The following is a 288,358-nucleotide window of genomic DNA, read 5'->3' as shown; positions in this document are numbered from 1 at the left end:
AAAATCCATTATGCAGCACACTCTGCTCCCAGGTTAATCCAGGGAAAAGAACGACATTCATTAAGGAAATGGAGCCTGCACCTTCTCCCATTATTACTTTTTACCGAGTACTCAAGAACACACCAAGTGCCTCACAAAAAAACTAGTTAAAACACGTTCACTGCTCTTAAATAACACACTACGGGCCTCCACAGACCAAGCTGTGGCAAACAAAATGGGAAAGGAATTCCTTGGTAGGGCCTGCAAAGACAGCACGCCGGGCTGCTGCCATTGCAGCCAGTCCCCCACCCGCCCTGCTGCGTGCTCAGGGTACAAATATAACACAGATTAAGCAAAAGTTATTTTGGTGCCACAGGATTTCTGAGATTTCAGTCTCCAAGACCCACACCCTCTGTAAATGTAGGTAGTAAATACACTGAAAATCTTTCTTTTTTTGCTCGGTTGGGTTTTTTTTAGTATTTCTTAATAACAACTGCACTTGGGGGCAAAAAAACCCAAACTTCTCTTTTCTTGTGACACTACACAAAAGTACTGTTCAGCTATTCCTGCAGACCCTAAGTGACTGCTCTGGAGCATAATCACCATTAGATGCAATATAAAAATTGTTAGAAAGGCCAATCATTTGGTGGTAAATCATGTGGCACACTAGAACAAACAGGACAACTCGTTATTGCCCTGAACTGCAAAACAGGCGTGAGGACCAAAATCCAGCTGCTGAGGGCAACTAACACATTTTGTAATTGCTTATAGCCAGGCAGCTTACCCCAGCATCACCATCCCTTGAACCTCTCCAATGCTGCACCAATTCCCAGGTGGCAACAGCAGTGGAAGAAAGGGGTGGTGAGAGCCTCAACCCTGCACAACCCCCCCATCCCTCTGCCCTTGCAAGCATCCCAGCAGCCACACTCACATCAGGGGGAGATACAGCTGGGACAAATCATGAGCCACTGAGCCAAGCTGGGACAGCATTTCTCATCTTATGCACAATGTAAAGGATGCAGGCAATGGGCCAGCTCAACGAAGACTACAGCAGATTGACCATCTCCTGGCTCAGCAGCTCATCTCCCCTAAATACAGATATAGAAATGGGAGCCTGGAAATGGTTCGGACTGAAGCCCCAGCCCCTGGCAAACAACAACAACAACAAAAAAACCTGCTCCAGCAATTGTTCAACCCCAACTCAGGAGTGCCCTACACGCCCAAAGTTTCCATCCTCAGCTGGGTGTTTTCCAAAGAGGCTGTTGTGAAAATCCTGCAAATCTGCCCATACCCTGGTGTGTCCAAGAGCAGACACAGCTAACCCAGAGGGATGCACCCAGGCACATCTGGTTTGCAGAACAGCTGCAGCCAGCACACCACCTCCTGCCACTTGGGTCTTTGCAAAATAATCACTCTCCTCAGCCACTGTGGCTCAGAGATGGACTCAGGTGGGAAACAATCCAGAAACTTCCAGCAAGAAAAAACAGTTTCTGCTTAGTGATTCACAAGTAAAAATCCTGCTTAATTCTACTCAAACTCAAAAATCTGTAATCCTATGAACACAGACATACATAATTCTAAATCTGTAGCCAAATCTAATCTCTTAATTCCTTTTCATAACTTCTAGCCTTTCTAAGAGTAGAAAGGGGGATAATAAACACATAAACAATTTTTTTAAACAAGCAGAAGCCTTTCACTTGTTTTAAGGTACTTGCTCAGTCACACTTTCCTAGGCTGTATTCAAACCTTACCTGTAGAGAAAAGTTTGAGCAATGCTGCCTCAAAAGCTACCTACCATTTATACAAATCACCACCTGAATCTGGAAAACAGTCCTGCTAAACACAATCAGGTACTGTGACCAAATGCTACAGCCATGACCTAAATAAATTATGTGGTACTGTGGTGCAGAACAGCAGTTCCTAGAATTAAGCAATCTTCCAATTAAGCATCATGCACTGAAAACAAAATTAAATCAGCTGTGCTGTTGTCCTACTACTTCTTCTCCTCCCTTCTCCCCACATCAGGGAAAGAAAACAAAATCCTTTTCACCACTCTGAATGCTGTATCACCAGCAGGACTGGATTTCCAAGATGCTGGGGAGGGGTCTACATACACCAGCTGTGCCTGTCCCAAATTACAGCACTCTAAGGAGAGCTAAAACAAAGTAATTATTTTTTTAAATTGTAATAAAACTGCGTTTCTGAAAGTTCCAATGCTTTTAAAGTTTGCCTTTTAAATTTACAGCCACTTGTCTAATTACTGAAAGAGCATTACAGTTTATTATAATCATGTGTCTGCACTGAAAACATCAATATAGTGTGCTGGGATTGATTGCACAATTACACAATGCACAGCTATTGCAAGTGCTGTCAAAGTAGAATTCATAACAAGTCCAAGGGCTTGTCTTTCGTAACAGAAGCAAGAGTAACATTTAACACTTATAGCAATTTCACTGAACCAATGAATCAGCGAGAGAAGCACATACAAGAGATGTAAATTATGGGCTGTGTGTGCAGACACACACATGCACAGATGGGTATTCATGCTGAGTGTGGGGCAGCCCCAACAAACACAGCTGAATTAAGGGCTCACTATGGCACAATGCTCTAAACCTGAGCAGCAAACACCACTTCACCACTCATAACTCCTGCCCTAGGTGACAAAACCCTGATGGAAGTCAGAAGTCCATCTCACCCACCAGTCCACTAGGCAAGGATGCTTCACCACCCAGGGCTAGGACCCAAATCCAGAAACTCCACAGCACCAAGGGAAGGAGGGTCAGGGGCTGCCACCAAGGCAGTCTTGTGTGACCCTGGCAGCTCCAGCTCTGGCAAAGTTGTGCCAAGATGTTGTTCCACTATCACTGAAGGCAAAAAAACATTCACACACACCCCAAAACATGTTTTCCATCAGCACTCACCTCTGCCTGACTCAGTTTATGGCAGGAAAGCAGGCTTCTACAACAGGCTATTTCCAAGGGAAAGCTGGTGGCTTTATGATCCTCCTAAAGGCACCACAGGGGTACCACCTGCACCTACACACAGCCTGACAGAGAGCAATTGGGTATCAACAGACACACAGGTCTGTCCCAAAGGTTTTTACCTAGATCAGGGTCTGGAAAGATGTTTTAGTAAAAAAAAGAAAAAACAAACTAAAAAGAACAGGGTTCTTGTGCTACTTGCTGTTTCTACTCTTCCAGCTACAGCACATCTCAAACAGAGATGACTGGAAAGAAAATAAACAAACCCAGGCATAAAGCCTCCAATGAATTTCCATCTGAAACATCGAGAAACCCCCAAAACCTTAATTTGATATTATACTGGGCTTGAGTTCAAGTAAACACAAAAATTCAAAGCTGAAAGCATGAAAGATACCCAGTACTGAAGAACAGAGCTCATGCATTCCACTGGTGGAAAGCTACAGGGGCTTCCTTTTCTGATATTTGCCACAAACCAGTAAGTGTAACCAAGAAAGAAGCAAAAATAACAGGATCAGAGGTAAAATCATCCATGACCCAAAAAATTAAAATTGAGAAGTTGTGACACCCAAGTTTCTGCACAGAGCACAGAACAAGGGCTCCTCACTACATAACCAAATGGTTGGGACAGAGAAAATTGATGACTCTGCTTTTTATTTCATTTCTTACTAATGCTTCAGTTGCTTACAAACCATCTTTTGTACACATTTAAAAATGGATAATGCAGTTTCCATTTAGTCTGCTCATTAGTTTAATAATTTTAAGAGACTTGTTCCAAAGCATAAGGAAAAAAAAAAAAAAAAAAAAAGAAAACCAACATTGATCCATTATGTGAATAGGCCTGTAGCTAAGAGAGTTTTAATCTACTTAATTATACTGTTTGGCACTTGCATTTATAGTTAGTATTGAAATCAGTGAGCGAAAAAGCAAACAGTCTAGTTGACTGCTACATGAAGACCTTCAAGATCCATCCTTAGCTTCAGTAAAAACAATGTAAAATTATCAGGAAAACCTGCTGGTGCGAATCCAAATTAAATCGCTTCAGCTTCCCTGTCTTCACTTTTCATTGCAGACAGAAGTTTGTTTTACTTTTATGATTCCCATTAATCTGTCACACACTCAGTGATAACTGCACACTTAAAAATGACAAGATTTAGCTCTGCCTCAAGACAGAAGTAATTCAAAGCATAGGCGAGCCTGTGCCAGTAAGTTCCAAGCAAACAAACTTGAAGATGCACGATATGCTTAAATAAAGTCTGATTTCTTCAAGGAAATTAACTTAAAAAGGAGGCCTTCCAGCTGTGTTTCTCCAGGCTGCCCTGTGGAAAAGGCCTAAGAGAAAGAGGGTTAGGAATATGGCAGAGAGGACAGATGAGCCCCAGCAAGGAACCAACACCCCCAGAAAGGAACTGAGATGGAGGTCTGCATGTCTGGCTTGATGCAGCCACCCTGGGGAATCACACTGTGTTACAGCTTTGGCGGAGCCCTGGGAGATAGGAGATAATGACTGCAAACAGACAAGAGAGAGTATTTTTACTGGTGGATGGGTCAGTGGCAAGGAGCTGAAAGATATGACATGTAGGTACAAGTAGAGTCTTATCTTTCATCTTTTCCTCCACACCAGATCTCCAGCACTCCCAGCAATGACGACTCCATTCATCTCAGAAAACAGGATCTCAAGTGAGAACAACTAATAAATTCAAGTATTGTTTGGATTCAATTTCCTCCAGCAAGAACCACCTCATGAATGACGAGCAAAGCCTTTCTTTCTTCAATCAAGATTACCTGATACTGGATTGCATGTGCAACTCACACGGCTGCTGCCCAGGCAGGAGGGACAGCAACCAAAAATCAGTCGGGAGGGGAAAAAACAACAACAGAGCTTTCTTCTTAACAACTCTGTTCACTTCAAACTCCCAAATTCAAAGAAATCTCTCATGGATAAACCACAACATAAACAGCAGCACCCATTCCAGAAAGCTGGAAGGAACTGCCATAGAAAAAGCAAGGGGGAGGAAGAAAAAGAGAAAGGGACTGCTTCCAGCCCCATTAGCCTGCACAAAGGATGCACGTGACAGCAGGCCAAACAAGCCCAGGAAAAAAGTGTGCATGGAGAGATTATAAGGATGAGGGAATTCCAGCAGCTACTAAAACATCCTGCCTGTGTGCTCTTTACACAGGACAGTCTTCCTTTAGAGACCTAAATTTCATTGCTAGTAGGGAAAAAAATATTGCCTTAACCATGTCAGTGATTTATTGCCAATACAAGATTAAGAGAATTTGGTTCCTCAAAGCTAGACTTAAAGAAGTCTTATCCATTTAACGATGCTGTTAATGAGAGTTAATGAGGCTTCTTTCCACCACAGCTAGGCACAGGCACTTCTAGGACTGGATTCTACTTGTCCTTCCCACCACTTCAGCCGTGACTAAAAAGTTCAACATTCAAATACAAGTACCTCAAATTCTATGTGGTAAAGAAAATAGTTTGATTTTCAAAGACTGTGAAGAAAAGAATTTCTATATGGTTTATCAGCTGCAATACCTGAAACGTGCAAAGTGGTTTCCAAATCTACAAAATCAAGATAGTTGAAAAAGGTAGAAAAACAAAAATTTTGAACATTAAGAAACAAATAGAGTGTCTATTACATATTGTGGCCAAACTCTTTAGCAGACCAAACTGCTTCTGAAACTAGCAGCTGTGCTACTGTGCTAGAGGACACCCGCACAGAAAAATTATTTGGGGAGAAAAACTCCTGTATGCATTCAGATGTTAGCATTGCTACTATTTTCCTTCAGTTCACACGTTTAGTGACACTCTGACCCAACAGCATTTGTATTTCTACCTTTATAACCACTTCCCTAAATCTTTTCAGTTTGCAAATGTTTCTTTCTACCCTTTTCAAGCCACATCCTGCAAAGTCTGCAGCTACAGGAAGTATGTGATGTCTTCCTTGTACCATTTCCCACTTCCTCAGAGGAAGTAGTCTTAGCATCCCATAGATAAAAGCACTTGCATTTTGCCTTTGGTCTAAAAGATAAAACATGTCAATGGTACCTTTTTCCTGTTAAACCTAGCAGGTAGCTCTAAGCCTCTGCTTACAAGAAAGCACAGGGCATCAGAAATGTCCTCCCATGGTCTGGGGTTGGAATGCAATGTGAAGATGGGAACATTGCCAGGATCCATGAAAGACCCAATTCCCAGGGTAAACTCCAGCTGATCTCCCACCCCCAGCTCTAGTTTTCCAGCTCCACAATTGAAATTACCAGAAGCTTCAAAACAGAAGAAAAGTTCACAAGGAGATTACTATCTTGAGCAACACTGAAGGGAGATGCATAAATAAAAATCTGGGGTGTTTGTCACCACAAGATAGTGTGAGATGGGAGAACACGTGTCAAGAAGAGAGGTCTGGAAGGAGACAAGGACACAACACATATTCAATCCAGCAACAGACTCGCTATACAATTTTGAATATATAACTCAATTTCCCTTTTTTTTTTTTTTCACCTATAAAAACACTAACTAACTTTATACTTGTGTTGTGAAGGGGTTATTAATTAATGTTTATTTTAAAAATTGCTTTGATGTTCCTGGGTAAAAGTTGCTACAGATAGATCATGTGTTAAACAATAGCTAAATATTACCAAGACTGATGCAACTGCAGTTCCTCTGTGCTTTGTGGCCATTTGAGGCCAGGAAACAGCAGCCAACACTTCCAACAGGAGCACCAGACACATTCGGTGCCTCGCCAGATCCAGAGGAGAGTGACTGACACCACAGAAGCAAAGCAACAAGATCATGGGTGCTGAGGGAAAACTGAGGAAATGGAGTCAGACTTCCCCTTCCTCCAGCAAGCAGCCGAGCCCGGACTGTCAGCATCCTGCAGTTCTGTTTGTGCGGCCTAAATATGGGTGATGGATGCCTTGTGGGACATCTCATGGCCAGCAAAAATACAGCACAAAATCTATTACAGATCTATGTACTTTAAAAGCAGAAGCAGGGGGTTATACAGGATGCTCCAGTGTACCTCTCTGTGATAGAGAGAAGAGGAGGGAACCAGGGGGAGAAGACTACAGGTCCCATCCCACCGCCCACAAGGTGCAGTGCCACCAACTACCCCTCCTCTGGGCCAGCAGCTCCAAGGTTGTCTCCCAGCTCAGTGCACCCAGGTGCTGATGGCAGCCAAGGCAGAAGGAGAACACTGCAATTTGTAAGGCAGTTGTTGTTTTTTTTTTTTAATAAGGAACTAAAAAAAAAAGAGGAATGCCTATACAAAAAGGCATTTTTGTTTTGTTTACTTATTCTTCATACCAGATCCCTCCATCTTTTTTAATTTATCAGTTTTACCCCATTTAAAAAAAAAAACCAAAAAACAAACAAACAGAAAAAAAAACCCCAACCTCCTACTCCCAAAGAGGTGATATAGTTTGTTCAAGGAACACAAATGCATTATAATGCGGCTTCCAAATATTAATCACTTTCCACGTAAAATCTGGAAAGGCAGGAAAGAGCTATGGGAAGGATTAATGTTAATTTTTTCACTGCTTTTCAGTATAGCAAAAGCAAATGAACAGGTTCAGACAGCCTTTAGGAATAGTAGCTATTTTATTAAAGAAAGATCTGTTGAATAAACACTAACAGCATCATTTGGAAGCCTTCAAGAGACTGTAAATCCAAGGAAACGCAGATCTTTATCTATAAGCCTGAAAGCAAAGAAAAGCAAAATGAAACAAATTTCTGAATTCCCTCTCTGTAGAGACATTCTGTCCTTCAGGACAAAACTTGATTGCTTCAGCACTGTCACTTCTGCACCTTGCCTGGCTCAGAGCTAGAGCTGCTGGTGTACTTTCAAACCTATAAGGTGCTCTTGTTTCCAGATTTAAAAGTCACTAGATCCTCCGAAAACTCTATGCTTCAGAGGTGGTGAGAAAAGTCTGCCTTTAATGCAGGCCAACTCTTCCCACACTTCTCAACTGATGGTTCACTCTATGCCAAAATATTTTTAAAATCGTGCAAACCCCAAGAAGAAGGTTCCAGAAATGAGGAGGAGCCCAGGGGCAGGGCCATGCAGCAAGCACCCTCCACCTGCATGGACCCTCTCCTGCACCCTGCAACCCACCCAACGTTTGCCATAGGTTTAAACCCTCCTCTTAAATTACAGTTTTTGCAGGGCAAGGTAGGACCCCTGGGGAACTCCTCCAAAGTAAAAAATCCTCAAATCCCTGGGTCAAGATTGACTTGAACTTACAATAAAGGACAACCAAGCACTTTGGTGTAGCCAACCACTCCTGTGACCCTTCAGCAGGCAAACATACTCATCATCCTCCTTCCTCCCCCAGCTGCAAGAGTTACAGCTATTTAAAGGAACTGTCCCACATATCCAACAAGGAGAATTTCTCACTCCTCCCCCCACTACTCCATGAGCAGCATTCAGAACACTATTAATTAGGTCCTAAACTCACCCTCTGCCTGGTGCTTTGTACACCTCTGGTTCATTAGAATATTACTAAGGTACAATTGGAGATAATCATGCTGCTAGCAAGGCAGCTTAGAAGATTACATATAATGAGCATCAGTTAGGGGGAACTGCATGACTGCATCATGAATTTAACATAACAATTAAAAAAAAAAAGAAATATAAAAAAAGAGCAATGGTCCAATTATCTTCTCCCTACATCAAGTTTCAAATAAAGCCCTCTAGGAGGCCAACACTATAGCACAGTAGGGAGCAGCCCAGTGGGCTAAAATTGTGTTATTCTTCTCTTTGTTGGGAAAGGAGGACTAATAACTTAGACTGGAAGGCATTTAGCTATCTATTTGATTAGTCATTCAACAAAATGACGAAGGTCACCAAAACACCATCCAGTGCAAATGCATACCAGAGCTCACGTCACACACAAATGTACAGTTTAAAGGTAATTTCTCCCTGAGCTTCCCCTCTTGTCTCTTTTCAAAGCTGTATTAGATACCAACAACCTGCTGTATCCTAAATTCTCTTACACTATTAGGTTTCCTGCATTTTAAATGACTGAGCTTACAGCAAAACATTGCAGAGTGCAGAAATTACATGTAGAGTAATTATAAATAACTATTTTATACAATCCCCAGGTTATCCATTTGATATTAGTATGTCCATATACCAACAGAAGCATAGCAAAGAGGAAACCCATGGCAAAAATAGTTATTTAAAAAAAAAAAAAAAAAAAGGCAGAAAAAGGCAGAGATATTCACAGTTCACTCTTTCCAAGGCAAGCCGAGGATCAAAGAGGATCCTAAAAGAATTGTTAGGAAAAGGAGAAGAGGTAGAGCAAGAGCCTCCCACATCCACAAGGTCTGGCTGGGCTGCAGCAAGCCAGAAATTACATTAAGTCATCCAGGGACAGCACAGATGGGAGAAACTTCATAGCTGGTGTCTATAGCATAAGTAAAATACATCCCCTGCATGCAGATGTTATTTTCAAGGTATAAGCTGTCTAGGGGAATAAATGAACCAGTTTGTGTTTGCCAGACAAGCCATTCTGCATCACCCAAAAAACACATGATGTCACCAGTTCCTAAGGGGAAACAGCCAAAACTGGACAGTGAGGATGAAGGAAGCCTGCAGCCCACACAACTTCCCTAGCAGCCACGTCCTGAAGACCCAACTCAGTGTGAAACACAGGAAGCCAAATCCCTTCCCTAAGGAGCTGAGCTCCAGGCAGATGAGAGGAGCTCCTGGGTCCCCAGAGATAGGGCAGACATAGACTGATGGGGATGTGGAGGGGGGAAGCACACAGGGACCAAACTCAATGGGACTTGAAGAAGAACTCTTCACCTACGAACAGAAGGAAACCAGAGAGATTTTTCTGCAAAGAAAATTCTGCAAAGAAAGTGGAAAGAGATAAGGCTGCAGCCTCTCCCCCAGCTATCGATGTGGTCTGGCTACAGGGGGAAGCTCACATCAAACACTAATTAAAATTGGAACAACAGCCTGTTGGGACTGAATGGATTTACAGGCTCAGCGTGGGAGTGCAGCTCAGCCACAATTTATTTCTTATTTATACTGCAGCACCACTCAGTAGCCTCAAATCATGACCAAAGCAGCATTGTGCTAGGTACTGTTCAACCACCCACATAGGCAACCAGCTTAACCCAAACAGCTTATGAGCTGATACCCTCAATCAGGAAAGCATGTGCACCCAAGCTATCCCAGACAACAAGCAATCCAAGAGTTTAATTCTGTCCTACTTATGGCAGAAATGCCTGTCTGGAAAAGGCCTAACCTTGAGCAACTGTTGCAGCAAATTCAGCTCCTACACCTAGCTGCATCATGTCCAACACTAAGGCCCTGCAAGTTTCCAAGCACTCAGTAAACTGGAAAGGAAAACCCTAGGATGCTGCTTAACATTACTAAAAATGTCTCTAAAGTGGTCAAAATGTAGCTGTGGTATTCAAAAAGTAGTCATGCAATTAAAAAACATAACAGGAAAAAAATTAAAAATCCCACTTCTTAGACAGACTTTCACTGAAAAAATTCAACTTGTATTTAGCTCTCAGATTGCTCCTCCTGCTTCAGGACTCCAAGGAGGTTTTCCATTTTTGACCACCCGTACCAACTATGTCACCCTATGAATGTAATTTTGTCAGACTGCCACAGTTTAACCCACAGGGTCTGTGATACTATTTATGCCCCTGGTTTTACAAAATTCTGCAAGGTTCTGTTGAAGGCAGTTTCACAGGGTAATCCTCCATTGAAGGACTGTTCTGAATACAGGAATATTTTCACATCACAACAGCAGTTAAAATCTCCCTAATGCCAGTTTCTCCTCTAGTTTAAAATGTTTACTATAGTTCACAGTAAAAGAAAGGACAGAACTTAATCAGATGAGGGGAGATAATTCCTCCCATCACACTCCTGATCTCCATGGCCCCCCCCAAAAAAACTAAAACCAAAACAAAACAACAAAACAACAACAACAACAAAAAAAAACCAACAACAACAAAAAAAATGCAGAGCACAAACATTCAAAGTAATCTCTAAGGAGGAGTCAGATGCAAACTTTTAGCCAAAACAGGAAAAAAGAAGCCCCTTAGGTTTGAGGGTCTCCAATCTGAGTCTCATAATGGAAACTGTTTTACAACTGAATTTGAATTTGAATTACAGCTCACACTAGAACCCAAATTTATAGTATCTTCTTAGCATTTGCATCTGTATACGCCTAAATCAAATCGATAATTAAGCTTTGGTCTTATAAGATTTACTTTGTTATAGCATCCTACTTGGCAGGGCATTTTACAGCAGCAAGTTTACATAGCAGTTCATCCATAGCCATGATTTACTTCACTTTCATTAGCTTAAAGACTAAAATCAGAAGACATTTAATTCTTCTAATTTAATATTTATAAATTAAGGAAGTAGGATCATGAGTACTGGGTTGCTAAAAGCCACTTCCATGCCAAGGAGTTCAACAAGCAAGACCTACTGCTGCCAAGGACATCACATCCCTTTTTAGCACTGCTTCACAATTAACTACCACTGTGCTGGGTGACTGGAGCTGTGATGAGCCCTGTCAGGAGGAGAAAAATGTGTACCTCTCACCAGGAACTTCTCAAGGAGTGTTCAGCAAAGTGCCAAGGAACTGAGAAGTAATTTGGAAAAGCTGAGGCAGAGTCCTAGTCCTGCAACTTTTGCTTCTGTTACCACATCTATGGTCTTCAAAAACCAACAGACAGATGGACGAATGACCAATCTTGTAACATGGTAAGGAGGAACAAGTCCACATCACCCAGGAGAGTGAGCAGATGAAGTTACAGGCTGCTAATAAAGACCAGGAGCTCACAAGCTACAAAGAGCTTCCCTTTCTTGGACAACAGCAAGTAGCACCTCACCTCTTTGCTGTGCTTATGCAATGGCAATGCCTTATGCCAGTTCTTGACCAGTTTAAAAAAAAAAAAAAAAAAAAAAGCAACCCTACAAGTAAATTTTAAAACCCTGTTATCTCAGCTGCAGACAATTTTATTAGCACTCAGCTCCCCACCTTTTAACTAAAAATACAGTCACTTAACGAAATCCATTTATTCTGTCCTCAGCTATGAAAACAAATTCTGTTTTTGAGGACAACATAAGAGTAACTTAAGTACTTTCAAAACACACCCCTGTGAAAGCAAGCTCTCTCACATTAGCCAGATGAACACAGGACTATTTTTCCTAGCTTGACTTCATCCTTTCAGCTAAAGCTGGGGAAATAAAAAGGTCGGTGCTGTTTATGGGAAGAGCAAGTCACCTTTTTTTTAATGCATAAGGAAACAAAAAGGGCTATTTTGCTAGGAGTTACTTCTCTAAACCTACAAGATCACTTGCAAAAATTCATGGGTAATTTGATCACTTTCAGTAATTATCAAAAGTAGACTAGGGAGGGGGGAAGAAGTTCTGATCTCCAGAAAAGAAAGCAAGAGGGGTGAAAATGTTCTTTCAAAGAGGTTTACTGCCTCACCCAAGGAAAAAAAAATAAAAAAAATAAAAAAAGCATGGATGTTTAGAGGTGGATGTTTAGGAGGAAGCTGGAGCTGCAAACAGAACAGCTAAGCTGCATGAAGTTAGCTCCTGTCCTTGTTTGGAGACAAAGCAGGCAAAGCAGGGAAGTAGCTACATGAGCAAGAGGGAACAGGCAAAAAATGGGCAAAAGCCAGGTATAAGGAAGCATCTTAAACTGTAAGGAGAAAGCAGAGTGTGGAAGCAGTGGAAACTGGAAAACCATGTATGTGCACCAACACCTCACAACTGAACCCCTTACTCTCAAAGCAAGCCCATCGACCCTGGGCAGACGGTACTGCTGCAAGTCACAGTTTATTTCTGCAATCTGTCCCAGTGCCAGTGCACCAGAGATGAACACCTCACTCATAGGATATCTGAGCAGATGTCTGCAGGTGTGACTTCAGGGATACAGCCAAAAACTGATCAGCCAAAAACTGATCTGAGAATAATCTGCTGCCACCGGAAGCGGGCGCCTGACAGCTCCCCTCCTGGCACCTCCAGCTCTCAGGCTCAGGCACAGCAGCAGCCACAGGCTGGCAGAGATAAACCAGCAAAAAACTGACTGCTGCTTTGTAGCATCAAAAAACAGGTGAAGAAAAAGACAAGGAACACCCATTGCTTGGAGGCAAATTTGGTGTGGCTTTGCTGGGAGGCTGAGTGCCCGCTGTCAGCAAGGAAGCAGACGGGGTCAGGGATTTCTGTAAAGAGAGTGTTTGTTGATAAAAACTGGACATGAGCTGGCAACACATACTTGCAGCCCAGAAATCCAGCCATATACAGGGCTGCACCAAAAGAAGCAGGGCCAGTAGGTCAAGGGACATCATCCCCCCTGGCTATTCTGCTCTCCTGAGACCCCACCCAGGGTACTGTGTACAGTTCTGTAGCCTCCACCACAAGAAGGACAAGGAGCTGTTGGAGTGACTCCAGAGGAGGGCCATGAGGATTATCAGAGGGCTGGGTCATTTCTCCTACCAAGGCAGGCTGAGAAGACTTTGGGGACCTCTTATAGCAGTCTTCCAGTACCTGAAGAGGGCCTACAGGAAAGTTCGTGAGGACTTTTTACAAGGCATGTAGTGAGAGGACAACAGGGAACAGTTTCAAACTGAAAGAGGATAGATTTAGGTTAGATATTAGGAGGAAATTCTTTCCTGGTACAGGCTGTCCACAGAAGACGTGGCTGCCTCCTCCCTGGAAGTGTTCAGAGCCAAGTTGGATGGAGATTGGAGCAACTTGGTCTAGAGGTGTCCCATACAGTGGCAGGGGGGTTGGAACTAAATGATCTTTAAGGTGCCTTCCAACCCAAACCGCTCTGTGATTCTACGATTCTGAGATTACTTCTAACTCTACTTTTCTATGAATGGATTGACTGTGTAGCTGTACATGCATATATATGTGTGTGTGTATATATAAATATACACACACATATATATACATTGACGAACACACATAAACTATTGATTTGGAGGCAAGGGAAGATGTCATGCTTAATTTCCTTAATACAGTTTGCAGCTGACCAATCTTGCCCATGTAGAAAAATAAAGATGATAATAATAATAAAGTTAAAACCCCTTCCAATTTACTTCCACTTAAAAGCCCAGCAACACAAGACAGTGCCATGCGCCCCATACCCAAGGACTGTGGTCACAATCTTTGGTCTCTTACATAAGGCTGTTCAGGGAGAAAAGAAGAGGCTTCCCCCCCCAAGCTAAAGGAAATCTTCCTAAAGTTAATCTGCTGGTTGTTAAGTAACTTAGGGCAGACACGGAAAGGAGACTCGATCACATGCATGGGATTAGCACACTGCATACGCATGACCACGGCCCGTGCTGCCCGGGCAAAGGCGCCGAGGGGACGCGTGTGCAACCTCCACTTAATACCCTTAAATCACCCCAGGGGCTATGTGGGGCAATTCCCAGCAAGGTAAGAGGCCAAGGGGGGCAGTGAATCTTGCTTTGTCTCTTGTCCACGTCCATTTCATGCTCCCCTTCCCAGCAGCTTGGGGCTTACATTACCAGCAGGGCCAGGGTGGTGTTGGGATCTGAGCTAGGAACTTTCCTGAGGAAATGCCACTGAGATGGTACCATCAGATCCTTTGAGAACAGAGAATAGACAAGACCACACTCTGGGAGATAATTATCCATTTGCGATATAAAAATGTTTTCTTTTACAGTAGTCAGACCTTTAAACCACTAAGCAATTTTTTCCCCCCCCTCAGGAAGGTTAACCTGCTATTATAAAAAAAAACTGCTTATGAAAAGTGCCTACTGAAGTGTAGGATGACACAGATGAATACAGATGCCTTCTGCCAGCCAGCTAAAGCATGCCAGCCTGTGCCCAGAGCTGTGAATCACGATGCTGAAGTCCCACTGCTCCATCCTCTGCGTCCCCTCTGTCAACCTCCATCAACTCAGGTCTCCAAAGCCCCTAAAGGGAGGCAGGGCAGCTCCCAGTGCCTATCAAAGGCTGGAGCTGGGCATGGACATGGCTGTGGCCAGCTCAGATTGTAACACAGCTCAGCCTTGCTGAGTGTCCCCAACTCTGTCACAGCTCTTGTCATCCTGAGCTATGTTTTTAAGACAGCCCCAACACCAGTTGGCTCCCACCACAAAGCTGGCAGCAGCGTGCTGTAATTTTGCTCAGCCATAAGAATTTTAAGCTGTGCTTAAGCACTCTTGCTAACCACACAAGACCTACCAAAGTGGAGTCAAAAATGGCTGAAGCCCTTCAGCCGGCCAAAGGGCACTCCAGATAAGTAAGTAAATAAATAAGCATGCTGCTGCAGACAATGAAAGCCTATCTGAAATATTTCGAAACCAAAGAGCAGCATAAGGAGCTTCAATGGGATTTGTAAGGCAGTGCATGGGAGTACCATGTTTACAGGAATGAAATTTCAAGCGTTGCTCCACTTTTCAAGCCTAGCACGGGGACTTCTCATAGGAAGAGCAGTGGGGGGAAAAGAAGAAAAACAACCTGATTAGTAACAAAGGCTGACATTTGCTTAAGTCAGGAGAAGAAGTCTGGTATTTTCAAGACAGCATGACTCTAAGTGCATTGGGAGATGTGTCAATACCATAGCACCATCAGCAACCTTGCTGAAGGTGATACCAGAGCACTGCAGGACAGAGGCACCTTGGGACAATGGGGCACGTGGGGGTGAACCGTGTGTGCCAGCTCCATGCTATCTACCCCTCCAGGCTTTCACTGCCATTCAATGACATCCCAAAACTTCCACCAGCCTTCACAGGGCCTGGACCACAGGGGCCTCTCTATGGCAGAAGGGTTAGAGCTAAGGACAAACCATGTCCCCCAGAAAAAGAGCAAAACAGGAAGGGTGCAAAACAGAATAAGCTGCTGCTTGCTCTCACCTCGAGCACCCTCTTAAATCTCACAGCTCCTCTGTGGAGCAGTGGGAATGGTTTCATACTGACAGCAGCATTTTGTCAGCATCAGCAATGTAGAAGACAAATGATAAAACTCAATGTTACTTCAGAGGAGAGAAAAAAAAAAGTGGTCAGTGATTTTTCGGAAGATGGAACTGTACACACTCCAGAAACACAAGTTTCTTTCTTTTAAGACCTCCCAAAAAAATGAGGGCACATGGAAACTCACACTTGTCACATTTGAAAGTCTTGCCTGCAGGCCTTACACCCCCTGGGAATGAACTTAGAAACCTGCATGAGAGACTTTGAAAATTTATTGTCCAAGCCAAGCATACACAGAAGAAAACCCTTCCTTCAGTCTGCCTCCTCAATGACCCTCTAAAACCAGATATTTTATCCAACACAAATGTGTTCTTCTAACAACAGGAAGACAGGATTGAAAAGAGCACATTTAATGAAATTTACCCAGAATGAAAGCCAAGGTCTCCCAAACACCAGCTTGGGGCAGCTGGAAGAAGAGAAAACATAGCTTGCTCCTACCCCTTGGGTCTCAGCCCAGAACACAGCCGCTTCTCCAAGCCTGCTCCAGACACTGGCCACCACAAAAGGTGACAGCTGCCAAACTGGGCAGTGCTGTGTGATGGGGGCAATAGGTAGGGGAGGAGGAGAGAAGGAAAGGACCACTGGGACCTATTGCAAGGGCCCCCCTCTAGCATCTGAGACCAAACAGTGGCACTTTCTGTAACAACTACAGGGCACCAAGGGTTAATAACATGTAACACTAACATTTGTAACAACTGGCAATACCAGACGCTAATGAGTTTCTCTTCTGATGGAGTTCTTACAAAATATCCAGAGTTGGTAGCCTGCTTTCTTCCCCAAAACATAAACTTCCCCATAAGAACTGAAAGCTTTGAAAGCATAAGTCGCAAGAGGTTCTGGCTAAACTTTAGGACCAACATCTGTGAGAAGCAGGCCTGTTCCTTCAAAACCTGTGGCAGGCATACCCCGTTGTGAGGCTACACAGAGCTGTGTGAGCTCAGGACCTCCCTGAAGTCCACTGACCCGGAGGAGAAGATGGATGGGCTGAGCAAAATAACCACAATACTGCAGAAGGGAGCACAGCAGTCAGCCCAACCTATACGTGGAACAGCACTACCTTTCAAACACCTGGAAAACACCTGGAGGTCAGGGTGGGAGGGGAGGTGGGGCAGACTCGTGTTCAAATAAAAAGGGTAAATGGGGCCTTTACATAATAACTAGTTAAGCATGCAACGCAGGAACAACTAATCACTGATGCCTAGTTATTTTTTTCTTAAAACAAAGCAAAGACATGTCCTGAACTCCTAGGAAAAGGATTAAAGAGCCCTGAAGTACGCATTTTTGCAGCTTTCTGAACCTGCCCATCACCACCCCGAGAGCAGTGATGCAAAGAAGTGACACTCCTTTCACGTAAGTATTGCTCCTGGACTCCATGAGAGTGCAAACGCTTCAGGTACCCCTGTGCCACATCCTCCCACCTTCTTTCCCAATTCTCTCACAAAACAAATCAAAATAGGATCTGTGCCAAACAACCGTGAAATTGCATTTTACCTTCTCTACTTTCCATAAGATATAGGGGTGGTGGGTCAAAGAAGTGGAGTGGTCCAACTCCCTCCCCATAAAGATTAATGACAGACCAGAATACCTGCTGCACTTCTAAATTGGCCATGCGGCTTTAAATACTTTAATGAAGTTCTGATAAGTGTAAAAAAATGTTAGAGTAAATTCAGCTTTGAATAGGTGTGGGCATCGTTTCATGCATTCGCCAACCAAGAGTTAAAAGTGTAAGTGAAAAGCATGATCAGGAGTAGGAAAGGCTTAAAACCCAAGGGCATCAGTAAGCCCTGGCCCCCCAAGAGTGACTTCTCCCCCCCCCTCCTCCCTAAAGCCAGAAAAATGGCCAAAAGAGAAGCCAGCTGAGAGGATTTGCAACATGAAACTGTCAGGCACAATACTGAAATTTTTCCTGTCTGCTAAAAAGGGGGTGGGGGGAACAGCCCTGCTGGAGAGGTCATTAAAGACAGATGGCTCACATACAGCAGGCTCCTCTGAAACCCAGGCACCACCATCAATCAACCCAGGTACCTGCTGGTTCAGGTAGATCCCCATGGTCAGAAAGCAAGGCTGTGGCCAGGAGGGGTGTGCAGCACCTCCCCAGGACACAAAACCCATCTCCCACTCATCTCTGCCAAGAGCCCATCCGTGGCTGCTACCACACCGAGCATGTCTGGGCCTGGGGAGACAGAGGAGGAGGAGGACAATGGTGCAACCACAAATGATTTTTGCATTTAGGTTTCCTGGACAAGTATCAGCAATCTGTCAAAAAAGGAAAGAAAAGCCCTAACTGAACCATCAGCTACGCTCATTAAAAATCCTAAAGACGTCTGGAGAACTGCCCTTTCTCCAGCATTAAGTCATTGGCAACTTCATCTTAACTCGGACAGAGATTTCCCCATCCTCCTTCCCTCCCCCTCCCTACCCTACGCCAAATTTAACCGCAGAAAAGAGGACTGGATTGTGCTTAATAAAAAAAAAATTAACCAAGGGCTCACAAGAGGGGTGAGGGAGATGGGAGGGAGCGAAGGAGGGGGCTGCAAAGATAAGTAAATCCTTTGCTTTGCACATGTCTTGTCGTTATTTATCCCCTCCCTGCCATCACGTGAGCCAAGCCAGAGTCTGCATAGCGAACAAAGGGCCTTTGCCGGGCCCTCCACAAGGAGCCCTTTAAGCATTTCTGCACAGCAGACAAGTATTCTTCTAATTAGCCTCCAAAGTGGGACAACAAAATAAAAATAAAAAACCTTTTATGCAACGTTACCTCTTTACTCTGGTGCAAAAAGTGATCTGGCCAGGGCACATAAACCCCCTACTCACTGGGTGAGAAAATTCCTAAATTTCACCATGTTGTCAACCCCCCTCTATCAACCAACAAACCAAGAACTTTCATTAATGGTGGCTCAGCTAACTTGCTAGTTGCTTTGCTCTTGCAAGACCCCACTTTATCCAGTTCTGGGGCACCTAGCACAAGAAGGACATGGAAGCGCTGAACTGAGTCTAGAGGAGGGCGACAAAGATGATCAGAGGGCTGGAGCACCTCTCCTATGAAGATAGGATGAGGGAGCTGGTGGAAGACCTTATAGCAGCCTTCCAGTACCTGAAGGGGAAGACAGAAAGGCTGGAGAGGGACTTTTTACAAGGGCATGTAGCAAGGGGATGAGGGGTAATGCTTAAAACTGGAGGAGGGTAGATTTAAATTAGACATTAGGAAGAAATTCACCCACTGTGAGAGTGGTGAGACACTGACACTGGTTGCCCAGGGAAGTTGTGGCTCCCCCCTTCCTGGAAGTACTCAAGGTGAGTTGGATGTGGCTTGAAGCAACTTGGTCAAGTGTGAGGTGTCCCTGCCCATGGCAGGGGGGTTGGAGCTAGATGGTCTTTAAGGTCCCTCGCAACCCAAATTATTTTATGATATCCCTGGTACCTTGAGGAGGACAGTCAGTTATTTTAGGTCCCTATTTGTACAGAGAAAGCAGTAAAACCAACTCATCTTTCTTAATACAATGCTAACTAGAAGCACTGCCTTCAAAAGCTAACCTAGAGTTCAGAGCTGAAAGGCGCAGAGATGATTTTTGCACAGAGAAATACAAGGCCTGAACTGGCTCAATGCTGGCTCAAAATGCAACCCCCTGACACTGAGTGTGTGCATGTGACAGTCCATGTGTCCCTGTGTCTGTGCATTCCTGCACACTAGCAAGCCCTGCAGCACAACAGGAGGGTCTGCAGAGCAGCAGACCTGGTCCTGAGGAGCTCAATCCTGCAAGATGCTCAAAGCAACCCCTGCCCCACTTAAACCAAGTCACCTGGTTTCAGAACTGTAAAATGAGTCGAAATGTGCAGAATCAGGCTCTAAAGTAGAAAATAATCTCCTCTGCCTAAAACCACAGCAATCCTCGCCTGCCAGTTCTTTTTAATCGCTAGACTGACAGCCATGTGGTGAAGTCGACATCGCCAAGTACTTGTCATTTCATCAGTGCTGCCAATTCCCATCTTCCTGAGACAATGACACATCAAAAATAGCTTTCATCTGTTTATATACTGCATGCTCGGCAAACTATGTCACCAACTGCTGGTGTGGAAAAAAAGCCCTTTTTTAATAATCTCCATCCTAGAAAAATAAGCAGGATTACGTACTCTCTGAAAAATAAGAAATATGCATTCCGTATTTTGGGAAAACTTCAATGCGCCCCATATTTCATGTCAGATTATTATATTCTGAAAATATTTATTACAGTAAATCATAATAATATTCCATCTTTACTAACAAAGGGCAAAGGAATCATAACCCCAATGGGTTTTTTTCAGCAAAATGTTGTTTCTGAAGCTGCTGAAAATATTTAGAAGACAGAAGCAGATCTCCAAAAGCATTTTTCCTTATAAAAGTGGGAGTTTTTAGCAGGTCCAAACAGATGCCAAAAACAACATACACAACATTTCACAGTCTTTCTTCACATTTTCATTGGTCTCATACAGACATACACTGCATGAGTCACATCCCTTTGTTCTGTCTTCCTGGGCTATTCAAATTTGCTGAGCTATTTCTCAGTGGACGCCATAATTAGAAAAAGTCCTGCTCCCTACTGAGCTGATGAACATCTGAGTTTGCGTACATAAGAACATACCATGAAATGTTTACTTGCTCAATGCCTGCTTTGTTCTCCCCTCCTTCAATAAAGAATAGAAAGGGTACAAATGTTTTAAAGCACTGAGCTACCTACATGAAAATTCTGAAGTAGATCTTTCTAGAAATCCAGAATTCTGCATAAAGGCTGGAGAGCCAAATTACAAAATTACAGCAGATGACCCTACAGCTGAGAAACTATATCCACGAGACACTATGAGGCAAGCAATGCCTAAAATGTGCTTTGATTCTTCATCAAATTCATCCTGTACTTTCCTGAGAACTGCGAAAGCAACTGCAGAAATTCAGGAACAAGATGTTTTTCACAGATAAAAAGAACATTTTTAAAGCTGAAATAACTTATTTACTTAAGCCCTGAATTTGCTGTTCAGAGGCAAATTTTCATCTGAAATACTTGCAGAATATGTGTAAATGTTTCAGAAAAAAAGGGATACGTAGCAGTTTTGGAAGGGAGTCCCAGCTGAGACTGCAGGAGATAGCAAGCAAGCCTCAGGCCTGACTTACAGAACTCTCATGACAGCTTAATAAATCAGAAAAACGTATTTTTCCAACTTGTAGATTAAAACAAATACCAATTTGGTGATAGCATGCTTTTGAACAGCCATGTTTCCAAAGGAAAAAGGACTGTTTACACTAGCCTGATACTCTAATAGACGGACACGCATGCATCATTAATTATGCCTGGCAGATGGAAGCAAGCTGTGAGTGCCCACAACACAACCCACGGGTCATCAGGCTGCTGAGGTGTAGGTGTAATTTTGTTATCTTGAAATGAAGGGAGATGAACAGCAGGGAAGATGATGCTGTGCCTGCTGCAGACAGCTCCTGGGTGCTCCTCCCCAGACCAAGACATCCCTCCAGTGTTTCTAAGACTGTTTACTGGACAGCAATTTCAACCAGTATGTTTTCGCACAGCCAGACTGATTGCTGCAGGATGACAGCAAAACCAAAGGTAGAAACATGGTTTGTACCGTAAGGGTTATTAAGCATGGATGAACTGGGTGCAATCTTGATCACAGAAAAAAAAAAAAAAATCACTCACTCCATATCGCCACCCATCAGCTGCCAAAGATGTGTATATCCTGTGGAAGGGCTCTGTCTTTCTCTGTATATATATGTATATAATCCTTTTCTCCATCACTGCCAAGTACTACAGACATCAGCCTAGGCATTACAGAACTGGAGTCTGATCCCACATGGAAGCTCTTAGGCTAGTCCAAATATACTTAGATTTTTGTGTAGAAAAAGCTTAAGTTCTTGGAAACAGGCTTTTAACATCAGAAGTGGCAGCTCAATGGCATCTTAAAAAGTAGTACCCAGCACTGAGTGCAGCTGAGGGGATGTAATGCTGACATAAAGCAACTAAGCGAAGGAGAGAGTTCCCCTATTTTCTCTCTATCAGGATTTAATATCAAGTTGGCTAAGTGGAATTGTACAGCTCAATGGAAAAAGCAGATTTATTTTTTCCCTCTACTCCTTTCTCCTTTTCAGCTGTCTTTTTCCTTATAGAAGCAGTATTAGGTAAATTAAAACAGTCCTTCACACCCCTCAGGACCTGCCAGCCCGAAAGCAGAGCTCAGAAAAGTTCTTTTGAAACATAGCTCTGAAAGGGAAAGCTCTCCCTTGAGGAGGTGGCAATGCAGAGGCAGGGATTGATAAACCAAGATATTAGCTGTTGGTCTGTTCTCACAGTCCAAACCAAACAAGTGAAAATAGGACAGAATAACATATGCATTAAGATTAAATCCATATTTTAAAACAATACTGGGGAAAGACTGGTAAGAGATCCATTGCAATGCACTCCATGCAACCATGCAACTGCTGGATTCTTCTGGGTTTTGTTTTCTTTTTTTTTTTTTTTTTTCCCAAGTCAACGTATTCCATAAGAGGAAAGATATTCACATATGGTAAAATTTTAATTCGGTTAGTTATATAAACTACATGCCACTATATAAATTCTCACCAGTAGTTTCAATTCCATAATCACAAGCTGTTATTCGCTTTCCATGATTACACGTTCTGCCCCACTGAGAAGTTCCTTCTTCCACTTCAAACATGGGTTAAGCAACTCACAGATGCATTTAAATCAGATTGTAAAAGAACTCTGTGAGCATTCTGAGTATAAAATATACTAAAATTAAGTCTGACTTTGTCATCATACTTCATCAGCCTGTCATTGACTTCACCAGGTACCCAAAGGTAACATTGTTCAAAACTGAGATAGAGCATAAGCACACCACATAAAAAAGGACAAGGTGAATTATCTCTCAGTTTAGTATTTCTTAGGTTAGCCTGCAAGCAAAATACTTTCAAAAAATTTCACAAAATTGTAAAGCAAAGCTTCTATAGAAAAAAATCCTCATTAAGAACTTTCTTAAAATGCCACGCAGTGATCACCCAAAATGCAATCTTAGCTCTTCATGAGATGGCCTTTTATTCCAAATTTTAAAATAATTAATATGTATTATATGCAAGTGTTGGATGGGGCTGAGTCCATGACTCAGTTCCCATGTCACCTCCAATCACAATGACAAATCAGCTCCTCAAGATGAAGTCTGAGAGCTATGGGTAAAACGATTTATTATTGGTAGCTCTAATCAATCCAAACCCAACCATTTCTAGCTCTTTGATAAGTAAAATAAACTAAATGCAGGCTTCTTCCATTTGTGATACACCTAATTCAGGCAGGAAACTCTTCAAATCTAGGATTACAAAAATGTAACTAAGATATTGGAATAATCTGTTCCTCCAGGCCCCCAGTCAATGGAATGATTTGCTAACATAAACTTGAGAACACGCCTGTATTTTTCCTCAGTATCAATGCCTTAGCATATACATCCAAAATTAAACATAACACTTCTTACAGCAGCCTACAGGCATGCTCCAGGAGCAATCAAGCTGAACAAACACTGGGTGGAGAAATGTTAGGGAGAAGGAATAACACTCAAATTGCCACTTTTTAACAGAGATTATAGTATTTACTCCATAGTGCCTGCCACAAGATGTTTCCAAGGTCTGGTTAACGTCTGTGTACAGTTCCCAAGAATACAGGGTAGAATAAAAAAAATTAATTTTTATTATTAAGTTTCAAAGGCACCCCAAATAACACACTTCACTGACAGCCTTAATGTGTGGCCATCAGCATAGCTTAAATCACTGTAAGTAATCTCCAAGGAGAGCAGTGATGTAGTTATCCCAGAAACAGGGAACAAGGGTCAGGGGTCAAAGAGCTTACCAACGTAAGAGCTTGCCACAGACATCTCAAAACCAACAGCTTCCAGCTCCATCCAATATATGGCACATTCACACATGACCTGTAACCCACTGCTAAATCCCAGGGCTGGGATTCTGATCTCACTAAATCTGGGAATTATTTGGGATTTGGCCAGGACAGTCCAGAGCAGAGTTGGCCGGTAAACGCATACCTATGCTTCAGAGCAAGATTAGCCTGAAGAATTATTATCTCTAAAAGACCAGAAGAAAACAGAAGTGTATGACAGCTACACTGTGAAAGAACAGTACTTCACAATGAATGCCAAAGCCAGGCAGATTTACAGTCACTGAAAAGCAAGCAAACCAAAGAAACCATGAAAATTAATTTTAATTTTTTTTTAAATTTTGTGTGTGTGTGTGCTGGAGCTATCCAATATGGAGACGCAAATTTTGGGCCACTGACATTATTCTTCTATCCACATAACCTTTTATTCAGCCTCCCTGCAAACTGGTGATCAAGTCCTGGCACACTCCACTTTCCCATGTTTAGGCAACGCAAAGGGAAGATGCAAAAAAAGGAGCTACTGCAAGACTAGCTGTGCATCTCCCATTTCATAACTTCTGAGCAGATAAACCCTAGGCTAACCTGAGGTTTATGTATTTTTGTGGGGTTGGAGAATATTTTCTCGTTTCTGTCAACGTTACCCAAACACAAAGACCCTAGACAGATAAGCTAGTTGTCCTGTGGTAGCTGAAGGTCTTTCTGAAGCCAGCTGTCCACCATCCATCCCTGCCTCAGCAGCAAAATTCACCCACTGCAACCCACCTACATGCATGCTTTGCCTTCCCCACATTCAAAGAGCATCTGAGCTCCAGCTGCCTCTACCCACAGCTGTATGATAATAATACTCAAGCACTGTAGGGCAGGCACCCCACCCTCTTCACCACTGCCACCAAGACAGCACTCCATCAGCACACCATCATCCTTCATGGCTTATCCGCAAGCACTCAAGGAGGTGCCAGGCTGTACTCTCCTATTTGGGCTTGTTTGTTCATGGTAGGTGAATTAAAAGGGCAAACACAAATGCTAGCTCAGTTAGTTGCTTTGCCAACGAGCTGGGAGCAGGAATTTAGTCAGGATTCCAACAGGCTTTATCCTGCAAACCTGAGCTATCCATCACATGTGAGTACCAGCAGCTCAGCTCACCAGCAACTCCTCCTTGCAAGTTGCATATGGGAAGCACATTAAATTTCCCTACCAAAACAGAGGATACTGATCACATGATCCCTCTCTTCACATGCTTAATCAGAAGGTGTTTTGAATTTGAATGGAACTATGGCAGAAACTCCCTTGTGTCATTCAAAGCTCACCAGAAAAGCAAATTCTACTTTGCTGCAGGCAAAGGATTGCAAATAACCCTGAAGAGCTATAGCCAAGTAAGCAAAGGAAAGGTTGGTCAAAAAGGCCAGTGCCACCTGCACTTATTTACACACTTGAGCAAGACTGAAGGAACCAGAGGGCTGCAGTTACACCAGACTTGCTTTTCTATTGTCTCTTCAATCACCTTTCCTCACAGAAAAACAACCTCATAATAGCAGGTTTGGTGGGCTTTTTTTGTTGTTTTGAACTTGTAATATACAGCTATGGCAGTTCTTCATCTATGAGACATTTTAATCATTTGTTCCCCTTCCAAATTCTGTGAACAAGTACATCTTCACAGAGATCTGTTAACACCCACATGACCCATGACACCACTTTTAATGATGAAGCCATCATTAAAAAGATGAAGGACAGAAGCAAAGGAGACAGTTCCTCTAAGTAAGGAGTTTTATTTAGGAGGTTCTTTATTAAGAGTTCTATTAAGGTTCTATGGTATACAATATATACAATATATATACATTGTATATATATATACAATATATACTGACAAAACACTTGCACAAAAAAGTAAAAAAGAACAGTAAACTCTAACTTGGGGGAAAACAGATTTCCAAGACTCGCTGCTGGCCAATTTAAATTACGCTGCTCCACAGCTGTTGTGTTTTGTTTTGGATTTTGCTTGTAACTGGACTTGCATTAGTACTTTTTTGCAGATAAACCCATGAAGCATCCAGTCAAACACAGAGAGATGAAGTTCTTCTATGCACAGGATGCCTGGTGCTTTGAAGCATCCTAGAGCCAGGCTCTGAGAGAGGCAACAGCCTGCTGCCCTCCTCAGCTCTGCTTCTAACTGCAAACCCAAACAGCACTGACAGCAGCAGGCCACTATTTTTAATTGCACAGCTGGGATCATCTGTTCCCTGAAGAACTCTCTAATTGCTCTCTGCTTGACAGCCCCATCCCCCCTTTCACAGCAACCAGGTCTTGAGCATCTCATAACAACAGCCCTGAGGTCCCTGAAACACAAGCACATCATTTCTGGAATATTTTATTCTGTTGAGTTGTTTTTTTTTTTCTATCATCAAGAAAGTCTAGACATGGAAGTGTGGAAAAAATCATCAGAGACAAAAAAAAAAAAAAAAAAAAAAAAAATCCAAGCATTAAATATGCACACCTTCCACCCCAAAATCTATGTTATTTTAATACTAATTCATATCAGTATGGCAAGGAGGGGCAGGGAAGCCACTCCAGCACCAGAACAACCTGCACCCTTCTGCTTCAGCCACAGAGCACTCGGTGCTGCCAGGCCCCCAACTGTGCTTAGCATGTCCCATCCCACAGCTCACAGGGAGCACAAGGAAAAGGCTGAATAAGGGACCTCCAACACCCCAACCCAGGGTTTCCAGGCATTCACAGAAACAGAATCACAGAGTCACAGAATGGTTTGGGTTGGAAGGGACCTTAAAGATAACCCAGTTCCAACTCCCTTGCCATGGGCAGGGACACTCCCACTAGACCAGGTTGCTCAAAGCACCTTCCAACCTGGTCTTGAACACTTCCAGGGAGGGAGCAACCACAACTTCCCTGGGCAACCTGTGCCAGTGCTTCACCACCCTCACACTTAAGAAGCCAGCTCACCTATTCCTGTCTACTCAAAGGAGAAGATAAGGGACACACTATAGCTGACAAAGCACAGAAACATTTTTAACACTAGCACTTTAGTCCTACCTTCCTCCCTGTGAAAACCAGAAGTGACCTCCACAGGTAAAGGTATTCCAAAGGGGATCCCTCTGGGCAGTGCCAGAAGTGGGAGGTTGCCCATTTCACAGGGTAACCCTGCATCAGGGAGGCCACAGGGTGGGCATCAGTCCACCCCCATCTCCAAGCTGCCAGCCGCTTAGCCAGGACCTCCACAGCAGGTCACAAAACTTGTGGCCTCCCCAGCATGGCTGGGGCCAATGGCCATCCCTCCAAAGCCCACAAAAGAGGCCAAGCTCACCCTCTGTGAGGGGTAGGTTTTGGAAAGCACTTAGACAAAAAATAAGTGCTGAGGAGGAAGAAAATAAGTACTTGGCACACACAGCTTCAGTTTATAGCACAGTAGGTTTATAAACAACTCTGTGAAATTGAACTTTTTCGGTTTGTTGCAATTTTTTTTCCACTAAAACACCCACTCACACACTCGTGGTACAATTCATTAATACCATTCTCCCCTTTTACCTTTGCCCCCAGCCACTAGCTCTGGAGGCAGTAAATTAAATGTATGAAGAAAGTTTCCACTGTAAGTTTTTGGTTTCTGACTTCATTTAAAAATTTCATCATGCTTCAGCTATTTCAAACATCCCCAGCCAGCCCAAAACTGCATATGACACCCATCCATAACAAGAAAATTAAATGCTTACAATAAAATACTTCTCACTTGGGTCAATGGAAAGTATTAAGTCTCAACACAAAATGTTTGGCATGTTCAACCTCACTTTGTGCTTCTATAGCCCCTTGCTTTCAAACAACTGTAGGGAGAGATGATGCTTTTTTTAGGGTCCTCTGTCCTAATATTATTCTTATCTCCCATTATGCTACCAAGCCCATTCAAGTGCTTTCCTCTGTTACATGAAGACTGTAAAGCTGTTTAGCTACTCCTTGGTCCACCCTGCTGTCTGTTAGGTCCTAATGGACATGAGGACATCTTGATAGTCCCAACATTGATCTGCCTCACTGTCTAGAAGAGCTGCCAAGTCTCCTTGAAAAAGGTGTCTGCACAAGAGCTGCACGCAGAACATTCCTGCTTGGAAAATCGCTTTCAGTCTCAGCTTCAGGGGACACAGGGTTTCACAGCCGTATCAAAATAAAAGTTTGCACCTCAATCATGTAAGAATCACAGGAATATCTTGAGTCTATATAGACAACAATACGTGTCCACCACGTATTTGTGGGAAAGAAAATATAAAGACAACTTGCCCAATGCATCATACTGATAGAATACCAGGTTGGAAGGAGTCACAGAATAGTTTGGGTTGGAAGGAACCTTAAAGATAACCTAGTTCCAATCCTCCTGCCATGGATAGGGACACCTTCCACTAGATCAAGTTGCTCCAAGCTTCATCCAACCTAGCCTTGAAAACTTCCAGGGAGGGGGAAGCCACAACTTCCCTGGGCAACGTGTGTCAGTTTCTCACCACCCTCACAGGAAAGAATTTCTTCCTAATGTCTATCCTAAACCTATCCTCTTCCAGTTTAAAGCCATTAGCCCTTGCTCTATCCTACATGTCCTTACAAAAAAGAAACTTCAGGGATGATCTGGTCCAACCTTTCTTGGCAAAAGCACAATCTCAACAGGATGCCTCAGCACCCTGTCCAGCTGAATCTTTGAAGTGTCCAGTCCTGGGGAATGCAAATCAGAAAGCAATGCAGGTTTACACAACCCTGTTTTCACCAACCTACTGCAAGAATATTAATGCAGAAACACCGAGACCAAAAATACTAATGAGTACAAAAGCCATGTAATCATTTTCCCAGATTAAATCCATCTGTCCAACAGAATCCATCTGTCCAAGGAGCTTATTAAGGCTGGAATAAGTCTTTTATTAGTCGGGTTACTAGGATCCAAGCCTTATCTCTGTAACCTTTGAGTACTCCCAGGCGGGCCAGCCAGCCGGCATGAAGAGCCAGCTGCCCCTGACACCACCAGGCTTTGCCATAGCTCTGACCCCTAAGTGTCCCAGCTCCACAACTTTCTCAGTGGGAAAACCATGGAGCCGGAGGGTCATTTTTCCTTTTTTTTTTTTTTTTTTTTTTTCCTTTTTTTTTTTTTCTCCCCCCGCTTAATTGTGTTCGTGCGTTTGACGCTCAAAGGGAAAAAAGCGGTGCTCTGAACGACTCTTCTCACCCATAAAAAGACAGGAAGGGCCCGGCTGCAAGCACCCCAACCTCAGCAGAGCCCGAGCTTTCAGCCACAGCACAATCCCACCTCTGTGCCCCGGATAGCTATGAAGGGAATCACTCAAAACCCAAACCCAGGCGAAAAGAAGGCGAGCAATGTCTTCATAAGCTCGTGAGGGCACGGTCCCTGTGTCTGGGGCTTTGGCTTGCCAAAAAGCAGCAGAGCGGGAGGCGAACAGAGCCTCATCAGTCTCCCTGGCCTCTATTCAGAAGCTGGCAGGAGGCTGGAGAGCCAAGAGACTGCTGCTGAAGTTCAGCTTTGTTCACTGCTTGGCACGGCTGGGAGCGGCTGACGGCCCAGAGAGGCCGGCACCAGGAATGTTTAGAAGAGAAAGGTCTCCCAAAAATGGAAAGGATGGGGAAGGAGTGGCTAAACAGAGACATATTCCCACCAGGGATGCCGGAAAAAAAAAAAAAAAAAAAAAAAAAAGGAAATGACAAGAAAAATGAAGGGGGGGGAAAAAGAAAAATCCTGCTCAAAGCAATTTAAGCAAAGGTTACGACCAGGCAAGGAAAAAAGGGCAAATATCAGTTTAGTTTGGAAGGGAAATTGCAGCAAGATCACCTACCAGGTCGCAAATGTTTTTATTTTAGCTTGTTTAAATAACAGACATCTATCAACAATACATTACAATTATAAGGTATGACTCCTTTGCCCAGATAAGTTGGAGATTTGTTTATTCTCCCCAAAGCCTACAGGAATTTTTCCCTGTGTTTTATAAACTCTGTTTATAAGATAAAAATATATATATTTGCAGGCTGACGAACTACAGGCAGACACACTACAGCAGACAAAGAAGAGCGATGGGAAGAATCAAGTCAAAACCCCCCAGAGTGGTGGTGTATCCACATCTACTGCTCATAATCTCTGCTATGGGAGACCAAAGCATGCTTCAGAAATTCACCAACACATTGGCCAGGACACCGAGCAGAGGCCACCACTGTAATTTCTGTGCTTTAAAGACAAATTACACCAACGGCAACACAAGCTCTGTTGAAAAGAGGATAATTGCTTTAATTTTTAAGGACTGCAGAAACAGGAATGGGGACGATGAGCAGCCCAAATCTAGCATCTCCTGTGGCAGTGCCTCTGAGCCATTACAATAGTGGACTATTAAGGCAGCACAGATGGGGCCTGTGGGGAGGGTCCATCATGCACAACGAAGCCCAGAAGCCACCTTATGTTTCCTATAGCTCAGCAAGCGCTAGTGCGCATGCTTAAAACTAGATCTCTTTATCAAGACAGCCCTGAAGTTAACTCATTTAGCCCCCAACCTCCTCACCCTCCTTCACATTTGGAAACACTGGATGAAGTGGACTGCAGCCAGCATAACCCCATGCACGTGATTTGTATGTGAGTGCACACATCCTGCACAAAGAAAAGAGGCAAGGGCCTTCTCACCAGGGCTGGGGCAGGAAAGTTGGAAAAGTTTTCTGACAAGCTCCACTGTGAACCAGGATGCACGTCCAAAGAGCCTACTGGTGTAATGCTGTACCTGACCCATTTCACTGGGCTTATTTTAGCACCGTGAGATGAGCTGAGAAAGAGTTGCTCATTTTCAGACATGCACACAGTTGTGCCTTCTCCCTTCCCAATTAAGACGAAGGAATACAAATTTACATTTCATCACTTAAGTCATCAAAACCACTGATTTCTCAAAAATCTAGACTGAAAAATCTGTAAGACACTGCCAAAATTGCACACACTATACCATACATAAACCCAAAATGACTGCAGGCTCAACATTTTGTACCAGATCATACAATTTTCCTTCTCACATTTCCTACCTCCCAAGAGGAAATAAACTGAGATAATAGGCAGTGAGATGTGATGAGGGAAATAACCATCAGTGAGTACAACCTATTAAAAAAAATTAATTTGTTTCCATAATTTCCACAACACTAATCTACCCTGATACCTCAGGAATCAGGAAGAGAATTACTGGCTCTATTTGTTCTAGATTTTTTTATAGGGTCCCTAACTGTTGAAAATTAAGCATATTTAATAATACATATACAAAACCTCCAGTTTAATGCATAGATATTCCTCAACTTTTAAGTAACGGAAAGTACATTGCTCCTAAATCACAATTCTCTTCTGGCTTTCAGTTACACTCAAGGCTGAGTCCAACCCACCTTATGTTTTGCAGGACATGTCCCTTTCTGCACCTGCTCCAGAAGCAACATTGTACCTGCACATGATACACCTTCAAGCTTCCCTCTGAAGTCATCCCACCCTTCCCCTTGAATTTACATGTACAGAGAGCCTTCACCTGGAAGAGACAGCCCCAGTAACTGCACTAAAGGGAGAAAAAGGAGGGGAGACAAAGAATTCAAGCTATACCTCTGAATAAGGACTTTTTATACCCTAGACTTCCTGAGGGCTTGTCTACATGGGAAAGTCAGGGTGAAGGAAGCGACAGTGTGAATTTTCAGCCCCCTTTTTTTTGGTGGGCTAAGGAAACCTGCGCGCTTAGTGCACACTCAGCATCCACAGGGGGAGTTAGTGCAGAGCAGCTAGCGTGCTGTAAACTCACACCCTAGCTTACTGCGCACTAACTTCCCCATGTAGACAAGCACTAAGCTGCGGGAGACTTCGTTTGCCTCAATGCATCCATTTCGTTGGGGTTTGGTTTGGTTTGGTTTTTCCTTGCAGCGGACTAGTTCTGGAAAACTCGGGCCATTACTATACTAAAGGAAAAAAAATTAGCAAGCTAAAAACGCCAAGCTTCTGGTAAGGCAAATCACAACCGTGTACAAAAGCACTTGAAGCAGCACATGGGCAGATACAGTTTGTCTGCTCCATGTCTAAGCAGCATCCCAAGAGCCATGCAGCTGAAAGCCACTGGCACAAACAGCACCAGGAAGACCTCACAGGCCAACAACTGTTTTTCAACTTCTCCCAGGTTCCACCTGCCACATCAATACAGAAAAACAAAAAAACAAAAATATAACAACAACAAAAAAATTGTTGAATTGTGTTGAAGTGAGAGGCAACCTTCCAGTGCCAGCAGGCTGAGCTGCTGGTGCCATGGGTCTATGCCACACTGTTCAAAACTGGTTGTTTCTCCCTCTGTGAACTAAGAAGGGCTCCCCACACACCCCACTGTCTGACTGATTTGTCAGTCTTTTCTTCTTAACAGCTACCTCTAGCACTCTGTCCTCCCCTCCCCTCACACCTTCTCAAAGACAGCATGTTCCTTATCAGTATGATATGGATGCAGCTCCGCCCAAGCACTGATACCCTGGGTGTCAGTGTTGCAGAAGCTGTGACTTTCCTGCCTCAGAGCCTCCCAGTTTTAACCCTGCTGCCTGGTGATTCACGCAAACTCCCTGTATCTCATCTGCAGCCCTACCCAGGCACCCTTCAGCAGTGACAGATTATCCCAGCATCGTTCTCCAGGAAAACAAAGCAGTTTAGCAAGCCTCAGTTCCATCCTCTTGTCTGTCGCTGTTTCGAGCCACAGATTTGGCTAAAGCAATCAGACTTCAGGCTCCTAAACCATTCCCAACACTTGATAACCTGAAAGACCATTACAAAGTTAATATTACACTTCAAGGAACAGAGAATCTCTTCTGAATTGTAACTCTAACTTTATTTGATGGTTACTTTTTGTGACTTACTTCTAGCTTGATAATGACAACAGGTAAAAAGCAAGGTGTGAGTTTAAGGAGCTACCATTTGTATGTGTGTGTATGCCTCAGGAGTTATGTGAGCTGTACCTCAAACAAGAAGTACCTGGTGCCCTCTTTGATCCTCTACACCATCAAGAATCACATTTGTCATTTACTATTGCCAGAGCAGAGCTACAGCAGAGACCATAAAAGCTACAGGACAGACATAGCTCTCAACAGAATTTCCTTCATCTTAAGGACACATGCCAAGGGCTCAATCCCATCAGGGCATCATTTACAGGTATGACAACAACAGGCAACGAGTACCAGCAAGGAGCTGGAAGTAGTCTCAGTGAGGGTTGGTTACAATTTGTCCTCTTTAACTTTAAACTTGAAAAAAATTCTTTTAAACATAGAAACACAACTTATTACACTGATCTGCTAACTTCAAGTTTCTCTCTTCATTTAAAGTTCAGTAATTTTTAGGCCATGAATCGTAAAGTCAGGAAAACTGACTCCTCCAGAAAAGCTTAAAAAAATTCAGAGGAAAGTGTTAAACCCCATCTTTTTCACACAGCTCTGCCATCTTCTCTCTGCAATACCCTTAGCTCTAAATGGCTTGCAAATTAAACAAAATACGGAATGTGACTCCACAACTCTGCTCTGCAGAATACAGTCAGCCTGCAAGGAAGTCCATAGATGACAAAGAGGTTTCAAGGAAGGTTTCAATATCGCACCAACCACTGCAGTCCCCTTTAAATGAGGCAGGAAAGGGTATTCAATAAGGAGAAAAACTCCAAGAAAAAGCAACAGTATTTTCAAGCAGCCAGGGAAAACAAGGATGATAAAGTGGTTTCCAGGCAGTTTTCAGTTCTTTTACCTCAAGTTATAACCAAGCTAATCAGATCAAAACCAGATCTGGTCTTTGAATGCATCACACGATGTCAAAGAACTCAGTGCAAAAATTGATACCAACAACTCTTCTTCCACTGTCTTATCTGGAGCTAACAAAATCCCGATAGTCTGCAACAGTGCTGCAGGCCACATTAGTGCTGGAACTACCTCAAAAACAAATGGAAACACATTACACTGCTACCAATCTCACCTTGGATTTAAAAATAAAAAAGCAAAGCAAGTAGGAGAACAATAATCTTGGCATTTTGACTCAATACCAAATGTTTCTGATCCCCTTTGTTATTTAAAGCAAAATTCCAGAAGATACATTGCAGTATTATTTGGGAGTGTTTTGGAAGGCACTATCACATCTCTATCAGGAGAAGCCAATTCCCATCAGCACACCTCCCCCAGGACACCTAGGAGATGCTGACCCTCAGTGGTATGGACATCCTTGCCTCCTGTAAGATGCGTTGTGAGAAATTATCATCAGCCTTTGAGGAACCACATCCTTGCAAGAGGTTTCTCCTCTAGAGCCCACTACACAATTCCATTTGGCCACAGGCAAATACACCTGGCCCAGTCCAAACTCAACATTCTAGTCTTTACTTTCTTAGGTGGCCCTAGTGGATAGGAGATGGTCTAAGACAAGACCCTACACTTTTTCCACAAAGTGGAAACAAAGGAGAAAGCTGAACTGTATGTGGGATCGCGCAAGAACAAAACTATCAAACAGATTTCCTTGAATTTCAGATTTTCACCAACTTGAAATTTCCAGAACGAGATGCACACACACAAAGTAAAAAGTAGGAATTTTGGGGGGTTTATTCCTTTCCCTTTCCTTATTTCCTTTTATTCCTTTTACATGCTATGCTCTGGATAGTAGGGTTCTCACAGCTCACCATTAGGCAGAGCTACAAGCCAGTCTCTCCATCCAACAGTGTAAAAGAAAGTGTGGAGGCAAATATGCCAGGTCACCAAAACAAGTCTTCTCCTAATTTCCATGGTTAAGAAAGAAGGTGGAAGTTTTAAGGCAAAGCAAGCCTTCCAACTTTTCTTTAGGAGCCTATAGCACGGCTGAAATTCCACTTCAAGTTACGGCCTCTGAAGAAAGACAGGGCTGGGGACTGGGTTTGAGCTACTGAATGGGGCAGCAAACATCCCATTCATTGTGGGGATATGCAAAACCATAAAAGTGAAAAAAATACATATGGAATTTGGGAGCAAGAAAGGAATATAAGCAATAATAGGAATGCAGTAGTTTCACTTCTGGTTTTTTTTCTGTTTTCAACTTTCAATTTTAAAAGCCTCCTATGAAAGGCTTTCAGATTATACAGGCTGGTATTGTGAGGGCTACAGTATGGACCCTTAAAATGCAAACAAGGATTTTGTTTATGCTGACAGAGCAAATTGAGCAATTCAAAACCTATCTTCAAATATTTATTTTCATATTGCGAATGTCAACATTCTTTTCTGTCTACACCACAAGTGGGTAAGGTACAGTCACTGCACAAACCAAGGTCAAGCACATCCCTCCAAGGTTTCATTTGGCTAGATACCACTGGAGGACTTATTTCTGCAAGCTCAGAGATATGTAACCAAGCAAGAGACTAGAGAGATTCCTGAGAATTTGGAGGGAGAGCAGGGTGCATTTATTAGTGTTTTAAATTATAAGCGGGTGAAAGATTAATTGTTAAAACAACAAGGGGGCCAGAGCCCAGAGGAGGCCCACAAGTGCTGGTGCAGCAGGGTTCCCCCCTAAAGCACAGCCACACACACACACACACGCCCTGACCTCCCAGCATAAGGAGGGAGGGGAGGCTTCTGTAATGAGAGGGTAAAATAAATATCTGAGGCATTTAAGCTGGTTTTTTTTTCCCTACACTTAGATTTCTTTCACGGCAGCGGGGCTGTAAAACAAGAGCTTTCTGGCTGGAGCCCACCATTCTTCAGGAGGCTTTTAAAGAGCATAATTTCAGAGAGGGTTTTTGCAGTCGACCCTCTGCCAGGCAAATAAACAGCCATCGAAAGTACACGACTGTGCTTGTACTTTTCCACTGGGTGGGGTGGGGGATGTCAACTGAATGACTTTTTCAGCAGAGAACCCGCATGTGTGCCTTCCTGCCACCAGGATTTCTGCACACAGAAGGATCCCAACCAATAAATTGCAAGAGCTGCCAGAATGCAAAGAATTCAAGTGTGACGGCTTGACCGTGGCTACGCTGTCTGAAAGCATGGGAGCGACCTACAGCATCCTAATGGCTGAAATTACCATACACCAGCACTGATTTTTTTTTTTTTAATGGCCCCTAAATAAAAAAAGACAGGTACCTAGCACTTGCCTTTGTGAAAAATCTTTCCATCATAAAATGAAAGAATCTGGTTCCTGGAGACATTCAACATTAAAAACAACATTCAGTACCATAGCCTTTTGGCAGTGTCTGCAATTAGACACTTTCATCAACAACTTAGGCTCAAGCAGAAGTATAAACAGGCAGAAGTGTAAAACACAAAGACCTAAGATTGCCCACAGTGGATTTTTTGTAGTTGCAAAGCACAGAAGTCCCAGAAGTGCCAACTGCCCACACACACACTGATCACACACTTTGAGGTGTATCATTCTGACATACCTCAACTACAGATTAGCCCAGGATTTAGCAACCCAAATCATTTCTTTAAAATATCTTTTCTAATGTTGTACTGGGAAGAGTTATCAACAAACACAGAAAAGCAAACCTCCAGCCATTCATTTCAGTCAGTGCTTGTTTCAACCAACTATGGGTCCAACCTTCCCATCTTCAGGGGATGCTACAGCAAAACCTCCCCTGTATTGCCTCTATGAGAGCCTCAAGTCACTTTTCCTCTACTCTTTCTTCTTCACCCAAGTTCAAAGAGGCCTACTCCAGAAAACAAAAACTATGTTTACACTTCCACTGCTTGTCCAGCATATAATTCATTTCTGAGGTAACATGAGGGCATTTATTAGCTCAGACACACACACACACGTCACAGCTACCATCTCCAGCTGCAGAATGGGTAAGGAGAGAAGGAGCAGGCGGTGAGATGCAGCTGGGATGCTTGTCTGGTAACTAGAAACTCCACACAGGTGTTTTGTCTTCATCTCTCCTTCTGAGTCACCAGTCTGAGACTCACAGTGCAGGGTCATTGCCCCAAGGAAGCCAAGAGTGATGTGTAAAAAAAAGGAACATTTTGAGACTTTTTTTTTTGTTGTTGGGTTTTTTTTCTGGTGTGTGTGTTAATCATCATATTCACAAGGGATAGTCAGTCCAGCCACAGATAAGTTTGGCACTGTCTTTTCTCCTCTTATTTCTATCAAGCACATCTTTCAACAGTATTCACTGATCCACCATATGAAACAGCAATTAGTAAGTCAGACAGGGGAGTGTAGCGCTACCCAAATCCCCATCTGCCCAACTGGGAGCAGCAACTGCACAATTACCTCCACAAAAGGTTGGCTGCACGAGAAGCATGCTACAACACACGGGCACAAATCGAGGCACGCTGTGACAGAAACCAGCATACAAGAAAATACACTGATGGATGACACAGCCCAGGAGAAACCCAGCTCACACAGTGACGCTCCTGGTGATTTTTCTTTTGCTTGTATTGCTGCGACGTCACCACCTGCAGTTACTGTGTTGTGAAACAATCCCCCCCCTCCAAGGTGTTTCTGAACGATGCCAAGGATGCCTTGAGCTAACTAAGTACAACAGATCAGAAGCCCTGACTTTAAAGAAAACACATAGGCTGTGTTTCTAGGAATGTAAATGAGACACCTGCACATCCAGAAAAATGGGAACACTACAAAAATATTTTAAAAGTATGAAGATCCCCCCCATATATTTTTTTAATGAATATGCAATTCATTATGCAGTGAAACAGTAACCATTTGGTGAAAAACAAGCTGCAGGTAGGTATAACATTTCTATTCTGAGCACCCCATGGCTACCTTTACAAGGCCAGTGCTGAGTACCACACACAGACTAAAACTTGAGAAGCAGAGTCAGGCTGTACTACAAAACCTTTTTAGGTCCAAACAGATGCTCTACTGATCCAGGCAAGAATTGAAGGTACCTAAGATCACAGCCTGAGGCTCCAGGGAGTGCTAAGCCTGCCATGCTTGTGCTCCTCTTGATGAGCTGTGCAAGACTTCCCAGGGACCACCCTGGAGGGCTGCCACTGCTCAGCCTCTTTTCACTGGGAATCAGTGAAAAAAATCATGTTGGGTTTTTTTATACCCTTATACCCAGATGATACACCAGTACCCTCACCTCCTGTTTAACAATAATACAGTCCTTTTCAAAGACAGTCCAGTATTTGGCATGTGGCTATACATCCTCTTTCAAAGTTCACAGTACAAAGAGGAAAACAGCAAGCTAATTTGCAAGGTTCTTCCAGTATCAGCAAAAAACACAGCCAACATCTTTTTCTACAGCCCTGGGGCTCAGATGCTTAGACCCTAATCACAAAAAGGTAGGTAGCTCTCAGATGGGGAAAAGACAAAACTGTATCAGTAACTCTCTCTTTTGCTTCAACCTCCAGTGATTACTCATCTCCACAGCAGGAATCCAGAATGTGTCTTTTCCTGCATATGCTTGTCCTCCTCTTGCCTTCACTCCCACTCACCTGAGGCTGGCTCAGCTGCACACCTGAGAGATGTTTTGCTTGCAAAAGGAAAAAACAGTAAACATAAGGAAGGATCATTCCCGGTTCAAATAAATAAAAGGGCAGCACAGCCACAATGCAATCTGGGGGAAAAACCTATCAAGAAGGTTGCACACCCTTACTACAGCCTCCGGATAAAATTAAATTATTTATCTGTCTTCTGATGTGGGGTTTGCATCTTGATTTAATATCCCATCAAGAAACAACAACAATAACTTTAAAATAAATAAATAAATTCTAAAAATTGAATTGGGTATTGCACTGGCCAGTGCATCAGCTGTTCCAAAAATACAGGGCCCAGGAGGAGGAGAGCAGATGATGAGAAAGGGTGCAGGTTTTCCTGTCACTCTCTGGGACAGAACATTAAATAGGATTTTGGTTTTACCTCACTCTGACAGGACCCATGTGACATTTCTTCAGGAACTTTTCAGAACAAATCTGGAAGCATCTGTGCATGCAGGCCCGTGGACCCATCCAAGGGAGATGAAATAGCTACAGGGTGTTTCTGATCAATATAAGAACCATTTATTCAAGCTGAGCCATACTCCAGGAAAAGAAGTCTAGATGTTTGTCTTCACAGTGCAGGTGAGACTTGGGGTCCCTCCCTTCAGCTCTCCAGCCTGACATTTTTAATCCAGGGCTCTGACTCCAAAACTAACAGCTTCCAGCCGACCTGGAATCCAGCCCAGGGTGATGGGGGCCTCCTCACCCACATGAGCCCCCAGCCTGACACACTGCATCCCAACATGCTCTCAGAGGCAGTCAGAACCCTGTTTCAGGTAGGTACATATCATCATGGCTGTGCCCAGGCATGGGGCGAGCCTTGCAAGCAGCACTGCCCCATGCCAACTGGGGACCCTGCCTTTCCCTGTACATGAAATAAGCTCACCAGCTCCCCACCGCAAAATGCTGGCAAGAAGCTGGTGGCCATTCTGTCATGTTTCTCTTTCATCAGCCAGAACTCAAGACTCCCTGACAGCTTTCCACTGGCTGCAGGAGGAAAGGGATACCCGTGCTGGCGCAAAGCTCCGTCAGCAGGAAAATAACCTGTTTAATAATAATAATAAAAAAATAAATAAATATATAAATGTGAACAGATTTGAACCAGCAGGGTGAGTTTGCATTGTGAGGACTCAGCATTTCTGATCTGGCATTAAAAGGCCCTAAAACCAGCTTTCACAAACTGCCAATCTCCAGCCACAGTTTCCCAAGCACTCCTTTCAACAGCAGGGCCAAGCCCAGCATCCCTCCTCCCTCCCACTGCTCCGGCTGCTGCTGCTTTGCACAGCTGCCCGGGGAATGCAACTCAGTTTGCTGCCAGGACTGTACCAGCCTGGCAGAAGGGACAACAGCAAGGAAGGGCCAAGTGCTCCCAGCCAACACTTCTGCTGAAAAAAATGCCTGAGAAACAGTCACATTTAAATTCTAGGGTTTAAATTGTGAGACTTCTCTCCAGAGAAGAGCGTGAGAGTGGCAGAGTCCCCTTACTTGTGAACTTGAAGACTGTAGAAGAAAAGCTAAATGTGAGCTCAAGTGAAGCTGACCTCATTGTACAATCAAACCCTCACAGACTGAATTGTTCCCCACACTCCACCCCTTTTCTGAGCTTGCTTAGACTGTAATTATTAACAAGGTAAGTGCCAGCTCTCCTCCACAGATGCACCTAAGCACGTCACAGGGGCCTGTCACTTGCTACTCCCAGCTTGCACAAAAATGAAGTAACAGAGTCTTGCTTCTTGAAGATGAATTAATAATTTCCTTTCAACCACCTCCTTTTTTTTTCAATTTTTTTTTTATGTTGAAAACTGCTGCTGTATTCAAGGAGGGGATAGCTGGAGCAACTGGAATACAAAGAAGGCAAGAGGGCAGGAAGCTGTGGACGGGCACGTAGGCTCTTGAATGCAGTAGCTGATCACAGCAGAGGGCATACTGTTGGTGAAATAACCATGCCATCTATTATTATAATTATACTCAGAATTTATAATGCTGAAAACCCCATGCAGATAAACAAACAAATAATCTCATCATGAGGAGACAGCAGACACCCAGCTCTCCCAGCCAAATCAGCAGGAGTGGATTTGCATATCTAAGAAACAGCTGAGTACTCCAGAGACAGTATTGTACCCTCTTTCTGAACCACTACCTCCCAAGCACAGTGTCCCTCTGAACTCACCAGACAACTCTGGACTTGGCTGGGGAATTACTGGGGTAGGTGGAAGCCCCCCTTCCACATCCTCTTCACCCAGCAATCTGAGCTGGGGAAGTTATGGGAGCAGAGTGAGGGAACATCTGCCTTAAATTCAGGCCATCTAACTGCTAGTTTCAGTCACCTTTTGATCAGGGTCTAAGACAGGTCAGGTGAATCACCACCTGGAAGCACCTAGTCCTCTCTCAACCATGGATGCAATGAAGTCTGAGTAAATAGGTGAGCCTTGGACATTAATTGCAGGTGTCTGAAATTCAAAAGCGAGGAGGCTCTGCCCACAAGGTGCCAAAATTACACCACCACACTTGGTGAAATAATAATGGAAAGCAGTGAAAAAACAGAACGGGAGGGGGAAATAACTCATTGGCTCATCATGAGATGAAAAGGCATACAAACACATCAGACAGATGTGCTTGTTGGTTTTTTTTCCCCCCAGCATTCATTATTTTTCCACCTTTCTGCCCTACATGGAAACACACTGGAAAACTGCCATTTTCACTGTAGCTTCCATAAACGTTGTACCTCTATATTCAGCTACGTTTCAGTGGGTCAGCACCCTTTTCCCATTACCCCCATTAAGGCAACAACATGTATTACATAAATAGCCACATTTAAATAAGCACAGTTGTGTAACATTATGCTGTGAAGTTCGAATATAACCTGGTTTAGTCCTGCCAGCCTGGATAGAAGAGACAGGCTATAATTACATTAAGAAACCTCTTCTTTAACCCTGATAGAGACCTAAAGAAGATAAGCCTTGTCGACATTTAGACTTTCTGTTCTGGTTTTCTGTTTTGCTTCTACTGTCAATTTAAGGCAGAAATGTGTATTGCAGCACTTAAGCCAACCCATAATTCATGGCAGCATCCAGAGCTGATTAGTCCTGTTGTATAATCAGGTCTCCTTGATACATCAGGGGACTGCTGTTCATGCAGGAGGAACTTACTGTGCCATTTTCACTACTGTAAGCTCGATTAGACAGGATCCTTTTTTGCCTTTTATCAACCTGATCAAGCCTTGTACAAAGGTACTGATAGACATCGGAAATAAAAATTAATACATCTACACATATGTCCAAGCACAACTCCACATATTGAAGCGAGAGCATTGATTCAGGAGTCCTAATTTTAAAGAAGCTATTAGCCTGCCAGAGCAGTTAGCATTAGCTCTTTCATATGTTAACATGCATGATTTATACTATTCCAATGTTCAGTACACACACAGTTCTCTCATACACTAAAAAATTAATGGCATGGACACAGAGGAGGCCCAGCAACAACATGGCAGTGAGAACCCTGTAGTCAGAAGCTGCATGAAATGCTTGAATAGCAATCTTTCACACATGGTTTTAATTCAGCACAGTAATTCAATCTCTTTGCATTACATCCACCTTCCTATTCTTTTCTACTTCCTTTTGTTGCCTTATCTTTTGTGGAGAGACAATTTGAAGTCAGAATTAGCACTTTGTGTGGTTTCACCATTTAAACTCTGGTGAAGATTTTGCTCAGCATTTCCAGCAAAGAATAGCTAAAAGCACAAGCAGGACTGTTCTAGCAAACTTTTTGCTACTTCCTGGAACATGTGAGTATTTCAGTCCCAGATTGAGAAAGAAACATTTTCCAGCCCAACTGACTGCAATTTTGTAAAAAGAATGCTGAACAGATATAACTGTTCTCTAAAGATATAGCAAGCAACAGAAGCATACAGCAACCAAGCATCACCCCAAGGAAAAACCCCACTCTGTGCATTGCAATACTGTGGTACTGTCTCATGAATGACTTGGGGTCTCATAAGTACACCAATATGTCAGCAAACCTCTCTGTCTTTGGCCTTTCTGAACCAAATATTCAAGCAGAAAGTCAAGGTTCAGCAGCAGCTGAAGCTGACATTAAAATTGCAACAGTAACTTGAAACAATTTTTGGCGCTCATTCAGACCATCTTCCTGACTTAATCATTTGAGGCAAATGACAACCAACAGAATTTTCTGCTCCCAATACATCACTGGCAAAGGCTCAGCCAGGGAAAGCACCAGCCTCCTTAGTAAATCAGTTATAAAGCCTTCTCACAGTTTAGCATCTTTAATTTCTGTTTAAGTTGATTAGATTTACGATTTGGGAGTGGGAAGAATCCAAGATAAAAGGCAAACATTAGGCTCCAGGTCAGGATTAACCCTGAATTTCCAAAGACATACAAGCAGTTTAAAGTCAGTGGCCCAACACCTCTGTTTTCTCTTCATCAAGGACAAAAGCCAGAAACAAAGCAAGACTTCATCACGGGAAACTACAGAAATGTTAGTAATAGTTACCACAATGTTCCTTGATTTTTTGTCTGGTCTGTGAAAGGAAATGGTTTGTTCTTAGCTGATATGCAAAAGATGGTTTGGATTTAAAACCCACTGGGGACATAAGGGCCTGATAAAGTCAGGAGCTTTCTGTTCCCATGAAGCAAAGAATTTGACTCCCTCTGTTCCTCAGTCCCTCACTGGGGGTAAAACTGGTACCTCCCTCCCTACAGCAACTCATCTGTTCAGCCTCCTTCGTATCCCTTGGCAGTGTTGATGCACTCTTTTTTCTTGAGCATCAGGATAGGGATGAAGTAGATACTAGCATTCCCGTATCCCCTCTCTTCCAGGTGGAAGAACTGCCACGAACAGCCAATCTTTCATCTTCTCTTTCGTCCAAACAGTGTTTCATTATTATTATTAGGTACACAGATTTGGGACATCTGAGACAACACTGTATGCGATGACATATCACACAAAGCTCTATGCATCATACTATCTCCTTCCCAAAGCAGTCAAACACTTACTCATGCAAAGTATTAAAATTGCAGTAAGAGAGTGGGATCGATTCTACCAAGACTCTGTTACAGCCCAGCAGTTGGAGCATCCTTCAGAGGGGCAGGAGATAAGGGATCACATGCCAGAGTAAGAGCCTGCATCCCAGTTTCCTGCTAGCCAAGTAATCTTGCTAAAGCACTACAGAAGCACCACCAGTGTTTCCTCTGTTCTGTGAGTGCCCATGTAGCTGCATTCAGGGCTGCAGAGTGATTTTCTGCAGCCCAAAAGTACATCTTAAATTCCAGTTACAACCCTGGTGCACACAATTCTCACCACCATGTTACTTGTTTGCATATAACCCTCTCCAGTCAGCAAGCTGGTTTTGTGAGCATCTGCTCACAGGGCATCTGCTTCCTCAGATCCTTGAGGTGGGTGAAAAAATCCTGCACAATTTATGCTGATGGCTTCACACAATTGCAAGGCACTGCCCAGAGCATCATCTGAACTCTACATTGGGTGTAACTCAAAACCAGAGCAGATATGAACATAATGTTAAGGGTAAGGTTGGGGAAAAAACTGAGGGTTTATATTGCCCAGCCACCCCTCCCTCAAAAACTTACCACGTTCTCTACAGCCCAGTTAAAAGAAATCTGGCACCTCCCCTATCATTTCAGGGACTTTCCTGCTACTGCCAACCCAGGTTGGCATGGGGTGAAGTTAGAAACCCATTCATGAGACACCAAACCATATTTCACTCAACTTGTCTCACACTTGGAAATTGCACACAGGCTTCCCAATTTATCAAACCACTGCCTTTCCATTCCCTCCCCCTGCCCCATCAGTACACATCGAGGTGGATTTGGATGAGTAAGAATAAGCATCCTACTTTCCAGTTCTCCTTTTTCAATTGGTATATTTTCCAGCCCCATTCCTAGTGAACGTACTTCAGAGCAGAAGAAATCCCTTGGACAAGGAGAAGAAACCACCAGGCAGCACATTTGCAGCCCAAGCCCAGGAAGTCCACAGAGCATTGACAGAAGGGCACGTGGTTCTTCAAGTCCTACAAATTCAAGATCAATCTGCAGAGGCCCAGCTCTGACCTTAAAAATGGATTTCATCAGTATTTCAACCCTGACCAGTTGCACACTCATGCATGGGCTTGGCACAATGTGTTCAAAGCAGCTACCAGATGGCTGTTACCAAGATGATACTGGCACCACTAAACTCTGCCTATAAGCAAGGGGAACAATCAGCTTTTGCAGATATAATTTGTCATAGCTCTTAAGGATGAAAGTTAAGTACACCAATCACACTACCAGGCACCGAAGCACAGAGTATCACCAAAGACCACCAAAAACCCCACAAAAAACAGTTCATATTGATGCATGTATCTGTGTTAATAAAAGAAAAATACTTACCTTATTCCCTCATTCACAAGTCAACATTGCACGACCAGCTGGCCATTACGTTTTAAAGTGTATCAGGCAAGCATCACTAAATTGACAGGGCTTCTGCAGAAGGATGTTGTGTTTATCCAGGGTATCCCTAAGAGGTTGGGTTGACATTGCCTTCTCATAAAAGGAGAGCTTGCCTGAGCAATTTGCTTAACGTTGAATCTATTTTAAGAGCAGTGACCCAGATCTTTGTTTTGTCAGCAGATGACTTGTATAACAGAGATGAATTGACAAGGAGTTAAACCAGCATTGGGCTATGCCAAGGTGCTGCTGATAAACATCTGCAGAGGCAGGTGATGGAGGAAGCTGGCACCACCAGGCTTTCCCACCTGAGATTAAGCTTTCAAACAAGCAGCCAGCCAGAGGGTCACCTCTGGTTAACAGAAGCCCTGATAAAGATATAGCCTAACCAAATGTGTGACTGTGCACCTACATCCCATACCCACACTGGGAGCATCTTTACTGTGGTTATTCAGTGGCAGAGCCCTCTTAAAACAACCAGAGCCCTTCAGTAGGAGTTTCAGCAGAGTATTGCACACAGCAAACACATCCTTTACCCAATCATACATAAGCTCTCTGATGTTCCTTGAGAAATTAGCATCTCATAGAGCCACAGAATGGTTTGGGTTGGAAGGGACCTTAAAGACCACCTAGCTCCAACCCCCTGCCATGGGTAGAGACACCTCCCACCAGACCAGGTTGCTCAAGGCTCCATCCAGCCTGGCCTTGAACACTTCCAGGGAGGGGGCAGCCAAAACTTCCCTGGGCAGCCTGTGCCAGTATCTTACACCCTCACAGGAAATATTTTTTTTCCTAATGTCTAGCCTACCTGCACCATACCTGTCCCTGACTGAGACAGGTGGTAAGAAAACAGGAAATGACCAAGCTGGTGCCCACAGGTGAGCTGATAGCTCTGCTGGAGCTGAGGGGTACAAATCACTCCATCCACACTCCCAGTTGGAAAGAGCTGCAGAGACTGAGGAGACATTTACCCATGACAAGTGTCTTTAGACAGTCCTCTGATCTGAAGCATGCTTTTTACAAGTGGTGATTAAGACGAAACTGAGCACTTAGCAAATCTGGAGGGGAAGGGCTTCTCAGAAGCCCTGAGGCTGAGGGAAAAAGAAGGGCTAGGAGCAGGCAGCTGAAGAAGGCCAAGCTACTCAGGTAGCTTCTGTTACATTTTTTTGTCTGGGAAGCTCTTTTGTTTTCAGTTTCCAGCATTTCTTAAATATCTACAACCTTATGGAAAACAGGCTGACCAAAAATTAATTTCCCAAGTATTGGATATTCTGAAGGATGAGAACATGCAAAACTCAGAGACCAAGCAGATACCATATAAGGGAGGGGGAAAAAAACTAAAATCACAGAAAACATCTCTAGGGAAGGTCTCCCCAAAACTGTAAATTTGGTCAAAAGGATGAAGACTGTTAGTATAACCACCAGCCTGCACCCTTAGCTGGGTTAAAGTATTTTTAGCAGGCCTGCTTTCCACAAGAACGTGTTGATTCCTCACAACAAAACATCACAATTACTCACATGGGATCAGTGTTTTTCCCTTTAAAAATTCACGTTCTTGCTAGGAAAGATACCTGCAATGTGAATAAGCAACTAAGCTCTCTCTAGGGTGGGTTTATTTTTATTTTATTTTTTCTCCTCTGCAGCCCAGAGCCTGCCAGCCCAGAGCACGTGAGTGATAAAGCAGCAGCAAGAATAGATTGACTGAAACAGCTACAAGCAACTGCTTATGGCTGGGTTTTTTCCCCTTGACCTCACTCTCTATTCGGTGTTTTGAGAACAGCACTACACTGCCTGACATAAATCACACAGGGAGAAAACACAGGTGCATCTGCTCAACAGAAATTGCATGTGTCCCAGCCTCCCTGGAAAGAAAAGTTTACCCCAACACTGGAAATGCAAAGCAGGGAGCAGGTGAAAGGTCCAACTTTGCTCAGGCAGGAGCTGAGGGGAAGGTAGCAAACAGGCACAGCAGTTGGTGGCACCCACATGCTCACGGCCCACAGGCAAATATCCTCCTAATTTAACTTGATGAGAAATATAGATCTGTAGCTCTGCATTAAAATGCACAGGGAGAATCAGCTTCTCTCCAACAACCCCCTCCCAAAAAAAAAAAAAAAAAAAGCAAAACCAAATAAAACCTGAATATTTTCCGATACTCTGAACTGAATATATTTCTGATATTCCTAGTAAAGTAAGGTAAAGTACAGTAAAGTAAATCAGAAGGGGCAAATACCCTCCTACCACACCTTCCTTCTGGCCTTACCGGCTACTATCATCACTCCAGTAAATTGCTGCCAATACCAGGAAAAAGGAAGGAGTCATTCAAAGCAACTATGCATGTTTCCACTCTTAATAATGGATTTTAATGAAGTATAGGAAGTAGCAATCAAAGCAACCTCATGCTAATACTATTAAATTAATCAAATATTTCTGAAGCAACAATTTTCAGGTCCAGAGCTTCCTGGACCACCCCTAACTGGAAACACAGCTTTACAGCCAGCTCCACTGGCATCACCTTGCCCACCATCAAGGGGTAACTTTGGCTAACCATGCCCAAGTGCTCACTCCATGCTGAAGCAGGATCATCATGGGGGTGTGGGGAGGCAGAAAAATAGATGACAAAAAAAAAAGTCATAAGCCTGCAGGCTTAAAATACCATGCAGTAAAACCACACAGAATTCAAGTCTACTACAGATATACCAAATATTTAATACAGAAGATTCTTAAGCATGCTGCTGTCAACTGAGCTTGAGAGAAACACTGAGCTCCTTCACTAGCATGGAGGTTAATCTGTTCCCAGTGTGCCTTTCTTTACTCAGTAATTTCAGTTTAAACAAAGATGAACTGTGGATGTATATTTTAGCTAAACCACTGCCTTTCTTTAAACAGACCCCGGGTAAAAGGGGCATTAACCTTCTCTCCCTCTGCCTGTTCAGTGCCGCTTATCAGTGAGATGAAGGGGTATCTTTCCCAAGTGTGCCCTTTAATCCTTCTGGTGCCTCACCGTGAAGCCCCAGCAGTGCAATGCCCCCCAGAGCAGGATGTGTGTGTGTGTGTGTGTGTGTGTGTGTGTGTGTGTGTCCCACCCTGGCTCTAATCTTCAATCAATCCCAGCACAGAAAGCATGAAACACAGCAGGTTAAATTCAGCAGAGCAGGACAAACAGGATCTGTGTCCGAGGGCAAGAGTGTCTCTCTCCCGAGTTTGTTCCAGCAATCCAAATGTTTCACAGGGTCAAAGCAGGGAATCTGCTGTGATCTAAACTCTTCCCAAGAACATAACACACTTTCAGCAATTCCTGCATGGGGCAAGTCCAGATCAATGGAGGGAAGCGAGCAATTCCCAAGTACACCTATATTTTTACTGAATTTGCTATATAGGAGCAATTAACCATAACAATCAGAACCTACTGCCTACCCAGTGGATTACAGAGATCAGCAACAATCCATCAAGGAAATAGATCTGCCCATTTTCCTAAATTTTGTACATTTTTTCATCCTGTTAAAATCTTCAAGAAGCACACAGTCCCAAAAGTACAAAACACATTAGCCTATACCTCCCCTTAGTGCCTTTTCAGCCTGCTAATACCATCCACACCACATACTAACAGTTTGCCCCTGGAACTGGAGCTGCTCCTCAGCAAATGCATCTCTGTCCAGATGGTGGTCTCAACAGAAACTCTTCTAAGTACCTCCTAATACCTAAAAACCAGACTTGGCTCAATCCTCCCACAACTGTCCCCTCCTTGCAGATCAAGAACAGGGGGAAATGGGGGAGGGAGGAATCTTAAAAAACAACTTGCACATTGTGCAATTGTGGTTTTCCTGGGAAAGAAGGGCTATGTTATGTTAGCACATTTAAAATCACAGATATTCAGGGGAAAGGGCTTTGATCTTTATAATTTTTTGCCTGCCACTACCAGAGAAATCACTGCATTATTATCCAGCACCTGAAAGACTGATTAAGAATACTGCAGCTATCAGCATGCACAATGCTGGAAGAGATGAACATCAGCTTTTTCTTCATCCCCTGCTGCTCACAATATGGCACAAGGCCACAGACACCCTTACACACTCCCCAATTCATCCACGAGGTGAGAAAAATATGAATAGATAATTAGTTTTACTTCACCTGCTAAGCCTGGCAGGCTGGGAAAGTGCCAGTATAATAAGCCTGGCATGAACCGCAGCTCTCCCACCAGCCCGGCTCCTGGGGAGGGCAGAAAAAGCAGTTCCTGGATGGTACAGTCCAAAACATAGCAGAAGGACAAGCAGCATCAAAGGGGAGAGCATCCCTCCTGCCCAGAGTGGATGGCCCTGGAGGGAATGAGAAGCCCCTACTCCAGAAGCAGAACCGCAAGAAAAACAGTGACTGACATATAAAGCTTCCCCCACTAAATCTTATTATCATCCTGATGAATTAAATGAACCATTTCTTAAGGCCATGATGCCCACAGTGTCTCAGAGGGACGATCATACAGGCTAGCCCACAGAACCAGAGACGGGATGTGGTGATGGTCCACGTGGAAGCTGCAAGCCAAGGGACGAACCGCTCTCCTCTCCTTTGGTTTTCCCCCTCTCTCTCTGCTTGCTGATTAACACTTAAAATCTTACACACTGGCATTCAGCATTCAGAAACACCTAAAGGACTGGGAAACAAAATTCACATATGCTAAATGCCCTACAGTGAATTGTGCTGAGCATCTAGAAGTCATATCAAATTTTGAAAAGCCAGCATCATTGCAGCAAAGAAGTCAAAGCAGGGTGGTGGGGAGTAATGGTGCTCTCCTGGACAGCAATACTGGCAAAACATGTTCCAGAAGAAGAAAATTTTAGAAAAGGTTGTTTAAAATATATTGTATTGACATTTAAACCAGTCATTCTCCTTTTACCTTTCTGACAGAATGTCTTTTCTACCTGCCACACCCAACCTCTAAAGAAGTATCAGTTGAACTACAGTTTTTTCAGCTCGATACTCTATTTCCCTCTCCTGAATATGATTAACAACCACCTCCAGTTTAAAAAGAGATCCCTTACACTTGCACCTGCATCAGAATCAGCACTGAAATGCATTGAGAGCTTTTGCTTTAAACCCACGCTTTGAAAAGTCATGACAGAGTTCGTTTTCATAAGTCTGAAGAAAGTGAAATGTTTTGCTACAATTTGTTCTGCATGCGTGTAAGACATCTCCCCTCTGGAAATGCATTTTGCAAAATCACACAGAGAAATAGCATGAAGTCATTCTCTTTGTAAAAGAGCAAACTGATTTGCAGAGGCTGGGTTTCAGGTTAAAAGAGGCAATTCAGTGATAAGACAGCACTTTAATTTTGTTTGTATGCTGAGAGTTTCCCAGAACTCTTAAGATACCTGCCCCATTTATACACAGGTTGGTTAAAGCCCTTGCTTTGCTTCCACTCTGCAGCACTTGCATCAAGTAACTGTGCAAAAAAAATAAATCTGAAACAAAACCAAAACAAACCCAACAAAGCCCACGTGGTAGCTCAGTAGAAGGCTGCATTTTGGCAATAGATGCAAACACATGCAGAACTGAATGAGCTAGTGCCTATCTCACAGCAGGGATGCACCTGGATTAAACAAAAGTCAGAAAACCATAGCAAATCAACTCGAGGTAGCTGCTTTTGCTCAGCAGGGTGAGCTGAGACACACCACCAACCACGAGGAGCTGAAATCTCTTTTTTTAAGCAGTTTTTAAACAGACCCCACAATGGTTTGCCATCACAAGCCCAGAGCAGGAGCTGGGTTTTGATCCTGCATTTCTTGGGAAGGATGGCGGTGGCTGCACTGGGAGCCACACTGTGGGACCTCTCTCCTTCCTGGCCACCCTTTTGTGTTTCCCACACCAAACAAGTCGGTTTTGCCCCATTTCTTCCCTTCTCCCCTCAAAGAGAGAAACAAAAGGCAGCAGTCTCTAAAAGCTCAAGACTGAGGTATCTGGGGCTTGGTTTATTACACGCTTAACAGAGCACTGAATTACTGGTGGTTCCTGCCTAGTTTAACTGCTTTCCTTAGATGAGAAACATGAGCAAACAAGTGTGTGTCATGAAAAAGCCCCTATTCAGGCAGAAGCCAAGGAGGGGAAAAGCATCCAGGGTTTACTACTGTTGATTAGCAGTTTTGCATTCAGGCACCAGCTGAGGCTTCAGCAAAGACTAATGCAAAGAAATCCCAATCTTCTCCACCACCTCCTCAGGGGGCTTGTCTAGCCCTGGATTTACCACCCGAGGTTAGCACAAACTAAGTCCCTGAAGCTTTAACTACAGGGACTTAGCACGTGTCAAGGACAGTGTGCCTCCTCTAGACAAAGGCTCCCAAGTCGTTTCAGTTAATATACACAAACCTTAACACCTACAATCCCAGCAGAGAGAGGAGCCCTGGCAGAGAGCATACCCCACAGAGCTCCTTCACCAGCAGGGAAACCCCTAACTTCAAGAGATGACACCACAGTTTTGTCCAAAAGACATGCGGAGACAAAATAATGAATTACCTCAGTGGAGAAAAGAGAAACCTGAGACCATTTTCCTTCTACTTTGCTCCGCTTATGGGTAATAACTGTGATACCTCTGCCTCCAAATTGAAGGTGCAAGCAGAGGTAAGCCTGAAGCCTTCATCTTGGGCATGGATCTTACCAATGCCCAATAAAGAGGGACTTAAAAAGACTTTCTTCACATGGAAGTAGGGGGTGGAAAAGACAAAATAGGCAGTCTTGCTCCCATCTACCTAGTCACCTATTTTTCACGTATCCTGTAAGGATTTTAGACCAGTACCCCAACACAAAACACAGCTGAAGTCAGCTCTGAGGGGGGAAAGTGTTGAGAACAGGGTAAAACAGATGGAATTTAATTTCTTAGGAAAGCAGTAAAGAGACCACTAAAAAAAAAAATCTAAAGAAAGTACAGAATGCAAGTGGAGAAACACATTAATGAAAAAGCAAACCTCATTCATCTTGGCAGAATTAGAGCTAGTAACAGAGGTCACACAGATTTAACCATCTCCCTGTTATTTGTTAGTTACTTTTTTTACTAAAAAGAAAAAAACAAAAAAAATGCCACAAACATGCCTAGAGGAAGAAATGCAAAGGATGATGAGTGTAGAATTTAGAGGAAGGGAAAGCAGCAACAGGAATTCACCCACATCAGATGAGTATGAGGGAAAAGAGCAAGAAGGACAAAACAAACCACAGAAAGGAAGAAAAACCTGCCATTGCTTAGAAGGAGCAAAAATATAAAATTCCTTTCATGACAAAAGATTAAGGCACATGTCAAAGATGATTAAGACATGAGGAACTTCCAAAAAGTGGAATTTATAGAAAGAATACATTTTCCTACACATCTGAACCTACAATGTGCAAGCTTTTACCCACACATCTCTAACCCCAAAATGCAGAGCCAGAACGCTATTATCAAGCTTAGTTCCACTGAGTTCAGCAAACAAGGCCTAAGCATTTCCAGCTTTAGAAAAATACTCAAACTATACAGAAGGGTTACTTATACCATGCCCTCATTCTACCACCCTTTTTTTTTCCCCTCAAATGACATTTACCCCTCTTAAATCATAAATACACAGGTGGTCTGCATAATCTGTTAGGGACATTCCTGCTGCTCTAAGACAGTAAAAAACATTCAAAACATTTTGCTCAAAACCTTTAAATCATGACATCATGTATTTTTTGAAGACAAGTGTGGCTCAGACGGTCACAAGACTTTTTCTGCTGTCACACAGAAGGGTTCCCAAAACCAGGAGGTTTTGCTGACAGGTGTGATTCAGACACAAGGCTCTAGTCATTTCAGCTTGTTGGTTTTATCATCTTTCAAACTGACTGTCCATTAGTCACTATTAAAAGAAACCCACAGAATTCAGTGCAGCAGAGGCGAACCCAATCTGCTCCTTGCAAAGAAACTCAAGACTAAGCATCCTTTAAACAGCTCCATCCATCTCTGGAGAAGAACAGCACCTTAAGGTCAGGTAAAGCATGTTTCATGGCTCTCTGGGAAACACATTCTGTACTGCTGCTGGGTGCACAGTCTGCACAAGAGAAAAAGGAATGTCCTTTGAAGGCAGACAAGCTATTAAATTTTTACTAGGTGAAATGTTTACGGAAATAAATCTTGTCCTTTCCACTCTTGGTTATTATTGTAAAATATATGGTAACTGACATATAAGTAATGGAGCTTTAAACCAAGAGTTCTTGGAAGGAAAACACACTCCCAACTTTTCAACTAACCTTGACAAAAAGCCAGGTTTTGGTAAAGCTTAGCAACACAAGTGGCTTTATGAGATTCTTCATTTATTGGGCACCTCTCACCCACACAATAAACACTGGCTGGGAGCAGGGAAGGCAAGAAGAGGGTCTGCTGAGTCAGCATCATCCACCACAACTGACTAACACAGACCCACCAGCAGTCAAAGCTCAGCAGACCAAACCATCACCTCAGAGGTGTTGCCCCACCTCAACCCTCTTCAGTGGGTTTTCATGTACATGTCAATGATTAAGATGATGGCACCTGCAAAAAGGATTTGACCTGCTCTTGTCCTGAATGTATTGATTCTGCAGGGTATTGATTCTGAAAGGATATTAACAGTGATGCAAAGGCTACTGGCTTTGTTCCCAAACTGCCAAGGACCTACAAACTAAGTTGATGCCGTCTTTTCAGATTTGAAATGCTGCCCACATTGTTTTTTTCCATCTTGCCCTGCCTGAATTACAGAGGAAGATTAAGACCCATGTTATGGTGCTACTGGGTCAGTAGATGCTCCAGCAAGCTGAAGTATCTCCAGGCTTTCAGCACAACTCAGTACCACGTAAGCAAGCAAGATCCCTCTGCCTGCTGGTATAAAGTAACTGGATACCACCCAGGGTGTTTCAGTGTCTGTTTAACCTTCCCTTCTCCTTTCTGTGATAGGAAATCCTACCAGTGAGGAGTGAAAAATAGAACTCTCCCCTTTCTTATACTGCCCAGTGCACCCACACCGTACCCATACAAAAGGTATTTCCTTACAACAGCACACGCTGACTGTGCGCTCCATTATCAAAAAGCTAAGAGGTGCAGAGCTGCAGCAGAAGAGGATGCTCCAAAGTCAAACCCCAGGCACAGTAAGGACTTGTCCTGTGACCGAAGTGGTGGCATCAATGACAGCAGTTGCACTGCCTGCTTCTCTCTTCCTTTTCCCAAAGCACTGCCACAGCACTTGGTCCATGAGGAAGCACCTCTAACCTCAGTAACTTAGCCAGAAAGAAGTCTGCTCAATAGCTAATATATTTTTATTCCTGAGGAGTAAATCAGAGCCCTCTTCCATTACCTCAGAGGAAACCGAAGGAAAGTCAGCATTACTCAGGACTGATTTACTGCCTCAAGCCATTCAGAAAACCATAAAGCTAGTGACATATAAGACAAGCAACTCATTCACAAGAGCTCTTTGATCTTAAATACAAATAAAATTAGGTCAATAGTAAAGATTTTCATTCTTTGCCATATAAGACTTCCACAAAAGCTAAAGAAAATCTTTTGCCATCTCTTCTTTTAACACTCAAGTTATTTTGCAAGAAACACTTCTTTCACATGACTTGAAACATTTTCTCCATATTCACTTGTCATCGCTCCAGAATTTAACTCTTGGCGAGCACTTAAAGCATAGAGGGGGAGCTGCATAAAGCATTCTCCACAGCCCCCAAGGACAAGTCAGATCAAAGGCTTTCACCGACTTCACATGGGGGAACGGAAGGAGCAAAGCACACCCTTCCCAACACCCAGATTAAACAAAACAAAACAAAACACACTTAAAAAAAAAAATTTAAAAAAAAAAAGAGACCTGTGTCAGTGATTTGTTATTCAAAGCAATTCCAGCTATTTTTTTAACAGATGAAGAACAGAAAGCCTGCACTGTCACTATTAATAAGCTGACATTCTTCCTTCCCCCACAAGACCACACCAGCAAAACGGGCGAAGGCGATGATTTCAGGAGAGAGGCCGGGGGCACAGAAACTCTGCCAAAGCCCCAGCAGCACAGGGACTCCTCTGTGCACGCCCCTGGATGAGCACATCAGGTGTGAGGTACCGAGCTGCTGTACAGAACACCTGCCATGAAATCAGGGAGGTCTTTTACCTCCAAGGCTTCCCTGCAGTTCTCAGAATCTTTTGTTCCCTGTCCTGTGACAGTACATCATTAAATTAATCTGCCAAAATAACAGCAGATTGCAGGATAAACTAAGGATATAGCATCACCTTGTATTTTTGGTTTAACATGCTTGATTGTGTTAATGTGGCTTTAGAATTTTATTTATTTGCTTTCTAAATCAACCAAGAACTCTCATATGCAGAAGGCCCCTGAAGCTATCACTGTAATGTGCTACATGCTCATAAACATCAAATATACCAATTTTAAAGGTATTAACATTGCTGTTTAGTCATGGTAAAATATCCTAATACCTTCCCCACTTCCATCACAGAGAGCAATGCAGTTGAACGTGAGCGGTTCGGTATGAGGCTTTTTGCAAAATTCATTTAAACAAAGGAACCTCACAGACTGCAAGACAGCACACAACAATCCCAGTGCAAACACATGTCAAACAAGCAGGGCTTCCACAAGGCTCATCCTACAAGATCCTCCTGACCAGTCACCCAAGAACATTTTGCCCCTTCCTCTGGGTGGCTCTTAAAGAGACCTGAAGGACATCATGCAAATTCTTCCTTCTCTTTGGCCTGGGTAAGTGTGCAAGCTGAGGCAAAGGAAGGTTCTCTTTTGACTAAAGCAAAAAAGTTTGTATCTGGAGATCTGGACTGTAACTCTGTCACATATTTCCTGGGTGGCTGGGAATAATTATAACCCACTCCCCACTGTACTTGCCTCCCACAGCCTCACTCCAAAGTGAAGCACAGGGGATAATTGAGTATCAGAGGAGAAGAACACAAGAGCTCTGCTTCCTTCTGTGTTTATAGAGAAGATAACTATGCAACTGATAGTTTGGTTCAACAAATGGTGCAGAATATGAAACTTCAAGTACAACATGAATGTCTGCTGAAGCTGACAAAGGAACACGCAGTATAGGGACTCAAAAACCCCCACCTGCTAACTAGAAAAAAGATACTCTGATATGCAACAGAGTGAGGTTTTAAAGTCAAAACCAAACTCAATTCCACTAGCTGATCTTTCACTTACAAGAGAAGAAATACTGTGACATGGCTGGGGGAGAGTAAGGGGAGGGAAGAGAAAGAAAAAACAAAACACAAAAACCCAAAAAGGTTTGATGGAAAAGAACACCTTGCAGAGAAGCATACCTTTGAAAAAACACTCTGTGTATCAAGCACTTCTTTACAACCCTTATCAATGTCATCAAAATAGTTAAAACTATTTCTATGATGCTCTCCTAAAAAGCAGTAACCTGGGATAAATGCTTTCTGTGGAGAATATAGTTTATCTGACCAGGAAATACTCTAGCACTTACTGCCCAGGGAACAAAAAGGAAAGATGAGGAATTGACTGCTTTTCACACTGACGGTTCTTCTCAACCAGACCACCCAGAAGTTCTGCAGAAATAAACGTGGCTATATTTAAGTTCTTTTACATAAGAGTGCAGAGATACTAACTGAGGGCAAGCACATTCACCACTTGATAAAGGCATGCAAAAACAGGTCACTTATTTATGAGTCCTTTGGGAAAAGGAATGCTTTCCTTCCAGTGTTAGGTAAGAGGGATTTTACATGTCATTCAATTTCACACATTCATTTAAAAAGGCATCTTCATGTATGCTGTATATCCCAGAAAAGGGACTGTAGGAGCTACCACATCCATGGTACAGAGTGGGTACATCTAGAATATACACAATTGAAATATTCATCCTATGTTCCCATTATAATTAACAGACAAAGACTCAGGTACAGAGGAATTTATCCCATCCCAGGGTAGTTATCTCCAGAGGCCATTCCCCTGTCCTATTTCTCTCCACTGTGAACACTGTGAGTCCTAGAGCACACAGCTCCAATTTAAACAGCAAAAGGACAATAGGCAGCCCACCTACTTAAGCACCTTACAATAAAGTACCATCCAAGCCCACTGCACAGAAACAAGCTGCAAATTACTGATCAGCCATGCATATCTACACCTCTCACTACAAAACTAAATTTTCACCTATCAGGCCACCATAAAATTAATGGAGATACCCAGAACTGTCATTTTTTAGGAGAAGCACAAAAGAAAGTCAGGACTTCTAGTCAGCAAACATCTCACCAGAATATGCAAGTTCTCCCAAGAATTATTTTAATTATTGCAGTAGCACATGCTAGGGCACTACAGCTGAGGGCCCATCAGTATTTCCATTTCCCTCATTTACCCCTCCCTGCAAGGTTATAACTCAGAAACAAAAATTCCCTTTTGCCTCGTAAGATGTGTACGGCTGTGCTTCCTTTTAGATATTCCATTGAGTTTTCCTTTTGAAACGCAAAAATTAAGAAAAATAATTAACTGCAATAATGTTGGGGGGGTCCCAGACGTTAAGATACATAAACCCAAGTAGAGCATAGTATACTTTACTACAAGGCATTTAAGGCCTCTGGACCTTAAGCTGCATTTGAAAAGAAAACAACCCAATACCATTAGATAGCTCAAAGCGGAGGAGGCAGGTTTTGAAAAAAGTTTGTTTTGTTTTGAGCTTACTGTTTAAATTAGAATCATGAACTCTTGCCCACTGTCATCCCCTACAGCCACTCTCACAAAATCCTGGGAAGAAGCAATTGAAACTACCAGAGCTTAACTGAATTTGACTGTAGTATTTTTAAGACTTCAAGTAATGTTTAACCATTCCGAATGCAAAAATCCCAAACAAAGTGCATCGGCTTTGAGATAAATCAGCAGGAGTAAAGCATAGCCTCGGTAGCCCTCAGCAAGTTAATAAAACTCAGATTTGGTGCAACCAAGTATTTCAAGCTGCTGCCATTCCTTTACCTACTTAAGTAATGTGCTCCCACTTCACCTCTGTTCCCTGGTGAAGCTGCCAGGTACAGTAATTAAGTCAACAAGTCCATACCATGGGCTGGTACAGTATTTAAAGATGGTAACTCAAATGTTCAAACCTAAAACCAGCCCAATTTTCAAACCCCTAAAATATCCGGTGATGCTAAGGGGAATTCCATAGGCATACCGAAAGGAAAAGCCATTTTTGGGGATAATACAACAGGGAGTGAGGAGTCAAAGACCAGGCAGACAGGTGGTATGGATGGATGTGAAGACTTGTATTTCCATGTGGAGAGTGGCATTATGTGAATGAAAGCCTTGGGAGGAGACTTAAAAAGCAGGGCACCACCCACACCTCCGAAGGTGCCAATACAAGATACCCAGAGGGATCTTTTAGGACTTCCCCAGCCAGGGTGGTGGGAAGAGCATTGAGCAAGTGGACCTCAACTGCAGCCCCATAGTTACTGAGGCACTCAAAGCACACTGAGGCAGGGGAGGAAGCAGACAAGGACCCAGAGCACACCTCCAACAGCCCCAGCAGTCACACTGACCACAGCAGAACTTCTCCAGGGGCAGTGCTACCTTGCCCTGGATCTGCCTAAAGCCCATGCAGCTCCTTCAGCTGCAGGTACAGACCCATGAGTCACCGAGATCCCTGCACAGGGAGCAGCTCTTATCAACACACCATGGGACCACTCCAAAGGGAGGTGACAGAGACATAGCAGATAAGCACTACAGTACCAGTATAACTGCATCCGCGTTAGCAGTTCTACTGCATTAGCTGTTTCATTACTAGACAGGCTGATCAGGACCTGTTGGCACTTGCAGTGTCCTGTTTGCACAGCCATAATGACAGCTCCAGCAGCAGAACAACCCAGGGAGGCACAGCTTTGCTGGGAAAGAAGGGTTTTGCCAGGAATCTTAGACAATCTCTCCCAAAAGTCATCACTTATTCTGGCACATGAGCATACCACTGCTAGGTGGGATGAGGGAAAGCTCATCAACCTGGGCCACACTGAAATCAGCAAAAAAACCCATGCCTCCTGGTATGCATAAGCCTAGAGAAAGCTAGGGATCTGCCATGGGTAGAAGCTAACCTCTTTTGTTATATATAAATATGTATTATTTAATATAAATTATATATGATAATGTATTTCTACTGACAATTAAGCTGTCCCTTACTTTTTCTTATATTAAGCACTTCTGTGACTCCACACCACATTTTGTTTTCTATAACTATGAATCGTGCACTGATTCAGTCTCAACATTTAAGCCAGGTTCTTCTTCACCCTCTGATTTCCTCTTAATTCACCTTCACCAGGCTGCCTCTCTCTGAGCTGTCCCACTATCTCTTCCCAACTCTAAATCTTCCCATAGATTGGGTCCTTCACTTGTCAGTATTATGCAAGATCAAGCAGGAGGAGGGCATGGGAAAACCTCAGGGAGATGTCAACACTCTTCATGCCTGCTACAATGACTTGCACAGGGCACTTGAGACAGGAGTTAGTCACACCAGTTTCTAAATAAAGTGGAGAGAACCCCATTCCATCCATACATCCATCCATCTGACCCCTATGTGCTTTGGAAATGCCAGTCCCCTGTAAGGCTGAGTAGCTCCATTCCCCAGTCTCTGAGATTTCATTCTTCTCCAGTGGTGCTTTTACAGATTTGCCGAACAGCAGCAAATTAAAACCAACACCACTGAGGTCAAGACATAGTTATTCATTACATTCACAACAACAGACTTCACTCTGCTGCAGGATGGCAAAGGCCTCCAGAGCAAGGAACCACTCTGCCTGCACGACTGTCGTGTCTCCGGTCTGTACTCCTCTTACAGAAAACTACTCTGTCCTTTTCCTAACACTGAAATAGATACCACAGGACTGCTGAGCCCTGTGACCACCCAGGAGGAGATACATCAAGCTTTGCTCAGGACAGAGGACCTGGAATAAGGGTCAGGTGGGGGCACCATGAACTTCACAGCAGCGTTTTGACCATTTGGCAGTGACCTGCAGTTTGTAATCGTCGTCACATTTTGTGTCTTTATGCAAGAGGTTCACTGGAAGCAATACTGAGATGCAATGTCAAAATCTTCAGCTCTCCTACATTCAAAGCTACCTCAAGGTTCCCAAAGGGAACCTTGCACAGCTGTAGGGTTTTTTCCCTCTGCCTTCCTGCAGTTGCCTGCTTTCAGAGCCAACAGTACCTTTTTTGAGCCTGTGCCGACCTGAGAAACAATCAGGGACCCACAATGCTACAAACTCAAGATATTTGATAAGAAAACTCTCGTACAAAGCTATGCGATCCCCTCCCAAATCCACCTCTCGTTCAGGCGAGTTGAATTCTTTCCATCAGCTCCAGTGGGAGTTGGACTGGGAACTAAAATAACACCGCAGATAAGGATCTTACTGTAACTTTTGACTAAAGTCAAGCTTGTATTATGCAAGTCAACGCTATTGAGTTTAAATATCAACGTCATCCACAGCAGGGAAAAACACTTCTGGCAGAGCCAGAGAGTATAGTCAGAAATGCAAAAAGGGAAAAATAAAAATACTGCTTTTCCTCCAAGGAAAACAGATTTCAAGTAGGTAGGTACACAAGCTACCTGACTGATACCAAGCTTGCAACAGAAATTATGAGTTGAAGAGAAAGGAGTAGGACATAATTGTGTATACAAATACACACTAGACCACATGAGAAAAATCAGCTAGCATTCCAGTCCAGAAATTTATACTAAAAAGCATATATACTGAAAGGCGGGGGAATCCAAAGGGTGAACACCTTGTAATGCCGGATTCCCTCTGGGGACGTTCTTCTACATTATCCCCTACAGTGGGAGGTGCAGATCTGCCACCTTCATAGAAGCCAAAGAAAGCATCTCTGCAAATTACCACTAAGACTCTGGTGCATGGAATATAACCTTGATAGTATGCCACCAAAATTTGCATTACCAGGAGAAAGCAAAACTAAAACAAGGAAAGAGAAAATGTATGTTTCTGGTTTTCTCCCCTTCTTTCTTTAATATCCTCAAACAAAAAAAAAGAAATCCCTATGCCAGGCCTTATGAATAAAGCTCACCTTCCCTGTGCTTGCAGCAAGGTGCAGACACCTTCATGGGGAAAAATATTTGTCTTTGCAAGCCTGGGGAAATACCCCCTACCACTGCCAACAAGGAGAGAGCACACGTACACAGCCAGAGAGTACAAAATTATTTGAACTGAAATGTTATCCACACCAGCTGAACAATCTTCCTACAGAAAGCTGAAAAAATTTCCAGAGAGCCAGAGAAAGACTCTGGACTGCATTTGATTACAGCCATCACCTCAAAACCCTGCACACACCCAGGTCCCAGAAAGTCAGGACTTCTTCTAATTACTCCAGGAATAAGGAGTCCCTGCTACAGGAGCCTGCAATTTGATTGAGGACAAGACATGCAAAAAATACATTTTGACAAACAGACAGATGGACTGGGGGAGGAAGAATGAGAGGGACATGTGGTTACCCACAACTGGCAGGTTGCTTTCTTTTCTCCTTTTCTTTTTTTTTTTTTTTAATAAAAATAAATATCAGTAATCCCCACTGGCCACCTGCCTAGCTTTTGTATATTTAATTAAGAAGGATTTGGGTGATGGGGAACTGGTCAAAAGTTCAGCCAATTTGGAAGAGGGCGGGGGGTTGCAAACAACACCCAGGGCTACATCTAGCCACAGCACCCAAGGAAATGCCAGTATTTCAGCCACTGCCTGAAACTTTTCCCATGGCAAAACTTCCTTTTGCAACACAATCCATGAAAAATCAGAGGAGGACGGGAAGAAGAGCAGTTCATACTTAAAGAGAGAGCTAGTCTAGACCAGTTCCTGAAAACCAGTGACCTCACTGGTCCTCAGTACAGTTTGTCTTTATAGGGATAAGACTGGAATTGTATTCACATTTAACAAAATCATTTGAATCCACAATGATGTCCCTTTAGCAGTAAGAGAAAAAAAGGCAGAGGGTGGAAAATTCAGCTGAGTTAGAGAATACTAAGCACTGTCTTCCCTTCCTAACCCTCAACACAGTTACCTTGTAAAATAGAAAGTCCATTAAGATAAAAATAGAGTATCCTCAGCGTGGGAAAACATTTATCCAAGTCTTAATTTATTTTCAAATCAGTGTTTAAACGATCACATCTTACATCACTTCCTTTTATGAGGCAGCAGTTAGACAATACACATCATTTACATGCAGTTTCAGAATGCTGCAACATAAATCAACAAAAGAAGCCTTCACTGTGAATTAACTATTACAAGGCTCTTAGAAAGCCACACCAGCCTGTGTTGAGGGCAATTAGGAGTATCATTCCTAATTCTCATCTTTCTGGTACATTCTCAGGAGTCACACAAAAACATCCTCCTCTCCCTCCCCCCCCAAGTCGTTGCTTCTTCAAGAGAATTTCGGTATCTGTGAGATTTAACAGTGCACTCACAACAGTTAAAAGTTTTAACTGTCTTTAAAAACACACACACCCAGAAGAAAACCAAAGAGAAAGTGACCGAGCAAGTTAACACAGTTCTGTCTCAGTAACAAAATTATTCAGCCTTATGCCTCTGTGAATGATCAGATAAGATATTTTGAAATGTGCAAAATATTAACCGATGCCTTTAGTACATAGGTCATTTTTTACATTTAAAGGAAAAAAAAAAAAAAAAAAAAAAAGAAGGAAGCTAGGACCCAGTTTGAATCTGATCTTGAGGCAAATTTCAAAACTGTTTTCATTTTATGCAAGCCAAACTTCAAATTAAGCTTACTACTGGATGGGGAAAAAAAATCTAACTGCAGCAACGCTAAAAATGCTTCTCCACTATTAGCGAAAGATAAAAAAGGCGGCTAACAGTTTGGTAAGCTGGCTACGAGTTCCAGCTACACCAAAGTTCCCTGATAAAGCAGGACTGAGTTCAGGAGGGAAGGGGACAAGAGGCACAGCCATCTCACACACGGAACTGTACAACTGCAGGTTAACACCATATTTCAGTTGAATTCTGTGCCTTTTAACACCATTTTGCAGTTGAATTCTGTGCCTTTCTGTGCCTCACTCCTTACTTGCATTGCAGGAGCTAAAGGTGGCATAAGAGGGCTGAGGGGTGCTGAGCCCCAGGCAGGGATGCTGCTCTGCCAGCTCTGCCTGCAGCTCTGGCCCCGGACAAGTCCACACATGCCTCTGGCTCCCATCAGCTGATACCAAGCTGGTGAAAGGAAATGTCTCTCTCTGAACTCCAGCTGAGGTGTGGAGCTCCTTAAAAGCTCTGACCTGCAGACCCAGCAACAGTCCTTCAGCATCAGCTCCAAGGGAACTCGCTTAACTCTTTGCTTTCTATCCGACCAGCAACACAACTTGCAGAAGTTTCCCTCTTCCTCCCCTGCCATCATTTTGGGATATTCAACTAGCTACAAAAGAGGAAGCTTCCAGGCCAGGCTTTCATTCTCCACGATTTCAGGGGATCAACAAAGGAGCTCCACTTTGCCTCATGAACAATGAGCCACCCCCACGCCTCTCCCTCCACTGCTGCTCCTTTACCTGTGCTGGGCAAAGACTCCCACAAAAACACTTTCTTTTAAACACTCAGTGCTGGGGAACCTTAACCTCATTTCCCCCACCCCCCGATTCACCACTGCATAACAAGTTCTTCTTGAAATGCAAGGCTCCTTTATAGCACAAGGAAAGCTGTAAGTGATGCTATATGAAGATGAAAATAAATTCTACAAATTTCAAGCTGAACACTTGAAAAGCTTGTATTATTAATACGTCGTTGCAGAGGTCCCAGACCCATAAGCCAACTTACTTAGCACAAAAGCTAACTGACCTAGGGGCATTAAATCCCAGCAGGACCCACACTGCTTTGTGACAGCCTCCACTTGCACTTGGGTGGCAGAAAACGAAGGGGTGTCCCCACATTTCACGTGCATGGATACACCTCTACGCAGCTATCCACCCACATACAGCAGTGGCAGTACTGCCTATAGAAACACCGGCAACTCGGCAGACCCAAGTAATTAATTTCCAGCAAGCCAAAAAAAAAAAAAAAATTAAAAAAAAATCAGGCCCGTTTTCTGTTTTTCAACAGGTCGGTGCAGCCTCCTTCCCACGGCTGGAGAGAAGCCTCCCCCCCACCCCAAGAAGGTACAAGGACCTTCTTTATCATCACAGCCGGGGTGTATGAGCTAGACAAAGAGATAACGTCATGCCCTCTCCCGCCCACCCCCCGCAGGTAGCCAGCCAATCCCCGCCTCGCGCCCCGATGACATCATCAGCGATGCCGACACAGAAATGTGGAACTCGCATCCGAGTAACCTCCGCACCCCAGAGATTTCGGGGCACGGGGCCCGCGAAGGCGACCTACTCGCCAGGGCAAATGGGTTGGAAGGGGAAATTAAAAAATAAAATTAAAAAAAAAAAATTAAGTAGATATTTGGGATGAGGGATTTCAAGGAGGGGGTTGCTAGGTAGGAGGAAAGCGGAAGGCAGCAGCAAGCAAACACAGTGTAACCACGTTTTGGTTTGCAGTTCTTCCAAAAGTCCTGAAAACACACACAGATTCACCTTTCGGTGTCCCCTGAAGCATTTTTCCTAACAAAACAGTGGCGAAGAAAGTAAAAATTGCCACACTGCTATTGCACTGATTTTTTTTTTTACATCACTGCATTCTTCTAAGAAGAAAGGTTTACTCACAGCAAGAAAGTTTTTTTGCTTTGCTGGTTTTTGTTTATGCACAACCCAGTTATGTGTCCACATTCTAAGACTGTGCACACAAACGTGGCCAAATGCCTAAGAAGCAGCAGTGCCAATCCAAACTTACACACCTGTCAATCCCCTACTGCCCAAAAGGCTCTATAGTAAAGAAGTATTTAACTATTTATTTTATTCTTGACATCCAAACCACCATGCCCTCAGTTACCAGGCAAGAGGAAACACTGCCACTGCTGCCTGACCAATGAATAAGGACAGGGAATCTCAGGCAATCACTTAAACTAAGTGCCCTGACAGAGCCTGCTGGCTGCTCCCCCTGTTTCTGAGTGACCTTCTGAGTGACTTATGCCCTTAGACCTTAGGTGTTCATTCACTCTTCCAAGTCAATAAATGCATACACTGGGTTTCGTTGTTAATGTTAACTATTCCAGAGACTTCTAACACTCTGAAGAAAAGCTAAATTGATTATTTCTATTGTCAAGACAGGTAAGCCACCAAGAACTTTGCTTGTTATGTCAAAGCACCAACAAGCAAGCAGAGAAACAATGCACCAAATTGCAATAATTAACATGAGAGTTTCAAATCACCTATTCATACCCTGCTTTTTTTGTTTGTTTGTTTTTGTAAGAAGGGTTCAGGAGATGGGAGCAAAAGTATTACATAAAATAGATAAATGGTGTCACTCGATTTGTCAGAAAAAAAATTAAACGGTCAAGGTGGTGTCAAAGGGCACCTTCTCATCCATCTCCCCCCTGTGCACTGGCTGTTTGAGACACATCCTTTTTCCCAGCTTTCTGCCAACAGCAGCCACCTGGCTATTCCACTTCTGGCCTTAAAAATTCAACTCACATGATGCGCAGACTGCTTCTTCATCACGGAGGCTGAGGTTCACGCCCTCAAAACAAGCTGACATGTGTTTCATTTGCAGAAGAGGCACCAAAGTGCTTTATTTAGTTACTGGAGCTCTATCTTGCCATCAGGGAAACTCACCAATTATACTGCCTTGTTTATAAGCAAAAAAAAAAAAAAACCATCCCAAACCCCAGCAGCTAAGCACACTTGGTTACTTTCAGTTATCCCTCCTTCTCGCTGCAAATATGCCTTACATTTCTATTTAATATAAGGCTAGAGCCTTCAGTCTTTAGCCAAGTACTAAGACTGCGAATAATTAGTCATCTTGGTAGCTAGCACTCACTGCAAAGTCATGCAACCTCGAGATTTGTTTGTTTCAGACTGCACACTGGGGGGGGGAGGGAAAAAAAAAAACGGGGAAAAAAAAAAAAAAAAAAAAGTAGGCTAGTTTCACACCCACATGGGCACTCTCCGATTTCTATTTTTTTAAAGTCATACACTTGTCAAACAGGTTATACTGGGAATTCTGATTTTCACCAAAAAAGCCTGCCTGCTTCGATCGCTTATTATTGTCACTCGGCCCTCCCCCCCCCATCGTTGCACAGCACAGCAGGCTCGGACACAGCACCATTCATCCGCGACTCGGCAGCTTCTGCACTTTGAAGGTTTTCCAACAAGGAAGCCGGGTGACAATTTTAATGAAGGCCAATGCCTTTGTCTAAAGTCACCGCAGCAGCGGCAGCAACTTCCATGAGGACTTTCAGGAGCAATTCTGAATAAGCCCATGGATCTATCTGTACAGTTCAGACACTGACTTTGTCCACTCGGTTGGTCATTTTTGCGGGGGGCGGGAAGGGAGGGCAGGGGGCAATACCGACAATAAAGGACTGTTTCATCATTTCAGGATGGGCACTTGGGAGAGTGCCTCACTGGAAAAGCAGAAGCCAAGAGGCTGACAAACTTGTCACGGGCAGCAACAATGACAAGGACAACATTTTGATCGTCCCCAACTGTTCCGCTTGCCACAGCGGGCGGCTGGGCCGTCAGCCGTGGACTCAGCCCCGCAGACACACCGGGTGCCCTCCAGAAAAATGGCAAGAATAAAAGGAAAAAAGATTCCGCCACAAACCTTGTAGACTTGCCCGTACGTGCCATTGCCAACCACTTCCACCAGCTCAAAAATCCCAGCGGGGTCCTAAGGAGGGGAAAAGGGGCAGAAGGGGCGCGGGGTCAGGGGAAGGGGAAGAGGGAGAAGAGAAGCGGGGTTACATTTTTTGTCAGGCGATGGCTGCTGGCAGAGCCCTGCGAGCCCATACCGGAGCCAGCGAGCGAGCCCGGCTGCTGGCGGCGTGCAGCTGTTGCGCCCTGTTTTTCCACGCACATGCCAATACATGCAAACAAAGGAAAAGCAGCCCAGGGCCGCGCTCCCCCCGCCCGCCCCCCCGGGGCTCCCCTCACTCGGCCGCCGGCACCCCGTGCCCCGGCACCGGTCCCGGCCCCATGCTCCGGCCCAGCCCGACCGCTCCCACCCCGGCCCGGCAGCTCCGGCAGCGCCGCGCCCGCCCCCGCCCCGCCGGCCCTAGGGGGGGGCCCCCGCCCCACCGCCCCAGCCCCTCGCCCCGACACTCACCCGCAGGGAGGAAAGGTCGATATCCACCAGACTTTTTGCAGGAGAATCGTTCGCCATTTTCCCGTCTCTTTCTTTTAATTTTTTTTTCCTTTTTTTTTCTTCTCTGTTAAATAATAGGGAGTCCGCCCCCTCCCTTCCCCTCCCCGAAGCAGCTGTGAATTGCGCGGAGCTCCTCTCCTCTCTTCCGCCCTTCCCTTCTTCACTCCAGCCCCGCCGGGTTGAAACTCTTCAGCATTGGGAGGGGTTGGCGGGGGGGATGATGGATAGATAGATGGATGGTGGGAGGAGGAGGGGGGGAGAGGGAGGTAAGGGAAGGAAAGGAGGGAGGGAGGAAGGAGCGGGGGTGCTGTGGTCCGTCTGTCTCCCCGCGGTGCGGGGCTGGATCCCCCCAAAGCGGGCGGTGATGCCCCTGGCCGTCCGGTCGGTCGGTGTGGGTGGGTGCCCGCGCGTCCCCGGCGGCAGCGGGCTCACACCATGTCGCGACGGCGGCGGCAGGACCGGCGCCGGGGCCGGCAGCCTCTGGCAGCCTCACGGTGCGCCCCGCGCCCGGGCATGGCACGGCTCGGCCCGGCCTGGCCGGGGGCGGCGGTGGGGCGGTGCTCACGCCGGGAACCGGCAGCGGCAGCCGCGGCCCCGCTCTGGCATGGGAGGCTCACGCCTAGCTCCGCGGCGGAGCCCCCGCCGCCTCCGAGCCCTCCCCGCGGCGCTGCCCTCGCATCAAACGGCGCCGGGCACCGGCGGGCAAGGGGCTGCGCGTCCCGGCGGCGGCGGTGCACGGGCGCGGAGCTGCGAGCCAGACAAAGATAGCCGGGGAGGAGGAGGAGGAGTAGGAGGAGAAGGAGGAGGAGGTGGAGAAGGAGGAGGAGAAAAGGGATACAAAATACACTGAGAGCGGAGAGAGAGAAAACAGCTCCCCCTTCCCTTCTCCAACAGGAAAAACCGGCGGAAACGCGCCCGCACCAAAGCACTGCTGGGTAAACTCGCGGGGAGAGAGAAAGGGAGAGGAAGACAGGGGAACGGCCCCGGCAGCCTTTCCCGCCCCCCAGCAACAGCTCCGAGGGGGCGGGCGAAAGCGGTCCCCGCCCTGCTGCCAACATCGCTTGGGCCCGGCTGGTAAGGCAGGGAGCCACGAGTGTCCGCGTCGGGGTCGTTGACAGCTGGACAGAGGGGCCGTGCCGAGCCGCCCGGGGGGCTGATGCGGGCAGCTCCCCCGCCTCTCCCCCGAGGCGTAGACACGGTGGGGGGATCGTGTTCGGGGGTCTGGCAGCCGCCCCGCTGTCCCTGTCGCACCTCTGAGGCCAAGGCACGGTCGGTGTGAGGTGGTCGCCACCGGTATCACAGGGCACTTGTTGGAAACAAAAAATAAGAAAGGTGCACGAGGGTGTTTGGAGCTACCCACTGCCTGTGGGGTGGGTGGCAGGGTTATTTTCCTTTCCCATCTCCTGTGAGATGAACGGCAAAACCTCTCATCTCTTTTTTTTTCCTCCCCACCAGAGTCCCCAGGCCCCCAGGCAAAAGGTTCCTGCCTCATCTGGGACCTCTGCAGAGACAGAGACAAATACTGGCCTCCAGAAGCAGATCCAACTCACGAGAAGGCATTTTAACACAACATTTACTGACGACCAGAACTGTCTTAGGCCCCATTCCCGCCCAGATGGATCCTCCATCATAATCTAAATCACGTGGAAAAATCTCATTAACCTCTCTGAAGCTAGTTGCATCAGACAGTTGCACACAGGTGTAAAGCTTGGCAGGATTTGTCTCTCATTGAAGTTCTTTATCACACCGAGATGGCAAAAATGTTACCTGCTTGCAAGAGGTCGAGTTACGTTTCCTGTGGGAACCAAGGTTTTCCTGTCTCTTCTACTTTAACCACAAAATTACATATACATAGCTATAAGTATCACAGAAACATACATTTAAAACAAAGCAAACCTGTTGAGCAGAAAGTGTAAGGATAAATTACCATAACAGTTTAATGGCATACTTCATTTTCACTGAAAGTGTAAGTTACAAAGAAAGGAAAACTCAGGCCCAGACCAGGCAACTGTTTTTCACTATACAAGAACTGATAGTAATAAGAAGGCAAATTATTTCAAATGGAGTCAATGCTGGGTAAGACTGAGTGTATGCATGCGGTAGTAGGATCAAGTCTAGAGATGCAACAAATTTTGAAAAGTGGATTTCCACAAGAAATTATAATCAGCAATCTGGTTTACATTACATGGCTTATTTATCTCTGACTTTCTATGTATAAGAGCAGCCTTGCTAGGTCAGAGGCATTGCTCATGTAGCCCAGCACCCTAACTCTAGATTTAGGCAGTGGTGAAGGATGAGGGAAGAGCACAGGGATACTTTAACCACTTAGTGGTATTTTGCTGGGGTGTCCTACCAACTTACTGCATCTCACTGAGTTCTTCAGCAGCATTTGGCATCACCCTATTTCATATTCTCTGGTGATTTTTTTTCTTTCCATTAGGTTGCACATTTACTTTGTGGATTTGTGCATGCTTTAGGCTCTTACAGTGTCATCTGTCAGGGAGTTCCAAAGATGAACTATCTGCTTCTTCTGTGAAAACCTCCATTGCTCGTTGTCTTTGAACATGTTAGTTGGCAAGAATCCCCAGCTGGTTCTTGTGTTAGAAGAGTCAACAATCATTTCCTATTTATTTTTCACCACTACATGCATTTTTTTAAAATAAACTTCTATTGTGTTTCCTTTCCATTTTTGCCAGATAGAAAATCACAGTCTTTTTAGTGATACCAGGAATGTAAGCCATTTCATATTTGCCCTTCACTGAACTATTTCTGCTGCTAATTGCCTCCTTTTTAAGACAGGCAAATGCATCTCCTTACTGTGTACAGGATGTTGCGTTCCTCATGCAGTGCTGAGGCAATGTCCTTGTTTCCAGCCTTCTCCATGTAATTCCTGATATTCCCTTTTTTCACTGTTCTTGGGTATGAAAATTACATTTCTGTGAAACATGTCTATCCTAACTCCACAATCTTTCTCCTTAGTTGGTAAAACTACCACTGAGACTGTCACTGTATGCTACTCAATGCTGCAAAAAGTTTCAAGCCCAAACTCTGACCTGCAAGTTTTCCAAACCCAGTATGTAACACCTTCCTTGTGCCCCTGAAAAATGCAGTCTGAATTTTGTAGAGCTAAAGCTCTGAGCCCAAATGCACACTTTCACTGCTATAGCTCTCATGTGGCTCCACTAAAGGGGTCCCTCCCTTCTTTGAGCATGTATTTTACTACAGTAAGTTTCATTTGTTCTAGTATTGTATCAGAAGACCAATAAAGCAGCAGAAGTGCTGATGACATGACTGTGAATCCTTGAAAATTGATGCATCTCCAAACTTAAGGGAAGAAATTAGTTTTCATAAAGCAATAAATGTCACAGGAGAGCTTCCTGCTAGTGCCGAGGGTGAAGCACCACACCACTTCACCTTCGTTTTCCTTCCTGCACAAGCGGAGGGATGAAAGGGTTGCTTTCTTTAAGAAAGAAGTCTCTCTGGCTGTGGCCAAAACCACTTTGTTCACATGTTCATCATGCACTTCACCAGCACAGTGTATTTGCCCTGTCTAAAGGTTAAAAGACCAAACCTAAAACCACTGTAGAGAAGATGAGATGACTGTTTTAAGTCTTCCTCAAGGAATGAAACCAGCTCTCCTGAAGGAGACAGAGTGAGATGCTCATCGAAACCCACAACGCAGATGAAACGCAAGGAAAGGCCATTCCAGCCCTGTGGATAGTCACCTCACAGACAGAGCCATAAATAACTGTGTCTTCTAATGACAAACCCCTCTCTGTGCTTGCAGCAGCCGAGGGAACAGAGGAGCTGTAGTTCCCCGAGCAGTTTCAGCATCCCTACAAGAGGGGATGTGTCAGCATATGCGTTTGTACAGCTGTGTGGTGAGCCAGGACTCATAGCACAGCTAGCCCAGGAAAGGAAAAAAAAAAAATACTGTTACTATTGATCAGTTTTCTGGACTGTTTCATTGAGAGCAGTTGTGCTGACGTGGGGGTGGGGGGAACAGAAACTGCATGCAGGGGAGGAAGTGTAACCATAGCATTGCCTCTTCGCGGCAGCTGTGGCTTAAGCCAATTTCAACTCTCGGTGGACCCATAGGGGTAGAACTAGAGAAACTTCCTTCCTTACTGGAAGAGGCACTGTGGGAGTAATGGGAACCCAACATTTATGTTCTGGCCACAAAAGAAATTCCTTGCCCTCTATTTTTTTTTTTCACAGTTCTTTGAAATTGCCTTTGTTTTATTCTTTTCTGAATTTAATACACTGGGGCCCTAATCACTAGCCAGAGTTGTAGAGGTCATCAACTGCATTAACTTTTTAAGAGCTTAATCATCAACAATATTCAAGCAGATGAGTAAAGAGACAGGAAGTCCTGAATTTTCAGTTTGTTTCTTCTATTGATTCATGCTGTAGCCTTGGGGCATCTCATTTCCTGCCTCCACTCCCATTCCCTGTGTGGAAAACGGGAGTGATTTTGACCTGCTCGATAGTGTGAAGTGTAAGGCTTGTGCCCTGTTCAACTATTTAGGGAAACAGTTCTTGCCTTGGCCTGAAAGTTCATGAGGGAGGCACAAGCTAGGGTGAGGAACATCAGAGCAGAGAGCAGGGAGAGCGATTGAACTGAGGCTCTGCACTGTTCAGCTCTCCTGCTGCAAGTGGGCTCCCGAGACCAAAGGGAGATTGGGGGGCTTTAAGGACTTCCAGTTCTCCTCATGCTGGTGAGTTCTCCTCGTGCTGGTGATAACAACACCTACTGAAAGAAGACCTTGTACAGAAGGATGCCTCACAATCAGCCTTCCTCCAGCTTATGCTCCTCTCCTCCACTGCTGTTGCCATCACCACTATCTCACACCACCATGTGAGGGCTGCTCCCTGTGAGCACTGCTGGCACACATAGGCCCATCTGAATATCATATAGGTGGACATGTTCCCACAGCTCTGGTCACCCTGATGTGCATGCACTGCTGCTGGTGACATCCTGCTGCTTCTCCCCTCCCCAGGACACTGCACAGCCTCCCAGACCAATGGGTCACCCTCATCCTTACATGGAGGCAAGGCTCGGGCACATAGCTGGACCTGAGTACAGAGAAGCACATGCCAGTGTCCCTGTAGGTGACACTAAGTTGTCTAGGGCCCAAAAGAAGAAACTTTCCACCAGCCATAAACTTCAAGGTGACCACTGTCCACCCCTTGGCTTCCTCTGTTAGCAGATAGGGGAGTGGATTGAAAGGATTCCTGAAACACAGGGGCTGCCTAAATATATCAGTCCTGCTAGTGCAGGAAGAGTGGCAAAGAAAGGCAGAGCACTTTCCAGAGCTGTTCAGTACAGGGTGGGAAGATACAGTACTATCAACTCTGTCAGCACTTTGGGGCTGCCCACCTTTCCCCAACGCTCTGCCAGGCTCCACATCTCTGCTATTCTTTCAGCTGTGCCAGTACAGCTCCCCTGTATTGTAGGCAGCAAAAGAGAAGACACCTTTTTCTTTACTTTTTGCAAGCTTTGCTTTATCTCTTCTTGACTCCCTGCTTTGAAAGAGTGGTGGGCAGTAACATGAGAGCAGGGATTCTTCAATTTGTTATTGCACAGAGATCTAGATACCACAAAACTACATCCTAAAAGTCATTTTGGGGTGAAAGAGTTACCTTAAATGGCATTGCACTATAGTCTAGGAAGACAAGTTAACCTTTGTCTTTTAGTAATACCACACCTGTGCAGCACTGAGGCACAGAAGCTCTGATTCGATACAGATCACAAAGGAATGTATGACAATGTACTTATGAAAATAATATGATGTTTATATAATCTATATGCTTTCATGCTGGCTGTAGTGAAGAAAGATGGTACCTGGTCCACCTAAAGTTGTGTGATTTGATAAGCTGACAGCTGAAATGAAATGAAGTATGCCAGGACAATGTGCTCCCAGAGAAATCTGTAAACACCTGAAATCCATGAACATCTGAACCAGAGGAGTAAAGTTCAGCAATTTGCATCACCTAGCTGGGGCATTTTGAATCTGGTTATGAACATGCCCATGCAGGATTTACATCTGTGAAGCCACAGCCTCTGCAAGGAGGCTGCTCCCATCCCTGATACAGAACAAGATGAGGAGGGATGATTTTGTGCTGCCTTGGTCTTTTGCTGACTCCACATCCCTACTTGATCTCCCCAGACAGAATTCTTAGTGAAGCCCAGGGTTTCTCACAGACTGGCAATCATCAGTCCTGCAGCCAGGCTTAAAGCTGGCAAAAATGCACAAACCTGGCATAAAAATACTGCTGCATGCTTGGTGTTACGGTTTAACACTGGCCCGGCAATTAAACCGAATAACAGACGCTCTCTATTAATCTCTCTCTCCTTGATAGAGAAAGGAGAGAGAATAAGGGAGAGAGACTTATGGGTTGGAAACTAAACTACACAACTTTAATGAACAGTAATGATAAATAGGAAAAATTACTAAATATATACAAATATACAGGAAAATGGATACCACATTCCTCCCCCATCTTCCCCAATAACTCTCATGTCACCCCCGAGGCTGCAGGGCAGCCCTGGGAAAGTACAGGCAGGACTCCTGGGGTCGGCAGCAGTCGGGAACCGGAGGCAGCAACACACAGATATGGGCTGGCACGGATCAGGACCACAAGCAGACGAACAGACAGAAAATCACCTTTATCCTGGTCCAAACCAGGACACTTGGCTTAATTGAGAAGACCCCAAGTATATTTTCAGACAGTGTCTGCACTCTAGGTTTTAATAAGCTTGCTGTTGCTGGTCCTGCTATCTGTCACACCAAGCATGCAATTACTGAGTGTGGCTGGCTGTCACAGGCTATCTCTGCTTGTAGCTAAGCTGGATTCTAGTTATCTTCCCATGACCCAACTGTGACACTTATCTCACCTCTCATACAGGGCCCTGAGCCATATCTGTAGTGGCCCTGAGCAAATTTTTTTCCTCCATGTCTGAGTCAGAACTCCCTGGGGAGCATTGTCCTTTCTCACATTTGTCTTGACGTGTTTTATCTCACCCAGGGGCACCTGGGGATGCTCACCAAGAGTTTCTGAAATCTGTGCTTTGGGATGATGAGCAAGGCAGAGAGACAACCTGCTTATGCCATTTTTGTGCCCTGGAATAAAAAAAATTGCTCTTCCAATGTGATAGTGGCTGTTGCCCTTAAGGCATTTCTCTGTGAGTTGAGTTTATGCAAGGATCTCCCAGGCTTTCTCCACCAAGCACGTGTATCCTACACTTTCCCTCAAGGTCTTTGATTCCTCTCACTGCATCGTCCTTGTTGCTGTGCTAGTTGCCTTTTCTTGAAGAGCCATGTGGTTAAACAGATCAGCCTTGTATAGAACTCCTATTTTCAGGTTTTGTTTTGTTTTCTCTAGCTCAGTTGTGTTCACAGTCTGGTGAAAGAGCAGAAATGAACAAAGCAGTGAGCACAGAGGTGGCTGGGTTGCTCTTTTGTAGGTGTCCAGCTGACAGAGAAAGAGTTCAAGTTGAGTCTGCAAGCTTACCAGGCTCTTGAGGAGATCAGTGGGGATTACTTCTCAGGAACTTAGGCTTTTTTTGGCATGGCCCTGAACATAGCCTTGATTGTGCCATGTACTGAGTCAGAAATGCCACAATGTGATGCAAAGCATGGAGCCTGTGCGAATTTATTTTGTCAATTCAAATATCTTCAAAAGATTCTGAAGGAGTCATTTTGTCCCAGAACATCATCTGATGGAGCAAGTAGTATAACCAGCTTAAACCTGGTAAAAAAAAGAAAGCTGACACAGAAATATTTCTATATTTTTGGTCTAAATGAATGGAAAGAATATTTTTGTGTGCTTACATCTGATGCAGAGCGAGCTGATCCCAAAAAGCCTCCCCAACAACTTGTTAATAACCAACCTGTAACCATGCACAAAGTTGGTACAGAAGTCATCACATTACATCACAGAAGTCAATGCACTTCTACCAGCAGAGAGCTTCTGCAAGAAAGCTGTGAGAGCAGAAATTCCACAGTGCCTCTGATCTGAATACAGCTGCCTTTAATCCTGCAAATCTATCCCCATGTCGAACTTCATGCATTGTGCAAACTCCCTGTGAATTCATAAGTCTTTGAGGATGGTAGCTTAAGTGAGGTATATTATAGAAATCAAAATTAAAGTGTAAAGCATATATTTTAAACAAACATTAAGGCTACTGAAGTCTGCCCTTTGAGAGCTGTCTTCAGTTTCCAAGTGACATTTATTTGAATGTTGAAGGGACTTTAATTTTGTGTTATATATTACAATGAGTAGGGAGTTTTGTTTTGAAAGTAAAAATGAACAATGAATTATTGCCAAAATGCAAAACAAAGGAGGAAAAAAAGCCTAGGTGAGAATTAACTGTCCTTTCAGATGAAAAATTAAACCCCAGTGGTGCTGAAGGAAATGTAGAACCATGTAAGGATTTCCACAATTAATACACACAGGTTTAATTGGCTTAAGTTTTCCTTTCATTTTATGCAGCATGAGGTCCACAGAGACCATAATTTCATGAAACTCTGGCTTTGTCAGTGCAGCTAACCTAAAACACTCCCTCTCCTTTCTTCCCTGACATCTCATACCTGGTTTCACACCTTCTCTATGGGCAGTTCCTGGTGCCAGAACAAGGGTTTGCAGGGCTAATCTGCACACCAGCTTAAAAATAATGCTCTCCCCCAAAAAAGTGATTTTTAGCATGAGTTGGTTCTGATTTCTGGCATAACCCCACAGACAACTCCAGTGGCATCACGAAGGAGGCCATATAATGGCAAAGATGAGCATGTGGGAGGCTGAAATGGTGCAATGGCATTGGCAACTTTTTCAGCTAGGTCTGACAGCAAAGCCAAGATCTCATGGATCTGCTGCTGCTATGTCAATAGAAATGCCAAGGAGGTGTCCATGGGAAGAGACAAAGCCTTTAGGCAATTCCATACAGCATATAATTTGACAAAAGACACCCACTGGTCATAATAGATGGTTCAAATGAAAAGTATTAGTCACCCGTGGGACAATGATTGACACAACGTAATCCTCCAGGTATTGGTTTTTTTTTTTAACAAAATGTCATCAAGATACAGTAAAAACCTGAAAACTATGGGGCATTTCTGGGTTTTGATTTGAGTCGTGTCCTCTTCTCCTAGATCCTGATGATTTACCAGGTGGCTCTTTTGTATGATACATTTACTTTCTGTGATCTGGCTTTATGGAAGTCTCGTAAGAGGGTTGCTGTGACACAGCAGTTTGGTGAACTTCCTCAGTGTAACTGTTAGTGAAGAACTTCCTCATCAATACAATTATTTCATCTTCTGAAACACAGAGATTTTTAGGGGTCTACTGGTCACAACAGAAACACTTTGAATAAAGAGGGTCTACAGAGAGCCATCATCTCCAGATAAACACATGGGATTCACTTGTCCTATTTACATGCCTGTATCTAAGCTGGTCACATAAGCTGCTCCTAACCATGGACAGAAAGAAGTAAGCACTGCCAGGGTTGCAGTTCATCTCGTCCTGAAACAGACACCTAAAGTTGCTCAGAGGAATGGTATCTCAGCACTGGCTATGAAGAAGGCAAGGTAACTTTGGATGCTGAAGCCTGTGCTGAAGGCATCTCTGGCTGGTGGGACGGTGCAGCCAGTCAATGCTCCTTCATGCAATGCCAGTTTTTGAGATGTTCAGCTCTGCAGTTCTGCATGCTTTGGGAGTTGTTTGTTTGTCCCTTTGACTAACAAAATGAAGTCAAAGAGGCAGACATTCAACTGATGTGAATTAGTGCAGCTCTTATTATGAAACTACATTGCAAGCTGTGTTGACCAACTTCTACCATTTAAGATCGGCATATTTACTCCAAGCGCTCATCACCAGAAACAAGTATGCTGTTAGTCTATGATGAATGGGCAGTTTGCCCTTAGCTCAGTCAGCTCTGAAGCAGAAAAAGCAGGAAAATTGATACAAAGAATGGAAAAACAGCCCATGATTTGCCAACAGCACTTGAAAACTTTTTTTCTGTTGCATCAATCGTTATGGTTCCCTCCTCTCACAAGCCCAGACTGGAGCGTTACTCGGGCTCGGTGTAAACACAGAGGGACAAACGATGAGATGAAGGTGTGCACCACAGGATTATGTCCCAGTTCAGATGACACCTTAAGTACCCAAGGCGATGGGACGTTAATAGCATGCAAATCTGATCTTCTGAATAAGGGCGTTACCCCAGATCACATCCTAAGCACTTGGCAAGAGCTCTTTGCAGAGTTCCCCAGGACACTGCCAGATGTACTCAAGCCTTGCCTGCAGTTCCCTTGCTGATCAAGTCGTTGATTTCCACCAAGAGAGAAAAGATATCTTTACACTAAAAATTCTTCTCACTCAGATAAATGTCAGCTCACCAAACTTGTTTTTCCTTGCATTTGAATCTTGACATGGTTAGGGTTAAAAAACAAACAAACAACTGCAGATGGAATGCTCTTGACCCCCTTAGAATCACACCAGCACAAGAAGTGGTGGAAATCATGCACCTCCATCAAGGTGGACACTTGTGCAGCAGACAAAAAAAGGCCGAACATTAGTGTTCACCTGGCTCTGCTGGGAAACAATACATATGAAATTTTTCATACTGCCAAGATGCAATGCCAAGTGGGTGAAATTACTGTTTTTAATAAGGGTCAGTTACCTTAGAGTCAGGCATTCCAGGCAATTTGTAACCATTAGAAACTTTACACTCACTACCAAAATAATGTAGGACAGAAATACTTTTTGATGATGAAATTATACACTGGCAAGGTGTAAAATTACATTTAAATATCATCCATCTCCCTGCAGCACACAGCAGTTTCCAATCTATCTGCATACCACATTTTACAGGACAACAGTTAATATCCACTTAATGTCACTTAAATCTTATATGTTATATGGCATCTCTGAGCACGTAAGAGAAAAATATTATTGTCTTTATCAAAATGCTGAGAAATTTGAGGTCACAGGTTCTTTTATACCAAGAACTAATTTAGGATTTGGGATACCTAACTTGAGACAAACTGTTTTCATTCACACATTGCACATCATTTTTCTTGGCAGTTGACTTTATATACACTTTCTAAATCCTTTCTTTTTCCACAATCCTAACATCCCCAAATGCTTTCAGATCTCCAGAAGTTTTGGCTTCCCTTGAAAAATCCCAGGGCTAAGCATTTTGCCCAAAAGATGACTTGCCTGATGAAATCTGTTGCTACACTGCCTTTCCACAGAACCCTTCAAGCAATATTAGGTCAAATTCCCCAATTGAGGCACCCAGGACCACAATGCATCCCAGCACTCATACCACCCCAGTTTACACAATCTGCTTTCCTGGAACACGTGCAGGCATCCTGCTGCATAGCCAAGCCACCTCTGCCAAGTTTGATCAGTCTTCTGCCCAGATGCTGTCCAGATGTGTGCCAGCCAGTGCAAAAAGGGTTACAGTTTTATGCTATATTGCCTCATCATATTTCAACAGGCAAAACAAGAGAGGTTGTGTCATCTTGCAGTACCCTTCAAGCATTTGACAGTCCAGCACAGGGCCCATCACTGCTAATAACTTACATTAGCTCCTTGCTGCTTGTCATTGCAGGCCAAGGGTAGTCGATGGGTAAGAAAATTCAGTCAACAATTTGATGAGGTGAAGGTCTTCTGCCCCATCAACAGTAAGAACCTGTTGATGGATGTATGCAAAGGAATCTGGACTAACAATTGCTAAGGAGGATCTAAGATACCTTTTTTCTGAGCCATCTTGTCCTGGCTGCTTTTTTCCTCAGCTCTCCTCTGTTCATCCCAGAAACAGCAGCATGGACTGTTCCAGTAACCAGTTCCCTAGACACCCCTGGACTCAGGGCTTAGGAGCCCAGACACACAAGGACTCTGTGGGTTTTGGGGCCCTTGACTTTATTCTAAGTGTAGTAGATGAGGTCCCATGACTCAAAGTGGCCCTCAGATGTACCACTAAAATCTGAGAATAGTAAAACTGTCCCTAGATTGCTTGCATGAATTTTTAACATCCAGCACTCTGGGGTTTGCCTGACCTTTTTGGTTGGATGTTAGTTGAGTCCGATTTGCAGGCAAAGAGATGATCATCAAAGTTGTCTGCATTTTATGGTGTGTTAAAATTTAATCTAGGCAATAAGAGACAGACTTCGGCACAAATTTCAGAGGTGGGAATCATTCTAAATGCCATAAGATGTCTACGCTGTAAAAGTCCAAACTTGACCTCTTCACATCTTTCCATAGTAGTCAGAAGAGAAAGAAAGGCACTTCTTGGGCATGATTCATCTCATGTAACATAGGGTATGTGAATCACTTTCTAGAAAAGCCAATTTCTCTGTATTGACTCTGAAGGGAGTCTAGATGCCTAACTCAGGCATAAATGCTTGCACTACGAATGACCAGATTTAGATGGGGTGAATCCCACAAGCCTTGTCTGGACTTAACAACTCATGGAAAGCCTTTTTATCCTCATCTACTCCCATACTAGGTGTGCATTTGTTAGCTGCTCAGGTGTCTCCAAATATCTGCTGCAGAAGAGCCAATTTGTCCCTTTACCCAAGAGTGCCATCCACCACTCCATCAAAATGTTTGAGGGCAAATACAAGCAAGAGTAGTGGGACTCGACTGCAGGACATGAGGATAAACAAGCAGGATCACTGAAGAGTTAGGGCTGGAAGGTGCTTCCAGGTTGACCCCTGCTCAGAGGGCACTTAGCTAGTGCAAGTTGCTCAGGACTATATACAATCAGGATTTGATTATCTTCAAGGATGGAGACTCCACAACCTGTCTGGATGGTCACTCTTTTAGTAAAGAAGTATGGGGGAGTTTAATGCTGAAATGGTATTTCTTGTCTTTCCATTTATGGTAATTGCCTTTCACTGATCACCACTTAGAGTCTGAATTCTTCTTCTTTAGTTGCTCCATTGGGTATTCATACACATGGATCAGATACTCCCTGAGCCTCCTCTTTTCCAGGCTGAACAACTCCAACACTCGCAGCCTCTCCTCATATATCAGATGCTCCAGTCTCTTCATCATATTCATAGCTCTTCACTGACTTGCTCCAGTAAGCTCCCATCTGTGTTGTGTTGGGGAGCCCAGAAATGGAGCCCAGCACCCCTAAACTGTGCTGAACAGATGGAAATAATCACCTCCCTTGACTAGCTGGTGACCCTCTTCCCGCTGCAGCCCAGAGGCTACTGGCATCATCTTGAGCTATTGCAATAGACAAGGGCAGAGGGCAGCTGCCAGCATGACTGTAATTTACTTCCCAGGAATGCCAGAAGCATGTCTCCTAGTTAAAGAGCTGCAGCCTTTAGGCAAGTCAAGCACAGCACAGTAGGGAGGATGCTTCACCAGGAAACTGTATGTGTGGAAGGGCAGGTAGGGTGTTCACAAGGAGAACCACTATTCTGGTACTAGCCTTGTTTCTGCTGGAAGAAGAGCTATACAGAATTAAGGAATAATTTATGCTGGAAAAGATCTCACGGTTGATGGGTGGATGGTAGGGAAGGGGTAGCTGGTCTCCATACAAAAGGAGATTCAAGCTGCTGCTGGTAAAGAGAGGAAAAGTGCAAAGAGAGGGAGAAAGTGGTGGCTGGGCACACACATAGATGTAGGGTCTCCAGGGGCAAGAAGTCTCTGACATTTATGCAGGTGGCATTGTCTGTAGTCCTTCTTGACCTAGAGCCACATTTAACAAGGACAATGTCAAGGTGGTTTGCAGGTGGCTGGGGAATCCTATAAGCATAGAGTCCTGATAGAGGCACTTGGGTTAAAGGGGCTCCCACCACCTTTGCCTGTGAAGGACTGTGAAGGACTCTGATTTACCATGCTGATCTGAAGGGGGTTCTCCATTCTGGTTTTGAAGTCGTATTTGTGCACGGGACAAGTGAGACTTCAGCCTCTCTTAAAGATCCTTAGGACAGATCAAGATGGAACCCTTATTCCTGTGAAGATCCTCAGGAAAAAACTGCAGAATACAAAGGATCAGAGGCCATGACAGAAAATAATTTCTGCTCTCTGAAACACACTCCTTCGCCCTATGAGGGGATCATAGTGGACAAGGGCCAAGCTGTCTGCTATTGAAAGTGTAGGCTTACCTACACATATTCGGATACAAGTAATTTTTTGGATGTTTTGGTACAACACTTTACCAACCCTTGTGAGAGAAGCTAGGTTTGTTGTATTACTGCCTTCAGCAGGTCATTTCATCCCCCCTTGGGCCTTTATTTCTCATCTGTCTCAGAAAGATGCTATGAAAAGAAAACATCTGGTGAGCACTAGCAGAGGGGCAGAGGTTGCTGGGCCACAGAGATCCAGCATCTTCCCACCCAGGTGAGCCCATCTCCTCCCTCGTGGCATGGTCAGTGTTGCTAGCTGAGAACATCTCAGTGTTTTCATCTGGTGAGGGTGATGAAATGGCTGTGGCCAGGACCCAGAGAGCACCAAAGCTGGCACACCAGCAGAATGAATGCTCCTGGGCAAGGGCAGGGCTGGGCTGGGTGGTGGCAGCTCACAGGCAGAGCAGCTCCACAGTCTCCCACAGGAGGGGAGCCATCAAAAAACTCATCTTAATTCTTCTGCACGCAAACTATTTGCCAGTGTCCTGTGACTTATGAGGGGACATTTGTAAAAGCTTTATCCACTTGAATGAGTCACTGAAGAACACTGCTGGGATATTATTTTATTTTGTTCCTGGTTTGCCCAGTCCACTGAAGTGACTCAGTTACTAGTGGAGATAACTAAAAGTGTTCACTGGAATAAAAAATGCCAGCGTTCAGCAGGGTGGCACCCCTGCTCAGTTGTTCGTGCTGTAAAATTCCAGCAGGCAAGGAAGGCTGCTTGGCTCTTGTCCAGGAACCAGCAGGAAACAACCCCCACTGAGCTGTGATTCAACATCAAGAGAAAAAAAAAAAAAAAAAGAAAAAAAGGAAAAAAAAAAAAAAAGGCATCCCTTCCTCTGTAACAGAGAGCTTAGATGAACACGGCTAGGTTAATAAAGCAACACTGCCCTGTCACATCTGGAAACCCAGATTGGAGGAAAAAAAATAAAATCCAATTAGCTCCAACTGTCCTTAGTACAGTGGGTCCTAAACCAGTCCCTAGAGAGCCATTGCATCAGATAGCTGCATCCCGCAGTGACTGACTACAGGTTCCACAGCAATTGCCACAGATGGCAGCCACCAGCCAGGAGAGAGGGATGCCCATTAGCAGAGAGGCAAAACTCAGCCTCAAATGCCTCCCCCAACCTCAGAAAGGTGGTAATGGTGTGAAAGAGCTGATTGCTAGCTGATGCCCCTCCCATGCAAAAGAGGTTACTGATCTAAATTAAAGAAAAAAAAATAAATAAAGCACACAGCTCCTACAAAATATTCCAAAATATTATTCCTTTTTTTTTTTTTTTTCACCCTTTTTCTTTCCTTCCACTGTAAAGCACCCAGGCAAAGCCAGAGCATGTAACTAGCCCTTATTCCAGGTGCTAGAGCTTGCAGGGTGCAAAAAAAGCACCGTGAGAGACTGGTTGGATTCTCTCAGTTAGCAGGTGTTGGAAGCCTGCAGGGATCTGCAGGTTAATTAATCCTGATTTACCAGAGCTGGGGAGGCTCATTAGCCTCCACCCTACAAATGAGGAAGCCAGGAGGAGCCCTCTGGGAAGGAGGAGGCAGGTAGTGTTTGTGGGGAGAGAAGCCGAGGCAGAGCCAATTCTGGGGAAGAGAGGTTTTAGGTGGGGCTTATTGAATTCGTTTTTCATCCCATTTCTCCCAATAAAAGCAAAGTTCAGGTGAATTACATTTTAACCCTTTAAAACAAACATCTAATTTGTCGATGGTTAGTGGGAGCTGCCGTGCAGAAACGAAATGAAATCTCCTCAGACTCTACCGCAGAGCTGGGCGAGTGCTTTGGTGTTCTTCACCTTTGTTGTCTCGGGCCCCAAGAGAGGAATTTTTAAGGTCTGGAAGAGAGTGAGGAGGGGATGTCTGACTTGCTGTCAGGGCTTGTGAGACCACACGCTTGACTTGATAGCGTTTTTGTGCTCGCCTGCCTGCATGTCATAGGATATACGTTGCTTTCTAATCAAATCCAAAATGTCAGGGAAGGTATCGCTGGCCAAAACCCTGTTGACTGTGGGGGAGGGAAAAGGGAATGGAAACACCATGGGGGGGATGGGCCAACTGTTTAGCATAGCTACAGCTTCGAGCATAGCTGCAATTGTTTATAGTTCAAACAACAGGCTGATGGCACCCACTTGCACCTTCTTGCTCAACAATGCCTCTATCTCCTCTTTTTTCCCTCCTCCTCCTCCTCCTTGCCTTTGGGGTGTTGACACCCTGACAAACTCAGCCCTGGCCTCCGCAGGGAGCAGGGCGAGGTATTCCAGCGAGGGCTGAGCTATGCATCCCAGTTTCCCTCCTCTTCCTCCTCCCAGCTCTTGCCCACAGCATCCTCTCACCTGCTCCCTCAGGGAGGTGAAGCAGCTCAGGGTGGCAGGTAGGACAAAGTGGTGGGAGATGGCCTGGCTGCCACCACCACTGCAGGGGGACTGCCCCCAACTAAGGGTTGATCCCCGAGCAGGTATCAGTGTGGGAAAGGGAAGGACACGACACGACTCTCCTGATAGGTGGAATTGCACCATCTTGGAGAGGAGAAGCTGCCTGCAATGGGAGGACTCCTAAAGCCCTCACGCAAAGGGAAGGGCAACACAAGGAACACCCTGGAATAAGGGCAAACGGGAACGGGAGGGAAGTGAGAAACGGGAGTAATCAGCTCCTTCAGCATAGCCCTGGAAAAGAGGTCAGAAGGGTGGCAGGCAAGAAAGTGATCCTCGAGGGGATCACCCTGGTCATGTGTTGGGCCAGTGGAAGCTCTTCTTTCCTTCTGTGCATTGGGCTCAGGCCTCTCATCCATAGTGTGTTCTCAGGGCAAACTCAGATCAAAATAAGCCCTTAATGATGATAACAATTGCCTTTGATAGGGCTTAAAAGACATGAATAAACCACACTTTTTTTTCTTATAGTGGGCAAGGGAGGAGGGGAGGGGAGGAGAGGAGAGGGAAAGTGTGACTGGTATTCCAGGGAGGACTACTAGGCTCCAGGCTATCACTTGTCCCAATTCTCAAGGAATAAATCAAGAGTAAACTCCTAGTGTTTAATTTCACGTGAGAAATGAGAGTGATCTCATTCCCATTTCAGAGGGTTTGTCGGGATGCCCCTTTCCCTCCTTAATCATCTCCAGGGAAGATCTGAAAATTAAAGAAGCGATGAGGGTGGTGCTCACCGCCCAAGGATAATTCCCAAATTCCTCTGCCCCCCACAGACACATCCCACCGAAAGCTGCTGCCTGTAGCGTATTCCAACTCGAGCCACCTAGTGGCATTTGCTAGAAATCGGTATTACAGGCAACATCAGGCTACGAGCCCCCAAAAAAGGCAAGAGACTGAAAAAAAGGGTTAGTGGCAGCTCAGTGGTTCATCTATGTCTTGCCGGAGTTGCACTGAAAGTCCTTTTTGTCGACGGATGGGCTGCCCTGTTCCCAGAGCATCCTTTGGGGCATGGACCAAATGCCGAGTATCTCAACAGGAGGTAGCAGGGGGTAAAAAGACCTGCAGCCCTCTTTCCCAAGACCAAGCTTGTGTTGGTTTCCTGACATAGCTTGTGTTGGTTTCCTTAGCACTGGTTTCCTTTTTTCTGAGCTGAAAGCACTCCTGTTGCAAACGCCTCAGACAACAGAGCCCTCTCTCCTGTGTAGAGGATGGATGGGGGACGGTGAAAGGTCCTTCCTGGGGCTCTGAGAAAAAAAAGAAAGAAAAAAAGAGGTTTGTTGTTTTGTTGTCTGGAGGAAGAGGAAGTTGGGATCTGTCTAGTTTGTCCAGGCACTGCTGGGGGCAAAAGGGAAGTTGGGTGGAAAGGAAGTTCAGGCGGCCCCAGGGTATTTCTTAGGGTGATAAACTGCTGTGGAATGGGCATCCCAGTCTGGAAGTAGCCAGCCTGAGTTTCTAAGTTTTGAAACATATGAAGCAAAATTAGTCAAGCTGACCGCCACTTGTTGCATCGTGTCAAACTGTAGCTTGAGTAGTTATTTTTCTCTCCTTTCTCCTGAGGGAAATCCCAATCTGCAAAAATCATAGTTAATTCCCCCTAAAATCACCACACCTCAAAAAACCCCATCTCATTATATTTGCTTTTGCCTTTTCAAGTTCCATGACTAGGAATCTTTAAACAATGCAAGTGCTTGTTTTGCTAGGATTTGCACATGACTGTAGAATCAGGGATTAATTAAAGCACTAAATGTCACAAGACTCACAGTAAAAACATGGAGATTCACAATATTCATATCTGTAACTGTCTTTCAGATTCGATTCAGCCTTCAGAAAGCCAAACTTTCCTTTCTTTTTTCATTTTTTTTTTCCTCTGCAGAACATAGCCCAAAATATCAAAAAGCCAAGTAGGAATCTAGTTTAAAGAGCAACAAACATAATATGTAGAGGCAAGGGTATGACAAGAATTCTGTGATTGGACATATCAATCATTTCTATGGCAACAGAGAAGGATATAACAATACCATAGAACAGAGCAGAGGAGACTGGGCAAAAAGAGATCATCATTATACACTAATAGTAGTTTCATTTGCTCGTGGTAGAGATAGAATCACAAAAGACAGAAAACCATGTGCAAAATATCCAAAAGTATTATTTATATTTCCACATTTATAGTTTACAGAAGCAAAAGATATCTTGTATACAATGAGTTTGTCTGTGTTCTTCCAGGGAGTGTTTGTAAACCCGTATTACTGTAAACAAAGGATATGTTTTGTGAGAGTGTATATAATATGGTATAATATGCTGGGAGTGTGTGATTGCATGTACAGACACAAAGACTGAACCTTAGCTACCCACAAAGCTTTTGCCTTTCTATACTACTCAGATGAAAATCATGTTTAAAAAGAGTGATCATTTTCAATTTTCATGTTTTTCTATTATACTGCTATTTCATACTATACTATTACATTACTATTTATTTCTTCTCTTTTTTAGTCACCATGGGTGGGATTAACTTGCCCAAATTATAGTGCCTGGAAAAGAGCATGGGACCAAGGAAGACTGAGCCCCTGTGGTCAGTGGTGTCTAGCAAGCTACTCCCCTCCTCTTCAAGTAGATCCCAATTGCCAAATTGCTTTCCAGACTCTGCTGTGTGGTCTAGATCCTTACTGATTGTACCAGGAGCATAGATAATCTTGCTCCCAAGCAGACTCTTAAAACTTTAGATGCTGAAGGAACAGTCCAGCTACCTGCCCATCCATGTCTGACACCATTTCAGCCCCCTTTGTATGGCTGTGACATCCCCATGGAGCTGAGGGAGAACCTGTGGGAGACTGCTGGAGCAGCAGCTCAAGATGGAGCAGGGTATCCAGCACAGAATGGCACTGGAGCTGAGATGACTGAATCAAGCCCTTCAGAGGGGAGCAGCAGGCGGGGAGTCAGGCCTGAAATCAATGGGGGGAGCTCATGGAGCAAGTGGGGATCAGCAGGGGAGGAGACTTGTAACATAGCTGAGGCAAGGACCTGGCACCAGGATCTGAGCTCAAATGCAGCCCCAGGCACAAGGGGTAAAAAGTGCATGTCTAGAGGTCCTGCAGGAAGCTTTTCAGGGCAATTAAAACCTCCTAGTGTGGATGCAGGACCTCGAAACCCTAAAGTTAGGGTGAGCTGAATCCTCACCGTTGATGGTTACAGTACAGATATCTGCATGTGAGCCCACACTTCACCCACACTTCTCCAGTAGCAGGAAAGAAGCAGGTGCTGCCAGGAAGCCGTATGAACTATTATGGAGATATGTTATCAAAAGAGAGAAAATATGCCCTGGAAATAACCTATATCTCTCATCTGACCACAAAGGAAATCTCAGTGTAGTTGGGTTTGCTGTAATGGGTCAGAGGAGCCCTGCACGATGTATCTTTGAGAAGATCCAGAAGGTTCACAGAAAGCAGAAAGTATACACAGATGTAGCCTCATAGCATGGAGCCTTCCTATCCATTCACAGGCCTTATCTCTGTTGTGATATCAGAGGCGATATTAAAAGAAATTTCCCAGATTAAACACTGATTATGTCATTAAAATGTTTACTGTTGGCCCAGTCCTTGAAGGAAATCACATTTCCTATGGTAGAAGGCAGGTACTGCCCTTCACTGCTGTTCACCATGGGGCCTGTCCTTGCTGCTACTCCTCTTGAGCTCCCTCTGCATGGCAAGGCTATGTCAAAATACTGTTACAGATTTCTAATGTCTTTCATTTTAGAGCAGGGGCAGGGGGGAACTAGACATGGCTGTTTGGAATTAAGGTAAAATCAGCCTCCCCCATGAGGCCAGAGCTGGTGCTGAAAGCCTCCTGCACACCCACATATAAACACATACACCACAAAACAGATCACAGAATAATCCAGTTTGGAAAGGACTTATCTAGGTTCCATTCATCCCTCTGGTCCATAATTTCAGTAGAACAAGGTTTCAGATCTTTCAGATCAGGTTGCTCAGGGCCTTGGGTATCTGTGCTGTGAGCATCTCCAAGGACAAGGGTTACAGAGTCTTACCAGGCAACCAACCTGTCTGTGAGGTTTGGTTTCCCTTTTACCTGCTTGGGACTGCCTTTGTTCCAGTCTCTGCCAGTTGCCTCTTGACTTGAGCTTGGCCTTCACTGGAGTCTCCTACAGCATCCTTAGAGCCAAACTGCTGAAACAAGAGTGGGCTGTAGGGTGGGTGGAAAGCTAGATAGATCACTTAGCTTAAAGTTTTCTGGTCAGAGGGCAAAGTCCAGCGAGCAGCTGATTGGTGGTGGCCCCTTTCAGGGGCCAGTGCCATTTAACATCTTTGTTAATGAGCATTGCTCTCTCCTTGTTCACAGGCAGTCATCTCAGCACAGAGGGCTGGCAGAGTGGGCAGGCATGATTTATCCTTGCTAAGCCCATGCTGGCTGCTCCCAGTTACCCACTTGCTCTTCATGTGTCCAGTCACATCTTCCAGAAGATATGATCATAATTTTTCCAGGGAATGAGGCTAAGGTTGCAGCTTCCTGGATCCTTTTTCACCCTTCAGGTGTGCCATTTGCCTTTTCCAGTCACTGGAGACCTTCCCCACTGACTGCAACCTTTCAGAGATGGCAGAAAGCCCTGGCTGTCTCCCTTAGCACCCTTAGTCCTGCCTGTCTTCAGGCTACATGTGTTTTACAATACCAAAACACCACATCCACCCACAATTGGATGTTACACAGCCAGTGCCAGGAAGTGCAGTCTTTTAGCTGTGTTTTTCTAGAGAATCTGTCCTTGGAGATTAAATAAAAAGTTTTTCTGATCTCCATACTGCTGCTTTGCAACTAAAAGTGGCGGTGTCTGCAGAGAGATGTAAGTCAACCTTTTCTTCCCTAAAAAGGCTTGCAACCACCATCCACCCTGCTCATAGAAACTCAGAGGAAAAACCAAACTCTCCTCCTTCATAAACTTCTCCAAAAACAACACAACACTCCCTGGAGAATCAGGAACTGGAAAGCAGGTCTGGACGATCTGCAGGCTTTTCTTTCTTCACTTATTCTGCTACTGTAAATAAGTCACTTCTTGTACCAAACCCTGCTGCTTGCTCAGCCATAAAGGGTGACATGTCCCATGGCCAAACCACCTGTAAACTTCTACATCTGAGCACACTGCATGGAACCCCCGCACAGTCAATGGAAGGAGACAGGCTTTGCTACTTTTCCTTGTAAGGCAGGTGTCTAAAACAAGTCAGATGTTTTCCACAGTTACTGGAATGAGGCCTAGAGGACCAGCATGGACGTGGATGTCTACACTGAAGGTGTTCAGTGCTAGCTGAGATGCATGCTGCCTGAAATGCATATTAAAAAGTGTCACAAATCTCTGGAAGCATGTTCTTGGCTCCTATCCTGGCCTTCCAAATAAACTCCAAATCATCAGAAAAATGATGGTAAAACAACTAAATTTTTGCACCTCTTAGAGCAAATCTGGAGGGAACTTAGTTCTAATTCTTCCATGAAAGCACTTAGCCATTAATACCAAAAGCAAGGTGTTAGCTTGACTACCTTCAATGACTTCGAAGACACAGATAACTTCTCAGAAGCTGACACTTTGTAAAAAGGTTTTGAGTGTAACAAAACATTTCTTGCGCTAGCAATGACCTTGTGCCAACTGTCAGAACATGCCCTCCATATAGTAGAAATTATCTCTTTCAGAGGCTTGCATATGGTGACCTACAATTAGAAAGTAAGTGTAAAACTCTTTGTGTGGCTATAGTTCCATAGGCTCACAGACAGCATGGGAAAGAAGACAGTAAGGAATCCAACCCCTTTTGCTCTTAACAAACATGTTGAGAAGCTGAATGCAGGGATTAGCCTAGATACTCCCTACAATATTACATCAACACCATGTTTGCATAGTTACTCCCAGTCCCAGAACAAACAGTAAGGAAATAGTGATTCAGACCAAAGAGGTTTCCAGAAACCTAAGCAGACAGACTGACTGAGGTGCTTGTGCAATGAATAAAAGTACCCTGACTTCTCACCAGCCAAATTCACTTCGGAGTAATTTACTCAACATTGCGTGAAGCACCTGTTAAAGTTTCAACACCAGGACTTTTATCATTCTGGTAGAGGCCTGAAGAAGATGGAAACATTCCATCACCTGAGCACACAGTACATTCAAGAGGGATTTTTGCTTCAGGACAGCTCACTCCACAGTTAATTGAAATTTGTCCTTTTTCAGCTTAGCCATGTCTGCATCCCTAATTAATTTTAGGTCAGATTTTGTTATCCTGATTTGAATCATCAATTAGAAATAAGGAGTCCCCAGAGAAGGTACTGATGAAGGACACAGGTCTAGAACCACCTGTGCTTGACACTAAAGTCTTTCTATTGCATTAGCAGATGTTTTGAGGTGAATAAAAATTCCTTCAAATCATAATATGCAAAAGGATAAAAAGTTATGTGAAAATTGTAGAAACAAAAACATAAATATTTTTTCATTCCATTAAATTACTTAAGATATTCCTGGCTTTACTTCATGGGTTGGAAAAGACTGCTTGTCAGAGGGCTGTAACATGTGCAGCCCCAACTTTTTATTTACATATTTATTCTTTAGCGGATCAAGCAAAACAGCTCCTATCCTGCCTGACTTAGGCTCTGAGAAAATAAAAGCAGCTGTAATCTATTGCTTTCAGGTATAGAACACTTTCTCAAAAATTAAAAAAAAAAAAAACAAACAAACCAGAAAACAAACAAAAAGAATGCCCTTTATCTCTGTTCTGAGATAAATCTATCTGTGAAGGTAACACACGGAATAAGACAGGAAAAGGTGCCAGTAGACAGGCGTGACCTGGCTTTCATTAGCTCTACCTTTATCTAACTGGGTGGAGACACAAAAGAAACAAAAATCTTTCCATTTACCTGTGTCATTATGGGGTGAGGCACCCTGGCTTTGGTGCACTGAAACTCTGACAGCAGTGGTACAGTCATGCTTTCCCACTAGCTTCACTTGCTGCATTTTTTTCCCAGCTTCACAAATCCCCTCACTTTCCCCCAGCTTTCCCCATCCCAGGAAAGTGGTTATGTGTCTCCAGAAAGCCATCTCTCTCTATTTCCCTCCTGCCTATCAGCTTCCTATGGTTCTGCAGTTTATGGCTTGCATCTTTCCCCTCATCCTCTCTGTTCATCTGACAGTCTGAGCTATGTGATTCAACAGCTGAAATGCAGCTTTCTGATCTGGACTCACTGCTCCCACTGGCTCCAGAAGAATTTGCACGTGCAGTACTAAATGAAGATTTGCTCAAAGAAATTTAACAAGACAGCTTGTCATGTAATATATATGCAACCCCACCTGTTTCAGAAAGAGGAATTTAGCTTATAGCTCTTTTCAAAGAGCAAATAAAACATTTAAGTGCAAATAAAACTGCATAATTTAATTTACTGCAAGTTCTAGGATAATATGATGGTTTATCTGTTGGTGATTAGAAACCATTATGCAAATGCTTTCTGAAGTTAGCATGAAATAGCTGCAGAAAAGTCAAGAAAGAAGCACAGTGGTGCACAAGCCACCTTTATTTCAGTCCTACAGCTGTGAAACATGTTGCTTAGCACTCAACATGAGCTGCTAGTCAAATTCACTAGCTTGCATATATCACATATTTTGCAAACATCAAATAAATTGTTTTACAAACACAGTTTGAATACTGTTCCAAAGTATTTGGGCAATACTTTGAAATGTATCTAGTCAAAGACAACTGGGAGTTTTCAACATTTCACTAACTCTAATGGGCCAGCCCCAGCATAAGTATTATTTTTATCTCTTTCTACCAAGAGAGTACAAAAATTCTAGCACTTAATATGTTTAGAAAAGCAATTCTGTAGCTGGAAGCAGTACAAAGGACATAAGGCTTTCTCTGTACTATCTGGGGATTAAAACTGGCAGAAGTATTTTACTAGCCTGGTTTTCCAACAGAGTCACACAGCAGAAAGCAAGAGAGACAGGCATCTCCCTCTCCGAAGGAAGGTTTGCTCCTTACAGAGCACTTCGTGGTGTTGGGGTGAAACCTCATGTAGTGGGTTGGGCTGTTCATCACTTCCCTGAGCAACTTGCAAGAGTGCCAAGGAGGCACTACCAGACTCCACAGTCCTAAAATAAAGGCTGACCTGTAGGTTAGTACAAGGACAGCTTTTGTGTTGCCTGGGGTATGTAGCCCAGCTTAGCCAGAACCTACCTCTTCCTGCAGCCTCATTTGTGCAGCTAATGTGTTGTAAATGCAGTTTTATGAACCACTCTCAAGTGTCACAATAACACAGAATCAGGACCATATATCTTACTCACAGCAGCTTACCCTCCTCAGTCCAGAAGAGATGAGCTGACACCAACCCCAAACCCTCCAGCATTTCACATCCCCCCCCACCTATATCCCAGGGATCCGGGGCTCAGGACACAACTTGTCATCCATGTTTGTGCCTAAGATGCCTACTGCAGCAGGAGCTTCTGGATTAAGTTTAAAGATACTTGTACATGGCTCTGTATGAGACGTGGGCTGACTCCAAACCCCAGATTACAGCCTCTAATTTGCCCCTCCTTGAAAACTTCTCCCACAGCTGAAAGGTAAGGATTGTTCCTGATAATGGGATCTTGGCAGCTGCAGCCAAAACCAAGCCCCTCTGCTGGCACTTAAGAGGGATTTTCAGTCATCTGGAATACGGGTAGAATTTTCTGTGTATAAATACAGGATGCAGCAATGTGATTAATGACAGTTATTTTCTGTGATAACTTTCCAAACAGGAAAGTTTGGTCCAGAGCTGGAAGGTGAGGGGAGCTGTAGCTCGGGCAGGGAGAAGAGTCATTAAACCTCCTTTTCCCCTGAGTTTGCAGGGCTGGTCAAGCACCACTCAGGTCTCACAGAATTTTTTTAGGCTTTTTCAGTCAGGTTTAAGTCAAATCCATGTTAGTCCAACCCAGTGCTAGTGGCTGGAGGTGATGGTACAAGAGATGGCACAGAGAGGCACTATAGAGAGAAACCCTCAGGAAAAATTCCAGCCCTGAGTGAAACATTTCAGAAACTCCGGATCATCTTTTCCTAACATACACCAGGCTCCTCCCTGCTGATCCCAGAGTAGAGAAAGAGAATGTCACAGAAATTGCCTCCAGAAGGAGAGACCATCATGCCAACAACTGCCCTTCCCAGATTAGCAATGTGATACATCCTCTGGTGAGAAATCAGTGGAACGAAATAGAAAAATCCCCAAATATTGCACCCTTCCCACATTCATAGCCCGTGTTTAGAACAGGTCATCTTCTTCCCATTTGGTGGGAGATTTAAGGGCAGTTTATAGCCAGAGGGAGACAAGTCCTTCAGCTGAGCTGGTGTGGTACAAGGCTATTTCATACATTCATGTCACTCCCTCCTTGGGGCTCTGCATCATCTTCTTTCACCCATCTTTCCCATGAGCTCAGCTGAGCCACCAGCTTCTCTGCTGCCTGTGTACAAAGAGCTTCCCGGCAACCAGGTTCTCCACTTCCCAGATACAAAGAGCTTTCCACCAGCCCTTGTGTTTCCTTTGCAGCCACAGAGCCTCCTTCATCTTCATCTGCTCCAAACAAATCCTTTGTGGATCTGCCACACCAGGGCTACAGCCCCCAGCCCCAAAAACATCCCAAAACTTCTTCCTTGGCTACGCTGCTTGTCTGGCAGCACGGGGAAAGCTGAAGTAGGACATGATAAAACCTGTTCGCCAGAGTTGCCAAAGGTAAGTCTGTTTTGCTTCCTTGTTTGCAGCACCTTGACAAGGTCAGGTCGAAGCATCTGGCAATGAGTGACTAACTCAAGGCTGCTGCGTGAGTCAGCAGCGCAGGCTGGCAGGGCTCAGGAATGCTGATTGCCAGGTCTTGCAGTCACCACTGGCTCATGCTTTCCCCGTGGTTGCCCTAGCAAAGCTCTCCTGGGTGAGGACAGCGCAGAAATATCTCCTGTAATGCGGATTTCCCACTGCAATTCTTGGCAAAGCTGAAGTGCTGCAGATTTGTCAGCCTCCACTCAAATCTTTTATAATTCCTCTTTTGAAAACCCATTACCTCCATCTGCCTTGCCTTGTGCATCAATCAGCCATCTTCACTTGATGGGCTGTTTCTGTGTTTGTTTTGTGTCTTGCAAACCCTGATAGAAGTCCACCAACTGAATTTTGTAGACTCCTTCATTATTCACATCTTGTGTGCCAACAAACGCAGCCTGCCTAAGGAAAAAACACAAATCAGCACAATTTGGTTTTTTCTAAAAAAGAAGTTCCAAGTTCTACCCAAAGCAAAGCAGTTTCATTGCATAAAGCAACTAAGAAATATGGCACATATTTATATACCACATGCAAAAGCTGCAGAAACATTGTCCAGAAAATCTTTTTCCATCCCCAGAATTGATTATTTTACAGCTTCCATTTTAATAGTGTTCAGTGACTGAGGAACAAAACCAGCCCGATGCTGAAGAATGATGGAATGTAAGCCTGGCAGGGCTGCTGTGAGCCTCCATGTCTCCTCTGGAAGTGATAAAGCTCAGGTGGGAGTTTGCAGAGGTCCAGAGGATAATAATTTTGCCTTCATAAATCCTGTGTCATGGGCAAGAGGTGGATGAAGCAGTATGTAGGCAAATATGTTGGTGCAAATGAGCACCACCCAGTACCATGCTCTGTCTGTAAGGCCAGCTGGGATGGAGCACTCTGCATCCATTATATTAAAAATCTCTTTATTTCTAAAGGTGGGTATCTTCTGGGAAGCAAACCTTCCTAGCTCCTAAATCCAGTGAAAGAGCATTAGTCACTCTGAGCCAAATCCTCTGGCCAGGCACTGTTTAACAAATGAGCAGTGCTAATGACCAGGGGTCAGCAACAGCAAGTGCCCTTGTCACTGTCTAATTAATTAATGCAGGAGGAGGGGGTAATTCCACAAAACACCAGCCTCATCTGCACACTGGCTGAGGACCTTACACAATGTTACATACTTCCACATAGCTTGCTCTCATCCTTTCCTTGAAGGTGAGTGCCCTCTCCTCTGTGCCAGCACAATTGCTTACATGATTTGGGGGCTGAGTTGGATCATTTTGGTGACTAGTACTGGTCTCAATAAGCACGTGTGATGGCACACCTGAAACTGTGGAGACCTGAAATGTGGTGGTGCAGGTGAGGGCTGAAGTGGAGGGCCAAATTTCACAGTGTCAGGCAAATACTATATTTCTTTTTAAAAAACCCAACTTTGTTGAATTACTGCCTAGTTTTAGAACTTGCAGGACTTGGTCTATTCATCCAACAAGTTACATATTTTTTTTTTAATGAGAAATGCTGGCATCTAGAATAAAAAACCCCCATGTGATTACTTTTGAATTTATTTAAGTTGGTGACATGACTTTTCTTGTCACCTGATACTACATTGCAAAAATACGCTCGGCCCTTTCAGGTTTTGTGGGAGTTCTGACTGTTGACTGTGGCAACTTTTAGGCCCCTTTGACAAAGAAGATACTTTTTGTTTTTGTTTTTGGTTTTTTGCAGCAAAATAATCTGATCACTGAAGTTCCATTCCAGAATCTTTTAGACAGATTTGATAATGAATTATAGAAATGCATCCCTTTCAATATATAACAAATTTATAATAGAATTTTTGTCAAGTGACAAATAGTGAATGTTATTTATTATAGCTGTCAAAAAAAAAGTAACGTCACAGGAGAAGATCACTCAGCATCCTGCAGTGCTGATGCTAGCTGTCATCCCTTTTGGAAAGAAATAGCAAGTTGAGACTGAGGTTGAAACCCCAGCTGAAAAAGCTCTCTAATGGCAGTACCACCATTATACCCCTTTGATTACACCCTTGTGTTGTAACTACATGATCATTTGATTCCTGTCAGAATGAACACCTTAATTAATGCATTTTTCTGCATGCTGCATGAGTTTTGAGTGCTTACCCATTACACTTATGTGTGGGGAAGGGGAGGTGCATGTTTCACAAGCAGAGGCACTTTACTTCATGACTGAAATGACAAATCTAGCTTGAAAATGTCCAGTATGCTGTGAGAATGCATGTTTTTCCTCAAGGATGGATCCCTGGCACAAGAAGCCAGCTGAAATTTGCTTTCAGTGGTAGCAGACATTGTGTGGCTCCTGTCTCTTTTCTCTCTTTGTGTGACTGCTTTTCAGGGTCAGCTTTTCTCTTCCCCTGCTCACTGGGGTACTGGATCTCTGGAAATGGGTTCCAGCAAGTTCCATTGGAAACAGCTGTGAAGCCTGGAAGTTTTGCAAAGCTTTGATCCTTCTCCCTGTGTCTTCTTCCCTCTGGTGATGTAGAATTGTGAATCTCTGGCACTACTGACAACCAGGAATGGCAATGCAGTACTGGAGAAGAAATCTTCGCTTTGCCCTTCAAGCACACAGAAGCACAGTCAGCTCGTGGTACCTCCTTTCTATCCAATTAATGCAGAGCGTGAACTCTGCATTAAAAAGAAGTTAGTTAGAAACCAATTACAGGCTCATCTAATAGAAATTGGATCCTGATTCTGTCCCAATCTGGACTCAGGACAAGACATGGGATAGAAACAGTTTGGATTTTAAGTCAGCATAACCTAAGATGCCACAGCTAGCAACATTCCTCCTGCAGCTGAGGAGCTGATACTCAACAGCCTCAGGCTGGCAAATATAGCTCAGCATGGGAACAGTGTTAGAGCCCTGGCTGTACCTGTATGGTGTAAGCTGTTCCCTGTGAGATGCATCAATCATGTGGTGGTGATGCAACAACGCTGTTGTTCAGCCCCCCATTTGTTTGGGGTTTTTTTTTTGCATTCCAGCAAAAGACTGTACACTTCACATCTTATCCAGGCCCATATGCGGGTGCTACCAAATTGTACATCACCAACACATTTACATAAAATGATTCTAACTCTCTACAACAGCATCATTACCATCAGCTTATTCTCAAGTCTTGAGAAGAGCAGATGGAGAGAGTTTCAAGTGAGTGCTACCACAGAAAGAGGTGCTGGTGTGCAAATGAAGAACTGCAGGGACTTTCCTGTAGACTGGCTGAAGTTACAAAACCACAACTGGCACAGTGGCTCAGCCATTTCCAAGGGCTCCAAGGGCTCCTGAAGATGCCAAGCCCTTGCTTCCTACCCCACCCTGCTGCTTCCAGTTCCAGGACGCTTCCTGTTCCCCGTTATATAAATTTTTGTCATCTCTTGTCTAGACTAAAGCCAGGCCATGTGTGTCAGCAAGAAGTCATGAGCCCTTAGGAAATTGCAGCAAGTACAGAAGGCTGCAGCACTCCACACCAGCGCAGTCTCAGACAGTATCATGGGTTGGGCCCAGCCGGTACCAACCAGGCAGCACTCACGCAACCCCCACCCCAATGTGGGACAGGGAGGAGAAAACCCACCCAAAGGCTCCTTAATCCAGACAAGGACAGAGAGGTTTTCACTCCCCTATTACAACAACAGGCTAAAACTAGGCAAACTCAACTTGGGAAGGAAAAGAAATAATTCAATCTACAAGGAGAAACAGAAAACACAGCCAGATCTAATACCTTCCTTCCCCCCCTCACCCCTCCCTTCTCCCCGGTCCCGGATCCCTTCACTGCCACCTCCCCCTCAGGGCACAGGGAGGGGCAGGGGGGGTTTAGGGTCAGTTCCCCACACGGTGTTTCTGCCGCTCCTTCCTCTGAGAAGGAAGGACTCCTCACAGCCTTCCCCTGCTCCAAGGCGGGGTCCCTCTCCCGGCAGAGAGTCCTTTAGGAACCCCTCCGACATGAGTCCCTCCCACAGGTGCAGTCCCTCAGGCACAGACTGCTCCCGCCTGGGCTGCACACAGAGTCACGGCTGCTGCGGGAGCAGTCACCTCCTCTGCCACGGGGTCCTACACCGCTGCAGATCTACACTTGCTCCTCTCCGTGATCCTACAGAGGCTGCAGCTCCACGTCTGCCCAATGTGCTTCTTCAGGGACTGCTCCACCGCTCTCCTCCCTGGGCTGCAGAGGCACAGCTGCCATCTCACCACGGGCTGTGGGGAAACCTCTGCTCGGGCACCTTTCCTTCTCCTTCCTCACTGACCTTGGTATCTCTTCTCTGGCATTGTTCTCACCTCCTCCTCTCCTCTGCAAGTCCTTTTTATTATTATTATTGTTTGCAGTTTCATTTTCCCTTTCATGAATATTCTACTCAAACGGGTGCATCCAGCATCGCGTATCTGCTCAGTCTTGGCCAGAGGTGGGGCCAGGGCATTGGAGCTGGGGGAGATTCCCGCAGCTTCTCACAGGAACCATCCTTGTGGCCCACCCCACTTCTGAAATACCACTGCACTAACCGAAGACAGACAAATACCCACTTTTAGTGTTTCTATAAAACGCTGAGTCCAGCCCAAGTCTCTTGTCTCCAAAGCACTAGGTGGCCCGGGTCCCAAAGCTCCTGTGTGAAGACTGTGCTAACCAGTTTTGTTTCTCAGCTGGAAGAGAACTTCCCACAATAACAAACCCTATCTTATGGAGAATGCATTCCACAAGAAACTGTGAAAAGTACAAGCCTGCATCTTTTATGCCGGATGCAAGACCTTTGCTTTAAGTCTCGCTTTTTCACCTGAACACAAATTGCAGCCCTTGCATTTTATAGCCAAAACAAGGCAGTGCACTGCAAGTAGACTGTTCATCCCGGGGAAGGGGATCCAACAAAAAAAAGCACACTACACATGCACTATACAAGCACATGATGTGCATGGCTGGAAAGCCCAGAAGTCCAGCAGGTGCCCATGCAGCCCAGGCTTTGCTGTTCACAAGAGCCAAGGTTTTGTTTTTTCTAAGCATTCATGGCTGTCATATTGTCTTATGAGCTTGATATGAGAATAATTGAAGGTTGAGCGATTATTTTGGCAAGCCAAGGAGGTCCTCTCATCCCTCCTCTGTGTTGGTAAATGCAGTGCAGCTTTATCCATGTGGAAAAGCTAACCCTAGCAATGGTTGGCATTGCTCCAAGTAGGGCCCAGGCAGTCAGAAGTCAGCAGACCCCTCCCTGGATTAAAAGCAGGTAATAACCTGGTGTTAACTGCCATTGTTGACAAGTGGTAGCAACCTTTCTGATTTAGACCCTGGATATTCTGATCCATATTCTGATACTTGTAACAAAGCTTTTTTTCACGTGCTCCTGTGTACTTCAACATGACTGAAAGGTGCAAGCAAAGATAATCATCTCAAAATTGTTTGTCACAGGAAGAAGAACCCATTCAGGTATGTTAAAACACTTTTCGATTGTTACATGAAAGAAAAATGCTCTGTTCTCTTTCTAAAACCCTAGATATCTGGCCCAACCCTATGGAGGCTCTCAAAATACATCCTCATGTTATCCCTACTATTAAAGGGGAAGGGGCAGTTCTAGGAACTCTAGGAGTCATCAGGGCCTTGTATTCACAGAATTAATTTCCCCTACTCAAAACTGTAGTATCATCTTCTGTAGGTAGCAAAAAAAAAAAAAAAAAAAAAAAAAAAAAGCATAATTTTTGACCAAAGGAAGAAATAGTTTTGACTGCTTGATTTTGTGTTTGAATTGTGTATTTTTCCTCCATGGTCTAAAACCACAAAGGCTGACTGAAGACACAAGTGTAGCTGAAGATGCTATTCTTGAGATGAGACTTCCTCTATTCTGGTAACTTGCAGTTAGTCAGTTTTAATATGTATTTATAAATATGGGGGAGAGGGAGGAGGGGGACAAACTCAGCCAAAACCCATAAATCTTTGCATTTCAAAAGCTCCAAAGGCTTGAGCAGGCAAAATAGCAGTCTGGTGTCATGCCCTTGAAATAATCTTTGAACTATGACCACCATGCAGAAAGTTGTTTTTCATGACAGTGATATAAAAGGCAGATAGGAACATGCAGAAGAGCAGCAGAAATGGCTTTTCCAGGGGCAGTTCTGTCCAAAAATTGTGATGCTCTCATCTGTACAACCTGTGCTTCACAACACAATATAGTATTTCATGACTGAGAGGGGCTAGACAGACAGAAGTAAACATTTTCCCATCACTAAAGCTGTTTAGTAAAGCTTGGATTCTGTTGACAAAGAAGGATTGGCAGGAAATGTCTTTACAATGCCAGGCTGAGTTTGCTGATCTCACACCACCAGTTGATGGGGACAATCTCCTCCAGCATAGCAGGGGTTACCAGGCTTCTTCACTACTTAGCACAGATTAGGAAAACAACCTAAGCAAGACTAAAGAAACCAGTTGAGGAATAAATGTCCTGGTGGTAAAATACTGAAGGTCAAATCTGAGCCTAGTCTATAGCTCTATTGTATTTGGATATCAAAAAAGATAGCTGAAGTATGCATGAGTATGCATTCATTCATTCATTCATCAAGAAAGGGTTACTGTGGCACATTTTCTCCTGATCTTTTTCCCCCTTAGCTCAGTACTTTCATTCCTGGTGAGGTCCCCAGAAAGGTTATGCTGATACAGAATGATTAAGTTGCATGTAGATAACGACGATGAGGCTTTCCAAGGAGCTCACTTTCCTTGCAGGCTTCTACATGAAGCAATCCAAATTTTGCTGAGACCTCATGCAGGAGCACTGGCTAAAATCAGTCTCTAAGAGTAGCCAGAGTTCTGTTTACTAACAGGACAAGTGTAAGGGCCTGCTTAAAAAAAAACGTGGCAAGACCCACTTGTTTCAGGTTATCATCAGATGTTCCTGTGAATGGCTGTGATTACATGCCACATGGGATTTGCATGGTGAGTAGCAGCACCACTGATGAGGCAAGCATTGAACCTGGGCACAGCACAGGCATTTTCCCTCTCTGTTTCAGAGGTATATGAACCATTGCTTTGGAGGAAATGCACAAATAGGTTGTTTTTCTCCAAGCTGCAAAGCTTGTGGCTAAATCCCTCCGAGTTAAAAGTGTAAAAAAATCTCACAAGCCTGCAAAGTGCTTTTCACTGTCACATATTCCCCCTCTACTCTACTCTTGTGAGACTCCACCTGGAGTGCTGTGTCCAGTTCTGGACACATAGAGCTCCTTGGACATGTCCAGAGGAGAGCCACTAAAATGATCAGAGGGCTGAAGCACCTCCCCTATGAAGCCAGGCTGAGGAAATTGGGGTTGTTCAGCCTGGAGAGTAGAAGGATCCGAGGTGACCTTATTGCAACCTTCCAATAAGGAGCCCTACAGAAAGCTGGGGTAGGGCTTTTTACATGGGTGTGTAGTGAGAGGACAAGGGGAAATGGTTTCATACTTGAAGAGGGAAGATTTAGGCTCGACATTAGGAAGAAATTCTTTCCTGTGAGGGTGGTGAGGCACTGGCACAGGTTGCCCAGGGAAATTGTGGCTGCTCCCTCCATGGAAGTGTTCAAGGCCAGGTTGGATGGGGCTTGGAGCAACTTGGTCTGGTGGGAGGTGTCCCTGCCCATGCAATGGGGTTGGAACTGGATGATCTGTAAGGTCCTTTCCAACCCCAGCTATTCTATGATTCCATGATTCTATGTAGAATTAACTACAGCATTTATGACAAGGGCTGAACAGATAAAATCTGATATTATGTGTGCTGATTATTTCTGCCCTTGAACAAAGCTTCCCATGTCCTTATACTACAGGCAGCTGTGCTGGAGTTGAGAGCAAGTCTTGTATCTGTATTAATCTGCAGGAGAGTCTTTCTAATTTAAGAGCTCAAGCAGACTTTCCTGTTTTTAACCAAACCTGGATATTGAGCCTAATAGACAACACAACCTCTTTATTTATTCAGATATTTTTAATTTATTAGAAGCAGTCACCCACATTATTATATGTTTTGTAATTAAAATACACAAAAGAACAGGATTAACTGGCAGAACATGAGGAGCTACTTACCCAACAAAAAGAGACAGGGCAAAATACCACATGTAGTAATATTAATAATGAAAAATTACTTCAGATTTATCCATGTACAGCTTATTTCACAACCTTGTGTCAAAGAACTAAGGGTTTTTAGCATGCACTAATAGTTAACAAATTGGGCTTTTGGAGAATGAAAATATGTTAAAATATGATGTTACTATGATCATCTCCTGTATTCTTTTAACCCAGCTAAGGCAATGATGTACAGGGAGGAACCCTACAAAGCTTTGCCAGTGGCTGCTGCTGTTTTGTTGGGGTGTTTCAGAGTCCTGACTGAGCGGAGTAGCCCACTATTGATAGGAACTGCTCAGGAGAACCCTTACTGGAGGTCTCATAAATTTCCAGACAATTGCAACAGCCTCCACTCATTTATTTCACCAGCTATGATTCAGTTATTTTCTCAATAGAAAAAGGCTTTTGGGGTAAACAGTAAGCATTACTGTGGGTTTGAAACGTGTTTTGAACTTATTTCATTTGCATGAGGAATATTGTAGACAAAGAAATTCTGAAGAGCCATCTTATAGTCCCAGAAAGTATGTTATTAAGAATGATCTGAAACCTCATCCTCACATCCTAGCTTTTCCCCATTTTCATAGCTTCTGGAAGTTACTAAGCTTGGCCTAAGCTCAAAAGCAGCAGCAGTAGAAAGTATATTTTTTAATAAACAAATCTTGGCAAATTGCAGAAACTTGTTAAATACTACACAGATAATAAAGCACTGTGAATTGTCTATCTGAAGGCAGTAGGAAACCACTTGAGAGAAAAAGAAATTACTTACATTTTCTAAAATGTGTCTTAAAATCAAGTTTTGTCTATTATTATTCCCACAATTCTACCTTCTGTACTGGAAGAATGGACACACTACCAGTGGCTGCGGTTGGAATGAGGCTGCCTGAGCAGAGTGGCTGTTCATTAAAGTTGCCTGGTTCTACATTTTAGATTTTAACATTCATCAGTAATGTCATTCAAAAGTAAAGGACAAAACCCATCTCCAAACTCTGAAGTGCAGAGGCACTGTGCTCTCCAGGTGGACCTGCTGCTTAGTAACTAAGCAACCACATCCTGCATCTCTAATTCACATGTGCTCATTTTACCAGAGGATTTTCTTTGTCAGATTTTACTTTGAATCACTCGAAGATCTGTAGTTCATGTCTGAAATGTGCTTGTTATAAAATCGTGAATGAATTACTTCAGTAAATAATTGTAGGTCTGAAGTTTGTAATGCAGATGATTGACATTTTCATCTGGGAATGTATCTTCTGCAATAAATCAAGTAGCATTAATTTATGCAGGTTTTGAACTATATTTTTGTATTGAGAAGTTTTTTTTTAAATTAACAAGTAGAGTGTGAATGTTAATTGTCCCACTGACTATAATATTGCCAAGCCTTGCTTTGCTTTATCCGCAAGGATCATAACATCTCATTTGAATAAATAATCAAAACAAAGTCAACATAAAATTGAACTGCCTTCTGGTGACCTAACATTTGAATTAAATGGTTGCTTCCCATGAGTAATTACATGGGAATTCTCAAAGACCAGTATTATGGTAGTAAAGCTGGCATGATCACACATCCATTTAAAATAAATATGAAAAGATTACAACCACAGTTAAATGGAAGTTCCCTTTTGAATGCAAATGAATATTTAGGGTATGTGTTCACTGTACTACTTGCTCATGCAAAACTCCATCAGAACTAACCAGTGGGCCAGTCCCATGTTAGAAATAGCACAACAAGTTCAAATAGTTCAAACAAGAAGTTTGCAGTGGTGGAAATGTTTTATGTAAGCCCTCTGAGAAATGCTTAGCAGTAAGGAATGTAACTGTAAGCATCAGGAATGATGAAGTGTAGTTCTGAGGACCACTCAGAACTACAAAGCAGGACCATAAATCAAGGATGTCGACCAGTCCAGAGACTCACCATGGCCAGGCATTATTCCAGCCCCCACAGTGCTCCTTCATGGCAGTGCACAACTCTAGAAATAGCTAAGGGGTCAGAGTACAAACACACAAGCTGCTCAGAGGTTTAACAGAGGTTGATTTTATAACTTATTCCAATGGAAACAGAGAGAATAAATTAATATAGAAGGCATCTTCTCATCCTCATCGATATTGGTCTAATTTAATTGGTAAATTGGAAAAAAGAGACATACTCCCATTCTACCAGAGCAATTCTTTATTCAGTCTTTATTCAGCTTCATGTCTGCTGCTTGCTTCAGATTCAACATGGTGTGTGTGAGCCCGCAATATATATATCTATTGCAATATATATATATCTAGTTTAACTGCATCAACTGGCCTAAGAAAATTTGCTATTTCTCTTTGTTAATTTTTTCTTGGCTATGTCTTTACGCAGCTGCAGCTGCAATAGTGCTGCTATGAGTAACATAAATGAATGTTCTTCTACTTATTTGACAAAAAGCCAGACGTAGGCAAGTCATAATGCTTCATGTGCAATTAAGAAAGGGACCATGCAGTAATCATGGAATTTAGGTTTCCAGGGATATTTTGAGGTTTTCTAGTCCCCCTCCCTGCTCAAAGTGGGGTCCCATAGGTCTGATCAACTCAGATGAATCCCAGGCCTTTCAGGTGTCATTATTCCTACAGTGGTGATGTGATAATACTTATTCAGTCTGTTATGGTGTTTCCTGTCTTACTCTCATGTATTGGTAGTCTTAGATACAAGAATCAAATATAATTTATATAACTATAAGTAAGGCATGGATCATGCTATCTCATGCTACATTTTCTACCCTGAACTATAAAATAAGATTTGTAAAAGAATAATGAGAGTATAGGGCTTGCAAATATGAAATTTGGAGAACAGTTCTACAACTGTATACGGTTTCAATCATATCACCTCTGACACTTCATACACACACTATTTCTTTGATGTGCCACTTTGGTCTAAGACTTTCAAAAGATGGAAAGATAAAACTACGTCACTTGTAATACATACCTTACCTTCAAAGAACTGTTGAGGTAGGACTTTTGTTTGTTATAATAAAAGTAATTCTCAGAGGAGATTAACTTTTAAAAGCATCATCATTTAATTATGTCAAACTTATTATGCTGAAGCTTTCAACAGACACTTTCAAGAAACATATTGTTTTGCCTAGTTATGTAAGTGAAAGACTTTTTCCTGACATTTTAAATTAAACAAAAACAAAACAAACCAAAAAAAAAAAAAAAAAAAACAAAAACCAATCACCTCTTTTCACAGTAAAGTCTGTATTTATTCTGGTGGAGGAGGAAGATGGTTTTTCTCTCTTCAAAACTTTTGTAGCTGGACTTCACCTTCAATACATTTGAAAGCTGCCCTTAATGCCATTCCTTCCTTCAAAAAGAATTGATTCACTGTGTAAACATTCCTGACACATAAATAACAGTCAAGGGTCGTTTGCATGTGCTCTGCAAATCTGGCACAGGAGCTAATGTCAGAGCTGCTGTTTGATGAGATAGATTAAGCTTTCTTGTATCACTCACCACTACTTTTATTGTAAGGAAAAAAAATATTTTGTTTCTATTCTAGTTACTGTAACATGCAAAACTAGCATCACTATTTCAGTTTTTAGTACAGCCATTATTAATAGATAGTCCTATTAAGCAGACAGTTAATTCAAATATGCATCCAGGATGTAGAATACAGAATAAAGAGCACAAAAAACCGCAAAAAACAAACAAAAAAAAAACCAAAAAACCCACAACATTGGAGCAGCACAAAAAATACTACTTCACTCTGGAGGAGCAAACACAGCATCTTCTGCCAAGCAGAAATGAAGCAGTTGCTTTCTCCTGCAAGCCTTACCTCAGCCACTTCTGGACAGATAGGCTTTTATCCATATCTCCATCTTCATGAGTCACCATATAAATTGGCTGCCCTGAGCAGTTCTAAAGAAGGAGAAATATAAAGAGCAGGTGTCATCAGCACATGGTGTAAACCACAGTCCTTAGCTCCACAGTCACTCTCCACACTCCCAGAGGCCTACGTGCACGGGCAGAGGTCTGCTGGAAGTGTTTACACCAAAGTCCCTCAGGAATACAGGGACCGAGCTGCTTAGACAGACCCCCATACCACTGGTGGCAGGACCACAGGCAGCAAAAGGTCACTGATGTCAAAGAACATGGAGATACCTGGAAAAGCTGTCATCGTGCCCCCATTCTTCATCCTAGTCAAAAGGAGATCAGTAGCCAGTTCTGGCCATTGCACTGACAGAGAATTTACTAAAGTTTCCTTCAGATACTGTGTAGAAGAGATTTCCACCCAGTCTGCCCCAACAGACACTCCAAAATTGAGTAACTTGAGCTGTGCTGATTGGAGTGATAGTGACCATCCTCCATATCAAGTCACCAGACCCTAAGCCTTCTAATGGCTTCACATCTTTCAAGTGATCTTAATCAGGCAATGATTGCATTGGTTGAATCAGTTCGCTCCAGTCCCGACACATCCCAATTTGCATACTGTTTTGTGTTCCCAGCACTGTCATTAATGTTTAATGCTTTAATTCAGCCATCAATCCCCACTCAGCAAAACAATAACTACGTATTTAAAGTTAAGAGCATTCTTAAATGCTTTGCTGAGATGAAGTGGTTTCACACGCATGGTGACATGCTTTGCTGAACTGGGTTTTCACCAGCAAGAGTTCACTTGCCATAGGCACTTGGGAGAGGAGACTTCCCCTTCCTCATGTGTATTCATGTTGAAGTGTGTGGCTTGTGAGGGACACAGAGTTTTCTACAACATCAAAGTATTATATTCAAGGATAAGGTGGCTGCAATCCTGTCTTGGTTTTGTTGATGCTCTAAATGTCATGACACAACCAGATATAATCTTTTGTATTTTCTGAATTCTGTCAAGCTGATTTATTTTAAACTTCAGATTGAAAGGTAGCTAGAACCCTGAAGATCTCTCTTTACAGTAAACTGATCAGGTTAAGGTAATGACTGATCATTGGCATTATTCAAATCTCAAAGGTAGGAACAATAAGTAAACCTTTGCACAGATGTAATTTCATCCCTGGTAAGTAGAGAGTAAAAAACCCACCAAACTATCAAAATGTACTCATTGATTTCTCAAAGCAGAATATGTATCTTTGCCCACCAGGACTCTTACTCCAACACTGACCAAATTATTTTAACTTTTCATACTGAAAATTTGATAGTATGTTGCTCTAGGGCCTTGGTGGCAGGGAAAGATTTTTTTTTTTTACTTTTAAAACTCTTTTGCCCATTTTTACTACAGGAGAATAAAATAAATACATCCCACAGAGGCCTTTTCAAAGCTATGGGAATATAATTTGTTACAGTCACATATTTTCAATACTGATGACAGTGATGGAAGCAGTAGTGGATTCACTTGCATTCATGACTGTTTTATACATACTTTAGCTTAAGTGCTTAAAAATCTTATAAAGTGGTTATGTTAAATATTTTAAGTATTTGAGAGATGTTAGCACTTTACCATTCCTTTACAAGACAGCTGTCTCCAGCAATAGCTCCTGCTTTGTCCCTTTACCTCTGTAGCAAATAACCCACAAGGTATCCAAATCTCCTCTTGAATGCAGGCCAGGGAGGGGAGGGTGCAGGTAATCTGAAGAGGAAATTTTGTGCTAATGGCACTCATTGCAGCATTTTAGAGGTGTCTGTTACCTCAAAGATTGATTTAAATTTTTCCTACTCATGGGTGAAAGTCAGACAAAAGGAGAGTCTTTAGCACATCTTTTAACCAGTTCAACCATCCTTCTAATTTTAGGTCAAAATTTTAATCAGTCCAAGTGCAAGTTCATTAAATACTCTTTCATTTTATGGAATGAGAATGTCCATGACAGCAATAAACAACTTCCAGTTTATGCAAGAACAAAGACTTACTGCAGCTTGACCTGGTGTACATCCACCAGTCCTATGTGACAGGATTAAAATGAAGAAGCAGATTTCAGGTTTTCAGTCAAATTCTACTAGCAGCCTGGTATTTAAAATCAGAATCCCCCTTCTGTCCCACCATCTCCAAACATACTACGTTTATTAGAAATGCTAAAGAGACATTTTCTGAAAAAATGAAAAAAACCCTAGTGAAATAATAGTAGTGCCAAGGTCTGAACAGCACACAGATCTGTCTTTCTCCTTATGTGACCTGGAAACTGGGCAAGAGAAAATCTCTCAAGCCATGGACAGTAACTGGACAGTTTCTTTATGTACCACCTGCTTCCTTTCCTAAAAAAAAAATTCTGAGTAGTAGGTGTATAGTAGTAGTAGGGACTTTCTGATCTGCATGGTTCCCCTTACTTTCAGTCTGTCACCCCAGTAATAGTCCACTTATCATTTTTCAATTTTAGATAATCTGTAGATGTTTTTTTTTTACCTGATAAGGCATCTTCTGGGCCTAGGGAGCTTCACAAACTGTGGAGTTTCAGACAGGCCCAGAAAGCCAGTTGTTGAACATGAACCTTGGCAGCTACCAGCAAGACTGAGGCACATGCATCCATGTAAGCAAGACAGTTGTTGAAAACTGTATATGAGGTGGGTACATGAAGTGGAAGGCACTGCTGTGACTGCAGTGTGGACAGGACAAGCCTGGAGCAGCAGTGAAGATGCTCAGCATGGGCACAGATGCTGTCTTGTAGGGACAGCACCGTCTCCAGCATCTACTGGAAAACCCACCTCAGAAGTTCTGTGAGTATTTACGTGGCAAGATCACGCAAATCTTATGGTTGCTACAATATGACTGCTGCTGGTTCTTATGACAGGTAGTTTAAAGTAACTTTAAAAAAGCTTTTCCTCTGCAGAATCTGCAGGAGTATTTGCATTGTAAGCTCATTGTCCAACAGGGAAGTCAGTAGACTATAATGACACAAAATCAGTCAGCAACCAAGAACTGTAACTGAGAGAAGCTTCCACGACATGTTATCAAAGCACATTGATAATCTGTTATTGATGAAAAATTGTCATGGTTACAATGTGCATAGTAACCCGTGTATTGGGCAAACATAATTTTCAAGGCTTTTGTGAGCTCAGTGAGTGAGCAGCATCTTCCTTTGGGATTCCCAAGAGAGCACAAGGCTTTACAGATTAACAGCAACATGTATTATACATGACATCTGTGTGCACAGCTCCTCAAAAGCAAGCTACATTGAGGACCCAGAAAACCAGCAACCTTCCACCATAAATTCCCCTTTCCTTATCCCGTCTGTCCCCATTCACCTTTCATTCATACTGCCATCTACCTACACGGTGGCTGTGGTCATCTTGCCAAAACAAAGCAAGGAAAGCCTGTCTGTGTCATACGTGGGCTTTCAGCAGCTAATTAACAAGGAAGCCATGGGAGTTTCTGAGAAGCTGAGCCCTGATGTAACCCAATGACATCCACTAGGAAGCTTTTAGACGCTCCAGCCATCATACATAATTTATTTTCACCAGTCACATGGCAGCAAAGCTCATTTAGCATAATGGGCACTTGCAATGGAAAAGTGCTTACAGGGTTTCAGTGCAGCAGACAGCCCTTTCATCTTCCTGTATCAAAGAGAAATTAAACAGTTACGGGATTTCACAACATTCTTGTAGAAAACTCTGAAAATGGTGTTTGAAACACGTGGAAGAAAAAAAAAAAAAAAAAAGAAAGGAAAAAAAAATGAAAAAAAGAATACAGGGCATATGCTATTCAAATACACTTCCTCACGGCTGTCCATTTACCCCTCTTCCTCCCGCCGTCTTTGTACCTCCTGATTCACATCTAATTCAGTTCCTCACCTTCCAGTTCCTAGGAACCCAAATTCGGCCACCCACCCGCATCCCGGATGGCCTCGCCACCTGAGCCGTAGGTCGCCCCGAGGGCCAACCCCCAGCACTCGGTTCTGCTCCCGAGCGGCCGCAGGATCCCGGGGGAGCCCAAACCCGCAGCCCCTTCGGCGGGGCTGCATGGGCCAGGCCGTACCCGTAAAGGCGAGCAGCACCCCGGGACTCAGTGGGTCTTGGCGGGGATGTGCTGGGGGGAAGGGGGTGGTTCGCCGGATCCGCGGCACCGGGACCTGGGTGCAGCAGCGGCTGCGGCGCGCGGCCACCCGCTGCCCGTCCCCGCCGAGGGCCGGTACCCAACGGCCCGGCCCGGCCCGGCACCGCCCGGCACCTCCCGGCACCGTCCGGTATGGCGATGATGCGTGCTGCCCCCGACATCATCCGCTGGTGCGTTCTGTCCCCGACCCGGGAAACCACACCGGGAACCCATCTGGGGAGATTCGGGATGGGGGAGCGAAGGGGAAGGGGTGCGGCTGCCGTCCCCCCACCTCGACGGGTGGGCTTGCTGCAGGGGGGACTCCCCGTGTTAAGGCTTCTCGCAGTTTCCTAAGGCAAAAGTCTGGTTTGACGTAATAGCCCCATCACCAGGGTGGTGCCTGAGCAGTGCCGCGAAAGCAAGAAGGGAATTTCTCGGGAAGTTGGTCTCCTGCCACGAGTCCTTCTGATAACGGAGGTGGTTTGACACGGTACGGTATTGATGGGATTGCATCTCAGCCTGCCCACTCACCAGGGCTGGGCACTGGGCTGCCGTTCCCGTGAGAGCAGCTGGAGAGGGATGCCTGGCTGGACCACTCGTGGCTGGAGTGCCTGTACAGTGCATCACGGGTGGCAGGGAGGCTGCGCTCGGGTGGTGTGCTGGCACACCCAGCAGTGCTGAGTGAGTGATGTTCTCCAAAGTTCTGTTTCTTGAGGTGAAGGTAACAGCTGGACTCCTCAGTGAGATAATTTCTGCGATGGAGTAAGGTTATCACCATAATTTTAATGTGCTTTGGTAAAAGCATCATCAGCTGCTTGACACCCAAAGAGACACCAGGGTTGCTCTCCTTTCCTCAAGCACTGAGGAGTCCACCTGGTAAACAGTGTTGAAGTTTTGTGTGAAACACTAACAACATACACGAGAACTTTTAACTTGACAGAAAATAATCTTAAATCATTTTACTTCCTCCCTCAGTAATACCTGAGGAGCAGGAGTCAGTTTGTGCTTTTTTTTCTATTATAGATACCACTGCTCCATTTTAAAAGAAATGAAGGAACACATTCATCCAAGTTCATCCAACAAGCTTGAGACACTGAAAAAAAATAATCATAAAGTCCTCGAAATAATAGAATCATTGAATGGTTCATGTTGGAAGAGACCTTAAAAATCATTTAGTTCCAACCCTGCTGCCATCAGCAGGGACACCTTCCACTCGACCAGATTGGTCAAAGCCCCATCCAACCTGGCCTTGAACACTTCCAGGGAGGGGGCAGCCACAACTTCCCTGGAAAACCTGTGCCAGTGTCTCACCATCCTCACAGCAAAGAATTTCTTCCAATATCTAGTCTAAATCTACCCTCTTTCAGTTTGAAACCGTTCCCCCTTGTCTTCACACTACGTACCTTTTTACTAAGTCCTTCTCTAGCTTTCTTGTAGGTCCCTTCAGGTCCTGGAAGGCTACTGTCAGACTTCTCCAGTCTTTTCTCCAGACTGAACAACTCCAACTCTCTCAGCCTTTCATAATAAGAGAGGTGCTACAGCTCTCTGGTCATCTTCATGACTCTGAGGATGAAGTGATGTTTTTTTTTCATTATGACAGCCTGCTGAATCTCCTTCTCATGTTTTGACAATTTTAAAATATTCAGCTTCATTTTACTGTTGGTTCATTGCCAATAGCAAACCAGATTTTGGTCCAGAAGTGGTTTAACAGCAGACTTGCAAACCTGTATAATGGCTTTGGTACCAAGGGTTCACATGTAACAAGTGGCAAACCCCAAAAACCTGGAGTTCAGTGTGGGGTCCTACAGCTGTTCATGTAACAAACACCATAGAAAGTATGGATAGAATGTAGCAGATAAGTGGAGGAGGTCTTTCTGCATGTGCTTTTTGTTTAACCTTCATCTCTTTCCTTTACCACTCTCTCCTTTTGATTTTGTTGTCCTTATTAATAGCTTTGTTTTGATGCATGCCATAAACATTCAGGTTTTGAGAACCTTGAGGCTAATAGGCAAGAGGATGAGCACTGTGCTCTTTTCTGTGTGGATTTTTTTCCTGACAGACAGTATTTTTGTATTATGTGTCAGTGCTAAGAATGTGTTTGACTTGTTATTTGAAAAGCGTTGGCAGTATGATAGGTGCTAAATTTGGGAAACAGAATTCCTGGATATTTTGTCACTAAATAGTTAAATGCTGAGACAAAATTATTGGCAGAAAATAGCTACTGAAGCATGAATTAATTTCTGCTGCTCTTCCAGTGACTATTGTGGTGTTATATCAAGGATGAATTTGGACTTAGGTTTAATCTCCTCCGGGACTGCTCAATAATGAAGAGTTTTGAGATGGTTGCTCTAGAAGAAGCTCTGCTGGGAGGCAGAACTCAGTCAGGTCTCTTATCTAGAATAAATTTCATTTATCTTTCAGCCCCATGATGGGAAGCACCCCTGTAGCACAGCAGATCCCCTATCTTTGGTGCTGGTTCCTGCTCATGTCAAGCTTTTGCTTTGGGGTGGTGGGGCTGGAGGTGGTGAGGAGCTGGCAGGGAGCCTGGCACAGCTCAGCTCTCCTGCTTGGCAGCACCAGCCTCTTGGGTTGCTGAGGGGGAAAATGGGGTCTCAGGAGGTAAAAGCAAGGCATTTTGGGGCATTTTGCTAAGGAGAGGGAAACCTGGGGGTGGCAGTCAACCTTTTTCCCTGGAGGAAGGGGAGGAGGCATGAATCAAAGGTGACATAGATATGGTCACATCGATCACCTTCTTGCTCAGTCTGTTCTAGCAAGGCAGTTTCCTGAAGATCTTATCTGCTATCTACTGCCAGTACAGCTAATGCTGAAAGATAAATACTGGGTCTCCTGAAATCAGGTTCCTAATAACAGAGATGATGCTGATTTAAAATCCAGCTGGCTTATCTCACCTGGTGATTATGAAAAGTCAGCTTTCCAAACCAACTCATTTTTACGTAAAGACACGGTGAGTAACTGGCACTGTGCTGCACTGCTGCCTTCAGCTGATTAACTAAAAATGCATAAATAATTTGGTAGAATGGAAGCAGAGTCAGAGGAAGAAAGCAGTCTCATACAATCAGAATGTCATTCTTTGGAAATTAATCTTTCTGCTTCTTTGCTCCTGTATTTGTACTGCAGGAGGCTATTATCCTCTGGCATCAAATTATTTGCATTATCTCATAATTAAAGATTTTTTTGTTTTGTTTTCTGATGAAGGCAATACCTTACACTGATAAGTAACTACGTTTATGGTTTCCTTATATTATTCACACAAGTAGCTGCATTTACTTGACTATGACCATTCTGGTAAGTAGGATGAGTATTTAAACACCTAAAACAGTTTTGGTTCTGGTAGTGCTGTTACATAGTAACTGTAAATTAAAATTCTGTTCTCTTACTAAATGTGCTAAAATCAGTGAGGTTGCATGAGTACAGAATTTGGTCCTTCATAGAGTTGGTTGACTGTCCTCCCAAAACACCATATTGCATATTTTAAATGGAAAAATGGAGACCTTTTGAGTTAGAAGATCAAAGGTACATTATTTGATATAATGACACCATATGAAAGAAACTAATATTTTCTGTATTGGAATTAATGTTGTAATGATGTTACTAAATTGTAATTTTTTAATTAAAAAACAATGAGATCTAGCTAATTATCAGAGTCTCATATAAGCTCTTTTACACTTTAAAATTTAAATTTAAAATCTAAAACCATAAAAAATATAATAACCTAGATGTGAAAATGTATAATTTTCCCCAGAATACAGATTAACATAGAAGTAGTACCTCTCCTTTTGATTCTACACATCCATAAAATCAGAGTAACGATTACGGAGTTCACCGTAAACCTGATGAGTTACTAAAATCAAAAGCTAAACATTCTTCCTTCTAATTCTGACCCAAACCAATCTATGTTTTTGTTTTAAAGGTTAGCTGATAATTTCTATTCATGTGAAGGAGCCACTCTACCCCGCCGGTTACTCTATGAGTTGTATATGGAAAGCTGCAATCCAAATCCTGAGTGTCAAGTAAATTCATCCTCCTTTGGAAAGGTAGGTAGATAGGCTGTATAAGATAAGAAGCAGAAATACCTAACCAGAAAATCTGGTGATCAAAGAAACACACTGCATATCAAAAGAGATTAAATAACAGAGAAGAATGTATGCTGTATTCTGCTTGTGTCTTTTCTAGTACATTTCTGGTAAGCCCTCACATAGACTTTGCTGTGCTCGTGGTGGTGGAGCTCACTTTCTTCAGGGAACTGGTGTGTGTTAGTTACACTTGCAGAGATTTCTTTTGCCAATACATTTTAGAAAGCTTTACCAGGGTAAACAGCACAAGCTTAATAAACTCATCCTGAGGAGCTGGTTCTTCTCTCCTTAAAAGACCTTTTGGTTGTTACATAATTTTGTACTTTCCTTTTTTAAGTACACTTGGGGAAATTTTGCTCCAAACACAACGTAAAGAATTTGTTATAGAATAACACAAGCAAAGAAAATGCAAATATAAAACCCAGTCTCCTTTAAACAGCTCACTCTTCTACTATATGGAGGTTGATACAATCCACAGAGCAATTACAACTTAGAAATCCCAACTGCAACAAACACCCATAGCTATTAAAATTTATTTAACAAAATAAGGAATATAGAAGGCCTTGTGAATATTTGTTACTCAAGACCTTTTGTTCATAATTTCCTGCTTTTACTGCTGGTATTTTTCTGGTAGTGCCCATGGTGAGAGCTACTAAGCACTGTTTTAACACAAAACTAAAACAATTTAAGTAAAAGTTGTCCCTGAAATCAATTTCACTTGTGCAGATAACCTCGTTTTGAGAATCATTTATCTCATTTCAGTTGAGTCTAATTTTTTTTACTGGCTTAGGTCATTCTTACTTACAATTAAGATTTGAATGACTGACACAGTGTGATTTATTACCATAGCTTAATGGATCATCACCCATCCTCCAAGACCATGGATAGAATTTGCCTGTCTTAGTGTAGATGTCTGCCATGAAACTAATCACCTTAAAATCTCTTGATAGACAATGAAGAGAAATAGGTAGTTACATATGATTCCTCTCACCCTAAATGAGTAATTTCAGGCAGCCTAGCTAAAATATGCCTCGGAGTTGCCTGTTTTTCTCCATTGACTATGAAGTCTGCAGCAACTATGCTTAGACATCTCTAGCTTGGAGCCACATAGGTGAGATTAATCCCATCTTGTCTGCACGCTCCCAGGTGCTCCAGCATGAGCTACCACCTGTAAGTTAAGCCTTCTTGTGGTTGAAATTAATGCATTTTACTTTTAAGTTGGGACAGGCATGGAGACAGCATGAGTCTGGTCACGCCGAGGAGCTTAATTGATGAGCCATAGATGCTATGGGTTGGAGCTTGCAACTCACAGCTCACAGCCATAGCTGACCCAGTGCATTGAGGTGCAAGTTAACACATCCCAAGTGAACAGGATGGGGTGAAGCTCCCCAGTGTCTTGAAAAGGTCTGGACTCCTGTACATTGTACCATCTGTACTTCTGCAGCAGGAGAGGGAACCACACAGCAAGAGTCTGAGGAGGGCAGAACTGCAGCAAAGCTGGTTGAAACCAAAGGTGGATATGTAATTGGTTACCACAGGGTAACTAATGGGCTGGGCTATTAATAGTTCATCAGGCTGTAGTAACATGGTTGCATTACATGTGTGTAGGCTGTTAGGACTTTTACAGTCAAGCCCCATGTGAATCAAACTGTGATGACTGTAGAAACTGCTTATCTCACCTGCCCTGTCTTTCTGCCCAAATACACCACTATCTCTGGAAAAGGGGCAATAGGAAGAAGTACCAAAGAAGAAGTCTCAGTTTCATAGTCTGACCTTTTAAAAAAATGAGATTATGCTTGAGAAAGGGAGCATCTGGGCTGGATGCTACATTGGTGTGAGTTGGGGAAATTTGTCCTTTAGAAGGCCTTTGGAGCAGCAAAGTGCTCTTTACACAGAGTCCAAACTTTGCACTGATAAGTGGAGGCTCCCCTCACTCCTCTCTAACATTCAGGACTTAGTCCCCTGCTCCTGTTATATGGGGAATGTTGGCTTCTGCTGCCCTGGGTTGGTTTCTGTCTTCACAGAGAGCTCATGCAGAATAATCACAGCAAAGTGGATTATCACCCCAACAGTATCTTTTTACTCTTAGGGCCTAACTTTGACAGATGCTGAGTGACCTCAGTTCACCTCCACCGCTGTGGTGGTCAAAAGGTTACTTTGCAGCTTGATGATTCAGGTCCTTTTAAAACAGATTAAGTCAGGCCCTATCCTGAAAGAATTCCTTGCAATACTGAGTGGGTAGACAAAGTCCCTTGTGTGAGCAAGTCCTATGTGAATGAGTAAGGCTTGAAGGGCTGGCACGGTACTGGAGAATCTCAGCATCTTCAAGTTCCCATAGCTGCCAGACCCCACCTGGCTGCAGGTGGGCTCCTGCTGTGTGCACTGACTGTGTCTTTGTGCAAGTGAAAAAAATTCCTAAAATTTCCTACCTGAGGGAGCTAATCCCTTAAATTACTTAGATTTCGATCTGCAAAAGACTGATGGAGTTCAGTTCAAGAGTTACCATTTGAGAGGTATGTAAGAACAGGTATTAGCCTGCAAACCATGGAAAGCAAAAGAAGTGATTAAGGAGAAAAAAATGTAGTAGATATAGGTTTTGCAGCTTAGAATTAATTTACTAAGTATCTCTAATTTTCTGATTTTTTTTTTTTTTAAGATTATTAGGTTAGTTTTCCCAGGCCTAGGAACAAGACGACTGGGCACAAGAGGGAACACCAGGTATTGTTTTGTCTACCTTTCTTTAAAAATGTTATTTTAAATGTGTGAATTTTCAGCTCCAGCACTGTAATACAGCAGCTGAATTGATGGTTGCAAATCTGTAATCATGGCAAGACTCCAACTGATTCATGATGGCACCAAGTACAATAAAATAGGGTTAATTCTATGAGAATCCATGGGAGGATTGGTAAGGGAATGAATTCCAGATCAGACTGGTTTTTAAAAAATTAGTGCTTTGAGCTGTAAAAGCTTTTACAGCATGGCTTGCATGAGGCATCTGACAGACATGACAACCTTACTCAGAGCTCTTGAGACACCAGATCAGGAAAGGCTGGCTCTGGGATACACGGGGGTGGCGGCCAAGATTCATGTCTGTGTTGTGCTTTTCATCCTTGCTCATATCTGTGGAGTGACCCAGCATGTGCTAGTGGTCAATGGAAATGTTGTAAATAGTTTAAAACTACTTAAACCAGACCAGCTCAGGTCGTCTTCCTGCATGTCTTTTTCCTTCTCTCTCTTCTTCTAGAGCACAGATAGTCTGACACTATTTCATCAGTTTGGTTTCCAACACTTATAATCACTCTGAACATCCAGTCTGGAAAAAGGGATGTTTCAAGGGTATTGAGACCACAAAATTTTACAATCATTTTGAGTAGCTCTCAAGTCCTGGCTTTGAGAATGACATGCCCTTACTTGAGATGTGTGTTTTTCTCCACTGATCTGGACTTGGTAATCAGCTTGACCCAGCAAGATCCTTTATTTTGTGAATGCCTCACCCCAGACAACCCCATGCTTCTCCTCATAGCTGGCAGGATTTCGGATGGTGTGTGATTGACCCCAGCCTCCATATTCTCTCTTCCCATCAGTAGATGGTAACCTCTACTTGGCAGCTGGTGGCCCAACACCTCTGCACTGCTCCCCTGGCTTCCCAGTGACCCAGGCTGATAAGAACCAGGTAGCTGAGATGGCAGCTCCACTGCCCACCATAGCTGGGGTAAACCTTAGGGAAGGTCTGGCAGGTTTCTTGGGTTTTATCTTGCCATGATCACTGATAAACCATCTAGTCCCTAATCTGTTGTGAATGGCTGTGGAGCAACTGCACTAAATACATCAGCTTCCATGGATGTACAGGAACATGTGTCACTTGGGTCTCAGGATCCTGACTTTCCCAGCTGTTGTGTACAAATATGTTTCATCCACTCACCTGAGGTTTTTTTGTTTCGAAGCAGGGCAAGGAGCTTTTGCAATTATTTTCTGTATTTACAATTATTTTCAGCACAATTTAAAGATACAAATGCAGCTTTTTAAAATCTGGTGTTTCCTGGTTTAAATAGAATGATCACCAGTTTTCAAAGAGGAATATGAAGTATTTTCTGACTTACTGAAAATGATATGCTTGTCAGTTCATATTTTTTAATTATTTTCTAGGTATCATTATTCCGGAATTGCTATCAAGATTAGCTCTTCCTTTTATGCACGTTATTGCTCTCTTCTGTCTCAAGAATATTGTTGCAGGTTTGGATTTTTTTCACCTTTTAATCATAAAATATCACATAAAAACCTATATATTGCCTATATATAAAAGTCTATTAATCATCTGTTCAACACTGACTATAGTATTATAGTATTCTTAGTATTATATACACTATAAGACTGTAGTGCCCTAATAGTGGAGCTCCATTTTGAAAAGATGCCCTCCCTGATTTGACTTCCTTGAATTGGTCATTTTAGCCATGTAGATCTTAAGAGCAGGAACTTGCACCAAACATAAAAGAAGAAGTTAATATATTGAGACTGTAAACGGGAGCTAAAATAAACATGTTGAAAGACTTGTACATGACTTTAAGGTGTATATAGATAAGTTCTGTACTTTGATTTCCATTCTTTTACATGGATACATAGTCTTTTTCTATAGTGTGAGTGTTACAGGGATGCAAGTCAGCCTACTAAGCACCCAGATTTTCTGGTGATGATGAAAGCTGTTTCAGTGTCTGTGATTCTGTGATATTTTACATGATAGTTACTTAGTTGAATGCATGCTCTGCAAGAGAATAGGGACAATATACCCATAGGTCTGTTGCCTTCCACTAATGGAACTTCCACTAGTTTCACACCAGAATAGTGTTGCAGAAGCCCAAAGAATGATGACAGCAAAGAATGGGACAAGGCAGAGGATCAGGTTCTGCAGATGATCAAATGGCAATTTGTTCTGAGACCAAACAAATTATTTATAGGCAATTGGAGATTCATTTCCCTTTAGATCCTTACTGAAGTGATAGCCCTCGCTAACCATGCACTCAGCATAACCAGAACAGCCCTAAGATTTGATATTCATGTTGAGGAAAGGTCTTGGTCACTGTTCAAGGAACATTGCAGGTCTCTGGCTTAGTCTCCTCTGGCCTGCCTTCTTCAGGAAAGAAAGGTGTTTCCCTGCAGTGTCACTTGAAAATCTCAAGCAATCTCAATGGATGTAGTAGGAGAACTGCTGGTTCTGGTCATAGAAGGGATGAGAGTGAGAACAGAACCAGTTGAGCTATTGCTCTTTTTCCTCCCAGAATAGAAACATGCTGGAAAATTACAGAAAGTAGGAGGAACCAAAGAAGAAATGTTGACTAGGTCCAGGCCAGGTGAATAAGCACAGACTTTGTATGCCAGCACAGCTTGTGTCCTTGGCCCCCTTCATGGGAAGGGCCAAGGGCCAAGGGTCAGGGCCAAGTCAGTTCCCTGACTGTCTGGAGAACATGTCATAGAATATGCTTGACTGCAGAAAAACTTGGCTGCAGCAGCCTCCCTATCCTATCCTATCCTATCCTATCCTATCCTATCCTATCCTATCCTATCCTATCCATCTCCAGATGCCTATGGTGCCTGCCCAGACACCTTCTAATAAATGGTATTTTGTTTTGTCAGACCAAAGAAAAGGAGGCTGATGTAACCAGCCATCCAGTGATCTTGATATAGCTTCTTGGGATAACTTTGCAGAGATGAAAAAAATTTAAAAATAGATGGTATTCCAACAAAGATCATCTTTCTAGTTGGAATAGAGAAGTCTCTCAGACACAAAATTATCTTGTCTGACGCTTCCTTCACTGAGCACGGTTATAAGAATCAGTAAGTTGATGTGTGAAGCCTGAAATTAGATGAGTTTCCATTCTAAATGCAGCCACACATTCCTGTCACAAGCTAAAGTGCACACCTACAACACCTGGACAGCCAGGTGTCACAGTTGTTTCTTGTATCTATTAAAAGACAGCGAGGAAGAAAAAAAAAAAAAAGTAGAGAAAGCAGCAAAAAGCACAAAACACAGCCAGAGATGCATGAATGACTTAATTACCAAATAAGTAAATATAAAAAAGCCACATAAAAAGTAAACAGCAGCTTCAACAAAATAAATTCATTTCTATCTGTACTGAGTTTCATACATACTTTGCAAATATATAGGAACATGTCAAGGAAATATCTTGATTGTTCTCTCAGTAGAGTTCAGAACTTTTTGAAATCAGAATTAATTTTTCTTGATCCAATGAAATTGATAAAATCATCAATAGCAAATTCTAGATTGACATTTAGCAAAAGAGCAATGAAAGCTTGAGGGCTTTTCTACCTGCCATAACTATTGCTCCCTCTCATGCCTGAAGAGAGTCCACCATGCAGATGCTTTTTATGTTTCATCTACCTGAGGAGTAGGTGGAGCCCAGACCCCAATTCAGAGACCCAAGACACCAACCCAACCTCTGTGTTGGTGAAGAACTGTGATCCACTGTGATCCATTTCAAAACTGTGATGATCCACTGTCTCTAAATATTTAAAAGAATCTTTCTTGACCATACGGAGATAGTCTTGACTGACATGGTGCTGGTAGCAAGGAATTGGGCCCATTTAGGGTGTGGTAGGCTGGGAAATTTGCTTGTTGGAGTAATGGAAATGGCAGTACAGTTGTAACAGTCTGCCTTTAACTACAAAGAAGGCATTTTCCTTTTGATAGTGGGGCCTCAGATGTATTGCTTGACTGTCTTGGAGACTGTTCTCTTGAGGAATCATAAGGATGCTCTTACCTGTGAGTTGGTTGCTTTAGAAATCTTTTTTTTTAAGATATGTGTACCACAGCTCTGCTGATGTTATGAAAGCTGCATAAGTAAACACAGCTTTACACAATGAGGTCTCCAATTATATTATGGAAATTTAATGGAATATGGTATTTATTGACTTGTGTTACAGTAGGGTGCCCTCTAGGAATAGGAGTCTTGAGCCTTAGCTGTCTGAAAGATGATACTTGCTCTGACATATCAAGAAGGCTTCCAGTATGGCAGTGTTAAAGCATGCCAGCAAAACTTGCCTTTATAGGAGTTAATTTATGGTTCTAGTAATAGGGAAAGTTTGGGCTTCTTCCCTTCTTGTAAAGCAATGCCATGGTTTTTTAATAAAAAAAAAATCTGATATGTTTCTAGCAAATTAGCTTTTCAAATCTCAGTGTAATCTGACAGTCAACGTACATTCATTCACCACCTCCTCTCCTTTCATTTTTTCTTTGTCCTTCCCATTCACCTCCTCAGTCTTTTCATCATCCCCACTTTCCAATTTTAGCTCTAATTCCTACCCCATAGCATCACCCAGACTTGGCAAGAGACATGGTGAAATTCCTTGTGATTTTGCTGTCACCCATTTTCCCCTGCTGCCACCCACCTCTTATTTTGTATGTCTTCTCTTTCCCCAGGAACCCTTTTCCAGGGGAACCAAGCAGCAGCTCTGCCTGCCAGCCAAGAACCTCTGTGGTCACCAGGTGAGTCTGAACCACCTTTGCTAACAGCAGGAGTACATAAATGTTATCTTTCCATAGGTATTTGTACTTAATCATCACCAGGCTCCTGGCTGGCTGTTCTGGCACAGGAGCACCCACACAGCACCCCTTTCTCCCACATCCTTCACCATCCCTGCCTGGGGGGAAGCAGGGATCCAGCCTGCTGCAGGAGCCAGCCCGCTGGAGGAGAGAGATGCTGATATGTGTTGCCATAGTAGCAGCAGCAGAAGATACAGCTGGCCACCTTCTCAGGGAGAGCAGGAGCTGGAAAATATTCATTAATTTTGTTTCACAGGCTTTGAAAATCTCCAGGAAGGACTTATTTGAAAGAAGCGTTATGAAATATCTCCATATTCCCTTTGTCTAGTCACCAACTCTGAAATGTCAGGGAGAAAATGTCAAGAGCACAGGATGGAAAGGACCTAAAAGATCCTCTAGTCCCAACCCCCCTGCCATGGGCAGGGTCACCTCCCACTAGTCCAGGTTTCTCAAAGTCCCACCCAACCTGGCCTTGAACACTTCCAGGGAGGGGGCAGCCACAGCTTCCCCGGACAACCTGTGCCAGGGTCTCAGCACACTCACAGAAAATAATTCCTCCTAATGTCAAGCCTAAATCAACCCTCTTCCAGTTTTACACCATTACCCCTTGTCCTCTCAGTACATGCCCTTGTAAAAAGTCCCTCCACAGCTTTCCTGTAGGCAAGGGTCAGTCCTGTGGACAGCAGAGAAGTGAGCAGAGGCATTTTGTCCCTTCAGGATGTACAGTGGTATCCAGGTTTATCATGCATCACAGCAGTGAAACCCAGCAGCCAGGATGTGATTAGCCAGCCTAAGCACTGGCAATCACCAGTGGAAAGACATTTTCTACGAAGCCCCTTCCTGTCACTTATCAAAATAGCTGGGTCCAAAAGGACCCTGGAGTCTGAGATGCCTTCACAGACAGTGAGCAGGTGTCAGCAGCAGATGGAGGCTTGACTGGAGGAATTCGACTCTCACAGCACATCCCTTTTACTAGCACCATTGCCTCCCCCTCCTGTAGGATTAGCCTCAGCAAAACAGACAGGGAGAGAGGCAGGAGACTGAAAAGCAAGACAGCAGCCTCTTGTGTCTGCATCCCTGACTTTCCAACCAAAAGCCAGGGGTCAAGTCTTTGCCAGCCCAGGTGAATTTCAATGTTGTGGAATATCACAGCAGGCTTGCAAAATAAACAGGGGAAAGTCAGAAACTAAATGCCATCTAAACTGATATATGGTGCACAAAATGTAATTACAGTGAAACTGAAGCACAAGGATGACCACGTTTTCATTGTCTGCATATTTATAATTACCATTCCAAACAAACTGCAGACATAGAGATCCATGATTTTGGTGCAAGAAGTTGGAACACATTGCACTGATAAATGGCTAAGATCTTGCCATCTTTATAATGAATGGTTGTTTTATCTTAAAATTAAGAAATTGGTCTTCATACTCTTTAGAAAATCATGGGGCTGCTGTATGACAGGAAAAGAACAGGGCATGTTTCCCAACACAGTGCTCGAACCCAGTGCACTCTGTGCAATTTGTGCTTATTTTCTTACTAAATACAGAAGAAATTGTTGAGCTTTTAAAAGTTTGGTAAGGTTTTATTGTTTGTTTTTTTTAATTTTTTTTAATGTCTGTTTTACCACAGTGGAAATGCCTGCAGTTCGGGAGGTGCAGATGGTTACAAGGGGATTAGCAAAAAACCCAAAACAGTGAGTCTCAGATACCTTTGACTTACAACGAAATGTCTACCTGTGGGTTTTATTAGAACTGCTATATAATATGTTCTGAACTTCAAAATAATCTTTGTTGGTGTCATCTTAACTAAATGCTTACTTCCCCCACCTCCTATTTTACCTGGTAGCTAAATATTTTTGTCATCTTAACGTCAGCTCAAATAATATTATCTGTGCTGAGAGTGGAAATTGTGGCTGACAGCCCAGGATTTGAGCATTAGGGAGTTAGTGGGGCACAACCTTCCTTGGCTGAGGCTCAGGGGAAAAAGACCCTCCTGCTGCTGAGCTTGTGTTTTTTCAGTGGGCTCAGAGATTATTGGCACAATAATTATTTAAATACTAGGAAATTATTCAGGAGAAAGAACACAGCCCCTGCTCACCTCAAAGAGGCAGATGCAAGGCTAACCTGTGACAGCTCTCCCATGAGAGTGCTGTCATAGGATGGACTGACACCAAGCTTGTTGGAAGTCAGCCAGCAGAGCACAGGCAACAAACTTCTGTGGACTCAAGTGAGGAAAAAAGGAGAGACTCAATGTCTGTCATATTTTTATAACACACTCAGGTGTGGTAATCAGTTCTCTGAAGTGGACGTAATGACAGCTGATGAGAAATGTGCTGTCACCCCAGCAGCAGTGCTGACTCTCTGCAGCCTTGTGGAGAGAGCTACAACTGTGATACGTGTGCTATAGCAAATATATGTGGAAGAAAGTTATAGCATTAAATATTCACTGGTTTTGAAAATAAATTAATGTAATGTTTAGTTTTTAAGTATTTAGTCAGCCATGCGTATTTCTTTCATCCACCCACCCCTGCTTTCTGAATAAAAGGACAAGAATTCCTCTGAAGAAATACAGTTTATTAAAATAGTCAAGTTATACAATTTCAAGAAATTACTTAGTACCTTTAACATAACTGACAAGATAATTGTGATCTCTTTTTTTCACTGTTCAAAATAAATTCTGATGATAAATTCTAATAAAATCGGGAGCAAGAATTTGCATTGTTCTCCATCTGTCATTTATCTGAAGACTGAGCAAGAACAATTTCAGTACCCTTGGCCTGGATTCAGCAGATTCTACCTTTGGCAGGAAAAGGTAGGGAAAAAATACCCCTATAAAATGATATGTTGAAGCATTCAGTCATCAAGAGAGTTAGGTCTTTGCCTGTAACGTCATTTTCTACCCTCTTTTTGGTCACAGGTTGTGCTGCTTGCCAATGAGTATTACAGCCATTGTCAAGATATTTTACATCTGGTGAGAATGAAGGAGTTTCACAAGGTATGCCTTTGCTTTAATACCATTCATTCAGATGGCAGCACACAGATCTCAGGTGAATGAAATTGTTTCTCTATAGCTTATTTAGCTGATGGTTTGATCTAAGGTAGAGGACAATTTATAGACAAAAGGAGCATCCAGCCAAATTATTTGGGATTCTTAATTAATTCAACATGCTCTAAGAACTTGAGTTTGTAGGTATGCCCTGAACACGTCTGCTACATCAACAGGTGAGTTCAGCAGAAAATAGAAGGCCATGGAGACATATGTTTCATTACATATCTGTGGCATAATTCTTTTTTCAGTCCTCTTTCTTCCATTGCTTTGTGAGGCTCAGCTTGTTGCCCCAAGGATGCTTCCACTTATGCTGGAACCCAGCCAGTATGGGGCCAGGCAAAGAGCCCAGCTCCACTGTCATCCTCTTGCTTCTGTGCTGCTGTGATTTCTTCTACTGAATTACCCTTCACATGTCACAAGTTTAAAATCAGTGAAAAATCCATAAAGGACTTTGTGTGACAGGTGGGAGAGTGTATCCTGTCATTCTGGAGATGTCTGCAGACTGAAAAAATATCAGTGATGGCCTCGCCAGATGTGTGCCAGCTGTTCATAGGCTATGATAGGCAGCTGTTCAAGGTATCGTAGACACTGTTTGTTGTAATTGTGTTATTATGTGTTTGTCTCTTTTTAGTATGTCTGCCTGAGGAGAAGCACCAGCTTTTCTAGTGTGCTGTACCATAGGATTTTCATTAGTAACTCCAGCTTGTTCTCTGGCTTCTTGTGAGAGAGCACAGTCTAGATTTTAAAAGGAGCCAGTGGAATTTGAGATAACTTCCATATATTCTATGTATTCCTTTGAAAGTCCCTAATATAAATGGAATATGTTGTCTTAGAAATGTGGTTCTGGCATGAGGTTACACGACTGAAATTTCAATGGATGCTTTCTGAATTACAAAAGTTACTTCTCCTTTGAGAACACAACTGAATTTCTCAGTGACATTGCCCATATAAATACGAAATTTTCTGGTCAAAATAATTTGCTTCTTATTTACAGCAAGCTGTTAAGCCTCTAGTAATTAATTCAGGACTTTTATTATTAGTGTCTTCCTTCTGCTAGTAAATGTAGCTTAGCTGTTGCTTAATTGGAAGAAAGAAACTGGCTTCTTTATACTTACATTTAAACTATTAATACAATTTTTCTTTTGTGCTGCTGTAAATCTCTTGTAGTGCACTAATCATGTGCAAGCCCATGAATTTCTATTCTAGGAAATGGAGAACATCCTACTTTATGATTTCCTGGAGGAGGTGCCTGAGCAAGACATGGAGTCAATCCGATTGTTCAGCAAAAATGTTGAACTTTGGCTGCTTAATGCTTTGAAAGGGCTTCCATTGTTACTCCAAACATCCAAATCTAAAGGTTTGTTTGAGTGATTGAGAGTTTTTAATAAAAATAATCTGGGCTTAAACTGCAGATTGTGTTACAAGACTCTTAGAGATGTTATTTTAAGATTTTTTTTTTAGCTGATGTAACTTTGATAGTAGTGAGGACCAGAGCTGGTTGGGGTACAATTCAAAAGAAATAGTCTCACATAACGTGTGAGATCAAATTTAAGACAAAGTTATTCTGAATTCATGGTAAATTAAATTATACTTGAATATTTTAAAAGATCTGTATCTTGCCACACTCAGTTTGGTTGTGTAGATGATTGAATAACACACAGTCTGCCCTCTGAAATTTAGGTATTGTTCTGTCTCTTTATCTAGAAAGTGGCTTGATGCAGATAAATTAATTAATGGCTACAACACAGTTGAATATAAAGGGGAAAAAAGCTGTAGTCCCATAGGAAAGCCATGACTCTGTCATTAGAGAAGGATTTTAAACAATCTGTACTATACAAAGGTGTGTGTTTATGTATATGTTTGTAAATATGTACATACATGCATGCATACATATATTTATATGTGATGCTGCAGATTCTGACTAAACCAGAATGTTGCTCAGTTGCTTATTAGTGAAGACCAACTCCTCAGCAGCAGAGCAGGGCTCTTGTGTAGACAGAAGATTGTTTTAGAATTCATATGCTGAAGGAAGACTTGCAGATTGTCTTAGTTCTAGCATTTCTTGGCTTTGAATTCCTGACAGAGCAAACTTGGTCATCTAATAACTGTGTGCATGGAAGTAGATGTAATTAACCAGCTGCCACTCTTTGTATATGCATCCTGGTCTGTCCAAACTTCAGAGAAACAGAAATTTTCACTTGAAAACCTCTGTCTACAGAGGTTTGTGAGTTACTTTATACTCGGTTTTCCTCTAATGGAGAATGAATTATATTGTACATTTTTCTTATAAAGGGTATTCTTGGAGCATGTTTGTCATAATTATCACATTTTATAAACAGGGGAAAACAGAAGCAAAGGAACCAAATCCTATTAACAGTGCAGCAGAACTATGACTGCATAAGGGTAAAAATATAAACCCCCTAAACAAAATATAGGAGGTTTTGAATTGTCATTGTTTCCATTCACCTTAAACCACACATGTACAAGAGTATTAGTCTCTTATTAAGAAGTATTTAATGTAAAAAAAAAATATTGAAAGTATTTTACCTGTGTCTCATGGGTCAGCAGCTTTGCAGTGAAGGAAGGGTGGTAATGTGGGCAGCTTCTGCTTGCAAGCTTTAAGCTGTGAGGGTCCCTAGCCCAGCCCATAAAGCTGCTTCAGTGCCCCTGATGTGGGCTTGTTGCTCCCTAGGGAGCTGCTTTCTAATTTAAAAGATCTGTCTTCATTAAGGTCCTTTAGATTGTAAAATATTAATGATCTGAAACATCTGCTTTATTCTTTAACAGAAGTTGCAGTGTTTATAAAAAGAATCCGCAGAAAGGGAGACCTTTCTAACATAGCCAAGGTATGTTCCAGAATCCATGAAACAAAAAGCTGGGTATCTTATTCCCTCCAGCAGTTTGGAGAGATGCCCTACTGTAGGACAACAGCAGAAGCACAGGTGTTTATAGCTATATAATGACCATGGTCCAAACCATGCACTCTGCTACCCATCTCTTCCCAAACCATAAATATGCAATTTCCTCTCTGGATTCTGTGAAATTCTCTGAGACATGGTCAGTGGTCTCCTGTTAGAGGAGAACATGGTAACTAGAAGGGTCAGATGATAGTTTCGCAGAATCACAGAATGTTAAGGGGTTGGAAGGGACCTCTGGAAATCATCTAGTCCTAGCCCTCTGCCAGCTCAGGTTCACCTAGAGTAGGTTGCACAGGATGGCATCCAGGCGGGTTTTGAATGTCTCCAGAGATGGAGACTCCACCACCTCTCTGGGCAGCCTGTTCCAGCCTGCTCTGCTGCCCTCAAAGTAGAGATGTCCCTCCTCATGTTTAGATGGAACTTCCTATGTTCAAGAATTCTTATGTAGCATCCTGACCACTTTCTCTGCTGGGGGATGCAGCAGCCTGCACAAATGAAATCACCAATATGCCAGCTGCAGAGAAGGTGCATGGTTGGGAGCAGGGTAAAACGTTTTGATTGATCCCTTTTCATTGATCCCATGGATCAGCTGGCAAAATCATATCCATCTTCTGACCAAACAGCATTGGAAGGAGTGCTGCAAGGAAGCATCCTCTGAACTTTCCTCCTCAGGGTCATGGCTCAGTCTGGCTTTTCACCTTGGGAAGAAAAAGGCATAAATCTCTCTAACAATTAATACCTCTGCCTGCTTTTTGCTCTACAGTATAATTCTTCTCAGCTACAGTGACAAAGGCGATGCATCCAGAGCTGCATTTTTAATTCTTTGAGCACCACAAAGTAAATTTCAATATTAGCCTTTCCTTATTCAGTGCTGCATTATTATGAGGGGCTGTACCCTCCTTGCAGCTTTCCTCCCATCGATGTCCTTGTATAATTACAAAACCTTGGCTTTTGAGGTGGTCCAGGCCACATTCTTTTTTAATAAACATAGCTTCTCTTCATGGGAAAACTCATCACCAGCAAAACACAAAAGACATATCTCACTTTAAAAATCATAAGAGCACATAAACATGCACTGGTAAGCTAGCACAGACAGGAGGTTGACTTCTCTGAGGTGCTGAGAACTGGCAGTTCCCATTTACTGCAGCAGCCCTTGGAGATGATTAATACTTGAGAAGCTCAGCTTCATGTGCTTCTTATGCATCACAGGGCACAATCCAACAAGAGTGCATGTGCCAACTATTTCCAGTCATCTGCATTTGATCTGGATATGGAATGGGCTGAGAGTAGCCCTGAACAGAAGGACTTGGAGGTGTTGATTGATGAGAAGCTCGACATGAGCTGGCAGTGCACTCATGCAGCTCAGAAGGCCAAACATATCCTAGGATGCATCAAGAGGAATGTGGCCAGAAGATCAAGAGAGGTGCTTCTCCCCCTTTATTCTGCACTCATGAGACCCCACCTTGAGTACTGTATCCGGTCCTGGTGTACCTACCATAGGAAGGACTCAGATCTGTTGGAACAAGTCCAGAGGAAGGTCACAAAGATAATCCAGGGGCTGGAGCACCTCTGCTACAAGGAGATGCTGAAGAAGCTGAGAGTGTTCAGCCTGAAAAAGAGAAGACTCTGGGGGGAACCTTATAGCTGCCTTCCAATACCTGAAGGGAACCTGCAGGAAGGCTGGAGAGAGGCTTTTTATAAAAGTGTCCAGTGACAGGACAAGGGGAAATGGATTTGAAATGAAGGAGAATAGGTTTAGACTGGATATTAGGAAGAAGTTCTTTAATACAAGGGCGGTGAGGTTCTGGAACAGGTTTCCCAGAGAAGTTGTGGCAGACTCCTCGCTGGAAGTGTTCAAGGCCAGGTTGGATGGGGCCTTGGGGAACCTGATCAAGATGAGAGGCATCCCTGTCCATGGCAGAGGGGTTCTGAGTAAATGATCTCTAAGGTCCCTTCCAACCTAAACCATTCTATGATTCTATGATTTGTGTAATCAGACTTTATCTCATTCCTCTTGTGCTTGAGTCATGATGTCAAGGGGCTGTTTGCAGCTTTTAGCTGTTTCTTTGCCTATTCCTAATGTGCAGACAAACTGCAAAACAGTCAAAACTGAATTTACACCCTCAAGATCTATGGCAGGAGAATGTCAGCCAAGCTGGAGGGGAATTATCTAGCCACAGCTTCTGGCTGCTCTGCATCCCCTTTACATTGCTTAACCAGCACAAACTGAACCTAGCAAACCTGGGAATTTGTGTCAACTGTATGTGTGCCGCTGAGGACATTCTGAGCCTGGTTCTTGTTCATGGTGACAAGTTCTTGGCACTTTGTCACAAGTAAAGATGATTACACCTTCTCTAGAGCCTCTTCAAAATACTAGAGAAGGGCAAAGGGTTTCCAGTGCACCTGATTAGTCCCATTGTGATTTAAAAACAAGAGTTTCAATATGTGAAATTACCTAAGTCTTGTGAATAAGCATCCCCACAGCCTTTCAGCCAGCACATAGCTGCTGTTACAACTTCTCTTAGTGGTCTTGCCAAAGCATGGCTACCAGGCTCCAGCAAAACAGAGTGGGAAATAAATACCAACTCAACATTCTCTTACAAAGGTATCCCCCTGCCAAATGCACGACAGGAAAAAAGGTTGGCTGAGCACCACAGGTGTTTAAAAATTTCAGCTTGTGAGAAACATGCAGCTGAACAACCCTCAGAAAGGACTGCTGAGGGTTTTAGTCAGCCAGACCCATCCTAGGCTCATGTGGACTTGTGTCCCATTTCCCTTGGTGGCCCTCATCAGATGCTGATGCCAAGTGTATGTGAGTAGAGCAAGTGATACCTCACTCCTCCTCCATTGAACTCAACTGGCTTCCAGTAATTGGAGCTGATGGTTCTGTCCACAGCTTGGTATTTAATGCTTGATTTTGGCATCCATAACATCTTGGGATAGTTAGTTCCAGGGTTTGATTATCTGTTGTGTGAAAAAATACTTTATTATTTTAAAATTTCTACCCTTCTTCCCTCTGTTCTACCTCCAAACCCCCATCACATCCTTCCTCAGATATTTCTATCCAAACCTGAAGTTTATCTCACCTTCTCACAGAGATGTAATCTGGTATTTCCAAATATCCTTCTGAGTTTTCTCTGTCTGAAATTCCAGGTGAATTTCAACTAGAGACTGATGGTTGAAGCAAGTGAGGGTGCTCCTGATGAGAGGTACTATGGAGGAGCTGTGCAGATGCAGCCTCCAAACAGTGTGACCACACTGTCCCTTGTGGAGCACTTTGCAATAATTTAGCCACCTGGTGAGAAATTCGGAACAATTTTGGCAGGGTCAGCATTCAAAAGAGAAAAACTGAAGAAGTAACTTTCCCATCATGTGCAAAGCAGTCTGACAGCTGCTACTACCTGAACTTGCAGAAGTAATTAGAGCATTAAAAAGGTGCAAATTCCCTGTGAGAAAGGAATGTGAATGTGATGCTTGTCATTCCCCGGGGCTGATTCCTGCCTCTAGTAAACTGCATTTAAGTGTTATCACACAGAGAGCTGGCTCTCTGTCATTTAGAAAATTATGTTTAGTATAGTGAAGTGTGATGGCAAAAGGGACCATTTGAAAACACTGGAGCACGGAGCTGGGTGCTGCCCCTGGTTGTCCCCAGCCTTTAGATCATGTTCTTGTTGCAGCTCTACTTCTGACACTTGACACTGCAAGTAAAGTGAGAAAAAAAGACTTTGACTTAGTTGAAGGGGACTGCCAAGTGAGAATCGGAGTGCTTTTGGCTTTTCAGTAAAGCTAGTGGAATGGTGATAATTAAAAATTACTGGATTGGGAATGATGTTTGTGTACAAAATGGTCCAGCTCCATTCACTGCTGCTTGTGGGGTCATTGTAAGCACCTAGTGAAGGGGATTTGTTGAAAATGAATCCTGAAGTTTTTCTGAATTAAAAAAAAATATATATATTTTTCCTCTGGAAGGTTCAACAGAACACGGAATATTTGTATACAAGCCAAAAATTCAAAGAAAGCTTTATGATTTCAGGATGGAAGTCAGAGACTAAATGTATGGATTAGCAAATTTTAATGGAATCATGTTTAATTGCTTAGCCATTCATCATTTCCTCAAGAATCTGAAGCAATACTGTGAGACACTAGCAATTAAAATTGAAAAAGTGGAAAGAGATATGGATAAAATGTTAGGCTGAAAATTGTTTGCAATATCTCTGTGAGTAATATTTTGGGGACAAACATGATACTAGATTCATTCACAAATGACTCATAAGCAAATAAATGGGATAAAATACCAACGATTATTTCAACGAATATAATTTTAAATAATAACATATTTATAACATTTTTTTTTAACCTTAGGTTTGGGATAGTTGAGAATACTTGCCTTTGAATTCAACTGAAATCTACTAAGGACAGATAACAACAAGGGAAAGTCAGCCCTGATTCAGCATTCCATGTTTTAGACAGAATACTGTTATTTGGCATAATTATAATAACTCCAGGCAAAACCAAATGTCCGGATGCTTCAAGCATGTTAGCCTTGTCTGCTTCATCACAGACAACAACACAAGAGCATCATTGAAAAGATTATCTCCCAGAACAAAAACCTCTTGAACGCAACTTAAGATTCTTCTCCTTTGATTTCGCCCCATCCCCAGTTTGGAGACTGGTTCTATAAAGTCTAGTATTGAATAAAGGAAGCTTTTTGACTGAGCTAAAGCCTTGAGAAAATTAAAGGCATTAACTGTTTTCTTTTGCTCTACAGACAATGAGAAGAGTCTTGAACAGCAACAGCAGAGTCACTGTTCTACGATCAGACTTGCAGACTGTCATTGATGAGGGATTTCTGGATGTGCCTGGAAACTTCTTTCAAAAGGAGTTTAGGAATTTCAAGCATCTGCAGAATGACCTAGAACTCAAATGTAAATTTTTTTTATTATATTTTTTCTATCCACTGAAGCCCTTGCTTGCCATTGTTAAAGCTCCAGCATTTCCTCTGGTTTATTCATGGCATCTGCCCTAATGGGAATTAGAGTCTTGCTGTAACCCGAGGTATTGGAAAAGAGCCAATAAAAATGAGAATGCAGTTTGTAATATTATCCTTTTAACTTTAAAGGTTAAGAATGAAAGGCTTTCCATTCTGGCTCTCTCTTAAAGCATTCTGTGGCAGCAGGAGTGGGGTTTGTGTTACTAAATGATGCATCTTCTAGAAGAAGGTTGAAAAACAGAGAAACTCATTTTGTATAATTTTCTTTGACAAAAAAAAAAGTTTTCAAGAGTTCCATTTCACATTTTTCTCTGTTACTAATGGAAGTACACAAAATCATTTATTGTGGCCAGATTTTATAATATTGCTTGCTGAGCTGGATGAGGACTATTTGCCTTTCACCTTTCATGCCCTTTTTGTGCCCACTGCATCCTGTGGGATTAATGTGCTGCTGTAAGCAATAAAATACACAGTTTGTATGCAGCCATGACATAATGCATTTGCCAGCTTAATGAAGAAGGATGGCAACATAATAGCAAGTTAATTTTTAGATTAATGGGCTGCCATTTAGGTTATTAGCAAGAGCTGGACAAGTTGAATGAAGCTATGCACATAACTGATGGGGGGAGACCTCAGCTCTTTGCTCCTGGCCCACCACCGACTCACTCACAGACTAAGGGATGTGCCACAGCCTTTCCCTAGCTGCTTCCAGTAGGAATAATAATTTGCCTTCTTCACAGAACAACCAGGAGAACCATTTAAGTAGGATTAATAATATAGGGCTTAAAATAAAAAAACACTGCGCAGAAAGATTGTATTACATTTGTTTGTTACGTTAATGATGGTTATGCTTTTCCATGGGGAATTTATTGCATTCTCTGTTTTCATTGCTTCTTCAAATTGGCATTTATAATAAGCATGGTTTCACAGGCTCTACCCATATGCCTTCTTGAAGGAAGACATCTCATTTAAAAGAATACAAATTCAGAGAACTGCAATAGTGTTGCACTGTCTAGTACTGCAGGGGTAGATTCCAAGATTTTGGAGGAACAGCTGCATTGGTATTTGGCAATATAATTTATATTGCTGATGGTCTATAGAATATTCTATATTTTCTGGGTTTGTGTTTGTTTGTTTTGTAGTTTGTTTGTTTTTAAAATTTTCTCTTCTCAGTGGATAAAACAAGATGTTTTCCTCAGCTATATAAAATCTCAGATAAGTAAGTCAATATTGCATACGAACAAATTCCAGCTTTCACACTTGAAGTGTTTATTCTTGCTGTGATGACTAGGTCAGTGCACATATGGTGGAAATGGACATAAATAGGAATTCTGACTGATTTTGAAGTAGGGTACTATTCCTCACTGAAGTGATAGTGTGATTATATTAATCATAATGCTATAAACAGATATCAATATATTTTAAGCTACAGATAAAATAAAAAAGCTAAAAACTGACGAAACTGACAAGCAAGACAATGACTTCAAGTAATAATCTCCCTTATACATTTCATAGGTTTGAATGACTTCCTGTCTTTGCTGGCATCTTCCACGGATATTCGGGTTCTCCTGAATGGTCTGTCTTCAAATCTTCAGATTTTTGTCATTCAGGTATTTAATAATTTCTGAAAAGAAAGTGTGATCACCTAATTTATCCTGCCACATGCTGTCTGTCCCTAATCTGCAGGAGCTACACTGTACACCAACAACCAGAGGAAACATCCATAGGGACCTTGGTGGGCTTGAGGGGTGGGCTTGTGCATACTGCATGAAGCTCAGCCACAACAAGTGCAAGGCTGTGCAGCTGGGTCGAAGCAATCCCAAACACAAATACAGGATGGGTATGGGTACATTGGATCTAAAACCATCTCTGATGAGAAGGACTTTGGGGGTGTTGGCAGACAAGAAGCTCAACATGAGCCGGCAACGTGCGCTTGCAGCCCAGAAAGCCAAATGTATCCTGGGCTGCATCAAAAGAAGTGGCCAGGAGGTCAAGGGAGGTGATTCTGCCCCTCTGCTCTGATCTTGTGAGACCCCACCAGGAGTTCTGTGTCCTGTTCTGGAGCCTCCAACATAAGATGGATGTGGAGCTCTTGGAGTGAATCCAGAGCAGGGCCACAAAGATGATGAGAGGGCTGGAGCAGCTCTCCTGTGAAGGCAGGATGAGGGAGCTGGGATTGTTCATCCTGGAGAAGCAGCAGCTCTGGGGACACCTGACTGTGGCCTCCCAGCACCTGAAGTTGTGCTCCAGGAAAGCTGAGGAAAGACTTTTTACAAGGGCATGTAGTGAGAGGACAAGGGGTAATGCCTTTAAACAGTAAGAGGGTAGCTTAGGAGGAAATATGTCATTATGGAAGTGGTGAAAAACTGGGAGAGGTTGTCCAGAGAAGCTGTGGCTCCCCTCTCACTGGAAACGTTCAAGGCCAGGTTGGAAGGGTTTCTGAGCACCTTGGTCTAATGGGAGGTGTCCCTACCTATGGCAGGGGTTTGGGACTAGATGATCAGTAATGTGCCTTCCAACCCAACCCATCTGTGATTCTGTGAGCCTGACGAGACTGCAGATTTGCATAAACACCTCGTATGCATCATGCAGAAAAAGGGAGATTTAATTGTTGTACAGAAATTCCATCTGTGCAAACAACTGCAAGCATATTTCTGCACATATATCTGCTTGGGCAGTTTCAGTATCTGCTCTCATTTCACAGATGCATACTGTAAGAGTCCCTAATAAAATGGAATTCAGAAGAAAAGTGTTAGTAAAAATAGAGACAGCACTTCATGATGCTTGAAATCACTGATTCATTAAACTGTGTGCTTTTAGCAGGTGCTAGAAGAGTGATAGCACAATGTTTCTGACTCTTGTGAAAGATTCAAGTATGATCATTCTCACATATGTACCTTCCTATAGGCTAACAACTCTACCACCCCTGTTCTACTACTGAATTAACAATAACTTGACAGCACCACTGCTTTTGGTTGGGCAGTGGTAATTTGTGCTTGGGCAGTGTCTTTTTTTTTCTCTCTCTCTCTTTCTGAAGAAGCAAGGTAAACTATACTTCTCTAGCTAGCTTTTGATTTTTTTTAATAGCACTTTGCAGTGGTACCTTCATCTCACAGAACCCTCAGATGCCTGCTGGGTGGGGGAGATGGATCAGGACTTTTCCTGAGAGCTGACAGTTATAGGGGATAAGACAATAGACGTAAGTTGCAGCAAAGAAAATTTCCAATAGATAAAAAGAAAAAATAATTACCATGAGAGTAGTTAAACATGGGATGAATTATGTGGAAAGGTGGTAGAATCTCCATCCTGAAGGTTTTCAGAATTTGGATAAATCCTGAACTAAGCTGGCCATGCTTTGAGCAAGATGGATTAGAAGATGTCCAAAGATCTCTTTTGAGCTAGGTTATCTTAGGATTCTAGGAGAAAACCCTATTTATTCCACCTTTGTGTGTAGTTTGTACAGGGAAATACTCTGCAACAAAGTGAGGAATTGTTTTAACCAGCTTTACCATAAAGCTTTTTTTTCCTCCATCTGCAGCCATGCCAGAATAAAGAGGATTTTAGAAACCTGGCATCAGACTTCCAGTTGAGATGGAACTTCCTACTGAGTGCAATAAGCAAGGCAATGACCCTCAGCTATGCAGAGAGCTTTGGTAAGTAGCATCTTGGTGACTCTCACCTGGTATGGCCCTTTCTGCCCTGAGATGGCAGAGGCACCAGATGATTTTAAGTGACATAAATTCATGTCAGTAAGGAAGGGCACCACCTCTTCCTACTCCCTTCCTTGCATCAGGCACCACCACTTCCTTGGGGACAGAGCCAGCCATGGCAAGGGGATGAAAACAGTTAGTTTTCCGCCAGATTTGTTTTCTGATCCAAACTCTAGGATAAGCAGAAGGGAGGACAGTAGGATCAGGCATCTGGAGTGGTGGGAAGGGAAGGGATTCTTTCTGCAGAAGCCATTGTTTTTTTGTGGAAACAGGGGGAAGAGCAGACTGAGGCATGAACCTCTAGTTTCCCTCCCGAGGAGAGCTGCACACCCCAGAAGAAAAGTGTGATGGAGAGCTAGGATCAGTGATATCCCAAGTCATAAAAACTCCAGATCTCTCAAGTGACAGCTCACAGATCCTCAGGTCCTTTCTGTGTAATACAGCCAGAGCAGAGCCACTGCTGTAACTACCTATTCCAACAGCTATATCCTCCTTTTCCTAATGCTTTACACAGACATAAATGCTTGCCTAGCCAGCAGCAAGCCTGTTTCAGATGTTCAGCTGTCACTTCTTCAGGTGGGTTACTTTTCTCTCTCTGTTAGGGCTCTAAGTTGTCAAGTATCACATTCATCCCACCAGTGCAAGGCAAGATCAGTGCAGGGACTGTGTGGTTACATTCAAGTGGCTTAAAGTGGTACAACCATGTCTTGTATTGGTACAATTAATTTCTTCCATTTCTATATTGCATCAACCCTACCTGCCCTTCTCTTCAATTGTAAAACCTTGCAGAGGCTCTCTCTCTATTATTCGTTCTGCAGAAATGCATCATCACCTGTGAGTAGCATCTGAGCCCAAACTGTATGACTGTCTTCTTAGATTTTCAAAGGAACACCTTCATACTTTTTCCTCTTCTGTTGGATGGGGCTTCCCACAGACAGCCATAGAAAACCTCATTATCTTCTTTGAAATTTCCCTTCAAAACTGTACTTTCATGTTTTTCCTACAAAGACATAAAAAAAAGGGGTATGTTAAGGTTGTTGCCTTTTGTATTCTTCAGTATTCCTCCCCTGCTAATGTCAGTGTTTGTGCCTGTGTTTGAGTGTGTGCACCCCTTTTCTGCATCTAGCTGCTACCTTTTGCTTTATATTTAGGTTGCAAAGTCTCTGGAGCAGGATCACACTTTTGTTCTGTGTCTGCAGGGAACGTAGCACAGTAGGGTCTCTTTTCTGTCAGCTGCTGTATTGCAATAATAATAAAATAATAATTTCTTTCTCAGTCTCCAGAGGAGTTCTGCACAGAACTCTCCAGTGTTACATGCAATATTTTGGGCAACAAAGACATTAGGAATGAATTCCAAGAACAGAATTGAGAGCATAACTGAAATGCCCTACGATGATGAAATACTCTTCCCTCTTTCCAGCCAAGAAAAGTTTAATGAATTCCCTCCCTGCTCTGCAGTTCTGGATAGTTAGGGACACAACTGATGGAGAGCATCCCTTTCTCTGCTGAGCCTTCCTTAAACTAGTTACAAATTGTATTTCCATCCCACTTATGACAGTTTTCCAACTATACTTCAGCAATACTAAGATTGAATTTATTCTCACATATGAGAGAATTTTAAAAAGTCTTTTAATCTTCCTCTGCGATGCTCAAATTAATTTGATCATTATTATCTTCTTTCTTAATACCCTTGGTTGTTTAAGATGTTGGTCTGTATGACTTATCAAGTCCCTTCTTTCCAATGTTCTCATTCCAATAGGATTTTGAGTTTTAGTGGACAAGACTGAAATGGTTATATTAACAATCCATTTGGTGTAAAAGTTTTTTCATTGTTTTTCACAAATTTCTGAAATCTCAGCATTTCTTGCAGGAACGGAGGGCATCCTTCAAGTCAAAATATGTAGTATACACACTACTACTACACTGTGAGGAAACACAATTACTTAGAGAAATGTGTGAGTGCCATGTTAATACAGCGTGCCTGCCTGCAAAATAAACCACATACCAGTAACCAGCCCCAAATTCACTTCTATCTGGGGCTTTTGCCTTGGAGCTTGGCACCTCTGGCATACAAAATACACTGGCATAATCACACCTCTGAATTTAGGATTGACTTTTACCCTTTTCCAGCTCAGCTTCCTCCACATGGATGATGCCCAAGGCTGATCAGAGAAACTCTGTAGTTAGCATTGCTGTAAGGCAGCAAGGAGCAAGTGTTCTTCAGCAGTCAGGGCTCATGAGATCTCTACAGCTCTTTTTAGATCCACCTCCTCCCCAACAAATGGGCTTCTACATATCTCCATCACAAAGCTTTACAACAGCTGGAACATCTCCACTTCCTTGCCCGTCTCCCTTCCAAGGCATTCAGGGATGTACTGTTGAGCCACACTGGTTGGACCACGACCTCTGCTTTCCTCTTGGGCAAGCAAGCTGCTTCAAAATATGTCCCTCTGTATTATACCAAGGGAAGATGGGAGTGGTAGCTTTTGTTTCATGCTTACAATCACTGAATATATTGAAAACACCTATAAGATGGTTAGAAACACTCATGGACTTCCAGTGTCAGGTCTGTATAGTTTGAAGTCCAAGTATATAAGCCTCTTTCCTTGACCTGTAAATAAGTAAGTACTTCCACTTTGCTGTAATTTAAAGATGCACAAAAGAACAAGGATCAGAAGCAGACACACATGATACCAAAGTTCATTTTTAAAATTCTGTAAACCTTGGCCATTCATATAAATCGTGGTATCTCCTTGTTGATGTCCATGTGTACGTGTGTGGGATGTGGAGGCTGTAACTTGTTTGGTGAATTCCTATGCAGATTTATGGACTGGAAGAAGTCCTACTCTTTATTGTAGGGGCTTGCAACCAGGGTATGATTCAAAAGTCAGTGGCCTTAGTGAGTCTCCCTTGGCTTTTAGCAGTTGTGCCACAAGCTTCAAGGTTGGGCATTTAATGATGTAGATACCAGGCACAGAGAAGTCTGTGGGAGGGTTTGCTTGGGAAGAGGTGGAATGCTTTTCCTATCCAAGGGGAGAATGGGGATGATGTGTGGTTGCTGATAAAGCCCTTTAGTAGCAGTGAATGTGGGGGTAGAACATAAAAACAAACACAAGTACACTTTTTCCTCTAGCTACAATAAGGAGAAAAGTCCCTTGCTTATGTTTAAAATCTGCAATTTGTGTCAAATTTGCTGTGATATTTGGAAGTACATGATTTTGTAAGTACTGTTTGATGACTGCTAGTCTGATACTATCTCTATACTATCTCTAGCCCATTGCTGTCATTCCAAAAAAAAAAAACAAAACACATGACAAGAGAGATAAGCAAATGAGGTTGTTAAAATTACTTTTGTTTTTCTTTAAACCTAGGATCCTGGTATTTGTTTAATTTGCTACTGGTGGATTTCGTGGCTCATGTTTTCCTGTCCTGTATGGAGGAGGAGGGACATGAAAGTTTCTGGGTCGCAGAACAAAACGAGTCCTCTGTCCTCTCAGTTTATGAGCCCAGCCACCTCTGGGTTTATTTGACAGAGGAGCAACCTCAAGCCAGTGATCCACAGGCAGCTCTTATAACTTTAATGGAGAGCCAGAGTAACTTCGGATTAGACAACAGTTCTTCATAATTCTGAGTTATTTGGTGGACACATCCACAGGATGCAAGGTAAAATAAACACTAATTTTAAAGAAAATCTAAAAAAAAAAATGTTATAAATTGAGTAAATCAGAAGGGACAGAGAGGGAGGGATGTGGTTGCTTGGGGTTTTTATGTGTGTAAAGTAGAACTAAAGAAATCTAGTTCACAGGCAGCTGTATCCAGTGTCACTTAAACCTCAAGCCTCAAAGCATCCTTCACATCCCACACCCACTCCATCGTCCTACCTACCATCATCCTACCTATCCATCATCCATCCATCATCCATCACTACAGTTCCCTGATTCTTTCCTTAGGTTTTCAGCAGACTTCTGGTGCTCCTTCAGATTCCCTGATCATTGTCTAAGCAAGGGCAGTGCTGTCACAGTGGGCTGGGAGCAACTTGTGGGCAAACAGGCTGCATGTATCTACTGATCAGAAGAGAGTGTATGGTGTGGGCTTTTCTTGCTGTTGGAAGCACTGAGAGGATCTTTTCCCTCCACCTACCTGTTAGTTTTATCAACAGATGCAGAAGTATGAAATCCTGGAGACCTTTCTGCTCCACTGGACTTCCTTGCAGTCAGTTCATTGCTTCAAACTTAGTAAGGGATGACACACAGGGAGAAAGAAAGAGGGACTTTTGTCTTCATAGGATACAAGGTTAAACATGAGGACATATGGGAGCACAGATCAAGCCTCTGCTGCTTAATATCAGTGATGAATAAGACATTCTGCTGTTTTCAGATTTGTTGTCCTTGCAGTTAAACCACTCATCTTAAATCTCAGAGAACATTGTGTTTTCCACTAAACTGTGCTGGACAAATGTTAATGTTATCAAGACTCACAAAGAAAAATAGATTTTGGGGGTGGTCCTTCTATAATTATTTTACTCCCAATATATATTCAGCTTCCATGCACTAGGATTAGAACTGGAAATGGACTGTTTTCCACCCATCTTTATCAGTTTTAGAGACCTTTGATGGACCATTTTTTTCACATGTAAAAGATGCTAAAATTACCTCAGCAATAAAAATTTTAGGGGAGAAAGAAGGCACAAAGGAGACATACCAGGAATTATTTATGCAGGTGGCAGCTTTTATTATGCTTCAAAAGTAATATAATGACCCATCCTACCATGCCACCTTAATGTAAAAAAACAAATGGAGCTGTATGCAAGCTTCAAGCAAGGAATCTCTAAACTACTGATAATCAGAAATTAGGAGAACATAGAATCATAGCATGGTTTGGGTTGGAAAGGACCTTAAAGTTCATCTAGTTCCAAACATACTGCCATGGGCAGGGACATCTCCCACTAAATGGGGATGATGCTCACAGACCCATCCAACCCGACTTTGAACACTTCCAGGGAGGGGGCAGCTACAACTTCCCTGGGCAACCTGTGTCAGTGTCTCACCCTCACAGGAAAGAATTTCTTCCTAATTTCTAATCTAAATCTCTCCTCTTTCAGTTTGAAACTGTTCCCTCTTGTCCTATAACCACATGCCTTTGTAAAAAGTCCACCTCCAGCTTTCCTGTAGTCCACTTCAGATACAGGAAGGCCGCTTTAAGGTTCCCTGGAGCCTTCTCTTCTCCAGGCTGAACAACCCTAACTCTCTCATCCTGTCTTCAAATGAGAGGTCATCTTCATGACCCTCCTCTGGACTTGCTCCAACAGCTCCCTGTCCTTCTTGTGTTGTAGCACCCAAAGTTCTGCATGGCCCACTATGCCCATTGCAATGCAGACAAGAATCTGACCCATATTTCATTTAAGTAATGTGCCTATAAATATATATATCAGTTGTACATGATCTCAAGAACAGAGCAAGGCTGATTAGAGTGAGGGACAAGGGGTGTCAGAGTAAGAGAGAAGGGGTATAAAACATTAAACGGGGAGTATGATGACTTGAGAGAAAGTATGGAGGCGAGGAGACACTGAAGGATTAGGAGAGTGTAAAAAGAGTTTAGAAATTAAAGATCCCAATACCTGATGGATTCTAGCAGTCCACATGCAATATGCTGATAATGGTGGGAAGAAAGAGAGATTCTAGTAGGAGCCTGCTGACACTGTGGTTCAAGTGTTTGGAGTTTGTGAAGGAGCTGAAAAGTTGAACATGGAGCTCAAAAGGGTTTCAGGAGCTGTGACAGAGTGAGTAAGCACTTCTGCCTACTTGTGTCCTTCAAATTCATGGTGGCTCTAACCTCAACCATTGCAGGCTCCTTCTTTTTGGGTGTCAATACTAATGCCACAGGTTGCTGAAAAACACAGCTGCCAAAAGTGTCTCCACCACCCACCACTTCGTATTGCTATCTCTGTACATCCTATGAACAGATTTCCTTTGCATGAGGACTTGTGCTCTGTGACTTTTGGTCACCAAAAATCACCACTGTGCTCCCAATCCATCATCTGTCCCTACTCCTGACTAATTCCCCTTCAGCCACATCCCATTCTGTGGGGTATCTAAACCCTCAGCAGCCCTAGCAGAATTCACCAGCCATGTTGCTGTTTCCTGTACCACATTTCATATGCCTGATGTATCCCTTTGTGCATCATGAGTATATTCCATATTTTTTCCCATTTCATTCCTTTACCTCATGCAGCCTCTGCAGCTCTCTGTGACTGAGTGTCTTTCGTCAGTTCCCATCCTCCACTCTGTCCTCAGCCAACAACACCAACCTCCAGATCTTTTCATCTTGTCCCACAAGGCATTTCTGTGCCTTCCCTACAGCCTGTTATGCTCGGGAAAAAAATCTGTTCATTGCACCTCCACCCTCGTCTCATTGAAATTAGTGCTAAAAACTCAGTTTTCCTGTGAAACCCAGGAAAAAAGAGGGAGGACCGGTAACAGAAATCAGAAAAGAATCTCCCAACTTTGCCCTGGCATCAGCAGCATCAGTATGTGTCTGGGGCTTAGCAGATCCCTTCATCTTTTAGTTGTCACCTTCATTCTTCTTCTTCCTTCCCCATCTGTTTTTGGTCCTCCATTCCTTGTTCATGCTGAATACAAATTACACTCCTCAGCAGAGGGACCATGTTTTTCCATTTATTTCAAAGAGTGCAGCACATATCCAAATATTTTTTTTAAATATATAATTTGAAGCTTGAAAATAGTTATTAATAGTCTTGAAAACAGAATACATTCCAAGTGACATCTCCTGAGGAAAATATTTTTATACAAAATAATGTAGAAAGAGGCAAGTGAGACAATGCTTGATTTGAATGCATTGGCTTAACAGGGAGGGTGGCAGATGAAATGCTATATAGCCAAATGCATGTAGTATGAACCAAGAATTATTGAAACCTGTGGCAGTAGTGCAGATGATCTGAGTGAACTGTAATCTATAAGAGTGCAGCTCAGAGAGCATTGGCCCCATCTATATTTCTTATCACAGAGCTTGCAGTTGCTTTCTCTCAGCACAAATAGCATTTTTTCATCTGGAAAATACCATGCCAGGCTTCCTCTCTTAGTTCACTTGTTACCAAATTAGAATCCTATTAAACTGCACACCTGCAGTGGGTTTATCTGCAGAGCACCATGCTGTAGCTTTTAATCCAATTCCACACCTTCATAAGATACAATACACTGGAAACCAGGGCACAGAGAAACTGAGGTTACGCCATTTGTAGCTCTGTTGGCAAAGAACATATCAAACACTTTGATTTGTTAAAAAGGGACAAAAAATAAAGACATAGTTAAATACTTCACTTAAAAGAAGGCTAAGTGTTCATCTGAGTGGTCTCTATAATCCAGGATATGGAGATCAAACGAAACTGTTAATTAAAATGATCAAAAAATGAGAGTAAAATCTTGGCCCTGTTTCAATTCAGTGGCAAAATTTCCATTGATTTCAAGAGAGCCAGAATTTCAGCATGAAAATATAGTCACTACTGGGGACGGAGGGATAAAAGACAGGCTGAGACTATTTATTTTGAAAAAGAATAAGTGTTATAGCAAACACATAAGGTGTGAATGATGCATTAAAAACTGGATCTGGCCTCCTGTCAGACCTTTGCCACCCTATGTTGAAACCCAATGTGTATCTCCTCTTGTTGGGGTAACTGATGTAAAACAAGGTTGGGTACCTATAAAATACCTCAGGTACAGCAGGCAAGAAGAGATAAGACTTTTTTTTATTCAATGAAGGGAGAAACAAATTATTTGAAGTTCCTATAGTCCAAACATTTCTATGTTTCTTTTCTAATTTTCAGCTCATCTAGGTCATTTTGGAAGAGAGAATAACTAAAACCTTTACTAAGTTGGATCTTGGAGTCTGAAAGAAAGAACTTCTTACCCAAAAAGATGGAAAAACTTTTTTTTTGCCTCTGATGAACAGCAAATCTTCAGAGAAAACCATCCTGAGTTGAAGATTCTTTATGCTAGACCATTCTTACTTTTTGATACAACTTTAAGAAACACTGTTGTAATTTTTTAAAATTTTAGATCTTTTTTTTTTTTTTGGAAATACTAAATACAAAACTATACTAGCAATGCAGTTCTTTTCAATTGGCAGGTGGTTTGTTTGTTCATCTTTATTTTAATACATCTTCAGGCAAAAAAATAAATACTCATGGTTTGGTTTTATCTATTTCTTGTATTTTTTTGTCATCACTGAAGTTAAAGGCCTACCTGAAGTCATTGTGGTAAAATTACCTGGAAGCTACAGATTAGATTAATGACTGTTTTTTTTAGTGCTGCTTTGTGTTTACCATGCATAATTTAGTATTTTTATTTATTATATAGAGACTTTAGTAATAATTCCTATGTCTTGAGAAATTCCTGCTTTGTTTTTCATTACTACAGGATACAAGAGCATACAGTTCTATTAATTCTATTAATTCTATTAAGTGAATTAAAACAAGTTGTATGTAATAATATTATTGATTTGTTTGCTAGAAAGTAGGTTATTTGAGCTTGTTTTATAGGCAAAGTATAAGCAAAGATTTTACAAAGAGAAAAACCTAGAATTAATTTGTATGAAATAGTAAATATAGCGTATGGAATTTGTATTTTGCTTGCATCAGATTGCATGAGGAAGTTCCTTGAAACACCATTAAAATTGGAGATTCAGGTATTTCTGAAGAGCACGTCTGCAGGGAACTGACTGGACTTGGCTGTTAATTCAAGAAGAGAAAATTGTTTCATTATTTTAAGAAGGGACATTTCCTGAACTAGAGAAGAGCACTTGCCTGGACCTTAGCAAGCTTTCAGTCATTTTGCTTTTTGAAATCTTTATTTATTTTCCACTTGCAACTACATTCAAGTGCTCAAGTTGGAAACAATATTCATGGCATTACCTCAGATGTATATAGGGCCATGTGCTAAAGGAAGAGGTAGTCACTTAGTTGTGCTGATAGACTAAGAGTTTGGTGGTGAAATTGCATACTCTGGGGAAGTATCTTTACAGTGGGAAAAACTAATTTGAACTTTAAGGCCCATTATACTCATACATATTTTAGGGTGAAGATAAAAAACCCCAAAACAATATGTGTAGAAAAATGGCAAGGTAAAAATACGCAACATTTTCCAGTCCACTTTTATTTATAAAAGTTTATAGTCTAGATTAGATGTGAAGCATCTGCAATTAAGCAGAAGTTGTAACAGCAAACTGACCTTGTGTCTGCTCTTCACAGATTTGGAAAGGAAAGGTAAGGTTTTTCAGGTGTATCTGAGAACCATGTGAAAGGCAGAAGATTAATTCCTATTAAACCTCTACTCCTTAAATAATTTGCATAAATGCAATGAAAGTTTACAACCCTATATTTTAAAGAATCTGAAGGAATTTAAAGGATGTTGCCATGAACAGAAAAGGAGCAGGATGAAAAGGTCCCTTGACTAAACAGGGCCATTGATACAAACTCAAATAAATATTCAAATCTTTGCCTAATTAAAACCTTGCTCAGAAAACATAATTTAATAACAGGTCCATATACTTACATGTCGAAACAAATCCCACAAGTACTGGAATTGGTCATGGCTGCCTTCTAGGTCCTGAGGTCCTGTTGTTGCTCAACCCTGGTGCCCAAATGAAGTTTTCCCCACAACAGGAGCATTCCTGTGGGTGTGCTCCCCCAGGGACTGACTCTTCTTTAATAAATGGAGAGATGGCACCACTTGTGCCTCGGCAGCTCATGTCGTACATGTGGAGAATTATTTTACTAAATACCTGCCCAGCTGCACACCTGGCTGAGACAGTCCACCAGCCTCCCAAGACCCTAGCAAATGACAGACACAAAGGCAGGGAAAACCTGTGGCAAACCCCGCACCCTGGGGACCTGTGAATCAAGAGGGGCCGAGTCCCACTCCAGCTGTGCCCTCTGACAGCCCACGCCATGGGTGGCTGTCTCATGGGTGGCTCTTCCAGAAGTGGTGGTCCCAGGGGCAGCATTCATGTGTGTGGCTGTCTCACATATGGCTTTCCCACAAGTGACTGTCCCATGAGTGGCTGTCCCACGGGTAACAGTCCCATGGGTGGCTATCCAGCACATGGATATCCTCCAGGTGACTCTCCCGCAAGTGACTGTCCCACGGGTGACTATCCTAAAGGTGGCTGTCCCGAGAGTGACAGACCCTTGGGTGGCTTGTCCCACAGGTGTCTGTCCCATGAGTAGCTGTCCCGCGTGTGACAGACCCATCGGTGGCTGTCCCACGGGTGACAGCCTCATGAGTGGCTGCCCCGCAGGTGACTGACTATTCCATGGACGTCTGTCCCACGCTGTCCCGCGGGTGGCTCTCCCGCGGGTGTCACGGGCAGAGCCAGCACTCCAGCCACCCCACGCACGGAGCGCCGGCCCCAGGTTGCTGCTCCCCGGAGCTCCCCGGGGCCGCTGGGGGGTGCTCTGGGTGTGGCGGCCGTGCGGGGTGGGGCGAGGCTGTGCGGCGTGGGGTGGTGCGGTGCGGGGTGGTGCGGTGCTGGGCGGTGCGGCGGCCGCAGGAGGGCGCTGGGGGAGCGTCGCGGAACCGGGGGTCTGCGCAGAAGATGTCGGCGGGGCGGCGGGTACCGGCCCGGTGGTGGTGGTGGGTGCCTACCCTGCTGTGGGGCAGCGTCGGGGGCTACGTGGTGGTCAGCTCGGTGTCCTGGCCGCTGCCCGAGGCGGGGGCGGCGGCGGACGAGCTGCACAGTTCCTCCACCGAGGAGGCTCTCCCCTCGCTGCTGGAGGAGGCGGGCGGCCTTTGGAAGCAGAGCTACCCGGCCTCGGCTTACCGGGAGGATGCGGCACTGGGCTCCGGGACGGCGGGGCGGCGGCCGGGGCAAGGGGCCACCCCCTCTAGGATGTTTTCCTACCGACGGGAGGGTGGCGGGGCACCGGGCCGAGCCGGGACCGCTCGCTTCCTCGCCCGCTACAACACCTGGGGCTTCGTGGCTACGCGGGCCGCCCACGGAAAGGTACGGTGCCTCCCGGTGTTCCTCTCAGAGCCCGCGGGCTGCCGCGGTACCGGCAACACAGCACAAAGCCCACTTCTCTCCTCATGCCTGGCGTGTCGGGCTCTTCCCCCGTCAGCAGCGGCGATGTCAGCAGCCACCGAAAGCGCGGAGAACAGAGGAACTCTTTCTAGGAAGAGAAATCGTGTACTGGACTACTGTGAGGGGGGCAGGCTTAAAAAAAAAAACCCAGCCAACAAAACACACCAGAGAGGCACAGAAAAAGCAGAATCTTTACGTCAGAGCCACAATGCTGGTTTTAGAGAGAGGCTTTTTCATGCCTTGCGGCATCCTCTGGCCCGCCCCTGGTCCTGGTCCTGGTCCTGGCCCCGGTCCTGACCCCCTCCATCCCTCTGGGCTCTGGCTAGCACCCGGTGAGCAGGAGAGAGGGAAAAGGAGGAGAGGAGCTGGGCTGCCACAAAATCTGTCCGTCCCGCAGCTGTTCCGCTCCACCAGCTTAAAGGATGATTTCTCTATCAGGAGCATTATGCAAAATAGCTAGGATGATCTGGAGAACTGGGGGCATATTTTTTTTTCAGCTTTTAAGTATTGTCCTTTTAAAAATGAAAGGTTGGATTTAAACACAGCATCCAATACCAGTCAGATTTTTTAAAAATACAACACGAAAAAGAATATATAAAAAAGGCCACTTCTCTTGAAAGTGTTCACAGGTTGATTAACATACATCTTAAAAACCAGATTAAGTTAAAAGCATGCTCATCTTCAGAAAGCTTGGCTGAGTTTGCAGCAGTTCGTGTTATGAAATACAAAGCAACAGGTTAAAAAAAGGCACCATCAAGTACATACAAGAAGCCTGTAATTCTACATCAGGTTGTCAGAGATCCTATTAAATCATATGATTTAACTCTTCTGGTTTATGCTATTGCCAGAAATCCCTGGTGGGATTACAGACATAATGTAGTCTGCAGTTAGTTGTCCGTAGTTACAACACAGGAGTAATCCAGAAAAATCAGATTAATAATAAAAATCAGTATTGACACAGAGAGTGTGTTGCTGCTGTGAATGTTGAGTTAAGCTGCCAGTGATCCCAGTTCTTTTTGAAAATCCACTGTAATATTAACCGTGCATGACAGACTGAGCAGTTCAGGCAGTGGAAGCATCATGCCCTGTCTAATATTACTGACAGCTGCATTACTTTTTTTTTACATTGTAGCTCTTAATTAAAAATAAGTATTTTTAGTCTCTGTGTTACATGTCTTAATTAAAGCATTCCTTCTAAGGAATGCTAACAAGGACCATTTATAAACACTGTGAGCATTGACATTTTAAAGACATATAAACATTAAAAAACATATATTTATGTTTTATATATAAACATAAAAAAACAGAAAACATGCAATCCAGGTAATAACATCATCCAGGGTTCTTTTATTAACCAGTCATAATTCATTTGATTTTGCTCTAAAGGATTTACCAGTTACATTGAATTAATGCACTGACTGATAACTTTACTATTTAACATTTAATTGGCCATGAGGAAAGAAATATCTGAAGATATGAAAAAGTAGTAATTCATTAGGTGTCTGTCATTGTAATTTATAACGAGATGAAAAGCATAGGAGTGTAAATCATTATGGAGAATATTAGCATGTGTCACTACTGGGCAAGAACATTTTTGCATAACCACTTTATGTTTGCAGGTCAGTGTATGGAAGAAAACTTTTGAAAACTTGGATCCCTGGTGTCCCCTCTCCTACAAGGGAGGAAAGTCTGCACTGTCTGGCTTGGTGGCTGAGACCCCCTGCCATAGCTGAGGCTCCTGCCCAGGCAGCTGAGCTGATGTCCAGCTTCACTGTAAACACAATTCTAGCTAAAATACCTTTCCCTTTCCTTTGGAGGATAGATGTGATCACACTGCAAATTAAGGCTGACAGGGGAGGCAAAAATAGTGTAAAAAGCAGGCTGAATCAAGGCTAAATTAGGCTCTGTCCTTTTGGGTTTGAGAAAAGGTATCAGCAGTGGTTTAGAGTAAACATTGATTGATGCTGATGATGTTGATTTTAATGCACTTAAACATTTTTAGTTTGGTAGCTCCTTTAAGCTCAGCAGCAGAGAAAATGCTCCCTGAAGTGTCCAGGACTGGAAAGAAGAAATAGAGGAGAGAGTGTTTTTCATAGAAGCATGATAGATCTAATTTAGAAGGTTTGTCTCAACATGTCAGTGGAAAATGGGAGACTGAGCAATTGGAGGTTACTGTACTCTCCGCTAGAGCCCTTGAGGGAATCTTTAATATTGTAAACCATCTATGTGCAAAGATGTAACTGGGTGCTTATTTGGATTTTGCAGCTCCACGGTGTGCCCTATGGGAACTGTTTACTTCTCAGTGATGGCCCCGTCAATAACAGCACTGGAATCCCTTTCTTCTATGTGACACCGAAGGATAACACCGTGGCAGATCTCCTGAAGAATCCCATGGCTTCTCTGACCCTGCCAGAGGCAGATGGAAATTTCTGCAGGTAACAGGTTTATCCTCCTTCTACCACCTTCAGTGGGAACACAGTCCTCAGAACAAAATGTTGGGTCCCTGCCGTGTCCTGCTTTTATTTTTGGCTCTCACCATCCACTCCAAGATCCTCCTTAGCTTTGTTTTGCAGTAGGTTGCCACATTAAAGGATGGAAAAGAAAAGCAGAAGTGTAATTGAAGTATATTGCAGTATCAACAGCTGTAGTATTTTTCACCTGGCATATTAACACAGCTAAATTTTAATTGCTTCTTGGAGCTGCCAGATAAAATCTAGGTGTTCAAGATCCCATTACAAGCCATAGCGATCCAGTCAATAAAGTTTATAGGGTTTCGAGTGTTGTCCAAGTCATGGTAAAACAGATACCTTTGCTTTGTTTAACAGCTTTGGAGGCCCTGCTGATTGCTTTGTCAAGGCACGAGCTCTCCATGGTCTGTAAGGGGGTCTCTTGAGTTCACAAGGTACACACTCAGTTTAATTTCCACCTTTTCTGAGGGTACAATTGCATATGGTATCACAGTTTTTGTCACCTAGTCAATAACTGATCCCTCACATAAAGGAAGATGGGTCTGAGATTTACGGATCTGCAGCTGGTCTCAGGTTCATCTCTCTGGAGGCAGCAATGAGTTGGCTTCTTCCTAATCATGTATACAAGGAATAGCTCCAGATCACTGAACCTTTATGTGTGTAAAATGTAGGTATGTAAGCTCAAAGATGATTCAGTTTTCTTCTCCATGCTTACCTCCTTGAAAATGCCATATATCTCTGCCATATGTTTGTTTACAGTCAAACATGTGGCAAACTTGGCTGGGTCACTCTTGTGTGAAGTGCTGTTTCCAAGGGCCCTTTTATGCAATGAGGTACATGACACTGAAATTGTGTCAGACAGGGCTCCCTTACCAAAGCAGTTCTTAGCTGGTTATTCTAAGGAGAGAGAAGAACTAGAAATTATAGGCTGCTTTAGAAAGAAACAGTATTGAAAGTTTCTACCCCAACTTAAGGTCCTCTCTGTGGGAGGAGAGAACTGGATCCCACGTTTCCCCAGATGGGGATTGCCTTGAGTACCATTGTGCCTCTCAAGCCTGCTTGCTGAGAACAACACTGGATAAGGCAGTGAATGGCAAATGAAAAGCACGTTGCTGTTGCACTTGTGTGTATTTGCCTCTAGAACCTACCCTCTGTTTTCTTGAGAGCTATATGGTAGTAAGATGAAATGTTTCTTAGCCCTAAGTTGTACAAGTGATTTCAGGCTGACATCCTGTTCCCAAAGAATCACAGAAAGTTAGGGATTGGAAGGGACCTTGAAAGATCGAGTCCAGCCCCCTGCCAGAGCAGGGTCACCTACAGGAGGTCACATAGGAACTCATCCAGGAGGGTTTTGAATGTCTTCAGAGAAGGAGACTCCACAACCTCCCTGGGTAGTGCTCTGTCACCCTCACAGTGAAAAAGCTTTTTCTTATGTTTACACAGAACCTTTCACGCTCCAACTTACACCCATTACCCCTTCTCCTGCCATTGGTCATCACTGAGAAGAGCCTGGCTGCATCCTCCTGACACTCATCCTTTACATATTTATATAAACATTAATGAGGTCACCCTTCAGTCTCCTACAAGCTGAAGAGTCCCTCAGCCTTTACTCATAAGCGAGATGTTCCACTCCCTTAATCACCTCTGTTGCTCTGCACTGGACTCTCTCAGGCAGTTCCCTGTCCTTCGGGAACTGAGGGGCCCAGAACTGGACACAAGATTCCAGATGCAGGCGGCCTCAACCAGGCAGAGAATGGAAATGATGGCTACCTCATGTGATGTCAAACACCTGACAGGAACCTTTTGTTGCAAATTTTTGCTAAAGTAATTCAGCTTTGAATGCTTGAGAACATCAACAGGATGCTGAAGTTAAGACATTATGGTTCTGCTTGTTCCTTAAAATTGGTTCATTAAATATTTTGAATTAATAATTTCAAATTTAAGTAAATATATATCAGTTGTTTCATGACAGGCTAGTGGACCTTATTGTTGCTTTCTTAGTGTTTTAATTCAATCAAATTGAGAGCAGAGTATCTAGACCAAGTTGTTAAAAATGTATGTTAAGCCCAATGTACTAGCACCTATCCAATGCCCTATTTTCAGAGGCTTAAGACTCAGACCAGGTTTCATTGATGATAAACACTGGTGTCGAGCCCTCTGGAAAACAACACACCCATTTCTGCACTTAAGTGTGGCATTTCATCCCTGACTTTAAACAGCCACCCTTGAAATTCTTTGCCTTTTATGTTTAACAACATCACCACCCAGTTTACCTGTTTGGAAAGTGCCAGTTCAGCAACAAATGAGAAATGCCGCATGATTTATAGAAATGTGAAATTCATATACATCACAGCCCTTCAAGAATATCTATTTGCTGTCTTTCTATTAAGTAACTATTAATTTCTAAACCCCACCACTACCGTTTTGTTCCAATGTGCTGCTGGTTGTCTTGCAGGCAGGGGCAACCTAGGTTTTGCCACCAGACTTAAGGCTCTTCTGCATCTCTCTGGTGAGAAGAAAGAGCTCTCTGGGCACCACCAAGTAGCTAAACCCTGATTTCCAGAGCAGCTTAAGCCAAAGCAATTACCAGTGGCCACATCCCTACTATCAGATGTGTGGTATCCTCCCCCCCCAGCTCTTACATAAACTCTGGCCTTTGTCTGACCCTGAGTTGAAACATAAATCTGAAGAAAATTAACCCAATGATGAGAATAAGGTTTTCTACTGGCTTTTCTTTTCTTCCCATTGCTGCCATGGCTCCTGGTCACACAGGCCTACCTCCTCCATTGAGTTGACCATATGGGGCGCCTATTTTAGCTCAGTAACCCAGCAGAAGCTGGGTTTTTAATTTTTTTTTTTTTTTTTTTTAATCCTGGATTCAATTTCCGCTGGTTTAGTAACTTGGATCAGCTCCTCAAGAGTCAGAGGAGTGTGAAGGAAAGGGAAAAGAGAAAGGTAGAGGAAACTAGGACATCCCCATTTTAGCATACTATTGTACTGTAAATACTGAGTTTACTACTGAATTGGGTACAAAGATTCAGAGTCTAATCAGTGCTCCTTGCATTACTTATTTCATTCCTAACGTTGTTTGTTTCTCATTATTTCTGAAGTTCTTATTTGGAACAGGTGTTGGCTGGCGTGAGCGCAAACAGCAAGTGATACAGAGAATGAAAAGCTGGGGCATTTGTTGAGTTGCAGTTTGTGTTTTTGGTGACAGCCAGGGGAATCTGAGCAAGCTTTGGAGCTCTCTCACAGCCAGGACACATGTGGGCAATGGGACTTTAACTCTCTTTTTTTTTCCCTTCCCTCTGTCAGCAGGGTCAGAAATTAATTTACATTTTAAACTAGAAACCCGTGAGTGATTTTAACTTTTGAAACTAGTAATGCCTTGAGCTGCAGCCATGTACAGCATCTGTGTGGGCAGCACAACAGTGAAGACAGAAAGGAACAACTGTCTGCAACCCCCTGTCCCCTGCCAGCTCCTGCTGGACAGCTTTCCACTGGAGAGTTGGTGGTGGAGAGCTGGCAGTGGGGAACTGTCCTGGACTTTAGTACAATATCTTCATTGATGATTTAGATGAGGGGATTGAGTCCATCATCAGCAAATTCGCAGACGACACTAAGCTGGGGGGGAGTGTGGATCAGCTGGAAGGCAGGAGGGCTCTGCAGAGGGACCTGGACAGACTGGAGAGTTGGGCTGATTCCAACGGGATGAGGTTCAACACGGCCAAGTGCCGGGTCCTGCACTTTGGCCACAACAACCCCATGCAGCACTACAGGCTGAGGACAGAGTGGCTGGAGAGCAGCCAGGCAGAAAGGGACCTGGGAGTCTGGATTGACAAGAAGCTGAACATGAGCCAGCAGTGTGCCCAGGTGGCCAAGAAGGCCAATGGCATCCTGGCCTGTATCAGGAACAGAGTCGCCAGCAGGTCCAAGGAAGTGATTCTGCCCCTGTACTCAGTCCTGGTGAGGCCACACCTCGAGTACTGTGTCCAGTTCTGGGCCCCTCAGTTCAGGAAGGATATTGAGGTGCTGGAGCAGGTCCAAAGCAACCAGGCTGGTGAAGGGACTCGAGCACAGACCCTATGAGGAGAGGCTGAGGGAGCTGGGGCTGTTCAGCCTAAAGAAGAGGCGGCTCAGGGGAGACCTCATCACTCTCTACAACTCCCTGAAAGGAGGGTGTAGCCAGGTGGGGGTTGGTCTCTTTTGCCAGAGGACTTTCAACAAGACAAGAGGGCATGGTCTTAAGTTGTGCCAGGGGAAGCTTAGGTTGGATATTAGAAAGAATTTCTTTACAGAGAGAGTGATCAGACATTGGAATGGGCTGCCCAGGGAAGTAGTGTATTCTCTGTCCCTGGAGATATTTAAAAAGAGACTGGATGTGGCACTCAGTGCCATAGTCTGGGAACCGCAACGGTGGTTCAACGGTTGGACTTGATGATCTCTGAGGTCCTTTCCAACCCAGCCAATTCTATGATTCTATGATTCTAAAGAAAACAAGAGTGTCTGGATACTGCTAGCCAGCTTTCTAGCTCTGTTGTGGCCAGCCCAAGCATCCTTCTCATGGTGCTCTCTACCTGCTGAGATAGCCAGGCTGTGCCATGCAAACAGTATCCTTAGCACACAGCTTTATGACATGGCTCAGTTTCTGTAGAGCAGGTTTCTTCCACTTTGTAACTCAAGCTATATGAAAAGCAAAACCTTTTACTCTGGGAGACCTCAGATCCTCCTAGCATTAAGATGGTATCTGTGGCGTTTCCTTTGCAAATGAAAGTGATTATTATAGATGGTTTTAATAACAGAAGTTTTCTTGGTCAAGGGCATCGTTAATTGCTTTTGGCTTCAAAATAATTATACAATATAGCTAAATGAATAATGCTCTGTGTGAGAAAGTTCACGTCCTTGTATGCCAGCAATGTATTTGTAGCTTGTTTTCATTTGGATTTTATTAGAATTTCATTATTAACCTACTCTAAGTTGCAAGACTGAAATAAATGTGAAAGCTAGTTGATGCCTGTAGTCAATGCTTCAAGGAGTATTTGGCACTCTCCTGAAAAATGCTTTTGACCTATTGAACGCAAAATAAATCTGTTGCCTTTAGAAAGAAAACATAGCTGACATTTCAGTAGTCTTCTTTCATCTAATGAGTATCAAGTAGTGGCATGTAAGTGGTGTGCTTGTACATCAGTTAGATATTAAATATATTTAGTAGCAAATTTCATTTGTTTTGCTCCAGAACAGACTCAAATTCCAAGCCTTGACAATAAATATTTTCGCTTCTGGAATTATGAGGAACACAGAGTGCCCTTTTTGGTTCTCCAGCCTTAATACTTAACCAGCTGAAGAAAAAATTTGAAAAGCCTAAACAAATAGAAAAACATTTAAAAAAAAAAAAAAAGAGAGAGCTGGGATGCCTCTGAATAGACACTAATTGCAAGACACTGTGATGTTGCAGCTACAGTCTGGATTCCTCATCTCTGACCTAGGGCCTAGGGATTGCCATTTCCCAGAGGGAGATGGGCTGCAGCTCTCTGAGAAGGCTCTCAGATGGCCCCGCTACAGAAAGCATTCGTTAGTAACTACACTGCATCCTATCTGGGGCTGATAAATGGATAATAGAGGCAAGAAAAAATTAAATGATTCAGTGCTATAAATAGACTAAACTGGCGTGTCTATTCCACAGACAAGCTGAAAAGATTGAGTCCCATTCTTACAGGCTTTCAGAGGGAGGAGGACTGAGCCCGACATGAAAGAATAGAGCAGCTATTGTTCTAATCACATTTCCCTACACAGAGGCTGCTCAGAGGATCTCCCTTTCCAGATAAGCTCCTGGCCTTGCCTCATTACAGCTGCAGTCTGGGAAACAGGCAATTAATTTTAGACATGTGTTGCCTCCTTGACATCAGGTTCAGCACATTCACAGGGACCAACTGCAGGTGCTTTCTTAGAGAAGGAGCTGCCATGAGCTGGTTTTCACAGAAGGGAAAAAGAAAGAAAATTAATGAACTTTGGGGTCAGTCCATGTGTTTGCTTTCCTTTGCTATTAGTTTGGAGGATAGTGTCTCAAATCCACGCTGCAGGCTGTGAGTGGTTTTGGGGGACCCAGGTTTCTGTCCTGGTTTATGACCTCCACCAGGGGTTCCATTAGAGTTCCATTTGGTTCCATTAGAGACATTTTACCCACCCTGCTTCATCTACTGCTTGAGGTAGGAGGTTGACATGATGTAAGTGGATATAAGCTGGCTCTGTGGGTTTCCTGAACTCTGCGCTGAAGAGCCTGATGGAAAGTGTTGAGCATCTCCAGTGCTTCTGGATACTGCCAGGCCATGGGAAGAGGAAGGAAGTCCCATGGGTTAGGGCCCATCCTGATCAGCAGTGTGCATAAACTGCTGACTTCATTCCTGGGCAATCCTGAGAGACAGTAAGGTTGTCATGAGTGGCAGGCACAACCTTTAGGATGTAAGCTGAACATCCAGCAAACCTCTGTGTTTGTGGGGTCACTGTTAGTACAAGGATGAAAGTAAGTAAGAAATTTGGCACTGCAGCTTCTCACAAAGAGAAATGACGCACACAGAATGCAAAGGCTGAATCCAGACATCCCTCAGTTTTTGAGATTCACCTCCTGGTTCTGTGGCATGGACAGGTTTCTAGTTCTGGTGTTTACATTGGCCCTTTTTAGTCATATGCAAATAATTATGTCAGTAGCTGTTCCTGAAAAATCTGTATTTAAAAAAATCAAAATAGATACCAAATTAGAAGGTCAAATATGAAACCTACTATTGTTATGACCAGTGCACACAATATAGCTCTAAATTACTATTTTTTTCCTGTATTCTTAAATAACCAACTTCCCAAAATCCCTTCCTACTGAACTAGTGTGTGTTTCTCTGACTCTGTTTACAGAAATAGTTGGTGCTGTGATTTTTGGTTGGGTTTTTTTTCCTGCCCTGTGAAATGCCTAAAGTGGAACTATATATACATTTCCTGTCTGAAACATATTGTGATTGTCAATGAAGACAGACAAACAGACTGACTTCGCTTAACAAATTCTAATGAAAATATTCTAGAGAGGATTATCTTCTAGGAAAAGTGGAAATATTCAAAACACAAAACCAGGTATGCTTCAAATACAAACTCCCTTAGATGCAGAAGAGCCATTATACCAATACTCTTCAGCTCCCAAGCCTGACATCAGATTTAGAATGGAAGACTGCTCTTCCAAAAGCAAAGATGCCTTTAATCTTTGCTGGCTGTTAAGCATGGTTGATAAAGAAATTTTTCTCAAAATCAAAGCTGGGCAGGGCAAAACTGCCCTGCCATATCCAGCTGAAGGCCAGCAACAGCTTTTCAGATTATGAGACTGCTTTCAGCAGAGATTTGGTTTGACGTTCATGCCACACAGATTAGCAGCACCAATAAATTCTTTCAGCTTCAGAGGTAGTTAGTGGTGAGCAAATGAAATGTATGAGGAGGATAAACTGCTTTTCAAAATTTATGACACTTATAAATCAAAATTATAAGCACTTGACAGTAATTTTCTGAGGCCACGGCATTTCCTCCCTTCCTTTCTGTAGATTTTAGAGGACAAAAAAATTCCTGCCATGTATTGTATATTCTAGAAAATAACTTTGAGTCTTCACTTTCTGCCCAGTTTGGAGCGAGGTGAAGAGGAGCCCTGCACAGGGTGACAGAGTGCCTACCTTGTGTCTGTGGAAGGTGGCAGGGATGAGCTGTTCCAGCAGGCTGTCCCCACCTCCTAATTGTGTGGTTTTGTATGGCTGCTGCTGCTGCTCTAGAGAAGGTCAGGAAGTGTGGAGACACTCATTGCCCTTATGCCACACCATCAGCTGTGTGCTCTGAAGTACAAAAAAATGTAGGAAACTGTTCTCCAGGTCTTTCTTCTTGGCTCTGAATCTCTCCAACTTCTTTTCCATTCTGCTCAAGAAATACAGGAGTAGAAGTTAGAGCTTTCTCACAGGGCAGGGAGAACTGTGTTCAAGGGAGATGGGGAGAATTTCTGGTCCTGACAGGGAGGATGGAAGGTCCTGTCTTCTGAGGGGAGTGGAGGAGAAGAATGGCAGCTCCTCTATGGGAAAAGGAGGCTGGGGAAGAAAGAAGAAAAAGAAAGATTACCCTCCATAGACCCCTGCTTCCTCCCCCCAGTCCCTGAAGCATTACTGAGCCCTCCCATCTTCCTCCTACTGATTCCTTCTTGGGATCACCTGGCTCTCCTTCCCAAGTGCCTCCCATACTCCTTATTTGCCTTTATTGCTGATCTGTGCCAGATCTGTTTCACCTCACTAACAGACTGCAGAGGCTGAGAATGAAAGTAATATTCAGGGGTACTTTTGGTCAGAAACCCAGAGATGGAGCATCATCAGTCAAAGCAGAGATCTCAGCTGCAAAAGGGCATCCTGACAAAGTCCAGCCATCATGACCTCATGTGCCAAAATAACTGCATCAGCAGAACAGTAGGTTCATCAGATCTGGACTTGGCTAGCTGTAGAGGAACCTTCTAATTAAAATCCAAGAGATGGCTAGTGTAGTAAACAATTTAATAAGCAGGTGGCACTCTTTACTCTGAATAACTCTTGAACTGTGACCCAGAAAGTGTAGAAGTGGTACACAGTAAAACAAGTGGGACGTGTTCATCAGCAGTGTGCTTTGTGGTATTGCCTTGCTGTTGGGAAACACATTTCACTTGGAGACAGATTTCTTCATCAGCTCAGTAAAGCTGACACCTTTGTAAGTAAAATGTGGCTCATGCTCTCATCTCATATGTTTGGAAGAGACAACTGCCTGGTCTGGGTCAAACTGCATACCTAGTTTTTTCAGTGCAAGCAAAGGAACAGAGGCAATCAGGTTCCTTCACAAATCAGATGAGTAACTAAGATCATCTCTCTTAATGCACTGTATTCTTATAAAATGCATTAGCTGAATCTTCTTCCATGTTAATCTGGCTTCTCCCCATTTCTGCAACAAGGTATATGTATTTTACATAAGCATAAAAAAATGGAAGTGTCCTTAGTGCTTGTTCTCCTTCCACAGTTTCCTGCTTTTCCTTCCCCTCCATTCCTATTTTATCACAGCTTTCCTGAAACCCTCTCCAGGGAGACAGGGAACCCAATTCTGGTAAAGACAAGGCCTGAGAAGCCACCTTGGGTTTCTTGACAGAGTGGCAGTGTCACTATCTCTCCCTCTGGTTTTGCCTCGTGTTCACCCCCAGTCAGCAGGGGAGAAATGTTGTATAAGGCTGCTCCTCCACACCTGCTTGTTCCTGTGCCAACAAAGACAAAAGGGACCCAAGGACTGGGAGCTGAGTATGTATTTATTTATACAGAAGGCAAGAAACTACTAGAGAATGTATGATCAGACCTCTAGAGATGAGACAGCAGAATACTTTAGTAAATATAACTATTTGTCCCTGGTATCCCTTTATTATCTTTGGTGAAAGTATGATATATTGCCTGGTTATATCCCTTTACTCCTAGGAAGCAAAGCCTGTACTAACACTAGTTGCAGTAGTTAGTGTGACTGAAAACTCAAGTCCTGTTTACAATAGAGGTAGAAGTGGTAGCTGTAAGTTTAGTGATTTTTGATGGTTAAGGAAGTATAAACTTAATCATGCCTTATTAAGGAAATACTATGCCAAAAAATTATGCAGAAAAATTTACTGCAGAATATGAAGGGCTCCTTTGACAAAGAAATCCTCTAATTCTAGTGTAAGTTTAGAATTCAAAGTTTTTATTCTGAAACAGAAAACCTATGATAAGAGGCAGTGCTAAAAGCAAAGCCAACAAAGTAATAATACAGTGTACTGAACTCAAATGTATCATTGTCCTGTTCAGCTGTTCTGAAACTTCATCTAACATAATCTTTACAAATAATTTGTTTGTTTCACTTCCCAGAAAAAGACTCTCTAGAATATTACTCCAGTGTGCAAAATTTAGTCTGAGTAGCTTTAGCTGGGAATTATAGTATTGTGTGTGTTCATTAGTGTTAAGCCCTTACTCATGAGCAAATCACATAGAGAAAAACTTCATACAGAAGAAAGAGGTTGGGGAAAAAAAACAAACAAACCAGAAATAAAGTCATTCCAGGTATGAATGTAGAGTGAGTAGGTTTTGTTGTCAGCCAAATAGGCAGAGAGCAGTTTTTCCTGTGAACTGGAGAGGCAACACAAGTCCTACCAGGAAAAACCATCTCAGCAAAGTCAGGCAGGATTCACTGCTTAACCACAGCAACCTCAGGTTTATTGTCTCCTCAGTATCAACGAATGCACTTTTAGAATAAACATGCATTTGCATGAAAAGATCAAACAGTTGTAATTTTAGAAGGTGTCAGACTAAACTCTTACTGCTCCTGATCATGCCCAAATCTATCACATTGATTTGCTCTGTGAAATGCAGACATCCTTCAGTAACAATCCCTTTCAACACCTCTCTGAAATTAAACATCTGACCTAGGAGCTATACCCAAGAAAGGCACTTGCAAATACACCTGGTTTTCCCAGCTCTTTAGTTATTTTATCATACTGTTAGGCTCCAAGTAGACAAGTGGTTTCACACACACAGATACACTGAAGTTTTGCTAGTGAGGAGTCTCTTCCCTTCCATCTTTTTAAGAATCATCTAGTCAAATATATGAAGTTATGTAGCAGTATTGATACAATTTTAGGATTACATGCAAAAGATAACAATATTTCAAAAGATCACTTCAAATGGACTTTTTTAAGAATCTGCTGTCCAGGGCCAACAGCTGCAAGAGTTGCCCTGGCTGCTGGAGATGCAGGCCCTTAGCTGACACCCTTCATACCTGGGATTCAGCCCCTCTCTTACAGCTGCATACAATGTGTTTTCTTGTATTTATTTGTGTTTTGGTGTGTGAGCTTCTTGTTGGGCCCTGGACACTGAATGGCCACACAATACCTACAGCCTATGAAAAAGAAATGGCAGGACCTATGAGTGTCCTTGGGGCATGGAGCTGCTGCTGCTTAGGGACAGGATGCTCTCAGCCACTGGGAAACTGCATCCTTGGGATGCCACAGGAGTTAGCACTGAGGATCTATAGTGTGCCACAGTGACCAGGTAGACTGAATATACACTGATAGAAACAAACCCAGTGTCAGGGCAAAGGATGCAGATTTTAAGGTGCTGAGAACACCACTCATTGATTACTTCATAATCATCATTAAAAAAAAATGGTACTACAGAATGTTAGATCATCATTTATTGATGGGAACAGAAAGTTTGAGCTTGATCTTTGGCACCCCCTCCAGACAACTGCTGTTCCAGACTAACATCCTAAAGATGATGTGCCTCCAAATAGCTCTTTGGAACTCAGGCTACAGAGAATGTCAAGTGTTTGCTGAGCATAGCTGAATAACAATCAGCCCGCTATACTTCCTTGGATATTCCTCCTCATGGCCCTGTCTATAAAAGCAGACACTTTATCCAGTGAGCTACACAGTCTTTCATAACCATCTGTGGGGAATCTGCAGGTGTTAAATTAGCTGCAGGAGGATGCCCATATGCTTTCTGCATGCATTAGACACATACTGAGAAGTCTTTTAAAAAAAAAAAAAAAAAAAAAAGAGCCATTGCAGATTGCACATAGTTAAGGCTAAAGGGCTCAAGCCAAGATCTTTAAGTAAAATTGCACATATATGAGATGTAATTTGCTGCTTCAGATAAAAACATGGAGAAGAAGAAATGCAGTCTTCATTTCCTGATGTAGTTCTCAGGGTTATGCTCTTATGTGGGGACATGATCCTGTGAGATGCTGAGCAGTCTCAAACTGCTGGCAATGGGACTTGGGACTGCTCAGCACTTGCCATGGTCAGTCCTCTACAGTCAATTTACTTATGATTTATATCTTTATATTGTATATGTCAGAGTCAGCAATTGCCCCACAGACACTAATGGGAGTTATTTATTATTACTGTGCAGGAAGAGCCAAAAATCAACAAGTACCTCCCCTATTTCTGCCTGAAGAATGAAGTCAGTTGGAGAATTTTTAATACATCTTACTTGTCTCTTTGATATAAAGCAGTTGAAAAATGGGTGAAAATGAGCAAGGATTGAGTTTATAGGATAGGCACAAGGAAAATACCTTATGTTTTACACACAGGCACACGTGTGTGCACTTATTTTGTAAGTATGAGCACAGACTAATCATATCACTAGTTCTTTTCAGAATCCTGTATTTAAGTCTGTACATGTCTGGGAAAACTTCAATTTTTCATGTTTTTTACAGTCTAACATGTATTAAAGAGCATAAATTAGTATTAAGCAAAAATCTACAGCAAAGATCTGTTTCAGGTAAATATTCCTTCAAGTGCCTCCCCGAATGTTACATCTGAGCATAAAAAATATTTCCAAGGCTTGACGAAATATTGCACATTTTTATATGTGAGCAAGAATTCATATTTCTCTAAAACCCTTAACCAAGCTATTACACTTGGGCCTTTTTCTCTGTGCACAGAAAAAATGTAATTGATCCAGAGGATCCAAGGTGCACCAGGCTGACTCTTATGGGACAGATGGTCACGGTGCCTCCAGAGGAAGTGGAATTTGCCAAGCAAGCAATGTTTTCCAGGTCTGTATGGAACAGAATGTAGAATGCAACCCATAGGTTGAGACAAATATATGGATGTGGCTGTTTGGTATGTAAATTCTGAGAAGTAACAAGCCTGATCTTTACTTTGGGGCCACGAAGCATGCTGGCTCCTACTAGCTCTTGAGTTAAGGAAACATGGAAATGCAATATATCAGTATTGGGCTCTGGTAAAGTATGTGGTTTACAATCTGTGGATTATGCAAACAGTTCACCTGGTTCTGAGGAGAGATTCCATAAATCCAGTGTGTATTTTTTACCTCCAGTGATTCTTCAGCACCTGAGGACAAGTAGTGCTCTTCAGCCACAGTGCTTTACTCAGAGCAGAGGTCTGCTGCCTTTGGGTTGGTGACTGTAGGCTGGAGCTTACGGATTTTAGTACCTCTCCTGACACACCACAACAACTGCTACCAAATCCATAATTCTTACTGACCAGTCTCCCTTGAAAAGATTCAAGAACAACCCTGACACATACACACACGCCCAGGGTGTGCCCCCCATGCCCTCCAGTGGGTCTTCAGAATAACAGGCATGGGAAGCCCAAACCATAGGTAGGGCACACACCTCCGACTCAGGCTGCCAGGGATGGTCCTGGCCAGTCATGTATTTCTGGGAAACTAGGATGAGCTGGGATGCAGAACAGCCCAGAGGCAATACTCTCTCTGGCCTGCTGGAAGGTCTCAGGGTGGAGATCCCCCAACAGGGGCTCTATTGGCACACGAACCTTTTTTACAGACTTACAGAATTCAGATTCCTGCATAAGCCAGAGTCCACCAGCACCTTGGCAGTGGATGCTCTGCTGTCAGCAAGCAAAAGCCAGACTGGCACAGTGAGGGCTGCTGGAGTTCACCCCATCCAATGCCAGCAGCATCTGGAGCCACTTCCCCATGCCACAGTCAAGGATGCTCAGATGGATAACTCAGAAAATGGTGGAAACCCTGGGTCAAACCAATCATTTCCTCTGCAGAGACCTCTGCAAGGGTAGGGGGCTCTGGGCCAACCCTGCCTGACTTGCATTGCTTCCCCCTGTGCTCCCACACACACTACATCTTGATCCACTGTATCCTCTCCATGCACTGCTGACAAGCACCCCACAGCATCCTCTGCAGGTGCACTCGTGGGAGCTTGGGGATCAGACATCTGCACCCAGTATTGCTGGTGGGGTGAATTTGAGCTAGCTGTAAGGGCAGGCCCAAGAAATGAGACAAACACAGGGCAAGAAGGCTTGAGCAGGTGAGAGCTCAGAAAGGCTGTCCTCTGCCTGCTAGCCAGTTCTGTTAGCTCTCCTGATGTACCACAACTGCTACCAAAAATGTCATATTTTCAGAACAGTTTCCTTTGAACAGACACAAGCAGGACCCTGACATATCTTCAGAGAATCTCCTCTAGCTATTTTTCACTTATGTAGAGATCAAACAACATTTGCCTTTGGAGATGGGGTTCTGTAACAGGGGAGCTGGGGTGTTTGCTGGCTGCCTTCCTTACAGTTCTCACCAGACTGGGGTGTGGAAGATCATCACAGACCTTACTGGGGGTTGGGGGAGATGGCACCAAAAATGAATGGTGGTAGTCCTGAGATCTGAGGTTTCACTCTTGCTGAGCACATTAAGCTGGAGAAAAAAGTAGACTGTGCATATACTTTGGCACATATTTTAATTTTATTTTTCTTCTCTTTTTTCTTTTTTTTTTTTTTTTTTTTTTTTTTTTTGGCCTTCCAGGCACCCAGTGGTAAGAAAGTGGCCTCGCAGCTATGAGTGGTTTTTCATGAAAATGAACATTGAGCACATCTGGCTTCAAAGCTGGTATGGAGAAGTTTCTGCCATTGCAGTAGAAGAGTATTTAAAAGCAGTTCCAAGTAAAGGATGATTGAATGGGCTTTGAGATAGAGATCTTCTAAGTTTCCTTTCCAAACACTTAAAATTTCGTGCTAGATAGTTATTTTACTGTGATTTTTTTTTACCCAGAAGGTTTCAAAATAGCCCTTTCTTACATGGAGCAGAGTGAAAATAAACCAACACAGACTTTCTAATTACAAAGGAGAGGTGAATACTAGCCCTACCCTGCAATGTACAAACGTGTCATTTCAAACAGGCAATGCGTCATCTTGAATGCTGCTTAAAAATGCTTTGTATCTGTTTGTTTTGACTTTTATTGCTGCTCACCCACAGGGAAACTACAATATGTGCTAAATATAATGTTCTGATTTACAGAAAAAGCAAATTGCGTACTCAGAACCCTCTACGCATTGTGGAGGTATTATTGCTGCTTGATCTTCCTTGATTTGTAAGTACTCTAAGATAAACTTCATAGCTGCAAATTGAGATATTTAAGTTTTAAACAATAATTTGCTAAAACTCTCCTCATTTGCTGACTTACATTTTCTATATATGCTTTTCCCTGATTATCTAATTTGATATTTCACTTGGAAATTGAGTAGAAGTTATCTTTTTTAGTGGAAAAAAATGCAAGTGACTCAAACAACATGGCTTCAGTATAACTTGTCTCTCTCTGACACAAAGCTGGTTAAACACACTCAGGAACCAAACCACATCAGCCCCACAAGGAGTATACCAATACAAGTACAAATATTCCCATAAGAAGGATTTAGGTAAATGTTCTCAGCTAGCATGTTCCTGTTATGAAACAAGAAAAGTATTTTTAATAGCTCGTAGCCCCATTTTTTTGAATCCTTCAACTACCACTTTAATTCACTTTTGTAACTGATTTTTGGAAACCATCACTAGCTCACCTAGGGATGGAGCCAGTCCCTTAATTCTGTTTCCTCATCAAGTTTTAAAGGGCTTGTTCATCAATTTATTTTTTAAAGAAGCTTAAAGATAGGTAGATATTTCAGGCCATGAAAAACTCATTTTCCTTGTGTGGAAAGTGCAAACTTTGTTGCAAACGCATTATGAATAGACATGTGGTAACACCAAAAGAGTTCAAAGGTATTTTTATTCACCTTCAGCCCTTTCTCTTGATGTCTAGGTTAACTTTCTCTGCAGTTCCTAAGAGTATCACATAAAGAAAGGTTCCATGGCTGACCAGCCAAGTCATTATACAGTTTGCAAATTACACAGCTGATCTCCCTGCTACATTAAGAAACAGACACGCTGAAAATGAGATTTCTGTGCCTGTGGGGAAGGTCTTCCACCATCCCTGGGAAGGCACCAGTGCTCTGGACACCAACCTGCACAACCACTGAGATGAGGAGGAGCCTAGATCCCCAGGCAAGTGACCTGAGCTTGTACAAGTTAATCCCCAGGCAGATCTCAGAGGCAGCTGTGTGAGCTATGACCAGCTGGAAGCCAATTAAGTGTAACTGAGTTTATTTCGGTTCAGGCACAGAGAGAGAGAGTCCTTCCCAGACTGAAGCATCATGCTGGTTTAACTATCAGGGGCACTTAGCCCTCAGGTGAGTTCAAAGCTCTGGGCATCACTAATATTCCAGATATTCTGTAAAAAAGACAAAGAGAAATGTGGGTGAAAAACTTATAAGCATGTTTTTTTCCTGTCTCATTGCCAGAGTCACTGTTAGCAGTGCAGATATTATGCAGAGGTAGTTACACAGGAGGAGGGAGGATACTGCCTCAGTCTGTTTCCTTTTGGGTTTTTTCTTGTCAGATGAGCAGCATTTTCCCATTTGAGTTTGCCCCCAAATCTTTCACTGTGTAGTACTGAAGCAAAACATCCTATTCTGTACAGATTTATAGAATACCATCATGTGAAATCCTCCCCAAGTGGCATCATTTTGCCACAGAGAGCTTTGTCCAACATGGATTTGATACTTTGTGTATTACAATTAATGAGACTTTAAAAACTAAGTTAGCAGGCAGAGCACTAAACCTTGTAAGGGAAACTTCACAGGTCTCATATTTCCCTGCAGTTTTCATTATATGTTTCACTATCCCAGTTCACTATTATTCCCAGGGAAACTCGAACTGCCTGTTCTCTTCCCCCACCCCTAAACACACATACACTTAGATTAAGCAGATCCAGAATATGAGCTTAGTGTTTAAACAAGCTGAAGAGGAGAGGAAGAATTTTAGAAATGCTGCTGTTGCTATACTCTCAATTTCTCTTACATCCTTAGCCTGGTAACAGTGACATGGTCCCACATACCATCCATTAAGTTGCTAACACTCTTGCCTTAAAGCAAGGGATTGTACTTCTGAAGGCCAGTAGAGCTTTAGCTGTTGAAGAAGTTAGTGTGCACTGAGAAAGGCTGTGAATTTACAATGCCTTACTTGCTATAAGTTGTCTCCCTGCACACCAAGATTAATTAAAGTAGGTTCTGTATCATAAACTGACATACTGATCAAGATGCTTTTCTATATGGACCTGCTGTGAGCCTCTTGACAGAATCTGAAAACAGAACAGTGAGGCAGGTGAAATGCTATCACTTAAATCACCTGTTCTCATTTCATGCTTCCTTCTCCCAAGGAACAGCTACTATAAAAGTCTTCGAAAGTCTGTAGAAATTAATTTAAAAGATGACCTGCGGGTTTTAAATGGGGTTTTCTTGAGGAAAAAAAAAAAAAAGGGAGGAGATGGTAGTGTGCTTTACTGGTCTTTCCATTATTAATGATATAACAGTTCCAATTTTTCTTTAAACTAATGTCTCAAGTGATACTGGTAAGCACGTGGTGAGTGATATTTGTCAAAGCTTTTAACCCAAAGAGTGCTATTGAGATATCATAATAAAATCATAGTTCCTTGGACTGCAAGGGGTCTCATCTTGCTTTAGTTCAAGTCAATAGCAAAAAACCTATGTACTTGGTGTGCTTTAATTACTAGATCAAATAAGTATTTTTATAAAAGGTCTTAATGGGCCCTTGTGAACTTATTAAGTATTTCAACTGCTGATGTGTAATTTATTTCCACGTGTTCTGTATTTTAGTTATTTCTGTTGTTCCCCCAAAAAGCTGGTTGTGCAACGTGTGTTATTTAAAACTTTAACTGTGGTTTTGCAATATTTAAGAGATGCATTTAGTCATGTCTGTATACTTGCTGAAAAAAAAGGAAGACAAAGTTCGAAACCTGGGTTCTGACCTCTTGCTAACTTGTGCAAATGTAATGCATGCACGGGATTTAAGCACAGCTCGTTTGAACCTCTGTTCTTATTTAACCAAAGAATGTTCCATTTCTGCTGAAGTTTTCATCATCAACGGATGAAATGCAACCTGTCTCATTTCTGGATGCGAATTGCAATTTGCAATGTATTTTGATTTCTAAAGATACTGAATGTTAACAAAATGCCTATGGAGAAGAAATGCAAATAAACCAAATATCAAAGTGGAAACTGCTGTTAGAATATTCTTGAGTCTGCAGAACAGCATTAGCCAGAGTAACTGACCTTTTGCTGACAGCCAATTTAATTTATGACTGATCTGAACATCTGCTTTTCTTTTTTCATTTTTCCTCAACTGAGCTGATTTATCTCAAAGTATCTCCGGGAACTGAGACTCAGAGATGCATTGGTACAGCCTCGCTTTTCTCAGGAGAAAAATCTAGCCAAGCACCTTTCATCTTTGTCTTCTCATTACTGTCAGCTTTGCTTTCACTGTGGCAGTCAAATGTCACTCTTAACCAACATTTGCTCTTCTTTTCTGCATGTGGGGACCGAGCACTCACCTCTCAGTTTTGCATTAATGGTGTTTTGGAATTTTCCTCAGTGGTATTTCTTCTCTTGCTAGCCTGGCTCTTACAAGTTCTTGTTACAGCTTGTTCTCTGCTGTCTGCTTTCCTCTGGCACGTTTTCTTAAGCCAAGGCTGACAATTTACCCTTTCATCTTGCTTTCTTGCACAGTCTCCTTTCAACAAAATTCAGGCTTTCTCACTAAAATTCCCACTTCATATCCAATAAGGGTTGTAGGAAACAGGCTTTCCTACTGTAGTTCCACTTTGCAGTCTTTGTCATGCCACTGGTTGGACTGCATTTGCTGTGAGGACCATGACAAGTTTCCTAACCTATACAAATCACAGTCAACATCAGTTTCCTATTTCCAGTGACTCCATATTCTCACAAGAACATTCCCTGCAGCTGTTCTCTTCCTTTCTGTTAACTCTTTTTATCCCATTTCTGAAGTGATGCCTATTCTGATTATACTGTGTCTTTCACTATTTTTTTTACTATAAAATTCTTATTTGACCAAGATTTTTTGACTCATTGGAGTCCTGTCACTTATTTAGATCTGCTTTTTGCCAAACATTGCATTTCTCCTTCCGAATTGTCTGTCCTTCAACACAGCTTTACCATTTAGCTGCTTCTACGCTGCCACCATCTTCACATCCTCTCCCATCTAACAGTCTCCTGCTCCTCTGCTGCCTTATTCTCTTTTCCCTGATTTTTAATTCATTAACTGTTTTTTTTTCTGTGTTCTTCCCTTCATTTCCAATCCTGCTCCACAGCCACCTGCACATCGCTGTCTGCTCAGTCTTCACTGTCTTCTTAGTTTTGCTAATTTAATCTTGCCTTAATAATGCTCAGTGCCTTTGGAGGGAGTCCTAATACCACCAAGTATTTGGGGAGAATGCTAAAGGGTTACTTTAAAAAAATACTTCAGGTTTGAAACTACTTATTTATTAATATTTTATTTTAAATTTTATTTTCTTCTATTTAAACACTGACTGTGGAACAGAAATGGGAACATATTGGCCTTGGTGCTGACACAGAGTAGAACAGTTCACTCAGCTCATAGCTTTTGTGTGACGACACCTTCTGCACAAACTATTCCAGGCTCTACTAGACCCTGTCTGTGTCAGCAGCTATAACATATAATCAGGATTAGAAAGGACATTACTTAAGTTTGGCAATGTTGTTTGACAGCACAGATTAACAATGCATGACCACACAACTGTTGACTTCCAAAAGAAAAATGGGTGTTCAAGACCTATCAAAACCCAATGGTAGCTAGTAAAAATGATCCATGTCAGAAGCTGGAAAAAGGTACAGGTGTCTCGTATGGAAAAAATAGGTAAGACTTTAAATATGTTTATTTAAGAAGAGGTATATATCAAGTACCTCTAATGGAGGATCATAGAATCATATTTATTCAGTATCCTTGTCTCATATATTTTTCTAGAAGTGTTTTTTTTAAAAAAGATGGTACTGATCCTCTCACCATTTTTCATCCTGCTGAAATGAGCTCCCTTCAGTACACAACAGCATAGGCACCTTTCCTATCTTCCTTTGCCTTTCCAAAGGCACCTTTCCTTTGTATTATTGTACACTGCTCTACTGGCTGCTTCCTGACCACCCCTTCTCTAGTTTTCAGCTGAAAGAGGGCAGAATTAAATTAGATGCTAGGAAGAAATTCTTCACTTTGAGGTTGGTGACCAATGGACCAGGCTGCCCAGAAAACCTGTGGCTGCCCCTTCCCTGGCAGTGTTCCAGGCCAGGTTAGATTGGTCTTTGAGCAACCTGGTCTAGTGGGAGATGTTCTCGTCCATAGCAAGGGGGTCAGAACTCGATGATCTTCCAATCCAAGCCACTCTATTATTCTGATTTTCCCCATCCCCCCTTGCATCCCGCCCTTCAGCCGCGTTTCACTCAGGACAAGCTTCACCCCTCAGTGCAGGCGCTGAGCCCCAAGAGGCTGCAGCAGTGACCAATTTTAATCCAGCCGCCTGTCACCGGACTGGCTGATTCCCTGGACTAGAGCAGCCACCCATCCCCAGGCTGAGAAGCCAAGGCAGGGAGAGGCTGGTGCGGGGAAAGCTCCAGGGGACGCTCTGCGCACAGAAGCCGCTTTAACTTCATCTCCCGAGGGCACCGGTTACGCGCAGAGGGCCGAAGCTTCTCCCATCTCCCGAGCACCTGGCCGGCTTCTGCGGTCCGGCCCGCCCCAACCCATCCCACCCCCGAGAGTGGCAAGCGCCGCTGATCCCGCCCCGGCTCTTTTCCTTCCCGTCCCGGCATCCCCCGGGGACGTGGGGGAGGGAAGCGAACCCCTCCGCGGGGGTGGTGCCGCGCCTGTGCGGCAGGGCTGGCGGGGCGGGACGGGACGGCCTCCGCCTCGCCATTAGCCGCGGTGGCGGGCGGGCTCCGCCCGGGGCGGGCAGCCGGGGTGGGCAGCTGGGGTTACCTGCTCGGCGCGGGGCGGCTGCGGGGCAGAGCAGAGCGAGGAGGTTGGGTGTCGGAGCGGCCTTCTCCCGCTCCCGCTGTTGGCGTCGGGCCGTGTGGCGGCGGCGGAGGCGGCGGTTGCCGGGCCATGGTTCGTCGCGCCCGGCTGGCGCTGGTGGCGGCGGCGGCGGCGCTGGTGGCGCTGGGGGCGCCGGTGTGCGAGGGTGCGCGGGCCCTGGAGTGGTACACGGCGTGGGTGAGCACGTCCTACGTGGAGCCCCTCAGCAACCGCACGGTGCAGGGCAACACGGAGAGCGGCCGCTACGGGGACAGCTCGCCCAAGGAGAGCGCCCAGGGCCTGGTGGGCATCCCCCGCGGAGCCTCGTCCCGCTACATGGAAGGCTGCGCCACCGACACCGACTACGATGTACCGCTGCCGCCCGGCGGCCGAGGGACCCCCGAGGGTGACCCGCTGCCCTGGATCGCCCTGGTGGCCCGTGGCGGCTGCACCTTCAAGGACAAGGTCACCAACGCGGCGCGGAAACGGGCGGCCGCCGTGGTCATCTACAACGAGGCCCGCTTCGGCAACAGCACCGTCTCCATGTCCCACCTGGGTGAGCGGGGACGGGCGGCCGAGAGGTCCGGGGGTGATGGGGGTGGGGGGGAGGCGATGGGGTTTGGCTTTGTCTGACGCCGGTTCGCCTCGGCGGCGCGGAGAGCGGCTCTGCGCAGTGAGGAATGGGGAAGAGGGGGTTGGGTGGGTGCCGAAATCCCCGTTAAAATGGTACAAAGAGTCGCGTTTTTGTTTTGTCTTCCTTGAAACCGCCCTGGGGAAACGCCGGGACCGTCTTCTGTCTTCCAAGTTACAGCCTGGGGGTCGGAGAGAAGATATGGTGGAGCTGTCGAAGCGGGCAGCAGTATAAGGGGCTGCAGCCGGAGGCATTTGGTCTCGTTTAGAGCTACCTTTTTTGCTTTGTATCCCCGGCAGAATGGCCACAGTGGCGACGGATCCCGCACGCCGTGCGGAAGCGTGCCAGGTGTCTAAAAGATGCCTTCTGGTGCCTTTGAAGGCACAGCCGTAGCTGTTTGAAAACAGCTTTTGGTATAGGCTTTATTGTAATAGCTTCATCGTCCTTCTCTGCGCAGGTCTGTAGAGAATGGGAGATAGGTGTCAGCGTCAGGTCGTTCTTAAATCCTTGTAAATGCGGTAGGAAAACTGGAGCCTAGAGAAGGATGTTGACTTGGCTTGTCTGAGCGTGCTGATGATCCCGAGCCTACAGAAGGGAACTGTGATTTTTGCTTAGATAAGAACCCAGATGTTCCATCGCTGCAGTCTCTGTTTGGGCTGTGACACCAAACTGTTGCTGGTTTTTTATGAGCGTAACACCAAATGCTTAACTCAAAACAAAACAAAAAAAAACCCCACCCCAAGCTCGAAACTATGCTGTAAAATCTGTTTGCATTTATAGACTTCTGAGGAACTGGAAGACCTTCAGAGGAGGGATACACAAACAAAGCAAACTTAAGTGAGAAATGCTGCAAATGTGTGTCTCACATGGTCCTGGCACAATGAGTTTGTTCACGGCCAGGCCATTGTTCTCAGTCATGAGGAAGGGAAAGACTGGGGACTTGGTTGAAGTAGCACCATCATGCATTTCTAAAGCAGGCAAGCTTTCCTTAGCATGGTGAGCTGAAAATCTCAGTTACAGAGCTGTTGCTACATAGCCGATATGATACATGGGGTGAAATCAAGTCTTCCTTCTTGGAATACCAAGTGGCACCAACTTGGGGGTAGGAAGCATGATTACCATTTTTCTTAGCCTTCTCCTTGCTTGGGTAGATCAGCCTGGCCCATCTCTTGTGTTCTTAATCTCCTGTGAAACTGCAGGTGCAATGCTAGGTGAGATGTACCTTGATCTCAGTCCCATGTGGCAGTTAAGGTACTTTGTTGGGTAACTCTTTCCTCTTCACCAGCTGCCAGTTTCCTTTTTGTGCTGCTACTCTGTATTGGTCAGTCAGTATAACATTACTATTCCTCCTTGTGGGAATCTTTCCACATTCCTCTCCATGCCCCATCATAGCCTTTCATTAATATTATTTGCTCTTTTGTGGAGTTGGTTCATACTTTTCTCATCTTTCTTATTTTATCAGCTTTTTATGATTTTTCTCTGTCATCTTTGTGCTGCAGAAGACCTTCTCAGGCTTATGTTCATGTTTGGACTTGCTGGTATATTTACAACTATCAGCAGTATAAAGAGAAGCATTTCCTGACTGCTGGTTTTTTTCTTAAACTGGCAGAATGTTGCTGGTGAAAGCTCTACCTGTGTAATAAGTGTGACTTGGTATAGTATTTATATACAAGAATAGTTTTGTACTTTTTTATACTGACTTCGTAAATGAAGATTGGATTTCATGATGGTTTGGTTGGGGTAGGAAGGCAATATAATATCAGTAGCTCTGCTGGAGTCTCAAATCATTGTTTCATGGTTGAAACTTTCAAACACATAAATGTTAAATTTTTCAGTGCCCTTTGGGAATACAGTGAAGAATTACCATTAGTGTTTTACATCTTGGATTTTTTCAAGGGGAAAAGAAGTCTGTGGAAGGCAGGCACGGGAGAACATGGAAAGTTAAGCTGTATTTTACAGCACCCAGGTTTACCATCCCTGAGAAGTGACTTGAGGAAACAATCCCGTATGCCTGGAGGAATGCTGAGAGGCATATACCCCGGGGAATCTGCAGTGCTGTAACTAAGGAGTGGAGTTATATGCATAAGGAACATCCATGTAATGGATTTGCAGTTACCTGCACTGAGATACAAGATGGAACAACGGTTATGGCTGAGAGGTGTAGCCTGAATTTTGTAATAGTGATAAATGGGTAACTTTTCTTACCTCTGAAGTTTCACCTTTTCACTCTCCTGGCCTCTGAGCTTTCTGGCGTGTGTGTGATACATGTGTGCTGTTGTTGGGTGTTTTTGGTGTTTTTTAGGCATATTCCAGCTTGAGTAAAAAAAGAGATTGTTGGTTAGGCAAAGAAGTGACGTGCTCTAGCTGGTGGCAAAGCATTTGACAAAGGACAGATATTGCAGATACTTTGCAGTTTAGCTGTTTGTCCCAGGTACCTCATGAGCTTCATGAGAGTAGTGAGTAGGGATTTTAATTAAAGTGTTTAAACAGGAGAGTTGAGATTTGGAACAGGAAGCCTTGCAGTCCTGTCCTTCCTTCCAAAAGAAGGCTCTTCCAGTATGACTCCATGGATGTGTCTCATGTTTTTCAATCCTTTGCTCTGCATGACATCCCTCCTGGAGGGAAGTAATAGTGAAACAGCTTCATGTGAGGCTGAAAAGGGTTTTTTTCCAGTGGAAGGTACTAATTTTACCTGAATGACTCAAGGATTGTATTTCAGTTGTTGAATTTTAGTAGTATAAATGCAAATTTCAGTTTTGCAGGAGTATAGGCTTTGCAGGCAGTCTTAACTCTGTTAATTTTTGGTGGTGGGAAACTTAACGTAATATAGAGGTTTCAAATTCTGTCCCAAAACCAAATTAACTTTATATATAATATCGTAAATATTAGCTGGGTGTATTTTGGATAGGAGTCTGGAGAGACAAAGTGTTGTGGAAAGCAGAGTTAAGGAGACTTAGAGGCTCAGTGCTGCTTGAGAAATGAGGGAGAGGCAGAGGTATATTGCAGTGGAAAGAAGCAAGGGTCTTCTGGTTCTGTGTTTTTCCATTTATACTTTATGCATCTAGCCATCCGTGAATCCCTGCTTGAACTAGGATTTGATGATTGTGATCAGAACATAGGCATGAGGACTGTGAAATAAAATATGGTTGTGGCTGACACATGGGAGGAAGGAGCACTGCCTACAGTAGTTTGAGGTAGGTTTGGAGTGGAGCTTTGATGGCTGGCTTTTGGATTTAAAGGAAGCTTGGGACTTGAGTGTATGACCTTAGTTATGTAAGGAGAATGGTTTTGACTTGGGGTAGCTTTGCTATAACACAGCCAGCTAGGTCTTCCTTTCACTGTTGTTTTGTTTTTTTTTTAATGCAAGTACATTGAACAAAACATATGCAAGCGACTTTGTACTTCAGAGTACAAAGTTCAGTTTCTGGCTACGTTCCTTTAGCATTACTCAGGATTCTCAGGTGGTGTGTAACTTCTGTATTAGTGATGTTTTCTACGGAAAACTTCTGGTACCATACTACTGAAAGGACAGAACTGAAATCAGTGGCTTGTTTGACTCATACAGTGACTGTATGATGTTGAGCTGCTATGTTGTTCTGAAGAAGCAAAAGTAAATTCAAGATGCTTATGCCTATTTTATGTGTAAGAGTGAATGCTTGTTGGAAACCATGTGGAAAGATGAAGGTACTATGTGCTAGTGTTGATGGCTTTACTCTTAAGACTTTTCTTGTTACACATCCTCATTCTTGAGGCAGATGAAAGCATAACATGCACCAGGGATTTGGTGAGATGAGGTTAAGGTAGATGATGGAGACAAAGCTTGTCCCTGGATTGTCAGTGTACTGTTACACATTTGGTAAAGAACAGAGGCATTTGTTTGGACCAGGAGCTAAAGAGTGTTAATCGTGCTAATTGTGCATTCAGTGTTAATTGTGGTATATTAATAGGGTGCCTATGATTAAATGGATTTAAGGGCTGACCTTAAATATTTTTACTAAGGTGCTCAAACTCTGGGAGGTTTCTGGTGTTTCTCATGAGGACAAAAGCTGGAGCATAATCTACAATTGGTTTCTGAGTGACAGTTTATCTTTGTTGTCTGCAGATGTGAATGGTAATAAAAGTGGTCGTTTGGGATGCCTGAAATAATGTTCTTTTTCTTAGTCAGGAGAGTGCTGGCTTCTTTTTGCAAGAGAAGATTAGCAATACTACAGGTAACTTGGCACACTGACAGAAAATAGGTTGTAAGAGTTCCAAATTTGCTTTCCTTTCCAGGTATCCGCATTATCTGCGAGCTCTCGCTTCTTTATAGAATGTTGAAAAAAAAATCACATACCAGATTTCAAATTTTCCCAAGTCAATAGAAGCGTCAGTTAAACCTAGAAAGGAAACAAATTTAGTGGAGTAAAAAGGTGTTTGTTTATTGCAAAATTAGGATGTTATAGAAAGGTAAACCAACAGAGCTTGCTCTCAGTGCAAATGTGTATTTGAAACTCAGAGTTCTTTTACAAATCATAGAATTGTCTGGGTTGGAAGGGACCTCAGAGATCATCAAGTCCAACCCTTGATCCACGACCGCTGCAGTTACCAGACCATGGCACTGAGTGCCACACCCAGTCTCTTTTTAAATATCTCCAGGGACGGAGAATCCACTACTTCCCTGGGCAGCCCATTCCAGTGTTTGATCACCCTCTCCATAAAGAAATTCTTTCTAATATCCACCCTAAACCTCCCCTGGCACAACTTGAGACCGTGCCCTCTTCTCTTGCTGAGAGTTGCCTGGGAAAAGAGACCAAATCCCACCTGGTTGTAATGTGAGGTCTCTGAGTTGTGTTGCAGTTGAAGAAGCTGATGGAATGACTCAACAGCATTTCAGTCTTTGAATAATGTGTTTCAGAGCAGCAGTCTAAAATTAGTGAGGAATGAGTTAAAGCCCATAGCCTTACAGTCTGCTCAGGGCGACTGCTTCTCTGAGACTGCTCTTTCTTTTGTAATACTGGATTGCAATTATTTTTTTCTTTCCTTCCTTCTGTCTCGTGACCTTCAAGGCCATCATGGTAATTGCATGTATTTTTAATGGCAGGTTCATCACCAGGTCTTAAAAACTGTTAAAATGCTTTTAGTGGGCATTTATTTTAGAATGTATGGCATAGAAGGTGTCACACTGTCTAGCAGCCATTGTACAAAAGTATCCTGACTTCCATTTCAAGAAAGTAAACTGGCTGATAGTTAGACATGCTAGTGACAACAGAGAAAGGCATTGCTGATTGTTGTGAGGGTTTGAAATACTTCTTTGTTAGAAATTATGCAGAGAACTAGATAGCAGGATTAAACTGACTCAAGATTTTGGGAATGAGGAGGAGACCTTTATCAACTGAAAAATCTGTGCTGCCTCTAGTCTTGGGACTATCTTTTTTTGCTTCCCCAATCCTGAAAGAAACCATATTAAGACTTTCTAGCACTCCTGAACTGTTCACTATCCATCCTTAGGCACCTCTCCTGTTAGCTCTTTTTTGATTAAGGACACAGGACTTAATCTTCCCATTTGGGTATGTGAATAACAGTTCTGAGCAATGCAAGATAAATTTCTGCATTCGTAAGTTCTTTTCTTGTCAACTCCCTGTGGAGTTGCACAGGGCCAGAAACCATGGAGTGTTTCACAGTCTTCTCTACAAGACTCGTGTCTCCCACATATAACGCCTTCCTGGTGGTTCAGAGAGGAGAATAATATTAATTAACCAACTTTTAGTGCACTTGGGCTTGTGGTATTGTGTGGATTGGCACATTGTTGGTTAGCAGAACTAATTAGTGGAGCTTAATTATTTGTGGATTTGTCCTCTTGGTCTTCAGCTTTGCTGCTTTGTGTCTCCTAATGCAACCACCAGGCAAGGCAGCACCTGGTGGGAGCTGCTGGCAAGCCAAGTGGGGTACCTGAGTAGAGGCACACGTAGGGCCCTTTCCCCTGCAGCATCATTTTCTTTGTTTCTCTGCACCATCCTCAGAACTCCCAGAAATATAGCCCAGTTTAGAAAATTTGCTCTCTTGCTGTGCCTTGATCTGGCAGGCGAGTATAATGGTTTTTTGCAGAAGGTGACCAGAAGTGGGACAGTTGTGTAAGGCAAAGCTGAAAAAGGATATAACTGGCATTGAGATAAGTTGAAAAACTATCCTAAGTGTTTCATTCACACCAGACTGCCTGCACCTTGCAGAGGGAGGAGCTGCTATGCACAGAAGTGAAGCTTCTGCAAATTCCCCTTGGCGGGACAGCAGAACGGCCAGGCTGGCAGGGTGTCACAGCCAGAACCATCTTGGCTAAAGGAGTTTGTTTTAAATATTTCAGCAAATAACTCTTCATCTTAGTAGGCAGAGAAGTGGGTGAGTTTGGAATGCTGCTTTTGAGTTTTGAAAATCCCCACTTGATGTAATGTAATAAATTAGGCAGCCATTTCCTTTGACATAGTTTCTCAGCAGTGAATCTAACACAGCCGTGAGGGAAAAAGGATTTAAGTCTTTAGTGGGAGGTCTTCTTGTAGGCACGTAATCTTGTGAATCTAAAAAGGTAGCTGTGGCACTACAGCTGTAGATTTCTGGCTAGAAAAAACCCTCTCTTCTTTCTTCTTTCCTTTCTCTCTGAATCAAGCTTTTTTTCACCTTCTCAAAGGCTGGAGTGCAAAGTAAGCTATAAAGCAATGGCTTACCAAGGATGTATAGCAGTGCTGATACACAAAGAAAGAACCAGTCAAATAAAAATAGCATTAGGAAAAGGTGACATTTTTAAAAAGTGCATTTATTTGTAATTTATTTTGTAATTTATTTTGTAATACTTAGGTTAGATCTTTCTGAGACAACACTGGAGATGCCTCCAAGCAAAATGGAGTAAAACTTTGGTCACAGAGAATCTTTGGTTTCTGCTAGCCAGCATATTGTAATTTTTTGTGGCAGTGTGGTGCTTAAAAGCAGTCTTTTTTCTTTTTTTTTTTCCTTTGGAATTGGGTAATTTTGCATATGGATTGAGTGCTTTCGAGTTCTAATCGAATAGAAAATTCCTTTGATTCTCTGCTCTCAAGAGTCCCAAAGTATTTCTTGACAAGTCCTTGTCATGAAGTTTCATTAAATTTTGAATATCTGAATAATCTTTGTATTTCAATGTTTAATGTAATTTAATATTAAATATTTGAATCTTTATTCTCTTCGTTCATGTATCCATTGTAGTTGTGCTATGGATTGGAATTCAGACTTAATGGAATGTCTCCGTGGTATTTACATATTGTCTCCATCTGCAGCTGAAATTCCCAAACTGACAAATAAAAGGCAGCTGGTCCTGAATTGTGTGTTAGAACTTCAGCAGCCTCGAGATGAGATGTGTATACCTTGTGTGCTATTTTTGCGTGGCATCCATATCCCACATCACTGTGTGGAATAAGGAGTATAAGACCTTGAACAGTAAAGATACATCTATTGAAGCTGATTTTGTGTTTGAGAATTTCATAAAGTAGATAGAGTTCTTTACTAGCAGACTTGATATAAAGTGTGCTATGCCTGATGAAGCCAGAGGGCTTGTGTAACTTTGCTTATTGACCTTAATGAAGGAGCCCAAATTACCATCAAGCCAAAATGCCTAAATTTTTATTGTGATGATTGACTTTTTTTTTTTTCCCTCCCTTCAACAGGAACAGGAAATACAGTGGTGATAATGGTTGGTTATCCAAAAGGAATAGAAATATTGGAGCCAGTACGAAGAGGGATTCCAGTAAAAATGACTATTGGTGTTGGCACAAGACATGTGCAGGAATATATTAGTGGTCAGTCAGTTGTGTTCGTAGCCATCGCTTTCATCACCATGATGATTATATCGCTTGCCTGGCTCATATTTTACTATATACAACGTTTCCTGTATACAGGATCACAGTTTGGAAACCAGGTAATGGAGATGATGTTGCTTTAGAATAATCTGTTGTCTTATGTCAAATCATTTGCCTGCCTTTGCTTGTTTACTGAAGTATTACTGAAGATCTGTGCTTTCTTGCTACTTTGCTGTCTGTGAATGCTACTCAGGAATTGTTACTGAGGCTAATAAGCAGTATGCTAATTGGCATTGCAGGTTTGACTAGCTATAATTATTAGATACTCATATGAAGTGGTGGGAAATATATTTAGCCCCTTGTCAACAACTGAGTAAGTGCAGCTTCTTGTGTGATTTGTCACCTAACTTAACTTCCTTCCTTTGAAATTAAAAATTATTTTCATTCTTCAATAATTTTTATCCTAAAATTACTAACTTCCCTAATCAGTTTTGTTTGGGTTTAACGTGTGGGTTTTTTTTTTTTTTTAATTGAAGTAGACCATGGTAATTTTTTTTTCTTAAGACCCACAAGTCATTAGGGCTAGAACATTTGCTTCTAAACCTTTATGAAAGCTACTTTTCATACTTGTAATCCTAGCAATTCACTATAGAGTATTGAACTGGAGCAGACTAGAAGGAGCACGTGTGGTATGATTCAGCTCTCTCAGACTACCTGAAGTGTAAGAGTACTGGGAAAATCAGGAAGCAACTTTTCTCCTTACTTGTCCCTTCCACTTTCATGTTCTTTGATAGGTTAAGTCAACTTTACTTTTTACCTTGAAGGAAGTACTTAGAATAATTTTGGTTGGAAGGGACCTTGGGAGGCCTTCTGGTTCAAAGTCCCATACTCAAAAAGGCAACTCAAGTTGTTGAGGGCCTAGTCCAGCTGAGTTTTAAAAATACCTTTGGATGGCACTTCAGTTCTTGAAAAAAAGTTTTGGTTTCAGCAGCAGCTGTACCTTAGTTCTCTACTAACCGTGAAAGAGAAAGTAGCACTTGCCTTGGTTTCTTTGGTGCTGCTTTTTCATTTGGTTGTTTGTTTTGTTTTGTTTGTTTGGGTTTGTTTGGTTTGGTTTGGCAAGCAGTTCTTTTTTTTCTATATCCTCAGTTCTGAACACCAACAAAAATGTGGTTTAAATGACTTTTTATCTTGAATATCCCCTACCTTCTGCTTGAACGTGTTGATTCTATCTTTGGGGGAGGAGTAAGGGCTTTTTTTGTTCAGGGGTCAGCTCTGATAAGGACTTACAGGTGTCTTCTAGTAAAACATTTAATTTCTCTTTTTAGTAACTGAGGGTGACATGTGGGACTCTTCTGTTAAACTTCTGGTCTCCTTGAAATGTTGTTTCCTGAGAGCCTTTTTTTACTAAGCCTTAGGTCTTAGAACATCCTGAGAATACTTTCAAGAAAACACAGTTTTGAGAAGTGTTTATAGAAAAAGGATTTTGTGGTGGTGTAACAGTTACCTAGTGAAGAAAGTTGCTCCTTCTTGTTGGCCTTGTGTTAAGGAAAGTTCACAAGCTTTATGAATAGTTTTGAAAGCATTTTTTGGGTGAGAATTCGCACAAATACAGGTACCACAGACTCTTAATAAATTTTGCCACCTAGATGCTTAAATGAAATTAATTAAATTTCATTAATTAAATGAAATTGTCTAGTGCTAGAAGACTCTGCCACTTTCTTAATTCTGCCTCTTGGAATGGCTATTGAAAAAAAATTTACAATACCTTGCAAAGTTTGAAAATATTATGAGGATCTTGATGCATATTTATCATTAAGGGTCTTAAAAGAACTTTGGAAACAAAAAAACAACTTTCTTACCCAAATCTTCCTTTGCTTGGCTTACTGGCACCAGTATAATTAAAATGTGCGAGTAAAGTATGCCATACTTTAAAGCAAGCTACTGTGTAGCTGCTAAGTGAAGGTAAAGATGAGTATCTTAAGATTTATTCTAACAGCAGGTTAGCAGTAAAACTTTGGAAGACCTTCTCAATAATGAAGATCAAACAGGTGCAGAAAACCCTGAGCTGGTACAGATGGTGGAACTGACTGTTGTTGCTGGTAGTCCATCCATTTGTGAAGACTAATTATTTTTTAACACCATAAAAAAAACGAGTTTGCAGTACTGTAAGCTTCTAGAATGATATAAGTAATTGTAATTAGCATTACAGAAAAAAACTGCCATTCTGTTTGGGTTTTTTAATTACTTTACTTTCTAAGTTTACTTTAGTTTTTATTCCTTTTCACCAGGGAGGGTTGCTGCCAGGCGGATCAACATCTGTTAATTGGCAGTGTTTGGTTTCTCAGTCTTTAGCAGCAGCTAAGCACTCTGTATTGCAACACAGTGCTGCTTTCTTTTCTTTCTTCCTTCCCCTCTAACAATAATCAGGACTGTTACTGTATAGAAGTCCAGTATGTTGTCTCATGTCTGTTAAGCCTTTCTTGTCATCTCCTTTGCATAATGTGTCCTTTCAGTGCAAAGCTTTGTGTAACGTGTCAGACAGCGCTTAACTGAGGGGAAGCACGAGTAGCTCCAAGCAGCCTTTTGACCTGGTGGCCAGCTGTAGGCTGCCCGGCAGGATTCCACCATCTCTCCAGCTTCTGTGCAACGTGTGCTAGCTCACGGGCTTGCCTAACTAGAAGGTCTGGTTATATGGCTGTTGTTTCAGCACTGATGCTCCTGAAGCCTACTTGAGTGTCAGTTTTTGCTGTGCAAGAAGGCCCCCCGGCACACGGCTGGATGTGTCGACTTGGCGTGCATAGTTGGCACCAGCCAAGGTCATTGTCAGAGCAGTATGGTCCTCTATATTTTTTTTGTTTGCTGTGCCCTGAAAATGCAAAACTTGCAGTCCTTCAGCATCTGCCGGCTGGAAGTGTTTTGCAAACAAATTAGCTAGCCAGAGATGCACCTTTAAATGCATTCAGAAGACTTAGTAATCCTCATAGAAAGTATTTCAAAGCCTTGAAAAGTAATTCTTCAAACTAACTTGTATATTAATATTGAAAATCTTTCTTCAAGGGACATAGGAAAGAAACGAAGAAAGCCATCAGCCAGCTTCAGCTGCATACTGTGAAACGTGGAGAAAAGGTACGTCAGTGGCTCTGGTTATTGCCTTATGATTTAAAAACTGTTGCAATGTCTCTAGAGAATTCAAACTAAGGTTTTCATGTTGTAACTGCAGTGTGACCCTCTTACCATTTGAGGCTCATTTTAGGACCTTTGCTTTGAATGCCAAGCTTAAGACTGAAGAGTCAAATTTGAATGACTGATGAACTGGAAGTTTGTTTTGTTGCAGATAGTATCTGGTTATACAGCATGTTACAGGAGACAACAGGGCTGGTACTGTAAAGATGAGGAAGCACTAATCTTATCAGCACTTCACAACATCAACAAGTGGATTGCAAAATACTTCCTAGGACCTAGTGATTGCACAGTTCTTACAGCTGATGTAATATTTTGTTTTCTTAAAAGAACATCCATCTTTTTATTGATCAGAAGGCCTTAGAAATCTAAAAAGCTTTGAAAAATGAAACACTTTTTAATCTTTTGACATACAATACATTAAGGAGCTATATAGACTTGGTAAGCATTCTTTTTTTTAAGTACATTCTATATAGTAAAGCTATTCTAAAAAATAGCTTTGAAAAAGTTCTCTTTGACAGCATATTGCCTAAACTCAGATGTGCTAGAATAACTGCAGTAGAAAAATCCAAAGTTTTGAAAGAACATTCTCTTAGCAGGGGTTTCAAGCAGCTTTCATCCTAGATGCTATATTAGTTTGCAACTAGACTTCTGCTACTACATTGACATTTTCCCCCACCCTTATATGTCTTATTTGATTTATTTTTACTTAAAGGCTGATTTTCTGAGAGATAGAAGACAAGGATAAGCGTGTGTTTGGTTTTTAAAATAGATCAATAAGTTTACAGTGAGAAAGGACATTTATGTACTGTAAAAAGAACTTAAAAAGTTGTGGTTCATCAAAGCTGTTCAGCTCAGGTCACATGCTACAGAGAGTATGTTCTTCATTTAGTAAATCAGTTTTTAAATTAAAAAGCCAGCTGTTTTTGAACTTGCCTCTTTTCCCCTTATGCATTCAGCATGTTAAAGTTACATTTTACAAGTATTGGTTACTTTTAATTATATTCTAAATTCCATCAAAAAGTAATTATTTCAGGCTGTGAACAGGGGGATGTCCATACTTCTGTTCATACAATGGTGAGATCAGAGATCAAGGAAGATGGAATTGAACCAAATTGTGTGTAATTGAAGCAATCATGTTACACTTTGTATCAAAGTGTAACATCAGCATAGGAAAAAATGGATGTAAAAGGGTCATGATGAAAGTTATGGTGAGAACCACAAGGAAGCTGTTAACTGCTTTTAAGTTGATGTTCAGTGAACCTCTGAAAAGGATTTGAATTATGAAATGTTTGCAGAGTGGTTGGTTCCTTCTAACCAATATACCCATGCCTGAAATAAATAAAATGGAGGAATTTGAAGAAGTTGGTGTGTGGTATGCTGGTTCTCACTCTGAATGCCATGTTAGCTCTGTGAATTAGAAATAGATTAGATTAAAATCTCAATCAAATAGAGGATTTCTGCTTGGTAAACTGTGTCTTCTAATTAGACTTGAATCACCCTACTATCAGAAAATTTATGTAACAGTGATACAGGGCTACTTCATGAACTTAGGTTAATTTATCAGGTTAATTTATCCTGTCAACTCTGTAAACTACTTTCCTTTAAATATTTCCTTTCAGTCATTATGATTAAAAAACTATATGTCTTTTATTGTGACACAATACAGTCTTTCATTATCACCTTATTTGGTGTTGAGGTATTTTAACTAAAAAATAGGTCAATATTGTAAAAGTGTATTTGCTGTCATGCCAATCTTTCTTGAAGCTTATGGGCTTACAGTAAAATGGATGCTCATTTGAGTATGGGCTATATATGATATGTGTGGGCTTTGCTTCTTGTACAAAATAAGAGATATTTGTTACAGAATAAATACTTCACTTGCTTATGTAAAAAAAGTCCTAGTTTGATTTACGTGGAAATTTACAGTATTAATTATGTAAACTGATAGCATTCAAGGGAGGGCAAAGTTTGCTTGAGTACTAATTCATTTGAGTGTTTGTGGTAGTGAAATGGAAGTTCTTCAGTGGCAGCAAATTCAAGATACTTATTTTACAGGGGGTGTCCCACTGTTTTAATAATACTTACATTTATGTAACCCAAGTAACATTGAACTGTTTCTCTTGTTCTGGAACAGATGGATATCTGCAGATATCCATTGTATTTGCAGTGCAGCTATAAGCATGGTTTCAGGAAGGCAGTAAGATCTGTTAGGTATCTGACCCTTAAAAATAAACCAAATTGAGGTGGGGAAATACTATGTTTTGACTGTCTTTGGGGAGAGCTTGGAGAGTAGTTTTAAAAAACATCCCAAATTGCATACTTTGTCTCCTCCAGCTACCAAGGGATACCTGCTAGGATGTGATAGAAAAAAGAAAAAGTGGGTAAGAGGGGGGTTTTAAGTATTGAACCCCAGTAATCTTGTCCTACTTAAGCACTTGCAATGCTTTGGGACCATAAGCTAAGAATTACACTGTGGGCTTTCATCTAAGCTGACCTTTAAAAAAATTTCTTTTGTTTATAGTTACTTTAAATTAATTTTTTGTGTGTGTTCTCTTGTGCAAAGTCAATGTTTGAAATGTAACAAATTACTTAAGGTACCATGTCTATTTAAACTAAAACAATTAGAGTTTGTCTGCTGTAGTATTTGGTATAATTTGATCAAACTGCCTCTTATGAAATCTGGAATTAAGGGGATTTTTATTATTTTTATTTGCTAAACCATTTTATGTATTTTACATTCTATTTCACAAAGCTTGTTCTGTAATGAAATATGAATTTAATGCATAATAAATGTGTTGTCATCTTTAGGGTTTAGATGTTGATGTGGAAAACTGTGCTGTGTGCATTGAGAACTATAAACTGAAAGACACTGTCCGAATTCTGCCATGCAAGTAAGTTGCTGTTGTTATTATTTCCTCTTTAGCATATTTTCCCTAAGAAATACGTGATAAGCATTCTGGAAGCTCTACTGAAAGTGTGGTAGCAGAGCTGAAGCTGTGCCATTTGTGTGGCATGTTACATGTTGAAGAGCACTGGGATACATGTAGTGTTCCATATCTATGCAGGAAAAATGAACAACTGAGAGAAGCCTAGGAGTGAATTAGAGCTTTCTTAGTACTGACTTGGACTATATACACTGTTGAACTGGTAGCTTTGTGTTGTCCTTGTCTTATTTCAGAAAGCTAACATGGAAGGAAATGGTTCCAGAACTGCCTGTCCTGGTAAATCAAGCAGTACCTAATTCTCAAGGTTCTAAAGGAATGGATTTAATTTTTATAAGTAGTGACTCGTGTCATTTGAAGGAATAGTGTGTGGCTTTCATGATAAAGGTTCTAAAGGGCATTTCTTTTCTTTAGGCACATCTTCCATAGAACATGCATTGACCCCTGGCTTTTGGACCACCGAACTTGTCCAATGTGTAAACTAGATGTTATCAAAGCTTTGGGATACTGGGTATGTTACATGCTTACTTTAATCTTCAAGGTAGAAGTACAGTACAGGGTGAGAACAGTTGTTACTTGACAAGACTGAAGAAGTGAGCATAGTTGCAAGAATTATTGAGTGAGAAACAAAAAAAATCAGTGAATTTTATGGATAAGAGTTTAAAAAGTATATTGAGCAGCTTAGGAATCATCTGGTTACTCTTCTGTGGTAACAATTTTTTTTCTGTCTCCATCTGGTGGTAGTAAGAAGGTTGAAGCAGAGGTGAGGCAATGTGCCCAAGCTGCAAAACCAGAACTTGAGTCAGTAGATCTAGAGCATATATTTGAACTTGTTAAGAACTGCCATTCAAAGGAAGAAATTGGCTTTTCTGTCTTGAGTGTTTGTACACTTGCACATATGCCCTGTGTTTTGTCCCTGTAAGTAAGCCAGTACTTAGAACCTTCCTAAAGATGTGCACTAGAAGTTGGTTAAGTAGAGAAAATGATGTGCTCTCATTTCTTTCTGACAGCACCAGAAAAGAGAGAAGACACATGTGGTAGGTTACTCAGTCACTATTGATAAATAGCCTTGAGTTTCACTAAAATGCCATGGGCATGGATGTACTTCTCTTCTACTGATCTACAAAGATCTCCAGGAAGTGGGGGTGTTCCGTGGTTTCAGGGGCCTTCTTTTCATAAACTAGGTCTGCATTTTGATAGCTTTCCGCTTACTTTGTTGCAGAGACTTGGGAGATCTAATTGGTAGCATGATTGTGTGAATTTTTCACTGATGGGAGGAAAAAAGTGTGAAGAGCAAGGCAGCTTCTTTCAGCAGTGTCACTTGCTGAGTGACATAACTGCAGACAAGAATACGTAGCCTTACTACAGAGACCTGCTGCAGAAATGCTGAAGGCTCAGTTCAGTTTCAGAGAGCACAAATATTTCAGATGCTTCAAAATTTTTAAAGGCTCAAACCAGCACAAAAGCACTAAGTGCTGTCTCTTGCCTTTTGTTTTGTAACAAGTGGACTCCTAACCAGACTGCAGCTGTACTGTTGCTCCGGTGTTTGAATATTCCATGTAAAAGGCTGGCTGGGTTGATTCCTACTGTTGCTGCTCTTGGCTCTGGGATCCTGTTGAAAAAGTGGCTTTTCTGTTGCTTGGCTTTGTTTCTTTGCAGTTGGACAGTAACACTGAAAGTAGACACTATCCAACACTGTATCTGTGCAAATAGATAATAGGCCAAAAAAATGGTCTTTTTCCAATCAGGTGAGACGACAGTCGTAACCTGGAGAAATGTTGATGCCTAACGTTTGACAAAAGTGTCAGTGAAATATATTTCATTTTGAAGGGGGACCCTGAAGATGTACTTGAAGTTCCAATACCTGAATCAATAAGTGGCAGTGTTTCAGTGGGAAGCCTGAGTATTGCTTTACAAGATGATGACAGAAATGAAGTGAGTGAATTGTCGGCTTCCTCCACTAATGAATCTGTACTGCAATGTACCAGTTTAAAAGAGGATGCTGGTGAAACCACAGCATTACTTGGTAAGTAATAATTGAGTTTACTCCTTGACAAGCCTTAATGCCATTCACTGCATTAGGAGAAGCCATTCTTCAAGTGATGTTAGTGGTGTTACTATTGCAGTGCAGACCAGTTGGAGAAAATTTTTCTTGAGAGGGGAAAAAAGATGTAAATGACACTACTTACAGAGAGAATCTTGAGAACCTTGGGTATATACAAATACGAAATTTGTTGCCAGAGTTTGGACTAATATAACACTTAATATGTATTACAATGGTAAACGAGCAAACAATTTTTCTTTTCATTCCTGGCTTCTAGATGTGGATGTAAGTAATAACCGGCATGGAGAACATCTGTCTAATGGAAGTACCCACTGAACTCTGCTTCGTGGAAGATACCTTGAATAGACTGCTGAAGAACTATTATTTTTTATTTAATTAGTATGGACTTTTGTCTAGTTAACAGGAAAAATAATGTAAATTATTTTACCTTTCAAACTTTTCTAGCTGGTGTTCCAAAAGGGCTAATAACTAAGAATTTTGTACACAGGAGGATTTTATAAAATCTCCTCTGGATGTCTCATCCTAAAAAAAAAGATGCAATAACCCTTTTTCTGTAAGCGTTGTTACAATGTCATTGTGTTTCAGAGGGCTGTAACAAAGATGAAGACTAGGCAGTGAAAACAATGTAGAATGTCTAATGGAAACTTTTTTGGATATGCACTATTTACATTCAGTAGGTACACATGGAGAACACTTACAAGGCTCCAACTATTAAAATGTTCTGAAAATTCTGATCTGTTGTAATTGGAGATGGATATTCTTAGAAAAGATATAACCTAACCTTGAAGTCAAATAATGTCATGGATATGTTGCATATCCTTCTTTGTTAGGAAAAAAAAATTGCTAGTTGCTGCTTTCCTTACATGTAACAGATACTAATTTGATCTTGTAGTGTGTTCTACTTGAAGCAGATGCAAAGAGCAAAGGAGACTTTCTCCATCTTGCTAGCTTTTATACTGAATTTGGCAGTAATAGGTTGTGCTAGGTGGTCTCCACGTGCTGAGCATGTAGACTTACTTAGGTATATGCACACTGGTTACCTCTTTCAATCTTAAACTCAGTAGAACAGAGGTAAAGGGCTAATTATGGCTAAAATATATTTATTAGTCTATTTATAAGAATTTACGTAATTCCTTCTTATTCCCTCTCCTGTCCCATCCCACTTTATGTCCAAATTTAAATTGTTCCTTAGGGTCTACAAAGTTTTGTTTTGTCTTTTTATTCTTTTCCTTTGCATATAGATGCTGGAATTCTTCTCTTGGGTATTCCACATTAGGAGTTTTGACTGGGTTTGCAATTAGCTTTTATTCCTTTCTTTTAGATTAGCAGTATTGTGCCTTATAGTAAAACACTTAAGAAACCTGAAGCATCTGAGAGTAAATATAAACCCTGGCATCTCCCGTTATGACCTCTTAATTAAAGTATTTATATGCTGTAAGTGGCATAAGGAATTGCTAAACTTTTTTGTAATGAAATATGTGTATTTAAGACACTACTTACTAAGAGTGTTAAGTGATTGTTTAGGATTTTAGCATTGTCGTGTTATAAATAATATGCTACATTCCTCAATTTTCTTTTGTAAAGCTGTTACTACACGTTGCTTAAAACAGTGTCTTTTACTAGACATTTGTTTTAGAGTGCATTTTGGTTTTAAAATGTACATTGGGAATGTTTTTAAGAAAATATGCAATTCTTTTTCTAAGTTTTATTGAGCTTCAATAGAAGCAATAACTTTTTTTAATTTTAGAATGAATGTTCCAGAGATGACAGAGGTTTCAGCTGGGGAAATATAATCTGAATTTCTACTTTGCAGAGCAGATGTTTCACCCTAAATTTCCTGCAAATAGATAGCTATTAATACCTACTTTAAAAAAACATAAATCTGCCTCCTGGCTATAGGAGCGTTAACTTGTAGGTTTAATGAAAAAATTGTCAGGTTATAGTTCTGATGCCACCAGCAGGTGCAAGTTTTTGTGATGCCTTTATCTTACAAGAAGCACATGAGAATGGAATATGACTGACCATCTCCAAAACTGAACAACTGAAAGAAAAGCAACCCACAACTAAACCAAACAATGTATAGGGACATTAAAGTCTCCAAAAGAAGCCCGTCAACATTTCCAGAACTGCCTTTTTAACTGTCTCTTCAATATTAAAATCTAAGTCTTCTCCCTCTTCCATAACACAAAACTGAACATTGGTGTAGTGAATGTTAGAGGGTTTAAACTAGCTCAAGGAGGAACCAAAAGGCATTATCAAGAGGAGTCTTGTCAGTCTGTGGATTGTCTTGCTGATACCTGCAGCACAATGCTCATGCTGAAGGGGAGAAATGTGGTAAGTACTTCAGCTTTTATGTAATACCTATAAAAATAAAAGCTTTACTTAAGAACGAAAGCTGAGATCTTGCTGAAAGCCAGAAGAAAAGCTGAAGAATCTGCAAATTGAAAAGCATGCTTATGAAATCTAAAGTGTACAAGTAATACTACTGACTTAGAAAACTGAGTGTGAAGATCCTGGGAGTAAATTTCTACTGCTGGCACTATAGTGGTTTTGTTTCAGCCTTTCACCAGTGTAATTACAATTGTTTTGGTCAGTTTGGTTTCTACATGGTTCATCTTTGATACAGTTTTGTGTCATAAGGCCAGCTGTGGTACTGAGGAATGATGACAATAAAAGGCCGAATTGCAGTGCCTCTAGCAAGCAGTTTGCTCTCCTTGGAAGCACGATGACAAAAATTGTCTGAAGCGAATCATTAGTCTGACCTCAGTCAAAAAGCTGCAAAAAAATAGCTTAGCAAAAAGGGATGGGTTTAAAAAGTTACAGGACAGGAAAGAGACCATCTGTGGAGTTAAAATTAGTAGCAAGAGAGAATTAGAAATGTGAAACAGTCTCCAGATCAAACTCAAATCCGTTACTTTTAGAGTAAAGAGATGTAAGTAGCTATAGGTAAATACAGGTTCCTAGACTTTGCTGATCTGGACATCTACTTTCTAGCATTTTAGCTACCAAAGTTTATATGAAGTTCAGAACTAATTAATCTTTCCCTGGTATGAATGATTGTGCAGGATTAGGTGCCTTATGACTTCTTTCCCTACCATTTGGAGAATCTTCAGTCTGCTGCTTCTGCTTAGGCTCTGTCCTGCCTAATGTGATAGAATTGTGGGTTCCTTCTGTGTCCCCCAGCCCAATCTTTCTTTTTCTAACAGTGCTTTTATTTCATAAAACATGCAGGAGCTTGGCTGAGACCTGGTTTTGTCATTTTTTCCTGAAATTACAATCACAGAATGGTAGGAGTTGGAAGGGACCCCTGGAGATCATCTAGTCCAACCCCCCTGCCAGAGCAGGTTCACCAAGGATAGGTTGCACAGGGTGGCATCCAGGTGGGTTTTGAATGTCTCCAGAGATGGAGTCTCCACCACCTTTCTGGGCAGTCTGCTCCAGTGCTCTGCTGCTCTCAAAGTAAAGAAATTCCTCTTGTTGAGATGGAAATTGGGAAAGAAAGTTTCTTACTAGAGACATTTCATGTGGTGAAATTATACAAAGATAAAACATGGTGCCTACATGAAATGGATGGCCTTCCAGTGGCAATGTTGAATAAATCATTTGGGAAAAATCCCTAGCCAGGACTAGGGGATGTTGCTTTTGCAGTGTTTTTTTGGTATCATTTTTATTGGTATGGATTTGCTAGCTCTGGGATTAATGTTACAGAGAAAATTTTTCAAATTTAAAGAGATTTTTTAAAAAATGGCTATGAATATATCAAAATGGACTGCTCTTTAAAGAGGCCCTCTGTTGAGAACTCTTAATTTTTTAATAATAGTCTACAAATGCCAAATTGGAGAGCAAATCTTACAAAAAATAACTGTTTAAACTAGCTTCAGCTTTCACACTTGATAGCAAGCAAAAATGAGCCATAGATGTTAAAGGTCAAAATGCATGTTAATAGTGAGTTTCATTACCTGCAGTACAAATTTAACTGGAAAATTCATCTTTTCTAACTACCCCTAGACTGGATGATTCTGCTCCAACCGTTGCCTAGAGCCAAAGATTCTTTGCATGTAGTAGGGAAGTTTGATTTGATAGCAATAACTTCTTCCTCCTGCCCCTTACCCCCCTGTGTATGCAAATGTAGTCCTTGCCAGTAATTAGAGCTAGGTTCTGGAGGTATGCCAGAGGAGTTGTAGGATAATTTAAGTATAGTGGGAAGGCTTTTAATCCATGACAATTTAATAAACTGGACACTGGTATATTCCTGCCAGAGTTGGGTTGTGACAATGCTGGAATTCCTGTCCTGTGCCAGGGAGTAACTTGCATGGAGAAACACAATTGCAGCAACTTCAAGCACAATATCAAACAGTCAAAGACTTTTTTTTTTTTTTTTAATGACTTCTTGATTCAGGAATGCTTGTCTTGGTTTTCTGTGTGGCCTGCTCAGCTTTCTCATAAGACTGGCCAGTAGTAAGTTGTGCAGAGAGGAACCCAGGAAGTGCATATGGGCACCTGCTCCATGCCCTGTGCTTCAGAGGATGTCTGAGGCAGTATCTAGGCTTTGATTGGGATCAAAGGCAGAAGAACAGACTGAGTCCCCCCAAGATGCTGACTATGGACAAAGAGAGCTTGACCCTTGTGATCTTTGAGCTTTATACTGAGCGTGACACATATGCAAAGGAATACTTTGGTCAATTTTGGGACACCTGTCCCATCTGCTTCCCCCCACAGGAAGGTTGCAGGTGTGATACCCTTTCCTCCTTTTCATTTCTAGCATAAGAGGTTTAGCAGCATCAAGCAGTGATCTTTGTTTCTTACAGAATAAATATAAGCAAGAGCCTGTCTACATATCGTTCTACCACACTAACTATAAATATTGAGCACTATTAGTCCTGTAGCTGTTAATTTCTGAAAGTACAATTACTTAAAGGAGACTTAACTGAAAAGTACAAATACTAAAAGAAATTTGGTTCTGTCCTGGCTCAGAAAAGGACACCAGATCTTGATCAACTCGATCACAAGCAGTAGGTGTTGGATTTACATTAGCATGGCAACTGATATGGCACAAACTGGTTGGGCTTCTTATTTAGCTGCCCCATGAATGAAGGCTTCTTTTTAGTCAAGTCTAGACATGCAGCTACTGTAAGCAACATTCACTGTACTTTGAAGCATACAGCAGTAGGTTAAGAATGGCATTCTGAATTTGTGGAGTATTTTTTCAGTTGTTGCCACAATGTGTAACAAAGTTTTGATACACATCAACATCCCAAGTGTTAATAAAGTGGGAATTCTTGCACAACAAGACCTGTGTAGCATCCTGATTCTAATCAGTAATGATGGTGGTATGGCAGTGGTTAGCTGGGTGGTCCAGGGGTGTTTGCTTTTGTGTTTAGTTTGTTTGGGGTTTTTTGTTTCTGTGTAGTTTTGGAGGAGGTGCTTTTGGAATGAGTTTTTTTGAGTGAAGAGGTTGCATGCATAGTTTTCATTGGGTTTTGCCACTCAGCATCAAATGCTGAGTGTTTCTGCACTGGAAAAAGATACTGAGCTCAATAATATACTGAAACCTAGTAGAGGGGTCAGCTGGCAGTATTTCATTGAGTTAACCTGGAGGGAATGGAGTTCTTGGTGTTGGCTGCCAGGTGAATCAAACTGTTGGCACCTTGGCAAGCAACAAGGTCTGTATGTCACCCCTCAGCCACCAGGGTGGCTGTGACTTCAAACAGTGGCTTGGACCAAATGAATAGCTTGCTGCTACAGAGAGGGAGAGAACAGTCTTCTCTATTTCTGCTGTATTACTTTGCTCTGTCTCGCATTCAGGTTAAGAGTATGTGATAAACTAATTCATCTGAAGTGATGAATTATCTATCAAAACTGTATTTTGACAAGCTGGGAAATGGACTGTCCTTACTGTGCAGTTGAGTTTTAGAGCTGGGCTAAAGGGATGAGGAACTGGGGTGGAGGATGGAAGAGTAAGACTCCCCTTGGGTAAGGTAAAGAGATGGATTCTTATAATAGGGCCATGATGAATTACAGTCCCTAAGAAGGTAGCAGGGTGTGGGGTGTGAGTGATTTCAAACCATGGCTTTAATATGTCTTTTATCTGTTAGATTGATCTTTATTTGATGTGTTCTTTTATCTCATAGGTGATATGTGAAGACTTGGACATTGGAATTGTAGATTAAACATGCACAAATCAAACTGAAGAGGTTTTTTTGTTCAGTATGGGTCCTGATCTCTCTCCTCAGATATCCTGCTGTATTGCAAAACTTCAATTTGAGAAAGTTTTAAAAGTAGAATGTCTCTATAATTGCATGTGTTTGTGTGAAGAATGCATTGCCTGGAAAATGTCCACTATACTTCCATTGGACCTGAACCTACTTTTCACCATCTGAAACATGGTAATGATACTGCATTTTTAAGGGAGCTTATCCTACTTAATTCAGAAGAACAAATTAATTGGAGTTTCCATTGTTTCGTTAGTCTGAAGCTTAAGTTCAAACCTTTGGAGCCAGTTACTTCTACTACAAACATAACTGCATTTGAACTTGCTAGTCAGTCAACTATTCACTACCAGCTGTCTCTTATGGTAACCTTGTGCTAACTTGGTTGCACTGTTTGAATTAAGCACTGGGCTGTCTTTTCCATTGTGTATGTACAACTGTAAAAATGTCAAGTTATGCATTGTTGTTGTAACTTAATGGCTAAAAGCTCAAATTCCTTAATAAATTATACAGAACTTTTAAAAGTGATGTCTTAGAAGCTCGTGGGGTTTGCTTTCTTTGCTTATATAAATGGTCTGAGACACTGAAGTAGCACAGCATGAAGGCAGCTTAACTTTAGGCTGGGTAGCTAAGGGGGGGAGAGCCTTTTGTGCATGTTGTAGTGCATGACAGGTTAACCTGGAGTGGGTGCTGGGTGCCCAGCCAGCTGCTCTCAGTCCCCTTCCTCAGCAGGACAGGTGAAGGAAATAAGACAAAAAACCTCATGGGTCCAGAGCTAAGCAGACTTGATGAAGATTAATTTTAATTTATTGCCATTTCAAGAGTAGGATAGTGAGAAACAAGGACAAAAGTAAAACAACTTTTCCCTCCCCCTAGTTTTCTTGGGCTCACCTTTACTCCTTCAGTCCTGACTCCCCTACCTCTGCCTTCCCTGTGAGTGGTGGCAGAAGACAGAAGGAGGATTGGGGTCAGTGGTCTCTGCTGTTCCTTCCTCACACTGTTCCACTGCTCCAGTGGGGATCCTTCCTGTGGGCTGCAGTTCTAAAGGAACTGCTATGTGGATTCTCTCCATGAGGTTTATGGAGTTATCCCAGAGCTCCACCAGCCTGGCTAAGGTGCTTGCCTGTACCACCTTGTCCTGGCTGGGTCCAGCACAGCAAACCCAGTAACAAGTTTGAATGTCTTCCTCAGTGCACAGTGCTCTGAAATTAATGGGCTGTGCCTATTTCCAGTGTATGCGAGTACATTACAGAAGTGCCAATGATAACCCATAAATTTTCTTGCTTATCTCTTTTAGTGACAGTACAAGCCCAAGGATTGAGGATTTATGTATGCCTGTAAAACTCAAGCTAATACTGTGAAGAGGCTGAACAGTTAGGCTTTTGCTATACCATTATGGTAGCAATCTTTTTTCACTTGACAAGGCTTAAATTCTTTTGAAGTAATTCTGTAAATCATAGGTAGTGTGCAATGCAATGCCCTAAAGCAGTAGTGATCAGTTTTCTGATGGAGCCTATTACTTTGTCAAAAGTCTAAAATCTATATTTAACCATGTTTTTGAAGAGTATTCATACATAGACAATACTAAAGTCTTCCTTCAACCTAAAGTGTGAAGTATTAAGGTAAAAATTTAGCTCATGAACTAGGTTGACTGTTGCTAGGTTGACAGTAGCCTAGAAATACTCAGTGGTCTTGAAAAGAGAGTACTGCTCTGAGCCTATAGCACCCACCACTACCTTTCCACCATGTAAAGATAAGCCCTTAGCTCTTTCTGGACATCAAGACAGACTCTTCCTTAGTCTCTGCAGACAGTATACATTGTTAGAAGTTATATGCAGCTTCTAGAAGCTCTTGCATAGTAAAGAAACAGCAAACAGGAAGTTAATTCCCTTAACAGAAATTGACTTCTGTTAATTCACAGTTCTTTACACAAAGACAGTGAGTGCCACATGAATACTTAAATTTGCTGTGAAATGGCAAGTATCATTTACATCTCTCCCTGGAATTAGAGCCTGCAGTTCAGGATATACATACGGCATACAAAGTATGTATAAAAATGGCATAACTCAAGCAGGTGTATCAGAAAAAAACCATTATTTATTGTTCAATGCATAAAATGCTATTTATACTCTATTACATCATTAATCCAGTGATTTAAGTTTAAAATATACAATTAATTGGTATAGAACATGCTGGCAAGGTTGGTTTTTCACCAATGACATAGTGGTTTTACTTCGATGTTTTTGTCTCTGATGGATTTTCCCCTGTGTCAAGTGTCTTCAGCAATCTGAAGAGGCCAGCTGCTTCTCGGATCCGACTGAACTCAATGCAGAATGCCTGCACTTCTATAAACAAGTCCTGTACATTAATAATTTTGTTTCTGATTAAAGACTGAAGAAAGACGCAAACAAGACGTACCAGCCGGTTCTGAAACAGAAGAGGTAATAGTTTCATAATCCAAATAAATGTTTGCAGCCAAGTAAGTTAAAGGGCTGTTGGCTCTCTGCTGTGTAACTGAGCCATTTCAGGAGCAGTTCAGCTGTAATCTTGTTCCCAAGCTTTGTATACACTGCTTTATTTTCTATGTCCCGTACCACTACTGTATTTTAAAAAATGGGCTCCTCTGCTGTCTAGTACTGTACCTCTAGATACAGGAGCTTTCCCAAGATTAATCCTGTGCACAAATGAAGCACCAGACCTACATATGCACTGTACTTCATTTCTTTATTATGTAATCTATGAAGTCGGAGAGAAGGGGTGATGGCTTACAATGATGTCATCACTAGAATCTTGCTTAGTCTCATTTTGTATGATAACATCATGAAGAAAAATGAACAAGGTCCTCATCTCAGAATTCCCCAGTCACCACATGATTAAGGAACTCCAGCTGGCAAGTGACAGCAGCAGAACTGATCCCATGCTTGCTTTGCAGGAAGTGCTCTATCCCTGGATTAGCATGACCCTCTTCCTCCATCTTGGAAGGAAAGAGAGCACCAGGGACACATAATGGATGGGATCTGATCTTGGAAGCATTCTTCAGACCCAAGGGCTGCTGAGGTAATGCCCTGCAGAGCACATTGGGAGTTGGGAAGTGGAAACCTAGGAAGTGGCACCTACATCTTGTCATACAGGGATCAAGTCACTAACCATCTGCTTTATACAGAGAACAGTTTTCCTCAAGGGCTTCCTCTTTACTGTTGAAGTGGTCTCATAGTTGACACTGTGAGAAAGAGTTGAAACCAAACCCTTCTCTAAAAGCAACTGTACACATGAACAATTATTGGACAGATAACCTTAATAACTGAGGAACATGAAACTAAGAACTAAAGAACAAATGCAAAATGCTGGCTGACTCCCAGTCTCCAAGGCTTGTGCCTCTTTCACTTCCAAGAGTGCACTTGTACTGTGCTTTTCAAACAAAACATCTTGTGTCTCAGTCACTGTGAGGCCTCACACACAGTATTAGCAAATGTTAGATCTCACAAGCTTTGTATGCTACTTAGTGAGCAGTATGTGTTCCTTGACACTCTGTTCTTTTTCATCCCTGGCATGCCTTAAGTACAGCTGCTCTGTGCTCTCATCAGCCTCTCTGAGCACATTGTCCCATGCTGTGGGCAACTTCTCAGCTGCAGCCCAGCTCTGATGCTATTTTCCTATTCTGCTGTCAAATGTAAAAGGCACAGCCATTCAGCAGGTCACAGATCAAGCCACCCGTGTCTATCGGGCAGTGTCCCAAAGCAGAGAAACAGCAGCAGCCACCAAAAGATAACAAATGGTTAGTCATCATCTGGAAGGGTATTGAGAACAAAATCACACTGCACCCATATCCTGTGTACTGCATGCAATTTTTCTCTCTGCAGCTTAAGGGTATAGTACAGATAGAGAAGATACTGAAGGACACCAAAGAAGATAAAGAGAAAGGAACAGCTACCTCATTGCTAAGAGACTGAAGAGGCTGCAGTCCTTCACTGTTGAGGGGCAAAAGCTGAGGCAGGACTTGGTGAAAATTCCCAAAGCTTTGGGTTAAGTCAGTGTGGAACTGTTTTTACCAATCATATATCCAAGAAAACAAGTTCCAGTGTGCACTTGGTGAAACCAACAGATCGGTTTAGGATCAAAGGGAGTACCTCACACAACATGGAGAAAACCTTGTGTACCTCGTCTTTGAAGAGCTCTGCAAGCTGTTGTAGGTTGCTAATAGTGATGATTGAAGGGCAAGACTTCCAGGTGAGTTTTGTAACATCACCTCAAAGGTCTAAAAGAGTGGGCATAGTTGCACACTTGTACAGAAAAGAAACTTGAAGCTCAACACTAAGCATAAGGCAACATCTAGTGCTGGGGGGGGGGTGAGGAAAAGGCACACTGAGTGACAGATAAACCTCTTCCATGTAAGGACCTGAGTTACATAAAAACCTGCAGTTTTGCCAGGGAGAAGTGTATTGTTTCTACAGAAAAACAGAGAATAGTAATTACCTGTGAAATCTGATACAAAGAAGAAACATCTGTTGAACACTATGAAAAATGGCAGAGTGCATTAGGGGAAAAAAACATGCCTCTGAAATAAAGATGCAGTGAGACAGAATAACTTACTGCTATCAGCCTTATAAAAATTTCATATTACACAGCGGTTCTTCTTAACCAATTTACTGAAGTACTCACCTGCATATATTTGTCTTTAATCTGTTCACAGGTGGAAATACAGTTGGAGATATAAAGATGAATAAACTCAGGTGGGAGATCAACTGCAGTAGTAAGCCTGTTAATTAAAAATATCCAGAGGTTTATGAAGCCATAAATCTAATGATTCCACTGCAAAACAAATGAGTTAGACTTGTGATATTAGTTTATTCCCAGTCACATGAAACAGAGCAGATCTCTGACAGCTTCCACAGACAAATTTTCAACCATTTCAATTTCTTCAGTAAGAGTCCAAAACTTTGTTTTTAAAACTCTGACAAAGTAGGGGAGTTGTGTCAGATTGGTTTCTAGTATACTGGACACACCTATGAATTTGCTGTATATTACACAAATGAGTCAATGATACCAGTTTCCAATTTACAATTAAATCCCCAAGCTGTTTAAGTACCAAGATTCTTCTGTGATAAACACTGCAGTACAATTTTGCTTATTCATATTTGAATTTCAGGTACTGAATCTAGATGCTGAACTCCTCCCTCAGGTCTACAACCGGAATAACTCCTTTGTTGCAGCAAAAGATCAGTTTCCTTAGTTCTTTCAGATCCAATTTTCAGTCCTAGGAACTGAAGCAGTAGGAGTATCTACAGCTCAAAGAAGAGATCCTGACTAAATGAAACCATTAACTAGAGATTAATGATGGATGATAATCTCACAAGCTTCTTAATACAGCAGAAATGGAGAATTATTATATCATAGAATGGTATTAGTGTATTTTTAAGGGTTAACACCAATTATTAACCACCTATTCGTGGTTTAATACTGGTTACTAAAGTATCTGAGCTGCTGCTGCTGTTTCTTACCTGAAAAAGCAATGCAGCTCCTAAGTTTTAGATAACAACATACAGTAAATGTAGAACTGCCATAAAGTGACACTAGAATTTGACCAAAGTAACTTTAATCACATTCTTAGTTAGTGAAAGGAGGTCAACAGGGAAAACAGTATCCATTTTAGGTATTTCAGTTTCCAGTTTGTCTTATTTCACTTGGAAATCATTGTCCCCCTTCTTGCACTGAGTAATTTTGCAATTTGAGAAAAGCTGTTCCCATGATGGTTATGCTGTGGGACAACCAGCACGCCTGACTGGTAGTGCAGCTGTCTTGGACAGGAGTAAAAGCTTTTTTCTTACCATTTCTCCATGTCCAAGCCCAACTTCAGGGCAGTAACTGCTGTCCATCTGCACCCATAGGGCGAGATTTTATTTCAGAAATAAAATGCTTCTCTCCCCAAATGTTATTTAAGGTGCAGTTCAATTCTGCTGCAAAGGGACTGCTGAACAAGGCTGATTTGGGAGTTCACATTCAGTAATTGCCAAGAAATGCAAGAAAGTAAGTGGGAGAGAATTACTTTTGTAGTTTGTGGACATGAGCTGTTTGACAGGTTTTCCTACTAAAGTGGATATTGCTATTAAGAAAATGAGTTGTACCTATATGCAGAAGTTATTCCCATTGAAGAAACAAAAACAAAGTAGGATGGCTATGTGACAATGCCACCTTTTGTTCACTTAAGCCACATCAAGAATGCAAGTTGTGTTTAAGCAGATCAGCTGCGTGGCAGGAACTTTTTGTGGAGGATTCTCACAGTAAGTGCCCTTTGTCCCACTGTAGTCTTCTATCTTCTGCATAAGCATACCTCAAGAAGGATCAAAATTAACATTTCCACATGTAATAAAACAGAACTGCTATCTCAGCTGAAAGAGAAGACAGAAGCTAGAGATGAAGCTGGCTTTCAGACAGGCAAAAAGAAAGTGACTTCTTTTATCAGGAACAGACTGGATGGTGACCCATTAGAGGGAGTGACACTCACCACAGTGACAAAACCATACACATCCAGTAACTGGTCATCCTTGCAAGTCAGTCACTAAACTTACAGCTTCCTGGGACACAGGGAGTTTACTTGCTAGTAAAATAAGGTACATTATGGTGAAAATTGCTATGATTCCTATTATTTAAATAGAAGAATATTTAATTCTTACGCAAAATTATAATTATGAAAAATATATATATGCCTCAAGCATCATGTCTTTCTGCTGGGAAATTGTGGGGTTTTTTCCTGTTAAACAGTTCTACTGCTGCTAATAGGAAGCTGTCAACATTACAGTAATATTTTAAAATAGCACTGCTATTTTACTTAAAATTGGCAGGTTTCCTTGAACTTAGCACGGAAGAAGTCCAAGATACTCAACTCTTTTGTTCCTAATCCACAGCTAATTTTACAGATTTAATCTGGACTAAAATAAGAGGTTTTTCTTTAACAATCACCAATAAGAAACTACATGAAGAGCAAACAAAGCTCTTCTAGTAGTCACAGAAAGCTACAATCTGTCACGCACACTTCCTCTGCATGATTATTCAGATTAGGTGTGAGTCTTAATTATAAGAGAGTATTAAAAAAACCCAAACCCCACAAACAGCATAGAAAAATTGAAAAGGGAGTGATAGTTTGATATACTTTTCCTTCGCTGTAATCTGACAAGTCTTTTCTGCAATTCTCATTACTTTTGGTGGCCTTTGGATTGCATCCAAATACAGCCCAGCCTCACTTAGTAACTGTTCAGTTATTTTACATATTCAGGAAAGCTTCTTACATTTGAGATCATACTCACCGATTTACAACTTCCATTGAATGTAAGGACATGTCCATGTTGACCAAGACAGAAAAATACTCTGTTATCTGACTAGATTGCATCAGTTTCAGCAACATTTCTATAGCTACTAAAGGATTGTTTTCAACCAGATCTGGCAATTTGGCAGGAGTGAGACCAATATGGTAAACAAGCTTGGGGTCCTTTTCCAGTTCTCCAAGGAGCTGTAAAGAAAAAAGACTGAGATTTTTGTTTGTTTGGGTTTTCCTGTCTTAGCTACTCACATTACTGCTTGAAGAAACTGCTATAATACATCTAGGCTAAAAGAGAATGATAACCCATTAGATTTAGGAATCTCTATTGAAAGACACTGGAGGTATATTTTAAAATTTCTACATACAGGGAACTGTAACAATAAAACCTTTCATAAGCATTTATCAGTCTTTCATCAATGCGTAGCAAGGAAGGGAGTTAAAAAAAAAACCAAACAAACACCTCAATTTCAAGTTCATTGTTTTCAGAAAAAGCTCTGGAAATCAAAGATATTTTACAGTGCTAACATAATGATTATCAAAACCACACCGAAATAAAGGGTAAGGAGAAATAGCATTGGCATTTCTCAAATAATCACTTATCAAAAGCTTCCCAGAAGCCTGAACAACTTTGTTATAGGAAAATTTTTCAATGTGGAGAAATATTGGTGCTACTTATTGATCAATTGTCAACTATGTCCAGTCAATACCATGAAGCTTAAAGATTTCTTATTCATACAAGTCCAAGTCAAAACTATTAAGACATGTAGATGTGGTGCTTATGAATGTGGTTTTCCATTGAATGCAGTATTCATGGTTGGACCTGATGATCTTAAAGTTAAGGGTCTTTCCCACCCAGAATGATCCTGTGTGTTTTTGTGTATGAGGTTTTTACAATTTAAAGTACCCAGGAGTTTCCTGAATCTAAACACAGATCAAGCAAAGTGATCCAAGTTTTCTTCAGTGCACGAGTTAACAGATAGCTTGTTAAAAAAAAATCATTTTAGAGAGAGAAGTGTGTGACACTTACCTGAGTTTGCTGTGGAGAAGTCAAAGGACTTTTAAAAGCTTTTGCCATGATTCTTTTGATCTCTACTCCAGTGCTGTTCTTAACACACATTGACTTATCCCACTGAATTGTGTGATCTGGCTCTATTGGATTTAACCATGCCAGTTCATCCTCACAGATATGGAGTGGAGGTGGCGGTCGGATAAACTCTGGTCGAAAGTGGCCTGAAGATGCAACAACATCAAATGTTTTTTAAACTCTAGGTATTCAAGTTTCTGTCAGTACAAAAAGACCTGAAGTCTCCATTTCCTTAAGCTATTGTAACACTGAGAACAGCATTACAATCGAATTTACCTCCCAGACAAACACGATTCACAATTTTTAGTGATAGTGTTTACATTAGTCTGTTTCTCCTCTTGGTTCATATCACTAAGTCACCAATTAAGTTATCTTAATATGTTATTATGAAGTTATCTTGCTAAGTCATCTTGTTTCCTTCCACACTGCTTCCTTGGAAGGTGTTAACAGTCAATGCAGACCTTAGCATAGGGGGCCAAGATCTGAGGGGCATCAGACCCAGTGTTTTAGCCAACGAGTGACACTGGTAGCAGCTTTAAGACAGACTTCAGATTTTTAAAAGCTTGTAAAGGTGAACACAATGGAGTCTGACCTAAAGACAGCTTGACATGGTTTTCTACTGTTTCATTCGTCTTCATTCCCATTTCTCACCTTGAAAACACTGCTGAATTACACTACATTTCATCTGGTGAGGTTTAGCAACATAGCAGGTCATGAGTTACAGAAACAAAGATGTGGAAATGCACATACTTTCTATAGGAGGTTTTGGTCCACTCACTAAGGCTTCCGTGATCTGGGAGGCAACGGAGCTGTCAAAACCGGAGTTGGAAGAATCTGGGTCAGGATCACTGAGAATGCTGGGGAAGCTGGCCTTGCTCTGTGTTGGCAACTCAGACTGACGTTCTGAAAGAAGGCCAGTCCATAATATTAAAGCATAAAATTGAAAAGGAGATGCCTGGAATACTAAAAGTACTGAGAAAAAATCAGCTTTAGAGAAGAACTAGCTTGAAAAAATAAAAAATCAACAGATAACATCAATGTGGAACTCAGCACGGTGACAGAGCACTTAAGAGTGCCAGCTGACAAGTGAGGGACAGAGGCATGCAGCAAGGACAAAGAAGAAATAGGAATGAATTTGCAACATAGTCTTGACTTTAGAAAAGGTGAATAACTGATTTAATCTCTATCTAAAAGCACAACAGTGAATTCACATGGTACTCCTGAAAGAGTTCACATGCTGTATCTAGTTTTGCCATCACTTCTCAGAGCAGGGAAGTGAAAAATCTACACAGATACATTTACAGACTCCACAATGATTATGGTCATACTAGACCTGAAGTCAGCTATTGACATTTATCAACACATTTCAGTGGCATTGCATATGCTAAACCTGCACTCACTGTCAAGCTACAGCAAGTGTTTGAGTGGAAACAGATGGAGGTTAATAGTTATGAGGTTCTACATACATCGGCATTAAAGCAAACACAAGAGGAGATGAAGGTGCCCCTTGAAAACCCAAATCACAGGGCATAAACAAGTTACATAAAAATAATATTAAATTTAGTATATACAGCTGAAGACTTGAAGAAAGTGGCCAAAAAGAAACTATGGGGCTCAATACTCTCATTGTCAGATTTTTCAGGTGTTTTTCTGTCACATCTCTCACTTTCCTGTAGCTGAAAGGAATGGCTGATCATCTGCATTCTCTACACTAATTCCACAGATCATGTTTTCCATTGCTTTGGCAGAAAAACCCCAGTAGACAAAAACCCACTACAAGACACCATCTGACAGTCCTCCCCACACCCCCTTAAGAGAACATTGAGCAGCAGATTAAGCCTTATGTAATATGACATCCAAAATTGTTGGTACCATACAAGGAACTCCTTGAAAAAGTTCCATGTGAAACTAAACACCCCTCCTCTTCCTGACTAATTAAGTGCAGTGCTGTCAGATTTAGTGTACTGCCCCTGTCACTTAGAAGCAAAGTATGCTTGCTTCTTTTTATGCAGCCACATCCCCTCCCAACTACCCATCCATATGAACTCTATTTCATATGACCCAGATCGAGACCATGAGAGATGCTGAAATTGTGACTGACAACAGGATGCTCAAAACAAAACACCACCCATAGCTAATGTCTTCTTTTGGCTTTCTGTCCTGCTTTATCCAATTATTTCAGGTCATGCAAACATATGAATGTATGCACACTGATGTGTAGCACAGCAAGGCATGATTTTCTCTGAAAGGCAACAATTAGCATACTTCTCAGTAATTTTCAAAAGAAAATATTTTAAAGTCAAAGACCAACTGAGCTGGTTTATAAAACATGTCTTCAGCTTTGTAAGTTACTTCAAACTTCAGGTTTGTGAGTACTTTCACTCAGCCACTGAACAGAGGGGTTGTTTCTACAAAATGAAGTTCTTTGAAAAAAAAAAATTGGTGGGCATCTTTTTCCAGTCTTTACTTACCATCTAGAACATCAATCTATCAGATGGTTGACATAACTTTGTTTGTATCCCTATAATCTCAAATTATTAATGATGCTTAATTGGAAATGTAGAAGTCAAAATTACAGTCCTTCAATTCAATTCAATTATATTTGAAGCCTTCATGAGCCCTCAGTTACATGCACTGAGACTCAAAAGCTCACCCTCAGTGCTTCAAGGGATGGATGAATGGTTTCAGGTAAGCAGAAGAAAGCATCAGAATATACCAATTTAATGGGAAATAAAATAGCATTTTGAGCTAAGACACTGACTTTAAAAATCTGAAAACAATCACTTCTGTTCCCCTATGGAGCTAAATATTTTACAGGTAAAAAGAAACTAGAGTCTTGAAGCAAAGCTCTACAGTGTATTATGAATTTAATAAAGGTCTGTTACTCTTCGATGAAACAAGGGTTAGGAGACAGTGAGGAGCACTTTACTAAAAGGCCCATCCATGCAACTAGGAGAAAGAAACATTTTTGATACAGTAGCACACCAAATCAACAAAACCAAGTTATAAGGAAGGGCTGACCAAATGGAAATGAACAAGTTTTAATACTGGTTCCCAAGATTCTATATTCCAACACCTTACTTTTTTTTAGGGAAAAAGCCCAAAACAAAACGCCCCCCCCCAAAAAAATAACAAAAAACCACACCAAAACCATGAAGAAAGAAAACCACACTAAGAAAAACCACCATACAGTTGCCATTGCCACAATGAGCTCAAGTTCAAAAGTATTCTTTTAAAGGGAGGAAAAAAAGGAGTGAAATAGATAAGAAGAAACAAAAGCAAGCAACAACAAAAATAAACAAAAAACCCAACACCAAAAAGAAAAACAAAACCAAACAACCCAACCAAAAATAACTAAACCTTCAGATGAAAACCTTTATTTGCAAAATGTTCTAATGTTTAAGGCAATGACATATCTGCTCAAAAATCTTCTAGTAAAGCAGGAAAAAGCAGCTAAGATGCAATCTCTGCTAGAAGCTTCTCTTTGTCCATGAACATGGATTTGAAGACCCTAAAGCATAGTTCAACACTTTTCATATTTAGGACAGGCAACAGTGTCTCTTAGGTAACTCATAACCACAGATTACAAACAGCATTTCCATCCATAAATGAACTACATCTGCAATTCTTCCTTACCTGCTAATGCCAGCTGAAGACCACTGATATCCACAGACTGGGCCATGTTCCCCACATCCATTGAAGCAATCTGCCGAGGAGTCTTCTTAAACAGCTCTCTAGGTGGGGCCAACATCAGTTGAGAAAGAAAGAATTTTTCTGGAGGAGTTATGGGAGGTAAGAAGCCTGTGGAGACGCAGTGAAAACAACTCCTGATTTTTAAGGCAGCAGCATGAAAGGTTTCCATATGCTTCACGCAGAACATGCACAACTAAAACGCAAGCTAATGCGTTACCTATGGCAAGATCTGTGTGGCTGAAGAGTCTTTGTGAGTACCTACAAAACTGCTACCTACCCTGCTCCCAAAGTGATGGAAAATACTGCACTATACAGGTTGGCACCATGCATCTCGACCCCCAACATCTGTTGCCAAGTCAGCCACAGCGTTCTTTATACACTTTCCAATTGACACAACTGGTGAGTTATAAAAGTAGTTTGTTTTTTTTTTTAATTTATTTACCCAAGGCTGTCACACTTGCCTTTATGTGGAAAAGCGTTTGACTTTGATGTCTTTTAAGAGCCTGTCCTCACCCCTTTAAAGCTGTCAGAAGCTTCCTATGACCCCCAGGTTTTCGGTAAAGGCTTTCTCCCGGCAATCCCGTGTTATGCTCCAACTTACCAGCCACCAAACCTAGCGATGCTCACCACGGATACTTCCCACCGCTTGTTCCCAACATGGGACAGCGCAAAAGAACCCTCGGGCAAGCCGAGCCCGGGCAGCGGTAAGGAAACCATCCCCTTCTTCCCCCTCCTCCTACCCCCGGCGGCGGGACGCACCTGAGAGGGGAGTCCGCTCCGCTTCGTCGCCGCCGCGCTCGGGTGCGGGGTTGAGGAGGTGGGCGAAGACGGCGGCGAAGGGGTTGGCGGCGAGGGGCTCGGTGCGGTACATCTCCCAGAGGAGGTAGAGGGCGGTGAGGCGCTGGGCCGGGCTGGGCAGCAGGTCAGGCTGCTGGAGGAGGAGGACGAGGACGGAGCCCAAGCGGAAGTGCTCGGCTTTGCCGAAATAGTGGTGGAAGGCGCTGGAGAGGCCCTCGAAGGTGCTGCCGCCCGCCTCCTCCGACACGATGCTCAGCAGGCTCGACAGCTCCTTCGGCGACAGGCTCATCCTGCCGCCCGCCGCCGCACCCGCCTCCGCTCCCACCTGAGTGCCGGGCGCAGGGCTACTCCCGCCTCCGGGCATCCGACGCCCACTCCGGCCCGACCCCGCTCCCGATTCCCGATTCCCGATCCCCGATCCCCACTCCCGATCCCGATCCCGATCCCGGTCCCGGTCCCGATCCCGATCCCCGCTGCCGTAACGCGGCCGTAAGGCGACGGGGGCCCCTGGGACGTTCCGGCCGGGGCGATGAGGAGACGCGAGCTGCGATTGGCTGCGAGCCGGCCCGCGCCCCCCGCCTGAAGGAACAGGATTGGCTCAAAATGCCCGGCGGGGGGCGGAGCAACCAATCACCTGCGCCCGCCCCGCCCCCCCTCCGGCAGAGCGCGGCGGCCGTTGGAGCCAGCAGGGGGAGCCGTCGGGCGGCGTCCGCCATGATCCTGTTACCAGCGGCGTTGCTGCGGCTGCTGAGGGACGGGGAGCTGAGGTGGTGTGAGCTGAGGTGGTAGGCGACGGGAAGAACGTCCCCGTGAAGTGCGATGATACGTTTCGCCGTTTCATCACGTGGAAATGGGTTTTGCGGGACAGCAGCTCACAGGCGCATCGCGAGTAAGCCTGAGGGTGCGCTGAGGGCAGGGCCTGGAGGAACAGCTTTGGCTGGGGTAGGTGCTGACAGGAGAAGGACTTGGGAAGTCTTGAGAGCAGGCGCTGCTGCTGATCTCTGATTCTTCTAGTATCAGCACTCCTCACAAGTCACCCAGTCAGTCCAGTCGCCTACCTTGGATTTCTAGTTAGTCGTGCTGGTGTAAGAGATGGGATTCAGCTAATTTAATAGTATAAATTGAAAGCTAGTGTTCTGTGTATAGATTAAGTAATAGATTTTAGAAGGCCAGGTTGGCTGGTGTTGGGAGGAACATTATGTAGTGGGAGATGCCCCTGCCCATGCAGGGGAGTTGGAACTAGATGTTTTTTAAGGTCTCGTCCAATACAAACTGTTCTATGTCCTTCTATGATTCCGGTTCTGCCTTCATCTTTAATTCACATTATTGTTGGAAACGAAACCAAGACCTGAGAGGTGTTGAGGGTTCATGCACACAAGCAGATGTTAAACAATTATGATTTTTGGAAAAAAACCAGGGTCTGCAGCCATGCCAGGTGTGACCTGAAGGTGTTGTTGATTTAGCAGCTGCTCACTAGCTGACCAGCCACAGTGAGAGGTCTGCTTGCAGCTAGAAAAGTAGATGGAAGACAGTACCAGTGAGTTTCCTGCCATGGCCAGTGGATTCAAGGAAACAAAGTAGTCCTTGGAAGTCTGGGGAAATTTAAAATTTGCTTCCTGCAGCAAAGACATAAACTATAAGATTTAGGAAGAAGATAAAAGGATTTCCAATCACTGAAGAAATTATCTGTATAGGTGGTGGTAGGGCCAGCTGAAGAACTTGGGAAAGCATGGACCTGAGCAATACCTTCCAACTCTTGTGGTGCAGAGAGGGAAGTTGAATCTCTTCAGTCAAAAGTGAAAGCTCAATAGTTTAGAGAAGGTTCCTCATAAGTCATGCAGATTTCTGTATAAGTTGGTAGGATGATGAACTTTGTCAGCTGATTTGAATGCTTGGTCCATGAAAAGATATTCCACTTTGCAGAGGAACTGAGGATTTGCAAAACAGGCCAATTTTGTCTTCCCCTGTTGTCTTGCTGATCTGTAGTGTAGTTCTCTGTGCCTGTCAAGGAAAGAGATGTGGTTCTGTGGGCTTGAAGAACCATTGCAATGTTTGGGAAGGTTGTCTGCAGAGTAAAAAAGGCCCAAGTGGCTGTTTCTGTGTCTCTTATAAGAGAGACTAGGAGATACTGTTTGATACAAGAGTGTAAAAGACTTCAGAGAGTGGCAGCTTATACAACTGAAACTTAAGTTTTCCCGGTAGGAGTGATTGTCTAAACAAAAGAAACTTGTGTGAGTAGCTATGGCTATAAACATCCATAACTGTACACAGAAACTGAGGGTAATGTTCATCTAGCACAGCATGTCCATGAATGCTAGGAGAAGGATCTAGTGTACACTTGACTTCTGGCCTTCTGCCATTTAGGTACTTCCTGAGTTGAAGGTTGAACGCTCATTGTTGTGGTTCCCAGCCCCAATGAAATTTTCTTCCTTGAGCTCAACTTAAGTGTCCTATGAACTCATTTATATTTTTGGCATGTAGTGAGTTCTGCAATTTAAGAACTGTGCAGTGCAAACCAGTACTTCCTTCTCCACTCGCCATTGCTCATCACTGTGTGCATTGCTTTTCATGTTATACCTCAGTTGTTCCTCTCTAAGGTCATGTCCCCTTTGCTGGCACCCTTGTTCTGTCATCCTTGTTGCCCTTGTCTTTACTTTTTACTTCCTTTTGAGAAGGAGGGACCAAACTTGCATCCAACATCCAACCTGCAAGTACCTGATAGGTTTATACACCTTTATAGAATGAGTCCTGTTTATTTCTCCTTTCCTTTTCCATGTTTGCTCTTTTGAGACTGAACCTTAAGCTATAAAAGCACTGTTCTCAGAAGGGATAGGCAGCACCGAGCACCACAAAAAAGAAGGATTCTTTTCCAACCCACCATGACTGCAGTGTTTTGCAGTGTTTTCCATCTATCAAACATCTGCTTTTACTTCCATGTAATTGCCATTTGGTATTATGAACAACTCCTGCTGCACCTTCCTGACATTTTTTCTGTTTTTACATTCCTGAACAATTTTTCTTCTCACCAGTAACTTAGCATGTACCCAGGAAGACTGCATCATCCATCCCTTTACTCACACACAGGTGGTTGCTACCTTTGTGCACTCAAGATCTGATCATTGCTGTAGTTTCATGCAATTTTTCTCAGTACAGGAATCAGACTTGGTGGCTTATTGTTTGTTGGATTACTCCACAGCCTTTTTAAAGACTGGTATCAGAGTTACCATCCTTATCTCTTTGTTACTGAGACCATTTTGATGAGCAGGTTGCATTGCAGTTCATTGTTTAGCATCTTCATCTTTCAGGGGATAAAAATCTCTTGGGTGAATCCCATCTGATCCTGGGGCTGAATTTTATGGTGACTCATTTTATGCATTTAATTCAGCATCTCTTAGTGACTCCTCACTGTGAGGCAGTTCTCTTCATCTGTTCCCAATCAGTAAAGGTTCTTGTCTGGGATCTCCATGATCCCATAGAGAAATGCAAAGAATTAATTTAGCTTTTCTTCTATAGCCACCTTCCTTGAGGCTTTTATGTGCTGTGCACATCTGTTGACCTCAGACTGACCATCAGACTTTCTGGTGTGCTGACAAAAGCTGTATTTGTTCATTTTTGGGATGTGGTTGATGATTAGCAATGATCACATCTAAAACTGTTTTAAATTAAGAGATGGTTTGCTGGGTGCTAATCCACAGTCAAATAGACCCTTCTGCCCAGGTGATCTTTTTTGTATACTCTGCTCTTTATAACAAACATTGCTGAAGATAGCAGAGCAGAAAGAAGAAACATGGTTAGAAAGAGAAAGCTGCTTCTTCTTTTCCTATAAATTTCAGAAATGTAAGCCACTCTTTCATAACGTGCTTACTGGAATAATGGATGTAGAATTGCAGAAATGGACTTCCAAGCAATAAAAAGTTTCCCTAATGACTGAAATAGCAAAGAAGTTGTGTGACTCATATGAAGGTAATGCAGCCCTCTGAAATTATTGTATCCAAATCAGAAGGCTTCTGGTCAAAGTAGGAAAGCTAACAATTTAGAAGATGGAGTACTTTATAGGAAGTGGAATGGGTGCAAGTATCAGTTGACAAAGGGGATTCTGAAGCCATGGAAAGAGATAGCTGTTTCAGGATAGTAAAAAATTAGTTTAAGAAAAAGATGGGGGGAAATACTCCTAGAGCAGGAAATGTAGTAAATATGTTGCAAAGAGGGTTTATGTAGCTGCACAGGGTGCAATATTTTGTGGGCATGTGGGTGTGTTGGATATTATTTGGCTCAAAATTTGTGTAATAAGGAAGCGAGAGTATATGATGCTAGTGCAGGCTCAAATGCATGAGTGCTCAGCCAGATTTGATTTCTGAAATAGATCACATTACATTCAAGGAGGAAAATTAGGGCCCCATCTACATCAATGGGTCTGAGGGGGTTGGATTCCGCAGGAGATAGATCACTGCAGCACGCTTAGGCTGTAAAGGGAGGAGTTTGGTTTTCTGCCTTTGCAGAACAGCTCCTTTGGGAGCAAACAATATATACCATTTCCTTTAGATGGCTTACAGAATGACTATTAAATGGTCAATAAAAGCATAAAATATATTTGTAATTCTTCATGCTTGTGTTTGAGTAAGAACCTCAGTAAAAAGCATACTTTGAGTTCCTAAAGAGGTATAAAGGGATTTGGGCTATACTTAAGTTACAGATTCTACATCTTCTTGTCTGACTCTGTCCTGTTAGCTCATAAATGCTAATACAGATGCACAGATTCCAAACTAAAAGTGACACAGGCAGTCTACCTTGGCAGATAACCTTTTGCAAATACAAATAAACCTTGACTGTAAGTATGTAGTTGTTCTAGTATTAAATGAACACCAAGCAAAGAGACTGAATACTTAGGAAACAGCTCCCAGCAGCTTATCTTTATCCCACATTTCATTTTGTGAAGGATGGAGTAGGAAGGAATTAAATTACACCTTAAAGTCAAAGGGGAAATTAAAGCACTTCCAGATTGTTCTGTTTATTCTCATGAGACTTCTCTCCTGGACACAAATTCCTTTCCATAATAATTTAAGTGACCCATCCCACCTCCAGTATATTTAAAATAGCAACATACCAGAAAGAGGAAGGAGTAGGTGTGTTTTGTATTCATCTCTGCATGTGTATTTTTTTAGTGACCAATATGTGTTTTTCTTCCTAATTCATCTCTTCAATTCAAAGCACAAGCTGGGACCACCAATGTAGAAACAGGTTTTGTTATTCCTGGAGTAGTCAACAATATTGGCCACTAAGCAATGCCTAGAAGCCTTCCTGAATAACTTTTATGAGAATGTATCTTCACTTGTTTGTTAGACCTCAAAGTTGCCAAGGGATTCTTCAATGCAGATTGAAGAGCACTTCAGAAACACCATCAATACCTGTAAATGATAGATACTGGGTGGCTTAAGAATATACATGTTTGTTGCTGAGAGCTTTGACTACTGTGAATTTTAGTCATACCTCTTCATTTTAAGGTATTTGTCAAGTGGCAGATATGTTTGATACTTTCAGAGGAGGTGGTGATTTGGTCACAATTAAAATAAAGGGTGAAATTCTGTCAGGGTCTGAGTAGGAGAACCTTCTCTGATCACTCAGAAACAGTTTTTCCTTAAAAAATTATTTGAAGCAAAATAATGTTTTCATTTTTGCCTTTTTTTCCCTTACTGTTTAATCAGATAGGGATGTTTTTAAATCCATCTGTAATTCTAAAATAGCTGAGCACGTCTTTTGTGTGAAAACATTCAGTATGTGCATTCCTCAGGAGCTCTTCACTGTGTACTTTAATTTGAGCACTCAGCATTTTTAATTTAAGCTATGCAATTGTACATCTGAGTCAAATGGGTCTATTTCCATTCTCTGCTCGATTACTTGATTTGTGCTTTATGTTTCTTTTTTCATCCAAAATCAATTTCAGCTGAATCTTTATCTAGGCAGATAAAATTGCAGGAGGAAGGACTTCATACTTAAGCTACAAATTTGAACTCCACCTTCTGAAAGAGTATTAAATAATTCAGAGCTGATCAGAGAGTTCTTGTCCAGGAAGTGGAAGATTCAGGTTCTCTTTCTTTCTGTGCCCAGAGGGTATTAAACTCCAGCCCAGGCTATGGCTATTAGGAGCAGAGAGGAGGAGCAATTATCTCCTCTGGCTGAAGTCTTTGTTTACAGGGATTAAAGATTCGCTGCAAGGGAAAGGGAGAGAAAGCAGGGTCTGATGGTTTTAGTGAGAATGTGCTTGATGAGATGCAGAATAATGGTCTGCCCCAGAAACAAGGCAAGTATGTGCTCAATGACAATCAAGTATGAAAGCATAAAAATACATGTCTGTAGGGGCTGGAAATTTATTGTCCCTCTTGCTCATATAACTCCCAGTCATAAGGAGACTCACTTCTTCCCATTCTTTCCCTTTAGTAAGAAAATTCCAGAAATTTAGTAAGGAAGCTCTCTTTTCCTCATGTATATAATGTATATACATATTAATGTATGAACATACACATTTAAATATTAAACTAAAAGCTTCACGTTAGAAATCTATTTCATGTAGGGAAGAAGTAGGTTAGAGTATCTGTGTTACACTTTTCCACATGACACTTGACCACAGAGATGCTTGGAAAAGCTATTTATAAAGGTGCTTTTAGGACCTAACACAATCCTCTTGTGCAAGAAGGCAAAATGTCAGTAGTATTTTTAGGGGCATCACTGAGCTTTGTGGTACAGTGATACACACAGAGCAGGCAAAAGGAGAACCTCAAACTTCAAAGAGCCATTTTAGAAGTATTTTAAAGATATTTTATTATTTCCATTTTTCTCCAACAGTCGTGCAGCTCCACTCATTTGAATCCCGAGTTCTGCATCAGTCATTTTCTCATGTTCCCATGTTTCAAGCACCCAGTGAGCTCTTTGCAGGGCTTTCTCTCCAAGCACCTGCAAAGTCTCTCTTGTTCCTGACTCTTGATTGCCTTCTAAGTGTGCTGTCTGTCCTCAGAGTGTCTTGTTAATTCATGCCATCTCCTGTTTTATGCTGAAAGCTTTTAAATATGTTTTAATGATGCATAACAGGAATATAATGAGCCTAATAGCATGCTATTGATTTTCATTTGAAACACATTTGAACATTTCAATAGCCTTTTAACAGTGTGTATATTTAATGTGATTCAAAGGCAAGGCAAATGCAACACTACATCTGTCTTAATAAGAAAACTCCACAAACTTTATCTACAGAACATCTCCTCCTCTTGCTCACAATCTGCTTGTTGCAATCAGCCACATTAGAAGTGCATAATTTTCAGCTTCTTAAAACAAGCAAGTCATAATCCTCGGTACAAGGAAATAAAAGGGAAAAACACAAAATCACTGTGCCCAGACACAACGTTGCTTATCTGCTGTGGTGATGTTGAAGGTATTAATGGTCCATATCTAGCTGGTGCTGTCAGAGAATGCAGCATATTCACCCTATAGAGAAGTAAGCTGTCCAAGGATGCCCTTTAGGTAGGAGATAGCTGAGTCATGGAACACCCTAGCTTGGGCTAAATGGGTAGACTAAGAAACACAAAAAGAAAAATTAATACAGCAAACATACATACCAACACACAGTAACAGTTCCCTTTTGATGAGTAACTCAATAGTTGCATCCTATGGAGAGCACTGTTTTCAGGAGAGGTTTCTGAGAAATCAATAAGCAAGATGTGGTGCAGCACCCTGTCAATCCTACCTGGACATGATGCTAACAGCAGTGTTGTCAGGCTGCACCAGTCACATATTTTCCTCTAGCACCTTGTGTTACAAGTAAAAATCCTTATCTTTTTCAGTGCTGGGACATGTTTTTTTCATGGATTGTTCATAGGAAATGAATACAAGTTGAGTTTACATCAAAGACAAGCCTTACCCTTCCAGCTTTTCACAGCATCACTCATGCTTTACACATTAATTACCTGTACAGCTGCATAAATGTGCAGGCTATCAGATAATAGAAAATAAAGTTTCGGCCCTATGGGTTGACTGAACATTAGGTAATACAAAGAGAGAAAGGCAAAAAACCAGGGAAACAGGGAAGACTTAGGCTTTTGAAAGGTCTTTGGTTTGCTTGCTTTCCCAATATGCAGCTGTTGGTTTGTAACCACATCAACCAAGAGGATCATCTGACAAGTCATGACTCAGACTTTATTGCAGTTGAGTATAATTAGACAGGGGGTTTGCTATTGAGCTTAAAAAAAATCAGCTGCTTTGATTACCGTTTTGTTCAGAGGTTTTTCCAATCTCTGCTTTTATTTCAAGATCATGAGGCAAGTGAGGTCAAGAGCTAAATTTTTTACAATATGTAAATGATTTTGAAGTCTAAGATGCTTTTTAATTTAGTAGTATTTCCCTGTGTGCAAGTTAGGCAAGTTAAGGTACATGGTTCTCACAGGTTACTTGAGAAATTCAAAACTACTTAAGTAGTAAGGTACTTAAGACATAAGCATAGATTTTATGATTAAAATGTATGAAAAGTTCTGTTTCTGCCCATACCAGAGACAGTGACTTCTAACTAGTTGCAGAGAAGGATCAAGAAGACCATTTGGTTGCCAAATTTGGAAATGGGAAAAAGTCTGTCTTGACTAGATTACTGCAGTAATGGGTAACTGCTGAAAGCAATGGAGTGAAGCACGGGTTTTAAACCCATCTGAAAAGAAATCTCAGATTCATACAATTGGAGACAGAATAAATAACTGTTATGATTTTTTTAAGATGTACCCTGGGTGCACCTAATTCTCTTGGTTGACCACAGAGGGATTATGGAATGGTGAGCTCAGATGTCTCATTTTTGACCTCTAAGTTAGGACAGGTCAGTCCTGTCCCTACAGTGCTGGATCCCCATGGGAAACAAGGTCAAGTTTAAAGCAGACTTGACACATGGCCAAGATATACGTTCCTTTTCATCCAATGATGTGTTGGATGCCTTTTTCCCAGACTGCTGGTCTTTCATATTTTAAAACATAAATTCTTCAGGGCTAGGACTGCCTCTAGTGAGAGTCCTCAGTACAGCATCTGATGAGACTATGAAGTATCCCTGTAGTGAAAATTCTAGCAAGTCTCAGGAAGAAGCAGCTTCCATGCATGGGCCATTGCTAAAAGGTAGTGCAAAGCAAAGGGGATGGATGAAACAACCCCTTCTACCAACCTGCCATGAGGAAAATCCTCCTCGGCTCCTGCTGTACAAACCCTTCTCTTTTTTTGGTGTTATGTTGGCACCCCTGTTTCACAACAATAAGAACTTTATAGAGGATGTGGAACTACTGTGTTCCCTGTCTGTTAAGTATGACTATAAATGCCAAAGTCCAAAATACTTCCACCTCAATGAAACTGAAAGGCAGTAAATTCAAATCTTGTAAACACAAAGCATGTTATAAAAAGAACCTATTGCCACAGCCTGTTGCCATGGCTAAGGTTGTAAGGAGGCATATGACATTTTCAAAGTTAACAAAAATACCTGGAGTTAATGCAGGAAAGGGGAAATGTAGAAGGAGTGTAAGAGCTTCCTCATCTTACACAACCTTTTAATGATGGGTGAGACCTTTTTTGGGAGTATTTTCTTTGAAGACGGAGACGTGGTCACCACCTGACAGGAGTCTAGCCCATAAATCTGATCAAATATAGCAATTTCCATGTCACTCACACCTGACAGAACCTGCTGACTTCAAAGTGCACAAAGGGTTTGGTCCATCATCGGCACAGAAAAAGTTGATTCATTATGTGGTGGTGTGAAAAATTGCTCAACAGGCAGTTTGTTTGCAGGCCTACAGTGTACACATATGGGTAATGTGGTGTTGGTTTACAAGACCCTGCAGTCATTGCTGAGCTGTCATAAGTCTAAAAGGATCCCAGGTTTTGAAATTCATGCACCTCCTGCTCTTCCTTTTAATTCTTTGCTCAAAATCCAGTGCAAACTTCCTCTCTCATCCTGACTATTTATAAGTATACATAGAAACAAATGTTTTGTAAAGATGGGAGAGGCATTCTGCTTTATTCTCAGGGGCAAATAAAGCCTTTTATTTTTAGCCCTGTTTCCTAAGGAAATGAGACTGATGCAATCACATTGTCTATTTGTCTGTCTATCAAATATGCCCCCTTCCCCCTTTCCTCCCCCCATCAACTTCTCACCATTAATCTTTTCCAGCCAGATCTGACAGAAAGACAAAATTCTTTCAAAACTGTTAAATGCACGTAAGTTTTATGAAAATTGGTGGCTGGGCCAGAAGAAAGACCTGAGCAATTCCCTCACTGGAGAAGTAGTGGTTGAATTCAGCAGGTAGGCAGCAATATGCTGGCACGTCACCTCGTGCATGACTGTAACAGTGCCATGATGTGTGTTGTGTCCTGAGGGTGAAGAGGGGCTGGGGTGGCAGTCCAAGTGTACTTCTGGAGGGGCTGTCCTCTGTGCTCAGCAGTATCGCAGGGGTGGGGAGAGAGGTGGCAGAGGGGAAGGGAAGGAGTGGGGCTGTTGGACAGGTAGAAGGCAGGGGTCAGGGCACATCTGGGGTTTTTCTTTATCTCAAAAGGACTGAATGTTCAAGTTACATTCTGAAGAGCTGTGAATGTACAGACAGTGCTAGAGAAGTGGTCATCACTGGCTTTGTCCTTAGCTGGCAAGTCTTTCCCAGGTAGTTTCTGTCATCATGAATAACATGCACTGGAGAGACAGGGAGAGGATCACATCTAACCAGTCATTTGATAAAACCCTTGCAAGCTCATGTGCTGCCTTAAAGAAGGAGTGCAGCTTTGCCCACATACTAAGTTGTGAGTAGGCTGAGTTTTTGCAGTGTCAAAGACATATCATAGAATCATAGAATCATAGAATTGGCTGGGTTGGAATCAGAGATCATCGAGTCCAACCCTTTTACCACCGTTGCGGTTGCTAGACTATGGCACTGAGTGCCACATCCAGTCTCTTTTTAAATATCTCCAGGAATGGAGAATCCACTACTTCCCTGGGCAGCCCATTCCAATGCCGGATCACTCTCTCCATAAAGAAATTCTTTCTAATTTCTAATCTAAATTTCCCCTGGCACAACTTAAGACCGTGCCCTCTTGTCTTGTTGAAAGTCATCTGGGAAAAGAGACCAATGTCCACCCGGTTACAACCTCCTTTCAGGGAGTTGTAGAGAGTGATGAGGTCTCCCCTGAGCCTCCTCTTCTCCAGTCTGAACAGCCCCAGCTCTCTCAGCCTCTCCTCATAGGGTCTGTGCTCGAGTCCCTTCACCAGCCTGGTTGCCCTCCTTTGGACCTGCTCCAGGACCTCGATATCCTTCCTGAACTGGGGGGCCCAGAACTGGACACAGTACTCGAGGTGTGGCCTCACCAGGGCTGAGTACAGGGGCAGAATCACTTCCTTGGACCTGCTGGCGACGCTGTTCCGGCTACAGGCCAGGATGCCATTGGCTTTCTTGGCCACCTGGGCACACTGCTGGCTCATGTTCAGCTTCCTGAAGTATATGAAGTATCACAGAAATCACAGAAAGTTAGGGGTTGGAAGGGACCTTGAAAGATCATCGAGTCCAACTCCCCTGCCAGGACAGGGTCACCCACAGCAGGTCACACAGGACTGTGTCCAGGTGGGCTTTGAATGTCTCTAGGGAAGGAGACTCCACAACCTCTCCGTGCAGCTTGTTCCAGTGCCCTGTCACTGTCACAGAGAAAAAATCTTTTCCTTATATTTCCTTATGTTTATATGGAACCTATTCAGACCCAGGAAGAAGCCCAGCCTGTCCCCTGGCTGCCTGACCATCTGTCTGTTCCTCTATAAGGTATGGGCTTGAGCAGCATATGTGTGTTTCTGTGTAGGAGGGAAGTATGAAACTTAAGTGTTCATTTACTCTACCTGTGTTTGTAGTAATGTCTGGAAAATCATCCAGATGCCTGGAAAACAGGCTGAAAATAAATGTAAGATTAGAAGCCCTGTGAACATGAGTTCATATTTCCATTGTGATGTGTATATTCTGTTATATTTCAGCATCAGAGCATTGTCCCTTGTGACCTGTATTTAAAGTCTCAGTGGCAATGGAAGTGTATAAATACCTTGGAGATGTGTACCTTGATGCAACATTTTGGGAGCAGGTCACACCATTAAAAGGAAAGCAATTTTGTTTTTTAAAACACTTCTCCAACTTAGTTTGCCATCTGCTAATGCCTTCCAAATACCCTTATTGTGATGTTTAAGAATTATTTGTATTACAGAGAAAATGGTAAGATCATTTAAGAGACTAAGCTTCCTTTAATTACTCCCTGTTCAACAACATGCTGGTCAGCAGATAATGTTTGAACGTCTTTTTAACAAAGACATAAGGTCTCCTGTCACAGCTCTGAGGAGCAGGTTCTGCTGTTAGGGAATTCCAACATGTCACTACCCTAAAAATCTGTTCAAACCAGTGCTGGTGACATGCCTTTTCTGCAATTGCCCTACACTATCTAACTAAACCTGAGCTACTTGTTTCCTAAATTCTTTCAAGCCTAAATCTGAAGTGTCTGTAAAGTACTGTCTTGCAAGGGGTCCAGACCAGGCTAATGGGAAAAGATGAGATAAAAGAGATACCACAAAATTAGTAGCCCTGTTTTGGTGAACAACATAAATAAGAAAATTCTACACACATACCCCCTGCCCCTTAATAAAAGAAGAGGGAGTAGAATACAGTTTTCTTAGATAAGATGACAGGGCAGGAATCTGTTCAGGGACAATAAAGGTTTCCCATTCTCCTGAAAATGCTTAGAGATCTTAGACACAGATCCAGATTATTTTGAATGTGTTTGGTCTTGGATTGCATGGGAAAGGAAAAGTCAAAGAGTGCCTACAGCATGAAACTCTTCCTCTTGCATACACAAAGTAAATGCATCCAGGCACACAAGAATGCCACTTGCAGAGCAGAGGTACCAGACCACGTGGCACATCTCGTTTCTCTTGTTGTCCCTGCCTGTCACAGAAGGCTGATGTCCTGAAGCTGTGGAGGTGCGGAGTTAACACAAATGGTGTGAAGCACACTGGAATACAAACAAGTTTGAAGGTTGGGCCCTTTTTGCCTTCAGCAACTGAAGCCATTCTGCAAGTGTTTAATATATAATTAAACCTTCTTTTGCCATCAGGTGATCTGACCTCAGCACGTAACTTTGTGTGCCAGGACTGAAGATGGTGAGGTGGGTCAAATAATGTAATAAGAGGCAGAAACATTCTATTTGTAATTACATTATTAGAAATAAATTGAGTCCTTTCTCCAAAGGAGACACCCTAGCTTTCCTTGGGATCCTTGTTTCATGCAGTATGCATCCCATGCTTGTGTCCATAAATGTTTCCCTGTGTGCAGGGAAACCTGCAGATCTGTGTCCTTGGCTGCCAGGCATTCCTGCCTCTCTTGCAGAGATCACAACAAGGGCACACGCGTGCAGTCACTGTAGTTGGAAAAGTGCACTCTCCCTCAGCCAGCTACAATGTCATGTGTATTAGCCACCGGAGCCTGTGGTTTGGCATCAGCAACCACAGCTCAAACATCTTACTATTACAGCATTAGAAATTGTCTAACCAAGATGAAAATGGTTACCTAAGCCTGGTGCAGCCATCCCCTGCTTAGTAGTGATGACCTGTTCATGCACTGGCCCCCTCTCTGCTTTGTTACAGCACTGATGGGACAGAGAAGGATCCTCACACGGGTCCATGAAGGTGGCTTTCCCTCCACAATAACTCTGTAGCTGTTGCTTATCACCCCTACTCTACATCTTGATGCAGTTTCACAACCCTGTGGCACCAGAGACTTCAGCTGATGAGGGCTGAGGCAAACAACAGCTGCCTCCCTTCTGCTACATCAGCAGCAGCATTTCTTTGCCAGGAACTATCACTGTCAAGTAAGGGTTAAAACAACCACTACTGAAATGCCCTTCATGGCCAGAGCCTTCTGTGTGCATCCTTCTGAAATAACATCCCAACCCAAAACAGGAACAGCTCATTCACTGAGGATCCATGCAGGATCCATGCCTGGGCAACAGCTGGAGAGGACACAAGGGAGAAAATGCTGAATCAGAAGTATTTTATTTTTGGTAGTTTAATAATGCACTAGGAACATCTGTGAGCCGGAGCCGAGGAAAGACAAACACGTCTTTCCGCAGCATACAGTGAAACAGTTCCTCAGGCAGTTCATACCAGTGATGCTTTGAAGTCCAAGCCACCCATCCAAAACTCCTTGCGTGGACTTGCATTTAGACCCATGAATCAAATGTGTGCTTTCGGGCAAGTTTGGGTTGTCTGGGTATCCACACCCATCTATGTAACCCAGAGTAAATCCTACAGGGAGAAGTGTGCCGAGGTCTAACTTTGCCAGAGCTGTGAATGTGTGGCAGAACCGAAAGTCTCAGATCCTCTGAGTCCGAGGGCTGCTTCTCTAGACAAAAACAAAATTGAAACAAAAAAAAGCAAAATGCTAAAGCCACTAGCTTCATTTTTATTCCCCCACTAGTTCACTTTTTTTTTCCCATATAGGTATATGGAGTGCCTGTGCGGATGTACGTGTTCCTGTATTGTTGCAGATATGTTCTTTGTCTTTAGATGATGGCATGCCCCAGCAAGCTCCTCAGTTTACAACATCCTTCCTCTGGCCAGAAGGAGCTACTGCAGCTTCCACAGGCCATGCTGGGGCAGAGTAAACTTCATGCCACATTGGCACAATGTTGGGCTGAAAGGTGCTGCGGGATAGTTTGGTAGCATGAAAATGCTTCTGAAAATGCTTTTTTTTGTTAAGGTTCTGAGTCATGTTGCCAGAGAACTCCTGAGATAAGCCACTGTGTCCTTCAGGCAGCTTAATCTGTACCACAAATGGATCAGCTCACATACAAACACCACTGTGAGTGCAACCTTGTAAAAATCAGCAGGGAAATGTCAATACTGCACTTCAACAAATGGTTTCAACAGGAAAAAATGAGTTTACTCAGTGTAGCTTATCTATGATCCAAACATGCAGAATATTTCAAATGTTCACTTGATCAACAGAGGAAGAAATCAACTCTGCATTTACACAACCTTGTACCAACCTCCCTGTTCTCTTAAACCTATGGCTAATATCAACCAAAGGAAAGAGAGGGGCAGAGGCCTAGAAGAGATGGAACTTGGTGGAAAGGGCTGTACTGTGGAATCTGTCCTTATTTTTGCTCTTCAGTCTCTCAAGTCTAACCAATTGTCATGCCCTCATTTCTTGGCTGCTCAGCATGGAATCCTTGGGAAGGAGTCTGGGACCATGCTGGAAGGGGACAGGAGGCATTGGGGGGGGGGGTATTGAAGCTGCAAGGGCAATGTGTGGAGCTGGGGGAGTACAGTGACAGTGACAGTGACAGTGTTAGAGCAAGGGAAAGCAGAGGACATAGAGGAAGCTGTTACAGGTTTTGCTGGTTCTGCTGCCTTCAAAATCCTCTTCTTTGATACGTGAAAAGAATGTGAAGGTGCTAGACAATGGTAATTAATAAATTAATAAGTGGTAACTATTATTATCAGTAATAATCAGCACTTCTCAGTTCCAAGCATTTTATAAACAGTAACGAACCTTCATGAGCTGTTGGAGAGGTATTTAAGCTGTTTTCTGCTTTCACAGATAAGAAGATGAAAGCTCTGGCTGAAGTCCAAAGTTTTCAAAAGCAGAAACTACTTTGAAGAGTTCTCCTTGACACTGAGCACCAGAACTCTAAAGGGATTGATTTAATGGTTGCCATCATTGTCAACTATACTTTTTTTTTATCAACCGTATGATTACTTCTGCAAAGCCACATCCAAACTTGTGCACTCAAAAGCAGCAGTAGTTTCTGAAAATTTAGACTGTGCTAGCTTGTGCTTTCCCAAAGTATATAAGGAAAGGCTGGTTCATGAAAGAAGTAGTTACGTATAAAAAAACATTTTAGTTTGTCACTATTGTACCTTGACAAGAATGGAAACAAAGATTTTGCAGGCTTAAGACACTCACACACACACAAAATATATATAATAATAATAAATTAAAAGACTTCTCAGTAAACTCATTCAGCTGTGCAAATGGGAAGAGAAGCAGAGCATGTTTTCAAATCTTTCTACATCTCCTATAAAGACTAGGCAGATGGTTTGGGTGCATTTCTGCAAGTGTGTGATGAATATTTTATTTCTGAGAGGAACAGAAAAAAATAGATTTGTATGTAGTCACCAGCTCTACTGAATTGAGGGAGAAACAGCACAGGACTTAATTAGAAAGTATGTAAATCAGTAGTTCAGAGAAGAAAATAAAATTGTTTATAGCAGTAAAATTAAAAAAAAAAAAAAGGAAAATAAAACTATAGGGTTTTTTTCTTTGTAATGATGCATTCCCTATTTTAATTGTTCTGAGGCCATATCTGTTTCAAATTCTAATGTCTTGTTTGCCTACCTGCAAAAGCATGGGTGGTGAAAAAGCCTCCAAATCCTGTCACATTTAAGCTAGCCAGCAGCCAAAACAGGAGGAAATCAGAGAGCTTTCACACAGAATACAGCAGAATATAGCAGGCAATGCAGAAATGCAATACTGATCAAAGAGAGAAGGTTCAAACCCATTCCTGGGCATCTGCAGCAGAGTTCCCAGCTGGCAATACCAGCAATGGGCTGAATACAGTCTCAGCATAACCCTCAGTGTCATAGCAGATCAGTGAGAAGATGTAAGAATCCCAGCAGAAATGCTTCTCTGGAGATCCCCAATGCACAAAAATGCATAAAAAATGGCCAGAAAAAAGAAGATATCTTAAGGGATACCTCAAAGGCACTCACGTGCACTTGTAAAAAAACTTGTCTCAAAGTGCTGACACTTCTGTGGCCATCAGGTTTGTGCTGTGACACAGTTTTGTCACTCTTGCAGTTGCAGCTCCCCATGGTTGATTTCAAATCCTCAGGAGGTGAGCAGAAATTTTACTTCCTCCCTGCACCTTCTGCCACAAAGCCATGCCCAGCCCTGACACCACGGGTGGCCTTGGCACACCCAACCCAACATTGCTTGGGTGGTAATGCAGCACTGAGCTCTATGATAGGAGATGCTGAGTCCTCCACAGCTTCCAAACAGGTGGGGAGGATTAAAAAAAAAATGGAAAGCAGTCGAGTTTTGTGCCACTTCAAGCTGGCCATAGGGTCCTCGTGTGCACAGGATTATGAGAAGTCCCATGGAAGAGGAGTATGGCATCAGATGCTGCTGTGTCTAGGCAGGACAGAGACCATAATAACTTTAATGAAACAACATATTTTCACATCTTTCTGTTCTGCAGCTCTTGTGTGCCTTCAGTCATCTCTGACTGGGAAAAGGGAAGTGTTATTTCACAATTTTAAAAGGGTTTTACTGTGTGCATGGATGGTATTCCAGGGTATGGATGTTAAAAGGGAAAGCAGGGTAGGCACCGAAGGAAATCTTTAAAACAATAAGAACCTCTGGTTCCCAGTGCAGAAAAGTGAAGTGGAAATTCTGCCAGCTTCTGAGGCCATACTTTTAGCAAAAGTGGATTCTACCCAGATCCAGCAAAAGACAGCTATGGTAGAAATACCACTGTCATCATCATATGGAAACAAGATGGAGCAATACAAGCAATGCTGGCATACTTTTGGACATGGTTTGGGATTTTTTTCTTCAAATCACCTAACTATTGATGTACTCCTGAGACTTTTTGACCTTGGAACACGTTATGGTTTGAGGAGACAGAAACTAATTCTGTGACATTGATGTGGGGACCTCTGACAGCCAAGGCTGAGAGAGACAGAAGGCACTACTTAGGACACTGAGGAATTGCAGGGGGCAGAACAGAGAAGGGGTCAGATGACCTAAGGGATCCCTCCCATTTTCTGCCATTTCCTGTAAGACTCCAGAAGGGTGGGAAAGTGGGGTCTTGGCTCCTTTCTCTCTTACATCTCTTCTATCCTGGAAGGAGGTCCTGGCTCCCTGACTTCAGCTCACCACATGCTCTACAGAAGCTGACTCTATTTGTTGTTAAGAAGACTCCTGCTACTTTTTTCCTCATGTTGGCTCTGCCACAAAGGACCTCCAGACTCCCATAAACACTGGGTTTCGTTTTTTTATATACACACATATATATATATGTGTGTGTGTGTGTGTGTGTGTATAATTTTCATTACTTCCCCATTTGTGACTAGTCCTTCCCTGTTTCATTAAGCTTGTTCTACTTCTATTTTCCAACCTTGAAGTCTCTCTTCCTTACTACCCTTTTTATGTACCCCTGGAAGGGTGGTGGGGAGCAATTCAGTTCCGTGTGTTTTGGTTCACCCTGACCACTGAACGGAGACAGAAGATAAATTAGAATGGGGATTTTGGATCAGGAAACAGCCTAGGAGGAAGCTGCTGCTAACAGTGGCCACTCCACTTCAGGCTTCCTTTGAGACTGCCTCACACAAGTGAATGCCAGCAGCTATGCTCTCAGTAGCATGTTAGTGCAGCAATAACTTTTTTCCTATCAAGGTCATTTGCTTTTGCTGCTGAAACACCACTGCACTACAGAAAACTGCAATTAAAAAATGTGCAAGCCAAAAGCTCCATTTAAGAAGTTTTGTCCTCTCTGGTCTGGGCTTTCCACCTTGTCACAGATTGTGGAGCCTTTGCACCTTTACTCCTGATTCTGCCACCTTTGTTCTTGGCACTGCTAATTCACTCTGTTGGTCAAGATCTTGCATCACCAGGTCTAATTCACTGCATCCCAAAAGGTATAAAAACCACTGGCTGCTTGCTTGATTCTCCTTAAAGAGTGCCAATGCATTTTAGGAGGACAGATCTTCCATTCCCTCTACACTATAGCAAATATACCATGCCAAAAATAAATGGTATTCCTGGAATGCAGTTTCTTACATAGGGCTGGGTGTTCCTCTCCTTTTGTACAAGAATAATTGTAGTGTCTTATTTCAATGTCAAGATGGGTAATATATGAAAGCCCTGAGAGGACGGGGTCTATCTATAGTTCTGTCATTGAGACTGAAAATGCCTCTGATACAAGGTGTCAGGACCCTGGAGCATGGGCAGGTTAAACAGGAAGCTGAGTGAGACAAGAAAAAAAATTGGAGAATTACTGCCTTAAACTACATGTATGTGTGATTTTAATTACATGTTCTGAAAGGGGTTGTTTTCTTAGGAAATGTCTGTCAAACACCTTGAAATGTGATAGCCCTTCCAGTGTCACAGTAACTGCGTGGTTCCCAGAAAAGGCTGGGCAGCCCTAAATTGCAGAAGTGGGTTTTGCGACTGGAAGTCAAGGAGTGATGCTGGAAGTAAAACAAGAAGTGGAATCAGCAGCACAAACATTTTGGACATTGCTGTCCTAAATAGTTCATCAAAAGACTTATTAGCTGGATGAGTTCAGCCAGCTGCAACGTAAAAATACACACCATAATGTTGTTGACAGGGAAAAAGTCATAAAATATTATTGCATAAAGCTGTGAGTCAGAACCTCTAATGTGTTTTTACAGTGTTGCCTGTAGCTTAATTGCATTTGCTCCTGGTGGTGTATTACATCTTATATCTTCACTGTTACACAGGCATTAATTTAATCAGAGATAATAAATGAAATCTCTGGAATTAATTACAGGTCATAGCAGTTGTGTTACTCCACTAGAGCAGGAGGGAAGACAAAACCATGTGGACCTGCAAACATTAACTGGCTTTTGCAATCCAGTCATTACAGGAAAAAGATGATGCAGATTATATTATGTGAACATGTAGCTGAGAATGCTCAGGCATTTCCACAGCAGTTCTTGGTGTGGAAGACCTTGACTACCTTTGCTGTCTCCTGGATCCTTTCAAACCCAAATGCATCTTGTATTTGAAATGGTTTAAAAGATCTAAGCTTAAGAATTGCCTTTGCAGATTCATGGGATCTGGTGTGTCTAGCAGGAGGGATCTTTGCAGTGAGGTTTCAATGGAGGCATTCTGCCAAGAGCTGGGAGCTGCGTGTGAATTACCGTGATTTCCCTTTGAGCCCTCTCATTCTGGCCAAATTTGAAGTGGACTTTCTGCAAATGAGAAGCAAACATGGCCCTTTTCCAACAGGACAATATCTGGGAGGGTGTCTGACATGAAAAACCTTGCAGAAGAGTCTTTTGAAGCATCTTTAAAAATACCCTCCTAGTAGGGGATTTCTTGTAGTGAAGAAAGTCACTTACTGGGCATAAGAGGCAGAAGACATTTAACCTGGTTGCTTTATCTTTCTGATTAGAAAATAACTCCATGATTCATCTTACACCATTTTTAAAATGCCCCTAGTTCCTTGGTACATCATTCAGCACAGTAAAAATCTCCCCAATCAGCAGGATTTGATTAGTATTTAATATGAACTTTCCTTTTTGGAAAAGAAACCCAAACAAAACAAACAAAAAGCCCAAACCAAAACACAAACACACACAAACCAACCAACCAAACAAAACCAAACAAAAACAACAACAAACCCCCCTAACCAAACAAAAAACTCTCTTAGTGCTTTTAGTGAATTTCATTTTAAACACAATAAATACATAACCTTATTCGTGTTTAACACACTGATACCTGTCCACAGATATTTTGTGCTCTACTTAGGTTGTCACTTTCAGCCAAGGTACACATATATCAGACCCATCTGATCGGAGCACACAAGTCAGCTTTAAACCCTAAATCACTTCTGGTGCTCTTTTTTTTTAAACTGTCTCCATTAGATCTACATCACTCAGGCACTGAAGTACTCTGAAATTAATGTGATGTATCAAGAATGATCCCTTTGGACTTTCATACTGGTGGACTGTTACCTGTCTGCTTTGTGATCAGAATTTGTCTCCAAAATGCTAGAAATAAAAGCCTACACTACACAAAAAGCCTGAAAGTCTTAGCAGTGGGGGATATGGGGTCTTAAGGGTCCTTTCAAGGGTGATGCTGTGCCTGGGAGGAGTGTGCTGAGAGCTTAAGGCTGCTGCTGAGTGCTGACCAAGTGTGTCACCACATCTGCTCCTTTTTTTCAGGGTAGGTGGGAGATAAGGTCTTTTCAAAATCCAGCCCCATATCAGCATGGAGAATTTGAAGACTGGTGACTTCAGTTCTTCAGAAAAATCCCTTCCCTGCTGTCAGAGTAATCCATGTTTTTAGTGAGAGAGCTGCAGAGGGTAGCTTCAAGGGGACATACTGCTATGAAAAGCAAATGTATTGATGCCTGCTGACAACTGGACTACAGGATGCTGAAGCTGTAGTGGAAAACTTTGTAGGCTGCAAAAAATAAAGAGCTGCAAACACCAGCTGTTGTTTTCCTCCTCCCTGTGAGGATTTTCTTTGGTGCCTCTTGGAATAGCTAATTTTTCCCTTTATGTACTAGCCAGCAGCTTAATTTCCAATGTTCTATTTGCTAATGTGTATTATTTCCCTTGCACCCAACAGAGTATTTCTCTGTACTCATTGCTCTATCTAGTACATCCAAACTTAGGATCATCTGGGATTTTTATCAACTGTGTCTTGGGAATTGAATTAGCTCACTGATTAGGGCTTTTCAGACACTAATAAAGACACAAGGTAAAGACTCAAAACTAGAAACATGGAAATTATTGGATGGTGCACCTGGAGAATGATAGCCTAATTCCAGCTAATTTGTTGCTCCAAGTATAAATAAATTAAGCTCCATTTTTAGGCTCTCATTTAATGATAAATGCAAATGGATCTTCCTACTGTCTCCTGCCTGAAAGCTCAGCCCTTTCTTTCCCTGAGCCCAGGATGTGGGTTTTCAGTCTAGTTTTCCTACAGTCACAGTATGAATAAAGCACTAACCTATCCAGAACACTTAAATACGGAACAGCTAGGTTTTTCACTAGTTTAGTTAATGCATCTGACTATGGGATGCCTGGTTGAAAGGGGAGCATGGACAACCTGTTTTGGTGACAGCCCATGCACGTATCAACTTCAGCCATGCAACTGCAAGCCTTGGAGACTATCCTACAGTACACGCAAGCATTTGCCAGAACCCCCCAGTGTGGGTTCAGAGGGTTCAGTACCCTCCACAGAAGGCCAGGCAGGCAGGAGGCTCAGCCCATCATGGTTCCCTGTTTCCTGTCCGTAGAGGCATCATTCTTTTTATGCACATGAGGAATCCATCTTCCCCAAGCATCTCAGTGACATGCAGAATAAAAATTATATACGTGCTTGATGGATGAAAAAGATGAAGTTGTGTGAAATTAAAAGGCATGCCCATGGATGGGAGGGTGGTCAGTCACAAAAGCAAGAAGGGAGAGAAAGGTTTTCCCCTGTGCCTCCCTCCTGGTTCCCTGTGCAGTCTCTACTCAGTCTCACAGATGCTCAGGGTCTCTGCAGTTTATGATATTCCCCTCAGAACTGCTGTCTGTTTCAGGTACAAGTGATGCAACACTTGTAACTACAAGTGATGCTCAAACATACCCTGAATGGTAGACTCCCTGCCTTGTGCTATTTGATACTGAAATCTTGGAAAGATATATATCATTATAAACAACCCAAACACAGTTATTTCAGGGTGCATGTTAAGGGTCAGAAAGCCCATTTTCTTTCAGTTCTTTCCTTTCAAATACATCTTCAGTGTTCCTAAAGTTATTTTTCTCCTGCATTCTAACCTTAAATAACTTCAGGCAATTGAGTAAGGTAGTGACATCTTTTCTACACTGTATCAGAGAACACATAAAAAGGTGTGTAACTTCTCACAGCACCCTGCTTTTTGACTAATTATCTATCAGATTCCTGTTCTCCTTTTTATTTTATTTTATTTTATTTTATTTTATTTTATTTTATTTTATTTTATTTTATTTTATTTTATTTTCCTCGCTGTGCACCAGCATTATAAAACCATCACCCCACAGGAGATGTCAGAAGATCCTCAGATCATCCAAATCATGTTCAAATCCTGGCTATGGAAATAGCCATTACATGGCTGCAGAGCTTTTTCCTTGCATGCAAATATTTCATTAGTTGTTGCCATAGACTCTCTAGTTAGCAGGTAAAGGCTGTGCCACTTGGTGATGAGACCAAATGTGGTCTTGTGGGTTTTTTTTTCCTTGCTGTTTTTTTGTTTGTTTGTTTGGTCTTGTTTTTGTAAATAATATTATAAACATGTTCAGCTTCTTCCTGCAAGCCTTTTTGACCTTGAGGCTATCAGTACAGGAGCAGTGGCATTTCTGCTTCCTCAGGCTGCCCATCTGTCTGAGCTTAGGGGCAGTGCAGAAGAGCCAGGGAAAGGGGGTGTGTGAATGGTCCTCAGCCACGCTGCAGCCAAGGTCAGGGACAGTTTGAAATACCTGGCTTCACAGTGTGAGGGATGTGATGCATGGTTTCACACTCAAAGTGATTCTGGTGTGTTTGTGTGTTCTGCTGACTTCTGCGGGAAAGGAGCTGCCTGGGCAGCTGGAGTGAGGATGGTGGTATCCTAAAACACAGGCATTTTGGAGATTGATTTTTTTGAAAATTAATTGATTGTTGCTTTAGGTGACTAGACAGGCACTTTGTTAGTACCTGCCTTTTCTAGACTTAACAGATACCAAGGGCAGTTAAGCATTACCATGTTTCAGAATGTGGTCTACCAACCTTTAGAGCTTTAAGTTAGAAAATTTTGGTTTTTTTACTGGGAAAGCAAAACTTTAGTGAGAGCAGTATCCATACCTGTTTTTTTCTGTTGTTTTTGGTCTTTTGCTTTAGTAACTTGAGCCTTGGCCAGTTGCTTTTGAGTTTGATAGGAAGGTAGAAGCACCTTTTTGCTGCCTCCTCGGGATGTCAGGGAGTGTGCAATGTGTGCAATGCCAGGTTGAGAATGAAGTCCACTGTTTACTTTTAGCAGATGTGAAGTGTTTCTTACAATAAATATTACGAAATACTTTTTTTTACTCTGTCATCCTGGATCTTCCTTCTCAGCTAAACCTCTTTTCCCCCTCTGAAGTATTTTCTCAGAGGCTCTTTGTTAATTTACTTCCACTAGTCTCACGTATTGGAAAAGCTGCTTATTCAAGAAGCTTGAATGGTACCTTTTGCCTTGAATGATTATCAGTTCAGCCTTGATGTGGTTCCAAAGACTATGACTTGGACACAGTACTGTCAGTGAGGTTCCACCAGAAGCATGTGAGATTACACCAGATCCTGAAGCCAACTGCTTTACTCTTCTGCTAACCCTGAAGCTCAAAAGCAACTCAGTGGTCAGCAGTCTGCTTGGTCCTCTTCTCAATTACATCTCAAATAAGCCTGCTCAAAAAATAAGATTTAATGTAAAAAATGCACTAAAAAACAGTAACTGAAATTAGCATTCAAATATTTGAAAAGGGAAGAAATAATCACCATCTAACTTCACTGAATGTCATGACTTCAGGATTGTTCTTGGGGGAGGGGAAACCTCTGAGCTTTTCTTATCCTGAAAGAGCATTTAAAATAACTCCTTCTTACACTCTCATTAATTTTTAAAATAATTGTTATGTGGTTGTCCATCATCTCCTTCTTTTAATAGCTTTTATTTTTACATCAGACAAGTAGTACACTTCCATTCTATGTATGGAAATGAAATTACTGCTTTGCACTGAAACTGTATAGAACACAGCTCACACAACACTGACTAGATCTGGCTGAGTACTGAATTTTGCTTGCTAAATGGTCCTGCTGGCACCTGGAAACCAGTCCACATGGTCATCTTCCAAATCCCAGTTATTACCACAGGTTGGGCTCAGTAACACACTGCAGCATCAGCCCCTTTCAACGAGTTGGGAAGTTCACAACTCACATAACAGTAGCTTCAGTTTGGTGAAGCTCAGCTCTTCTTCCATAGCCAACATGAGTACTAGGAGAGATCTTTGCCCAAATCATATGTACCTGATTGAAGCAGAAGTGACCGGCGTCTCCGATCCCTATGTGTGAGGTCTAGCAGCCTGCCAGCTGCAGTGGTTCTTAAGAATTTTTTAGTATTTGTCGCTAATTGGAAGTGGAGTGTGACTGAGGGAAAGACCCCTTGGTCAAGGTTTAATGGCAATCTGGGTTAATGAAAATGTGAAATACAGAGGATTACCAATGTAAAGTGCTGGCAGCAGTCACCTTTTGCGCAGCTTCACAAACGGTCCTACCGACAGCTTAGCCACAAGCAGTGCCTGATTATTTCTTAAATGAAACAAAACCCTAACCCTGTAAGAATTAAGATTCCGAGTTTCCAGTCGAGATACGCAGTTTTAAGCTCTGACATTCAAACATCAAAGCAGAGTAGCTGCGGGCTCACGCTTTGAGTTGTGCTCTAGCAGAAAACAGGAAAGCCGAGCCCCCCCCTCCCCAGCCAGAGCCGAGGCACCCTTTCCTCCCCGCCATCCCTAAGGGTCCCGGGGGCCGGGACACAGACCCAGGGATGGGGGTGGGCACCTCTGGGGCACACGTCGGCGGTGCCTGCGCAGGATGGGAAGAGCGGGGTGGCCGAGCCCAGGCGCTACCCTGTGAAGGGGGTTACCGAGCATAGTGGGTGCTGTGCCGGCGGGCAGGGGATACGCCAGGACCCCGGGGGAGCCCCGATGTGTGAGGGGCTCGGGGCACCACGGGACATCCGAGAAGGAGAACGAGGCCACCTCTCCCTGCTCCGGGTGGAGCCGTCTCCCCTCTCCCCTCCGTAGTAACTGCCCGGCCTCACGGAGGGACGCCGATGGCGGCAGCCGGGCCCGCACAAAGCCCCCGGCTCCGCGGGTAGGGCGGCCCGCACCCGGGCTCCGCCTTCAGCCCCTCCCCGGCGGCCGGGACCGCGCGGAGGGAGCCGGAGCTGGAGCCGGCGCCGCGCAGCCCGCGGGGGGCGATGTGACCCGGGTAGCGGGGGCGTAGTGCGGTTGGTTCGGGTCGGGTCGGTGCGGCGGGGGGCAGGCGAGCAGTCTCGGGGGGTGGGAGGGGGGGAGAGAGAGAGAAAGACTCGAAGCCGGGGAAAGATGTGGCTGAAGCCCGAGGAGGTGCTGCTGAAAAACGCCCTCAAGCTGTGGGTCACGCAGAAGAGCAGCGGCTACTTCATTCTGCAGCGGCGTCGGGGCCACGGAGACGGCGGCGGCCGCTTCACGGGTACCTGATGGCACAGGGGGGCCGGGCCGGGCTGGGCTGGGCTGGGCAGTGGGTTCCCCCTGCCTCCGGCTCTGCCCTACGGGAACTTGGTAGTGCCGGGGCGATCCGCCGGTGGGGTGGGAGCGGCCTCTTTTGTTCGTCCCGCGGCGGGGTAGCTCGCCGGGTCGGTTCGGCATGGCTGGGGGGAGAGCGCGAAGCGGAGCGCCACCGGCCCGGGGTATTGCGGGTCCCCCGCCGCGGCGGCTGCCTCCGGCCGGGCTGTAAGGAGACGTTTTGTGGTTCCGTAGCCTTGAGCACCGCTTAAGACACTTCTATTAATTCCCCTTCTCTCCAACTCCCGGTGATTTGCTTAAACGTGACTGAGGGCGAGCGCGGCCCCCGCAAGCCGCCGTGCCGTGGAGCCGCCCCGGTGCCCGTGGAGTTTTAGCGGGGGGTCCGCTGAAGGCTGACTGCAGCCCGCGGAGGCCCCAGCGGGAGCCGGGCGGAGGTCCCTGTGCTGGGCGGGGGGAGGTGGAGGGATGCCGAGCGGGGGCTGCGGGCGGCTGTCCCCAGCGGTTGTGCCCCATCACCCTCCCTTACCTTCCCAGACCCTCTGCGACCTCCGCTGAGGCTCACTGCTGTGTATCTGATGGAAGTTACAGGAATAAATCTCGGACTGGTGACTTTTGGCCGATGGTTGCGTTGCAGGGAGGGAGTTGTTAATTCAGTGTTGTGGAAAAGTGGATGCCGAGTGAATTCTGCTTCAGGGATACTACACTTTGTGCGGCTGTGGATCAGCCACGCGATATCCATGTGGCACTCTGGGTGCGTGTAGTGAAGGGATAAACGCTCAGAACAAGGGTCAGGCTTTACCCTCGCAATGGAGATTTAGGAGTGACTCCGGCGGGGACGGTGCCGTGCGCTGGTTCGGTTTTGTGGAGTAACAGAGGCAGGGCTTGGGCCATGCTTTTAGTTCAAGGAAAGTGACAGCTGAATCCAAACAGACAATACGTGGGAGAAATAATACAGTTTATCAGTGTAGTTCTTGAGTAAAAGCAGGTAAGGCTGCTTTGTGCCTTTTAAAAATCAAAATTTGTAATAGTGGTTTATATATTTGAAAGGATGCCCATGTATTTTCTAAATCCGTGTTTAAGAAGCTTAGTAGCTTAGGTAGTTTAAGAAGCTACCTTAGTATGTTTGATATTTACTTTATTAGAACTCTTTGCTTCTGAACCACCGACCTTTGCCATTTGATAATGTTGCCTTCTGCATTATATATATATGTAATATAAAACATATGTAATGTATATATATATATATATGCGCCTTTAAACCTGAGCTAATCCTAGCCATGAAGTTACACAGAATTAATTGTGACTTAGTAGGTCCCATGTTATTTACATATTGCTAATGACATGCCAGCCCTGGTATTGTTAATGGAAGTTTTACCAGCAAGTTAAACAAACCTTTACCCTTATATTTTTTCTTGCTCCATGTGTGGAAGTCATAGGCCACTCTTTTGTGATTGTAAGGACGATGTGGATTAATTTTCAGAGTTAAAAATAGCTGTTTACAGCTGCTTGATTTAGGTCCAGGACAATCATGAGGTTCAGATTCTCAAATGTTAACTCCTCATGCCTGAGCTTTCTGCAGCAGAAATTTGCAAGCTTAAACCAAACAAGCTGCTTTTCACTCTGGTTAAATTTCAGGTGAATCGTTTTGCTGCATCTACAGTGCACAGCCTTGCACAAATCTTTTGGCTGGCAAAGAAAAGCTGCTCCTCTCTCAGTGTTTTCCAAGGGCACTATAAATTCTGACAGTCTCTTAAACCATTTGGAAATGTTTATATTTAAGGGCTTAGAAATTAGAGCCCTGTAACTAAAAAAGCATCTTGGGAGAGTGTTAACCATAGCTGGAGTTAGATTAATTATTTTTCCACAATTTTAACTAGAGCAAAATGTAGACCTGTACTGAGAAACATTTGGGCTTTGCTGCTGACTGCTTTCAGTGCAGTTCGATGCAGGTGCCTGCACCTCCTGATTGTTGCTTTAGGTGACTAGAGAGGCACTTTGTTAGTACCTGCCTTTTCTAGACTTAACAGATACCAAGGGCAGTTAAGCATTACCATATTTCAGAATGTGGTCTACCAACCTTTAGAGCTGTAAGTTAGAAAATTTTGTTTGTTTTACTGGGAAAGCAAAACTTTAGTGAGAGCAGTATCCATACCTGGTTGTTTTTTGTTGTTGTTTTTGTTTTTTTCATTTAGTAACTGAGCCCTGGCCAGTTGCTTTTGAGTTTGATAGGAAGGTAGAAGTTTCAAAGATGTGAAGATCCTGTACTTGAAAACATGGTAAAAGAGAATCTCATAACTTCTCTGGTGAGAAGGTGGCTGTGGATGCTCAGGCTGTCTTAAACCCATGTGGCATCAGGAGAATGAGACCTCCAGGAGACCAGATTTCACTAAGGAAAAGCTGCTGATGGGGCAGTGGGCCACCCATGATGTCATTTGCTTTAAACAGGGTGCAAGGGTGCAATGCCTGAGCTGCCCTTGTGCTGATCACTGCAGTGTGTTATTTGCACTGGACCTATGTAAAGACATCTGTTTTATGTCATATTTATTTGTATGGTAGTTTTTGTGTGTTGTGTTTTTTTTTTCTAGGACATTTCTTTCTTCTTACCAGGGCATTTTATCCATTACAGAAGACTAAGTTAGCTCAGCTGGAGGGTATGTTTTATGTGGATTTAATTCCTGAAGGATGGTCTAGAGATCTCTTGCACAAAAGGGCTTTTCTTCTGTATCTGTGTTTCTTTCTTTGAGCACTGTGTTTCAGTCAGACTCTGAGCAGATGTTTGTGAGAGAGAGACTATATTTACTACTGTTATTTAATTTGCATCCTAGGGCAGTCACTGAGAAGGCACACTGGGCTTGCAAGCAAGGGACACAAAAAATGAAGGAGAACTTTGTTCTTTGCCCAGTATCATCCTGGTTTCTGTCATCCTGAGGGATATGCTTTTCAAGTAATAAATGTTTATCTTGCCACTTTACCTGCATCTCTACTTGAGCACTCTGTTGAATTGGACTTAAGAAGGAAATTAGTAGTTTATTAGAAATAATTTACAGAAAAGGAATTATAATTGTTTAGCTAATAACTACTGTTGGACTACATTTAAGTTAGTGGATTTTAAAAAAAATATTTAGCTCAGCAGTTTCATTGGTTCTGGTTTGGAGGTTTATTTGGCTAACTGGAGGCTTCTTCTGCTGTCCCTACAAAAAAGCTTGTTATGGAGCCATGACTAACAGGGCAGAGTTGGCTGGATTTGGTACCTGCTGATATCTTTGGTACTGTGGTTACATATTAATGATAAGCTTGAGATGCCATCAGCAGTAAAAAATGCTGTCAAATTCCCTTATGGTAGAATAGTGCAAGATAGTTTAGCCTGTAAATGAATCACTACTTTCATTTTTATTAGGGGATGTTGAAAGCTTCATTTGCCTTCCTGTTTGATTAGATTAGTTTTGTGCATTTTAACAGCAAAACTGCTTGTTCTGAGAGATGTTGGGAATTATTTTGTCACAAGGGCTGGACTGAGAGTAAGTTTTGACTCTTCCCAGGCATCTGATTTCAAGGTACTATGTACCCAGGACTTTGTATTGTACAAAAAAAAAAATACACCTGGGATTCTCTTGAATACTTGAGAAATTTCCCTTTTATAAGTACAGTAAAATAAAACTTCAAAATGCTTTTTGTCTTTACTTTTTGAGAAACAGTGCTGCTTTTCTTCTTGCTTGTAATAGATCAATAAAATATGTTTTGTTCTATTGTACCCATGCTTTTAATGGGTATTAAAAGTAATGATTGTTTCCCCCTACTTTTCTTCCAGCCTCCATTTGCAGTACAGGGCACTTTCCAAGCTGCATGTGGTTCTGCATTGTTTGCAACTCACAGAGCATGAACGTTTTGAAAAGAAATTAATTTCTCCTTCAGCTTATATGGTTCACAGCTGTAAATATAAGAGAATACACTGGCAAAATCAGCATAGTCTGTATATGAATCTGAATCTTATTATTCCTTTAATAAAAATAAATATGGCAGGCAGGATGAATGCACTTCCTTGAGCTATATGTCAGTGATTAAAGTAAACTCCTGTCTTAGGATTTTATGTTTTCTTTTAATTAAAATTCTTGCAAGGTGATAGCTTTAGAACTGAATTATAGCGTACCTCTTGGTTGTGGATGGAGAACTAATTACCTGGGAAGAGCTCCCTTCCCTTTAATTTTTTTAACACATGCAGTAAAATGGGTATTGATAAAGTCTATGTTCCTGTTCTGGAAATGGAAAAACAAAAGATCCTTTGCTGTTCTTTCATACTTTCCAGTCCAAACAGTACCATAATTATTGTGAGTACCTCTAGTAGCCCTGTGCATCTCCCAAGGTCTGGGTAAATAATTTCATAATAGAAATTTCTATTTCAGAGAGAGGCAATGAAAAGACCAGAGAGGTTGAGGGTTCCCATGATTTATATAGGGAATCCATCTAGATTGCCTTCTACTACATTACACTGTAGTAGAAGAGAGTCACAAATATGATAAAACTTGGATTTTTAGTAGAGACTGCAAAATGGGTATCTCCAAAACTTCTTCACCTTTTGGAGGGGTGAAAAGCAAAACACTGTAGCATATTAAAAGACCTTCCCCAATACAGACTTCAAAACAGCTTGTCTTTTTGTCTTAAAATATGTTCAAGATAGCAAAATTGGCAAACAAGTTACTGATAAAGAACTCAGTCTGAGCTCTAATTAAAAACAAAACAAAACTCTTATTTTAATGCAGCAGATTGATGAGAGGAAGATATCACAGTAAGAATGTTAATAAAAGATATTGGTAGTGCTCACTGTCTGTATTTGTGCTTTTGTTTTCTTATGGAAGAACTCGCTCTCTGAAACCTTGCACAAGGGGAGGGGGAAATCCAAATACTTTACTGAAGGCTTGGACTCTCACCAAAATGTTATCTAGCCTTGCCCACAGCTGGAATTCAGATCGGCAGGTTTTGGTTTTTTCTCCTTTTTTTTTTCTTCTCCTTATTTTACTGTAACATTTTTAAGGAGAATGCATGCTTCTAAGCTCATTCCCATGAAGGTGGCTTCTTGGTCAGGGCGTTTGGCTGGAAGGAAGGATAGGAGCAGGAGGGTCAGGCTCCCACCTGCAAAGCTGGGCACCCCAATTCTTTACATACCCCCCATGCAGTGTCCTGAGCTGTGCCTCCTGCTCAGGCCCAGTCTCATGCCTTGGAGTGGGTTTCCTGCTCCTAAGACAGCTCAGGTGGGTTAAGATGGAATACAGGTGCTAATGTATACTAATAATAAAGGTGCAGATGTGTGTGTGCATGGAGGGAGGGCTCTGGGTGGTGTCTTTTCAGAGGCTGACCACCAGCCTGCTGTAATCCAGCAAACAATTACAATGTTTTTTTATTTTCATTTTACAGACACCAGAGGACACAGGAAAATGGTAGCATGGTTTGGGTTGGAAAGGACCTAGAAAGATTTAGTCCAACCCCTGTGCCATGGGCAGGGACATCTTTCACTGGAGCAGGTTGCTTCAAGCCCCATCCAGCCTGGCCTGGAACACTTCCAGGGAGGGGGCAGCCACATCTGGGCAGTCTGTGACTGTCTCATCACCCTTGTTTTAATAAATGTCTTCCTTATAAAATAATTGAGCATGTGTGTGGTGGCAGGACTGAAGTAATGCTAGGTCAGTCTCTTCAGTGTTATTTTCAGCACCCACCAAAAATGAGAGAGACTTCTATACTGCCCCAAGTGATATCCTGTGTCCAGGTAATTTACTGGACTGCAGCAGCATCTGTGTCCCACCTTCTTGTCCCTTTTCAGGTGGAAAACAGTTACAGGTATTTTCACTTGTAATGTGAGAATGAAAGCATTTGGCTCTACGGCCTTCAGGGCTATAAAAATAGGCTTGGCCTGACCCAGGCTGGTGACAGAAGACTGAGATAAGCAGCTGTGAGAGCCCTGCTATGGCAGCCTGCCTGCTTGGAGAAATGGGAATCAGGGCTGAGGAGAAATGACCAGTGCCTCAGGGCTGTTTCTGCTGTCCCAGCATAGCAGGTGGCATGGCTCAGCTCCCTGCTCTTTCCCTGGGGTGATCTTGCGTTCCACACACAGTGTCCAATGCTAGAGCTGGGTCTCTGCATCATACATGGGTTATGGAAGTCACAGGAGACACTGACATCCACAGTGAAATGCCCCAATTCTCCATGTTTCTCATGTCCAGCCTCCCTGGACTGGTGTGACTGAGAAATAATGATTAAACAATTCAAGTTTATTCCTACAAGCCAGGTTTGGTTTTGTTGTTGTTTTTTCTTTTTTCCATTTACCTAGTGGCAGTGTTTGGTCAGGCAAAGGCCATGTTGGAAGTAATATAAGGGACTGAGTGTTAATATTTCCCTGAGTTAATAAATGCTTGGAGCATTAGGTCTTTGTGCTGAAATCTAATGTTGTCTGTGCTTATCTTCAAGTGTGGTGAGCCCTTATCATTACAAAGGAAACACAGCCTTCCTACAGCCCATGGAGCAGTCCTCCTTCATCCTTTTTCTTATGTGCTTGCCCAAATAAGTTCTGCTTTTTTTTTTTTTTTTTTTTTTTTTTTTGTGGTGGAAGCCTATAAGACATTTTCTCTCATGTGTGCTGTACTGCACCAAATCTTTTTAATATAGATTTGCAGAATTCAGCAATGATGGTGGCCAGCATCATTAGTAGCCTTGCATAACTGATACTGTTCTTAGCCTGCAAAAATGTGGAGTTTAAGGGGGCCTGACTGAAAGTAGGAACCTTTTAAGCATCCGAGTTTTAGAATTTTAGAGAAATTAAGTCATGATGGTATGAAAGACCTACAGACATCCCCAAACATTTATACTGGGGGCCACCACTGGCCAGCAGTAACTTCATGCTCACTGTCCTATAGCACTTAGCATTTAGGCTATAGCACTTACAGCACTTAGGGCTATATCCTATCTCAGTGTATCTTGAACGTCTCCACCCTATCCTGTAGTGCCTGGTGCCTGTGGGATGAGTGGTGCTTTCTATCTGGGCTATAAGAGCTGAGGATGAAGCTGAGGATGGTCCTCAGTGCATCTCAGCTCTGGGTCTCACCTTGGGCCTGTGCTGGGCTTGTGGTTGGCATTTAACTCTCCTTGATGGTGGGGTTATTGAGTCTAGGTGGGAGCCAGCTTCATAACTCTCCCATCTCTCTCTCAGAAAAATCATTGCTCCTGTGGAGAGCTTCTGAGATGCCTGGCAGAGCTCTTCAGGACCATCTGGGAGTGCCCATTTGTCAGGCTGAGTTTATCCTGGTTGGTGTGAAAACCATCCTTCCTTCTGCTGCAGCTGGAGGACAGGGATGGTGGGAAGCCAGGGAATGGGGACATCCACGCATCCCTTCCCTTCTGCTGCTTGCTTGTGGGTTGCTTATTCAGCCAGCGTGGTCACCTCCAGTGCAGCTAATTGCTGCCTGCCAGGGCTATTGTGAGACTAATTGTTTGCAAATAATTGTGAGATGGAGGAAACCTTGTAAAGAAGGGTAATTAGGATTCAGGGAATGGGCTGCTTCTCTGCCTCAAAGAGCTGAGATTAATTCAGTGTCATTGAAACTGTTAATTTCATTTCATTCTCCTAAAAAAAAAACAACCAAAACCAAAAAACAACTTTAAGTTTATGATCATCTGAATTGTTTGATTTGCTCATTTCTCCCACTTCTCATGCCTGAATGCTTCTGGCAGCTGTGAACTCGCCTTGTGAAACTGCATCCTCTGGGAAGCAACCTGTACTGCTTCCACTTCCTGGGAAGAGCTTTCTTCTTTCTGGTAAAGTTTTTGTTTTGTTTGACTGCTGCTTTTGCTGCCTGGCCTTGGTTTTCTTTCAGCTCCCAGCTTTCTAGTGGAGGAGCAGAAGTAGAGAACAGCAGGGTGAATTTGGAGGTATGCTGTACACAGAGTGACAGCCTGGCAGGAGGCTGGGCTGTGGCTTTCATTGTAAATCCCTCGATTTGGTGGCTTTGCCTTACAATAATAACCTGGCCTGACTGAAAAAATAAAAAAAATAAAATGATAAGAGTATTTAAAATAGGGCCTTGGCACGATCCAGATAAGCACAGCCAACAAGTACTCTCCTGTATGGCCCTGGAGAGCAGCCACTGAGCAGTCACTTCAGTCCCCAAGGACCATGTGGTGCCACCACTTTCCTGACCTTTAGGTGCCTGCAGCCAAGAGCAGGCTCAGCTCTGGAGGCTCTGAGTGTCTGGGCAAATTGGTCTGGGTCCAGGTACTGTAGTGGTGGTCCTCTGCCTGTTTTCTTGGAAGGGTTTGATTTGGCTGGTACTCTTAAAGCAGACCTTGTTGTCCAGCTGTGCTGGCCTTCAGTGCGGTTGAAACCTCAAGTTGCCTTTCTGAGTAGGCCAAGGAGAAGTGGAAAGGCAGCTTCTCTGTCTGCTTTCAATCTCTGCAGTAGTCAGTTTGCTTCTGCAGTATTTAAAGCTGCTCCCCAGGATGCTGCAGGTGCAGGCCCCTGTGGTTATGGGTGGGTTGTAAGCACTGGATTGGGGAGGTTCAGGGCTGTGGCACATGGGTGGGAAAAGGTGTTTCTTTGTTCCTCCCATCCAGCCTGCTGCACCCTAGCTTTTTAAAGTGCTATCAGAATTTCTTGCCAGCTAATTGCAGATATCACGTGTTCTTTCTTCTTTGAACTGTATCAACCTTCACTTCTTGCTTTGTAATGGGTTTATGAGTTTGTGTTAAAAGATCGGGCTGTGGGGATCAGATGTCTTATTTAAAACCAAAAAACTGGAAGGGTAATGTTGCTCAGTATTGTGCTACTGCAGGCTTCTGCGTCACTTAACCTTACATTTAACACACACACACACCATATTAGCTTTGGTCTTTTTGCCTTTTTGTTTAATTTTTTTTGAGGTTTTTTAAAACTTACTGGTCCCAGTCTCCTAAGTGATAAGTCCGAGTCCCTCTGCCTTGCTGCTGCCGAAGTGACCACCCCATTTATGGGAAGGCATTTGAGTAGTTCAGAAAAATATCCCTTTAAGGTCTTTAAAATATGATGGAGATAAGCAGGAATCGTCTTGCTCTATGTGGAGGGTGCCTTAATTCATTTGCTGTTAAGCCAGGCATCATATTTAGTGCCTTTGACTGTCTCTTATTATCCTAAAAGGTGGAAATAATAGGTTTTCAGTTCCAGTTTTTAGTTTGAGTTCAGCTTTAAGCATCTACTGTACAGTGTCAAGGAAGTTAAAAGAATTTTTAAAGTACTGTGTAGATAATTAACACTGATCTGGCACAGGAGCCTGCATTCTTTATTTTGGAAGATACGATGTGTTCAGTAGAGATTGGTATTATATTAACTTACTGCAAACACATTCCTTTTTCTATATTAGTTACAAGCATGCCACGGGATAACTTGTAATGGGATATTTTATCTTTCTGGGGCTTTATAAGGAACCATTTATTTAAAGATGAAGAATGGTGTGCTTGTGGTAGTTCGTTTGACAACCTAATAGTTAAAAAATATCCTTGACATTTTTTTCTGTAAGGAAATGCTCAATAACTTCATTGTATGTTATGTCTTCTTTGTGTCCCATGAGGTTACAGACCCGCCTCTGTAAAAGAGAGACACACTGCCTACCTGTTGCAAAATTAGAAATGGTTCCTTGCTAATTTTTATATTTGAGTTTATTTGTGGTATTGTATCCATCGTTTTGATAATTGCAGAAGTACTGAACTCTCCTGTTTTACTTTAGAATACTCTAGTTTCCAGTATTGAAGCAATAAAGATGCACAAAAGTAGGTGTTTCAGTGAAATAAAAACTACCAAGCCAGGTGTGGGATTTGTAGTGAGTTTTCCAGTTTTGTTTTATTTTATTTTTGTTTTTGTTTTATTTTTATTTTTTTAATTCTGAAAGAAGGAGATATGTGCTCCCTCTACCTGAAATCCATTTTACAGCTGAAGTAGTAAGGTATATTGAGGAGAAGCATATAATTTCAGAAGTGTGTCCCTTTCTTCTGTTCTCCCTATTTGTCAGAAGTATACATTGCACCTGAAACTTATGTATGAATTTTAGCCTGGAAATATTCTTTCTTTATGAAGAAACTTGAACTTTTTAGAGGAATCAGTAGTCTTTATCAGAAGGCTTTGCAAATGTATGTCTGCAGCTTTCCTTAGCACAGTTACTGCACAGTTAACTGCTTTGCTGAAATACTTCTGCCTCTTGGAAGGTCAGAAAGCAGACAAGAAGTTGTTGGAGTGGCTTGTTAAAGGGAAAGAGGTACTCTGGGTTTTAAGGTCCTCCCAAAAATCGTGCCCCACGTAGAGTAAAAAAACCAACAACACAAAACACAAAAGTATGACAGTTTTGGGAAGGAAACTAGTGTAGTAATTATTATTTCTTTCCCCCCCTGCTTCTGTTTCCTTTTAATTTTTGACCATGTTAGAGGTAAATGGTTTTGCCTTTGCTTGTGAAACAGATGTCTGCATTTTAAATGAAGGCATTTTAATACAGCAACATGTGAGCCAGAAGCCCTTTATGTAATTTATACATACCTGTGAGCCCCAGGCCCTTTTATTTTATAAACAGATCATATTTTATAAGAAACTCTTCCATGGAAGAAGCACTTAGGACATTTTATTATAAAGATGCTTGCTCATGAGGTATTTTTAAAAGAATGTTTCAAAGTCAGTATACTGTGTAAAGTTTCTTGTTTGTTTGTTCAGGGATTTTTAGGTTGCTTATTTTTTGAGGCTTCAGTGAGAAGCCTAATGCAAGTATAACAATTTGAAAGTTACCCCAAATAAGTATGAGGCAACACACACTGGAAAAACTTTGGCTTTAGTTTTAGTAATTTTCTTCCTACTTCAGTTTCAACTAAGTGTTCATATTAGGCTTGGATGCACTTATAGAGTGTTGAATTCTATTTGTGCTCCTGCAAATGCACTCTTAGTTATTTCCTTTCCCTCCACTTCAGTTCTGTCAGTCTCTCCTTTATTTTTTCAGCACTTAGGCATCAACTTCATGTATAGCTGAACCACTGTAGAGAAAGCAACTGCTAAACCACAGTCGTGGGGTCCTGCTGAACAAAGGTTACTGCTCTGTGTTTGGCATGCTTAGGTTTAGCTGTACTGGCTTTGATTCCACACCTCTGATGATTTTACATCCCTTCTGGAGCAGCCCCACCTGGCAGAGGACAGGATGGGAGCCCCATCAGCCTCACTGCTGGCTCTGGGTTCTGGAGGAATGGGGTGCAGCCCCTTGTGAAGCCCTTGCAGGGACTCCTAGCATGTGGCTGGGATGCTTGGGCTTTATTCTGGCAGATGTCCTGGTGCCTGTGCTCTTTTTAACTTCGTTTATTCTTAGTTCTGGCTCCTCTTTGTTATCCTGAGTTTTTATTTTAGCTAAAGAAGTAAAAACAAAATTTTGCAGTAACTTCTGTGCTTTCATGTTTGTTTGTTTATTTTTTTCTTTCATGATTCTGAAAAAAAATTATTTCACAAATCAGATTTGGTTTAGCTTTCTCCTGGAATTTTGGTAGTGTTTACTGTTAGTTGACTTTTTTCCCTTGGCTTTCATGAAATGAAAAAAATCTGTCTCCTAGATCTACATCAGGAGAAATCACACAGAGCACTGCATGAGTTTCTTCTTTCTCTCTGGAAAGGTCTCATTTTACTGTTTCCATTGATCATTTAGGTGATGGACTGGAGAATGCAGTTACGAAAACTGCAAGGGCTGGCAAAATTTTGGGGAGATGTGAATAGTTCTTTTTATGTTGGGTTGATAGTGAAGGAACAAAACCACATCAGGTTGGAAAAACATGCAAAGGAAAATCATCAGAATGCAGGAAAGTTCCTTCTAGGTGCTCTGGTGGCTTAAGCATATATGATAAAGCCATTCCTTGCTGTCTGCCATCCTTCTGCATAGAGGGTATTTTCTCTGCACAACATACAATATAGAGGAATTAGTTATAAAGCTACTTCTGGATTGCTATTTGCGGTTAACATAAATCAGTTCTGAGTTACTTCAATATGCCAGATTGCAGATCACTGCACTTGAATAACTTCTTCATGTGTAGCTTGGTTCTGCCTGATGGGAGGAGGTAACAGTAAGGTTTCCAGGCTGTAAAGATATTTTAGGGGGAACAGCAGTTGCTCCATCTCTCTAAAATGAGTTTGCTTGTATTTACATCAAGTGCTGATTTACAGTGGGATGCTGCTGCAAGACTTCTGGGATGCTTTGGTGTGTACACAAGATAGAGGAGGTGATTTTCCACTCTTCTTACATCTAAGACCTTACTGGTAGTGAGCATTATGTCGTGTTTGGAGTGGCATGCTTAAATATCAGCTTGGAAGATTCCAGTTTAAGCTCAAGAACAGTTGGAGAAATTTGACCTATAAAGATGAGATGACTGGGGGTTCTTAAAGAAAAAGCAGTCATTAGAAGGTGAGCAACTATAATGATACTTTTTCAATACGTCAAGCATTAACGTAAAAAAATGCTTGTGGCCAATAACTCTCTTCTGTTCAAATGAGCAGGATTAATTTCCAGTAACAAAGATGAAGATTGTGGTGGTTGGCTTGCTTGTTTGTTTGTTTGTTTTCTGTAAGAATCCTTAATGAAAATAGTGGAAGAGGCTTGCCAGGGAAGTTGTTGCATCTTGATTGTGGGAGGATTTGAAGAACAGGTTAGACAAACACCACTCATGGTATAGGTGTATTTATCCAGCTTCAGAGCGGGGCTAGAATGGTAACTTCTCAAGGTGCCCTCAGGTCTTTCCATTTCAATTCTGTGATTATATACATATACATGAGGCAAAACAGGAAACTCCAAAGAAATCCATGCTCTTCTGATCTCCTAATCTGGTTTGCTGTTCACATTTTAAGCATTTGTTCATTGCAGCCTAAAGGAGGGGAAGAATATTTATTTTATATATATATAATATATAATATATAATATATAATATATAATATATAATATATAATATATAGTAATCATATTAGAATTATTATTATTATTTGTTAGTAATTTTAATTATCACATCATCATCATCATCATAATTATTATTAGTATTATATTTATTATATTTATTATTATGTTCTGTTTTAATTTTACAGCTTCAGGTGTGAAAAGGCATGCAGGCTACGGAAGTGAAAGTTGCCCCTAATTCCCTTTTCCCTCCTTGTTCTTTGCAGGTCGCTTGGTCGGTGCCCTGGATGCTGTGTTAGACTCTAACGCACGTGTTGCTCCCTTTCGAATATTACTCCAAGTCCCAGGCTCACAGGTTTACTCTGCCATTGCATGTGGTGAGTTATTGAACGGATCAGAAGTTTACTGGGCCATAGCTATTGGTGAGTCACATGCAAAAAAACCCGAACCGGTTCTGAGCATGATCAGTGTCTGCATGTCCAGGAAGCTGAAGGTAACCACAGCTAGTGGTGTGCGTGTGGAAAGCTATTGCCTATAGCTTGTTTAACAACCATATTAACCTCTGGTTAAAATCCCAGGTAGGAATTATGGAAGTGTTAACTAGGAGCATTAAGTTTCTGTAGAAAGCTTGTTTAGCTAAAGGTGTTCTATGTTAATTTTCTGTCCCTTGCGAAGAGAGATGTCCATATCCATTTCTGTCCCTACAGCAGTAGTATCTTGCACTTAGTATGGGCTTTTTCCAGTCTAGTTTTTTGCTTGCTTACTATGAAAAGTCTTACCAAGGACATGTATAAGGAAATATGACTGGAACATTTGGAAGTTCCTACATGATTTAGGAGGTAAAGTTGTCAGGGGCGAATGTGTAATTGCCTGTTCTGTTGTGCAGTGATCCCTTTCACAGAGTTTCTGCAACCTCTGAAGGACAATCTCATCTTTGGGAAAGTGATATTGATGTGAATTGCAGTAACCTGGCCATGGCACTCTAAAGGCCTTCCGAATGCACTTGTTCAATTCATCCTCTTCTTGCTTAGACAGTCTCCAGGAGTGTTCTCTGTCCTTTTCCTCCAGTCTATAAAATCCTGGCATTGACATTTACAGCAGGTTTTCATTTGGGAATGGTTCAAAGCTATGGCAGGAGAGGTTCAGAAGTTTCTGACTTGAGAAGGATATCAGACACTGGAGCAGGCTTCCTGGGGGGGCGATCAGTGTCCCAAGCCTGTCTGTGTAAGAGGTTTTTGGATGACACCCTTAATAACACACTTCAACTTGACCAGCCCTGAAGTGGTCAAGCTCTGTTGGACTAGATCATCATTGTAGGTCCCTTCCCACTGGACTGTTCTGTTCTGTTCTATACTCTCCTTTCTTGTATGGATCAAGCCATGAAATAGCCACTAGATGTGTTGACATGTTGTTGATGGTGTTTGGCACAGTTGCCTTGTGAAGGGAAGGTGCAATCTGAATGTTCATCCCCTTCCTTTGCACAGCCTCATTCAGCATTTCTTCCTTGGCTCAGAAGAGACCTCTCTGCTTGTTCCTCATTAGAACTGGGAATTTTTCCCTGTGCCAGATGTGTCTTAAGAAGCTTGCATAAAGTCTGTGCTGTTTTTGTTGTTGCTAGGTTTTCCTTGGTTTCCAATTGCTCTGTGCTTTATATCCGTATCTCTGTCCTTTTTATACTTAAATAATGCCATCTCATGGAGAAATATAAGAGCTTCATGCTGTTACAGTCTTCTCATAAAGCCAGGTAGCTTTCACTGGAAAAGCAAGCCCAGTTTTGCTATTGTGGGCAACATTTGAGTGTGAGTAATAACTCTTTCTGGGGCTGATCCTTGCCCTAGTCATGCCAATTCCTACAATTTTTTGGGTTTTGCTTTGTTTGTTTTTTGTGTTTTATTAATCTTTTAAAGAAACTGCAAATAAAACACTGGAGTGGTTGGAATGGTTAAGGATTTTTCTGTGATAAACTTACTGGATTAATGTTTTTCAGAATTCTTGTTGGCTCCTCTGAATGGATGCTGAGCCCTGAGAAAATGAAATTTATACTTACAGAGTGGAAAGCAGAGGTCTCTGTTTTGTATGCTGTGTGTGTAGGACAGGCAGTTTCCAGAGCTGCATGGAAATTAAGAGCCATGGTAGCAGAAGTTGTTTCTGAATAATATCTCTGCTGTGAAACCCTGATGTGTGTGTCCAGGGGAGAGCTGGCAATAGGAGTCAGAGGAACAGCATCACCCAACCCTTTCCCTAAAAAGCTGGAGAATTTTCCCTGCACAGAAGTGTCTGTTGCTGCTTGCCCAGCTCTGCTTCCTACAAACATGGCATTAAGAGTTTTGTTACTGGGTTTGGAAGGAGCAGCAAGTCAAATTAAGGTTCTGGCTGTATAGCAAGGAAAAGAAGCAGCACACAGGAGCTCCTTCCCATCTCCTGGTGGAGCTTCATTAGGGATAATCATTAGTCAGTTAATTAAAATGACATTTTTAAAATTGTACGTTGGCAATTCCAGGAGCTGTAGGCTTAAATTATAATATATGTGTGAGGGTCATATCTGTGTTACAGACTTTTGCATGTCTCCAAGGGCTGATAGGAAGCCTGAGCCCTGCGCAGTGTGGCTATTCTGGCAGAGGTGTTTTAATCTAGGTGATTAATTATGTTACACCAGTATGGGGAGAAAAAAAAACAACCTAGCCTTAGGACTGGTGCAGAGCCACTTAAGACATCCCTGAAAGAAGGCTTGTGGGAAAAACAGAAACTGAAGTCTCAATTAAGTGAAGTAGCTTTTGGGAGAAGGGAGAGCAAAAGGGTTTGGTGAGAAGTGGGTTTAAAGAAGAGATTGTGAGGAGTGAGGCTGTGGTTACACTACGTATACATTTGGTACAGGCACATAAAGAAGGTGGTTAAAAGGTGGAATAAAATGCTGTGCATAGCATCCACACAGGAAGAGGAGTAAGGAAGGAATGGGCAGTGCTTGGGTCACATCACAGAACAACTTTATGCTCTGAAGTGGAAACTGGAGATAAAGAAGGGAATTGAAAACCTGAGGAGTTGGCCTGACCAAATGAAAGGGGTGAAGAGATCTTTCAGTGCTGGAGCAGAATCCCTGAGATTCTCCAGGTATCTGGAGATACCTGAAGAAAGGCAGGAGGGATTGCAGCAGTCCCAGTGGGAGATGGCCACTGCCAGAGCAGAGCAGTCTGGGAGGTGAGGATGCTGCTGTCAAAGGCATCTTGCTCACAGCTTATTTCACAAGAAGCAGCCCACCAGCTCTCTCATGAAATTGGTGTCTTTTAGGTTGCTCAAAAATAAAAACTCAAGGCAGTATTTGCTGGTGCAGCCATTTCAGTGTAAAATGACTGCATTTGTGGTGTTTTTAACCATCGATGTAATTTTTTTCCTTTACCTAAAGGGCATTAAAGTGTCTCTTCTTTCATGTTATTTATTTATTTATTTATTTATTTATTTTAATTCAACCTTGATTAATGCAAGACCTTCCTATCAAGGAATTTAAAGCTTGGAAAGTTTCCCTGAAACAGAGCGAAGTGGAAAATTCGTAACTAAATTTATCATATTTTTTTTTGTTGTGAGGCAAGATGATGCATTTCTGATGCATGCACAAATCAAATCTTCAGATAATGGGTCTTCTGTTTGAGGTTAATTTTATTATCATAGTCATCTGTGATTTGTGTGTCTCTTACATCCAGCTATTTCTCTGCTTTCTTCCATTAGCAAGACACTAAGAAAAGTAACTTTTGCTGATTTTGTATTTTTACCTACAACATGTAGTCACTGACCAGTAAGATCTGGAGGGGCTAAATTTCCCCCTGATTGTCTTGTGTGTTGCCTGTCTTGCTCTGACTTTTCTGTCATTGTGTGATGCAGAGGCAGCTCAGTTTTGAGCAGGAACAGCCAAAACAAGTAGGTGGTGACTGAAATACTATTTAGTTAGTGTGAACACATTACATTTAAAACAACAACAGCAAATCCCTTAAATCCTTCGAGGAGGAGACCCTAAAGGTTTGTAAATCTGTGTTTATGAAAGATTTTCTGTTTACCATATTGCTTCCCCAAACAACAGAAGTGTGCTCTTATAGACCCTTTAGGTGTTGCAGAACCACAAAGTCTTTTATTTTTAGGTACTTTAATTGTTACAGAGTGCTTTTCAAATAGGATGGAGATTACACCCATCCTCTGAAAGGGTGCACATGTGTTGGGATGTGTGTGTGTGTGTATGCATGAGCATATGAGGGAGGGAGAAAGGAAGATCAGAGACATAAATCAAAGAACAGGACATAAATCAAAGATTTCCAGTGGCTGCTTAAAGATTGTCATGTCAAAATAAGGTACAGTCTAGCAGCACAGGATGAAGTTTTGCTGGTTGTACTGCTTTGACTTTTAGTGCAGCATTTGCTGGCTGAGAGCTTTTGAGAAGATAAAACTAAAAGCACTAAAACTAATTCTCTGAAACAATGAGGTTTCTGTTTTGTTTTTTTTTTCTAACTATACTGCTGCAAACTAGACCTTTTTGACCTGTTTGCTACCAATAATTTTGAGGTTAATAGTTCAGTTTCTCAAATGAATTTATGAAATAGTGTGTTGTCATTTCCTTCCTTTGAGTTTTATTTTGCAGGATGAGTTTCATACATTACTTTTTGCTTTGATAGGTGCCACTGCAGAGGAGATAAACCAGCATTGGGAATGGCTGGAACAAAACTTACTTCATACTTTGTCTGTGTTTGACAATAAAGAAGATATTGTTAATTTTGTCAAAGGGAAAGTAAAGGTAAGGAAATTGTCTTACTTTCACCCTTCCCTGCCTGATAACACATGGTTTATTATAAATAGTGACATGAAGTTGTTGACATTCCTCTTTGGTTTTGTCCATCTAAACATTACTTACTGGGGTTTTTTCGTGTGGCACTTTCAGCTGATGTGGCCAGCATCTGTGCATCTCTACTCAAATTTCCTTGGAAACATCTCAGAACCAAAGTATCTGTATCCCACCTGTCCCTTTCTAGCTTCACTGTTCCTCTCTTCCCTGTGATTGTGCAGCTGAGCTTTCTTCAGCATCTGCTTTCAGTTCCTCTGCCTCTCCAAAATGTTAGATACTTTCAGAATGATAGAATGGTGAGGGTTGGAAGGGACCTTTAGGATCATCTAGATCCAACCTTTCTGACTTGGGCAGTGACACACCTTCCACTAGACCAGGTTGCTCAAGGCCCCATCCAACCTGGCCTTGAACACTGCCAGGGAGGGGACATTCAGAACTTCTCTTAGCAACCTGTGCCAGTGTCTTACCACCCTCATAATAAAGAATTTCCTCCTAAATACTCCCTCTTTTGAGTTTTAAGCCATTTTCTCTGGCCCTCTTGCTACACACCCATGCAAAAAGCCCTACTCCAGCTTTCTTGTAGGTCCCCTTCAGATATTGGAAGGTTGCTATGAGGTTATCTTGGAGCCTCCTCCTCTCCAAGCTGAACAGCCCCAATTTCCTCAGCCTGGCTTCATGGGGGAGGTGCTCCAGCCCTATGATCATTTTTGTGGTCCTCCTCTGGACAGGCTTAAGAAGCTCTATGTCTTTCTTATGCTGAGGATTCCAGAACTGAACAGAGCTCCAGGTAAAGCTCTCGCTGTGAGCAGGGTTTTCCTTCTTACATCTTAGCTTTTCCTCCTTTCTTCATTTCTCCACCTATTTCCCATGTTTTTCCTAGCTTTATACCATCATCCTGCCCACTTCCTCTCGATGGAGCTCAGACGTGTCCATGGGTGATACAGCCACAGTTCCTGGACCTGCTGGCAGCTCACCTTGTGCAATGTCACCTGCGTTGTAAAGATCATGGCACAGAAACTACCCATGGTTTTGCAGGGTGAGAGTGTTGGCCGGGCACTGCAGTGGTGCTGCTGGCTGCCTGCAGGGTTGCAGATAATAGCATCCCTTTGGATGGCTAAAGAACTGTGAAAGTAGGGGAATTTGGAGACTGGTGACCAAATAATAATAGTAATGTCAGGTGTGACTGAGCTTGGAAAGCTTGGTGCCCTGTACTCTGTTCTAGTAAAATCCATGTTCCAAGGGGAGCTTGGCGATGGCTGGCAGGGCTGTGGGTTTGCTGGTGGCTACTCTGCCTCAGGTTGAGCTGCAAGCTTCTCCTTGCTGACTTTTGGTGCTTTTCCCCCCACACCCCTTTTTGGGGAATTTGTGGGAACCTAATGTTTTTGGTGAGTTTTAACCCTGCTGCTGTTATCACAGTGGGCTGTGAAGTTGGGGAAGAAGAAAACAGGGAAGCAAACTGCAAATTTTAATTTTTTTCCTTCTTTCTTAACCCACTTTGTCTTAGGGCACTGAAAGTCTGGAATGCAATTAATCTCTCTTGAATACACTGTGGCAGCCTGTTACCGAGCACACCACATGCTTAAAAGTCTTCAGGCTTCATTAGTTAATGTTAAGCCCAGGTCTTGGATCCTACAAAAATCCTGTAGATTTTTGGCATGTTAGGACCACTTGGTAATTTTGAATTATACAAGGTGCTGTAACATACAGATTTGTCTGAATGGTGCTATGCATACTTAACTTGGTTTTTGTAATATTGTTACTGAAATTTTCAACACTTGATTGTATTTGCATAGATGTTCTTGAAACCACTTTTTGAGATGGTTCAAAACATTTTACAAGTTATTGACATATCTCACTGCATTGCCTCTTTACAGGAAAAGGGAGCTGGTCAATATACACAATTTGTTACTCTGCGTTTGCTGTGTGCACGCTAAGTAACAGAAATCATAAGGCATAGTGAAACTGTTAATATATGGTTCTGCCAGACTCATTGAAAATATAATAACCAAAAGGCCCCAAAGTCTTGTTTTGGAGGCATTTGAAATGGTACAAGAGATGTAAACACTGCAGAAATGTCTTCATTTGTGAAAACTGCAAATCAACTTGAATTCTTTGTAAGAAAGGGCTGTGTTACTAAAATTCGAATGGGCAGCTTGTAGGGACTTGCTTGAATGTGAATGCCATAGCTTCATCCTGATACATTATCTCGTTATGGACTCAGGCACTGATTGCAGAGGAAACGAGCAGCAAGCTCGCCGAGCAGGAGGAAGATCCTGAGAAGTTCCGAGAAGCCCTGGTGAAATTTGAATCCAGATTTAATTTTCCTGAAGCTGAGAAGCTGATCACCTATTACTCCTGTTGCTGCTGGAAAGGAAAAGTTCCTCGGCAAGGCTGGCTTTATTTGAGCATCAATCATCTCTGTTTTTATTCCTTCTTCCTGGGCAAAGAATGTAAGTGTAAATGGGTAAGAAATGTAATGCTAGGCAGAGATAAAAATATAACCATTTTTAAAAACAAGAATAGCTAGGGTTGTTATGAAAAGCCTGGCTTTCCTCTGAACTATAGTTTCTGAGTTTTTTGTTTTTCATCTGAACGATTCTGTTTAGTCGAGTTTTTATTTCAGCCTTTATGTTAATATTTTATTATTAATCTGGTAATAAAAATGAAACTATAAGAGCATGCAGACACAACTGTGTTTTATTTGTTTGGGTTTTTTTTTCTTACCATGGTGAAACAGGCTTAAAATGTAACAGACCTTATACAGATTTTGAAGTAGAGACTTTTAGTGCCAACAAAGGCTGAGGAAGGGACAGGTCCCTCTCACTGGTGGTGAAGCATCATGAACGCTGCTGGGTGGCAGGACCAGGGGTGGTGGGGCCAGGGATGCATGAGGGATGCTGTTTCCAGATACCTGCCTGGAAATAGCCCAAAAAACGTAATAGGGCTGTGCCCTGAAGAATCAGGTGAATATTTGGAGTTTTTAAGGGAAAAAACCAAGAATTTAAGGATTTCTTTGTGTTTCAGAATAGTAGTGCAGGAAGGTCATGAGAAGTTTGTCCTGGGGCTTTTAGACATTCTGATGGTGTGCATAATAAGTGTCTAGAACAAATGTACATTTTAAAGAAGTGAGCCATATGACTTTGATCATGGTGCTTCTCTGCAGATGAAGTGGTGTGTGGTTATTAAAACCTGTCAGAATAGATATTAGAACATTAATGTAGCCATTTAAACTTCATATCATTTCTCTGTTGGATAAGATTGTTTATGAACTGATGGCATGTAAAGTCTTGTTTATCCTGCTCCAACTTCAGCAAGCATAGTAATATAAACCTATACTGCTGTAAATATAGCAAGAATTGTCAGCTATAAGAATTAGGAAAACTTCACCATTTAATGTCTGGGTTTAATATTGGCGTGGCTAGTCAAATAAAACTATAGAATTTAAAATGAAATACATTCATGTAAAAAATAAGACAGTAGTAGGTAACTTGTGAGACATAAAATATACAAAGATATTATTCCTGTTGTTTCAGGCCAGTTATTTTGTCATATCTGCAAGAAGTGGCAGGGTTAGAATTAAAATGCTTGTAAGTTGGTTATTGATTATAAAAACAAAAATTGGGTTTTGCTGGAAAGGCTAGAATTGAGTCTCTTGATACCTACACTGGATACCTGAGCTCTTGTTTAATATCCTGGTTTTCTGTTTAGTATCAAGTAATATCCTTGTCAAGTATTTCTTCTTGCTATCATTGCTGGCTTTCTCTCATTAAATCTGAGATATCCAGTCTGCCAAAGCACACAAACCAAAAAGAATACTTATTGATAGATAATGGGGGAAGGAGGGAGAGGGAAAAATCCTTCATGTTGTTCCAAAAGTTTTGCTTATGTAATACCACAGATTTTTAAATGATATGGGAAGTACAGCATCATGCTGTAATATTTAAGAAGAAATCACATCTTGTCTCTTTTAATAATAATTCATTATGAAAATTCAGAAAACCCCAAGCAACTACATGTTTGCAGCATTTCGTTTTGACTGTGGATGGAAAATAGACTGCTCATTTGCTGTTGCAGTTAGTTGCATTGCCTTTGTGTTCCCATGCATTTGCATTGAAAAGTGAAATAAAACCTGAAGTTTCTTTTGGTTAAACAAAACTTCTGTAGCTGGTTGAGAAGTATTATATGTTGAAGTCCTTTCTACCCTCCCCACCTCTTATTCTGATAAAAAAGATTGCTTGAGTTTCAAAGCTAGTATTTTGTCACATTTATGAAATACTTTTATTGCTCTGGGTAATCCAGATTTACTGTCATTCTGCTTGTTATTGTTGGAGAAGGTGATGCTGTTTTTATGTAGAACGAGTCATTATTTGTCTTTTTTTTTTCAGCTAGTAATCACAAATTAAATATGTTTGAATCTGGTAGAGAAAATATTGCTAAGAAATCATATTTATTGTGTTCTTCAATACAGCACAAGCGATAAGCCCCAATATACTAGTTGCAATCAAAAGTAGTTCTTATATATATTTTAACTCTGTAAAAAATCCCTTCAAAGTCTTAGACTGAAATCTCATTATAAGCAAAGTGTTAGGTGTTCTACTTCTGGCAAGAATGTCCCCTTCCCCTTGCTTTGTTTTGTGTTGAAATGACCTGGAATGCAACACTGGATCTCATAAGGTTATCTTGCATCTTACACGAGCATAAACTCCACAGAGCACTTTTTCCATCACAGGTCCCCTTTTATCTAAGCCTTGAAGTATTTGCAGCATTTCAGAGGCTTAGAAGATTGGATTTGTTGAAAAGATGTGCCAGGGTTTCTTCACATTTTTAAACTATACTTGTGCTTTTCTACAACTTTGAGGACTTTCTATCTTTCATCAGAAGTTTGGGCCCCTTACAGTCCCAACCAACACTGCAGAGGCTGTGTGATCCCAACCTGCCTGAACAATAGTGCTATTGCTGTCGTGCTGCTTCATCTTTCTTACCTTGGCTGTGCCCCTACAGATGATTTTTATGGCCATTCGCAGCAGTTTGTGTGTGTTGACGCAGCTGTGCTTATTTAAGTAAGAAAAAATGTAATCTGCAAATAAACTTGACAGCTGTGGTTCATGTGTTACAGAGAACTTGCTGAGGGTAGCTCCTTAGGTAATTAATGATCATGGATAAGTGTCCTATATATATGACAATGTTTGTTATTACTGACTTTTTATTGCTTTATTGGCATCAAGAGACCAGCTGGGGATGTTAGGGGGGTGTAGTCTTGATGTTATTGGCACAGAAAGTCCTGGGAAGCTTCCAACAGTTGTTAAGTAGAAATTTAATCTGTTTTACAGTCCTTTCTAGCCTAATTTCTACCCAGAGATTCCTGTGACAGAGGCAAATAACATCATTCAGTCATTATCTATAATAAGCCAGTTCTGTTTACCGTTTCTTTTTATATGATTGTGCAGTGTTTAAGTATAGAGAACAGTGTCCTATACTTTTTCTTCTTACAGAGAAGAAAACAAGTTTGACTACAGTCATGTTTAGGGCTAGATTTGCCTGTGTGGATTTTTTTTTTTCCTTTTTGAACACCCTGTTTGTTTATAGTAACAACTAAACTTTCTAAAAATGTCCATGTGCCAAAGCTTCCTTTTGTATGGGAGTTAGCTGTATTTTGGAAGTAGAAGTACTGTGCATGTAACTGGGTTTTCACTTTCTTACAGTTTTATTCCTGGGAGACTACAAAGCCTTTCCCTGTTTGCTTCCTACTCTTGAAATGAGCTGTTTCTTCTGGCAGTAACGAAGCAGGCAGTAGAAATGGCTCGTAAAGGAGCACAGTGTAGAACTGGTGTTCTGCAGAGATAGGGTGGCCCAGTCCATCACTTCTTATGAAAACAGATAAAATTTTGAGGGAGAGTTGCTGAAAAAGACTGTCTTGTGGAGCAGGGGAGAATGAATGAAGAGGGAAGGCAGGCATTTTAGGTTTTTGCCTGGTCTTTGTAGAAGTGGGTCTCTCTCATCTTCAGTTGTTTGCATTTCATTCTGAATTTGCTTATTTCACAAATCTGGAAAATGTAAGCAGAGCTTCCAATCCTACTTTTTTTTTTTCTTCTTTCCTCCAATGGCAGTGAAACTGATAATTCCTTGGGTTGAGGTCCAGAAGTTGGAAAGAACCTCCAATGTCTTCATGACCGATACAGTCCGTGTCACCACTCCCAATAAAGAGCGTGACTTCTCCACCTTCCTCAACATCACTGAGGCTTTCAGGATCATGGAGCAACTGGCAGATGTGACACTCAGAAGGCTACTGGATAATGAGATCTTTGAGCTGGATCCAGGCCTACAGGATCCTACTCAGATTACCAAAAGGTAAAAAGCTAAATTATCTTCCCCTCTTGCAAGCAGAGATTCAGTGGTGGGCTTCATGGTTTGCTTTGTTATTTGAGCATGGTTTCAAAGGTTGACTTGACTGGGTAAAAAGGAGATCTTTATGGTGTATCAAATAAGTAAATTTTGACATGTGTTCAAAATACTTTTTTTCTGTTTTATATTCTTCCCTTAAACATCACTCTGGGTTTTTATTCATTTATTTTAAAGGTGTCATCCTCTGTAGAAGAGTAGATTGTAGCAAGGGTTATTTTCCATCTTCCTTGAAGAGCTACATTGTTTTGTTTGTAATTTTGGTAATGTGTAGGCTTTTCTAGTGCCATCAATTCTGTAGAACTACTACTTTTGATCATATCTAAACCATGGAATTTCCCACTAGTGTGATTGCAACTTAGCAAACAGCTATAGAACTTAAAAACCCACAGGCAGTTGCAGCGGTTCCAGTATGGTAGTGTCAGCTCTACCCTGTGCATCCCCAAAATACATCTTCATGTTCTTTTCTACAGGAATGCATTGGGCTCTCAGGGGCAAAGTTGATAACTATTTCTCTGCTGGTAGCACAACCCACAGCTTTGTGTTGTAATTGTTTCTGTGGGAAAGGGGAAGGGAAAGGGCACAGAAAAATTTTGGGTGAGTAGGATGGGATAACCTAAGCTGGAATTTGCCTGGGGCATCAAGTTTAAAGTGCTCATTTAAAATACTTATTTTCTGGGGCGAGTGGAGTGCCTATAGCCTCCTGAATCAGACCTTTTCCTGCTCTTCCTTCCTTTTGCTCTGCCAGAAATATAAAAGGAATGACCAAGGTGTTGCTTCCTGGCTAAAACCTAAGGAATGCCTCGTATCGTTTCCCACAGATACAAGCCCAGTGGCTGTTTGATTGTTTCTGAGGGGCACTATTGCAGTGATGTAATTGAGTTTAAAACAATAAAATGCACTTGGTGTGCAATTCTGTATGTACACATGGTGAGGAAAATCACTGACACCAGGATTTCATTTGTGATACCATCAAGGAATTAATTTGAGGTGAGACAGTAGTGAGCAGCCACAAACATCTTTGCAGGCCTTTTTTTTTCCATAGCCAGAGTTCCTTTAAACACAAGGATGTGTTATGTGTAACTGGATGTTGCTAGCATTGAGGCCTTTTGGCCCAGAGAAGACCTAACAAAAAATGGGGTGGAGATATTTTCAGCATCTACTGATTTTAACCCATCATTGTCACTTCCCAAAAGTCTTTGAATGTGGGGTATTGAATAGAAAACTGAATTAACTAAAAACTAAAGAAACTAAAAATCACAGCTGCAAAATAAAAGTATAAGGTTAGTAATATGCTATAGTAAGAAGGCTCCTAGGGAATCAGCCTGTATGTACCTTTTGGCATTTTTTAATAGTAGTATGTATTAGCACAGGAGTAACAGAAACTATCTACATATTTATTCAAACAGATTTTTTTTCCTTTTTTTTTCCTCCAAAGTTATAAAAAAAAAATATGAAAGATATGGGCATGGGCACAAGAGAAAGAAGGCTAAAAATATGTTTACTGGAGAGTTCGTGGGCAAGACATTCTTTAACCTGTGCTGATGAGCTGTAACTTGAGATGTCAGAAAGGAAAACATGGAAACATGTCAGATGCCAAAATCTCATTCCCACTGCATGAATTAGTAGTGGCTGGATAAGTCGCTGTTTTTGGTGCCCTTTGTCACACTTCAGCAACCACTTTGATGTAACATGATTAAGCAAGACTGTAGTTTGAATAGTGGATAAACTGGTTTTTAACGCTAACAAGTTTTGGGGCTTTGAACTTTTTTGGAGTTTAAAGTTTTTGTTGCTTTTTTTTTTTTGGAAGTCACTGTAGACAAGAACAGCTCTTTTTCAGATGATATTTTTCCCTAATAATTGTCTGCTAATTCTCATACATGATTTGGAAAGAAATAGTAATGTATCAAAATGAGAGCAATAATTCACACATCATTAGAACTATTCCAGCTGTGTCAAATTAATGAAGTTCCTGTAGATTTCTTTTGTTTGTTAGGCTTTCTTTAGCAAGAAGCTCATCTCAGTGTCTTGTATTTTTAAAACATGCATTCTTAATGTCATCATGGTCTGTATATTCTACATTCTGAAAACCAGAAATCTCTGCTGCTGTTCTCAAGACTCTTGGTGGCATCCTGATGAGCAGTGAGGAGTCAAGACTTGAAGAGGCTGTGGGATTAGATCCACAGTTTGTGACATAAATTTTATCATGGCCAGAGTCAAGTATACAAGTATATAAGTATACAAGTTTCCATGCTGCTTAATGAGAGGGTAAGAAACCATGCCTTGGGTACTGTGTTCAGTTTTGGGCCCCTCACTACACAAAGGATGCTGAGGCTCTGGAGTGTGTCCAGAGAAGTGCAGTGAAGCTAGTGAAGGGCTTGGAGCACAAATCTTACAAGGAGTGGCTGAGGGAACTGAGTTTGTGTAGTCTGGAGAAGAGGAGACTGAGGGGTGAACTTATTGCTCACTACAACAACCTGACAGAAAATTGTAGCAAGGTGGGGGTCCGTCTCTTTCTTACAAGTAACACACAACAGGACAGGAGGAGATGGTCTCAAGCTGTGATAGGAGAGGTTTATTTTGGATATGAGGAAAAATTACTTCACCAAAATGGTTGTTAGGCACTGGATCAGGCTGCCCAGGGAAGTGGTGGAGTCACCATCTCTGTAGGTATTTGGAAGATGTGTAAATGTGGTATTTAGGGACATGGTTTAGTGGTAGCTTGGTGGTGTGCTAAGTTAATGATTAAAGTTCATTGTCTTAAAGGTCTTTTCCAACCAAAATGATTCTGTGATTCTATAAGGCTTGAAACAATGGATTTACAAAGGAATCAATGGGAATTAAGTTAATTGTTATGAAAAGGAAAAATGAGGATGAGGTGTTTGAGAACTTCTTGTAGATGTATTCATATGCCATGCAATTTTGCTGTAACATATGGTAACTATTTTTTTCTTTTTTTTAGTGGGAAGGTCGCTAAATTCTCTGGTATGGTTTTTTTGTACTTATTTCCATCTCTTTCAGGATGTAAGAATATCCATTGCATTACTGCAATGTAATGAGGAAATTGACCAGAGCAGAACATGCGATTTAAAAGCTTTAGTGCTGGTGTTAGTAAGGTTTCAAAAGTATGATATGTTTCTTCAGGTTCTAACCCCCTCAGTTTCTTTTCTTCATGCCTAGCTGTGAATTGCCAATGAGGGTGGTTTTGCTTCATGTGAAGGCAAAGAGGGTTTTTAACACTAATCTAAGTGGTATGGAAACTGTTTGAAGTATCTTGAATCATAAATGTCACTTTGGTCCACATTAATTCTTTCAGAGAAGGAATCTGAGAATGCCATAAACCTTGAGCAACAAGGAGGATGTGACTAGAAACAATCTACTTTTACTGCATCTGCCTGGCAAAAGGCAGGGTTTGGATTATCTCTGTGTCACTTGTGACAGATGATTGCCCAACCTGTTTTCAAGGATTTCCAGTAACAGAAATACCAGGATCCATACCAGTCTTTCTCTGGACTACCAGTGAAAAGTCTTTCTGAAGTCTAACTTGAATCTTTCATGCTGCTTTTTTTAGTCTGTTACTTCTTGTCCAGCCCAGTACTATTGAAGAGATTAAATGTTCTCTCTTTAGAGCAACCATTTGTGTTTTTGTCCTGAAAAATCCATATTGGCTCTTCTCAGGTAACTTCTCCCATCTTGTTTAGGAAAAGCTTTTCTTGCCACGCAAGAAAATATAACAGTTCCTCTAATAAACAAGGCATACATCATTGGATGTGTCGTTTCCAAAATCTGTAACTTTCTGGGGTCTGAATATCAATAAAAGTCTTGTAATTGATCCCTAAAAGCAAGAGGTCAGCCAGTTTGTTTAGATTTTTAGATAGGTAGCAAGTGACTCAGCAGAGCTAAAATCTTACAGAGAAGAACATTTGACAGTGAGGACATAATCTTAAGTGCCCTGATACTTTTAGACATTGTATTGGTCCTATGTGTTATTTCCTTTAATTTAAAACACTTGGAAGGTAATGCAGAGGTCACACAAGAAACTATTGCAGTTTAGACTTGCCGTTCACTTTGAAGTGCTGGAGTTGGAGGCACTCCAGAATCCTGGAACATGCAAGTTGGGAACTGCGCTCAGAAAGAATTGCTGAGTTTTCTGAAAAGCAGGGAACAAGGCAGTTGCATCTTCTTGCCTTTCATTCTTCTGATGCATGTCTAAACACTCAATAAACATTGTTTATTGCGTAGTGAAACCATTCCTCTTTTTCTTAGGTACAGCTCAGTACGCTGTGTTGGCTTAAAAACCAAATCACCAGGGAAGTTGTTAAGCTAGAGAGAAAAAATTCAGAAGCAGTGAGCTGCAGGTAGAAAGGTTGAGCTTCTGTTGAGCACTGGAGGTATTGTGAAACTCAAAATGGAAGCTGTGGGGCCTGTGCCAGTTTCTGCATCTTTAACACATTTAAACAATTGCCTGTCTTGTTTTAGGAGCTAATTTTGTTTGTGGGTTGGTGTTTGGTTTTGTTTTTTTTGTTTTCTTTTTTAAGGTTTATAGGGCTTGTTTTTGGTTTTTCTTTTTGATTTTTTTTTAACCATCTCTAATTTTGTTTCGCTCTGTTTATTAAGGGAAGCAATTGCTTTAAGCACTAAAATTTGCCTGCCTACCAGGAAATATTTTCTCAGTGTGCCACTTTCTAATAACGCAGCTTGTTTGAGCCCACAGTGGTGGGTGCTGACAGCACTTGATCCCCGTGGTACTGTTTTTCTTGTCGGGATCCTTCCTGCCAGCAGGCTGCCCCTGTTTTGCTGCTCATCCCTAGGGCTGCAGCGCGGTCTCTGCGGTGGCCCTGTGTGTGACCCCCTGTGAGTCACAGGGGACAGGCACTTCCAGAGATGTTGGGGTTGGCAGCATTCCCCCCCGTACCGGGTGAGGGAGCTGGATGTAGTGCTCAGTGAATTTACTTAAGTTTCAGATACAGGAAATGTCATTCTTCAAAGCTTGTGGCTTCTTGTCTGAAGGGCCCCACACCTGGAGCCTGCAGCCCCAGGAGGTGCAGTAACATCCTGAAAACTCAGAAGCTGCAGGTTTTGGAGCATCAGAAAGAGTCATCTCTAACTGTCTAACAGGCAATCTCTGCCTCAACAGAGACCCAGCTCTTATGTATAATGCCTCTTCTCACAGAAAGGTGTAGAAATTTTCACAACCAAGTAGATGAAGGGAAGGTCTTACCTTCTCTGTACAATAGCAGGAGAGCAGAGCTCTACCCAGACCTGACTGCAGATGCTATCAGTAGCATTCATCTGTGCTGTGCAGAAATGGAAAATATTTTAGTGGTGAGTTAGCTAGGAGGCATATCCTGATCCAGCTTTGTCACAATAGCAGATCGCTGGGGGCACTTATCAGAGTTGCTCTCACTGTGGAATTTTAACTGAGCAAACTTCTTGTCTTCCTTCACAAAGACAGTTTCTCTTTGTTCTTTGTGAAAAAAACAGGAGATTATTTGTCTGTTTTCCTTGGATGATCTTATTAAAGAAGATAATGTTTGAGAAGGAAACAGCAGCTGAACACAGATCGAGCACATTCTGTCTTTTCTGTTGGTCACAGATACAGATCCACCCTTTTTGGGTCTCAGTTTGTTCTCAGTTGTCCCTCCTCCCTGTTTCACATAGCTTTAGTTTTCCCCACAGATTAAACTGAAATGAAAAAAAAAAAAAAAAGCCTACACAATTGATTTACTTACTGAAGCAGAGGCTTTGTCTGTCTCAGCTTAGGTTTGAATATCAGGGCTGGGGAATGGGGAAGATGTCTACAGAAGAGGAGGGTGCAGGAGGGAGCAGAGAGGGGATTTACAACACCAAGGTACCACTCCCTGTTGTGCTTCAGCCCACGCTTTGAATTCTTTCAGTGGAACAAAGTCAAGCTTGCTTTTTTTTTTTTTTTTTTTTTTTTTTTCCTAAGGTGAATCATGTTTGGAAAAATTCACTTGTAGTAAAGGAAACGATAAAATTTAAGCTGTAATGTTTCTGGAGCTGCTGTTGGTAAGCTAATAGGCATGGCCTGTTTACAATCTAACTGCATAGCTCTCTAGATTACTGCAGACTTCCTTGTTAAAAGCAGAAGAGAAAAAAAAGAATAATCCCCAAAGCCAAGTCTGCTTAATTCATTTAAAATTCTTCTCTCTACATAAATGTGGATAGGTGACTGGAAGGAAGCCAAGTCCACACTGAGTGTAGCTGATGCTGTTATTCCCAGCTGAGTCTGTAAGTGACCCAAAACTCTTCTGCGTTTTGCAACTGTTCTGAAGGTTCTCAGGGGCTGATACCTCTGCAAGTCAAGGATGGAACGATGTAAATGCCATCATCATTAACTCTTCTGTTACTGACCATTTTGGAAGCATTCATCAAGCAAATGCATAGTTTTTGGGTGCAGGTGCAAATCCCTAGGGTGATACTGGTAGTACTATAGGGAAGGGACACAGGAACATAAAGGTAATCTCTGTTGCTCAATGTATATGTTCATCATATTTAGTTATACCCTGGGCATTGAAATCTGTAACTCTTTGAAGCTGGAAAGTGGTACAACAGGCGTAGAAAATGCATGGTTAAATAATAATTAAACACCATCTCCCACCCAGCTGATTTAAATTAGTGTCCTTTTCTTTCCTGGTCACTACAGTAGTTGCTTTTGATCTTGTTATTAAACAAGCAAGTGTTGGTAATGATTCTTTTTTGCATTTTAAAGTTGGTCTTTTGTTGATCTGTTCACATAGGCAGTGAATATTGCTGTGCACGGTGCTTTAATTCTGTATTCCTTGCTCTTGGTGAGGCTAACAAGAAAACAAACCTTGCACTGGATGTCCTGGCTTTCGGGGTCTTGTGATTCGCTCTTACTGCTTTCTCTTAAGGGATCTTGAAGCCAGAGCACAGAATGAATTCTTTCGGGCCTTCTTCAGATTGCCCAGGAAGGAGAAGCTGCATGAAGTTGTAGACTGTTCTCTCTGGACGCCGTTTAGTCGCTGTCACACAGCGGGAAGGATGTATACTTCAGACAGTTATATCTGTTTTGCCAGCAAAGAAAATGGCTGCTGCAATGTTATCATCCCACTTAGAGAGGTAGAGTTGCTTGTTTGTTTGATTTCTAGTCCATTCCTGCCTTTTTCTGCCATCAGCATCCACTGTCACAACTTATCTGCAAACTGTTGTTTGATAGCAGGATGAAAGAGTGGGATGTTTCTGTGTATCATGCCTACAGGTTTGTTGTGAAGCTTGTTCTGGGACTCATTAGGATGCAAGTTCCTAAAAATCTGGGTGATTCAACATGATCCTGAAAGTGAAATATGGACAGGTAATACAGCAGGATAGAGCTGTTGGTCTAAGCCTTGGACAGTGCTCCCCTCCCAGCTTCACAAACACAGACCTCCAGCTTGATGTTGATGGAGGCTTCAGCTCGGACCTTTCCTAGCAATATAAAAGCCTCTTTGCCTTGCTGTGGGATTAACACTTAAAGGTGTTGAAGCTCCTTCCAAAGCTGTGGACACTTCACAGACCTGTAGGGCAGAGAAAAAGAGGATGGACATTCTGGAGGGATGAGCTGCCATCCCTCCAGATTTCCATGAAATCAAAGACTTGTTTAAATGGAACAGAGGATGCATGGGAAGGTGGTGGGAGTAGGAGAGAAGGAGGGTGCCAGCAAATGCTTGCTTGATCTGCTGTGGATACAAGTTTCTTATGGTCTTTTAATTAAAGCTTTCATTTCATTCTTGACTAATAACAGAGTAACTTTGAAATGTCCTAACTGTAGCAACTTATCTTCCACTGTTAAAGAAACAAAACCAACAAGAGAACAGTGTTCCATAGTTAATCAGAACCAACAAAACGACTGCTTTCTCCTGACCTCAGGAGTGTGCAAGTAAATTTTCTCCTCCATCCCCCAGAATCTGATCAATTGGATAATTTTCTAAAATTTATTTTAATCATTAGAGAGAAGTGAATGTGGAAAGGAGACCAGTTACTTGCTTAATGCAGAAGCACTAAGGTTGGACTTTCATCAGTCAGTTATTTCCCCTCAGTCCACTCTCCAAAAGCCAGCCCAAAAGTAATGCAATAAAAAGCATCTGGGTTGCTTTGTGGTTCCTGGTGTGAGCTTCTAAATAGACCTCAGGTAAGCTGATGATACCTCATAAGTTTCAGGTAGCAGGATGTATCTGGTCAGGGAAAGCCAGTATGAGTAACCATGTTTAAAGCATGTGTGTAAATGAATGCTGTGTTTGCATATTTTGGTACATGTAGAGTATTTGAAGATGTTTCTCTGGATGTGGAGCATAATGTGTTTTCTGTAATGTTTCTGGAAAAGGTAATCAGTATAGAGAAGATGGAGGACACAAGCCTTCTCCCTAATCCCATCATTGTTAGCATAAGGAGCAAGACAGCCTTTCAGTTCATTGAGCTGAAGGACCGGGATACTTTGGTGGAGAACCTGCTCCAGAGGCTAAAAGAAGTGAACTTCAGCAACCCAGTGCACTGTAACAACTTGCAAAATAACAACCAGGTATGGAGCTTCAAGCTTTGCTTTTATTATGAATTCAGTGTGTTTATCCACTGGTCCATTGTCCTGCCTTCCTCAGGGGGCTGATCTTGGACCAGTGATGTCTGATGCCTTCTTCAGTGACCTGTCTGATGGGATGGAGAGCACCCACAGAATGGTTGTGGTTGATGCAAAACTGGGAAGAGTAGGGAGTATGCTAGAGGACAGGGCTGCCCTTCCCAGGGATCTCAGTGAGCTGGTGGAATGGGCTGATAAGAGACCTCATGAAATTCAACAAAAGCAAATGTCAAGTCTGGCAGAGTGACCCCATGGGACAGAGTGGCTAGGAGCAGCCACGTGGAAAAGATGAGGGAATCATTGAGGACAACAGGTTGAGTTTGTAGGTCAGCCATGTGCTTTAAAAGTGAAGAGGATCAACAGTGTATGGGATTGTACTAGCAGGATTGTATCCAGCAGGTCAAGAGGTGTTACTATTTTCTTCTATTGGGCACTTCTGAGGCTGATCAGGAATACTGTGTCCAGTTTTAACTCTGTGCCAGCACATGAGAAAAACATTTACAAATTGGAGTAAATCTAGTGGAAGGCCACGAGCTGGTCAGGGGCTAGAGCACATTCTTCATGAGAAGAGACAGAAGGAGCAGGGCTTGTTCAGCTTGTTTTCCACTAGCTAATAGGGACTTAGAGAGAAGATGGAGCCAGACTCCTCTTGGAGGTGCCAGCTATGAGATGAGCAACATCAGTCACAAATTTCATCAAGGGAAAATCTAGTTAGGTAAAAAGAAAGATCTCCCCTTAAGGGTGGGCGGAGCTGGACCGTGTTGCTATTTAACTCAATGGGACAGAGTCCCCAGCAACCTGGTCTGAGTGCTCCTACTTTGAGCTGAGGACTGAAGAATATGGTCTTGTTCAACTCAAATTTCTCTGATTCTGTTTTTCAAATCCTAATTGAAGATGGAGGTTGTTTGGTAGTTTGTCATCAAGAACACTTAAAATTTACGAAGAGCTTCAGTTTTATAGTAACAACCCATTTTCTAACATATAAATGAATGATAATTTGAATAAAATCTTGAGTAAGGCCTTTTCTCCTGAAAGATGTGAAAAGTTTTGATGCATAAGGTAAAGGCTAACCCAACTCTGTATCTTGAAGACAGGTGGGGATTCAGTTCTTAACTTCTGTGTTGCAGAGCACTTCAGTCTTTGGATCCACCTGCATGCTCAGGGATGGTGAGCCTGAACATCTGGGAACAGAGGCTTCACAAAGCAAGGAGAAAAGTGAATGTGGAAAGGAGAGCAGTTACTTGCTTAATGCAGAAGCATTAAGGTCAGACTTTCATCAGACAGGAATGGCAGGCCTTGATTTTGGAAAGGTATGTAAAATTTAGGGGAAGTTGTGTTGTGAGAGGTGGGCTGTTTTTTCCTACCAGAAAAAAAAGAAAAAGGCAGATACTAATTTTTAGTAAAACAAACTCTGTATTGGTTGGAGAGGTTAGATATGAGATAGCAGCTTTTCTATTTTCTTGGAGTTCTGCCTTCGCCCTCCCTTCTATTTCTTTCTGGTGAATCTTAGCATAGTTTGGGTTGGAAGGGACCTTAAAGATCATCCATTTCCAAGCCCCCTGCATGAGCAGGGACACCTCCCACTATACCAGGTTGCTCAAAGCATCATCTAACCTGGCCTTGGGCCTTGAACCCTTCCAGGGACGGAGCATTTATAATTTTTCTCCCTGCCTGATTGTTCTGCTCTCCCCCTGTGTGGTGAATTCCACATGCAAAATAGCATAAGTTTTAGTCCTTAGAGCAAACCTCCCATATCCATTTCAATATATGAAATGTTTCCATTTACCAGTTCTCATATGAACCCAATTTCTTCTTTTAAAAGATGCCTTCTTGTTTCCAGTCTAGGGAGCAAATCAAAGAGAGTCTGTGGGATGACCATTTTGTAGAATATGGCAGAACCGTGTGCATGTTTCGTACCGAGAAGATCAGAAAACTTGTTGCAATGGGAATCCCTGAATCCTTAAGAGGCAAACTCTGGCTTCTCTTCTCAGGTGGGCAAGCTTAGAAATGTTGGCTGGAGCATCATTTGATTCTAACCATGGCAAAACATTTAGGCAAGAAATCTCCCAAGGGAAATGAAATGTCATTTACAAGGAGTGCATGCAGAAGAGAGATGATCACTACTGAACTCATAAGTGCGAGGAGGTACCTGGGCAGATGTGGAAAAAATTTTAGCTCTGGATGACATGACATGATGTGCAAAAGAATTGAAATGACGTCTACTTCATCTGAGTCATTTCAAGTTAACATCATGTTTCAAAAAACAATGTTCATCTTCAAGCAGCAATTAGATTGTAGCATAAATATTGGTTTAACCCTAGACAAATCAAATTATTGCAAAATAATGACATCTTAAAGTCAGCAGTCCTGCTCCTGTCTCTTGTTGAATGTTGGCATGAGTAATAGAAACTGGAGTTGGAAAAACCCAATTTGTTTCATTTACATATTTGGCAGAGCTGGAATGTACCTACATGATGGTCTCAAAATTAGTCCTTAATCCAGCATACATGCTCAAATGTTTGTAGAAAGTATTCCTTGACGTGAAGTTTTTCCTCCTTAGGGGGTGTGAACAGCGGTGAATGAGTTTCTCCCAACCACACTTTCTGCTGGGAAGCTTTCCTGCTCAGTATTAGTATTAAGGTGTTTCAAATGATGTCGCATCATATAAGCTCTGCTAATACTGATTTTTTGTTTTCAAGGCACATATTTTGCTAGGACTCTGTTTCTTCTAGGTCTGGAGATTTCACTCAATCCTCAGACCTTGGGGAAAACTACCCCGCTTGCATTCTTTCGGGCGGTGATACCCACAACACTGAACTTCAGCACCATGCCAACCCGCTTTCCCCTCTTCCTTTTTTCTCCCTCCCTGCTGCCTTCAGATGCCGCGACGGATCTCGCCTCGCATCCTGGTTACTACGTGCATTTGGTGGAGGCATCCATGGGCAGGTGCTGCATGGCAACGGAGGAGATCGAGCGTGACCTCCACCGCTCGCTGCCCGAGCACCCCGCCTTCCAGAGCGAGACGGGGATTGCTGCCCTCAGGAGGGTGCTCACAGCGTACGCCCACAGGAACCCCAAAATAGGATACTGCCAGGTGAAGAAGAAACCCAGCGGGGTAACGCTGGCTGCTTTTTTCCCCCTTCTGTCCACACTCTTTTATTGTTCTCTTGCGAGTATAAGTAATGATGGTCATCTTGATGAACTATGTCATTCCAGTTACAAAAAATAACATGGCTTTAGATGTGATTTACTCTGGAGAATGAGTGCATAGGCTGGTACTCTGGTTTAACACAGATCTTCGCTCAGCATTTTGCAAAATGCAATTAGAGTTGAAGGAGGGGGGAAAAAACCCCACTTTTCTGATGCTTTGGATGTGTATTTCTTAGCCAGTACTTGGAGACAGTGCAAAATAGAATGTCATACACAGATGACATTCATGTAGAACACTGGAACTGAGGTTTAGTGGACTAAAGTTCTGCTCCTTTCTTCCTAATCTGATGATAAATGATGAAGTAGTTTACTGAGCTGGCTAGGTAAAATAGTAACTTTGCCTTCTGTGTAGCTCCCTAAATTTTAGTTAATGTCAGACTGGTTCCAGATCCCTTGTCTTCTTCTGAAATACAAATACAGGGAGGGCAGGAAAGCAGCCCCAAAACATCTTACACTATCAATTAATTCCTTTGTACCTGGGAAAATCCACTACTGTGCTTTTATTGTTGCTCCCTATTCTTTCAGAAAAGTGGTATACAGAATCTTGAAAACCTTTTTATGCCTTTGGGTTGCAATCATGTATTCACTGTCTGTTACCTTTCCGTTGCTGGTGGTTTGGGTTTTTTCCTCAGCTGTTTACATCACGTTGGGCTACTTCTCTTTCTTTAAAACTAGGCACGGTTTAGCTTCTGTCAGTTGGCTAAATAAGCTGTCACTAACATATCCCGTTTTCTTTTTTGCCTTTGTAAGTCTATGAATATTTTGACCTCTGTGTTGCTGTTGTATGCCAAAGAGGAAGAAGCCTTTTGGCTGCTGGTTGCTGTGTGTGAGCGGATGCTGCCGGATTACTTCAACCGCCGAGTGATAGGTGAGTGCTTGTCTCTTCTTGCTGCTCGGGAAGGGCTAGCCAAGTGGCTAAGGAAAATGCTCAAGGGCTTTGAGGTCCAGACTCCACAGGTGAGGAGGTGGCCCACTGGCTTGCCCAGTTTGTAGGGACAGTAGCTGATGGTGGCTGCTAGGTTCCAGCTAGGGTTGGTTTTGGCTTGAATGGTTTGAATTGCAAGAACTGTAAATACAAGGTTAGCTTTCATGGTTCTTTTGTTTGGTTGGTTGTTTTTGGTTGCTTTTTTTTACCTGTTGGCCAGAGAGCCGTGGTAATTTTGCCTGTTAGGTAAAAAGAGAAGAGCTTGCATGTCTTGGTTAGGAGTGTACTGAACACTCCATAAGAGACTTGAGCTGTTTAAGATGGATCTAGGGAAGAATCTGCTTGGGTAGCTACTTCTGATCTGACCTGTCTGCATTGCCTGCCTGACAGAGTAATAGTAAAGGCTTGCATCTAAACTAGCCCTTGGTATTGAGGGCTGCTACAAACCCTTCTTAACATGAGATGCTGCAATAAGAAACAAACCCAGTTGCTCTGCAGTATGTGCCTTGGACTGCATGTGCTATGTCTCCTGTTCTTTGCAATGCAACTGTTTTTATGATTGTTGCGCAAATATCTGCCTAATGCACACCAAGAGTGGGTCTGAGTGGCTCGAAAAAGTAGTTGCAGTTAGGCACACAGGAAAGAGAGTATTTGCTCTTTGCAGTCACTTTCTCCTCTTACAGAAATGCTTGACCTTCCTTCATGCTAACATTACACTTTAGTTACAGTGTCTGCTGTTACACCATTGCCACAGCAGAGGGGAGGGATCCAGGTCGCTTGTGAGAAGGTGGGGATGGAAGAAAATCCCTGATGGTAGTGGTTCTGGGAGCTGGAAATGAAAGACACTCTTGTGCTGCCTGGGCAGCAGAACATTTCCTATATTTTGCTTGGAAGATGGGATTCTCATACCTCCCTCTGTGACACTGCTGCTGCAGTTATTATTGTCTTGTCACTGAACTATCAGGTAAACTAAATTAAATCAGGAGGTTCAGTTCAGAAGTTCCCCTGCTCCCCCTAGTTGAACAGTAGCAATGTAGTTTTGCAGCACTTAATTCTGCAGCTTGATCTGTCCTAGATCCTAGCATGGCCAAATCACTGCTACGGATCTTCTCTATCCTGCCCCTCCTTGGGTTCCTGTTGCTTGAGCTTCTGTTCTTGGCCTCACATTCCAGTTGACCTTCTTTTCTGATTTGCAAACAGCTCTTGTCTAAATGTTGTATTGTTTCTTCCTGAATAACATTTCCAAGACCCAGCTTTTCCTCTTTGACTGTGCTGCCAACACTGTTGTCCAGATTTTGATCTCTTTCTAACTTTGGTGATCTCTGGCCTTGGTACCTGTCACTGTCTGTTTCCTTTTCAGTGTCAGACAGTAATCTCTATAGTCAAAACAGCTACAGAATTAATGACCTTGGGCCTTCTTAGCTCCGTCTTCTCTTGGACCTTTTCTTTATGACATTCGGAGTATTTTTCAGATTTGTATCTTTTAATTTTTGCTTTCAAAAAACAGGCAATTCAGTCCTACTCAGTCTTTGTGCTTTTATCACTGACCATATCCCTCCTTCAGCCTCGCCAGCCATGACTGCTCTGTGTTTTAACAAGCCTTTTCCTTAGGAGGAGTGGCTTAGGGAACTGGCATTGTTTAGCTTGGAAAAAAGGAGGCTGAGGAGGACACCTTATCATTGTATAAAGCAACCTAAAAGGAAGTTGTAGCAAGATGTGTTCTGCCAGGTAACAGCACCCCAGGAAGTGGTCTCAAGTTGTGCCAAGGGAGGTCTAGATTGGATATTAGGAAAAATCTCTTTGCCAAAAGGGCTGTCGGGCACTGGAACAGGCTGCCCAGGGAAGTGTGGTAGAATTACCATCCCTGGAGGTATTTAAAAGATGTTTAGACATGGTGCTTCAGGACATGGTTTAGTGGTGGAACTGACAGTTTAAGGCTGACCATTGAACTTGATGATCTTAAGGGTCTTTTCCAACCAAAATGATTCTATAAATCTGTCATTGCAGTGCTTGGTACAATGGAAAAACCTCCAGTCAGGGCTGGCACCCATTATGTCCTCCTTCAAGAATTTCCTTCATCCTTCTGCTTTCTGCAATGCATAGAGGAAATTAACTGCAATATAGCTCTAATATGTAAACAAGTTGTACTTGTGTCAAGAGTGGTGACAAGGGTCATGCACATCCTATTCTCATGGTACCATGGTTTTTCTACCCTCTATATAAACCAGCAGCCCATCTTACCCCACTTTATCTGTTAGACTGACATCACCTTGGCATTATAATTCTTTAAATGCTGAAAAGTCCATTTCATTTCTCTGATTTGTCCTTTCAGTCTTGAAGGTGTCATTTAGTTTGCATCTTGGGTCATATTTTTTCAAATTAATACCCTGGTATTGTCCTATGTTGTCATGGTTTCATGCTATGATAAATTGAGAGATTCAGTTGCTCAAATTTCATGGTTTCTGGCAGCCCAATTAAAAGGTGGGCATAAAAGTCACTTGGAATACACCTGCTGGACTTTCATCTGTGGTGTCAACACTTAATTATAATAAGATCTGCAAAAGATCTGGGCAGTGTTGAACATTGCTTTTAAACCTCTACTTTTGCCACTGCTGCCTCTGAGTCTGGAAGGATCTTTTTATATGCGTCTTTCAAATACCCCTAAAACTTCTTATTTGGTCCATGTTAACTGTGGCTGTGAAATTGTTTGTATTAAGCTTGTTTTAAAAAACCAAACAATACCTGCCTTCTGTTGAGTGACACCAGTCTGTTTTCTTCTCTGTTTTCTCTACCCTTGTTATTTATGACCATCTGACACAAGAAGGCTTTCTCTTCTGAGCAAGGCACCATGCTTGATGTGTTTCTAAAAATCTCTTTGCATGTTCCTGGGGCACTTGTTTTTGATTTGTGGTGCTGTTCAGCCACCAGCAGAAGCTCTTTGTGGCTTGGTATGAAAAGTTCTAACACAGAGAAATGTCATATCTGGGCTTTGGTTTGTTTTCTTATGATTGAGTTGCAATGCCAAAAGATGCTGGCTCTCTGCCACAAAATATCCAGGTTATTTCTGATTTTGGGCAGCACAATTTTTGAGTGCCAAGGGTATACATGTCTCAGGAATTTCATAGCAATTTAAGCTGTCTTCTAATATTAGCAGAATATGGACTTGGAGAAAGGAATTAAATAACTTTTAAGGAGAGACAAAGTAATTGAAAACCTAAATGTGTTTTGTATTCAGGATCAGTTTTAACTTCTACTTTCTTCAGCTAAAGCCCCTGATGTGGCAGATTTTGTTTGTAGGCACAGGCCACTTCAGTGATATAAAAGTGTATTGATTCTGTAATAGCTGCTGGCAAAGCAGCACTGAGCTAGTAGCTGAAACAGAGCCCAGCTCTGCTGCTGTTGGAAAGACTGGTTGGGACAGTTAGGAAAACCTGTATTTGGACATTACAGAGAACTTCTGTTCCTAAAGTGTATGTATGCATGTAAGTATAAAGTTATATTTGCACATATATTTATATGTGTAAATATTTTTCTTCCTGCTTTGTGTGTGTAAACATATCTGGATTTCCATCTTACATTTTCTCACTTAGAATGAAAGCTCTACTGCCTGTTTGCTGGAGAGGAGTGTGTGCTGTCGTATTTTCATTGCATAGACCCCAAGTTGAGCAGTAAAATGTTTTAATTATTATGAGCTCTTTTAGCCAAAAAAACCCCAACAGCTGCTGCTATTACTATTTCATTGCACCCTAAGGGCTCTTAGCAGAATCAACAGAGTCTTTTTGCAGACAGTTGTACACTACAGATTATGGACATTAAGATTGATGCTGAGGTGACAGTGGGAGGATAATGAAATTTTTCATTGTAGATGTGTACATATCTTGTCAGTTTAAATTTTAAGAAAGCCTTGCAGTTGCTAGTTGACAGCAGTCATTAGCTTTAAAGAATATTTTTTTTGCTGTGTCAGTCCTGGCTCATACTGTGTCTTTGTGACTTGCAGGTGCTCAGGTGGACCAGTCGGTGTTTGAAGAGCTTATTAAAGAGCAGCTTCCAGAGCTGGCTGAACACATGAAGGATCTGACACCTTTAGCTTCCATTTCTCTTTCGTGGTTCCTTACCCTTTTCCTTAGCATCATGCCCTTGGAAAGTGCTGTGAATGTTGTGGACTGCTTCTTTTATGATGGGATCAAAGCAATTTTCCAGCTGGGCTTGGCCATACTGGAAGCCAACGCCGTGGATCTGTGTAACAGCAAGGACGATGGGCAGGCCCTGATGATCCTCAGCAGGTACAGCCACATAGGAATGCTGCTTCCATCAGGGACCATTCTTCTGTTAAACGAAGGCATTTGGTTGCTGTTGTGATCTTGATGGGGCTCTGCAGGCACTGGCAGAACCCTCCCTCTTACCTTGCTGCTGCTTTCACAGCGTCTGCCTCAAACAATGGGCTTTGTATGTGGGACAAATAGATGTCCTGTGAAACTTCCTGGCGGTGTCAGGACATGCAGGGACTGCGTCAGTGTGCAATATTTACTGCTGCTCTTCGTGCCTTCCCTAGCGTGACGGGCTTCCTGCTCCAGGACTGAAGAAGACAGAAGTTTTCTTCCTTGGGCAGCATTTAGTCATTTGGCTGGCTTGCTGTTCCTGGGATGAGTAATTGTGAAAGCATGTTTTTAAAAGCCTGCAGCCTGCAAACCAATTTATTTTGAAGTCTTGGGCCTTAAGACTTTTTTTCTTATTTATATTGAGAAGAGCATAGTGCCGAGTAATCTTTGTTGCTTATATTCCCTTCAGGTTTTTAGAGCATGTAAAAAATGAGGAAAGCCCTCTGCCACCTATTGGTAATCACCATGCATTCTTCAGTGATGACCAGGAAGCCTCTCCAGTGACTGAAATAGCTAACCTGATTCATGACTCCTATGAGGTGAAATACTGTTCCATCAATACTGGTTGGTTAAGTTACAATTAAAAAAAAAAAAAAAAGAAAGTGGTTAAGTTCAACATGGTTGTTTTGAAAGTTATTACACATCTTTACAGAGTCCTTGGATAATTGCACAATGCTAGGTATAGTATAAATACCTGCATTTCACAGATCAATTAGAGACTGAATACGCTTTCTCAAGGTCTCATAATACTTCAAAAGTTGTATTTTCAAGTAAATAAGAACTATGAATATCATAAAATACTATTAAAAACAATGAATAAAACTCTGTTTCTTCCTTGTAGAAATTTGGAGACCACTCTGTGGCACAGATAGAGCACATGCGCTACAAACACCGAATCCGTGTCCTTCAGAGCCACGAAGACACAACCAAGCAAAATGTGGTGAGTAGGGTCCTGGTTCCACTTGAACAAAATATTGTTTTGGCTGAGGTAGTTTAATATCTCCCCTATTCCCCAGCACTGTCAGACAGGTGGCTTTTGCTTTTTAAGAGGCATCACCAGATCTTTTGGGAATTGACTGTAAAAAAAAAACAACCAACCAACCAAAAAAAAAAAACCAAAAAAACCCCTCTTTCCTGGGATGCTGATGGGTTTGTTTTTCTTTTGTGGCCACATTCATTATTTTTCTAGAGTGGCTTTAACATTAATATCAACTGCAGGACCATCCAGCCTAGCACCTTGTCTCTGACTGTGACCCACGGCAGATGCCTTGCATAAGGAGAGAGCGGGTGTGATGTGATGCTTCCCCAGCCTCTTGTGACCTGCAGCTTAGGGACTTCCTGTCTTTGTTTCTAGTAGCCCTTACAGGATTTATCTTTTCATGGATCTGTCCAACCAATGAACAAAGGGAGAAAAAAGGGAGAAAAATTTCAAAGATGCTTCAGTGCTGCAGTTTTCAGCTGTACAACATGCATACAGTCCTTGGATCTGCCTGTGTCAGTGATAAGGGGAGAAAACGTTGTCACTAACATGATTTTGTTTCTTTTTAAGCTCCGAGTTGTCATCCCAGATGTTTCAATTCTTCCTGAAGATCTAGAGGAACTGTATGACTTGTTCAAGGTCAGTCTCCCTGAAAAGTAGGGGATGCACCTATTTGAGGCTGGAAAGTATCTGTTGCTTTGCAGAGATACTTTGGACCTTGTGTCCTCTGCCTGGATGGTCCTATGGGATGGGACCTTGTGATTTTGTCTGTTCTGTGGTTGCTCAGTTGTTAGGAGGAATAGTAATGTACTCATCCTTCAAAGGAGAATTGCTTCAGAGTGTCCTCCTAACTTGCTGCTTGGGAATGGCCCATGAGAAATTAGGTTCTGGTAACTTTCATGTGTAGAATAAATTAAATAATACACAGCTCTGTGCACTGGGAACTCTGCAGTACTTCTGAGGCTTGCTCTCTTAATAACTTCTTTTAAGGCAGACTTGGTTTTCCATGGGGGAAAAAGTCCCCACAAACTTGTGTCCTTGCTGTTCCAAATTTTCTAATAGTTTTAGTTTTTATTTTTCTTCTTTTCTTGGAACTAAAAGCAGTTTCTACTTCAATCCTTTCTGTCAAGCTGATAGTAGAAAGAACTGTTACAAAAGGTATTTGGAGACAGGAACATCTAACCATACAAATACAGTGGGTTTAGAGTTACAAGTATGTAATTATCACCCTTAATGGCCCGTTTCTTTTGTGTATTATTCATAGCCATAAATAGTAGGTACTGAGAATGTGATTGTGGTATATTCTTTGTGTTATGTAGCTCTGTGGCTAAGAGCAGCTATGTCCTCCCTCCATTAGCGGTTGTAAGATGATGCTGCTGAAGCTTTCTCTTCAGTGCTCCCATACTGCTCCTTGTTGCTCTGTTTTTGAGCTTTAATTGTCTTGCACCCCTCCCATTTCCTCATTGGTGGTTGTTCCTTTTTTGTTAGCTCCCCTGGGACAGCTTGTTTTGTCAGGATTCTTTGTTTTGCATCAGCCTGTCCCTAAGGGGAGACTTAATATGTATGGTATTCAAATGGAGAGGTCTGAGGGAGAGTAAAGGAGCAAGTCAAGCCTGTATAATGCTTAACCTGGGTTTTCCTCGACCCTCTGTACCTTTGGATGGTTTGAGACATGTGAAGCCAGATGTGGTTAATAGACACCCAGTAGCCTGCAGTGAATTTCTTCTAAAGGTCTGCGCAGTCTCCCCTCAGATGCATTTATTACCTGTTGGAAATCATGAGAGCACTTGGCTGCTCTAGCTGAAGAGTCAGACTTTGCTTTTTCTCACAGGGATGGCCTTGGCATCACTGTAACATTTGGCGTGAAGGGAATTCTGAGCATTTCTAGCACTTTGACACACATGCCTTTTTCTGCTGGTTGCGCTCTCCCCGATACTGCGTGCCACAATCCCTCCACCACACCCCCCCATCTCCAACTTCTGATTTTCTCCTAGAGGGAGCATTTAATAAGGTGTTACTGGGAAGTTACCAGCCCGGTCGTCGAGCGACATGACCCCAGCAGACCATACGCCGAGCAGTACCGCATCGATGCCCAGCAGTTTGCTAACCTGTACAGGATGCTCTCGCCCTGGACCTGTGGGGAGCACACTGAGGTCCTTGCCCAGAGGACCTTCCGGCTCCTGGATGAGAACATGGACCAGCTGGTTGAGTTCAAGGGGCTTGCCAGCTCCTTAGGTACTGGCTCACCGAAGGGGTGGGGAGTGGGCAGAGCACGGGGGGGGGACACAGGGGTGAGACGCAGATGTTAAAATGCCACAAAACTGGCAGGGGAGGATGTGGGCAGATGGTTTTCTTGGGCTTGTAATTAGCTTAACCAGTGACCTCTGCTAATTTTTTGTGTTCCAGTCAACTGAAGTCAATTAGATTTAAAATATAGCCTGAGGCCATGATTGAATAGTACATTGAAATATTTCTCAGACGACAGTAATTTTCTTGAAAATATGTCTGAATTAAAATCATACTTGGGTCTGCTCAGGCTAGGAAATCCTGCTTACTGTATTTTTGCTCTCAGTATTGTTTCTGCTTCTTGAAGACCTAATCTTACAGAACTGTCTGCCACTTGCCTTCTATGTTGACAATTAGCAGAACAAAAAAAAAACCTGGCCAGCAGGGACTGAGAGCTGTGCTAGGGCTAGTTTTGAGGCTACCAGCTGTTCAAATGAGATGAGGCTGCCCATCCCAAAATCTGGCTGAAGAATAAAATGCCACATCTCAAATGTTGCCTTACCTCACTTGAAGTAAGTAAATCAACATTCAAAGCTTAAGTAGAAAGTCATACGTCTGTATTCATGTCACTTAAGCTTTGCAGGATTTTTTTGATGTGAACCAAGCCACTCTGTATTATGTTGTTGTATGATTTTGATTCTTAGAGGGATAAAAGTTTAAATTAAAAAAAATTCTTTGCAGTGCATTTTATAGTGTAGAACCTCATTTCTACTGGTCATTTAAAATATGAATTACAGGTGAAGTCATTATCTCCTTTGGGTATATTCTATACAATAGGGCTGAAGAGGACAAAGATTAAAAACATGATGGCCTCAAAGGGAGTTTTCTGTCTCTCCCCACTCACAATCCTGTTAATCTGTGGCAGCAGGCAGCCTTTGCTAGATTCCTTACCATTCTTCTTGATATTTTTAAATGATGCTGAAGATCCATAGGATTAGGCACCCTCAGTCTATCTTACAAGAACGAACACCAAACCACATGGCTGTCACCTGCTGTTCCTCATTGATGGACACAACTTAAAATGTTTCTATGTAATATACTAGCTATATGTTTTCATGTTCTGTCTATGCAAACAATTTTGAGCCTTATTTAAACTGTGGATGTAAATGCTCTCATCCACTTCCTTCTTATATTTTTTTTCTTGCAGATGTTATGTATAACGGAGAAATGAATGAAAAGATAAAGTTACTGTATAAGATGCACATCCCACCTGGTAAGGAATTTGAAGAGGAGTGAACACCTCACTTTCCCTTGAATCTCTTGCTTAGAGCTTTTGGGGAGAGGCTGCTTAATAAAGAACCCTATTTTGCTTTCTCCATCTGGGACCATAAGAAGATTTGCATTTGTAGTTTTACGCACTGCACTTTAAAAATTACTCCAGTCAAAAAGGTTTTGTGTGCAAATTACAGATACAAAGTGTTGAGGCTCAATTCTGCTGCATTCAGAAATCTTTTGCTGCAGCCAAAAGACGAGACAAAATGCTGAACTAGAATAACATTTTAGGATGGCTTGTACTCTTTTTACAGTCGAAATACCTTTATCGCATCTTGATCCAGTTTTGATTATGTGACAGAATTCTGTGGTGTGTCTCCATGCAAAGGTTTTAATTAAATGTGCCATTCTTGGCAAATTTCTGTTTCTTACTGCAGCACCAGACTTATATTTAACATAATTTTACAGCTTTACTTAATGAACTACTGTTTCAAAACATTTTTTGCCCGATTATTTTTTAAAAGCATAAATAACCACTATGCAGCATAGGTAGAATTAATCATTACATTTTTCACTGTTTTTTGATAGCTCTCACAGAAAATGAACGAGACAGCCAGTCACCATTAAAGAATCCTTTGCTGTCAACTTCAAGACCACTAGTCATTGGAAAAGCAAATGGTATGTCCAACATAGTTCTCTAATGCATGTGCACATGAGATGTGCACAATTCCATTGTCTCCACTCCTTGGGTTGTTTTTTCTTTGAAATGTCAGTTTACTCCAGTGACTTGAAAGCTATTATTTTTTGTGTGTGTGTCTGCTCCAAAAAAGGTGATGCAGTAGATTACCAAAAGCAGCTGAAGCAGATGCTGAAGGATCTAGCCAAAGAAAAGGATACTAAAACTGAGAAGGAACTGCCAAAAATGAGCCAGGTACGTATAGTAGGGGCTGTGGTCTGACAAATGAAGAGTACTCAGAAATGGAATTACTAAATACAACATTATACTTCTTTCTGAGAAAGAGTAACTTAAGCCTAATTTTTAGATTCAGTCCTTTAGATACAAGGATTGGGCTACTGTGATCCAGGGAGTAGGCATGATGTTCAAAAAAACTCACAAGCCACCTTTCTAGCGGCTTCCCTTCCTCATGCTGCCTGGTCAATAGAAAGGATTTCAGACTACCCTCCCCTGCAGTGTAACAGGCAGGAAAAGAGGCTTGTTCAGGCTGGGAAAAGCCTTCCTGCCAAGCCCAGAGAATTCCTAAGACCTGTATACAGCTCTCTTGTCCTTCCTGACCTCCTCTCCACCAAACCTATAGTCTCTTTTTTAGTCCATCACCAGATGGGACATGCTACATCACAGCCAAATGCTGACTAGACTGCATGAAGCAAGAGAACTGAAGGCTGTCATTATCCTACCACTTCCTCCTTAATGCTAGCAGAGTTCTATATATGTTGTTGGCATGAGGACATCTTCTGGAGGGAAAAGGGTCCCAGTATTAATAAAACCAAGGTAGATACATGCAAAGAAAGATGAGACTACCCCAGAATCCCTCCTGTGCTAGCATTGCATTGCTGAAGTGTTTTAAATTGTTGGCATGTACCTAGCCTGTCAGCTCAGGAGGGCCACATAACCTCTCATGAAGCATCACTTAATGGAGCTTCTGAGTGAATTACCCATCCTAAAACTGTGTGAAAATAAGAGTTAACAAATTTTATAATAGGATACGGAAATGTCTGCTCATAGCCTGATAACCATATATCGAGTGAGGGTAGGGAGGAGAGAAAAGGGCTGGGCAGGGAAGATGCCAGCATTTTGTTACTGGATGAAGAGCTGGGGAAAGATGGGAGAGAACCAGAGTAAGGGAGGTGGCTCACAGTCCTGTGGATGGCTACTTGGCTTGTGGTCATTCTCAGTACCAGTCATTGTTCCCTCCAGCACATTATATCTTTTGCCTTGTGTCTCACTTGTGCTTTTGTCACATGGGAGGTCTTGCACTCCTTCCTCAAGGCAGAAAAACACTTTTGTGCTGCTCCCTTTTTGATTTGCAGTGCCTATGTTTCCTGGCATCAGCAGGGGGCTCAAACCCTTTTGGTCATTTTTTGAAATGCAGGCAGAAGTTTATGAACAATCAAGTCTGCACACAGCATCCTTCCATCCTTTGCAGTGCTGTGCCCTCACCAGACTCCTACGGTTCCCCACGGTGTGTCTGTTCAGTAGTTTTGATTTCGGTTTGTCATCTTTTACAGAGGGAGTTCATACAGTTCTGCAAGACTTTGTACAGCATGTTTCACGAAGACCCGGAGGAGAACGATTTGTATCAGGCTATTGCCACTGTGACCACACTGTTACTTCAGATTGGAGAAGTAGGACAAAGAAGCATCAGCCTGGGGAGCGGATCAGACGAGTTCACCGAGGACTTGCAGCCTGAGACCTCAGCTTCAGACCAGGACACTGTTTTTACTGACACTGTGAAGACCCCTCACAAAGACTCTCAGCCCTCTCCTGTGACTGAAGGAGACTGGACTGTGTCCTTTGAACACATTTTAGCATCCCTCCTGACTGAACAATCCTTAGTTAACTTCTTTGAAAAACCCTTAGAACTGAGGCCAAAACTTGAGAATGCAAAGCTGACTCAATACAGTCTCAAAACGAACGGCACGAGCTGCCAGTCACGGGCTGAACACACGAAACTGAACACACAGCTGTAGCAAACCTCTCAAAAAATGAAACGCACTTATGCCAAAGCACATACTGCAAAAAGGCTCTCAGTTAGCAGTGGACTTTTGAGACGAAACACCTTGTTGGTCTGTGGTTTGCCATTTTAGAGCTTTAAAAGCTTAAGAGTGTGGAAGGTTTGTTTTGTGCCACTGATTTATTAATTTCGTTCTTGTTTTGAATGTAAAAGGAAACATCTGTCTACAGCATGAAGACACTGAAGTCCTCTGCTGCACTGGGAGTGCAGAGGCTGGCTCCAGTTGTTGGGTTTTTTGGTGTTTTGTTTGTTTTTAAACATGGGAAGACACTTCTCAGCTACTGTCTGCAGTTTGTTTGGGTTGCCTTTTTTTTGCACTAATACTGAAAACTGTTTCAATGCTGGTAATTGAAACTATTTTAATATATTTGATTGTATTCCAATTTTTATGTCTTGCTTGATATGTTAAGTGTACATGGACTGTGCTTCTGATGTGGTCTGTGAAACCAAGCACTTTTCAATAAACCCTTTTTTACTAGGCTGGCATTGACAGTATTTATTGATCTATGGAAGGTCAGTGCCCTTCAGTCCCTACTTCATTAAACTAATTCCCCAAGATAGTGTGCTTACAATTAATTCACTGCTCAGAAGTCCACATTTCAAGGCTGTGCACAGACGTGCTTGGGAAAAGCCCACTGATTGTGCCTTGGAGACCAGCAAAGGACCAAATACATCAGAATTTTATTTTATTCTATTCAGAAGAGATTACCTATCTGAAGTACCTATATAACAGGTTTGGGGTTTAGGGTTTTATTTTGTTTTGTTTAAAAACAAACAAACTGGGTCTTAACTTAAAATACCTGTCCTAGTAATAAAACTTTGCCACCCACATAGAATATTCACATCTCCTCCCATGTAACAGAAGTTAACATTACTCTTAAGAAAATTACACCATTATGTGCAAGCCCAAAGAAAGCAAGACCTTTGAAAGATGTTGTCACCTGTTAAACTCTGTGCTTCATGGATGACAGCATGGAAGATACTGGACAATTAAAAAAAACTCCCAAGGAGTAAACTTTCTTTAAATTCATTTATTTTAATGAAAATCAGTTTAATTTTCGTCCACATTGACTGTCTGTAGACCTGCAAAACAAGAAATTGTATCACCTTTATGTACATGCAAGTCTTCACTAGAAAGTGCACCTATAGTTCCAAAGCTAATTTACTGATCTGCTCCCAGAAGAGCACACTAAATAGGCAAGTATTTCACTGAATGTTAAAAGCTTTATGTTATACCAATTCAGCAGGTAAGATACTTCACAGATGACAAGAAGAAAAGGCTCCACCTGCCTGAGCTTTTGACATCAGAGGATGTATGGGAAAACAGACCTTAAAACTCCCTTTACTATCACAAATGTTTTTTATGCTCTGAAAATCTACACCGTGATTTCACTAAACTGCATTTATTTTTACTGCTCATCAGGCAAGCTAACAGCTCTCATCTCTACAGCAGAGCTAGTCTGACCCCTTCAGCATGCTTTTCCTTTGTATTCTGCACTGCAGAAGGAGCTGTCCCCTTTCCTTACTCGTTCAGAAAAGACTGGCATGGAGGAAGAGCAAAGATCTGCAGCCTCACCTTTGAATGTTGTCACTGGTACGTAGGTCACCAGTGTGTACAGCTTGTTTGGTGAATCTTCATCCTCATTGCGCTTTCTGGACAAACGCACACGGATACGGTAAGGAACATTCCTAAAAGGAATATGACAAATATTCAATAAAATATGTATCAAAACCTGCTAAATCATAGGAAAGAAAATTTTTTGCTCTGTTGCTACCACCCTCAAATTCTTAAGCTTCGCCTATCTGTGCAACATGTCAATTCTGTTTATCAGCATAGCAGAACAAAATCCTGCACCTTAAGAGCTTTTGTTGTTTGCCTTAGAGGAGCATTTTTTTCTTTTTCTTTTCTCTTTTTTTTTTTTTTTTTAAGTGAGCAGGTAAGATTTAACTGAGCCTTGAATAAGTTAAAGCCATAATCTGGTGAGAAGAGCATTAAGTCAGAAGTGCATCACAAGTCCACTGCTGATCCAGGAAATAGACTATGAAGATGATTATGAAGCACAGCATGGGTATGATCAGCACCAGCTGTTACTAACAAGCATTTCTTACTAGAATAGAAAACAGTAAAGAAAAAAAAAAGCAACAATTTGAGGCCAGAGGCCTTTGTGGAAGAGTCCAGAGTGCTGCCATGTGGAAATTCTAACGAGCACTAGACCTGAATCAGTATCTTACTCCTAGGCATCATCCAATGATCAGTATTTCTTCCTCCCAAAATCCCACAAAATCACTTAAGATGTTTCTGTTTGTAATAGGCAAGTCACAGCATAGCATCCTCCCCTAATACAGCCAAAAATACACTGCTGTGGGAAGGCACAAAATCACTTGTCTGCAACATTTTTCAAGCAACTTCCCACCTCAAATCAACTCAGGATATTGGGGAAACCCCTGCTCAAATACTTTGAAGAACTTCCCACTTGCTGTACAATCTCAAGCACACACTTGGTAAATCAGATGGATGCAGTAATTAAGACACAGGAACACAGCTTGATTGACTCCCTCCTTTAAACGAGTCAAAAGCATTTTTCACTACTTGACCTAGATCACTGGCTATCATTCTAGCTGATGTGATTCTAGCCCCTCATCCTTCCAGGGGAAAACCTTTTACTTGGCATACATTATCTATTCTCTCTAGTGAAAACTGCAGCTAAAGCTCAAGCTGGACAGTCAGATGTGATGACTCCTTGCTTCAAAGACCACACTAGCAGTTTTCACAAGGGAGTACTGGTTAGTATCCTCACTATGAAGCTTTCATGCTGTCATCTGTCTCAGTTGCTGCTACTTCATTCTGTATGAACTGGAACAGCATGACACGAACAACAGAAAACACTGCTGAGAAGACCCAGTAACTTAATCCTATCTTCCCATTCTGTTTTTGAAGGAAAGGTTGGCCTAAGCACACAACTCCAGAAGACATGTTTTAAAACGAGGGTCTATATGCATCCAGTGTATCGCTTGCATTATTAATCCCTACCAGTAGAGTTTTTATTATGGTTTAAGATGTCCCACTTATCACAGGAGTCCTTTTGGACCATCTTCACTCGTGTAAAATGTCAAAGTAGCTGCATCTGCAGCAGTGATTTAACACAAGCAGTCATTTTTTGGCCCAACTACTTAATCGCTCGTACTTTGAAGAAAAGATTAATGGCCCCATTTAAAACACACCTCATTTTACTTCCTTGTGTAGCATTTATCAATTCTGCATGATTCAAAACCTAATCCTGTTGGGACGTATCACACAAATGTCAGGTACCTAGCCTGGGACTGCAGGTATCACTAAAATGTTTCTAAACATTAGCAATGTTTCTAACCAGCATTACAATACCCCAAATCTCTCTCCCCTCTACCTGAAACCCAGACTTCTTTCCTTTGCTTTATTATTAGAAGTTTTCAGTTCTGGGCTTTACTGAAACTTTGCTACCAATATACTAAGGGAGCTGACATACACATGGAGGTGACAGGACCACAAGCTTGACATGTGCATTGTAAGAAAAAGTATTTCAAAAGAGAATTCAAATACTGAATAGAAACTTTACCCCTCCAAGTCCTGTATGTTCATATACACTCAGTTACAAGATTCTTCCCAAGTGGCCTGCCCTAGGCAATCTTGCTGTGGCAGGGGGGGTTGGTCTAGATGATCTCTGGATGATCTCTCCAACCCCTAACATTCTATTATTCCTCACCCAGTGAAAAAAATCTGCAGCAACCTACCTTATTCCTTTAGCCCAGACTGCTTTGTTCAATCTGGTGTCAATGCGAACATCAGGAGTACCCATTTCCTTCATGGCAAATTTACGGATTTCCTTAAGAGCACGGGGTGCTCGTTTCTTGAAGCCCCTAGGACAAACGTGAGAGACATTCCTTTAACTTCATGGAACTGTCAGCACTGGACACTTGTTGCAGCATTCAACCACTGACACCTTCTAAACATACAATCCAAAAACAGTGTTCAAGAACAGCTCAACAGCTGCATTTCTGTATGACAAGACTTTTACTCTGGTAGGTAGCTCCTGACCTCAATGTCTGTGTTTAACAGAAATATACTTTGGTAGGATAGTTTCAGAAAAAAGTTTACAATAAGTTCTCATGGATCTTAAGCCTTCTTCAAATAACATTAGAAGTTACTGCAATATTACTAAAGAGATCAGAGCTTTCACAGATGAATGAAAGGCCTATGGGAAAAGCACTGGGACAACAGTAATACAAACCTGACACAACTGTATCAATATTCAAGCAAACGGCAGAAGAACAAAACTGATGCTACTCTGAATAACAGCTTCTGCTAAGGCTAATTTTTTCATGTTAGCTGCACCAATACCATCATTAAGATCCATTTTTGACAAATATAGCTTATCTCATGGCTATTGGGAAGAGACTCCAAATGAATGGGCATTTACACTAAAAGTTACAGCTGCACCTTGTGTGTTTTGCCAGACTCATGTCAGTAGTGCCTGAGGTCCCACAGTGGGGTCTTATTTGCACACTGCAGTTGAAATTTAGTGCTAGAAATAGAAAGTGAGTGATCAGAAAAAGCGTTTCACCACAAGAGAAAAGAGAATAATCCAAAAAGAAAAGTGGACAGCAGGATCACCAGCATTTAAACTTCAATTGCCAGAAACCATGAACAGGCAAGGCCAGAACATCTTACTGCCTTTTGAATAAAAAAAAAAAAAAAAAAAAAGAAAAAAAAATGAAAAACTGCCTCCCATCCTCATCCATGGGTTGGCAATCCACTCTCCCATTCCTCTCGTATTTGACATTAACTTCAGCAATTTCACAAACGTTTTGATTCAGATAGCTTCCTGCCACATGACTGTAGCCAAACTCATCAAGGAACCCAAAGGAGACACAGTTTCTCAAACACTTTACTACTGCACAGCTGTAGAAGGTTCACTGTTCTGTCATATAAAAAAGTTGTTCTCACCTACACAAAAAAAAACCCGTTTAACGCAAGTCACAGCCAAATTTACACCATGTAGTAATAAGCATGGAGCAAATAATTTGTTTACAACAATTTCTAAAATTTACTACAGTGGGCTGAACTTTAAATTTTGCTTGGGAAAGAATGACCTGTGTAGAGAGGTAAGCAGATCTAACTTCAAATTAAATCCAGAAACACTCAAAAAAAAAAAAGGAAACATGCCTGTTGCTGAAAGCCAGATGTTAAGCATAAGTCTGCACAGGTATGATGCTGCTTCCTCGGGACAGAACTGTAGAACAAGGGACTAAACCATCACACATCAGCACTGGCGTCAGTAAGGACTGTGAGTCTTTGCCATTTAAAACCTATGAAGCCCACTTCCAAACAGCACTTTAAAATGTCACCGATAGAATGAACTTACACGCCATGGATCCGCTTGTGAATGTTGATGGTGTATTCCCTAGTCACCACCTCATTGATGGCAGAGCGTCCCTTCTTCTTCTCGCCACCTTTCTTTGCAGGAGCCATATCAGCAACGCTGAAAAGCACCCACATTCATTAACTTATTTAAAATTAATTCATCCCCGGGACCACAACACCAGCTGCAAACTCTGAGTAGCAGCTTTTCAGCCAACACAAATGCTCTTCTCTCATCTCATCTGTCAGGAACATGAAACACAACAGAGCTTTGCCCCAAGGCGACAGGGCACCTGCCCTGCCCCAAGCGCCCATAGAGCCCTCTCCTGCTTCTGTATGCCCAAGCTCTTTCCTTCACCAAGGCGCCTCAGGAGAGAAGCTCGGCCCGTCCCGAAACGGGGTTCAGGGTACCAGAGAAGCTCCTTCCAGGGACTGACGACAGCCTATGGCTTCCTTATCCCTCTTCAAGAACCATATCCCCTCCTAAGTGCTCCGCATCCCTCCCCGAGCCTGCACCCTGACAGCTTCAGGGGAGGCCTGGAGAGGAGTGGGGCCGGGAGCAGGGGGGAGAGGGGGAACGAGAACATAGGCCTCAGCCCCACCGACCGCGGGCCCACCCGGTCCTCCCCACGCAGGACGGCTCCCCACGCCGGGCAAGCCCCAAGTATCCCCCCGCCGCGGCGTCTGCCGGGCTGATGGAGGCGGATTCGGGATGCCGCCCCCCAAGGGCCGCCACTCACCCTGCCCGGGCCCAGGCCGGAAAGGAGCCGCAAGGGACTGTGGGAAGGAGGAGCCTTCCGGGACGCGGGAGGGGCCGAGTGCGCCGGCGCCATCAGGGGGAGGGACTCGCAGGTCCAGCTCCGCATGCGTGCGGGGGTTGCTCCTGTCCCGGTACCGGAGCGCGGAGAAGGAGGGGGTAGATCCTCCTGGGGGGATGAGGAAGGAGTCTCCGTGCCGACCGCAGAGGGAGCGGTTTGGGGTTCTTCCGCTCCGGCCGCTGCCTGGCTCGCCGGCTTGTTCCCGGGGTGGATCCCTGAGGCAGGAGGGGACCGGGCACCTCTGAGCCGCCTGTCCCCTCTTCAGGAATCTTTCCTTCGGGCGATGCGTTGCATGGGGACCTCGGGTTGGGGATTGCGGTGCTTCTGACAGGCTCTTCGCAGCTCCTTATTCCCGGGGTGCGAGCCGGGTGTTCCTGCCTGGAATTGAGGCAGTGCTCTGGGGTAACCACCTGGTCTGGTTGCTGCCTGGAAAAATCAGCCCAGCTGAGCCATCAGTGTTGGAAGAAGCCAGATACCGGCTGTCATGGAAAAGAGCTCAGCTCTGTGAAAAAGGCTGGCGTTGTACTGTGTCCCCAGCAGGGAAGAAATGGAATAATCCAAAACCAGAACAGCTGTATGGGGAAGAAATGAGACACAGCATGAAAAACTAGGTATTGATATAAAATCCGTTCTTCCAAGTGATCCATATGTTTCCAAACAATATAATCCAGTTTATTGGAAAGCAACCCTGTGCTATGTGTTCCCTGTTAATGACAGGAAAGATGCGGGTATGTTGTAACTATCCCTGAGAGTAAAATGAATTCTTAAAAGATTTTTCTTTTCTTGTGACTTCTGTAATAGTAGCTGGAATCCATCAAGCGTTGCTTCCACAGATAATTCCTCAGACATGCACATGTCTCTTCATTATGTCTTTTCCTGCAGGAACATTTTGCCCTACAAGCAAATTTCCCCTCTTCTTTCCCAGAATAAGTCCTTACAGGAGTGGGGGGCATTTATAAATTTAGCCACTGGCTTGGCTGACTGGCCTTTGCTAAGGCTTGTCTATAGTTAAAGGAATCAGAGAGGATCCTTCAGACATGAAGTTAAAGCACCTTAAGATACAGCTCATTCATCTTCATCTGCTGGGGTCAGTCTTGCTTCACTGAATGCAACAATTCAGAGACATGCAGGCTGACTCAGTATGATAACTCAAGTTGGCACAATATTTTTTAAGAGACCAGGTACTTGATTCCCTCCGCCTCCTTCAATGAAGTAAAAATAAAGGGATTCTATGAGACAGTCTTGCTGTGGAAGAAGCACTGTCATTTTGCCAGTGGGTTTTCTCCAGAAGGTTTTTAGCTTTTTTGTAACTTGGGGCAAACAAACATTTTTCATTTCTCTGAAAGTTTACTGGTAACTTTTCCACCTTCCAGTCCAAATACCTCTGTTGTTCTGGTATAGAAAACAGCTTAATATGTGGACCCTGGAGACATGACCACTGGTACTCAAGGTGGGAAGGGCAGCATGTTCTGTGATCCCTTGAAGCTTGGGTGGCTGCAAGCTGCCCTGAGGGCCATCCTCTTGCAAGTCTTGCCATGGAAATAAAAACTTTACTATGCTTAGTTATTCACTTCTTTTGTGGGTTAGAGGTTGCTACTCCTGCAGCAGAGTCATGGAATTGCAGAATATGGTTTAGACTGGAAGGGACCTTATAAGATCATCTAACTCCAACCCCCCCTGCATGAGCAGAAACCTTCCCCTAGACCAGGTTGCCCAAAGTTCCATCCAACAAAGCCTTGAATACTCCCAGGGAGGGGGCAGCCACAAATTCTTTGGGCAACCTGTTCCAGTGCCCACCCTCCCAGTGAAAAATTCTTCCTAATGTCTAACCTAAAT

The 288,358-nt window shown here is 42.5% G+C and overlaps 7 protein-coding genes, 1 long non-coding RNA gene and 1 other non-coding gene across 17 annotated transcripts in view; 6 read left to right on the top strand and 3 right to left on the bottom strand.

Moving 5' to 3' along the window:
* Positions 1–67,510, bottom strand: part of MAP4K4 (mitogen-activated protein kinase kinase kinase kinase 4) — a 163,933-nt gene extending 96,423 nt beyond the window's left edge. For 4 of the 8 annotated variants that reach the window (XM_030448518.1, XM_030448527.1, XM_030448542.1 and 1 more), the window contains exons 1-2: positions 66,951–67,510; positions 66,450–66,515 (exon numbers count right to left, since the gene is read on the bottom strand). In XM_030448518.1, coding sequence (XP_030304378.1) covers positions 66,450–66,515; positions 66,951–67,007 — 123 coding nt within the window. In that variant the 5' untranslated portion in view covers positions 67,008–67,510. The remainder of the gene's footprint in view (positions 1–66,449; positions 66,516–66,950) is intronic. The other 4 variants (XM_030448559.1, XM_030448566.1, XM_030448551.1 and 1 more) reach the window with 1 other exon arrangement.
* Positions 67,511–110,156: 42,646 nt separating this feature from the next.
* On the top strand, positions 110,157–140,823 carry RFX8 (RFX family member 8, lacking RFX DNA binding domain). Its single transcript, XM_030458075.1, is given in 17 exon segments — positions 110,157–110,161; positions 113,331–113,454; positions 116,150–116,211; positions 117,640–117,726; positions 120,926–120,991; positions 122,681–122,744; positions 123,761–123,888; positions 123,967–124,045; positions 124,562–124,675; positions 125,306–125,456; positions 126,887–126,945; positions 131,786–131,942; positions 133,523–133,617; positions 135,546–135,660; positions 139,089–139,333; positions 139,335–139,380; positions 140,819–140,823. Coding segments are annotated over 17 exon segments (1,602 nt in total).
* Positions 140,824–146,325: 5,502 nt separating this feature from the next.
* CREG2 (cellular repressor of E1A stimulated genes 2) lies at positions 146,326–163,760 on the top strand. The gene is made up of 4 exons (XM_008498114.2): positions 146,326–146,733; positions 149,077–149,246; positions 161,763–161,876; positions 163,613–163,760. Exons 1-4 carry the CDS (start codon positions 146,326–146,328, stop codon positions 163,758–163,760), a joined length of 840 nt encoding a protein of 279 aa, XP_008496336.2.
* A 6,244-nt stretch (positions 163,761–170,004) lies between these two features.
* On the top strand, positions 170,005–187,372 carry RNF149 (ring finger protein 149). Its single transcript, XM_030454344.1, has 7 exons — positions 170,005–170,573; positions 178,316–178,566; positions 181,508–181,576; positions 184,442–184,524; positions 184,990–185,086; positions 186,406–186,601; positions 186,897–187,372. Exons 1-7 carry the CDS (start codon positions 170,108–170,110, stop codon positions 186,953–186,955), a joined length of 1,221 nt encoding a protein of 406 aa, XP_030310204.1. The 5' UTR covers positions 170,005–170,107; the 3' UTR covers positions 186,956–187,372.
* A 1,920-nt stretch (positions 187,373–189,292) lies between these two features.
* Positions 189,293–189,408, top strand: LOC115600505. Its single transcript, XR_003989028.1, has one exon. It is a non-coding gene; the product is annotated as a small nucleolar RNA SNORD89 (small nucleolar RNA).
* A 618-nt stretch (positions 189,409–190,026) lies between these two features.
* LOC115598589 lies at positions 190,027–193,384 on the top strand. The gene is made up of 2 exons (XR_003987757.1): positions 190,027–191,370; positions 192,772–193,384. It is a non-coding gene; the product is annotated as an uncharacterized LOC115598589 (long non-coding RNA).
* Positions 193,385–194,926: 1,542 nt separating this feature from the next.
* CNOT11 (CCR4-NOT transcription complex subunit 11) lies at positions 194,927–206,103 on the bottom strand. Its single transcript, XM_008498054.2, has 7 exons — positions 205,701–206,103; positions 204,885–205,049; positions 201,999–202,151; positions 201,192–201,394; positions 200,151–200,353; positions 197,509–197,605; positions 194,927–195,276 (listed from the first exon to the last, which is right to left on the bottom strand). Exons 1-7 carry the CDS (start codon positions 206,101–206,103, stop codon positions 195,079–195,081), a joined length of 1,422 nt encoding a protein of 473 aa, XP_008496276.2. The 3' UTR covers positions 194,927–195,078.
* Positions 206,104–231,621: 25,518 nt separating this feature from the next.
* TBC1D8 (TBC1 domain family member 8) lies at positions 231,622–280,985 on the top strand. Of its 2 annotated transcripts, none has more exons than XM_030469553.1 (20): positions 231,622–231,784; positions 245,018–245,128; positions 249,407–249,525; positions 251,795–252,023; positions 255,681–255,921; positions 262,869–263,076; positions 264,317–264,511; positions 265,693–265,875; positions 266,406–266,556; positions 267,445–267,659; positions 268,526–268,643; positions 272,698–272,983; positions 273,489–273,618; positions 273,921–274,019; positions 274,629–274,697; positions 276,053–276,293; positions 277,492–277,557; positions 278,145–278,234; positions 278,387–278,487; positions 279,804–280,985. In XM_030469553.1, exons 1-20 carry the CDS (start codon positions 231,658–231,660, stop codon positions 280,263–280,265), a joined length of 3,441 nt encoding a protein of 1,146 aa, XP_030325413.1. In that variant the 5' UTR covers positions 231,622–231,657; the 3' UTR covers positions 280,266–280,985. The 2 variants fall into 2 exon arrangements, with proteins under 2 accessions (XP_030325413.1, XP_030325412.1); XM_030469552.1 differs by having other exon boundaries at positions 245,018–245,173.
* A 335-nt stretch (positions 280,986–281,320) lies between these two features.
* Positions 281,321–286,540, bottom strand: RPL31 (ribosomal protein L31). The gene is made up of 5 exons (XM_008498056.2): positions 286,445–286,540; positions 285,709–285,825; positions 284,078–284,203; positions 281,886–281,998; positions 281,321–281,392 (listed from the first exon to the last, which is right to left on the bottom strand). The coding sequence occupies exons 2-5, from the start codon at positions 285,813–285,815 to the stop codon at positions 281,361–281,363; spliced, it is 378 nt and encodes a 125-aa protein (XP_008496278.1). The 5' UTR covers positions 285,816–285,825; positions 286,445–286,540; the 3' UTR covers positions 281,321–281,360.
* Between the last annotated feature and the right edge of the window lie 1,818 nt (positions 286,541–288,358).

This window comes from Calypte anna, chromosome 1 (assembly GCF_003957555.1).
Source record: "Calypte anna isolate BGI_N300 chromosome 1, bCalAnn1_v1.p, whole genome shotgun sequence".
Classification (NCBI taxonomy): Eukaryota; Metazoa; Chordata; class Aves; order Apodiformes; family Trochilidae; genus Calypte; species Calypte anna.
This window is presented reverse-complemented; position numbering and strand designations above follow the sequence as displayed.

What these genes read in the sequence shown, in the direction of transcription:
- CREG2 (XM_008498114.2), top strand. Translation starts at nt 146,326, where the DNA reads ATGTCGGCGGGGCGGCGGGTACCGGCCCGGTGGTGGTGGTGGGTGCCT. An exon ending in GCAGATGGAAATTTCTGCAG is followed by an intron (nt 149,247 to 161,762) that starts GTAACAGGTTTA and finishes CTCTGTGCACAG; the next exon opens with AAAAAATGTAATTGATCCAG. An exon ending in AAGCAAGCAATGTTTTCCAG is followed by an intron (nt 161,877 to 163,612) that starts GTCTGTATGGAA and finishes TTGGCCTTCCAG; the next exon opens with GCACCCAGTGGTAAGAAAGT.
- CNOT11 (XM_008498054.2), bottom strand. Translation starts at nt 206,103, where the DNA reads ATGCCCGGAGGCGGGAGTAGCCCTGCGCCCGGCACTCAGGTGGGAGCG. An exon ending in ACCAAAACCTCCTATAGAAA is followed by an intron (nt 201,395 to 201,998) that starts GTATGTGCATTT and finishes TTGCATCTTCAG; the next exon opens with GCCACTTTCGACCAGAGTTT. An exon ending in CTTCTCCACAGCAAACTCAG is followed by an intron (nt 200,354 to 201,191) that starts GTAAGTGTCACA and finishes TTTTCTTTACAG; the next exon opens with CTCCTTGGAGAACTGGAAAA.
- TBC1D8 (XM_030469552.1), top strand. Translation starts at nt 231,658, where the DNA reads ATGTGGCTGAAGCCCGAGGAGGTGCTGCTGAAAAACGCCCTCAAGCTG. An exon ending in TTGTCAAAGGGAAAGTAAAG is followed by an intron (nt 249,526 to 251,794) that starts GTAAGGAAATTG and finishes TTATGGACTCAG; the next exon opens with GCACTGATTGCAGAGGAAAC. An exon ending in ACACAACCAAGCAAAATGTG is followed by an intron (nt 274,020 to 274,628) that starts GTGAGTAGGGTC and finishes TTTCTTTTTAAG; the next exon opens with CTCCGAGTTGTCATCCCAGA.
- RPL31 (XM_008498056.2), bottom strand. Translation starts at nt 285,815, where the DNA reads ATGGCTCCTGCAAAGAAAGGTGGCGAGAAGAAGAAGGGACGCTCTGCC. An exon ending in GTCTGGGCTAAAGGAATAAG is followed by an intron (nt 281,999 to 284,077) that starts GTAGGTTGCTGC and finishes TATTCCTTTTAG; the next exon opens with GAATGTTCCTTACCGTATCC. An exon ending in ACCAGTGACAACATTCAAAG is followed by an intron (nt 281,393 to 281,885) that starts GTGAGGCTGCAG and finishes CTTGTTTTGCAG; the next exon opens with GTCTACAGACAGTCAATGTG.
- RNF149 (XM_030454344.1), top strand. Translation starts at nt 170,108, where the DNA reads ATGGTTCGTCGCGCCCGGCTGGCGCTGGTGGCGGCGGCGGCGGCGCTG. An exon ending in CGTCTCCATGTCCCACCTGG is followed by an intron (nt 170,574 to 178,315) that starts GTGAGCGGGGAC and finishes TCCCTTCAACAG; the next exon opens with GAACAGGAAATACAGTGGTG. An exon ending in CTGTGAAACGTGGAGAAAAG is followed by an intron (nt 181,577 to 184,441) that starts GTACGTCAGTGG and finishes TGTCATCTTTAG; the next exon opens with GGTTTAGATGTTGATGTGGA.